This window comes from Carassius auratus, chromosome 34 (genome assembly GCF_003368295.1).
Source record: "Carassius auratus strain Wakin chromosome 34, ASM336829v1, whole genome shotgun sequence".
NCBI lineage: Eukaryota > Metazoa > Chordata > Actinopteri > Cypriniformes > Cyprinidae > Carassius > Carassius auratus.
Genome location: NC_039276.1, coordinates 813,563 through 1,043,562, shown reverse-complemented (window position 1 = coordinate 1,043,562; position 230,000 = coordinate 813,563). Strand labels below are relative to the sequence as shown.

Genomic DNA, 230,000 nt, shown 5'->3' with positions numbered 1-230,000 from the left:
TTTGCATTTTCATAGTTTTCCCCTGAGATTCACCGGTTGAACGCTGCTTTTGTTGGGTGTTTTGATAGTCAGCAGAGGAATGTTTAGTTGTTATTTGCTCTTGTGTTACTGCTGATGTGCATATCTCCTTCTCATCTTATCATATTTAATATGCAGAGTCAACTATAAGCAAGTTAAGTTTATCTGAGAAATGACTTCTCTCCATTTTATGCACTACTAATCTCTGCCTAAAATGTTGCTGACCAATCAGCATCTGTTGCATCTGTCATGTGATTAAATAGTGTTTTTGCAGGTCACAAATCAGAGAAGAAAGTCTTAAATATTCATAAAGGCATGGGATTAAAAGTTGCATGCATTCAAAAATGAAGAATATATTTGTTTCAATACAAATAACTAAACAGCCTTAAACCATGATACATTTACTTGAAATGAAAAATGAAGATACTTGTTTGAAGTTTTGTTTTCTGATGTTTAAATTATTCATAAAAAAAGATTAGACATGCCCAAACTTTTGACTTCTAGTACAAAACCAGCAATAGTTACTTAATTATGAATTCAACAAATGTGACAGTGAATTGTGTGTTTGTTTCTAATGCTTCTGAACTCAAAATACTGAGGCGTCTGTCAAGTTAAACACTAACCTGAATCCCTGGAGAGATTTCCCCTCCACTTCTTCAGGCTTACTTGAAAGTTTTTTCAGTACATCAAGCAAATTCCATCAAGTGCTTGCTGAATTAAGCTGGGATGGATTAAAGAGTCAGAGTTGGTAAATGAATGAAATCAGCAGCTTTAGGCTTTGGTGGAGAGTCCGGAGCGCATGACCTTAATATTCAGTCTGATCAACACACATCTGAGTATTTGCTGTGTGTGTTGTGACGGATATCTGAAAAGCTTTGGCTGATGGTGACCTACATATAGTGGCACATTTTCTTAGTTTTCCACTGCTGTAGTGATTGGTTGTGTACAAGTTAATATGACTTGTTTAAGCATGATTCAGCAGTAAAGCAAAGACACTACAGACAAAAAAACATTGATTTGCATGAGCTGGTCAATTTTGAAATTTGGTTATTTTGCTTCCATAACATGTTTTCCTTCAGGCTAGTGAAATAAGAGGAAAGTGGAAACACACATAATACAAAGTGTTTATTTTATTGCACATTGTGTATTTGCTTCTGTAGATTTCAATTACACTGCATAACTTTAAAGTTTTTTCTCCACTTCAGCAGCACTTACAAACACCAAAACTTACAGTATTATCTGTATCTATGTTCTAAAGGTTTTTATAGAGGGGTTTGTTCATATATCATTTACTGGTTTTATTATTGCACTTTATTTATTTGTGCGCATATTTTTCAATTACAGTACATTTTTATGCCGTTTTCTCATAAAAATAGTTTTTTTCTCCACTTCAGCAGCAACGACATACACTAAAATTTACAGTTTAATTCTTATCTATATTCTGAAGATTTTTACAGAAGGGTTTGTTGATATATCATTCAGACTTATTTCTGTAGCATTTTATTGCCAAAAACACATTGACGGTATTTTCTGATTAATAGAGTCATGCAAAGAGAAATGCAGAATTAATTCTGTAAAAACTAATATGTCAGCAAAATCAAAAAAGAATTCAATGTTTAGATTTATCTTCTTAAAATATGTATGCAAAGTATAGTTCATAATTAATTAGATAATGCCTTACTTGCATATTTAAACATAAAATTTTCAAAAACTTGCCATACAAAAAATATTGACATTTCTTAATGTATTCAGTCGACTGGGAAATTATGGTGATATCTATTATTATTATTATTATTATTATTTTTATCATTATTTTGCCTTAAACAACCACATGCTCCATTTGAATAGAAGTTGAGAGAATCTAATGTAATATTTGTGCTGAAGTTCACAGCAAAGGCAGACAGACAGATGTTTGTTAATCTCATGTGGGACAGCTGTGATGTATTAGCAGCCAGATATAATCAGAACAGTGTGGCACATGCATTACAATAAAGACGAAATAAATAAATAATAAAGAGAGGACACAATTCACATGCAGTGATACACAGAGATGCATGTTCTGCAACTTTCTATAATGAGAATATGGAATGTATGAGTGTTTGTCTCATTGCTTTCAGAGCAGTTTGAGTTTTTTTTTTTTATGTTGCTAAAACTGAAATTGCTGAATTTTGCAGTATCCTGAGTGACACATTACTAATGTCAATTTTGTAACTTATTTATTCTTATATTGACTTCAAAGACCTACATTTTTCAGGTTATAACTGATATATATATATATATATATATATATATATATATATATATATATATATATATATATATATATATATATATATATATTAGGCTATAATTGAATGCATCTGGTCATTAAATCAAATATTTTAATTGATGATAAATTATATTGTTTAAATACCACAAAGTAGCAACCATCACTTCTAAACAATCTCTGTTTGCATGTGTGCCATTTCTACTTCGTCCTTTGTGGAGTCAACTGGAAGCAGTGTTAGCTCACTTCAGTTCAGTGTTGATTCAGTTCAGTTCAATAACCATTTGAGTTCAGCAGTTATACAATAAATCCAATTATAAGCATATCTGAAGAAAATAGTGCCCTCATTCAACTTCATTCGGTTGAATGTTGATTCATTTCAGTTAAAAATGTTGATGTTGTATTGATAAAAATATTGATGTTTTCAAATGTCAACAAATTCAGTTAAATAATATATCTGAATATTAAGAGTCTTTTAAACCCTAACTAATTAAGCCAAAGGTGACAGTGGCATGGATCCCAAACTTCATTGGGTGACATAAATTAAGGGAAATTAATTAATTAAATAACTGTGGAAGATAAATCGAGTTCATTGGTAACAGCCACTTAGTCAATGGCACTTGTTCCTTAAGTTTTTTTTTCCATTCATTTTTAAAAAGTGCATTTTTACTTCCAGAACCAATTTTTAACAAACAAAATCTGCAAAATTTATGACAATTTTCAAAAAAGTTTCTGTAACAATCCGCCAACCATTTGTCACATTAACAAATAGCCCCGCCCCAAACTCACGCCAGGGGTTAAACCGATTTTTGGCGCAATGAATTTTGGTCGCACCTTGACGCATTACTGATCGTGCGCGCACAGGTGTTTATCAGAGTCTGCGTATTTTACGCAACTTTATTATTTTCTTCTTATTCTTCTTTTAAGAATATATATAAACATGACAAACAACTTCGTTTCTTTTCATTTATGGTCGCTGTTTTTTCCAATATATTGTTGACACTGTCGCAGCTAATAATACAAGTGTTATAGTGTAATTTGTCATCGCATTAATTATAATTTTCTCCTCTCTCCTCATCTCTCTATATCTTTCTCCTCCTCCTACACCCACGCGCTTCTCGGTTCCCCTCCAGTCTCGAGTCGCGCGCTCGTGCGATGACGCTGACCTTTGCACGCGCGCGAGATTATTCGTTACATGTGGACATCTGAGATTAGATGGAGAGGGTCTATCAGCTGATATTCTCCTCCTCCTGCTCCTCCTGCGCTCCCTCTGTTAGGTCTCTCGCTTCATCTCGCTCTCCATCGCTCTCCAAACCCGGCGTTCAGTCTCCACGCGATGGGAAATTAAATAAAGTTGGCCGAGGGCATCTGGAGCCGTGGAGGATGCGAATCTGACAGGAACGCGGATCATGTTCCACGCACGCGACGCCGTCGTGAACGCGCAGCCATGCAGGAGATCCTGACTTGAGGAAAGCTCCGTCGCGTTTATTTTCCACACGATTCACGCCGAGACGTTCGCGAGGATGGAACCGAAGTGAGTTCGGAGGCGACCCGCATCATGGACGTGTTCAGCTTTGTCAGGATGCCCAAACTAGCAGGGTGAGTGTGAAGCTCCGCCGCAGTCATTACACAGATTCACTTTCTCCACGCTCACGCGAGTGTAGCGTCGCTGAATGTGTGCGTGCACTGAGTGAGTGTCAGCTGTATGGAAACATGCAGAAGAGTGATGTCACGGGGATGGATAACCCGCTGTCGCATCTCCTCTCCTCATTCATTCATTCAGACCTGATTGCTTCTGAAACTCTTCGTGCTTCTGCGTTAGAACGCATTTTTACTGAGGAATCGAGCTCAATGTTTCAGCTGCCGCTCAACGCGATGCTGAGAATGAAATCCAGAAGCTCCAGAAACAGTCAGTCACTTCACAGCGGGCGAAATCGAAATCTGTGCGTTTCCATCGACTAAAGCTGTAGACTCGGAGGTTACTGTAGCAACAGTAGACAAACAATATTATGCGCTTTATGAAAAGAAAAACAAACAAACTACAACAACAACAACAACAACAACTACAAAAAACAATGTATTTATATATTTTTATAATAAATTTATTTTATTTATAAAAATGTTTTTATTTATTTATTATTACATTTTTTGCATGAATTATTATAATTTAGTATCTTAAATTAAAAGAAATTTTGCATTATCCATTGACTATAAGCACATCTGTAGATTTAGAGGTTACTGTAGCAACAGTAAAAATATATGATATATATATAAAGATATATAACATAGTATTTATGTGTGCACTATCCATTGACATCTGTAGATTTGGAGGTTACTGTAGCAGCATTAAACAAAACATATAATGTTCTTTAAATATATATATATATATATATATATATATATATATATATATATATATATATATATATATATACATACATACATACATACATACATACATACATACATACATACATACATACATATATATATATATATATATATATATATATATATATATATATATATATATATATATATATATATATTTTAATAATCCAAAATATAAAAAATAAAAGTTTGTATTTAAGTATTCATAAATATTATAATTTAATATTATATACAAGCTATTTACAGATACTTTACAATAGACAAATTATATTACATCAAGTGTAAACATTCAGTCTTTATTTATACTGTATGTAATTTATTCATAACTATTATGTTTATCTAAATGTATTTTATAAATGTATTTTCTAAATGTATTATGTATAATACTAATACTACACTATTATTTACATAGTATTTGTTCTAAATTGAGTGTTTTTAAATGAGCAGAAATGATATTAATACTAATACTAATATTGATGATACTAATATTTTCTCACTGTATTCTAAATTCAGTATTTTAAATAAACAAATATATGCATAGTAAATATTGTATAAATTAACCATCTTTTAATCTGTCATTGTATTATACTGTATATGAACATATTAACTGTGTATGGGCCATTATAAACCCCCCACAGAGGTTGATGATGAGAATGGTGCTTTGTGATTTAATTTTCCTCCATGCATACAATGGCGTAACATATAAGCCACATGCATGCGCACTGAGGTCCGGTTAAGCTCATTTCATCCCTGAGTCTGTTTAAACTCCATAACCTGTTTGGCTTGTTTGATTTTTCTTGATTTTATCCCAGCTAATCCTCCTAAAGGATTGGCCCCTGGATCCCGCCACTGTCCAGTGCTCATAATGACAGCCTGTTTATTCTCCAAAATAATCACGCGGTATTCAAACAGATTTCATCCAGCAGCTTTGTGTGAAAGAACGATTGTGTTTGTGTGAAGGGCCTTCAGATGCTTTATGAGGACTGGATTGTGTGGATGTTTAGTGAAGATGTGTCTGTGGTTGAAGTTTAATGGAACGGCTGATGATTTGTGATGCATGGGAAATATTTTGTTGATGCTCAAACGTTTCTTAAAATGTTACAATTCTGCAGATCCTGTCAGAATTTAATATCTTAATAACTAGAGTCTGCACAAATGGGAATTCTGTATTTTTTTTTATTGAATATCTTATTATGTTATTTTTTTTTCATATTATGTTATTTTTTTGTTCATGGAACACAAAATGGTAAGTTTTGAGGAATATACACCATTTATATAATATTTGTGGAAGTTTCCAATACATTTTTTAATTAGGGTTGAACAATTCGAGGGGAAAGATGGCAAAAGAAAAAACATTTGTGAAATGTTAATGTGGTTTAAAATTTACATATTTATTTATTTAATAAAAATCTTGGTTGGCTGTGGTTGTTTGTAGGGCTGCAAAATTTGGTCAAATGTATGTGACTTCATCAGTATGTCAATAAAATAAAATAATAATTATTGTTACTGCTAAAAAAAAAGGAATAAAAACAACATAAGAAATAATACTATTATTATTACTAATACTATATTAGTATTATTATATTTCACATCATATTGTGATTTTGGTTTAATTAATCCTGTTGTCCTATTCATAATTTTTATAGTTAACTAAAGCTAAAACCAAAATAATTTACTAGTGCAATAATTTATATTTTTTACTACTTTAGATAAAATTATCTTGAACTAAAATACAATATATATATATATATATATATATATATATATATATATATATATATATATATATATATATATATATATATATATATATTGTATTTTAGTATATTTTAGTAGTATATATATATATTTTAGTATATTTTAGTAGTATATATATATATATATAATATTTTATTTTATTTTAATATTATATTTTAATATTATAATTTTTATTAATGATTAATTATTAATTATTTAATTTAATATATAATAACTAAAACTAAACTAAAAATATATCAGATATATCAGATTTTTATGGTTTAGTCCAGTTTAAAGCTTGGCATTGGTGGTCAATATGAACTATTACATGTGTTCTGAATCTGATAAATACAAACATGAACGTCTGCATCAATACGAGGATGAATAAATAATAGAACATTCTGGTTCCCATTAAACGGCATGCTGCTTGTCACGTGATCTTTCTGCTGTTCTGGTGCTCTTTATTAACAGTAATCTGCAAGATTAATAATCTCCTGCAAACATTGAGAAATATCAGACCTGGGGGACTAAATTTACAGAATTAAATTAAGTAGGCCATATATCACCAAAAGGCAAAGGCTTGTTTGTATTCCCCAATGGAAAAGCTTCAAGCAGCAGGTATACCTGTGCAACTAAAGGTTAAAGAGCGCTTCGTCTTATTTCTAAGACAGTGCATGAAAGGAAGCACTTTGGAGAGTTATGAAAGCATCATCTTTAATTCATGCATCTCTCTGTGAGAACAGAGTCTGGAATAAAGCACGCTTGAGGAGCAGAAAAAGCCTTGACCAGTAACAAGAAGACTGATGTCTGGCTGTTTCTGCTCGCACATGCACTTTCTCACTGAAGCAGTGCTCTGGAGTCAGGAGCTCCTGTTGCATGTTTTTATCTTAAGATCTTTCAGTTGGAAATCACTGAGTAACACTAGTGCTCACATAGTTCAAAAATGACGTGAAGAGGACTGCATGCATGCTTGCTAAAATAAAGTTTATCCAGAAATATTAATTAATTCCTCATGTTGTTCCAATGCTGATATTGTAGTCGCAATTTATTGATATAATCTCGCAAATGATATTGTATTGGCCTCAGAAGATGTATTATGGATCTGTGTTATGATACTTTAATTTATCTATTTTTTACTTTTTTATTATCGGAGCACATTTACTATGAACCTGTCTTATAACTGAGATTTTATTGGGATTTTAATTTAAATTTTTGTTTTTATTTTTTATAATTTCCATTAAAATTTTAGTACATTTTTGTGTGTTTAATCATATGTTTATACAGTTTAAGATCAAAAACACACAACAAAATTACTAAAACTTATTTTTATTTCAGTTTGCTATTTTATTAAGTTAAACTAAATGAGTATCTGAGGTATCACTTTGAAAACTGGTTAAAATATATATATATTTTATGTTTACTTAAATGTTCTTCTTAGTTTTCTTCATATTTAGTCAACATGTCCTTTTTTTTTTCTTTGAGTCAGGTATTAGTTGAGTAAAATCTGGCTGTTTTAGTCTAGTTAAAACATAAGTCATGCTGTATAATGGTTAAACTGAAAAACACAATTATTTTACTCCAAATTATAATCTGATCTGCTGATTGTGATTGTTGTAATTTGAAAAATTTCATCAGAATTATTTGCACTTTCACTTTTAAGAACAAATCAAACGAATGTCAACCCATATGCTTTATTTTACCTAATTTTTCCTGATTTACTAAATTATAAAAATCAAAACATTTTCTGAATAATTATGGAAACTGGTAACAGTGTTATTCTATTGTCATTGAGATACTTTTATAATTTTTATTAAAATTTTGATACCATTTTATTTCTCTGTTATCATTCTGGTTTAGTTTTTCTCTATTTTTTTTTAGTTTATTTTCATGTATATGTTTCTAGTTTTTTATTAATTTTTATTTGAGTACATCAACTTAAATGTATCTTAAATTATATATATATATATATATATTTTTTTTTACATTTATTTCCATGTAATGAAAAAAAAAAATATTTTAGTTCAGTTTTAGTTAACTATAAAAACTCTGACTGGTAAAATGCAAAATATTTGTTGAAAAGCTTAAACAGTAAAGATATTTATAAATCAGAAGATAAAAAATAAAATAAAAACTTTGGTGAGGGGTTTAAGCTATTGACATCTGGCAACCTGACGCATAAACCTGTTGAAGTCTATAATATAATTTTTGGAAATGATGAGTAAAGAATGACAGACTCTTGACTATAGTTGAACCATTGAAACATTGTTGGTGTGTGAAACTGCTGTGAATCTCCTGTTCTAGCAGCATATGGAGAGCTGTAGGAAATGAAGAGCTGAGATGATCTCCAAACTCACAGCAGATGGGATCCAAACGGCTTTATATTCCTCCGGCCTTTAACAATTACCCTTATGACTACAATTATAATCACATTTATCAGTGCAAATGCTTTGTTTCCCTCTCTGTGAGATTTGTGCAAATGAAAATGACCAGTTGCGTCACCTTTCATCTGCTGTAACAGAACAGATGTATGTCCAGCTCACATTTTATCCTAAAAAAAAATAAAATAAAAAATAAAATAAAATATGGAATGACTGTACCTTTAAAAAAAAAAAAAAAAAGAAAGGAAAAAAATTATGGAATGACTGTACCTTTAAAAAATTATTATTTTTTTTTTTTAAATTATGGAATGACTGAACCTTTAAAAAGAAAAATACTTAATTTACATCACTGGTAATATATTTTGGAAAGAGAATTGACAACTGAGAATAAAAAAAAAAAAAGAAAAAATAAGTAATGGTACCCTTTTCTTTGGTGTTAAATGTGACCCAAACACGTTCTCAACAGGTTTCAGAGATTCTCATACGAATGCTGTGTAACATCTGCTGAAATGTTCATGCACCTGTTGTTAATCTCTTAACCTGTCGTGTAGGATTTGGTCAGTTTGGCTGTGATTTAAAGCACTATTATATGATCTTTCTTGAGTTGCATGGTTTGCCTGTTGTTTTTTCCATGTGACCTGCTCTGAAGGTTTCTTCACGATCATTGTTCACAGCAGAAGAACAGGGTGCACCAGACAGAGAGTGATGCATGTGCAGAATATTTATGAGCTCAAGCTGACACTTACTTTTGTTAGAAGTGTTCAGGTTTTAAATATTTTGTGACACAATGGCTTCAGGAGAAAGCTATATGAACGGAAACTGTGCAAGTGGACAACGTTTTGGGATATTGCATAAAAATACTGGATGGAAATTCCAAGATGCACATTAAATATTAGCAAATTGCACATCACAAATGCAGGTAAGAAAACGGGCATAAACTGATGGAAACACATTTACAGAGTGAATTACTGATTCTTTGTGCCAGTTTCCCAGGAAGTGAAGATTGCATTGTTTAAAAAACATGGGATGGAAATGTTGCTTTATTAACTTTTTTATGCAATATTCCAATAAAAAATAATATATATATATTTTTTTGTCTTAACTAGACTTTGTTCTCTTGAACACATTTTTGCACGTTCAATGTTATTATGCAATAGTTCAATATTTTCTTCACCTGTTTTATGCTATATTTCTATATTTTACTAAAATGTTTCTTGCAAAAGTATTATTTCTTTTGCATATTTTATGTAATATTCAATTTGTATTTCACGCCTTTGGATGCAAACGTAGCTAGTTTGTGAAACTGTGCTTGTGTAGTTAGAAGCAGCTGTTCTGATGTACTTTCATAGTGAAGGTTTCAGTGATAAAAGCTGCAGATGTGCAATGAATAATTGGATTTATTAAAAGCTTTGAATGTGATATGAGGTGAATGTGAGCTGAATTATTGTCATGCAATTGAAGACCAACTGAAGACAGAAAGAGAATCACACAGGTTTGAGAAAATAACAGAGACTCGTAATTATGCTAATTTCACAGTAATGGGAAGTATGAGTTTTAGAAGCTGCATTAAAACACAGCAGCGTTTGTACTTCCTGTCTGTGTTTTTATGAGCAGCACTTGACACCATGTCCCACAGGCGTTAGTTACAGTGTGTGTGTGTGTGTGTGTGTGTGTGTGTGATGAGCTTCTGTGTGTCATTACAGCGAGTGTTCTCCAGCTGGAGCATCCTCTCAGATAACTGAACATCATCCAGCTGTTTCTCCAGTGTTTCTACTGTAGTGTGGTAGAAGAGAGAAATACAGATATCACGTGATACGAGGCTTTATCGATAGTCTTAAAGTGTTCGTTTTCGACTTCTCGCTCTGCCAAACATAGTGTGCATCATGGACTTGCTCCAGACACGAAGGCTGCTCCAAATAGTAGGCAGCATAATTATATAACATTTTGCCAAAAAAATAAAAAAAAATAAGAGGCAGCATCACATGTGCCCTTTATGAAGATAAATAAATAAATAAATAAATAAATCCCAGAATGCATTGTGACAAGTGCAGTGGAATAAATAGGTGATGGATGGATCAAAAAGAATACCCTACAAAAGCATGAATAGTAATATTTTCTATTTTTTATTAATTACATAAAGAAAATAGTTTATGGAAGCGGTAGAGAAAGAAAATAAATTTTTTATATATATTTTATATATACATATAAAATCTGTTGCCCCCCCCCCAATAAATACAAAGGTTGTCTGAATTTAATTCATAAAGTTAATAAAAAAAATTCATTATAAAATAAATTTAATTTTCATAGTTTTTTTTCTTCTGGATTTTGTTTAAATGGTTTAATTCAATTTGAATAATTGAGAAGGATATCTGATCATATAATTACAAAAAGAAAAAAAAATAGACTTTTGAATTTAAAAAAAAAAAGACTATTTATTATTTTTATTATTTTTATTTGTTTTGTTCCTGTGCTCAGCAGTGCAGGACTGAGTGTTTACAGTTTTATTGCTCACAGTATATTTGTATTGCATGCATCGCAGCTCTTGTAATCCATGTTTCAGTGATGTGTCCCTGACGGCTGCGAGTCATTAGCTCTTGAGTGTAGTCTCGAGTCTCCTGACACGACTGTGAAGTGTTCTTGAGACGTTAACAGAGGCAGGACTGAATGTTTTCCCCGTGCAGCACATCATCTGTTCTCATGTATCTCTCGTCTCTGGACTCCTCTGAGAGGGAGGATGTGATTTTCCATCATCTCTCTGCTTGATGATCTGTTATAATCTGCCTCGGCTTTGCATTGGCTTGCTAAATACGTTAGATCAAGGTAGAAGGAATGAAAGTGCTGGTTTTACTGATATCAGGTTTTGAGCGACTCGACGGCTGAATTACTGTCATTATATTCAACAAAACCGTCTGTTCTGTAAGTGCCAGTTTGTGAGACTGGTTTTTTTAAATATTTTTTTGAGTGGACTAGTTTTTTTGTTGAGGCATTTTAAAATGTGCTATAATCCACAGAATTTATGTTATTTATGTTACAGTAGAGAAATGTGAACCAAACAAGGTATTGTAAGAACATGGCCATGTACTTACACTCTGAATTAAACTGACACAATGATCGGAAATGTTTGCTTTTCTGCAGATCAAGAAAAAAATAACTATGAAATTAGAGCTCTCTTTCAGAGAGAGATAATACCAGTTCCTTACATAATACGTTATTGGAATAGTATTGTGGAGAATAAACCTTGGGTGAAAGTATAGACCTTGCCTCATAGATATCTGCTTACCAACAAAATAAATAACATTTAAGTTAATTCACAAATGTTACCCAACTAAAGTTAGACATTGATGTGAGTTGCTGTTTTTGTCATTCTTCTGAAGAAGTCTTCATTCATTTTGGCAATGCTCCTTGCAATGCTTCTCTTTTTGTTTTCATTTGGATTGTTTGACCATTCAAAAGAGAATACTGGACAATATTACATAATTAATTTATGTTTCCTGTTAGCTAAATTTCACATTTAGCTATAAACAAAAGTTTACTGGCTATAAAACTATTTTTTCTTCATTCAAATTGGACTTAGAGAAGTATGTGGAAACTATACCACATCCCGACTTCAGAGCGGGTTCGCAAATCATTTGATTCAGATCGCGACCTCAGAGCGTGTTTACGAATCATTTGAATCATTTGAGTCAGATCGCTACTTCAGAGCGGATTCTCGAATCATTTGAGTCAGATCGCGATTTCAGAGGGGGTTCGCGAATCATTTGAATCAGATCGCTACTTCAGAGCGGATTCTCGAATCATTTGAGTCAGATCGCGATTTCAGAGGGGGTTCTCGAATCATTTGAGTCAGATCGCGATTTCAGAGCGGGTTTACGAATCATTTGAATCATTTGAGTCAGATCGCTACTTCAGAGCGGATTCGCGAATCATTTGAGTCAAATCGCGACTTCAGAGCGGGTTCGCGAATCATTTGAGTCGGATCGGGACTTCAGAGCGGGTTCGCGAATCATTTGAGTCGGATCGCGACTTCAGAGCCGGTTCGCGAATCATTTGAGTCGGATCGCGACTTCAGAGCGGGTTCGCGAATCATTTGAGTCGGATCGCGACTTCAGAGCGGGTTCGTGAATCATTTGAATCATTTAGTGGCGGCTCTAGGCAAATTTTACTAGGGGGGCCAGGGAGGGGCCGGTGTTTAACCAGAGGGGCACATTAAAAATGGCAACATATTTTATTTAAATGTAATGCAAATAAATACAAAAAGTAATTCACACAGCAATTTACACAATCTACACAGTAATTTTACACAATCTAAACATGTTAATAAAAACAAATTGCTATTAGTACTCTTATAAAATTCAATCAGGTAATCAAACATTTCACAATTTAATATTTATATATGAATGAGAAAAATTCTGAAGTGTATATATTTATAATGCTTACACTACACAGAAATAATATACAATTAAATTATGCTTATTTTAAATGTATTGTGCAGGCTAAAAATATAATAAGCTTTTAATAATCTTTCAGTGCGCAAAACCATGATAATATGAAACGCTTCAAAACTGAGCTCACAAAGTGATTTTAAAAGTTTACGACTTTTGAAACGTGTGTGATCTAACAGGAACAAGCGAGTCTTTTAAAAACAGCAAAAAACATAAAATACAAATACACAAAATAAAAGTCATTTTATGCAAATCCACAGCCTTTTTATCTACAGACCAAGCATTATAATGTGAGTGTATAATATTGGAGAGAGTTTTACCATGCATCCTGCTGTAAATGGACGAGGTGCGCGCTATTTCGGCACCTCCCGTTTTTTTCACATCAGTTTGGGTGACTTGGTCATCTGAAGCAATTCCATAGCTTAATGTTATGGACAGAAGACTATTTACATCATTAAATTAAAGTTTACGGAAACCTTGTTTTCCCTCCTCTGCGGCTGTCAATCATTCTCCTTGGCCCCCCTAGTAAAATTTGTCTAGAGCCGCCACTGGACTCAAATGATTCACGAACCCGCTCTTAAGTCGCGATCTGACTCAAATGTGTGTGTGTGAGTGTGTGTGTGTGTGTGTGTGTGTGTGTGTGTGTGTGAGTGTGTGTGTGTGTGTGTGTGCGTGTGTGCGTGTGTTTATGTGTGTGTGAGTGTGTGAGTGTGTGTGTGTGTGTGTGTGTGTGTTCTGATGAAGAAGGGTGGGACCTCTGAAGCGCAGCTGGAATGGAGACCTGACTGGAGGAACATGAGGAGTTCCTGCGCTGGACTGAATTATTGATGCTGTGCACACATGAGCGGTCGGTCAGCTTCATGTGCTGGAATCCTTCTTCAGTGACCAGACAAAAAGATGAAGTAATTACAGCGAAATATTAAACATTAATGGTCCAGGAGGAAACCGTTTTACAATGTTGACAAAGAGAGTCTTCAAGGCTTTTTGAGTAAATATTGTGGGAAAAGAAAATCATGTCAGTGTATGCTATAATTATATTGTGTAAGAGTATATATTGGCATTATATCAACCAGACCAGCCTCTAGTCATTACCACCGTCTGCTGAAAATCAATATCTGTCTGAAAATGAGCACAGCGCACATTTGAGGGGATTTTGGAACAAAAATGCTATTTCACTAATTCTTGTCATGTTCTGCATTATGTGACAGCCTGAAAGGTAAAAGTATGTTTTTAAAAGAAGTCTCTTCTGCTCACCAAGGCTGCATTTATTTGTTTAAAAATACTGAAAAATTGTGAAATATTATTCTAATGTAAACCATCTGTTTTCTGTGTGAATCTATGTTAAAGTGTAATTTATTTCTGTGATGCTCCGCTGTATTTTCAGCATCATTCCTCCAGTCTTCAGTGTCACATGATCTTCAGAAATCAGAATAATATGATGATTTACTGCTCAAGAAACACTTCTGATTATTATCATGTAATGTGCCCTTGAGAAATAAAAACATTAATTTATTATTATTATTAGTAGTAGTAGTAGTAGTAGTATTTAAATCTTACTTACCCCTCATTTTGAGTGGTAGTGGTTCAGTTTCCACAAAAATACGAATAAGATATATTACAATAGAAATATGTCCTATTTAATTGTAATATTTCACAATTTTAATGTTTTTATTGTATTTTTGATCAAATAATTGAAGAGACTTCCTCCAGAAACGTTTGACCTGTAGCAAATAATTAATATTAAATAATATTAAAATAAATGAATGAAAATAAATAATTAAATTCACTCATTGATTCTTGTATAAATGAGGGTGTTTCGTAATCGTATATATATGTATATGTCTAATTATTAGAACTGTATTTATTTATTATGTTTTTATTTATTTTAAGTAACACTTTTTATGGTTTTAGTTATAGTTGAACACAATAACACTGATGCTAATTAGATGCATGCAGTAATTGATGTGTTTGAAGTCTCTGTAAAATATCCATCATATCTTCCTCTTTTACTCTTTCTACTATTTCGTCATTGCTTATTTTGTCACTTTCACAAATAACGAAAAGCATCCCGTCCTGTGATGCTGGTGTTTGAACGATTTTCAATCACAGTGTGGTTTGCTCCTCATAAGGTTTCAGTCTTGAGTACAGTAGACTGACTTTAAACATGAATAATCCACGCCGTCCGAACCCTAAGTGCACTTCATGAATTCTGCAGCTGTGTTCCCTCACTAGTGTGCGATGGCTCTTGGCTACAGCGCGGTTATCATTTATTGATGGCTCTCTGAGTGGCTTGTGTTTCTCTGTCCGGTTCGGTTACTCCAGAAATCCCCGTCGTGAAACAGAGTTGAAGAGAAGCAGGTTAATGAAAATGGACGAGCGTTTGGACACTGCATCATTCTGTGCTGAAGACTTGGCGTTTGGCTTCGTGAGTTGATTGCTTTGTTTGCTTTCTGAGACATTTCTGAAGAGAGCACACTGATGACTTTATCTCAGTGTCTGTAGCTTCAGAAGACTTGTGTTTTATTATCTGTGCTTCCTTCTGCTTCATCACGTCTACAGAGGATTTGCATGAAGCTAAAGTATTGCATGAAATCCACTGATATGATTAAAAGTGCTTTCTAAACATTTAAAGGGATAGTTCGGTTACACTTTCTTTTAAGGTGTCGTCCTTACAGTGTATATATGCATTGAAGTATTGAGTAATATTAATTATGTACTTATTATAAGGTTAGGGTTTGGCTTAGGGTTACTTGCATTGCATAACTGCATAATTGTATTCTCCTTTAATCGCATACAAACACGATAATCAATCACGATAAAAATTAAATATGATCCAGATGTAGACTTTGACAGAGATGCTATTTTCTTAGATTTTTGTTAAAAAATGTTGCTTTTCATGAAATTTACCCAGTTTTAGGTGTTGATTAAAGAATGCATGAAGCTAGACAGTTTTTTTATTTTATTATTTTTTTTTTTTTTTTAATTTGGCAACTTTAAAAATGAAAAAAGAATGAAAAAAAATTGCTGCCGGGGAAAGAGTTAAAAGATAAAATGGTAAGATTTTTGGCTTAATTGATGAAAATGCTTTCAGCTTTCATGTTCTCAGCTTCATAATCTTTTTTATGTTTAAATCCAGTCCACATTTATCTGTCTCTTGTGCTTTTGCTGCAGAAATTCACTTTCAGAATAATATTGTGCATAAATGAGATGTAGCCACAGGCAAATCTTTCAAATGAAGATCTGTGCAAAATTAGATGATTTCTGTTAGAGGAAATGCCTTCTATAATCTACAACGAATCATAAACATCAATATATTATTTTATTTTATGATATTTATAATTATTTATTTTAAATCAATTGTATTAAAATATATTGCATATGTTTAATGCAATATATATATATATATATATATATATATATATATATATATATATATATATATATATAAATTATTAAATAAATTTTTTAATTGTAATAAAATATATATTTTAAGTTAAATATGTATTTTATAAAATGTTTTATTAATATATATATATATATATATATATATATATATATATAATATATATATTTTTTTTTTCCTGTGCTTTTTTGCATAACTAGTGCACACAATCACAGTACAGCTGCTTCTTGCAGGAGAAGTGTTTTAATAATAAATGCAGAGAACCTGGTTGTGAGTCAGAAAAGTGCATTTTGTCGTTCATCCTGTGAGGAGGTTCAGACGACCGGAAGATCTTCCTCTTGAATGCATGCATCAGTTGAGGAAGACGTCTTTGATGGCGTTTAAAGCCTTTGACTTCATGACTGTAATTCAGTTACTTGGTTTCTTCTCTGACAGATGCAGCTCATTTAAGATCATATTCCTGTCTGCATCCTGCATCCATTTTTGTCTGATATCATTATATGAAATCGATTGAAAAAAAAAATACTTTCAGGTTTCTTTCTTTCTTTCTTTGAGAAGTAGGTCTGTTTGATATAACCTCACTGAGAAAATTGAGCTGCATGCAGGGAATCCATGATAGATTCAAGCACAAAGTCTCTAGATGCACCGGGTGGCACTGTGGAGCGAATTAACAAGTTGATTGTAGATGATCACAGAATGTTTGAAATTACTTGAATGAAAACTCTTACTAAATGATCTTACAAAATGATCTCGAGACAACATAAACATGATAAACATAGAGTCCTCAATTTATATGCTGTACTGTGATTGGCACAGTCTGCTTTATTTTTTTCTGTTTGCTCTGCTTGAGCTTTAATGTTTTTGTTCTTTATAAGTGTGTGTGTGTGTGTGTGTGTGTGTATATATATATATATATATATATAAATAATAAAATTATTATTATTATTATTATTATTATTATATACGTTTTCAACTAAATAAAACCTTGAGATATAATGTAACGTTGCAGAAGATTGTTGTGTATAATGCCTAATCACAAGCTTGTTCAGAAATGGTTTACATATGGTTTTTTTTTTTAATAATATCTTTCTACTTAAAAGATTAGTTCACTTCCACAATAAATAAATACAAAATTCTGAAAATTTACTCAATTTACTTTGAAGCCGCATTGAAACTTCAGTTTGGATCTTCAACACATTGGTCCCCATTGAAGTCCATCATACAGATAAAAATCCTGGACTGTTTTCCTCAAAAACCTAAATGCATTTATGACTGAAGAAAGAAAGACATGAACATCTTGGTGAGTAAATTACCAGGAAATGTTTAGTCTGGAAGTGAACTAATCCTTTAAACCTCATTTCGGAAAAAAAATGCCCATCCCTATAGTATATATTAATACATTACATTGATAAATAATAAAAACTAAAACTTAAATTGTATCAGCATTATTGTATTTTATTGAATTTTAAAAGGCTTAAAACATCTGGCCAGTGCTTTTATTGTAAGGAGCATCTTAGCTTCAGTGGATCATCGTCTATATTTCTGTGTTTGGATCCTGTAATAATCTTTGCTGCTCTTTAGTGTACACTTCTCCCTTGAGCTTCACACTGATACAGAGTCATGTGTGCGTTCCCTGATCTGATATATGACACTGCTTTGATCATCAGCCCACCGGATATCAGGCTTTCTGAGGAATCTGCCGGCAGTTCAGCTTTAGTGAAATCTCACGGCTCTTAGCGTACAAGACTGAAGCATGACAATCTTGAGGATTGCATGATTGCATTACATAATTAGCATAAAAAAATCACTGTTACAAATGAAGTCCAGGCTGTTATCGATTGATATTCTGCTTCTTTAGAGAGGAGAAAGACGGTCACAGTCTACGGCTAATAACTCCATGCTATTATAGTTCACATTCAGTATTAAAAAGTAAATAGGTTCAGCAATAATATATAGTTTATATAGATATAGTTAGCATTTTTTTAAATGCAAAGTTTATGATTTATAATATATAAATGCTGTATATTATCAAAAATAACAAGCTATATAATAATTTTATTATTAAACTACTACTAAATAAAACATGAAATATTACTGTTATATTACTAATATTTCAGTGTAAAATAAATAGTTTTTAATAATTGTTATTTGTTACAAATATTTATGGCTGTCTTAATTCATTTTCAAAGGACACTGAAAACATTGAGTTCATGTGTAAATAAAAATAATAAATTCCTGTTTCACATTATGATGAATCACTTTGGGGTTAAAGGTTATTGAACAGAATTGATCTGAATAATGACACATTGTCTTTTTTAAAGCTGCTGTACAGTCTAAATTGAACTTGTTTCATAACAGATGAACATTACACAGTTACTGAACTGAATTTAATCAACATTGAACTAAAACCAACTTGAGCTCAATAATGACTTTTCCCTTTTTAAGTCCTGAAACTGAATTAAATTTTTGCAACATTCACACTATTTCTTGAACTGAATTGAATAATTTTTTTAATGGAATTCATTAAGATGAATAATAATGCTGTTATGTATTTGTTTCATATTTGATTACTTTTTGCCACATTAACACTGTTATTGAACTAAATTTAGTCAACATGGAACTGAATCGAGTTGAATAACAATACTGTAAATTAATATCATAATTGCTGAATTCTGCATCATTGACACTTGTATTGGAATGAATTGAATTAACTTTTGAACTGAATGAAGCTGAATAATGATACTTGTCTTCAGTAGAGCTTTGAATCTGAATTGAATTTGTTTCATAATTGAATTTTGTGACATCAATGCTGTTATTGAACTGAACTGATCTGAATAATGAAGATATTGTGAATTAGTTTCACATTGACACCATTATTGGACTGAACTGAATCTGAATTAAGCGGAATAATGACCTTTTCTGTAGAGCTGCTTTAAAACTGAATTGAATTTGTTTCATAATTGAATTTTGCGACATCAACAATGTTATTGAACTGAATTGAGCTGAATAATGTTGATATTGTGAATTTTCAACTGAAATGAATCAGCTTTTGAACTGAATTAAGCTGAATGATGACATTTTCAGTAGAGCTGCTTTGAATCTGAATTGAATTTGTTTCATAATTGAATTTTGCGACATCAACATTGTTATTGAACTGAACTGAGCTGAATAATGACAATATTGTGAATTTTTTTTTCACATTGACACCATTACTGAACTGAACCGAATCTGAATTTTGCTTCATAATGACATTCTCTTTAGAGTTGCTTTAAAACTTAATTGAATTTGTTTCATAGTTTACAGTTATTGAACTGAATTGAGCCGAAGAATGATGCTATTCGTTTCATAGTTGAATTTTGCAACATTGACACTGTTATTGAACTGAATCACCTTTTGAACTGATCTGGATTATAACACTTGTGAATCAGTTTCACAATTGATTAAATTTTGCAACATCAACACTTGTTGAACTAAATTGAATCAATATTAAGCTTAATTTTTAGCTGCTGTAGAGCTGCTTCGAATTGAATTTGTTTAATAATTGATGAACTTTGCAGAAACTGAATGGAACTGAATAAAAAATGAGCTGAATGATCACATTATTGTGAATTTGTTTCACGATTGATTGAATTTTGCGACATTGACATTTATTGAACTGAACTTTAAAACTTTAAAACTGGACTGAATTTTTCATAATTGATAAAATTTTGCAACACTGAAAGTTTTTCAGCTGAATTGAATAATGGCAACTATTGTGAATATCATTTGATAATTGAATAACGTTTCCACATTCTCACTGTTATTTTCCCGTTAATTACTGTAAAGCTACTTCGAGACGGCCGTGCTGTATGAAGCACAGTCCAAACACGGTTTCTGACTCCTGACCGTGTCGTCTTGTGTTTTTCATGCAGTCACAGGACCAAGTCTTCCAGCTGTCCGCCGCCGGCCGCCGGGAGTTGGCCGTCCGCACAGGGACCCTCCAATGGCTGGGAGATGTCGTTGTCTAGAGAGGCCCGCGACTGCTACGTCAAGTAAGTGTGTTTGCATTCAGCCTTCCTCCCGATGCAGTAACCTACCACGTTCCCTCCATCCACTGCGTCCCGAATACTGATTCTGTCCTCCTCGCCGCACTGCACACGGTTTGAGAGCGACGGTGGCTTTGATCTGCTTAAGACTCGATGGGAAGCTACACGCAGTGTATTTGCATGCGGATACACACGTCAGGCTTCTGAAGTGACGAGCCGGTAAAAGATACTAATGCTGCTGTTTTCTTTCTGCTTTGCTGACGTGAGATCTGAAGAGACTGAGAGCAACACGTGAGTCCACAGCTGCTTCGTTTGGACTGAGAAGCACTCGCTTGGGCTCTTTTCTGTCTATGGGAACATGACCTTATTACATATGTTTCTAAAATACTTGTTTTGGATTCAAGTATTGATCTTGCTGGTCTGTGTTCTCATGCACTAGATAGACGTCTTTTAATCCATTGTGTAGGCCAGTGTTTTAATTGCATCTTTCTCTACTGAAAGACATACAAAACATTTAACAAACAAAACTTTATTATTATTAATAGCAGTAGTATAATTTCAAACTAATTAATTAATATTATTATTTATTTGTATACTGTATATTTGTATTATTTGGTCAGTAGTACAGGGTTGATACTCCACGTGTAGTATATATTGTGTAATTTTTACATCATCATTGTTTATATGTAACTTTTATTTATTTTTATTAAATTTCTTTGGTCAGTAGAAGAGGGTTGATACTCCTGCATATAATGTGAACTTTTTACATTATAATTGTTTTTATTTAAAGTTTATATTTGGTTTATTATTATTATTATTATAATTTTTCGGTAATATTTTATGATTATAACTTATTTGATAAGATCAACTTACAATTAACTACTTCAATATTTAATAATTACAAAATTACTAAATGCAATATTTATTAACCTTAGTTCTTTTTTATAGTGATATAGCATGCCAATTGTATTTTTATTAACAAACATTAACTATTTTCTGTAATATATTTTGCATTGTTAGTTTATATTAGCTAATTTATTAAATAATGTTAAGTTAAAATTAATGTCAGAGTTATTTTTGTATTATTATAATGCTTTTATTTTTACATTTTTTATTTTTAAAATGTTGGTTTTAAGGTTTAATAATTTTACGTGCTTTGTGATTTTTATTATTGTGTTTTTATTATTTTTCTATACATCTTTATTTTTATTTTTTTGGAATTATTAGTAATTTTACGTTTTTTTTTTTTTTATCTTAGTTGCAAAGGTAACATTTTTAGTTTTCATTTAAGTTTCATCTAATATTTGTTTAATTTTATTTCCGATGTAGTTTAAGTTAACAATAGGCAATGCTGTAATTTTAATGTTGAGATTTAAGTAGTAAAACAATATTTTATACAATTTAAATGCTTTGTTTATATTTTATAGTGACTGGAGCTTCCTGAGGTTAATCATTATCTATAATATGTATTAAAAACATGTATCCATACTATATTATCGTATATTCTATATGATTATTTTGGACATTAGCGTTGGGTTCTGTATGAACACTCGGTACACATTACATGTTCCTCTGGTCCTCATGCAGCTGTTCATGCTGTGAAAGCTGCTTATTTTTGTTGATTCCTAATTAGCCACCTTGTCAACAGAGGGCGGGGTTTGTCACACATGAGGGTCTGTGACCAGGCGACTTATGTAAGAATCGAACACAGTGTTGGGAACATGCACAATTGGGCACTCGGATGTGGGATATTGTGAGCAGGAGCTTCCCGTGGGTCTGTGTTCTTCCTTGGCTGAGATGCAGCTTCATACTCGGGTGTGTAATAATTCATGCTTTCACGTCTTTATGGAAGTCTTGTCTTGATCTTTACTCAAAGCATTTAAGAAGTTTTTTTAAATATTCATCGGATATATGCCAGGTTTGTGTTTGCTCACTGCGGCATGTGATGCTTCCAGGAAACATTGAACGCTGAAAATCTTAGTGTGGCACACTATTAAGGGCACTAGTGTGGCTGTACAGTATGTGACAGTTTAGTTGCACAACATTTGATTAATGTATTCAGTGCCTATGTAATGCCTGCTGCAAATTAATACTAGTTCTGTATTGCTTACTATAATAACCAATGCAGTGCTGTTTAGCATTTTTTATACAGCAAATCAATATGCTCATGTCATATATATATACTCATGTCTGGTATATATATATATATATATATATATATTTTTTTTTTTTTTTTTTTTTTTTTTTTACATTTTATTATTTAGTCCATATTTGATGATACATGATAGATGCTAAAATAGTTTTTGATGATTTAATGCAGTCTTGTTTAGACATTTTAAGAATAGTTTAAGTGTACTCTTTAGGGCTTCAGTATAAAAAAAATATTATGAAAGAGGTATATGATAAACAATCGTATTAAGCCTACAAGTGCTATTTTAGTATCATTGAGATTTTTTTTCATTTTCTGTTTTCATTTTAGTTCATGTTTTAGTGTAATTTTGTTGCATTTCTGTCTTTTTTTTAAATGTCTATAATTTTTATTAATTTGTATTTCAGTTTTAGTTATCAAGTAAAACTTAATAAAAATGATAAAACACAGATGATCAGACATGTTTGTGGGCCAGCTTAATGAGAATATTCCTACACATCATAGCTATGATATGTTGAGCATGCAAGTGACTTTAGTCTGAATAAAGTGGACGACCCTTCAGGAAAGCCCAGGTTTCCTCTTCTAAATATGATGCTGTGTTGCTGTTCAAAGCAACATGGTTCGTTTCTCTCAGTCGAATAGCTCTTTGCCTGCCGGCTCTTAGTCTTAAAATAGAAGCAACATCTTCAAATAATAATAATAATAATAATGTGCTGTTCAGCACAAGTGTTTGTGCCCGGGGCTTTCAGAGGCTTGATCTGTGATTGGCGGTGAATGAGACGAGTGAGTTCTGAAGAGTGTTGTCGTCTGAGCTGTGAATGGCACTGGCAGCACTGAGCGCTGAATGATCTGCAGTGTGTCTCTGTGAGTCTGACAGACAGAAGGAGGGATGGAGAGACAGATGGATGGACAGAGACAGACGGACAGACAGACAGACAGAGAGAGACAGACAGACAGATGGACACAGAGACAGACAGACAGACAGACGGACGGACAGACAGACAGACAGACAGACATACAGACAGACAGATGGACACAGAGACAGAGAGACAGACAGACAGACAGACGGACATAGAGACAGACGGATGGACAGACAGACGGACAGACAGACAGACAGACAGACAGACAGACGGACGGACACAGAGACAGACAGAGAGACAGACAGACAGACAGACGGACGGACGGACGGACGGACAGACAGACAGACATACAGACAGACAGATGGACACAGAGACAGAGAGACAGACAGACAGACAGACAGACGGACATAGAGACAGACGGATGGACAGACAGACGGACAGACAGACAGACAGACAGACAGACAGACAGACAGACAGACAGACAGACGGACGGACACAGAGACAGACAGAGAGACAGACAGACAGACGGACGGACGGACGGACGGACGGACGGACAGACAGACAGACAGACAGACAGACAGACAGACAGATGGACACAGAGACAGAGAGACAGACAGACAGACAGACGGACATAGAGACAGACGGATGGACAGACAGACGGACAGACAGACAGACAGACAGACGGACGGACACAGAGACAGACAGACGGACGGACGGACGGACGGACGGACGGACGGACAGACGGACAGACAGACAGACATACAGACAGACAGATGGACACAGAGACAGAGAGACAGACAGACAGACAGACGGACATAGAGACAGACTGACGGACGGACACAGAGACAGACAGAGAGACAGACAGACAGACAGACAGACAGACAGACGGACAGACGGACACAGAGACAGACAGACAGACAGACAGATGGACAGATGGACGGACGGACAAACAGAGAGACAGACAGTTCAGTCTAACCCGTCCATTGCAATGTCCACATCCTCTAAATAGGTTAATTACAGAATTAAATCTAATTGGCCCATGGCGCATACACAATCCCCACATGAAGGGCAATATGTTCTATTCTCCCAGACACAAATCATTTTCAAGAATTGATTATATCCTGGTTAGTGCCCCTTTGCTTCAGTATATATCCAATATTGTTATATTGCCTATTTTGATTTCAGATCACTCTCCCATTATCTATAATATCACACCTGCTACAGCTCATGCTAAACCCCGTAGATGGCGCTTTAATGAATCACTGCTGTATGATACTACATTTATGGATCAACTCAAATCTGGGCTTACAGAATTTTTGGAAATTAATACGGATCATTGCTCAAACCCTCAGGTGTTATGGGAAGTTACTAAATGCTGTCTGCGAGGGAACTGCATTGGCTTTTACTTAAATTGCTTTGATCATCTTGAACGAGAAATAAAGTCTTTGGAGTATCAGCAGACCCAGTCTTTTTCAGAAGAGGCTGCTCAGAATGTTTTACTGTTGACAAAAGAATACGATAGCCTGTCAATGTCCAAAGCCGAGTTTATCATTCACAGAACTAATTTAAATCTAAAGTATTTTATTCTACAATGTATTCTTCAGAGGTGGCTCTTGACAGACATGCATGCAAAACCTTTTTAGAGATCTTGAACCTGCCTAAATTACCAGAAGAGGACAGAAATCTTGTAGAAGAACCTCTAATGTGTAATGGAGGAACTTCAAAGTGCGGCCAAATCTCTTAAAAAAGGGAAATCCCTTATACTATCATGGTACACTTCATAGGGACCAGAACATAGCACTTATCATTTTGTTACAAAAGAAAAATAAAGACCCATTGAACTGTTCTAGTTACCGTCCAATATTTCTAATTAACAGTGATGTCAAAATTGTGGCAAAAGTCTTGGTTTCTCGGATTGAGCCCCTCATGGATATTTTGTTTCATTTTGAACGAACTGGATTTCTTAGAGGGCGGCTTGCTAAAGGACAATATGCGATGTTTATTGCACATCATCGAACATTCTCACACATATACTAACACTTGCGCAGTTCTTTCCCTTTACGCGCTCAAAGCTTTTGACAGACTTCAGTGGGACTTACTATGGACAGTACTGGATCATTTTGGTTTCGGTCCCAAATTTAAATATGCCATTCAAACTCTTTATAGTAACCCAACAGCCTCTATTTCAACAGGCACTTATCAGTCTCTACCCTTTCCATTACAGAGGGGTTGTCGTCAAGGCTGTCCCCTATCACCACTTCTTTTTGCACTTTCATTGGAACGCTTAGCCCAAGCTCTCAGGCAAAGCCAAGTTATTGCACCAATTACTTTATTTGGTTCTCAGCATTATATATCGTTGTATCCAGATTATATTATTCCATAACTTTCAGACTTGAAAAACTCTATACCTAATGTCTTAAAGTTATTCCATCACTTTAGCAGCATGTCTGGATACATGATAAATTGGGATAAATCCTCCTTAATGGCCCTTAACAATATCTCTCAACACATTTCCCCTGCCTAACAATATTGTGTTTACTAAATAATTCACATACCTAGGAATCAAAAAAGAATCATCCAAGAATCAAGAATCATCCAAGTAAATTTTGGTGAACTCAGCCAGGAAATAAAACTTGATCTTCAAAGATGGACTTATCTTCAAATCTCAATGCAAGCCAGAATCAGTACAGTCAAAATGGATTTTCTACCACGCCTGAACTTCTTGTTCTTTATGATCCCATTCACACCACCTCCCAAATATTTTAAAGAGTTAAACTCAACCCAGAATACGTTTTTCTGTTTTGCAGCGCACAAAATTAGAAGGTGATCTTGCCCTGCCTAATTTTCAGATCTATTACTAGGCATTCTAGATTAGAGCTGTAAGGACATGGACGGACAAAGACAGTAAAATATCATGGAGAAGCATAGAATCAGCTATTGTACATCCCCATAATCTTCAAGATCTACCCTTCACAGGTTTAGGATGTCGCAACTCGCACCATAAATTTGGTAATGTCATCTCATCCACTTTATCTGCATGGTACAGTGCTGAAAAGCAGTAGGCCATTCAAATAAACTCTCTCAGCAATCTCTCTATGAAACAATGCTCACTTTCTATCTGATCAACAACCTTTTGTTTACCCTTTGTGATTGTCTGAAGGGGTTTCTACTTTTTCCAATATTTTTGACAGGACTGGTTTGCACACATTCCAGGATATCCAAGCAGAATACAACCTACCTGGCTTTTCTTTGTTCTTGTACCTGAGGTTGCGTTCTGCCAGGAAAGCTTGTGGCGTGCCATGGAATTCTGTTTTGAGTGACCACCCAATGTTTAGCTGGATTGATCCTGTCAAAGATTCTAGAGCGGAGGTTTCAGTAATCTATAATTTATAAACCTTTAAAGATACTTGCAACGTGGGATTTGGAACTTTCTTGGTTAGGATTCCACCCGGACTGGGAAACAGTCTTCAGCTTCTTTGAATATTCTACAGTAAATGTGAGTTTACTGCCAGTGTTTGTTAAGTGTGTTGTGTTTTATGTGCACGTGTGTTCTTTATTTTTATTTGACTTAATTTTAATTTTATTTCTATTCTCATCCGAATGCTCTCTTTGTATGATATGTGTTTATTGATGGAAATTGATTGGTCTTTCCAACTCAAAATTTCACATTTAATCCAATGTTATTTGCAATTTCTTTGCAATCATGGCGAAATCACTAGCAATTTCTAAGTGAAAATTTAACCCTTCACCAAATTATTTTCATTATTTAAGCAAACTGGACACAGTTTTGTTTTTGCATACTGAAATAGTTAATTGCACAAAACAAGTCCATTCTTTTCTTCACAGATGTAATTCACAGATATAATTTGTGCTTGTCCGAATCTAATTTCCTTTATACTGAGATTATCTGCTGATTCTGGCCCTTGTTTCATGTGTTTTGTAACTAGAGGGATCAGATCTGGGCCAGCTGGATCAGCGCCTGCTTTAAATCTTGCAATCCTTCTCTATCAGTGTAGCGGACCATTTATAATTAGAGAGAAATTAGAGCGCTTCCGTATTCTGGAATCTTTGTTAAGTAGGACATTTTTCAAACCCTGTTCGAGGTGTTAGAGTCGAAAATGGAAATGAAATGGCTGTGCGTTGGGTTTCTGCTATCATTTAACACTACAGTCCTTTTTAAATGAACACACCACAGTTTACATAAGAGACACGCGGGCTTCACTCCAAAACCTTGTAGGCTGTGTTTGTTGGCAGCGATTAAATGCATCAACACAAAGTACTCAGAAAGGTGTATAGAGAAGCCAAAACCAGCGGCTGCAGGCCAGAGATGACCTGTGATGACCTTTGGCTTGGTTCAGCATGCCATGTTTCAAGAGAAGGGGGAAATATGAAAAGAAGAAAAAGAAAATAAATAAGGTGTGCTTTTAAATGTAAATATTTATTGAAATGTGAACAAATGATATAAGTTAATTTAATTTAAAAAATAAACATTTAAAAAAAATAATTTGTATCCACCATGCCATATTACAACAGGAGAGGAAAACTATGAAAAAGCATGACATTGAAGCACATTTATATTTTTGTTGTATTTTATTTACTTGTTTTTGGTTTTATGTTTGCATTTAGATTTTAAAAACAATATAAATACATTTAATTTAAAACACAATTAAATTTTTTTTCAAATGTATTTAAATTGTTTTAAATGAAATTTATTTTAATATAATATATTTGGATGTAATGCAGTATTTACTTTAACCCATTATTATCAATCAATTGCCTTATTGCAATGAAAAAATGAAAAGAAAAAAAATAAAATATATATTTTTATATTTCTGTTTATTATATATATATATATATATATATATATATATATATATATTTTATTTTTTTTTATTATTTTTTTTTTTTTTACAAAAACGCACAACAAAAACACTAACAAATGTTAAATGTAAAAAAAAAAAAAACATGAAAGTAAATTGTATTTAAATATTTTTGTAATTATTTAATTTTTTTCAATTATTTAAATCAATTATCGACTATCATATAAAACAAGTTTGATATTGATTTATATTTTTTGCCCTTTGTATTTAAATGTTTAGGCACCTCTGGTATATTGCATGAACTTTTTAGATGCTTTTAGTCATTTTTACTTTAGAGAGTTTTGTGTAACACTCATGTATAATGCATTATAAAAGTATTCATAATGTACATTGTAATGCATCTTTTCAGAATTGTAACCAATTTGCAAATCAGTTGTTCGCTGTGTGTTTTAATACATTACACTTTCTAAAAGAGTAACAATGAATAGATATTATAACTGTGTTTACAATTATTCATGATATCTTACAGCGCTAATGCATTAAAATACTTTTATACTGCATTATGTATAAAGGCTTTAAGTAAAGTAACTTGACTCTAACTAACAGTAACTGCATTGAAATCAATTATGCATCGGGTTTCACGATCGCTGCTTATGTAGAGCGTTTCAGATGAGCTTTTATTTGAGTTAAGGTGCTGGTTATGTAGGCGATAGACGGCTCGAAGAGCTGTAAGAGTATCTCACCGTCACCTCACCTGGTTAATTTGATTGCTCAGGTAAGATGAGAAGCAGTAATGTCCACCTTCACAGAGACTCCATTAACCAGACGCATTAAGCTGGAGCTTTTGACCCGAATAATTCACCTAACGCAATTCTAAAACCTCTCGTGTCTGATCAGATTTGCTCTCTGCCGGTTATCTGGGAGAAATGCCGGTTAATAAAATAGTCTGTTAGCAGCAGCAACATTCAGATTGAGCATGTTTGGTTTTGCATGTTTGGTTTGGCATTTAGTCATGATGTGCTCTTTTGTTCGAATGTCGTTCGCTTCTTGCGCAGGACTTGTGATTTGTGTCTTTTGTCTTGTGAATGTTTCAGATGAGGCAGTTGAAGAAGACTGAATAATGGGGTGAATCATCGCTGCATCAGATAAAACGGCAGTCAGTGAAATCACCATAATAATAATCATCATCACAGATCATTTGTGCTCTATTCACACCGTCAGACTGCTGGAAACAACAAGACATCTAACATCTGACATACACCAGAACTTATTTGCATGGATATAGTTCTATTGCATTTTACGTTTTAGCTTAGGTTTTAGTTTTAGCTCTCAGTTGAATGTTGAACAAAACATCTTAAAGGTTAAGATATTGCATGACAACATTTATATTTTTAGTGCAATCTTCTAAATTTTCTTTGTAATTTGCAAATAAGCACCTTTTTTTTTCAGTGCCACAGTTTGCATTGCTTCTGTGTTCATTTAACATTGACCTGAGATACTGCACAAACACAGGTCAGATGACTTTTTCTATTATCTTTTTTCATTAAGTGTGCACTATTTCTGTATTATTTTATTTTATTGAAGTTTTAATTCAGTACACTACTAGATGAAAGTTTGCAATATATATATATATATATATATATATATATATATATATATATATATATATATATATATATATATATATATATATATATATATATATATATATATATATATGAAACTATTAATCAGCAAAAATATTTTTTAACATTAATTATAATAAGAACCATTATTAATAATTGTGCACAAATGATAATTGAGCAGTAAATCATCATATTATTCTGATTTCTGAAGATCATGTGACACTGAAGACTGGAGGAATGATGCTGAAAATACAGCGGAGCATCACAGAAATAAATTACACTTTAACACAGATTCACATGGAAAAGAGTTGTTTCAAATTGGAATAATATTTCTCTTTTTACTGTATTTTTGATCAAATAAATGCAGCTTTAGCGAGCAGAAAAAAATGTAATAAAAAGAAATAATCCTTATTATTCCAAACTTTTGGCTCGTACTCTCCCTTAGTTTTATTATAAAATATCAACGCAGTTATTCAGTCACTTGTTGATGAATTGAATAATATGAAATACTCTTTTAAAGGCAGGACCCGTTTGCACACATTACATTGGTCATCAGTGTCCTCAGCGCTCAAGATTTTGGGACGCCGGCCATCTAAAGCAGCTGGTCGTGGCTAAAGAGAAGGCGCCGCATTTCCTGCATCCCATATGTTTTTCAGGGCTTGCCGTGTTCATGCTCCTCTGAGTGATGGCACAAATCCCATTCATATTTTTATCTCAGCTCTCGCCTCACTGCGATCATCCAGCATTAACCTGGATAATTTGGTCATTGCTGCATGAATGCGTTTAATATTCATGCATTTGGAGGATGCATTTATCCAGAGAGATTTACAGTGTGTTCTTTTTCATTATGGTCAGATGGTGTTAAAATATTTACTTTGCAATGGTAGAAATGTGAATTTGCACTGCTTACTTTCACTTACATCTGAGACAGATGAACAAACAGAGAGTAATGTGAATAATGCAGAGCGGGTTGAGTCCCAACATAGTCAATATTTTGTTTAAGGCAAGGAACTCTAAGGTAAAACCATTGTTTGTTTGTTTTTTTGTTGTTTTTTTCATGCACTGGACAATTTGAAGAAGTTTTGCTTCTATAACATGGCGTCTTTTTTTTTTTTTTTACTATAGGACGGAAAACATAGATAATGCACATTTAAGTGTTTATTGCACTTTATCTATTTGCACCTGTAGATTTCAAATACAATAAGTATCTTTAAAGCCTGCTTACATAAGCCAAAAACTATAATTTACAGTTTTATTTCTATCTTTATTCTGACGTTTTTTACTGAGGAGTTTGTTTAAATATCATTCAAAATTTCATGAAAATGTTTTTTTTTTCTTTTAGTTGTTGACAATATTTTTTTTTTTAATTTATGGAGTGATTTAAAAAAAAATGTACCTTGTAAAAACTTTTATCTCAAAGTCAGCAATTTTTATTAGAACATGGCTTTATCCAATGTTCAGATTTATCTTATAGAAATATATGCAAATAACTGCATATTAAATTACATATATTTTTTTTTTAGTTAGCTATTTAAATTATATGAAAATGAGGTGTTGCTTTAAAAATGTGCTTAAATAAATAAAAAATAATGCATGTTTTATTTCAAGCAATAAAAATGTTTTTTTTAATTGTCTTCATTTTTAGTTACCTGCAAATTTGCATATTTAAACAAAACATGTAAAAAAACTTGTGATTAATCCAGTAGGCAAAGTGATATATATTTCTTAAAATTTTTAATAATATAAATCTCACCTAAAGTGTCTTGTCTTAATGTGACAAAGCAAACCAAAATAAAATAAAACAGAATTCAGCTGAAAATCATAGATGTGTATATTGGCTGTTTTACAAAGACTTGCTTGACTTTTGAGTAAAAACATGTAGTGATAAAAGATTTTGGTCACACCGCCCACTGCATTTCACAAATACATCCATTCGTTGGGCTGGTGTTACAGCTTCCAGATTTATTAAACAAAGACTCATTCGTGAGCTAATGGCCCTTTTACAGATTTGTTGCTAAACCTGTGTGTAACTGCTCTTAGTATCATCTCATGCAGTGCGCTCACAGCCTCTCGCGCTCTTGCGTGGCTTGAAAGATTAATTGTAGCCCTTCGCGGTGCGCTGGAACATGTGTCGAGAATGATGGCGCTTCATCCCCGCCTCCTCCAGCCCACGGCTTCAATTAGCTAACGACGTGCAGCTCACGCTTCACAGACCAACAAATGCTAGATGATATAAAGAGTGAGCAATAGCTGGGCAACTAGCACTGATTAGATTAGTGAAATGCGAGAAGATGTGATGTAAAGTCCATTTGCCGGTTACCTGAGTGGCATGCAGAAACATAATGCCATTAAATTCACAATAAAATCTTATGCTGAGTGATAAAATAAAGATAGTAGGACACTGAGCTCCACATAAAGACCAACGGATGTATTTTGTTCAGAGACAGACCATGACGGGAAGCTTTATTAGCACTTAAGTTATGTAAGAATGGTAAGAGGTAAAGATATACATTAGGTGTGTGAATCATGCTTTGTGTGTTTTACTTCACATGCACCTGCAGAAGATGCTCAGAAATGTAGTTTTGCTCAAGTCTGCATCTCATAAACCAGTGCATCTTGTTTCCAGACAAGCATTATTGCTATTATCCATAAACAATACACAGAACGTGCATACATTAACTGTGTTTGCCTCTGCCGTAATCTTTGGCAAACCTTAATATCCTCCTGACATCATTCAAACATGAATTAAAGGCTAAATTAAATACTGAATGAATGAATGAATGAATTAATTAATTAGTGAATTAATGTATCTCATAACTCAGGAGTAGGGGAAAACTGATATTACAGTATTTTGTTTTTCTGCTAAATGTTTTGTGATATGACAAAATACAGGAATGTTTTTTTCACCGTTTTTTCACCGTTTTTTTCATGTTTTTCCACCGGATGACTTCAATAGGTATATTTGTAAAATAATAATAATAATAATAATAATAATAATAATAATAAATCAAATGTAGAATGATTTAAAAAATATATATATATATATATATATATATTCTGTATGACCAAAATATAAATTGTACTGTTAATATTACACACATTAACACTGTTCTTAACGCATTCAGTATGACTTTCAAATTTTACTGTAATAATATTGCTAAATTATAAAGTTAGAAATAAGGTAAAATAAGAAATATACTGCATCACTAGTAACATGCTATGAAATAAAATAAAAAAATCATTCAGTTTGATTATAAAATGATTTTTACTGTTAACATTATAAACATTTCCGCTGTTTTAGACCCATTCAATGACAATAAAATATAACGAACTTGTTCACAATCAATTTTATTTCATATATCATTCAGCTGTACTCACAAATATGAGAGCGTTCAGACAGGGAGTTTTAAAGGCATCTCCCCATTTCTGGAATGAAACCTGTACCTTTGCATCCAGTTTTTTTCTTCTCAGATGACGTGGCGTGTTGAAGTGTGAGGTGTCTCAACTGTACCAGCCAACACTTTTAAATGATTACAGTGTGTAACTGGGTCATCCACATTTGCAGTAGTTCCTTCACTTGTAGCACTTTCTCCCATCAACCTTTTGTACTAGAAAGTCATTGTTCTCCTCCCACTAAATTACAGTTCCCGGGAGCCTTGAGAACTGTGACAACCACAGCATCGATGTTCCCGCGGAGGCCGATCATTTCCACAGTCTTTATTGCATTCAGATCCACTATGTGAAAATGTAAACCTCATGTCTCAGATGTTACTGTTATGAAAGAGGTCAGTCAGAGTTATGCAATCTGGACACCAGAGGAAACAAGTGTGATTTCATCACTTTATGTCCATAGAAATATCAGCATCTGCACCGAATTGCATATTTTTGCTCTGTTTGAGTATCTGAATAAATTTGAGCTGTTTTCCCCTCTCCATATTCTCACTATATCAGATTATTTGAGCCAAAAAGCCTTATGGTTTTTATGGTTGAAATATATAGCTGAGTATTGTCAACATAAAAATGGAAACTAATCCCATATTTTCTGATAATAATACCAAAGGGCAACATATTTATTGAAAATAGCAGAGGGCCTAAGACAGATCCTTGTGGCACTCCATAATTTACTTCCATTAATTCAGATGATTTCCCATTTAAATTTACTGTATGGTGTGGATCAAATAACGATACAAAAAAGACATATGCAAGCTTAATATATGCAATAATATATGTATTGAAAATAGTAGAGGGCCTAAGACAGATCCTTGTGGCACTCCATAATTTACTGCCATTAGTTCAAATGATTTCCCATTTAAATTTACTGTATGTTGTGGATCAAATAACGATACAAAAAAAGACATATGCAAGCTTTATATATATATATATATATATATATATATATATATATATATATATATATATATATATATATATATATATATATATATATATATAATTAAAAAAATGTGACTTTTCTGAATGTTATTTTGTATGTCAGGCTTTACAGGGTTAAAAAAAGTCAAGTCAGTTTTGAGTTCATGCTAACATTGTACTAATTTGATATTTATCTCTGTCTTTCAGTCATCTCTCGCAGTCCAGTTCTTTGGAGGAAGTGCGAGCTGATGTGGATAAGTTTGTCCCTCCTGCACCACGAAAGATTGAAATGAGACGTGACCCGGTGCTCGGCTTCGGCTTCGTTGCAGGCAGCGAGAAACCAGTGGTGGTTCGATCAGTTACTCCAGGTATCCCAGCAGACCGAGATTAAACTAGTTCTTCTACATTTACTCATACATTTGAGTCATTTCATGCAACATTGGTCTCTTCTGCTCACCAAAGCTGAATTAATTTGATCAAACATACAGTGGAAAATTTGAAATATTATTACAATTTCAATCAGATGTTTTACTTGTGAATGTGATTTATTCCTGCTATCCTGAGTCACACACAGGTTTAATAGTCACTTCAAAGTCACGTGATCTTCAGAAATCATTTTAATATGCTGATTAACTGCAAAAGAAACATTTCTGATTAGTAACAATGTGCTGCTTCATATTTTAGTGGAAAATGTGATGCATTTTATTTTTCAGGATACTTTGATGAATAGAAACTTTGAAAGAACATTTGTAACTTTATGTGCCAAATACATTTTTTTATTGCCAAAAACAAAGTGCGTTATCATGATGCCTTTTGTGAGAATTCCATCTTTTAGAAAAATGAGTATAAAATAAACACAAATGTGATGTGTGTTTGTGATGATTGTGCAGGAGGGCCTTCAGAAGGGAAGCTGATCCCAGGAGACGAGATAGTGATGATAAATGAGGAGGCCGTGAGTTCGGCTCCACGGGAACGAGTCATTGACCTGGTCAGGTACTGAACTCAATCAACCTGCTACTTTCATTCTTCATCTACTACCGTGTTATTCAGCTGACAGAACAGCAGTTTCTTTCTGCAATAAGAGCACAGACTGTGGTCCCAAAGAGAGTCAGATATCATTGTATTAGATCAGGGTTTCCCAAAGTAACCTTGATTAAATCTCGAGAATTTCACTCTCTTATCGTCATCTTTCATTATTTTGTGCAGAAGTTGTAAGGAGTCCATCGTCCTGACCGTGGTGCAGCCGTACCCTGTAAGTCAACATACTGACTATGTTTTGCATGTAAGTTTGTCAGCACTTTTGCTAATTTGAAGATGCGGTTATTAACCAATAACACTGTGGTTAAATTCTTCAGAAGTCCACAGACAACACTAATCTAGAAGCCTGCAGATCACTCTTATTTTAGTTGTTATTCAGTGGTATACTATATATATATATATATATATATATATATGTAGTTTTAATATTCAATGTTATTTATTAGTTTTAATAATTGTAATACTTATTTTATTTCAGCTAGTTGTTAAGGCACCATTTTTGTTAAATTTTGTTGTGCTTTGTCATTTTTATTAGTTATTTTTAATGCTGATATTGTATTATTCATTTGTATTTATTAGTTTAAATTACTTCAGCTTAGTTCAGTTAGTTTCCAAGGCACTATTTCTCCTTTTTGTTTCGGTTAAGGTTTTTAAATACTATATTTCAGCTAACGTACCCTTTTGCATGGAGCAAAAATATATTTTTTATGCTTTTAGTTTTAGTTGTCGATAATAACCCTGCTGTGGATTCGATCTGGATCTGCTTATTATTTTCTGGCTCAGCTCTTAGGCAGAAGATAATGACTTGATAGCATTGATATTTCAGTAATTTTTACTGCTTTTGTTCCTCTGTTATTCCCATCCAGTCGCCCAAATCCGCCTTCATCAGTGCAGCTAAAAAGGCCAAGTTGAAATCCAATCCGGTCAAAGTGCGCTTTGCTGAAGAAGTCATTATTAACGGACAGATGCCTGTAAGTCAAAAATTTCACGTTTTGCTTAAAAAGCATGTCATATATCACAGTATTTACAGCTGCAAAGGATTTATTTAAAGTATAAAGATCTAAACTGTCTTTCAGAACCAATTTTACTTGCATAATCTAACATTTCTGAGTGAAAACTGGAAATTCAGTGAGAAGCACTTTAGGATTTTGATTTTAATCATCTTGAGATTGATTGGATTGTGAAAAGTGGACGTTATGCACCAGAATGAAGTCCTGTGATTAGAACAAGAGGATTGATGTCGTCAGCCGGAAAGTGATTTAGCTCTAAAGCAAATTTTTGCATTGTGATGAAAGATTATGAAGATAGACGTTACATAAATCAGTGTTCATTCATACTGTACGTCTTAATTAGTGGCACAACAAGAGGTTAATGATTATAAATATGCAGCCGCATGTGTTTTGTGCTGACATCATCACAGCGATGTGAATCACTGAGCGATCAGTGAACAGATGAAAGCCACTTTAGATGTGATTATTCAGGAGATATTAGAAACATGACGGGGTGTTTTCATCCGCAGGAGACGGTGAAGGATAACTCTCTGCTCTTTATGCCAAACGTCTTGAAGGTGTATCTGGAAAACGGACAAACAAAGTCCTTTAGGTTCGACAGCAATACCTCCATTAAGGTATTTACACACAGGATCACTTCTGATGCTCCATATCAGCAGAAATACTCTGCATACAGTATAGATGGTGTATTAAAATGTTATGGTGGCAAGCAAATTTTATTATTTATCAAAGATGCATTCAACTGAACAGAAGTAACCGTTAAGAAATGTATAATTTTATAAAAGGTTTCTATTTCAAATAAATTGCTGTTCATCTGTGAACCCTGAAAAATAAAATACATCACAGTTTCCACAAAAATATTGATCTGCACAACTGTGTTCAACATTGATAATAATCAGAAATGTTTCTAAACAGTAAATCATCATATTATTCTGATTTCTAAAGATCATGTGACACTGAAGACTGGAGGAATGATGCTGAAAATACAGCGGAGCATCACAGAAATAAATTACAGTTTACTGTATATTAAAATAGATATTTTAAATTGTAATAATATTTAACAATTTACTGTATTTTTTATTAAATAAATGCATCCTAGGTGAGCCCCCCAAAAACTCTTACCGAGCTCAAACTTTTAAAAAGCAGTGTATTTTATGCAATATTACTTTGAAAGCAGATCAAACATATTTGAAAACTTATAACTGACAAGTTTCATAATACACAAATATGCAAAATGTGTAAACTAATGCATTAATGCAAATATTAGTTTCAAAATTAATCCTTCTGACTTGATTGCAGCTAGATTATATAACATTTTGAAATACTGTGTTATCTACCTACCATTATATATGTATATGTGTATATAATGTTTGTTCATTTGTTAGGCCATTTCTAACGGCGTTAGCATGTGACGTGTTGTTGGTGTCGAACATGAATAATAGTTGTTCTTCTGTTTGAAAGGATGTTATTCAGACCCTGCAAGAGAAGCTGTCTATTAAAAGCATTGAGCACTTCTCTCTGATGCTGGAGCACAAGACTGAATCATCTGCAACAAAGCTAATGCTTCTGCACGAGCAGGAGATGCTAACGCAGGTTTGTCGAGCTGGTGAATGATGTTTCTGAGTGCCACAGAAGAAAGAATGCATGATGAGAGAATAAACAGAGAAACCCAGAGAAATACATGCATGTATGATTGTTTTTTAGGTGACGCAAAGGCCGGGCTCACATAAGATGAAATGCTTTTTCCGCATCAGTTTCCTTCCAAAAGATCCGGTGGATCTTCTCCGGAGAGACGCTGTTGCGTTCGATTACCTCTACGTTCAGGTAACACATCTTTTGAAATGTAGTCTTTTATAACTGAACACTGAATGCTTCCCATTCTTTTCCAAAAAAAAAAAAAACCTCCATATTATTCAGCCTGATTTATCAGAAACCAGTAATGAATTCATATCAGATTTAGTTTGTTTATCAGGTTTACATTTAACGTTATTTATTGAGTTTCTTTATACAGTGTTTGTGTCATTAGAAGATGCAGTGTAATATAAAATAAGCGTGATATGTAGTTTCTATTTTCATTTTTTGTTGAAGTTTCAGTAATTTTATTTAGTTTTTGTCTTTTTAGTAGTATTTGCATTTTTTTTTAAATATGTGTATATAGTTTTTATTCATTTTTATTTCAGTTTTAGTTTTATTCATTTTAGTACATCAACTAAAACTAACTTAAATTAAGCAATGTTGCCATATTTTTATCTGAAATATGATTGAAAATGAAAATGTAATGTTTAAAGTTTAAGTTAAATTTCAGTCAGCATATGCATCTTAAATTGCTCCTGTAAATTGTAGGAAAAATGTCTTGTTTGTCATGTAGCCCTTCTTGGTGTTGTGATATTAAAGGAATAGTTCACCCAAAATTTAATTTTTCTCACCTTCAGGCCATCCAGGGATGAGTTTGTTTCTTCGTCAGATTTGGAGAAATGTAGCATTGCATCAATGTCTCAGAAGTGGATGCTCTGTGGTGAATGGGTGCCGTCAGAATGAACAAATCCAGAACAAATCCAGCATTAAGATGTTTTTAACTTCAAACCATTGATTCCAGTTAAAATATAGTAAATTAAATTAAAATATAATAGTCCGTAATCCATAATAACGCTTTCTCCAATGAAAAATTGTTCTGGTCTGAATCAGGAGAGAAATCTGCACAGATCAAGCAGCGTTTAAACAGATCTAAACTAATATGTGAGAGACAACTCAAGTATTATTATGGATTATGGACTTATATTTTAGCTAGAAGCAGCAGTTTGAAGTTAAAAACGTCTTAATGTTGGATTTGTTTCATCTTTTGTCTTCTCATGCCATTAACTGATGGACTGGAGTGATGTGGATTATTGGGATGTTTTTATCAGCTCTCATTCTGACGGCACCCATTCACTCCAATGTTGAGCAAGTGATGCAATGTTACATTTCTCCAAACCTGATGAAGACACAAACTCATCCTGATCTGGGATGGTCTAACGGGGGTCATTTTCTGTTTGTTTCAGTTTGTAACGCGCTAAATCAGGCTGTGTGTTTATTCTGGTTCTCAGAGCTGTAAGGACGTGGTTCAGGAGCGTTTCGGCTCTGAGCTCAAATACGACACGGCGCTTCGCCTGGCTGCTCTCCAGATGTACATCCTGACGCTCAGCACCAAACAAACACAGAAAGTCTCGCTGAAATACATTGAGTGAGTGTTCAGCGCTCGTGGAGAAACTGGGTTTTTACTTGCCCCTCATGTTGTTCCAAACACAAATACACAAAAACTGAATTATATTATGAGCTTTCATGCAGCTTTTTTTTCTGACTCAAAGTCAAAATGCAGTAACAGCATTTCAGAAATGTGTTTTATTTGTCAAGCACTTAAAATGACTTTTGCTCATATTAGCTGTCTCTACAGTGCTTTTTATGTTGTTGTTGTTTTTTAAATGTATAAATAGTCATCAGCTTTCAATAAAAAAAAAACTGTGTTTGTGTTTCACCAAAGAAGGAAAATGATTGGGATTAGATCTTGTCTCTACAGAAAGGAGTGGGGTCTGGCGCAGTTCCTGCCTCCAGCGGTTCTGTGCAGCATGAAAGAGAAGAACATCAAGAAAGCGCTCACACACATCCTGAAAACCAACCAGAACCTGGTGCCTCCTGGCAAAAAGGTGAAGAAACTTTCATATGAAAAATGAATTAAAATCGATCTTTTCAGCTGCCTGATTCTTCAATGCATGATACAATGTGGATTAGGATTTAAACAAAGCAGTGCCAGTCAACTTTCACGATTCTCAATAAAGCACTCATATAGCAAAGACTAATAGTGTATGCTGTTGAATATAACACTTTATTTAAAAAAAATGTTTAGCATATGCAAAAAGACTTGTATTTAAATATATAAATTGTATGGATGAAAAATAATGACAAATGTCTTTGAAACAAAAAAGCATGTTGAATCGCTCTAACTGAAAAAAAACAACCGAGCAAGGCAGTTGTGATCTTGGCAGTGTTTGTGTTCGTTATCATGTTGGAAAACTGTGGAAGGCGTCATGTTCTGCTTCTGGAATCCATGTTTCCGTCAGTGAAGCGCAGGGAAGACACAGTTGTCTTGGTTCTCCTCACCAGGGAGTCAACACACATTCTGGACACCACCTGAGCACAAACAAGCCTATCTTAGTCTCATCAGACCACGGGACATGGTTGCAGTAAGTCTCGCTCTTGGACAGGTCGTCTTCTTGTGATCCAGCTTCAGAAGAGGCTTCCTTCTGGGACGACGGCCGTGTAAACCGACTTGTTCCAGTGTGTGGCCAATGGTCTGAGCACTGACTGTAACCTCTAAAGCAATGCCTGCATATATATATATATATATATATATATATATATAAAGTTGTATATAATAATGCATTATTTTTCAGTTAGTGCAATTCAACATGCTTTTTTGTTTCTAAGAATTTGTCATTATTTTTCTTCCATAAAATTGCGTGTATGTATCAATCAATAAGTCAGTTTAAAATTAATATGTGTATGTGCATGTTAATTTTTAGTATTTATATGTGCTTATATATAAAAAACTGTATAAAAAAGATTATTTGTTATAATATATGTGATGTATAAGGAGATTAAATATTCAGTTAATTGAAAACCAAGATAAAAATGTAACCAACAATCAGATATAATGTACTGCATTATATTTTATGTTATTGTATATTGCACTATTATAATATTATTATAAAGCATTTTGTAAGCACAGTCTAAACCTGTTGGACTTGTTTTTCCCAGAGGCACATATTCAAAAGCAGAAGAAAGAGTGCTCTATTTCTGATATTTACACTTTCTGTTCCCTAATTCTGCTGGGATTTGTGCTGTGTGTTGAAGCTGACGGCGTTGCAGGCGAAGGTCCACTACCTGAAATATCTGAGTGATCTCCGGCTGTACGGAGGACAAGTGTTCAAGTCCACGCTGGTCGTAAGTGCAAAGATTCGCATTCTCAGAGCTGTCATTACATCCGCAGCCGAGAGCTTTCAGGGCACATCCAGATGTTTAAAGGTACAGGTGTATTTCAGAAAGGTTCAGACATCCTTTGAGCTGATTCAGGCCAATACACTATATATTAATTCCCTTGCATATGAAGTCTATAAAATGTATTTATTTATTTATTGCTGTTATTTCAGTTTTTCTTTAAGAAAATTATTTATAATGATTTTATTTATCATGTTAATAAAATAATTTAATTATAAACAAATCAATAATGATTCACATTGTACTTTTGTTTCTGTTTTGTAAAGACAATTAGATTTTCGTTTTCTAGTAAAATATGATGTATTTTTTTAGTTTCTAATATTTTTTTATATTATTGATAAAATTGTATATATATATATATATATATATATAAAGCTTGTGAAGCATATGATTTGTTTTAGTTTTGCTGTTTTATAATGAAAATATGATTTCTAATCATTAATATAATAATAAATATAGAAATAATAATATTAGAATGAATAATATTAATTATATATTTTTGTTAAATATCAAATTATAAACATCAGTATTTAACAGTATTTTCATGTGTGTGAAGTTTTGAAATAAAAATGTGTTGTTTTAGTACATTAGCTTCATGTGCTGTTTCACACAGTATTATTTATGATCTGATAGCAAGGAGAGAAACACACGGAGGTGACGCTGCTGGTAGGGCCACGCTACGGCATCAGTCATGTCATCAACACCAAAACCAACCTGGTGGCGCTGCTGGCCGACTTCAGCCACGTCAACCGAATCGAGATGTTCACGGAGGACGAAAGGAACGTGCGAGTGGAGCTCCACGTCCTGGATGTTAAGGTGCGATGGATAAAAACGAAGAAGAGTTCCATTTGTTTGCAGAAAACATTTGATTTAATATTTCTCTTTCTAATGCAATGACATTCAAACATTTTTAAATGTGGCTGAATATTTTTTGGACATTGACATCCACGTGCATTATTAAATATTATAACAGTATTAAGGACAACATCTTTTATATTCTGCATCCCTTTCATCTAGTTGTGATAATGAAATCATGATTTAATAATTCATATTTACAATCGCATCACTTTATCAAATAGATAGTTAAGTCAGTATGCATTATTTTAAGTTTTATACATTGCTTTGCATGCATGAACTAAAAACATTATTACTTTGACAATAAATTATTGATCAATTAAAACTATGTATTGACTATTTACCACATGCATTACTACAATTGCATTGAAAATTATGGACACATAACAATTCAACATCCCCTTTTTCCAGTTCTTATTATGATAATATGAATTAATAATTCATAGTTACAAACATTTCAATGCTTTGTTTATAATACATAGTTTAAAGTCAATAGTTAAGATAGTTAAGTCAATAAATGCAATAGAACATTTAAATGCAATATATTAAGTTTGCTACATTACCAGTGTGAGCTCAAAACATATTAGACGGCATAATATTTTGATTATTGATAATTTAGTACTATTTATTGAACATTTACCACATACTGTACATAACATCAACTGTATACAACTTTAAAGACACATAACAATTCAAAATGCCTTTTATTCAATGCTTATTATGAAAACATAAATGCAATATATAAAGTTTGCTACATTGCTTTGCAAACATGAACTAAAAACTATATTACTTGTCAGATTGTTTCTGATTATTATTAAATTATTGATAAACTATTTATTGCATACTTAACACATGCGTTACACTAGTTTAATTCAATGCATAATTCAATATCCCTTTTATCCAGTGCTTATGAAAACATTAATTAATAATTCATAGTTACTGACATATGCATGTTTTATTTTTTAAAACTGAAATTTAATTAAATAAATGCAATACATTTGCTACATTGCTTTGCAAGCATTAACTAAAAGCTATTAATATTAATGAATGTACTGTAACTATTTATTGAAAAATAAATTGTAGATGCTACTGTTTTCTTATTAAGTGCAATAAGCTACTCAGAGTCATTTGTTACTGTAATTTAACCACAGCTAAGGAAGTTTTAGGATTACTTAAATACTTTTAACTGCACAGCCTCCCATTGCTGTATTTACTGATTATTTATGCATTTCTTCTGCAAAACATTTCTTTCTGTAGCCCATCACACTTATAATGGAATCCAGTGACGCTATGAACCTGGCGTGTTTGACTGCTGGTTATTACAGGCTACTGGTCGATTCACGGAGGTCCATCTTTAACATGGCGAACAACAGTAACACTGCAGGTAAGAGCATGAACATGCACTAAATAATATATAACAGATCATTTGTCAGCTTGAAATCCACTCAAAATAACTCAAAGTAGCATCAGCAAACTATAAATTATGAATTTATGGTCAACACTTTACAGTAAGGTTCCTCTAGTTAAAGTTGATTAATGCACTAACTAACAATAATTAGCAATGAGCAATACATTTGTTACAGTATTTATTTGTTATGGAAAATTATGTTACAAAAATACACCTTTACATTGTTAGGTCATGTTAGTCTAATAAAATAATATTAACAGGTTTTAATAATGCATTATTAAATGTTGAAATTAACATAATCCAAGATTAATAAATGTTTTACAAGTATGTTACATTGTTAGTTAATGGTAACAAATTTTAATGTTTTAAAATTAAAAACCAGCTTTGTCATACAGCTGACAGAAATATTTTTGCTATTATAATGGGCCCTTGAATATTATGTTAGACAGTGGGAGTCCTAAGAGTCAAAAAGTTTAAGCAACCACTTATTTAAATAGTTTTGGTGTGAATCTGATATTTTAATAACTCATTGACACTGGTGTCTTCTCCTTTTTTTTGTTTATGTCTAAGGACAAGAATCAAGGCTCAAGCACAACTACCAGGCAATTGACTGGAATTACGGTTCTTGCAGTGCATGTGATGAGCCCCACCACGAATACGCCATCTGTGGGCGAAGAGAGTTTGATATTTCTCCCACTGTCTCTGAAATGCACCAGTCGCAGCATCGTATGCACGGGGACGAGAAAGCAGAGAGGGTGAGCAGAGGAAGCCAAATGCATCCTCAGCCCTACTTCAGTGTCCCAAAAGTTAAACCTCAAGAGTCGCCCAGAAGCGCCAAGGTGTCCTTCATATTCAGCGATCCTCCACTGGACTTTGTGAACCCTCAGAACTTGGGATACCAAAGACTGATGGAGGACATCCCAGAAGTTCTAGAGGAACACCGGTACATGTACGCACAACAGAAGGACTACAAGCCACTGGAAGCATCAATGGAAGTCGACGGCTTCCAGTACGGTTCCAACATGGTCTATGGCGACGCTAAGATCTTCGGTACGACGGAAGGCATAGAGGAGCCTTTGCTGCGGGATATCTGCTACGCCGAGACTACGGATGACGCCGAGGATGATGATGACATTAGTTGCGAGGAGGACATGATGATGATGATGATGGAAGAGATGAAGGACAAGGCGAACTCTCTCCTATCACTTTCAGAATCGAGCGACGACATTATTGACCTCACTTCGCTTCCGCCACCACCGGAGGGCGACGATGAGGAGGACAGCGACGACCTGCTGCAATCGCTTAACTTGGCAATTGCCGCTCCGCCGCCAGGGTTCAGGGATAGTTCGGATGAAGATGACCACCAAGAGCGAAAAGGCTTAAAAAACGACATCCCTGTGTCGCTGATCGATTCAGTTCCCACACAAGTGGCCAGTGGGACTGAGGAAGTGTTCAATGACGCTGTTGTCTCCACACTACAAGCTCTGGAAGCCTTGGCGGCCTCTGAGGAACAGTCTCATCCACAATCGGACAATAGTTCAGGTTCTTACACTATAGTAACATTCATTCATTGACATTGTACAACCTTCCAGCCATTCCTTTATTTTGGTTTTGTTTTCCCATATTCCATTGTCTTCAATGCAACCCCCATGCCATGTATTGTGTGCATTTGTTATATTAGCAATGTAAATGTTATCTCCTTATATTTTGTGGTTAATTTTTGTTCATGTATTGTCTTCATCATTCATGTTCAAATTTGTTGCATTTCATAGCCTTCAACATTTTGTACAAATAAACAATTTTAAAATATATGGGTGTATGGTGTGATGGCTAAAATGTTTGTCTCTTTGTGACACACAGGTGTAGAAATATCTCGGTCCTTTAGCCCTGAGTCCTCTTCTGATTCTGGGAATGAGACAAATTCGTCTGAAATGACGGAGAGCTCAGAGCTGGCCGCAGCTCAAAAACTCTCCGAAAACTGTCTGAAAATGTTAGTAGCCACAGTCGAAGGGTACCAAACTCTAGCTGAAGAGGAGACCGAGTTTCGATTGGTGCCTTGTGAGGTCCGGGAATCTCTAAATGACCCCCAGTCCTCTGCGGTTGCCAATTTTGAAATGGATCCAGAAACAATGGAAACCAAGTCATTGACCGACTACTTCAATAAAATGCACAGGGACGTGATGATGGGAATGTCACAGGGGAAGATCAAGGAGCAAGACGGTGGGATGCAAACGAGGGCCGGAGTGGAATCCCGTCAGTTGAATAACACAGAATCTGAGGAACTTGTTGGGATGTACAACAATTTCAATGGACGGGATTCCCAGTGTTCAGGTCCCTTTGACTTGGAGAGGATGTCTTACGCTTTTCAAGAAAGCAATCAAAGATTGCATATGATTCGAAATAATAAATCTGAAGAGCACATTTACTCTGAGGTGGTTGGCGATGTTGGTCCATTGCACGCAGACAGGGTAACGCAAAAAGTCAGTTTGAATGACTCAATAGATTTGAACACAAGTTCCCCCACCAAAGAACAGTATATGATTGAGAGAGCCCGGAATGAACATCAACAGAGCAAGGCGGCTTCTTCTGAACAGGAAGTGACACGGTTATACGAGTACCACTTGTCCAAAAGGATGTCGTCTTTACAGAGCGAGGGAATTCATTCTCTGCAGAGTTCCCAATGTTCGTCTATCGATGCCGCCAGCAGTACAGGAAGCAGTAGCTGCATGACACCAATGGACTCTCCTCTGTGCATGGTAGATAGTGTCCATCTGCAAGGAGAGTCCTCTCTGAAAGGTCTTGGATATCCAAATCAGAACGTAGATGGAACATTTTTGCGGAAACACCACGGCCAGCCTGGCCAAGAGTCGGGCCGAGAGGGATGCCAAAGGTTGCCCAAGATCAGAGAAACTACAGGTATAGCAATTGAAACTTTAACAAGTCAGATGTTACATTCAGCTAACCTAACGACACGGTTTTATTTCTGTTTATTTTTGTTACGTAGAAACGGCAAAGCTTGACCATGTGGAATTAGAGACTCACATTGTTGGTCAGCAAATGAATAATTTAACAATTTGTTGGAGCTGGTGAGCAAGTTAAGGGTTCCCACATAGTGTCGGGAAAGCTGGCTTAAAATTAGCTTTTCAAGGTCTAAACTGATCATACAGTACCGGTCAAAAGTATTTACACCCATTGGCCTTTTCTTATTTACATCATAGAATCACACAGATTTATTTGGGGCTTTTTTGACACTGATCAACTAAAGAATATCCTTTCACGTCAAAGTGAACCTGATTTGTGTGTAAACATGTATTATAGTTATGAACACTAATTTGCATAAGTATTCACCCCCTGTATATTTCCGTATTTAGTAGTTTCACCTTGAGTCTGTGTGATGCTGTAGTTCACAGTTTAACTTCACATCTGTACACAGATGTTCTCCTCCCTCCCTCAGATTCACAGAAATGCTTAGTCAGGTTACATGAAGACCATGCAACATAAATTCTCAACTGGACTGAGATATGGGTCAGGTTGCACCAGCTGTTCTGTTCTTACTTAAATTGAAGTGTAAAGTCCACACTACTGGCTTAGTAACTATTACTAGTTAGTGTGTTACTCTTTGTAACTATATCAACTCTGTATTGCATGTGCATCATTTGTTATTAAGGCAGAATGTAGCTATTAGTTTTTAACCCTTCCAATAAAGTAATGAATAGTCACTTAATTTGAGGTTTACCTTCAATGATCCAATAGCAGCCTTCTTAGTCGTAAGCAGAAGTTGTTTAAGCACAATGAGTTTCAGTGTATTCTTCATTCTAAATTATTTTGCCTTGCATAAATAATGGTGAAAATATAATTCCTTAGAAATACTACTTAATCGTGCATAACATAATAGACATTTTTTTTTTATCAGAAACTATTTGAAATAAGGATCATGATACAACAAAAACACAAGTAATTACATTTATTATAACTAAATTTATTTGACATGCACACATAATTGCATTTGGTTAGGTTTGGTTCATTAACAAATACATTTTATCACATAATATTATCTGTCTTAAAATGTAAACAAGTCTAATTGCTAATGTTATCATATACTGTATGTCTAAAGAATTTAAGATAGCATGGAAAACAAATCAATATGATATGTTATTCCAACAGCTACTCCTGGTAAGTTATTTAAATACATTTAAAGGTGTAATGAAAAAAAATAGTAGTGCATAAGTTAGCTTAACTTAACTTAGCCTAGTTTTGACATTAAGGAGTACTAAGTTGTCATTTGCACAAAGCCGGTGCAACTGGCCCTGGACTCTTGCCCACTAAAGGACATAAAAGTTGTTGTTTTGAAGTCATTCCTGTGTAACTTTGACTTTATATTTGGGTTCTTGCTGGAAAAACCTTTTTTCCTTGAGTATCAGGCGTCTTGCTCACTCCATGAGGCTTCATGATTTTCCTATATTTTGCTTTAAAAGAAGATCCTCACAATATGAGTCACTGTGGAGACAGTGTATTCCTGTGTTACGGTCCCTGTATAAGGGTCTAGGATTTAGAAGGGACACAATAGAAGATAATAGATGGACAATACCTGGCACTTCCCAAATAAATTCTTTGAACAAAAATTACAAAAGTAAGCAAAAATAAGAGACGGGAAGCCCAGCAACAAAGGAAGGAATAAGTAAAATAACAGATACGAGCTGGAACTCCCCCCTCCAAACTAAAATTACAAACTATGAAAAAGTATGTGGTGATGTAGATGTGGAGAAAACTGTGGCTGGCAGAGAGAAAGAGAGATCAAGAGGGTCTGCCTCCTTCCACTTTATAGCCTTGTTTCTCCAGCTTAACCAATAAGACACTAGAGAAAACAAAAAAAAAAATTAAATAAGTCAGTGGCTGCTTCCGAAAACTTAGGCAGTATAAGGCAATGGCTTTGCAGGCAGAGATTTGCATTAATATTTAATATTTAATTACTATAATACTGATTTCTTACTAGAACTAACATCAGCAGTTCAAAAAGTTAGTCAGAAATAAACAATTACACAGAAACTGACCACTAAACACAACTTTCAGATGCCATTTTTTTTAGCTCAACCATTATGGAATGGAATGCACAGTATTGTGGAATATCAAAGGCAGCGAACGATATAACTATTCTGCCTTCAAAATTTGATCTCAAGAAGGTACCTCAGAAGACAGGAAGTAGAGCAGAAGAAAGCAAGAGCCTCTTTTTCAATCGATGAGTACAATATCTGATGTTTTTTTTTTTTTTTTTTTTTTTGGAAAAATAGCACACATGGTGCTCGACACCTTCAGGCCCATTCGTTTAAAAGCACGCTCATACACTGGGGCAGAAAGGCCAGGTGTGTGCATCAGGAGGGCTTTAAGAGACTCAAAAGCATGCTGGCAATCTGCTGACCACTTAAACACAGTTTTCAGACTCTGAAGTAAAGTTTTTAAGAAGCTACGGTAATGCCCCAACATTCCCAAAACTGCTGTAATTCACAACGAGTGGAAGGAACTGGGAATGACGTAATGGCCTCGGTTTTGATATTTACTGGCTTTACAATGGCACCACCCACATTTATACCCAGATACACTACCGTCGCTTTAGGAAAGTCACATATAGCCAAATTAACAGTTCTTGGTGTCTTCCCTCACTGTCTCTTCATTGCACGGTGACGCACCATTTGAGGATGCCCTGTTCTTGGTGCATTTACTGCTGTGACATATTTTCCCATTTCTTAAGTATTGATTTAACTGCCACTTCAAGGAAAGCTCAATAACATGAAAATCCCTGCCCGGGGCTCTTCAATTACTGTTTCATAGAGCTTCTTGGTGGTTTTTTTCTTCATGGTCTTCCACAGTGCTGACTCACTTTTGCTACAATCAGCTGAAAGTCCTTGAGTACACAAAAGCTATTTAACTTATGCGACTTACCAAACGATTGAACCAGTGGTGAGTTTGGCATGTCATATTAAAAGAGGTTGAATACTTATGCTACAGTAAATATTGTAGAATACTTACTTAGAGAGGCATTTTTACTCTTTTCTGTCGACCATATTTAGTCCACTGTGATTCAATGTTGTAAAACTATAAAAATTCTAACTTTTGAAGTCCAAAGGGAGGTGAATACTATTCTTAGGTATTGTAAGTCTTAGGATGTAATTAGAATTTCACGATTTGAAACATTAAGCCTTGTGTAGACCGTTTCTGAAGTATCCTGTGCAGGCTTATCATTGACGTCATTCATTTCAGTCATTAGCTTATCATGCTGAATCAGGATGAGCAGGATCTCTGAGGGTGATTTCAGAGATCCAGAAGCATGAATTTATGAGACATAATACTGGCTGACTAATTTATCCCTCTCCTTTTCCTCCCCCAGTGTAGCATGCTGCCGATGAAGATAAAACGGAAGAATCGTCGTCTCCTCTCACGATATGTCCATATTCATCCATAGCACAGTTTCCTATGTGCCAAACCAGAGGTGATTGGAGGTCTTGAATGCTTCCCTGTTTATTCTTGCACTTAGCCTCAAATGACCCCCACTCTGGTTGCCTCAGGGAGGCAGGAGAGGAATCTTAGTAAGACAACTATTGGCTCAGGGAGCATTGACCATTTTTATGGAAACTGCAACTTGTAGATGGCGGTAATCACCCAATCAACCATGGAAGGAGTGGATTACAACCCCGCCGTTCCTAAAGTCAACATGAAACTCAAAACCCATTTTACTGCCATAATTTGACAATTTGTTGGATGCATCCGATTTGGATTGCGAAAAGTAGGCATTTTGTTCCAGAACTGTTGTAGAGGAGTTGGAATGACACAAATGCGTATTAAGAAAGTATTTGGGGTGAATTTTGATTTCTTGTTGACTTTAATCTTCTGAAGTGGAAGTGAATGACAGATGCTTTGATGTTCAGCACAGAAAACAAGTTTAAGACAACAGGCATTGGAACAAGGCAAGTCCATCTCCTGATTCTTTTGGACGACACACAATACAGACATTATAACTTTGAATTGCTCTGAGGATTTCTTGCACTGGTCACTTAACATCTATTTAAGCCACATTTCTCAAAGACAGCATGTGCAGAGCTTTTGTGCTCTGAGTTTTTTTTTTTTTTTTGTTAAGCAGCAAAAGGACATATTGGAGCGATTCAGGAAGTCACTTTATTTACTTTGCGTGGAGGCTTTGGAAAATTATTTTGATGACCAAAGCAAAATTTAATTTGAATTTGGTACACTGTTATTTGGTTGCAGCAATGGCCATATGTCAAAAAATCACTGCTTTTATTTAGCCATAGTAAAGCCATATGATATCACGCATACTGAACGTTTGTCATGAAGACATGAGATAATACGGCCATTGCGATCCACTGTGGTAACAGTGCTTGTGTATATTTTGTTTGATATGTAAAATGAAAAGGAAGTATTCTACAATATATAACATTTTTAAAAGACAGTAAATTATATAAACCACAACTCCTGATAGACGCATCTTTTGTTCTATATGTTTAGTTTAATCTTCATAACAGAAGAGCTTCACATTTAAAAATATGAACAATTTAAGCCACTATATGATCTGTAAACTATTATTATGTTTGCAACTTGCACAGTTTAATTTGCTGTTCTTATTTGACAGGCTAATGCATATATTTACTTTAGTAATTTAAAGTCAACATGAAGTATTATTCTCAATCATTTTTACTACTGTCATCTGACATATTCCCCAGTGCAATTTTATCAAGAAAAGGACAGGGTTTTATCTGTAAGGATGGTGAAAGTGACTGATAAATAATTTTTGAGCTTAACTTACTACATTTTTATGAAATATTACAACATATTTTTGTTATTTATTAAGAACAATGTGCACTGATGAGCGATTCCCAGTAAGAACTTAAATTAAGAATGTAAGTAAGTCCATTTTGATTTCATGTTGACTTTAAATATTAAACGTAATGTATTTTATTTGAATCATCCTTATTAAATATTTCAGCTTGAAAACTGATCTTGTGCTGTCTTTGTTTTATTTCCTGTCATATGCCAGCAATTAATTTATAAATAGAATGTCTGAATTACAAAGCTTGAAATAGTCTTCCCTCTTTCTTTTCTCAAATTTGTCTTCCTCTTCTTGTGTGCTGAAGAAGCCACTGTTATGTTGGACAGAGATAATATTTTTGATCATAATTGAAGTGCTTCACTTTTTCTGATTTTGCTTTCATTTATGAGGAAATCATAGCAGAACTTGAGGAAATCCCTGGCATTGTTTTGCTTAATCTCTCAAAAACCCATCCCTTGAGATAAAGGACAAAAGTAATGTTGTTCCTCTTTATGGCAGTGTTTCATTGACAGTACTGTTCTAATGACATATAATTCATTCATTATACATCATTAAAAATGAAGATAACAATGCTGATAGATAATAGTTGGGTAATATAATCACTTTGCATACACTAATTACAAGGGAAAAGATTCAGAACAAGGGGAAGTTAGGTTGTTTAAATATATCCACTCTCACTTTTGTTTGTAATTTTTTTGTGGTTTAACATCGGTCAATAACACCTGTTCTTTAAGTAACAAAGCGTCTACAACCTGAAAAACCAGCAAAAGTACCGAACAACAAGTCACAAACGTCAAAAAAGAATCCTAGGTCTGACGAAGATGGTGAGTAATTACAATGTTTTATTTCATTTACAGTAATCAGCTCTCTCATAAAATGATTGTCTCAAAAAAGAATATGGTAGTTACTGCAAGTGTATTTTTTTCTTAATATGCAACTTATATGTTAATTAAATATCATGTTTTTTTCCTGAATGTTTTAAAATATTTTATTTTAATTTATTTAGAAGCATATAAGAAATTGTGCATTTTGTGCATTGGATATTTGTTAATGTGTTACAGGGCTATGTAAAGATCTGTAAGACAAAAACATACTTCATTCACTCATGTCTGTATATGGCACGTTTTCAAAATGTATCAATTTGCACAGTTTTGTACTACTATCAACACTTTTAGTACTAATATGCATTATTTAGGGGTCCACAAAATTCAGATGCATATATTTTTGGAAGAGCAACTCCCAACTTACAACTATTTAAATATTTGTCTGTGAGTGCATAATGAGTAGAAATGTGTCAAGTTTACAAATTAAAATTACTGTACTCATGTTTTCATATTTTATCATTATTCTACATTTTTACACCTGCTATCTCCCACTTTCAGATGACAGGGATGACATTCATCATCGTTGCCGGTATCATCTCTTTTCTGGATGCAGCCGAGTGGTACCCCAAAAGTCTGAAATGTGATGTATCTCTGGCTAAAAACGGGAGTGAGGTTAGCGTCGACTGCACTGAACGAGACCTAACCGAAGTTCCTTTGGGAATCCCAATGAATACCACCAACCTGACACTAACGATCAACCACATACCCCATATTACGAATGATTCATTTTACACACTGCACAACATCACTGAAATCGATCTGCGCTGCAACTGTGTACCAATCAAGGTCGGACCCAAAGATCGCGTCTGCACCCAGAGTTTGACGATTGACAATGGCACCTTCTGGAATCTAAAGAACCTCAAGTCGCTTTATTTGGATGGAAACCAGCTGTCCAGCATACCCAAGGGCCTTCCTCCCAACATAGTGCTTCTGAGTCTCGAAGTCAATAGTATTTATTCAATCCTTAAGGAGAATATGACAGAATTGACTAATATCCAGATGCTGTATCTTGGCCAGAACTGCTACTTCCGGAACCCCTGCAACACATCATATTATATTGAAAAGGATGCATTTGTGCAGCTTGAAAAGATGACATTGCTTTCTCTGAAGTCTAACAACTTGTCCTACATCCCCCACCAACTACCAGCTAGCCTCAAAGAGCTGTACCTGTACAACAACAATATTCAGACAATAACAGAGATGGACTTTCACAACCTGACAGAGCTGGAGATACTGGACTTGAGTGGGAATTGTCCACGTTGTCATAATGCACCTTTCCCATGTGTCCCATGCCCAAATAATGCTCCCCTTCAGATACATCCAAACTCTTTCAAGACCCTGAAGAACCTAAAGACTCTTCGACTTCATAGTAACTCTCTAACGCACATCCCTTTGGAGTGGTTTCAAAACCTCACACAACTTAGTCTTCTAGACCTCTCAAGCAACTTTTTGGCCAAGGAGATAACATACACCTCCTTTCCTTCGTTGTTGCCTAATCTAGAAGAGTTGGATCTGTCTTTCAATTATGAGTTTCAGGTGTATTCTGCATCTCTCAACCTTTCAAGGTCATTCAATCATCTTAAATCTCTCAAGGTCCTAAGAATCAGAGGGTATGTGTTTCAAGAACTCACACAGGACGACATCGATCCTTTGGCTAATTTGAGTGAACTGGAGGTCATTGATTTTGGCACAAACTTCATAAAGATAGCACATCTCAGCCTCCTGAAGAACCTGAAAAGCTTCAAAATCATCAACTTGTCTGACAACAAGATCTCAATGCCTTCTCAAGGAGACACTTCACTTTCTAACCACAGAGAAAACCATTACAGTTCCCCAATGTCTCAAGGTGCCCAGTACCACAATGGAGAAGTGAAGGATATGCACTACTTCCTTTATGATGAATATGCACGCAGCTGCAAATACAAGGACAAGGAACTCTGGATTTCAAGTCCTTTCAACAACAAATGTAGTTTATTTGGAAAAACATTGGACATTAGTAGGAATAACATCTTTTTCCTTCATTCCAGATTTCTGGATCTTGGTGAGCTGAGGTGTTTAAATCTCTCTGGGAATGCCATGAGCCAGAGTTTGAATGGTTCTGAGTTTGTCCAGTTGAAGAATTTACAATATCTAGACTTTTCGGACAATCGTCTGGATTTGATGTTCTCCTCAGCATTTCAGGAACTGAGCAGTCTGGTCGTTCTGGACATCAGCCGTAACAGCCATTACTTCGTAGCTGAGGGTTTAACTCACATGCTGAATTTTACGAAGAACCTGGGTAAGCTGAGCAAATTAATAATGAACGATAATCAAATCTCGACATCTACGAATACAGAAATGGAGAGTTTTACTCTGGAACATTTGGAGTTTAAAGGAAACCGTCTCGATATGTTGTGGAGAGATGGAGACACAAGGTACACCAACTACTTTAAGAATCTTTTGATCTTAAAGTCTCTTGATATCTCTCGCAACAACCTAAACTTCATCCCACTAGGAGTTTTTAAAGGTCTTCCAGAGACCCTCACAGATCTGTACATCACTAACAACCGGTTAAAGTCGTTTCAATGGAAGGGCCTTGTGTACCTAAAAAACCTAAAACTGTTAGACCTCAGTAGGAATCACCTTACAGATGTTCCTGCATGCTTGTCTAACTATACAAAATCAATCGAAACTCTGGTTCTACACAAGAACAACATTGTAAAACTGACTCCCAATTTTCTCAAGGATGCATTCAGCCTCAAGGTCCTGGATCTCAGTTACAATCGCATCCAGTTCATCCAAGAGTCGAGTTTTCCAGGAAATGTTATAGACCAGCTGCAGACCCTTTACTTGAACAACAACCGGTTTGTGTGCTCCTGCAATGCCACGTGGTTTGTCCGATGGATCAACCGGACGTCCGTGAACATCCCGCGCCTCGCCACTGATGTCACCTGTGCTTCACCGAGTGCCCAAAAAGGTCAGAGTGTGATTTTCCTCAACATCCAGGCCTGCCAACACAATTCCCTATCCATCATCCTCTGCATTTTACTGACCTCTCTGATTCTTAGCATCCTCATGCTCACCATTTCCAGCCATCTCTTTCTTTGGGATGTTTGGTACATCTACCACTTTTGCTTGGCAAAACTCAAGGGATACCGCCGTCTGTCCTCCAATAGCACTGTCTACGATGCCTTCGTGGTCTATGACACGACTGATTCAGCTGTTCACGAGTGGGTCATGCAAGAGCTTCGCATTCACCTGGAGGACAAGGGTGATCCGAGGATGCAACTCTGTTTGGAGGAGCGGGACTGGGTTCCTGGGTGTCCCCTAATTGAAAACCTTTCCCAAAGCATACAACTGAGTAAACGCACTGTTTTCATTCTGACCGGACGATACGTCATGAGTGGGAGCTTCAGGACAGCATTTTATTTGGCCCATCAGCGACTCATGGATGAAAGGAATGATGTTATTGTTCTTATATTCTTGGAGAAAATGCCTTGTCAATCCAAGTATCTCAGACTGAGAAAGAGGTTGTATAAAAAATCGGTTCTCGAGTGGCCGAGGAACCCTCAAGCACAGAGGTACTTCTGGTTCAGTCTCAGAAGTGTTATGGCAACTGAGAATCAGCAATACAACAAACTTTTCCAGGAAACGCTGTGATTGGGACACACTTCACAAATGTGATGACGCATTTGAAGCTTTGCAGCTTCATTTCTGCATTTGAAAGCTTCTTTCTCAAGACCACAATGAAACATATTAACATTAACATAATGTTGGTAGACTCTTTTATAGTCCATATAACTACAAATAAACAACAATGAAGTTTGTTGACAAATACACTTTCATTCCTAGGTAGTTGTTGATTTGCAGTCTTGCAGTTTAAGATATTGTTCTTTAAAAGCATTTTTAATTTTTTTATGCATGCAGATTTTACAGTACAGTATAATAGTGAGATTATAGTGCTTATTTTATTGAAAATGTTACTGTTTTTATCATTATCATTTTTTTATTATGCATATTGTGTTATTTTAGCATTATTTCAATATTATTATAGTTTATTAATGCTTTGAATTAGCTTTTATTTTTATGTTTATTTTTTCTTTTAAAGTTTTATTAATTACATTTTCTGGTTTTGTCATTTATAAAAAATGATATTCCATTTTCTAGTTTTTTAATTTTTATTTCAGTTTTATCTCAGTATCATGGAAATATTTGTTGTTTGTTCATTTTATTTTTTTATGTTTTAGTAAACTATAAAATCTCTGACTCATAGGTTTTATGTAATACAGTATAATGTACATTCTGAGAGCTTTAAATAAAGTTTTACCAAATTAATAATTTTCATTATAACCATAGTGGAAATCCCCATCATACAAGTGCTTTTCGTATGATATTATGCAGTTGCAGGTTTGCAGAGAGAAATGCAGATAGACATTTTGTTCAGTCAAAATCAATAACTTTAGAAAAATAATGTTTATTAAGTTTTAAAAGACAAAGTATGTAATTTCTGAGGTGTCAACAAACGGAACTGCTAAAAATAACACTTACACAAACAGCTTTGCAGTGACCACAGAGTCAGAGTTTCATTTTTATAAGGAAATAAACCTGTAAATGGTTGACTTACAGTGACTGTGCATATTACAGTGGCATATACTGATTCTGGATATGGGAAGCTGTCCGTGCCACTGAGAAAAATCACTTCACCTTTAACAATTGTTTATGTATATCTTGAACTGCATAAATGAAGCAAGGTGAGAATAAACCTGATGTTGGAAACACTGGGATTGTGTCTTGAAAATAAATTATGATTTGGCAATATACAGAGAAATGTCTACTCCAGTTTGATTTCTAAAGAGAGACCCTGTAACGCTTGTAAACGTTGTGATTTGTGCAATTGTGTCTCTGAGAAGAAGGAACAATGTAGGCAGAACTTCCTCACTTATTCTGGCAACTGACGAAACCACTTTTATCTGAGTGGCTGTACTAATCCACACAGCGACCAGTAAAATGTGTCTAATAAAACACATCAAACAAATGATGGTCATTAAACAGAAACTGAACCGTTCATATTATTCAGTGGACTGCCAGGTGTTGATCTCAAGTAGCATTTAGAGCTGTTAGTGTTAAAATAATCTTTAACAGTTAAACCAAAACTTCCTGTTTCCTAAATGCAACTGTGTGTTCATCACCAGACTCGGCTTATTTTCTGTCTACACATTGCATAGCTTGCACCGGGACATTACATAGACATTTCTACCATGGTAAGGAAGTGTTCTTTATTTAATTAATGAGCCAATATTTACCTCGGCTAGAGTTATTCATTATGTTTGATATATTATTAAAGAGATGAGTTTAGTTGCAATTTATGGCTTTTATAGACATTAGCATATGCCGTCATGCATGCCATGTGCATAAAAATGCACTATTTTAATCATTTTTGTGTGGTTCAACAAAATGTTATGTTGATTTGCTTTATTGATAGCTCAATATCATTTTCCCATAGGTGATAAAGTAAGACGCCTTGCTCTTAGACTTTTGCATATGCTGTTCACAGTTACAAATACAATTGCACGTCATGCACATAAAAATAAAAATGCATTATTTTAACAAGCTTAAAATGTTTTTTTCACAATTTGTCGTATTGCTCAGAGCCGTTTAACAGCTCTGTGTTTCATATCCTGCAGGTGATAAAATTAAACCCCTGGCTCATTTTGACACTGAAGATCACACTAACCCTGTGTCAAATGGACACGGCGAGTCTAAAGACTCAACCCTGCGATATACATGAGAATGTAACTACAATGACAGTTGTGGTCAACTGCCGTGGACGTGGACTCAGAAAGGTGCCAATGCTCTTACCAAACACAACCCGCCTTGATCTCTCCGAGAACAAGATCAAGAACATAACAGCAGGAGATTTCCGAGACCTGGCGAATCTGACCAATCTAAATCTGAACTGGTTGAATAAGAATGAGAAGGTCCTTATTGGAGCTGGGGTGTTTTCCAATATGACCATGCTACAAACACTGGACCTCAACGGGATTGGTCTGAAGAATGTACCAAAAGATATTCCAAAGAATCTGCGAGAACTAACGCTGGTTGAGAACAAGATCACCCGGTTAAACTCAACATCATTCAGGCATGTGCAAAATCTGTCAGTCATTTACCTTTCAAAAAACTGCTACTACTGGAATCCTTGCTCAAGTTATTATCATATAGAAGAAGGAAGTTTTTCTGTCCTTACCAAGTTGAAACATCTTACTTTGTCTTACAACAACATAACTCATGTCCCTAAAGGCTTACCTGCCTCACTAAGAACTCTTGAGCTTGCTTCAAACAGAATATCGTACGTCGGAGAGCACGATTTCCAAGGACTCGACAATCTGACAAGTCTAAAGATACAAGGGAACTGTCCACGGTGTCATAATGCTCCATATCCGTGCACTCCGTGTAAAAACGTTTCCATTGAAATTCATCCACGAGCCTTTGCCGGCCTTGGAAAGCTGCGTATTCTGCACCTTGCGGGGAATTCGATACAGAAAATCGATCCTACTTGGTTCGCAAACCTCTCAAAGCTCGAGGAACTCTACCTATCGTTTAATTTCTTGTTCAGTGCTGTTGCCGAGAATGTTTTCCTGAATAATCTACCACTGCTGACAAAACTCGATCTCTCGTTTAACTATGCCCTCAAGTGTTACCCAGACACAGTGACATTATCGCCCAGCTTTGCGAACTTGACCTCTCTGAGGACTCTGCACCTTCGAGGTTTGGTTTTTCGCGAAATCCATGAAGAGACGTTCAGCTCTCTGTTTGGTTTACGAAATCTGTCTGTGTTGGATGTAGGAATAAACTTCATTGTCCGCGCAAAAGCGGACGTATTTGAAAAGTTTCAACATGTGAAACTAATCTATCTTTCAGAAAACAGATTATACCCGGTGACTGTAAATGGAGAGTTGCGTAAAGACGTGGGCATTGGTTTAAAATCTTCATCTATGGTGCCATCAATGTCAGAACCTTTTCCTAAAGATAATTCTTTTGACGTTCCGAAAGATCTCGTAAAACCAGAGTGCTACGCTACCGGACGTGTGATGGATCTCAGCCGAAATAACCTGTTCTTAATCTCGCCTGAACAGTTTGAAACATACGGGAAAATATCTTGCCTCAATCTCTCAAGAAATGGCTTTGCCACTGCTCCCAATGGATCTGAATTCACATCGCTCCCAGACCTCAAATATCTAGACTTGTCCTATAACAAAATTGATCTGGCGTACGATTACGCCTTCCGAGAGTTACAGAGTCTCGAGGTGCTAGATCTTAGTTACAACCCTCATTACTTCACTGTACAAGGCGTGACGCACAATTTGAACTTTCTCAAAAATTTGCCCGCCTTGAAAGTGTTAAATATGAGCTACAACAGCATCTATACGTTAACCACCAAAACCATGTCAAGCAAGTCTCTTAAAGAGCTGCAATTCCAGTACAATAGTCTCGGGAAGATGTGGAGGTTGAAAGACAGAACCTACGATAGGCTATTCGAAGACTTGACCAATCTGACCTATCTTGACATATCCTATAACTACATCGAGAAGATCCCTCCTGCAATTTATAAACATCTTCCCCGATGCATTCAAAGGTTGCAAATAAGCCACAATCACCTGACAAATGTTAGTTGGGAAAGCTTGAGACAATTCCCTAATCTCCGAGAGCTCATTTTAAATAACAACAACATCCTTAAAATATCTGGTAACTTGTCAGTTGATGTTCCTTCTTTAGAGTTCCTTGATCTGCGGAACAACCGTATATACGAGCTCTCCGGTGGATTCCTCCTGGGAGCGGTAAACCTAAAGAATCTTGATCTCAGTCACAACCACCTCATAACCATCAACCAGTCCACGTTTCCATCTGAAACCGAGAGATACCTGAAGTTGTTGTGGCTCAACGGAAACCCTTTCCACTGCACATGCAACCTGCTTGAATTTATTCTGTGGATTCGCAAGACTAACGTGAAGATCCCCAGATTGGTGACTGCAGTGACGTGTACCATGCCAGAAGAGAGGAAAGGTTTGGCAGTGGTGCATTTTGACATTAAAGAATGCATCGATGACCAGTTGGCCTTTCTGGCGTACTTCTTCTCCATTGTTTGCATCATATGCACTACTTTCGTGGCCGTCTCAATGCACCTTTTCTACTGGGACGTTTCCTACTTATTCTACTATTTGAAAGCCAGATTCACTGGGTATAAGCACCTGAGCTCTGACAGCTGCCTCTATGACGCCTTCATCACCTACGACACCAAGGACACGCAGGTCGAGTAACATTTATATATTTTGTGTTTACACAATACAGCTTCTGCTTTACAGTAATAAACAGGAAACAACATAATCATTGATGCAAATTTTATTTAAATGTCAGATAGACTTTAATTTAGCTGTAAACCAAACTAACAAGAACATTCTGGCAAGGCAAACGTTATCATTAATAGAATGTTTGTTTACTTATCTGTTCTTTAATAACGTTCTCAAAACGTTAGCACAAGGAATGTTTTTCCTGAAACGTTTTAGTTGGACGTTCGTCTAATATATTTTAAATGTTATCACTTGACCAGAGAACATTCAAAAGTAACGTTCCCAAAACGTTAGCAAAACGATCAAATGAAATGTTCCTTTAATTCTCGTATAACCAAGAAGATACATATTTAAAGGGGTGGTTGATTACAAATACACTTATTTTACTTAAGTTAGTGTTTGATGTCGCTGTTAGAGCATAAACAATATCTACAAAGTTGCGACACTCAAAGTTAAATGCAAAGGGGGGTAATTTCTTTAAAGAAATCGCTGTTAAAGGGCTACAAAAAATGGCTTTTAGGGACTACAGCGAGCTTCTTCCTGGGTTTGTGACATCACAAACCCTACAATTTACATAAACCCCGCCCCCATGAACACGCCATGTTGAGGTGTCAGGTGATTAATAATGTTCTCAACATTGTTTATACATTGTCCATGGAAGTTGGACTTCCAGTGGAAGTGTTTTAATTTTCAAAATTCTCATAATGTTTGTAAAATAATAAAATGTAATGTTTCTTTAACATTCACATAACCTGTATATATATATATATATATATATAGTGAGAGAGAGATAGAGAGAGAGAGAGACGTTTTTTTTAAAAAACTAGATGTTTTGAACGTTCAGAGAAAATACATGAGGTTTTCATAACTTTCTTGAATGCAAAACATTCTTAGAACATTTTGTTAGCTGGATAAAAGCTCTAAATAAAAATACCAGCTAACAAGAAATGGTCATTCAGTTATCTGGTCTTTAGTACTGTTTAAAAAAAAACATTATTTATTCAATGTGTTTTTAAACGTTAGGACGCTGGACGTTAATTGAATGGTTTTTAAATGTTACTTATCATTTCACAAAATTTGAAAATTACAATCCCATAATGTTTGAAAAATCCTACAAATGAATTTAACCAAGAAACGTCATAGAGCATTCAGAAATTATATTTTAATAACTTAATGGGAACATTAGCAAAACATTCCAAGAACATTTATTTTTTATTTTTTATTTTTATATAATGTTCATTTTTATCTGGTGTTTAATAATGTTCTCAGAATCATAATCTGAAGGAGCTTTATTACAAAGGATCTTTACACACAAGGAATTTGACTTCGCAACAAGAGCTCAGTGAAGAAGAAATTACACACATAGTGCAAACACACATGATAGAGCAGACATGCATAGAATTACACAATAAAGATGTAATAATACTAATATAAGAAAAACAGAAACATTTTTTTTTTTACAGAAAACCATATATAGAGAAAAAATCTTATAATTGTTTAAATGAATGGACAGATATGTTATTTACAAGTGTAACGTTTATGTACCGTTCCCAAACACACACAAAACATACATGCACATAACATTATTTTATATTTATATAAGTGTTTAAATGGTAAAAAGACCATTATATTTACAATTGAACATTCCCCAAGACATTTAAAAACTGGACGTTGTGAGATCATAATTCAGCTCAAGTGTTGATTCAGTTCAGATCAATGATTGTGGATGTTGCAGGTGTCTGACTGGGTGCTCAATCACCTGCGAGTGCAGCTGGAGGAACAAGGCGAGCGATTCCTGCCCATCTGTCTGGAGGAACGGGACTGGATTCCCGGTTCTGCCGTTCTGGACAGTCTCACGCAGAGCATCCAACACAGCCGCAAAACCGTCTTCGTCCTGACCGAGCGCTACGTGAACAGCGGCTCCTTTAAGCTGGCCGTGTTCCTGGCGCACCAGAGGCTCCTGGAGGATAACGAGGACGTGATCGTGCTGCTGCTGCTGGAGCCCGTGTTACAGCACTCACACTTTCTGCGGCTGCGCAGGCGTCTCTGCGGGCGCAGTATCCTCGAGTGGCCGCACTCTCCGTCCGCCGAGGCCTGGTTCTGGCAGTCGCTGCGCAACGCCATCCGTGTGGACAACCAGGCCATGTACAGCGAGCTCTACAGCAGATACTTCACCACTAAGTAGAAGAAACGAAGCATAAACCTGGTTTGAGCTACAGAAACTCAAATCTAATTATATTAGACTTGTTTTTTTTTTTTTTTTTTTTCACTGCCTGTGGAAATCTGTGTATTAGAAAGCAGATAGACTTGAGAAACTATCAATGAATGTTGATGAAAATTCTTTTACTATTCTAGATTTTTGTATAAAGTGTAAGTAGAGAACAAAAGCGCACATGAAAAGAAAAAGAAAATAATTTAGGCATGTGTGTGAGTGTGTGTGTGTGCGTGTGTGTGTGTGTGTGTGTGTTTGTGTGTGTGCGTGTGTGTATGTGTGTGTGTGTGTGTGTGTGTGTGTGTCATATCAGGACCCAACTGTGTATAATGACATGGGTATGACACAGGTATAACAAGGGGAGGTTGACTTATTTTCACAATTTTTCAAAACGCTTATAAATCATAAAGAGTTAGAGATTAATCATATAGAGTTTTTTTGAGAAAGTAAAAATGCACAAAGTTTCCTGTGAGGGTTAGGGTTAGGTGTAGGGTTGGTGAAGGGACATAGAATATACAGTTTCTACAGAATAAAAACCATTACACCTATGGGATGAACACACTTTACACAAAAACAAACGTGTGTGTGTGTGTGTGTGTGTGTGTGTGTGTGTGTGTGTGTGTGTGTGTGTGTGTGTGTGTGTGTGTGTGTGTGTGTGTGTGCACTTTTAAAATAATAATAATAATAATAATATTATTTATAGTGCCTTTCTGAAACCCATGGTTGCATAAGTTAGGCATTTTTTTTTTTAAATAAATAGACAAATAAAATTAAATAGACAGATAACAAACATACATAACAAAATGCAATTCACAAACCAAGAGCTGAAGAGTAATGTTTTAAGAGTTTTTTTTTTTTTTAAGAAAATCTGACAGTTATTTAAAATTTAGTCCAAACTACATTTTTTCTCTTTGCACACATACAAACATTTGAGAGAGATGTGAAGGAGCATTTAAAAACAGAGCATCTGTTTTCTTAATTTCCATCACAAAATTATGTATAAAGGCAGCATATTTTCTTATTAGTCTTTTTTTTTTTTTTTTTAAATTTTAAGAGGAAAAGAACATGCCCAGTCCTTCACTTGGTCACTAAAGTTTTAATAACCTATATTTTATTTCTTGTTTTTCGTTTAATCTAAAACAAAAACATAATGTGGAATCAAACCATTAAAACTAAAGTCAATTACAAACTTTATTATTTGGCTTTGCACAAACAAGTCAGAGACAAATGCAAAGGCAATTTTCCCAAGGAACATCTTTTTTTTTTTTTTTTTTTCAATAAATGAAGAGAAAAGGCAGGAAATTTTCATGTTAGTTATTTTTATTGGAAATTTGGGAGATGATTAGTGACTGGCATGATAACAAGATTAATCCTTCACTCGATAACTAATGTTTTAATTAGTTTCTTACATTTTTATTTAATTAACACACTTGTATAAAAATGTAAATTTTGACTATTAAAAATGTTATTTTCAGTTCATGGTGTTTCTCTTTTAAAATATACAAACACACACAAGATTTACAAAGAAACATTCAAGCATCTGATCCCTGATTTTCTTTAGAAAGGTAAACTATTTTTATTGCAAAATGTATAAATGCATTTGGAATTGAAAGTGAAAAGGACCTGTACAAGATGAATATTTTACTCAGTCACTGATGTTTTAATTAGTGTGTTTTTATTTTTATCCCAGGCAGAATATCTCTTGTAAAATCTTGTAAAATTTTAATTCAAACTATTAAAATAATATAATTTAAACCTTCAGCTACTTAAACTTCATTGTCTCCCTTTGCAAACACACACTAAAGAAAGAGATGCAAAGAAACATTTAACAAAGAGCGTCTGTGTCCTCTTTTAATCACAAAATGATAAAAAAAAACTCAAACAAAAAGAGCAGTTAATATTTCAAGGAACTACTCAAACGTCTCTAAATAGTCTGCTAGCTGCTAACAGGAACTGATCTCACACACTTCCTGTTACAGTCGAGATCAGCTTCCCTCCCATGCCAGCTAAAATAAGGTTTCTTTTATACATGTCTGGTGCATATGGCCTACTTAACACTAAATTACATGCGCAGGGTTAACCTGACAAAGGGCAAGAGTTTTGCAGTCAAGCTATTTCCACATAATAATCAATTTACAACTTAATTTCTGCTGTCTCTGGTCTTGTTGAACTGACTTTACTGAGAAAATATGTGAAAAGAAATTGTTTTTTAATTTGTTTTATTGTGAGCTTTTACGTATTTTAAGAAACACAACAGGATGTCAAAATATTAATTGTATTAAAATTATTGTATTATAATTTTGCTCGATATAAAAATAAAAAATACTACTGTTTTTGTGTTTGTTGCGTTCAGAAATAACTCATTATTTTATATATTAAAGTTTTTACAGTTGTACTGTAGATGTCCACCAGATGTCGCTGTCGCTCTACATCAGCGGGGCTCTCAAGGGGGCGTTCAGTTCCTCCGACGTTTTCTTACTGCTAAATTCTCAAATACATGCATTTTTTCCAATGTTTATGAATTAAAACCTTTATTCTTATTCTTATCTTGCTGATTGTTTTATATATTTAAACGGACTCCGCGAAGTAGCGTTGCATCTAACGGTGCGGTGACGTCAGTCACGTGATTTGCATATCTCTGTGTATAAATCCAGTGATTCTGCGCTTTTCTTCACATTGCTGCATCCGCTGGAGAATAAACCACTTCAACTACCACAAACTCTGGTAAGCTTTTAAGCTTTTCCTTTTGCTTTTTAAATGCACGTATATATCGCTTCTTAGATTATAGTCTATAATGTCAATTCGAATGCATTTTCATTTAAATTGGTTTCGTCCTTAGGCTTTTTTGGGTAAATGCATCACGTTAGTTATGCATCCGTTTTACAGTCACTACCAGTAAAAGTGACAAAACTTGAATATGCTATGTGTAAAATCTGATTCTTGGGGTATATATATGAGACAAAAGAGTAGAGGAGGCTCCTGTGTAGTTTCTTTGTTCAGGAATGATGAGCTTGATTTATATTCAATGCGTCAAAAGAGGAAATAATGCATAAATGTGAGTTGAAATAGACTCAGATCGTATTTTTTACAGATATAAATGTTGGTATGAAGTCAAATCTGATCGAGAAAGAGCAGGAAAGGGCGGTGGTTACCTTCAACTCCTCAAGACTGTGATGCAACCCCTGCGTTTGCTCTGACCACAGCTTTTACATTAAAACATTAAAACGAGACTTTAACTTTCGTTCCTATTGTTGTATTTATTTATTTGACATTTTTCGGAATGCACATTTTAAATGCATTCTGTTGCATTAGGATGCCAAATGTTACAGATTAGGGAAACAAAGGATTGGAAAAGCCCATATTGGTTGTGCACTAATATGAATATTAATGTTGGATCCGTCTTTATTAATCATAAGGCCTTGTATCTGCGTGCATCTGTCTCTTTGTGTGTGTGTCATCATTAACAGCAAGCCATTTCCTGTTATTTGATTTCAGACCCACTGCAAACATGTCTGACAAGCCAAATCTCGAGGAGGTGACCAGCTTCGACAAAACCAAGCTGAAGAAGACAGAAACCCAGGAGAAAAACCCTTTGCCGTCTAAAGAAAGTAAGATTTCGCAATCCTTTTTTGAGGCTTGAATATCAAACGGTGAAACCCAAGGCTAACAAAATACTTTGCTCTTGTCTTCCAGCCATCGAACAGGAGAAAAAGGCGGATTCCTCGTGAAACTCGCTCGACACTCTTCTATGCACTGTACATTCCACATTGCCTTCTTTTTCACGTCTTCTCGCTGTTTAACATTTAACGGAAAAATATGACCTAAGTTGCATTATGATTGGACAACCCAAAAAATGCAGACGTCCGTACAAGCCCTATGTTTCTGTGCCCACGTATTCCTCTTTTTGTAAACCGCACCACTGATATTCTCATGAAGTTTGTTGATATGGAAGATGAGGAGGAGGAGGAGCCTGGGGTGAAACTTCACCAGTTTCACTGCTGTGAGAAGTGGTGAGGGGGCGGGGCTAAGAGTTTGAGTGACACGTAGCAGAGACTGGCTATTGTAACATCTCTTGTGACCTTGGTTGACTTGCTCAAATGCTTTAAAGTCATGCAGTGTTTTTTTGTATGTTGACGTCTTGGAATGCACAATTTTATTTTTGTTTTGTAATTCAAATAAAAATCTGTAATATTCAGATGGACATCTTTTGAATTGTTTATTCTGTGCTTTTCGCTCTCAGCCATGCTTTCGTGATTTTAACACTTTTTCTTCAATGTTTGCTGTTACTAGATAAAATAGAGAAATAAATATAAATTATTATTTTGTTTGCTATAAAAATTAAGTATCCAGTTATACATTTTGGATCTGAGCATAACAATATTCTCAAAATAATATATATATTTTTTTTACATTTTAATTACTGTGTTTTCCAGGCCTGGAAATTACAAATGTAAAATTTTTCAGATTTTATATCTAAAAAAATAAATAAATACAGAATTTGTATATTTAGATAACAAAATGAAATATACAGAAAATGAAAGAAAAAAAAAACACCTTTTAAGATTTATTTTAATCTACTTATATGCCTAAAAATTATATATATATAAATTTCTATCCAATTCTATATTTTAGAGCTGAGCAAGACAAATAAGTATATAAACTAAGAATATATGCCTTTTAAAATTAATTATTGTGTGTTTTCCAGACCTGAAAAATTTTATATCTACAAAAAAAAAAAAAAAAAAAAATGTATTTTTTCATGTATTTGTTCAAGAATTTTACATGCATTTTTTACTTTAGATAGTAAAACAAATGGAGTCAGACTCCATACAAATGTCTACAAAAATGGCACGAAGTCAATCTAAAAACCTTCATCCAGCTCAATCTGACCATTGTTCTTATCAAATCCCTGTATAATGGTTATCTGTTAGTGAATGTTGGCCAGTATTGACCCACACTGGCATGTTGTGACTTTATCTGACCCATAAACGAGCTCTAAAGAGAGAATGTGTTCAGGAGTTAGTCAATAGTCCAGGACAGACGCTGTATCTGCTGTACTCTGGAACTGCTGATAATGGCCAGATCAGTTCACTTCCTCAAACACAAATGATTGAGTTATGTTTGTAAAGCTTTTCTGAAGATCACTGCAGATTTATAAAAGACTGAGTGCAAAGACACTTCAACCACTGGTCAATATGAAATATAATCTCTTGTATTTATTTGCTGTGTACTTTTAAGTGGATATCTTGTATTAATAATAAGGTTCAACTTTTGAGGTTTAAATAATTAACATTAATGGTTTGATTTGATTGAATGGATGCATTTCACAAAACTGTCAAGAAAGAACAAGAACAATAAAGAAATAAATCTTACTAAGAAGTTGTTGTTTTAAATCTATGTGTAGAAATGAGACACAGCCTTGATTTGACGCAAGAAGCAGGTCATTTGTAATTTTAACAAGTGCAGTTTCTGTGCTATGTGTGGTTCTCTGCTGTGCACAATTGAGCAGACACAACTTTTTCTAAAATTTTAGACATAAATGGAAGTTTTGAAATGGGCCTATAATTTGCCAGTACACTAGGATCTAGTTGTGGTTTCTTAATAAGAGGCTTGATAACCGCCAGCTTGAATGGTTTTGGGACGTGACCTCAAGATAGCGATTAGATAATAATGTTAACAACTTTAAGGTAGCAGCTCTTTCAGTAATTTAGTGGGTACAGGATCTAATAAACATGCTGTTGGTTTAAGTTTATTTAGCTCTTCCTGTCCTATATTTGTAAAGCGCTGCAGTTTATCTTTGGGTGCGATGGATGAAACTGAAGTGTTAGACGCTGTAGAATCTGCATTCACTATTGTATTTCTAATTTCAAATTCCAAGTTAGTTTTTCTCCATTTGCGTTCAAGACTACGAGTTACTTTCTTGCGTGAGTGAGTATTACTGTTATACCATGGTACAGTACGTTTTTCTCTAACCTTTTTCAATTTGATCGGGGCAACAGTTTCTAATGTATTAGAGAAAATAGTGCCCATGTTGTCAGTAATTTCGTCTAATTCGTGTGTATTTCTGGGTACAATTAGCAGTTGAGATAGATCAGGCAGGTTATTTGCGAATCTTTCTTTGGTGGCTGGAACAATAGTTCTGCCCAGACGGTATCGCTGAGACATACAGTTAATATCAGTGATACGCAGCATGCACGATACAAGGAAATGGTCTGTAATATCATCACTTTGAGATACAATATCTATAGCAGTAAGATCGATTCCATGCGATATAATTAAATCTAGTGTATGATTAAAACGATGAGTGGGCCCGGTGACATTTTGTTTGACTCCAAAAGAGTTTATTAGGTCAGTAAACGCAAGTCCTAATGCTTCATTTGAATTAAAAGTCATCATAGCAGTTATTTGAGAATTGTCTTACTACTCACATGGAGCGAAGTGTCCTGGAGATGTTGTCCAACAGGAGTCCTGCTCCTAATCTGCTGGGGTGCAGGCCATCAGAGCGAAACAGCCTAGACACTGTTTGTGTTAGAAATATTGGTTTGTGTTCTACTGAAGAAACAGAGTCACATACTGTAATTTGGATGCCCTTGGACGAACTATCCATTTATTCCATTTATTAGTTTTTTATTATATTTTATTGAGGGTTTGTTTAACCAGTCTTAAAAGGAAAGTGATACAAATGGGAAAACATACACATCTGGTCTACAGCAGTAAAAGAAAAAAAAACAAAAACAAACATATCATACACAGAGAAGTGAAGAAAGGCATGTGAACTCCAGCTGTTCTGATCTGATGATAATGAAGGGCATTGAGATTGTGGGCACATGATGAGTACGTGTATTGTTTTCATGTATTTAAGAGATTCTATACACTATTAAAGCTGCAATATGTCATTTCTGCCACTTAAATACACCCCAGATTCACACCATTGGCTAAGCTGATGTTGTGATGTTGAGTTCAATGATGGTGCGCTTATAAACAGTTTGCATTCCAGTTTGATGTTGCGTGATTAAACACTTCATCTTTACCAGCAACAACAAATTTATTCTACATCTTCTCTCTGCTTATGCATGAAAGCACTGCCACAAAATTAGTCATTAGATCATGTTTATGTGGTTTTAAAGTTGTTCTGGGTGGTGACGACAGGGTATAAGTTTTGTTCATGTTCATGCACTGGTTAGGTTAACAATAGCTGCACCTGAGAGGAAACCAGTTAAAACAGATGATCTCTGACTTCCTGTAGGTCACTGCTGTTCCCATGATGTGTTTCTTCTCTTGCACGTGTATGCTGTAGATTTAAAGGATGTCAAACCACTTTTGAATTATTCTTCAGCGCTTTTTATAATCCTTAATAATAAGTCTAGACATATAGAAATGAGTTTTTGCATTGGTAAATCTGTTCTTTCACACCAGCAGAAGCTCCATAGCTAACAGAAAGAAATGTGTGTTGGTGTTTATGTGTGTTTGGATGTGCCAAAAACACACAACACTCACTTTTATTCCTTACAAACTCTCAGACTGTATTCAGTAAATTACATTTGTATTATAAGGGATCTGTTCCAAAATCTAGTGAGCTGTATACCTAGGGAACATTTCAGTCATCGTAAGCATATTCCCAACATGTTCCAAAAAAGAATTGGCCACTTGTATGATATGCTCCATCAGTTAGGATGCTCCCTTTGAAGGTTGCTCCCTATGTAGGTAGTAGGCAGCAAGGCAGGTCACTAGTTTTTATTAAATATGAGTGTGATTTTGAAGCATGCACAAACGTGTGAGTGGAGGAAAGCTAATGCCAGGCACGCTGAGCTGTGTGTGTGTGTGTGTGTGTGTTGTCAGGCACACTGAGCAGTGATTGTGTGTGTGTGTGTGTGTGTTGTCAGGCACACTGAGCAGTGATTGTGTGTGTGTGTGTGTGTGTGTGTGTGTGTGTTGTCAGGCACACTGAGCAGTGATTGTGTGTGTGTGTGTGTGTATGTGTGTGTGTGTGTGTGTGTGTGTGTGTGTGTGTGTGTGTGTGTGTGTGTGTGTGTTGTCAGGCACACTGAGCAGTGATTGTGAGCAGTTCTGGCCCGTGGGTGCGGAGCTGCCATCTGTCAGTGTTGTGACGGCTGCTGCTGTAAGAGCAGACAGACACACTCAGATAATACTGATATCTGTGTTGAGCTCATCGCTGATTAAAGGTACGCTCACATTAGCGTCATTTCACTGCAATTTTGCTGCCAAAAAGGTCCATTGTCTATTGTCAGTAAGCACAGCTTACACATTCAAACCAAGCATCTTTCTATTGTTTGGGCTGACAAATTTGTGTGAAATCTGCATGCTTAAATTTGTTTAAATATTCTAGATTGTAGGAATGATTCAATTTTGCAGAAGCACGTTAAATGTGATCGCACCTCAAGAGGCACGTTTCATGCAAATTAAAATACATTGTTAAAATGCATTATTATTGTTTTAACAAGAAAATATGATGGAATACTCTCAAGTTCAACAAAGTTATATTTATTAATATTGATTTTATTTTTATTTTTTGCCTAATAATATACTTAGTGTAAAACAATGACTTTCCATACTGAACGTCAAAATACATGACTTAAAAATTTCTGAATTGAACTTGATTATGACGTACATTAATCATTTATATTTTACAACAATCACATACACTAACATTATTTTATTTTTTTCCCGAGGCTATTCGGAGCTTTATAGATTAGAGGCCTTTATTTCTCTCAAGTGTCTAAATGGGAAGCACGAGATGCTCCCTGAGACTTTTGCCTAGTAACTACAACAGCTCAGAAGTTCACAATATTTTAAATGTTTTAGAAGTCTCTTCTGCTCACCAAGGCTGCATTTATTTGATCAAAAATACAGTAAAAATTGTGAAATATTATTATAATTTAAAAAGACAGATTTTACATGAATATGTGTTGAACTGTAATTTATTTCTGTGATATGCAGCTGTATTTTCAGCATCATTACCCCAGTCTTCAGTGCCACATGATCTTTAGAAATCATTCTAATATGATGATTTACAGCTCAAGAAATGTTTGATTATTAAAATTAAAATTATTAAAAAATCATTTTTGATTATTATCAATGATGAAAACAGATCCAGCACACAATATATTTGTGGAAACCATGATGCATTTTAATTTTCAGGATTTGTTGATGAATAAAAAGTTCAAAAGAATAGTGTTTATTAGAAATAGACATTTTATGTAACATTATAAATGTTTTCACTGTCACTTTTGGTCAGTGTAATGCATGACTGCTGAATAAGTATAGTCAAAATGCTGATAACATTCAGTCTGAAATACAGGAAGAACAGCATGTGCTCACACTGAGATACAAACACTCAGGTTTCTATAACGAGGGCCAAGAAAGGAAGTTCCACAGTCTGCAGTCCGCCAGAAGAACTGCAGCTAACATCAGACATCCAGAAAACTCATTTCATGCCACATTTGGATCCAAGAATCAATCCAACAGATCCAAGATCAGAAATGCATGGTCTCTGCTTAGAACATATGAACAAATGCAGCATGTGTTTCTCTTATATTAAGCGTATGAAACTTACATTACCCCAATGCACTAATGTCATGCAATACATTTTAAATATATTGTTTTTATACTGTTACAGTATGTTGCTTTATATATTTATGGTTCATCAGTAAGTTAACTTTTTGATGGCTGTTTTTCTCATGTCTGAATGTGGTTTTCCAATGATTTGCATTTTTAGATCAAATAAAGATGTGGTTGGTCTGTTTAAAACATGGAGGTTTTCTGGTTTATTAGTTATCTTGCAGCATCTACGTTGTACTGCACATCTGCATTATTTACATAAAGGTTAATGAAACGGAGACATTGGGAATAAGGTAAACAGAGACAGACATCCGAATCAAAAGGAATTTGGTCCATATTCATTGCACTTAAATTACTTGCTTTGAAGTCTAGTCAGAACTATTAAATATTAATGAACAAAAATCCTCAATTATTAATATTCCAGATACCCAATGGAGTCTAAAAAAACTAGACTGACTTTTAAATGTCACTATAAATTAATCACAACCTCTTCAATTCCAGAAAACAGTGATGCTGTTCTGCTACACTGTTATTTTTGTGTCATCACACACATGTAAACAAGTGTTTATTTTTTCAAGATTTTAGCAGGTAATTGTGCGTCAGTTTCTGACCTAATGAAACTCTGAATAGCTAAATGAAACCACACTTCACATCTGGTCACAAATTCTTCAGGGGAAAGATGTTTGTTTAAACTTCTGATGGCTTTTTCCATATCTTTGTCTCTCACAAGCTCTAAAAATAATTCAAACTCGTTGAAATATCTTTGCCTTTCGGTCAAGTCAGTCAGCAGCTCTTCCATGACCTCAAACTTGCTAACATCTTGCTGTTTCGTTTTGCAGCATTTGTCATTGCACACAAGAATCAAGAAAGTGTCCTAACAGCTATATACTCAAGAAGAAAGGGGCTCCCAGTGCAAGTTTTATGATGATGATGTCATCACGGCTGGTTACTTTGTGACTGCTGAACATTCTAAAAATCGCATTCTCCACAATCTTCCTTTAAAGGAGTAGTTCAACCTCAAAATTTACATTTGCATTACATCACTTGAAATGTAGCATTGCATCACTTGCTCTGAAGTGAATGGGTGCCGTCAGAATGAGAGTCCAAACAGTTGATAAAAACATCACAATAATCCACAGCACTCCAGTCCATCAGTGAACATCTGGAGAAGACAAAAGATGGAACGATTCAACAAGATGGAAGCGAATTAAGTTATGTTCACCTATATTCTAGTCAAATAATTCAAAGAAAACATCTTTAAAACAGAACGAAGAGTCACTTTAGTTTAGTAGACGTTATGACATGTCCCTACTAAGAGAGTACTAAATTGTGACTAGCAATCATTTTGATCAAACAATTAAATATCAAGGTTATGTCAATGCCAAAATCAAACCTAAACCCTTGCTTGTTAGCATCAAAACCCCTCATACAGGTCAAAGGTCAACATATCCTCAGAAAGCTATCTCTTTGTTTGTATTGGTTTGTTTTTTAGCCTCATGACAGCTGAATAAATGATGCTAACATTCAAAGCACAAATGCACCTTGTTCTGAGGTACTGACCTAAATCTCCGGACGTTTCACAACAGCAGCCGGTCAAGCTGTTACTCACGCAATGCACTAGACTTTTTCCTTTTCTTTTTTTCTCCAGCCAAACAGTCATGTCCCATAGTCTCCAGATTCAATTACAATCATCATTCCACAGAAATGGCATTCCTGGGAAAATCAGCACAACCTTTCGCCAATCTGCAGTTTTAAAGAGGCCTATTCACACCTTAATATACTGAACGCTCTTGCTGTTATGAAGCAAAAACAATTAAGAAATCAAGTGACTGTTCACGGCTATTTTCAACACCATGGGTTACTGAAAAGTGATGTGTGTGTCATTATTGTACGCATTTCGAAATGAAAGCTTTGGCTTATTCTGCACATGTTTTAAGCTTGCTGTAATATTTTTTTACAGTCTGATCACAGCGAATAAAAATAATTTTAATAAAATAACCGGATGAGGAACAGTCAAAGCAGTTTGAAAGCTGATTTGATATATATATATATATATAAATTCACTGTGGGAAGAGACACTTCTTGTGAAACTGGTTATTAATCTATTTAGTTTTGGTTAGACGAGGCAGAGTCAAATGACACCTGGATTTATTCTGAGATCAAAACCCATTCAGAACAGTGAATAGAGAGGGAACGGATTCTGTTCAAGGCAGTGAAGCATGACAGCTTTAAAAACAACACGTTTACAGGAGTGTTGTGAAGAGCCTGTTGTAGGTCGGTGTTCAGTAACACATCATTTAATTCTCTTCTTTCACACAGAAAGCAGAACCTGCTAACTTTTGTCACATTTCTCACACTGATTTAAGAGGTTTTAACAATGCAAAATACAATGCAGAGTAGCCTTCTTCAGGTTTTTATTTATTTATTTATTTTACTTAAATTATTATAAAATATTTAATAAATGAACACACTGTAAACTGATCTGGGGAGCATTTCCCAAAACCATAGTTGCTAAATAAGTTAGCAACTTTGTTGGTTGCAATACAATTTCCCATTGGCAACCAACTAAGTTGCTAACAGGTTAGCATCAATAATTTTGAGAAACGTACCCCTGAATGATTAGCATCTCAAAAACTAATGGAGCTTATTTTAAAGTCAACAAGAAAATAAAATCAACTGTTTATGTTCACTATCCACAATCTAAGTTTGTATGTCTTATTTGTGTACATTCTTCCAGAGTTCATCTGAATTATTTTCCACCATGATATCATCTTCTGAAACAACCTTTGCTTTCAGCTAACATCAGTAATACCTTCTATTTTAAGATCCTCCCGTCCAATCAAATTGGTCCATTTTGGTATGTAAATCACACTTATTACCTACCTTTTTTCTTGTTGAATATGTCACACTACAAATCCTGATATGTAAATCAGTGTAATTTTATTATCATTGAGACACTGTTCTAGTTTTTATTAATATTTTGGATCAAGCTTTAGATTTCAGTTTACAGTGTGGTATTGTGTGATTAAATTTGATGTTTTCTTCTAAAGCCATTGCTCTTGCCTGATCCTCTCAGCACCATTTTTTTTAGGTATTCCACAGAAATCCATAACATCTCTGTTCAATTAGAGCCAAAACATGGAAATCAGTCCCTTATAAGGGCATAAATAAGGGAGGTGCTCTAGCCTTTGTAATATTTATCTATTGTAAGAGACTGTAGTCCAATGGGATGGGTTATATTCAGAGAAACGTTGCTCATTTTCCCCCAGACTTCCTCACTCCAGAGCGCTGATGATGATGTAACCACTCAACCATCTCACTGCCTTTCACCATATTAGGGGGTGAAAGAAAAAAAAAACGTCAGCTAGCATAGCCTTTTTTTTTTCTTTCCAACTGAGGAATGTTGCTCTTGTATCAGAGTCGCACACACGGTCATCTCTTGTTCCAAGAGTTCTGGAGGATTGAATATGTTCACGTGGAAAGATACAGAGACAGAAAGTGTGCGGAGAGCACTTAGATTCATCACATTATGTGAGAAAGAAACAGGCCGAAGACTAAGAGGAACTTTAGTTTGTGCAAACAGACAGAGTTCTCCTCTAGACACACATTAGCACAGAATGGACTTGAGTTTAAAGATTGTTTGAAGGATTTACGTTCTTTGAGTTCTTGAAGATCTACAGAACATCTGGAGTTGATAAAGAAATGATTCCCCAAAAATCTGATTAATTCTGAAAAATTTAGTCTTGGTGCCTTTTATTATTATATTATTATTATTATTTTCGAAACTTATTTTTATTCATCTAGTTGCCATTGAAGCATTTCTTATGATTATTAACTTTAATGAGATGTTAAAATAACTAAAACTAAAACTGAAATAAAAACGACCAAATATAAAAAAAAAATTAATAAAAAGAATAAAAAGAGAAAATTCAAAGAGTGAAAATGTGTTTTGTGCCTTCTAACGACTAAACACTTTATTGTGTGTCTCTTGCTGTCAAACCGTTCAATTATAGTAATTATATTTAACTAAAATTAAAACCATAAAATAAAAATTATTAAAAAATTTCCTCCGCAGATTACCTTTTTAGACAAATAAAAATAGTTTGAAAAAACGTATTAAAATTAATTTGCTATCAGAAAAAATAACAGTAATAATTTTAAATATTAATAAAAAATATAAAAATCGAAGCGATGGTAAAATAACACTAATTCACTTCAAGTTTTAAAAATGGCTTGAAGGTTTGTTTAATAAGCACCTCTTTCTCTTCTTTCATCTCTTTCACATGAATATGATGATATCATGCATAAACCGTAAACCATTTTAACTAATTTCAATAATGCACAACTGCTGAATTTACATGCATAACATGTATTTAATAATATGAGTTTTTCATTTAGAACTGAACTGTGTGTCATGATAAAAATACAATAATATCCTCATATTATAATGCATATCAAATGCTCATAATATAATGCATATTAATTGCTCTTAATATAATGCATATTATATCCTCATATTATAGTGCATATTAAATGCTCATAATATAATGCATATTAAATTCTCATAATATAATGTAAATAGTTTTCAGCACTAATAGGGAATTTGAAGAACTAATGAACATGTCACACAGGAAGTTGTGTGGTTTGGCACCAGCAAGTACGCAATCAAGCGTTCAGTCTTTGTAAGCGCAAAAAACCTTTTCACTCAACCTTGTGTCGTGTATGATTTTTTAGGTGTCAGGAAAAAAAGATCAGTGTGTAGAAAAATGAGTTAAAGGTTAATTAATGTCCTAATGCCTCAGATCTGTACTGAATACTTCAGATCACATGATGCACAATAGTCAACAGACATTATGAGAAACCACTACATGTTTGATGTTTGTTAGACACAAGGAGACATATCAAATTTAAACTTCCTGAGCAAGCCTTTTATTGTAGATTGTCTTATTCTGAGAAGCAAAAGATAATGATGAAGTCTTCTAGAAGAGTCTGTGGCTTTTTGCATGACATGCAATCTGTCACAGGAAACATGCAGAGGACTGATATGTTCCAGGGCATCTGCCACTAAAATACTTTGTGCACTTTCATCGTGCACTTTTTTATTTAAAGTGCACACATTGTTTTTAATGTGGATGGATTTCACTGCAGACTCCAGCTGTATAAACAGCGGTCGATGAACCTGCGCTCACAGCTGCTCTGAATCTCACGTAAAGTTTTCAGGCCGCAGGAAATGTGGTGCTGTCAGATTTTGACATCCATGGTGTATTTAAACACGATGACATCATTTCCTGTATCTCTTTCTGTGGAGGAAATAGAAAACTCACACAAGCGAGAGCCTCTTTATCTTTAGCTCAAATGCTCTTTAAGTCATTTTGAAGGAAAGTAGTTTTACTGATATGCATTTTAGGTTAGTTTTGTACAGTGTGTTTTTCCTGTTCATAAGTCATGAAAACAAGACACTAAAATAATGAGGAAGCACAAAACAAAATATGATGGTGTGGCGATATTATTTTGTAAAAAAATATTTCCCTAATTGATTTTAATGTAGATCCGAAATAAATGTTGGAAGCCAACATACAATACATTGCTGTAATTAAGTTAATTTAATTTACATTATTTCATTATTTTTTTATTTGTTACTAATAAAAATCAGGTGAGTAATATATATATATATATATAATAATAGTATTTAATAGTAATAATAATTGTAAAATATAAATAATGATTATTATTTTTGTATTTTTAAACAAATAGGTAAGTAAAATTATTAAACTGTATATATTTGAATGTTGAAATGCGTAAATTAACATTTATTATTTTAATTATTTATGCATTTATGCAAATAATTAATTGTAAGAGAAAACAAGCTTTTGTGTAATTGTGTTTATGTATGTATTATTTTATTATTTATGCATTTAAATAACATTATTTAATTATTTTCTTCATTTATTATTCATTTATCAGTTAACAAATAATAATAAAAAATGTAAATTGTTTTGATATTTTTAAATAAATAGGTAGTTATAATTATAGTATTACTTATATATTAATTTAAATGTTACAATTATTTAATTTTTATTAAAATAATTTTAAATTAAATTTGTTATCCACTTAAACACACACAAAATGATTTATTATTGTATTATTTGTATTAATTGATGCAGTTGTATACATTTCATTATAATTTATGCATTTAATTAAATTATAATTATTATAGACCAAATAGCAACTTAAATATGAACTGTATAGACCATATGAAAAGCTACATAAACATTAATATATATCTCACACCCCCAGCTGAGCACATGAAGCTCCTGCAACCAGTAGCGGTTTTAGGCACGGGCGAACCGGGCAGCCGCCCGGGGCGTCATTTTTTCGTGACACATTGGGGGCGGCAGCACAAGCAGATAAACAAAAAATCCTCTGTGTCGCGAAGCGGTTTTTCGTCATTTATATCATTTCACTGTGTGTGGAACAGCTGCCGGCGCCCCTGCTTGCTGAAAATATCCACTGAAGCTTTGTGTTGTGAGAGAAGTGTAAGGGAGTGGGGCGAAAGGCGCGTGCGACATTTCACCTCTGGGTCTCTCTCAAATGGAACGGGCAGGGCGGGGGTGGACGGGGACGGGGGATCCACACTAGTAATATAATTAATAATAGGCTAAAGTCAGTCACACACCTCGACTTTCTTCCAAATAACGCACATTTCATTCATAATGTTATAATACATGCCTATAGTTCCTGCAAATGAAACTAGGTAATACAAAACGATTATGTGGTCATCAAGGTGAATTGGTTTAGTCTTGACTTCTGGTCCTGAGTGACAGGTGGGGGGATGGGAAATCTGCTGATTGTCGAGTGCCAAATAAACAGAGATGGAGAAGAAAAGGTCAAAGCCAGGTGCCCAATTTCGGAAAAAAAAGAAAAGAAGAAGAGGAGAAACGAGCAACAGATAAAGGTATGCAACTAATGTCTCTGTATGATTACAGTATCCATTTCATGAATGAAGGGCTAATGTTAATTGGTGGTGGGTATAACTCTTTGTTAACCTTTTTGCTATGATGCTTGCTTTGCTTATACAACAATAATTTGGTTTCAACTCAATCATGAGATCTAATTTATTATATTGTGCTTTGCAATAAAACTGTTAAAAGTTCAGTTATCATTTCCATCAGTTGGTTTAACATTAGGCCCTGTAAATAACCAATGGCATTTTATTTGCTACACAGTATGCTAAGTATTGTTTCCTAAGTATAGTTTTACAAGTCATAACTAAAAGTGTGTCATGCGTATAATTTGAGGCAGTAACCTAATGGCACCTCCATGAAAGTTGGATTGATATACAAATTTTGGTTGAAAAATATCCTGAAACCCAAAAAGTTTTAGTTTTTGCCTATACATATAATTTAAAGTCATTTTATTTTTTTAAACAACTGATGCAGTGACCATAGCATAACGTGAATAAAATATAATTTTTCAATGTATTTTTTTTACTATTTGTTTCTATGCTCTAAACAATGTGATGACATGGGGAGGAAAATGAAATAAATAAATGTTTTTATTTTCCGGGTCTAGGAGGATATAGCGTGTAATGACAGACATTTAGTTTGTAAGAGCATGTTTATGTAACCCTTCTATTATGTTTTGAGTCAATTTGACCCTAGGCTGTTTTAGCTTTATAAAACATTATCCTATGGTCTTTTGATTTCAAATGCAGTTAAATTGCAATTTCAGGGGCACTTCTAAAATATTTTGGAACATCCTCTGCCACTGGTCAGGATGAGCCAACCACCTCCTCCGCTACACATATGTCTCCACAAATATCTGATATTGAGGATGAAGACCTCTTTGCCTCTACTTCTACCCTGCATGAGCTTTCAGGTGTGCATATTGTGTGTGTATGTGTGTGTGTGGGGGCTACAAGACAACTGCAATTTAATGTAATTTTAATATTTCTGATAATTTATGAGTAGGACTGTGTTTTTTCACTGCTATGTGTTTTGAGTAATATGCCAATATGCTGTCTGATAGAAATGCCTGGAGCTGAACCCCCACTGAGCCCCACTGGCCCTCACATCTGACTGACAGGATTCGGACTGAGCTGGTTCACAGAGGACCAAGTAAAGTGCCACCTGGCTTTGTTTTCCGTAGGAATGAGAGTAATGGGAGAAGTTGCCACCACTAATATTTTAATAAGACATTAGTAAGTGGTGAAAAGATGGCAAGACGTTGGCTGATTTCTTCAATTAAGAACAACAGCCTCTTTTGCTTCTGCTGCAAATTGTTTTCCAAGAGGAACATCAATTTAACAAGTGCAGGAATGGCATATTGGAAACATGCATGCAATGATCTCACATCATATGAAAACAGTTGTTATAATAAAATATTGCTGTTTGTGCAGAACTTTGTTTGCTATTTTTTTGTGTGTGTGGGGGGGGGGGGGGGCGTTCGAAAGGGGTCTCGCCCAGGGTGTATTTCAATGTAGAACCGCCACTGCCTGCAACACATTCTTTTAAGTTATTTTGCACAGTAACTTCCTCCTTCCGTTCTTTGTGTGTGTGTGTGTGTGTGTGCGTGTGTGTGTGTTTCTGTTCCTTCTGCATGTGCTTATTTCCTGTATTTGCACACAAGAGTTCAAAAATGAAAGACAGCAAAGTCCTCATCATTTCAACCAGCAGCTGAACAGAAGTCGAGTTGAGAGAAGCTGACCTATAAATGTCAGATAATGTATTCATTATCAGATCAGTATTCCTGATCGTTAGCAGCCATTCAAAATGCACTTTTGTTTCAGTTTACAGAACTTAAATTAGGAAGTGAAAAGGGGGCATATAATGACAGCCATGGCTCACAAAAGCTTTGGTCACCTGAAATAAATATATATTTGTTTAGTGGATCTGTCTCACCTTGATCTGTATATGGCCTCGAGAAGTAAGAGGTTAATTATTAATGATTTTTATTGTGGCAGGTGAACAAATCAACTCTTGTGCGTCTTTGAAAGTGACTTCTAACTTTACACAAACCTCCAAAGACAGCTTTGTTTTAAAGTCCACGTTAAATTGTTCTCATTGCAAAAGAGAAAACCCCGGATGAAGAGGATAGGCTTCGCTCGTGTGTCTGTTTGTGAGGAAAATGAAAACATTCCAGTGACCAGAAAGGGAGGAAATGTAAATATTAATTCTGAAATAAAGTTCATATCCGGTTCAGAATCTAAAAAACATGAGAAAATAGCCAGATAACTGTCAGCCAGATAGTGTTCACATGATCTTCTGCAGTGAATCAGGCTTAAAAGGTTATACTGAAGTGAGAAATGGATCTGGTCAATCATGATCTCATTTCTGTGAAATATAGTCATTTTCTCTAAAGCGTTGTAGATTAGAGGCCTTTCTTTCTCCTAAGTGTCTGAATAGGAAACATGAGAGTTTTGCCTATACTGACTACAACTGCTCAAAGTTTGTTTTAGAAGTCTCTTTTGCTCACCAAAGCTGCATTTATTTAATCAACAATACAGTAAAAAATGTGAAATATTATTATAATTTAAAACAGCTGTTTTCTGTGTGAATCTCTGTTAAAGTGTAATATATTTCTGTGATGCTCCGCTGTATTTTCAGCATCATTCCTCCAGTCTTCAGTGTCACATGATCTTCAGAAACCATTTTTATATTCAAACAGAAAATAGTTATTTTGCATTGTAAAATAGTCTCGTTCATATTGACGAGTCCTCAGCAGTGAGGAAGCCACTTAAGTGCTATTTAAACTACCGATACAAGAGTTGTTTCTGTGTAATTGCAGTAATAACACAGCGTCTACACAGACTTGAGTTTAATGATCATATGCCCAAAGGAGAACAGCACACAGGCTGAAGAGCTTATACTGAAACCATGTGACATATTTTAAATAACAGTTATAGCGATATTTAGTCATTTTAGCAGAGACCAACAGCACTTTAGTTCCAGAGAATCACACAATGTGTCTCAGTAAAGAAGTGTGACACTATGCCACTGACTGAAATGTATTTGCTTATATATATATATATATATACATACACACACACACACACACACACACACACACACACTAATAGAAAAAAATATTTTATTTTATTTAATAAATCTAAATAACAAATCTAAATAATAACTATATTTATTTTATCTATTTATCACACATGTATCTACATAAATTACTATGCAAATACTACCATAAATAATTGTAATAAGACAATAATAATACAAAAATATTTTTAAATTTCAATAAAGTCAACAATAAAGTATTTCAGAAAATTCTTAATGGTCCTAAAATGGTATTTTTCATGCAAAATATATTTTATAATATATATATATATATATATATATATATATATATATATATATATATATTTTTTTTTTTTTTTTTTAGGGGTCAAAGGGTGACATCTATTCGTATTCAGGGAAGCCCAGTACATTGTCTTCATTTTCATTTTTTTTTCTGGTTTTGGTTGTGATTATTCACATCCTAATTCAATATAATCATAAAATCACACAAAACTGAGTAGAGTCACTCCAGTCAGAATCTCGTCTGTTTGGTCTTATGTCTGGTTCTCACTGAAGCCTCTTCAGAAGTGAAAGTGTGTTGTGTAACAGTGGATGGGGGAAGAGCAGGAGATTCTTCAGTCTGCTGCTCCATCTGTCTGTGTGTTCGACTCCTAAAGCATCCGCCGGACGAGTGTGTAATGCTGTGTAACCCTCGTATGAACCGCTGCTTCCTGCAGTGATCCACAAGAGAAGCAGGGCTTTGTTCTCAGGTGTTAAACAGTACAGAAGAGACCCAGCGCACCTGTCATTCTCCTGCAAACGCTCAGTAGTGTGATCAGAGATATAGGTCTGAGAGTTTCCTTCAGGTGTCTCTGACATTAAAGCAGGTGTGATATTAGAAACCAAGCTAGATACAAACATGTTGAGAGTTTAACCAATATGCTGAGTCAGATTCACTTCAGTCTGCTGATCTGGAAGAGAACAATCACTGAATCACTGTAGAAGAAGAGTTTGCTGAATGTTGTGGAAAAATGTATTTGTGTAGCTAATGTGTATGTAAATGATTATATATTGGAATATCTGCATTTATTTATTACAAGGTAATACAATTATGTAATACATAATACATTTAATATGCATTTAAATGAGTCTGTATATTATATTACTTTATTTTACACTAATTAATATTTTTATTATTTTTAATACAATTTATTTTGTAATAAAATGTACAATTATACATTAAAGTCTAATTTCATTTATTAAATTGTATTTTATATAATAAAATTAAATATTGTAATGCATAATATGTTTCATGTGTATTTATATGTACATAATATGAAATATATATATATATATATATATATATATATATATATATATATATATATATATATATATATAAATCTGAATGTATTGTGCAAATACATTTAACAGTCGCAACATATCTTATTGATCTAAAAAATATGTGCAAAAGTCATGCAACTTTATGAATTCGACCTCTATACAGCAATGTGTTTAAATAGAGAACAAATGCAGACTTTCTGCTACTTCAGTGTCTCCATCTACATCTCAATATAAACGCTTTCTCAAAAAAGATACACAAAAATAATTGACACATTTCCTTTTCTCCTGAGACATAATTAAGTGATGATAACTGTGCAGCTCTTTTAAACAGTTGTTCCCACTAAGCTGAGCAGCTGAAGAGCTGATGATGCATCAGGAACCTGAATGACTGACTGACTGTTCGTGACACTGATGAAAACACAATGCCTCTCGCTGTCTTTGCCTATAAAAGGAGAGGCGGCCTTAAGGTTAGTTATTTCGAAAGCTTGACACAACCACATCCTGCTCGAGTGGAAGGATTGAGAGCCGTTCACTGCCTCAATGACCCGATCAATGCACAATCATCGGCTTAATCTCATCTCACAATTAAAATACTTAAAAACATTGAAAAGCAATTAGTTTAGCAATTAGAAATTAGTTTTTGGTGAATGCATCTTAAATAGATTTTGTGCACCCCACTGACAAACAGTTGTTTAAGCATAAGCATCATTAAAAATATGTCCAACTTAATTCATACCTTCTGAAAAAATGAAATTGTGTTTTAATGCATTTTAGTTCACAGGTAAACTGATCTTTCCATGGACGTTTTTAATGTTACTTTAATAATTAACTGGAATCAGTTACTATATTAAATAATTTTGGTTATATATTGTAGATTAAATATATATTGTGATCATAACATCATATTAGGTTAATAAATGCATGTTGTGAAACATGTGTAAGTATATAGAATGAATTAATAAATAGATAGGTGGATTATATATTTTGACTCATGCATTTATTCATTCATTCGATCTCTTTATCTGATTTAGATGAGATTATTTTGTTCACTGGAGGAAGTGTTATTTTGGATTATGTATTCATATTTTAGCCAGAAACAGTTGTTTGAAGTGTCTAAATGCTGGATTTGTTTCATCTTTTGTCTTCTCCAGATGTTCACTGATGGACTGGTGTGCTGTGGATTATTGTGATGTTTTTATCAGCTGTCTGGACTCTCATTCTGACGGCACCCATTCACTCCAATGATGTGAAGTGATGCAATGCTATATTTCTCCAAATCGGATGAAGAAACAAATTCATCCACATCAGAACCGGCCTGTAAGACGATGATCTGCTCTCGAGCTTTCATTTCAGGGGTGTGATGTTTCTCCTCTGTGATTTCATAATCCTCTGGAGTGAGTCTTTACATGTTTTAATTATTCTACAGAGGCTTATTAGCATGTGGCGTTCATCTTAAACGTCAGCTACATACGACAGAATAAACACATTAGCCTTCCTGCTGCTGCTGCTTCCTGAAAACACACAATGGTTAATGAGTGAAGGTTTTCATTTCTGCCACATTCCTTCCTTGTTTGACTTTAACCCTGATGAAGGCTGAAGCTGAACGTCTCCTCCTCTTCCTCACAGACACTTCCTCATAGCAAACATGAGGCTACAAACAGAGCCCTCTAGTGAGGAGAAGAAGACAAACACTTGCTTAGACAGAGATCATTGGTAAAATTCCACTCGCAATTACAATAATATATGAGTGCTGGAAGTCTTTCTACTGTCCTGTTTATCTGAAACTAGTTTTGTCTTTGGTTTGTGGATTGTGTTGGGGATTTAAGAGGAATTTTTTCCACAGATGAGGAAAATGAAGCTTGGAAGCTCTGTAAGATTGTAATAGTCATGCTGAACACAACATTTTTGTCACTGCTGACCCCTTGTGGACAGATTTTAGTCACAATAAAACATACCAGACCTTGTCTTCTCAGCAAGGTTAGATAAACAGACATTTTTATTAGTTTTGTTAAAGGAACAGTTTGCCCAGGAATGAAAAGATTGCTGAAAATGTCCCTCAGGCCACCTGAGATCAGGATGAGTTTGTCTCTTCATCAGGTTTGTAGAAATGTAGCATTGCATCAGTGTCTCATCATTGGAGTGAATGGGTGCCATCAGAACGAGAGTCCAAACAGTTGATAAAAACATCACAATAATCCACAACACTCCAGTCCATCAGTTAACATCTGGAGAAGACTAAAGATGAAACAAATCCATCAAGGCATTTTTAACTTTAAACCTTTTTTTCCCCTGCATAAATCCATGAGTCCATAACATTAAAACTGTCTTAATGCTGGATTTGTTTTAGTTTTAGTCTTTACAGATCTTAATTGATGGACTGGAGTGCTGTGGATTACTTGTGGACTATTGTGAGTTTTTTATCAGCTGTTTTTGGATTCTCATTCTGACGGCACCCATTCACTCCAATGGTGAACAAGTGATGCAATACTAGGAAATTTTTATTTTTGAATGAACTGGTGAGTTACTGATGTCAACATTGTTCTGAGCTTGTACCAGCACAAGCATTGAACCTGATATTACTGCAGAGAAATGATTTCACTGTCACTTTGCTTTTTAGCCTCTTACTGGAGTAAATAATATTAATTACACTGTGATTAATATCATTGAGAAACTATTAATATAGAGGTAGTTTTATTAATTTGTGAGTTTTTTATCAGCTGTTTGGATTCTCATTCTGACGGCACCCATTCACTCCAATGGTGAGCAAGTGATGCAATGCTACCTTTCTCAAAATTTTCAGGAAATTTTTATTTTTGGGTGAACTATTCTTTTATTAAAAAGTCTGACCTATAAGCTTTGCTTCATTTGGTTTCCTTGCACAGGGTGATTCCTCATAGACAAAGGTCAAGTGTTTGACCCTCATACGAGGTTGACCTTTGAACTGGTGAGTTACTGAGGTCAACATTGTTCTGAGCTTGTACCAGCACAAGCACTGAACCTGATATTACTGCAGAGAAATGATTTCACTGTCACTTTGCTTTTTAGCCTCCTACTGGAGTAAATAATATTAATTACCGTGTGATTAATTTAATTGAGAAACTACCACTATCGTATTAATATAGAGGTAGTGTTTATTAATTTATGAGTTTATTTTATCAGCTGTTTGGATTCTCATTCTGACGGCACCCATTCACTCCAATGGTGAACAAGTGATGCAATGCTACCTTTCTCAAAATTTTCAGCAAATTTTTATTTTTGGGTGAACTATTCCTTTTATTTAAAGTCTGATCTATTAGATTTGCTTCATTTGGTTTCCTTGCACAGGGTGATTCCTCATGGACAAAGGTCAAGCATTTGACCCTCATACGAGGTTGACCTTTGAACTGGTGAGTTACTGAGGTCAACATTGTTCTGAGCTTGTACCAGCACAAGCCCTGAACCTGATATTACTGCAGAGAAATGATTTCACTGTCACTTTGCTTTTTTAGCCTCCTACTGGTGTAAATAATATTAATTACAGTGTGATTAATGTCAATAAGAAACTACCACTGTCTTATTAATATAGAGGTAGTGTTTATTAATTGAGTAAAAAAAAAAAAAAAAATATATATATATATATATATATATATATATATATATATATATATATATATATATATATATATATATATATATATATATATATATATATATATATATATATAAATTTTTTTTGTTACATTTTCAAAATTTAGTGTTAGTATTAGTTGTGTTTTTGCCGTTTCTATTTGTATATATTTTTATTTAAGTTTTAGTTTCTTTTTTAGTACATTAAAGTGAATAACAATGAGAAATGTTGCCTTTGCAAGCTTAAGAGATATAAGAGAGAGAAAGAGAGTAAAAATTTATTAAATTTTAAGTTACAAAAATATGTTTTTATGTGTTAACTATTGTCATTAAGAATATTTCCAGGTAAACTGAAAACATATAGAAATTATATTTTGCATGAAGAAAACCAAAGCCAGTTTTTTGCTCCATTGGACATTATTTTAATTTGTATTAATGTAAGGCATCCAAGTGTTTTATTTTTTAGAGTTAGCTTTATAGTTTTTCTTTTAGGTTATTATCATTATTCCCAATTAGGATTCTGTTTAAATTACAATGCATCACAAAGCCAACGATATTCATCATTTTTATGATACTCTTCTAAGAATTATATCTGTTTTAGATATTGTAATTGTCTTGTTAGCTAGCTGATACCAATTTATTTCTTTATATTTTAAAATTATTTATCAAGTAATTTCAGCCACATATTTTTTTTTTCTTTCTTCAATGAAACATAAAATCAGATGTTTGACAGAGCATCATAATATAGATCTTTTTTTGTGCAATTGATGGTGATTTTTTATCACAAGCCATCCTAAAAACACCATATAAGTAGACTAAATATGCATGGTTACAGGTTTTTATATGAAAGCTGTTTTACTTTCAGCATAAGGAAACATGCCAAAAACAAAGACATGCAACTAATATCTTATGTTCATCTGAAGGAAACTCTATCGCCCTCTTGAGGACTGAGGTTTGTTTCTGCCACAGAAACACAAGAAGAAAACATGTAAGTAGAGCAGAACACACGCGCCTGTCATTTGTTGGCTGTGTAAGTGTTTGTGGCTTTATTGAGCTGCTCCTCGGGGTCAGAGCTCTGTCAGACCTGACAGATGTTTGTCTCCTTCACATGGAGATGCAGGTTTGTAGAAGCATAAAATTGTTGTAATGATGGATATTGTCTTTTCTTGAATGACCTGGCAGACTTGAGGGTTAATAATCATGTGAAGCACTTCAAAGAGCGTTCCAGCTGCACACAGCAAGCCCAAACACAGACCAGCTCCACTACAGAGAGAGAAACTCACTTCACCAACACACCACAGCATATACATATATATACAAATCAGCTTTATTATATAATTCTCCAATACTAAAACTTTGTTACTTTGGGGTAAAAATAAAAAAATTCTCGTTTTTGTTTATTTGAAATACTATAACTAAAACTTATAATAATAATAAGAATGACAAAACACCAAAAATTGCTAAAACTAAATAAAATAAACAGGAAATATAAAAAGAAATAAATAAAGCTAATAAAAAAAAAAAAAAAAATATATATATATATATATATATATATATCAAAATGATAAAAAGAACAACAAATGACTAAAATGGTTAACAAAGAGTACAGTGAATATATATATATATATATATATATATATATATATATATATATGTATACATATGTGTGTGTTTATAAAAATAATATATGTACGCAATATTAATTAAAGCTATAATAGAATGCCAGTGATTATAAAATAAAACTGGTACATGTTCAATAGGCACATACAATTGCTCTGTACCAGTGCATTTGGGCCTCGGCCCCCTAGTGGGTTGTGATGGTATAGCAGGTGGGCCGCCATTTACTATTCAAGATTTTTCACATACACAATTATATAGAGCATATATAACCAGCAATGAAATATGAGACTGGTCTGCTTCATGGACAGTGCAATTATTAAATAATACAACACGGATGAAAATATACATAAATATAGCTATGAAAGAATGAAATAAAACTTAACAATAAACATATAGGAAATAAATATAAAAAGATGTATACTGTAGAATAAAATATAGAATGGAAAATAATGTGCATGAAAGTAAACTGTAGTATTAAATATTAAGATACACAGGATTGTACAAGAGGCAAATGTGCAAACAGGTTGACACTGTCAGTGTGTCTATGTGAGGTAGTGAATTATGAATATCTTACTGATAAAGTGAATATTAAGTGGATACATGAAGATGTTAAGAAGCTGGTTTTGAGTTTAGGAGCCTGATGAAGAAACTCCTCCTGAGTCTTTTGGTTTTTGCCATCACGGAAGAGCTAACCAGATTGCAGCAAAGTGAAAAGATGGTTACTGGGGTGGATGGAGTCCTTGATGATTTTATCAGCTCTGCTTTTGCAGCGTTTGAGGTAGATGTCCTGCAGAGAGGGGAAAGCAGACCTTGAGATGCGCTCAGCTAAGCGCACAACTCTCTGCAGGGCTTTTCAGTCTTGACTAGAGCTGTTCCCATACCACACTGAGATACACTGAGTCAATACACTATTATCAATACACTATTAAAATAAATAATAATATTGTTCATATATGTAAACAATTCTAAGTCATAATATAACAACATCATTTAATATATATAATTAAATAAGATTATTATTTTTTTATTGTTTAAATATTAAATATTAAACTGTAACTATGCTTTCACTATTCAAGCTCGCTGAATGGTTTAAGAATAAACCTGCCAATTTATCTTAGATATTTTTGCTGCATATGCTACAGAACAACCGTTCTCGTGCCAAGCGGTGCCAACACAAGTTATTTTCTATTCATTGCCGGTTCATTCAATAAAGACATTTAACAATCTAGCTTCTGAGTACTAAGTTATTAACCCAACAATAACAGGGTCAGTTATTTTTTTGCAGTGGGCCGCGCAAACATATGTGTTTCGTTGTGTGGGCCGTGAGTTGAAAAAGGTTGCTAACCATTTCTCTATACTGTGAATGTGTAAAACTTTCTTTAAATTGCAATAAAGTAATTTCAACTTCCTCTGTGCTGTGGCTACAGTATTTCCATTCACATTCATGAATAAAGAGAGTGTTTTCTTTCACTCTGAATTTCTCTTAAACCAGGTTTTCTTTGTCCCGGAGCATGAAGTGAGTTGTTTGACTTGAGTCCGTCAATCTAGATGTCAAAGATTGAGTTTCAGAGAGTAGACGTCTGAAACACCCCCACAAAAGACTCCCAGCCCTTCTGTCACTCAACGCAGTGACTTCTGGAATTTCAGCGAGACGAGAGAGAGACACTCACGAGACGAGAGGACAGACGCTGCAGACTTCATCCTGCAGACACACGAGAGAAAGCAAACAGAAGAGAGAAAGACTGCGCAGAAATAAAGAAGGCTGTTTTAAATCATGAAACATTTGACGTGGATCGGCGCTCTGTCATTTCTGCTTCATTTCTCCTCAGGATCTGCAGACTACAGGCAAGTGTCCTTCTCCTGGTTAAAATCAAACAGCCTTTGTTGTGGAGAAAACTTCAGCATGTTAATGCTCATTCTGAGAGCTCTGAGTTTTGATTGCAGACTTAGTTTTAAACATTGTTGAGATTTCTTCTTCATCTCCAGATGAGACACATGTGAGATTACCAAGGTGTTTTCTCAAGAGTAACATTTGAGAAGTTGGATTTTCTTCTTTTATTCTCACTGATTTCTCTGAGAAACAATTGAGATCTTATGTAGGATGTTTTTTTATGAGATCGTTTCATAAGTTAAAAGGCAACCGTTATTAATGTGCAAAAACATTTGTGACCAATGCAACCTTTTTTTTAATTAAAGGTCAATATTTGGTTTTCAATGCTTTTGTAACCATATTAAATGCATAAACTGTGAACAAAAAATAAACAAGCAACAGAAGATATTGTCATGATTTCTGAAAAAAAAGGTCAAAAATTTAGTTTTTATGCTTAAAAGAAGAAAAAAAAATCAGTTAATGTGGTAAGAAAAATAAATGTCATTAAAACTAAAAACATTATTAGGTTTCTTAGCTCATTGGCAGATATTTGTTAATGTTTTAAGCAAAAACTCACTGAATAAATTCTCATCTTCAATGGCTGTTAACTATTGAATCAAATCATCGAATGTTAAATACAAAAGTAGCTGTAAATGAAGCACAAGCTTGTTAATATGTCTGCATTATTCATGTAAATGGCTTTTGTTGTGTTAGTTTGTGAAGCTGCAGGTGCTGGTCGGTCAATGATAAGCTGCTAATTTTGGCCGTAATGAGCGCCAGCCACCTGTTCACACGACTGGCTCCCATTTGCTGCTGTACAGAGTTTATTTCAGTCGGTTCACTGATTCGCTCCGTCCCTCTGGAGCCCGGTCCACATTTAGAGACCAACGTGAGAAGCACACAGAGTAACAAGCATCTGGAACCAGAGAGAACATGTTGATCACTTGATGAGAGCAGTTTTGTCTTTTTTCTGTTTCTATTTCATATATTGCTATAGGTTTTAGTTGACTTTCTGTTGCTAGGCAGATGAATTAGGGGGAGGGGCTTGCTCATTCTAGAGAACATCTCATTGGACGATAATTTGTGTAGTGCTGGATGAGTCATAATTGTTTTAGGGTTTTTTTCAAACTTTAAAATTTAAATTTGCCTTAAGTTCTTATTATTAGTTGTATAGTGGTCGACCAATATTGTTTTTTATTGGTTGATGCAGGTGTCTTAGAGATGAGAATGGCTTATATAAATATTTAAGGTTTCACACTATTTCATTTAAAAATAGTACAGATAACATGCATGACAAGTACATTCTGGAATTAATTTATATATTTTTTATATAATAGTTCCTTTATCAGAAATGTATTATTCTCTCGAGTTTCCAAGGATTTTGAAATTAAATGTTTATTAGATATTCATAGATATAAATCTGTATCTGTGCTGAATCCTGTAAATGAGAAAACATTATTGTTTAGTGCTGATCTACTACTACTAATAAAAAAAAGCAAATGCTATTATACATTTTGTATCCCGTTTACTTTGTTTAACAGTTCTATCAATTTTATTGCAGAAACGGTAAACTAAAGAAGATGGAGAATGGAAGAAAAATAAAAATAAATATAATAGTGATAAACTCAATGCCACAAATTTTGAATGTGTGAGGTCTGTCAGTCAAGTCACATTTAATACTATAGCACTTTATACAGATATTTTCAAAGCAGCTTTTACATTAATAAACAGGAAATTAACAGTGGTTATGTACGATTATAAAACAAATTCAATTTCAGCTGCAATATAAGACAATGTCTTATTAAATGAAAAAAGAAATTCTGAAAATTAGTTGAAGAAGTAAAAGTTCATTGGATACTGCAAAAACCCAGAGACGACCCCGCTTACAGGTGTAGGAAAGGTCTATGAAAGCCTGTTTAAGTGCTAACTATTGCTCAACACACACCTCTGCTTGAAAGGAGCTCCTGATCCAACTGCTGATGTGTTATTGCCATGAATAGCACAAGGTTTAATTATAGTGGAAATGTTAGGGGTTCCTGTAAGAGGCATCTGGTAAACACTTAAAGAGTCATAAATGCAGAGGTTCCTACACCACGTCTGCTTAAATCCTTGCTGGATCTTCATGGGTGTTTCTACATTTCTGCTGCTTTTACAGCTGCAATTAGTCCAGGAGGGTCATAGGTCACCAAAGTGAGTTGTTTACCTTCAAATTAATGCTCATTTTCACCTGGAGCAACCTGTGATCCTCTGACAACCTAATACGTCCAGACATACACTAATCATGGCAGTCTGGTATTATGAAAAACAAAACAGAACATTATTTTGCTTTCATATTGTGATTTTTGGATCATATCTTATTGCATTTCTTTCTAAATCCCCCACATCTTTGTGTAAAGCTGATATGTTTCTGATGTTTTCCTTAAAGACAAAGTCGTCAGAGTTTGGCAGGTGTTTGCCGTTACGGCAGCAGACTGGAGTGCTGTTATGGATGGAAGAAAAACAGCAAAGGGCACTGTGAAGGTAAATGAGGAAAATTATACAATTCTGCAATGACGTTTTAGTGCCATGTAAAATGATAAACGCAAGATTACAAGAACAAAGTTACAGCATAATGACAATAAAGTCTTATTCGAGATTAAACTTGTAATAGGTTGAGTATAATGTCAAAATATTTTGATAATAAAATTACAATTAATAAAGTTATATTATTATAAAAGTTATATTATTAATAAAGTTATATTATTATGAGAATAAATTCTTATATGAAACTGAAGTTGTAATATTCTGAGATTTAAGTCAAAATCACAAAGTTGTATCATTGAGATTAAAGTTGTAATACTTTGATAATAAAGTAAAAAGGACACAAATAGTCATAGCATTGTGAAGTTGTAATATTTTGATGATAAAATAAAAAATACAAGAATAAAGTCTTATATGATATTTAAAGCACAATAGTGAGAAACAAGTAACACTCATGAAAATAAAGTTGCTGTACTGTGAAATTAAAATCTTAATATTTTGATGATGATATCAAAATGACCAGAATAAAGTTTTAGCAGTGATATAATAAAATCATAGCAAAATGAGACTAAGTCGTAATACTTTGAGAACAAAGTTGTGGATTTTAGAATATATTTAGAGAATAAAGTTGGGGATTTAATTATTTATTTATTTATTTATTTATTAAGTGTACAAGATTCATATAGTGCCACATAAAAATAATCTAAGATTATGAAAATAAAGTCATTGCAAAATTAAAGTCATAACATTTTAAGAATAAAGTTAAAATTATAAGAAGAAAAGTAACCATATGAGAATAAGGTCATAATATTTTAGAGACTTTTAATTTTAACCTCAAACTGTTATGACTTCAGTCTCATAATGCAATGGCTTTATTCTCATCATCTTAATTTTGTAACTTTTTTCAAATTGTTTTTTTTTTTATGGCACAAAATCATCATTATATAAGTGTCCATACAGTGATTGAGTAGTCATTAGAAACACGGAAACACTGGGTAAATTTTCCATCCACAATCTTATATGATATGTTCATTCTTTCTGTGGTTTGGTGCTTTTACACCACACTGAACTTTGAGAGGAAAGCTGGAGGAACAGCAGTTGGCTTTGGTTTCCAGACATGTGGTTTTGTGAGCGGATTTGACCTGAGCTGTTTCCTTTACTAATATATCTCTACTGTTGAATGGTTTTACCAGCTCAGTGTGACCTGGGATGCAAACATGGCGAGTGTGTAGGTCCCAACAAATGCAAGTGCTTCCCTGGATACACCGGAAAAACATGTAGTCAAGGTTTGTGCCAGTGGTATTATATAGTGTTTGTTAATATTTTGAAATGAGTTTTTTTTTTTTTACAAAGAATTTTAATTTTTTTTTTTTTTTTTTGTAATTTTGTTGTGTGTTTTTTAATTTTGTAATGTTGTTTCATTTATTTTTTACATTTGTATTTATCAGTATTATTTTACAGTAAAAAAGGTGATGCATTCAGTAAATTTCCAGACTGTACACATTACATATGCTATATACAGCAGGAGAAATAATGTTCTGCTTATTAATGATCTCTTTCTGTCTCTGGGTTCAGATCTGAATGAGTGTGGTCTAAAGCCTCGTCCCTGTGAACATCGCTGTATGAACACCTTTGGTAGCTACATGTGCTACTGCTTAAATGGATACATGCTGATGCCTGATGGCTCCTGCGCAAGTGAGTGACTGTGCTTCAATATAATCAAATATCCAAATCAATAGTTCACCCAAAAAGAATTTACTAAAAAAAAAAAAAAAAAAAAAAAAAAAAAAAAAATTCTCTATGTGTTCAATATTTATCAAACAATAACGTTGTGTTTTCATTTAGGATTTATTGTTATCAGAAACACTGTAAAAACTCAAAACTTTGATGCAACCAGCCTCACAACAATAAAGTTCTTGTTCTGTGTTTTCAGCAGACATAATAAAAGGTTCCATAAAGTAATTATAATTTATACAAGACTGCATAAGTTGAATAAACTAAAATTTTGAAGTAAATAAAGAATATTAATATTGCTCATTGTTGATGTTAAAATTTCTTCTTTTGGGAGTCTTAACTGGTAAACTATTTAAGTTTACTTTTACACGTATCAGTTTATATTTATTAGTTTCATAATATAGAAGTCACAATGTTGTCATCTTTATAATTAAAGTTGGTCTGTGCTTCAAGAAAACATTAAAATAAGTTTCATTAACTTAGCAATCCTAATTTATTCATGTAGATATCATAAAATAAGTTCTTATAGTGGATCAAAGTTCAATAAGATATAATTCTGACTTTAAATTAGTATTAATATTGCATATTATTAATCAAAATCTTATGCAAATACACTTTGTTTGCTTTAATTTGTGTATCAATAAATTGCACAAACTAAAAAGGTGACATTATTTCGATGCTCCAAAACAAGTATGTACAATTGATTGAATAAACGTATTAAAGTGAACACTAATCACCATCATGATGACTAAAAACATTAAATACAGCTAAAACATTTAATTCTGAATAACAATTATTTGCATGTGGAAAAAGTACAATGGATTATGGATGATCAAACTGAACATGTTCAACAGCCCATAGGTTTGACATTTTTGCAGTTTGATCACTTAAGATGCACACACTAAATTACTTAATAGTTGAATTTATTTAGCATTGTATGTAGGCTAATTTCAACTTTTGTACATTAGTTCATTCAGTCAAACTTTAAATCTGAGTTTTTCTTGTATATAAATGTGAGGATTTGTGGATGTGTTTGATTGCAGACTCGAGGACCTGTTCTGTGGCTCACTGTCAGTACGGCTGTGAGGAGGTGCAAGGCGAGATCCGCTGTCTCTGTCCGTCTCCTGGCCTGCAGCTGGGATCTGATGGGAAGACCTGTGTGGGTGAGAACAGCTCAATGACACCCACTCTACAGATGAAGTTGTCCAATAATGACTTGATCTTGACATCTAATGAGTTAAATCTCATGTCATAGAAAACCAACAAATATGAGAGAATTTTAAAATTTGATTTCTCTGCAAAAATATTTATTTATTTTATTTTAGTATTATTATTTTTATTTTGCATATTCTTTTTTTTTTTTTTTTTTTTTTTTTGGGGTGGTCTATGACTGCTCCAAAAATCACCTGTGTTTCTTTTTTCAGTTCCTAAATCAAGATTATTGAGAAGCAAAAAACATAAAACATTAAGTCTTGTTTTCTGGAAGAAAAATAATAATAATACACACACATATATATATATATATATATATATATATATATATATATATATATATATATATATATATATATATATATATATATATATATATATATATATATATATTGATTACATGTATTTTTCTAATCCCATTGCCAGATATTTTTTTCTTTAAAAACTGGGTGAAAAATGGGTTCCGAAAAATAATCTTGTTTTCCCTTTGCATGCATTTATTTTTCTAAAGTTTTATATTTTTCTAAAGTTTATTTTTAATTTTATTTATTTATTTATTTAAAAAAACAAGACTTAATATATTCTCAAGTAAATTATTTATGAGTGTTTATATATTTGTACTGGAAAACAAGACAAAAATACTGGAAAACAAGAGCAAAATATTAAGTACTGTAAGATAATTCATGAAATTAATCTTGTCATAAAATAATCAAATCAATAGTCAGTATATTTTTTTCTAGTTAAGCTTTGCTCTAAAATATTTAATCAGTTAGAATTTGTTTGTGAATGTATTGTTTATAATATTTTTTGTATTTTACTAATTGTTTTCCTTAGCTAGCTATCAAGAACAGGTGGAGAAATCATGGCTATTCATTGGTCATAAGGTGTGGGAATTTGGATCAATGAAAGCAGACAGTCAAGATGCTTAATCATCTCATTTTGTTTTTTAGACATTGATGAATGTGTGACTGGGAAAAACCAGTGTCCGTTCAACCGTCAGTGCACCAACACGTTTGGAAGCTACTACTGCAAGTGCCAGATGGGTTACGATCTCAAATATGTCAGTGGAAAATATGACTGTGTTGGTAAGAATAAACAGCATAACTTGCTTTTGTGATTGAATGAATGCTATAACAGAGAGAGACAGTCACATTCTGGGAGCAAACATTTTTTTGAAGTTGTAAATGAAACACATTTTACAAGAAAATACTATTTCAGTGTTTCTACTTCAACATTTCACAATTCAGTGCACTGCTCACCATGTATTTTGAATTATTTGTGACGATTATTATGAATTTCTGAGTGAACATTATTTCTTCATTATGTTTTTAAGTGTATGAAATTTGAGGTTGTTCTGAACTTCATGAAAGCTTGTTTTCTGCTATGAATAAAATATATATTTGTGACCTTTATCTCACAAGTCTTTGAAAAAAAAGTCAGATTTGCAAGATATAAATGCAGAATTGTGAGATATAAACTATTATATTTTCTAATTTAAAAACATTAAGAATATAAAATTGCTTTAAATTAAATGTTATATTGTGACTCTTCTGGAGCTGGTTGTTTGGTTCATGGATCTGAGCTCTTTAATGTAGAATGAGAAAGATGCTCAGGAAATGTAAAAAAAAAAATGATTTGATGCAAAATAATGTTTTTCAGATATTAATGAATGTGTATCCAATACACATAAGTGCAGTCATCACGCCGAGTGCATCAACACTCATGGATCCTACAAGTGTAAATGCAAGCAGGGTTTCCGTGGCAGTGGATTCGATTGTTCAGGTGAGAGACAAAATCAAACCCGAAAGAAATTAATCGGTGAAATTACATGCATAATTGACAGTATTATAGATTGAAATTGTTGCTTTGGATTAAATAAACATTAGTGATGAGTTTGGACACACTGACCAAACAAATGTTTCTTATGATCTTAAAGACTTTAAATTCTTTGATGATTGAAATTATTTTTGTATAATATAAATATAAAATGAAATGCACGTCTGAATTTCTTTACAAAATTAAAATGCTACAATGTGCCTATATATATATAACAGTTATATCAGTTATATCAGTTACATCAGCTAACATCTGGAGACGATAAAAGTTGAAATAAATCCAGCATTAAGACAATTTTAACTCAAATACGAGCCTATAATCCATAATAATGCTTCCTCCAGTGAAAGTGTGGTCTGATCTGAATCAGGAGTGAAATCTGTTCAGATAAGGCAGCATTCATAAGCGAAAACAGCTCTAAACAAATACGTGGCTGGATTTTGATGTGAGGCAACAGGAGAAGGTCTTTTTCAATGGAGGAAGTATCCATTGATGAGACAATGTTGCAATTATATATTTCTCCAAATCGGATGAAGAAACGAACTCATCCTAATCTTGGATGGCCTGAGGGAGAAGACATTATCAGCATTTTTTTTTTGGAGAACTATTCCTTTAAATTTAACTGAAAATCTCCTGATCTTTGACCTCTGAGAATAATTTTAACTCATGTGAACTCAATCCTTTGTGTTTTTGTAGTCAAGCCTTTTTATCACAGGTCCTGGGCAAGTGAGAAAGGAAATACAGATGTGTTTCTCAATGGTGAGAAATTCCAGAGATGCAGAGCAAATGTTTAACGGCTGTATGCAGAAAAACGTTTCCTCTGAGTTCTGATCTTTGAAGATGTTATTTCTGAAAATGTTGTTTTCTGTTACAAAACGAAATGGAAAACATCAGCAGTAAGAGGAAACTTCTGCTCTAGAGCTCTATTTAATGCTTTGCAAATGAAACTGGTAACACTTTACAGAAAACATCTCATTTGTTAACAAATTACCTAATTTATTATTTTTTATTTACATTTATTTTTCAGTTGGATTATATTTAAATTTAAGGAAAATCCACTGTTAAAAACAAGTTCAAATTTAAAAGTTAATTTAATGCATGTAATCATATATATAAGTCTTGATCACAGTATTGACCACAATCACAATCAAGCATTATCTAGCATAAATTAGCAATGATTAATATATATTTTAAAGCACTTATTAATATTGGTTAATGGTAGCTTATATGCTGTGCTATGTACATATGTTAAATGTCCATATATGAAATACATATTAAATAAAAAAACATATATGAAACATATAAGTTTGAACAATTTTATATAATGACAAAGTGTTACCATGCAACTTAATTATGGACCTTTGTGAATGGCTTCATGCACGAGAGATGCACTTTGCATGGAGAAGCTTCATGCATATCCAAACATATATAAAGTATTGGCGTATATTATGCATATTAAATGAATAATGCAATAACGTTGCAAGTGCATGAATCAAATTAACATTTATCAAGCTACATGTATGCATTTCTGAATTTGTATGACTTCTGAATATAGTCTGACATCAGCATAAAATATTTCATTCTAGCTTTTTCGTGCATTTAATTGCATCATCTGTATCCTGCAGCTATTCCTGATTTCCCTTCCAAAACTCGAATTCTGGGCGGCAAGTTTGACAACACCATCCCCGAGCCTGCAGTGACCGAATCTCCACGACTCCATCTGCAGCCCTTCGACTACGGCAGCGAAGTCTACATCAGCCCTTCAGAGCAGACGCCCGAGTTTCCAGAGGAGGAGAAGTTTTATGATGAAGAAGATGAGGAGGAGGAGGAGGAGGAGGAAGAGGACACGGGAAACCAGCTGGAGGGCGAGGAGCTGAACCCCAGAGGAGACGCTTTCTGTGAGTGACTCACTAAAAATACTCCTCTTTACACTGTTGACACGCTCCGTCCTATTTAAAGAGCACATATACTGAGTAATGTGCTGAGTCCACTCACAGCACAGGATATATACACACGCAGGACACACTGAGCGAGGCATTAATAACTGCACACAGGTGTGGTGTGCTGCATAACAGAATAAAATGAGGATCACCACAGAAATACATTTGTGAGATACTGCTGTTACTGAAATGACAAAATTAATCTATGGAGAGTCATGTGTAGTGCATCGATTAAATCGTTATAAGGATATTTAAGGTTTTAATTTTTTTATTATAATTTTTTTTATAAATTTTAGTTTAAGTAATTGTATGCTTTTTTTGTGTCATTATTATAATTAATGTTATTATTATTATTACAATTATGCAAAGCTTTAATTTATTTAATTTATTTTTAGTCATTTTAGTTTCAAAGTAAACTATACATTAGTTAGTTGCAAAGGCAAGTTTTCAAGTTTTTTTCAAGTTCAAAGTTTATCATCTAATATTTTTATTTTATTGATTTCAGCTGTTTCAGTAAAAAAAATTTGTTTATTTTTTTTGTAATTTTTAGCTTACAACATGAACAGTAATGTTTCCATTTTAGTCATTAAAATTTAGTTAGTTTAAAAAGCAAGATTTTGTTTTCTTCGTATATGAAATATTTTTCTTATATTTTATTTTATTTTAATTTTAAGTTTTATTTCAGTTAATGAAAATAGTTAATATTTTAGTAATTTATTATAAGTCATTTTAGCACCACTGCATAGAAAAGTATTTTTCTAAATTTTGTATTTGATTTCAGCTTTATTTCTGTTAATGTTAGTTGTTTCTAACAATAGCAAGTTTTGGCTATTTTAGTGCTTCATCTTATTTTAGTTAGTTGCAAAGCTTTGCAAAAGTTTTCAGTTTTCTTTTGTTATTATTCGGGGCATGCTGAGACTGAACCACATTCATCTGTTCTGGCAGCTCAAATGCAGCCTGTATATGAATATCTACTGTACTACATGTACAGACAGAGACACTGAGAGTAGTTTCCCATTCCACAGCTATATTTCACTCTTAATATCTCCCTGTGAGAGGAAGCAGCGTTGCATGCGCTTGGAGGATGGTGTGAGGGTTTTTTTCTGCGCAGGAGGAAATAACTGGTGCTACTGGAATAAGTGCTTATTAAACTCGTCTGAAGGGAACAGATGTAGGTGTGAAGTACATAAGAACACATCACCATGATGATAATGAATAGAAATCTACATTTACATTTCTTTTAAATGAATGTTGTTTTATGATATTTTGATAACACTTTGGACCATTAAGTATGAGGTTTGATTAATTTTTTTATCTACTTATTTATTCATTTTAAGTAAACTACTGTATATTAATATTTCATTTCCATTTATAATTTTGGTTTAACCCTTAACTGTCACTCAGTTATTTGAAGATAGACTTGAATGTGCATGACACAAACCTACATTTTTATAATTCATGACTGAAAACATTTTGTAACATATTAATGTACCATTTTCATGGTAATGCAATGTCTGATTTTAAAATGGGTTTTAAAGGATGAATTTTGAATTTTTGTATATATATATAAAAGGCTTTTGAAACTTACTGAAATAAAATGTTAACTGTTTGTTTATTTGTTTTATGGGGCGGGGGTATTTTTATTTTTGGCAACATTTATGATTATTTTCTTTTAAGTTGACTTGACTACTATATATATATATATATATATATATATATATATATATATATATATATATATATATATATATATATATATATATATATATATATATATATATATATATATATATATATATTTATATGTGTGTGTTTGTGTTTGTGTGTGTGTGTGTGAGTGTATAAGGCTTCTGCTTTTAAGTTTTAAATAACAAATTAAATAAATTTCCTGCAGAGTTTTTATTTCATTTATTTATGCATTTATCTAGTCTTGAGCCGAATGGGTTAGTCTAAGCTTTAGGTTTGCATTGCCTTGCATATGAATGAAACTGAAGTCTTGTATGGCCATCCCAAAAACATCTGATTTGGTGGAAAAGACCAACTGTTGACTAATGAGTAAACAGCAGTCTTTTATACAGCTCACTAAAGATGAGTGAAGAGCCATCAATTACACTGACTCTCTGTGACCCGCAGGAGAAACCTGTCTTAAAATCAGTTACACTTCCTTTAACTGTGCTATTCTGTTACACTTAGAGAATAGAAAAAAATGGAAATGTATTTAAAGCCCAAGGTATACAACCATTTAGCTCTGCAGAAAAAAATAAAATAAATAACTTTATTTAACATAAATGCATTGTTTTTGTATGAAAGGTATTGTGTCTGAGATGGTCTTTAAACTCTAAATCTCTCGTCAAGTCAGAAAGCCCGACAGGATCCCGCTCAGTCCCTGATCATGTTCGAGAGCAGACAGGACGAGACAAGCCCAAGACACAAAAGAGCTCTGGAGGGAAATTCCTCTCTTTCCCTCTTTCCCAGAGGGAGAAATATCCGGAAGAGCTGGAGCCTTTTATTACTGCATCAGAACAGCTGTTTGACAGTCTTTCATCATCAGCTCTCTCTCTTTCTATTAGTCTGACTGCATGTCTGCTCAAATAAACCCCACAGAAGAGTCTGAGAGAGCAGACAAGAGTCCACTCGCACAATCCTTCTCGTTTACTACAGATATTCACTTTCCTGTAGTGGCTTTCCCTATGTTTATATTGTATACTAGTCAGAATTGTTGTCAATAAAGTTTGACCGCTCTATGAGCACTGATATTTCCTTCAGTAGAAGCAGATCTAATTCAGCTGTGTTTTCTGTTGCTGGAGCAGTTTTTGGATCAGACAGGCTTGTTTTCTGTCTGTTCTTTTCGTTTGACAGAGACTGAAGACTAATGTTGAAAATGCTCTTTATGACCCGTGTGTTTTTCTGTTTGTAGTTCCAGATGAGTTTGGTCCAGATTCAGAGCCGAAGGAGATCCAGGCCGCGCCGCTGAGAGAAAGTAAGAAAACTCTTCTGATTATATCCAAACACTTTTGTCTTCCAGAATTCAGATGATCTGATGAAGTGCTGTATGTTACTTGAGCAGGATTCCTGACGGACTGTGACTTTGATCGCGGTGCGTGTGAATGGGTGCAGGATAATGAAGACGATCTGGACTGGACTGTCAAATATCATGAAAACGGTACAGACTCACATGAGGATTAATAAATGTGTCCACTGGGAAAATGAACAGAAGTCACAGACACACTTGTGACAGTTTCACCTCTACTGACAGCTTACAGTTTGAATCTCATAAACATTGGCCATATTTCTCAAAACATACATTAATTGACCTCAAATAAAATAAAATATCATGTACACACACACACACACGCACACATAATAGTAAATTTACATTTAACATGTTTGTGTACATACAAATATATTAATATTTATCCAGTATTTTTCACATTTATTTAATTTATAAAAAAACTTTTATTTTAGCTACTTAAAGATAAAAATGTATTGAAGTTAAATACTAAAAGTACTATTAATTTACTGTAATTTATATAATTTACACATATATTTAATAGTACATAGTATAGCATACTGATATTAAACAATTAATAGCTTTGATATTAGTAATTATTTAGTTATTTTGTTCATTTTGTTATTTGTGTCATTTGTCACTAATATTTAATTTTTAATAAATATTTACACTTTTTTTGTTTACACAAGTATTGCATAACATGCATAACATGGTTTGTTACAATATTTATTTACAATATTTATACTGCTACAGTCTAAAAACATTCACAAACAATTCCAATAAATGTAGAGACCTTGATAGTGTCTCTTTGTCTTTGGTTCTTTAGGACGTGAATATTACTTGGCCCTCGCCGGTCCTGTGGGGAACAGGAAGGAGCAGGCGAGGATGAAGCTGCTGCTGGATGATTTTATGCGTCAGAGCAGCTTCTGTCTGACGTTTGATTACCGCATTCAAGGGCAGAACATGGGCATCTTACGGGTGATGCTGGACAACAGTGCTGTCGCCATCTGGGAGAAACGAAACCCTCGCAAGCAGAGCTGGCAGTCAGAGAAGATCACCATTAACTGGACAGAAAACACTCCAGACGCTGTAAGTTACTCAGCCTGACCTGAGAGATTTACAAACTGTGAAGCAAATACATTGTTTTCTTTAAACTGCAGAATGTGACATATTTTAGCAACACTGCATAAAATAAATAAACAAATAAACAAATATATAAATAGTTTAGTCTTGTTTTCTAGGAAAATAAATAAACATTTGAAATCAAGAAAATAGGTTTACTTGAGATCCAAGATACATTTACTTAATTATTGTGTTCTGAATACTTTATAAAAAATTAAGTCAGTTTATGCTTAGAAAATATTTTAAATAAAATAAACACAGAAATGTTTTCTCAATATTTTCCTTCTTTAAAGCATTAAATCACTTAATTTCTTTTATTTATTTACATTTCTCTCCAGGAAACAATTTATTATCTTAAGTCATTTTGCCTCTCACTTTTCTTGTACTGAAAAACATGACAAAAATACTGATAATACTGATAAGATTATATATATATATATATATATATATATATATATATATATATATATATATATATATATATATATATATATATATATATATATATATAAATTTTTTCCCTTTTTTTTTACACTATCAGCACCAAACATAAATTGATATATATAAACTGTTCATATCATACAATTAGTATTTGTGTGTGTACAGGAGAATATTAATTATTTTACTTCTTTTTTTCATAAATTATTTTATGTATATTTAATTATACTGTTATTATAAAGTAATATTAAATAATATATTTGAATATCTGTATATGTACATACACAAAAAAAAATAAGAATAGTACAATAATATTCTAAGAAGATTAGTATATTTTTTTAAAAAATATTGCTCTTTTTAATCACTTTAATATTTTAATTTTGAAAAAGTATATATTCACATGGGTATTATTTAAATTTTCCAACTTACAGCTAAAAAAAATTATGGACATTTCCATTAAACCCTAAAACACAATTCAGTGCAGTGGAAAATTAAATTTACAGGTAAAACATCTGTAAAAAAAAAAAAAAAAGTACTAATAATAAAAGAATCCATACAGAAAATTCCTTCATGTCAATACAGTAAATTGTGCTTTACATATTAGGGTGTAGAAATATTGACTTTTTCAAACAAGTTTCAAAAAATAAATGAAAAAAAAAAAAAAATCACATTGAATTCACTGAATGGTGAAAAGAGTCTAATTGTTTGAACTACATTTTGTGTTGTTACTTTAATATTCTCCAGCGTATTATCTTTATTAATGTAAACCGTTGACTGTTTCTTCAGATCATCTTTGAGGCCGAGCGTGGGAAGTCCGTGAGCGGAGAGATCGGTCTGGATCATGTGGCTCTGATCTCTGGACCCTGCTTGGATGATAAAACCATCATCTTTTAGCAGAGCCATAAAGGACATCATTTAATCTGTGCCTTTTTTAACCATCACAACAACAACAACAGACAGGTTTAGCTGTTGCCCAGCTTTTAGAAAAAGCAGGTACAAACCTGCATGAAAATAATTACATTTATTGAGTGTTATTGATATTATGTTTTCTGATTGTAGGAAGATATCAGTTACTATTTGTATGATTATATAAACACTGTAACATTATAATGGCTGTAAATTTTGCTTTACATTAAAATATTTTAAGAGATTTAGCATTTTTACACTTCTGTTCATATAATTATTTATTAATACTTAATTTCAAATCAATAACTCTGCCAAGATGACAGTATCTTGTTGTCTCTATAAAGAAATGAAGATCAACTCTGTTCAGTAGTGATATTTTACTTCTTTCTAAAAAAATAAATCAATACTTTAAAATAAATAAATGTCTACACATAATACTGGTTAGACACTATATTGAATATAAAAGCTGTAATTGATGAGAGAAATGAACATTTGCAATGCTTTGAATCAATTGAAACAAAATTGCTTGGCAAAAGTATTCACTGTTTGGAAGCGAGGCACTCTGAGTAAATGCAATGCAAACTCTGGCCAAAACATACATAAAACAAATTTTCCAGTTATTTAAAGTATAATAAATGCAATTAACAAATCATCAAATACAATTAAATATGATTAAGTGTCTATATACAGTAACGCATTATTTTATTAATTAGCAGGGCTTGTTTTGTTTGGTTGTCTGAACAGAACTATTAAGAGATATTTGAACTATTACTCTTACTTTTAATTACTCAAATGTCTCTTTAAAAAAATATCTGCAAATTTATCAAACTGAACTGAGATCAGGTAAAATACACAGACACTGGTTCAGTGGTACGCCAAACTGTGAATCATGAGATCATTGCCCCCCAGCAGTGGAACACTCTAAAGAGTTGTGGAGTAAGGAAGGGTTGTTTATTGAAATCATTTGACTTTGTACCAATGATCTGAAATAATGATTTACAAGGTTTCAAAGCTTCATGAAGCTGAGCTTCGAAAGTGCTTCATCAATTTACAATGGCCTGCACTTTATAAAGGACCCAGATCACATCATTCGCACAACTCACAACTTCTCTTGAAAGGTTTTTTTTTTTTTTTTTTTTTTTTTTTTTTTTTTTTTTTAATGTTTTGTCAGCAGAACAAGCAAATAGCTAGAAGCGTATGTAATTAAATTTACTAATGGCATCTGCTCTTACGGGAAAAATAAGCCTAATTTTAATTCAAGGCAAAAGTTAAATATGCTGCTACCCTGACATACAATAGTTCCTTGCTGTCGCTTGTAATACTGTACTTTTTCTAGAGTTTCTTTGTACACGTGTTTTTGAATAATATGAATGGAAACATAAGAAGGATGAAGTGTATCTCATATTTGCTCATAATATTCAAAGGATGGAGAATGCTCGCCAACTACTGGTGTAATAATGTAACTTACCCAGATGGCATATTTATGTCTGCAAGATGTCTGTTAAAGATCACTTCATCTGGAAAGCATCTACTGTGTACAAACATCTGATAGAGGTCTGTCTGTAAGATGTCAGTTTTACATATATTCTAAATCATAAACATCTTAAAGATATATTCTAAATGTCTATAGACATCTCTGTGATGTACGTCAGGGTACATGAAGATCCAAATCAGTGATTCACAAAGCAGATGAAGCAGTGGAAGTCAGCTGAATGGAGCTCATGTTTGGAGAGAGAATGTGTCTGAAGAGATTTGATTTGAATCTTTCCTTTCGTCTGGAAATGGGCTGCTGTTTCTACAGCACTGGAAACACAGTCTGTTCATGCAGGTAAAATATGCACAAAGCAATTCTTAAAGTAATATTTTACCTAAAACTTAAACATCTGTCATCACTTATTCATGCCGGTTCAAACCTTTGTGACTTTCAAAGATAATCTTTTTTTTTTTTTTTAAGAGTTGATCAAACTATTTGCAAACAGTCCGAGTTGGTGAATAGTTTAAACCAAAAAGATTATTCAACATTAAAGTGCATTAAGTAGGCTACTACAAACATTACCATAAGGGCGAAGGCATATTATATATTAAAAACAACTAATAAAATAGTACAATAACAAAATATGCTAGCACAGAGGATAAAATTAACAATAATTTATATAAGTACATTAACTTGAGTACAGTTTTTGCTTGCTTTACCCTCCTCTGCAGAAAGTATATGACAAATAAAGAGCAATAAATATAATCAGTGTAACAATCAGTATGTTTTTTTTCATAGTTATCTTGTGTTTGATTTACTTTACATTTAGTCATTTAGCAGATGATTTAATGCAAAGTGACTTACAAATGAGGACAATACCATCAAAATCAACAAGAGAGCAATGATATGCAATTGCTATATCAAGTCTCAGTTAGCTTAACACAGTACACGTAGCAAGTTTTTTTCTTAATTCTATAATAAATAAAATGAAAACAAAAATAGAAAATGAATAGAGCAAGCTAGTGTTAGAGGCATATTACTTGCTTTTGCTAATTGTATAAATGGAAAGAAAAACAAAGAGATAGAACATATATTTTTTTAGGAATATAAGCAGCATTTTAAATGAATAAAAGGGGCAAAGCTTTTTAAAATATAATTAAAATAGAGAGTGCTGGAGATAGAGGGACAAATTAAGATAGAAGATATGCATTTTTAGCTGATTCTTGAAAATGGCTAAGGCCTCTCAGATGAACTGCTCGGATTAAGTTGGGCAGCTCATTCCACCAGAAGGGAAAATGTAATTTAAAAGTCTGTGAAAGTAATTTTTCACCTTTTTGAGATGGCACAATAAAGCGACATTCACTTCCAGAATGCAAGCTTTTAGAGCAGGGGTGGCAAACTCTGGTCCTGGGCAATAGAGCAACAGCCCTGCAGAGTTCAGCTCCAACCCTAATTAAAACTCACCTACCTGTAGCTTTCTAATAACCCTTCAGAACTTGATTAGCTTGTTCAGGTGTGTTTGATAATGATTGAAGCAAACTCTCCAGGGCTGCAGCTCTACAGGACCGACGTTCACTACCCATATTCTAGAGGGAACACAAGTCTAAAGTAATGAATTTAGGTATGTAACAACAATGAGTAGTACATAATATTTAACTTAAATGATATATAGGGAATTTGAATAATTAATCAGGAATATGATTAATATATATATATCATATGACAGTTACAATAAATGTTATTGATTATGAAAAATAGCTCAATTGTCTATACCAATAAATCATTACAGGGCACTGTGACTTACTCATTAATATGTCAATATTCCATTCTTCATATCAATTATTGTGATATCTCTTACTGTAAATTACTGCAAATCAAACAGTGGTTTGTCCAGCAAACGGCCGTAAGATTGACCTATCAATTTTCAATAAAGTTATCACTAATTATAATTCAAGGAAAAATATTCTCTGGCCATGAAAACATTATCCTATCATTATGATGAATTTAGTTTCTAAATTTAAAGCTTGTAGCTAAAGATCAGACATCTCAGTGACTCGTAATGTGAGTGGGGTGGAGGCCAAGACAATCATGAATATATGGGTTTTTAATAATTGACTAATAATACATCAGACTACAAATCACACAGAGTAAATATGCGTACGACAATACAGACAGTAAACTTTGTACAAGAAATAACAGAATCCAAATGAGGGAGAGAGAGAGAGAGAGAGAGAGAGATAAAGAGAAAAAGGGAGAGATCACAGAATGAGCTCAGGTATGAAAATCATAGACAGTAAACTTTTGGAAGCCAACAATTCAAATCATAGACCAACTTTAAAGCAGCATTTAAATCTCCATAGAAAAATGATACTTGCATGGCCCAGCGTGCGTGAGCGTGGTCCTTTTGTGACGCTTTGTGCGCTGATCCTTTTGAAAACAATGTGCGTGTGCCGGAGACCGTGTGAGTTGCGCTGGAGCAGCGTGGTCCTTTGTCTTCCGGCCCAGGGGCTGCGGCGGAATCGCGCCGTATTTTAAAGGTTCAACAAACAATGTTCCAGAATTCGTCTTCCTTGTGTGGAGAGGTGAATAGTTGAATAAACTTAGTAAAGAAAAGAAAACATAACAACGAAAACGAAAGCTTCCGAAGGAGCCATGATAATGGCTGTCCTCTCCGCCTCCCGGCCCAAGGCCGCGCCGAGGGACTCGCGGGAGTGACGAGGGTCGCAGCCGGTTAGCAGCGTGTGTGAAGGAAGAGAGAAGAAGAAGAAGAGAGAGGCGGACCTTGTTCGGTCGGTTCTTATGGCTTGGGATGGTTCACGCCTCTTTTCGCGTGAACAACCAATGAACGTCCGCGATCTGAAGCGGGGAAAAGTTCCTTTGTCTCTGTGGAAACACCCACTCTACTAACTTTGGGGCTTGTTAGATTTCAGCAGTGATATTCTAGCAAGTTCTTAATTCAAGATTAATAGATTTTACACACATTTTACACAGGGGAATAGTTGGGTCACAACATGACAATTCCAAAAACACCAAACAGTACATATATAACTGGTAGAAACACGAAGTTACATTCAAATGCAGAATTTACACACATTTAAAGATTAACACACGCTAATAAATTGCAGATAGTCCCAATTTATATGGGAAACGTCTCAAAGCACCAACAAAAACAATACTATATACTTTTAGACTACGTCTGAGGTAATAGTTTAGAATACATTGAGAAAAAGGTACCAGTGAATGGGCTCTTTCCTGTCCTGTTGCCCAGTGGGGTCATAAAGTTTTATGAGCTGCAGAGGAGTAGGGGTTACCGAAACATGACCATTTGAGAACCTTAAAATGAGGAGACACACTTCCAATTTATAAGCTAGTAAAATTATAATCCTCGCATAACAAGGATTAACCATTGTACGCACAGACATATTTAAAATACATATTATTAATAAAATTATGAAGGTAAGGAACTTTTAAGAAAGGTTTCTTTTTGTGTGTGTGTTCAGGAATGTGGGGGGGCTTTGTTTCTCCTTTGAGGCTCGCACGGGTATCGTAAATGCCTGGTGCCAGGCCAGGCATTTAGTGCAAAAAGGTTTCATTTGTATGCCTGAATTTAACCCATGAATCGATGACCTGCATATCCGTTACAGGTAAAAGTTTTTTTTTTCCTAAATTCATTACTTTAGACTTGTGTGCCCTCTAGAAGAGGGGTAGTTCTAGAGGGCACACTACATTAGTGCCTTGAATTTTATTCGAGCAGCTATTGGTAGCCATTGGAAATTGATAAACAGAGTTGTAACATGCATTATTTTTCTCAGCGTATAAATAGTGTAGTGTGTTCCACAGTTATTGTCAAGTGTTCATGAGATGGATTTCCTGAGGGAAGAAACTGTTCCTGTGTCTGGCCATTCTGGTGCTCAGTGCTCTTGTGTGCTGGATGTGAAGGGTCCAGAGTGATTTTGCCAGCCCTTTTGCTCACTCTGGATGAGTACCATTCTTGGAGAGTGGGGAGGGTTGTACCAATGATTTGCTCAGCAGTCCGGACTACACTCTGTAGTCTTCTGAGGTCAGATTTAGAAGCTGAGCTGAACCAGACAGTTACTGAAGTGCAGAGGATGGATTCGATGATGGTGGAGTAGAACTGTTTCTGCAGCTCCTGTGGCAGGTTAAACTTCCTCAGATGGCGAAGGAAGTACAACCTCTGCTGGGCCTTTTTCACAATGGGGTCAATATGAGTGTCCCATTCCAGGTCCTGAGAGATAGTTGTGCCCAGGAACCTGAATGACTCCACTGCAGTCACAGTGCTGTCCATGACGGTGAATGAGGGGAGTGCAGGGGGGTTTCTCCTGAAGTCCACAGTCATCTCCACTGTTTTTAGCATATTAATCTCCAGGTTTTTAAGACTGCACCAGACAGCCAGCTCTTTGACCTCCTGTCTATAAGCAGACTCGTCACCGTCGTGGATGATGCTGTTGAGTGTGGTGTAATCTGCAAACTTCAGGAGCTTGACAAAGGGGTCTTTGAATGTGGAGTCATTGGTGTACATGGGAGAAGAGCAGTGGAGAGAGAACACAACCCTGAGGAGCTCCAGTGCTGATTATACGGGTGCTGGATATGTATATTTCCAGCCTCAATTCACTGCTAGCTGGCAATCCACTGACAGGCGGAGTTGTTTTGGGCAGGAGGAGGTTTGGGATGATCGTGTTAAAGGGCGAGCTGAAGTCCACAAACAGGATCCTCACATAAGTCCCCGGTCTGTCTAGATGTCGCAGTACATAATGCAGTCCGATGTTTACTGCATCGTCCACAGACCTGTTTGCTCTGTAGGCAAACTGAAGAGGATCCAGCAAGAGTCCAGTAATCTCCTTCAGGTGGGCCAGCACCAGTTTTTTAAATGACTTCATGACCACAGACGTTAGAGCCACAGGCCTGTAATCGTTTAGTCCTGTCATTTTGGATTTCTTTGGGATGGGGATGATGGTGAAGCGTTTGATGCATGAAGGGACTTCGCAGAGCTTCAGTGATCTGTTGAAGATCTGTGTGAAGATGGGACTCAGCTGGTCAGCACAGGATTTCAGACAGACTGGTGTTACAACATCTGGGCCTGGTGCATTTTTTCTTTTCTGCTTCCAAAAGACCTGACACACCTCCTCTTCATTGATCGGAATTGCAGGTGTGGGGGAGAGGGGGTTGCAGAATGTGTAAATGGTGTGAATTGTTGTGTGAAGAAGTATTCAGATCAGGTGTGGGGTGTTTTTTCAAACATGCAGTAAAACTCATTCAGTTGGTCTGCCAGTCATTGACTCTCCAGTCATTGAGCTGGGGGATGGTGTCTTTTAGTTAGTGATTTCCTTCAGGCCTTTCAACATAAAGACTGTATTTGCTACATTTGTGTAAGCAGTACACATAAAAAAACATGAACATTAGAAACGCTGTATATGCCAGATCCGTCGTAATAACAAGTCATAAACACATCCACAGCTGCAAATGCCAGTTTAATTAGAAAGGTAAGGGTCCACTGAACGACATCTCATGAAGCACGTTTAGTCCAACGAAGCAATAACGTTGTAATATGGATCATAATTCCTTTGTTTACGTTTCATTTCTTCAGCGACAGAACTGTTTGTGTCCGTTATGGAATAACTCATGGTCAGAAACTGCGTCTTGGTAGTAAAAACACGGCATGGTTTTGCAGCATACAATGTCACAAACAGAATGAGGCGATCCACCGGAAAAAAGAATGAATGAAAGATAGGCGAAAGATTTATTATATTTATTTGAATTTGGCGCTCTCTCCCGAGAGCTTGTGATGCTCTCTGATGCACCTGTCAGCTGATGGAGGCGGAACTTTCAGCGATCGCCTTTGTCTTTGTTTCTTTTATTTTTCGACAGTTTTTATATATGTGAGAGTGTGTTTTATGTTGGATGTGCCGGAGGAATATCATGACTTGAGGGTGGTTTTCAGTCGTTCACGGGCAACTTCTCTCCCTCCTCACCGGCCGTACGATTGTAGTATAGAACTTTTACCTGGGACCACCCCCCCTCGTGGTAGATTGTTCTCCCTGTCCGCGCTTGAGCGTAAGGCATTAGAGGAATATCTCTCCGAGTCTCTTAACACCGGGACCATTGTCCCCTCCTCCTCGCCAGCCGGGGCAGGGCTGAGAAATGCACTTTTCACGCGCCCAGCGTCACCTTCCTCGGTTCTGTGATCTCCGTGGATGGCGTTAGTATGGACCCTGCTAAGATTCGGGCGGTTTCCGATTTGGCCAATCCCTGACTCTTGTGTCGCGCTCCAACGGTTTTTGGGTTTTTCTAATTTTTATCGACGTTTTATACATAACTTCAGTCCTCTTACAGCTTTAACGTCAGTCAAGTCTTGTTTTAGGTGGTCCGAGTCCGCTCAGAAGGCATTTGATCACTTAAAGTCTCTTTTTGTCTCGGCTCCTATTCTCGTGACCCCCGATAGCTCTAAACAATTCACTGTTGAGGTCGACGCGTCAGAGGTGGGGGTGGGAGCCATCCTCTCCCAACGCTCATCTGACAATAAGTTGCATCCCTGTGCCTTTTTTCCCACCGTCTCTCACCTGCAGAGCGCAACTATGATGTAGGCAATCGTGAGCTGCTGGCCATACGTTTGGCCTTGGGAGAGTGGCGTCAGTGGTTAGAGGGTGATTCCTTACCATTTATCGTGTGGACCGATCACCGCAACCTTGAGTACATTCGCTCCGTTAAGCGGCTTAACGCACGTCAGGCTCGCTGGGCTCTATTTTTCGCCCATTTCAATTTCTCGATCTCATATCGCCCTGGGTCAAAGAACGTGAAGGCCGATGCTCTCTCTCGCCTCTTTGATTCCTCAGACTCACCCTCCACCTCCGAGGGAATAATCTCTCCCTCTCGTGTTGTTGGTGCGGTGGTCTGGGGAATAGAGAGGGTAGTAAAAAGCACCCTGTCTCACTCTGTCGCTCCGCGCAACGTCCCTTGGAACCTCCTGTTCGTTCCCGTTACGGCACGCTTAGCAGTTCTTCAGTTGGCTCATTCCTCCAAATTAACCGCCCATCCCGGCATTCGGGGCATGCTCTCCACTATTCGCCAGCGCTTCTGGTGGCCTACTCTTGACCGTGATTCGCGACGTGTCATTGCGTCATGTACGGTCTGTGCACAGACCAAATCTAGCAGTTCTCCGCTGGCGGGTCTCTTAATTAAGACCACTACCCACTCCGTCTCGGCCTTGGTCTCACATAGCCCTTGATTTTATTACTGGCTTACCCCCGTCAGCAGGTAATACTGTCATTCTGACCATAGTGGATTGATTTTCTAAAGCCGCGCACTTTATCCCCCATCCTAAACTTCCTACGGCCAAGGAGATGGCTCAGGTTTTGGTCAATCACGTCTTTAAGATACACGGTCTCCCCTCTGACGTCGTTTCAGACAGGGGCCCTCAGTTCACGTCCCAATTCTGGAAAGAATTCTGTCGCCTCATCGGCGCGTCTGTCAGCCTCTCCTCTGGGTTTCATCCCCAGACTAATGGCCAGGCTGAACGCACCAATCAGATCGTTGGCCGCCTTTTACGCAGCTTAGCCTTTCGTAGCCCATCATCTTGGTCAGAGCAATTTCCCAGGGCAGAATATGCCCATAATTATTTACCTACGTCCGCAACCGGTTTATCCCCGTTTAACTCTTGCCTTGGCTATCAGCCTCCTATATTCTCCTCGCAGAATGCGGATTGCAATGTCCCTTTAATGACGCATTCATCAATCACTGTAAGCGCACCTGGAGAATAGTTGGATCCGCGCTTTGTCGCACCAAGTCCCGTTCTCGAAAGTACGCCAATAAGCATCGTATCAGAGGGCCTAAGTATCATTGTGGTCAGAAGGTGTGGCTATCCACCCAAAATTTACCTCTCCTGACTCCCTCCCGCAAACTGGCCCCCCGCTTTATCGGACCTTATCAGGTTTCTAAGATCGTTAGTCCTGTCGCGGTCAAACTAAAATTCCCTCCCAATCTGCGTCGCATCCATCCCGTTTTTCATATATCATGCATTAAACCGTTCGTACGCGCGCCTGCTCCCACCCCCCCGTCTGTCCCCATTAGTGTCGAGGATGCCCCCGTTTACACAGTGCGTAAACTCCTGGATATGCATCGTCATGGTCGGGGTCTCCAGTTTCTCGTTGACTGGGAGGGTTACGGTCCTGAGGAGAGAAGTTGGATCCCCTCCCGGGACGTGCTGGACCGCTCTCTCATCGATGATTTCCTCCGCACTCACCAGGTTCCTCCCTTTTCTTCGCTACACTCACACTCCTCTTCAGCTGTTTCTCATTATCTCTCCTCTGTCTCGCTAATATATTCACACCTGTTCTCGCTTCTCCGTAATCACCCTGGCTATTTCTAAGTCCCCATCTTTGTGTTCTCTGCTTGATTATTTCGTTTGCTGTAGATGCTGATCCTTCGCTATCATCTTGTGCCAGTCCTGTCTTGTCCTGTCGTGTCGGACCCTATCCTGCCTCTCGTGCACCAGTCACAGGTCAGATCTAACGGTGCTCTGGGTTAACCTTTTGCTCTGCTCTCTGTCCAGTCCTGCTGGTGCTGACGAGTACTCTGGACAGTTACCGCACCTGCCGCCTGAGTTTATCCAGCTAACGCCTATCTCCACACGTTGCCCGAGCGCCGGCCCGTTTATCTACGAGAACTCTCTGTTTGCCAATTCACGTATAAGACTTTGTGTTTACCTTTTGGGTACCGGCTCATCGGCTGCCTTTTATTATATTGAAGAATTATTTCTGTTCCAACGCTACTCTATTAAAGATGCTTCCTTTTTGCATAATCGCTCTTGGGTCCTCATCTGTCCACACCACTGAATGTATCTGCATGATTACCATCTGTTTGAGTGCAAATCAGCCCAAATCAGCTCGCTATAACTGCATGATCAGGGCTATCAAAGTGAATGGGTCTATATGAATATTACTAAATATTAGAGGATTACTGACTTTATTACATAACACACTGAAGTAGGAAACTGTTACAATTATAAGTTAGGTAGAGCACTTTCAGCTGTAAGACCCATAATGGGGGGTGCTGGCTAACAGGTTAAATAGTTAATTAACTTTACACCTGTAGGTCTGAATTGACCTGCTTTTATGACCATTGATTGTCCATCTTTTATACTTTTAAATTGTATTACCATTTGACATTATAAGTCATTTGGACCACATAAATCATCAGCTCATAAAACTGTAAGGAATGATTTGAAATTTAAACAAACCTAATGCATGACAATCCCATTAGAAAAAATTTAATCCCCCAAAAAGACAAATAGGATTCACAAAAATTGACCCTATACATAGATATCATAGCAAGGTAAACACAATTGTTGCTTTAAAAAAAGCCTATTTGTACACCACAATCAAACCAACCTTCATATAATTTTCCCTGCAGCTGCATTTGGTATAACATCTGTATGTATTCATGTTCTCCAGTGAATTAAATAAAGAATGATGACGGTGAAAAGTTATATTCACCTTTCTTTGGGGAAAATTAAGTTACTCACATTTTCTTTCACCAGTGGAGGAAACATCTTACAAATGTACTTCTGATTAGAATCATACTTAAGATATTAATCCCAATGTGAGGTCTAGAAACGGTTAAAACTAAATAACGTCTTACTGAAGTCTCTGTGTTGGGGGCATGTTTTCCCATAAAAATGTGTGGTTGATCTAAAAATATAAATCAATTTCTTACAATTAGCAGATATCAGTATTTGACGGTCATCGACACAAGCATAACAAATATAACATTTCTAAACTATCCTATAGATTCCAATGTTTCCAAGTGTAAATTGCAGTTTTCTCATTCACTGTACTTATTCTGGTGAAGTTTTCAACTTAGTATAAAATAATAATTTAACAGGCACACAATCAGGAACTGAGTGACTGAGTAATCTCGCGGATCTGTAAACAAATCACCAAAGTGACACAGTTTCAAAACTGACTAGTAAAAAAAGGCACGCAGTTTTGTCATTGGCCAGTTTCGTGGATGACAGTCAGATTAGCCAATCATAATGAAAGCAACCACAGGTGAAACAACCAATTGCAATTGTTTCAGAGTGGTCATGAAAGTAAATAGTTTTTTTTTTTTTTTTTATAAACCTGTGTATTGTTTTATTTTTTAGGCAGTATTATTTGTTTAGTTTGGTGTATGAATAAAAATGTAAGAATGAATGGAAAACTCTAGGCACCTACAAAAAATTGTAAATCCATACAAAATCTTGAGATTAAAACTGAATACATTATAAATATTGTTACTAATGACAATAATTATATTTGTACCTATACATTTGGATTTTTGAAGAGGTGTTTTATCAAAATATTAATAAATATAAAATATTAATGACCATAATAATTCAAAAGGCAGATACTTTTTGTTAATGACATGACATTGATTCAACTTATTTTAATTGTCTTTTTTATGATTTGTGTTTTGTTGTTGTTGTTTAAAGCAGCTTTAATGATTTAGCATTAAAAACATTTTTTATGTAAACATTAAAACAGCAAATGACATTATTTCAATCATGTTTCAACTTGAAGGTTTGTCATGTGCCAACTAGACTGAAAACAGTCTGTACTGTTGGTCCAAAAAGAAAACTGAACACAAAACACACTATGCTAACTTAATGAAACTTTATTCTGAACTGCCGAATCATATGCTGCAAATACGATTTCTGAATTTACATTGGATTTTTTTCATCAGAAACATGAATTTCAATTCTATCTTTCTTCACTTGTGCTATTTCATTATCTGTTACTAACCAACTGAACATAAAACTCTGGAGTACTTTTGTGGAAGCCGTTGCTAGGGCTTTGAGTTCTTGTACCCATCTGAAAGCCACTATTAATCCCCACACAAAACCACTTTACTAGCTAAATAACTTAGACAGCAATGCCATAGAAATATACAGAGCTACTGCACAAACAGAAGTTCAAAGAAAATATTCTGAAGATGGTGATGGCTTGTTTCTCTGGAAAAAAATAAAGTCAGTAATGTATTCACATAGATCCCAAACACACTTCTCAATCTGTAGTAGTACCTATTTTTGTAGAACCTAGGGTCCAAGCCATTTTGGGATCATGCCCACTTTGTACCCATGTAGACTCAGCATAGGCCACATGGGGCCCACATATACATGTTGCCTGGGTTGGTATTGTGGCCATCTCCTCTTCATCTGTTCTTCATTATTGTGAAAGCCTTCTTGCTGTTGGATGAGTACAAGTCAAATGTCAATTTCATTAAGTGAAAGTTAAAGTGACGTGACATACACCCATACTCAGAACAAAGGTCATCCTTTCATTGTACAGTAATTCTCAAGTGTACCAGAGTCCGTATGGAACCAGACTGAGAACACCTCTTCAGCGGGGTCTTGGTGCGGTCGTTTGCTCAATACTCAAGTGTGATTGCTGAAATGAACATGAGCTTGATTCAATTGAACCAAACAAGACCGCTTTGAATACACCATAAGTGATTCGTTTGCTCTGTTTAAACACTGTGTATTCAACATAGCCACAACAAAATATCAGATTATTATGGGATAAATATCAGAATCCTAGTCCATAGAGACACACACACAGGCCGATCTAGTCCAATATAGCAGTGGTCAGAATGAAGGAAAATTTGGCCTTAATGTTTCATTATTCAAAACATTTCTATCATTTTATTCAGTCACAGCATAGCTTGGTGGTTTTGTCTTTATTAGGGATTTCCTGGAGCGTCATTGGTTCTATTACTTCTGTGATGCATATATACAATTTATGCTCGCGGTCACCCTCCGACTTCCAGTATGAATGAAACAGACATTACCTGTATTTATAGTGCTCAATAATGGCCAATCCATAAAAATTATATTTCTCTCAAAATAAATATGTGACCCCCCCCCCCCCCCCCACCCCAAGTAATTAATATAGTTACTTGTATAATTATTTGTGTAAATATGTGTAATTCTACTTGAGAACAGTTTTTGGTTGCTCTGTCCTCCTTTGCTCAGTTCTCCAAACACAGACATCCAGCATAAGCAGACGTGTGTTTATCACTGACTTCAGTGTGTGACGATTTTAATGCATTTTATTAATATGTAACCTGAAGATATCCTGATGTTGTCTTCAGACCAAAGGTGAACCTCCACCCTTTTACAACACTTACCGAGAAGAGACTGACTTCTTATTTCTCCTTCCTGATTTTCTTCTTTTTTTTGACAAGAGCAAAAATAAAGAGAAAAATGCTGACGCTTTTTTTGAGAAATATTTCTGTCTTTCTGAACAGAGCAGATCTTTGTGATTCTTTGTGCCATCTACTCTTCATCTGTTCTTCATTATTTTGCAAGCATTCTTGCTGTTGGCTGAGTAGAAGTCAAATGTCAATTTCATTAAGTGAAAGTTAAAGTGATGTGACATACAGCCAAGTATGGTGTCCCATACTCAGAATCCGTGCTTTGCTTTTAACCCATTCAAAGTGCACACACACACACAGCATTGAACACACACACCCAGAGTTGACGCCCCCCACCTACCATCCCTGCCGGCCCAGACTCGAACTCAATACCTTTTGGATTATAAGTCCAACTCTCTAACCATTAGGCCATGACATTCCAATTTCTAGCTGAGAAATGTAACAATTTGGATCAGAGAAAATTTAATTATGTGAAAAGAGCATTAGATATGAAAAAAAGCTACGGCACTTTGAAACAGACACTGAATGATATTTAATACTGTATGTCAAATGTTTGTAGAGCTTTAAAGCTTTGCCTGATTCAATTATGTTTTTATATTTCATGTATAGCTGCTTATTTTGTCTTTTTTTTTGCCAGTTTTGTTATCATAACAGTGGCTTAGAATTAAAGTGACATTCACTTGCTTTGGTCTGGACCAAATACAATGTTAATTTATTTTCTTATTTTAATTTGTTCTTGGGTATAGTTCGCTTAGACACTGCCATTTTTGCAAGTGAACCACGTGTACTAAAGTCATCCATTCAATGGACAGTAATTCTCAAGCGTATCAGAGTTGGTATGGAACCAGTCTGAGAAAACCTCTTCAGCAGGGTCTTGGTGCGGTCGTTTGGTCCACACTCGAGTGTGATTGCTGTGTTCACACCAGACCAAAAGATCTGCACCAAGGGGAGAAACGAACTTGAGATTGATTCAATCAAACCAAACAAGACCAGTATAAATACACCCTAAGTGATTCGTTTGCTCTGTTTAAGCTCTGTGTATTCAGTTCAGATGACTGTTATTGTGTTCCTGTAGCTCAAGCGGTAGAGCATTGCATTAGCAAGCACTAGGTTTGGGGTTCAGTTCCCTGGGTACACAAGTTTGGAGAAAATTGGTATCCTGAATGCAATGTAGGTTGCTTTGGATAAAAGCGTCTGCTAAAGGCATGACTTTAATTTAATTTATTGTTATGTTGCCTGTTTGTTCTGTTCCTGCCTTGAGTTTGCTCCTAGGTGTTTTATTTAGTTTTGATTTCTGTTAATAAAACTGCTGTTTAGATCCATTTCTACATGTTTTTGCAATCCAGCCATTAGAGAATAATATATTATTATGGGTCGAAAGGCAGACACAATCCTAGTCCCTAGAGACACACACACACAGGCTGATCTAGTCCAATATAGCAGTGGCCAGAATGCAGGAAAATGTGGGCAAAAGGTTTTTTATTATTATTATTATTATTTTTCATGACAGTGTGAACAAAACAAACCACATAGAATCTAATATTTTTTTTTCTGATTTGTGCCACTTCCATATGTGGTCCTTCATTTCATTCAGTCACAGCATAGCTTGGTGGTTTTGTCTTTATTAGGGATTTCCTGGAGCGTCATTGGTTCTATTACTTCTGTGATGCATTTATAGATTTTCTGCTCAAGGTCACACTGTGACTTCCAGTATGAATGAAACAGACATTACCTGTATTTATAGTGCTCAATAATGGCCAATCCATAAAAATAATATTTCTCTCAAAATAAATATGTGACCCCCACCCCAAGTAATTAATACAATTACTTTAATAATTATTTTTGTAAATATGTGTAATTTTACTTGAGAACAGTTTTTGGTTGCTCTGTCCACCTTTGCTCAGTTCTCCAAACACAGACATCCAGCATAAGCAGACGTGTGTTTATCACTGACTTCAGTGTGTGACGATTTTAATGCATTTTATTAATATGTAACCTGAAGATATCCTGATGTTGTCTTCAGACCAAAGGTGAACCTCCACCCTTTTACAACACTTACCGAGAAGAGACTGACTTCTTATTTCTCCTTCCTGATTTTCTTCTTTTTTCTGACGCTGACGCTTTTTTGAGAATTATTTTTGCCTTTCTGAACAGAGCAGATCTTTGTGATTCTCGAGGTTATTCATGTTTGAAACCGTCGTTCAGAAAGTGAAAGTAAAGTTTAGGTTGCTGGAGCTCAAACAGTGAAAATGGCTTCATCAGCTGAATATGACTATAATTGTCCCGTGTGCTGTGATATCTTCAAGACTCCTGTTATTTTATCATGTAGTCACAGTGTCTGTAAAGAGTGTCTTCAACAGTTCTGGAGAACCAAGAAAACTCAGGAGTGTCCTGTCTGCAGGAGAAGATCCTCAAAAGAAAATCCTCCATTAAATCTGGCATTACAAAACTTGTGTGAGTCGTTCCTGAAGGAGAGAAATGAGAGTCGTTCATCAGGATCTGAGGAGATCTGCAGTTTACACAGTGAGAAACTCAAACTCTTCTGTCTGGAGGACAAACAGCCGGTGTGTGTAGTGTGTGTTACTTCACGGAAACATGTCAGTCACACATTCAGACCCATCAGTGAAGAAGTTTCATCATATAAGGTAGAGAAATGTCTCTTGTTTCATTTATAAAGAACAATAAGTCATAAACACAGATATCATCACATTCATGCACTCAGTATTTCTCTCTGCTGTTTTACTCAACTTCATATGACATAAACTCTGCTCTGATTTGTTCTGTGTTTGTGAACTAAAGTGTAGTCAGTGGGTAAGAGATCAAATTCATACTGATGAAAAAGTGTATCTTGTTTTTACTCTGGTTGTGTTTGATTTATATTTACTTTTAATTTCTGAATCAATTTAGTGTGAGATATACACAAACACAGCACTGTATGATCACTGTATTCTCTTCTCTTCACTGTAATCTGGTGTTTTATATATTTTTATTTTGTTCAATTCTAGGAGGAGCTCAATACAGAACTGAAGTCCTTACAGGAGAAACTTCAACACAATGAAAACATTAAAGAAGAGTTTGAGAAAACAGTTCAACACATCAAGGTGAGGAAACAGAATCAAGAGTCATTTTCAGTTCAGCTGTAGCATCACTAAACACAATTATGATGTGTTATATTTAATATAATGATTCCAGTTGATTATTTCTGTAAATGACGAGCAGCAATCTGCTTCTGGATCTGTTATATGTCGTGTCTGAGTTTCTCTGGGATCTGAATGATGTGATGTGTTGATGTGTGTTGATGGAGATGATTGAAGTGAATGTGATTTGATTTCAGTCTCAAGCTGAGCACACAGAGCGTCAGATTAAACAGCAGTTTGAGAAGCTTCATCAGTTTCTCAGAGATGAAGAAGAAGCTACAATCACTGCACTGAGAGAGGAAGAGGAGCAGAAGAAGCAGATGATGAAGGAGAAGCTGGAGGAGATGAACAGACACATCTCAGCTCTTTCACACACAATCAAAGACACAGAGGAGATGATGAAAGCCAGTGACGTCTGCTTTCTGAAGGTCTGATTTCAGATCATCCATTGATTGATTGATTGATGATTGATTGAGTTCTTGATGATCAATGGTGTGTTTGTTCTGCAGGAGTTTCCAGTCACGATGGAAAGGTGAGTGATCTGCTGGTGTCTCTGCTCTCTCTGCTTCTGATCCAAAGACACTGCAGTTCTGATCCTGAATGTTCTTCCAGAGTCCAGATCTCATCACAGCCGGATCCACAGACTCCTTCTGGAGCTTTGATTCATGTGCCGCGTTACTTGGGCAACCTGCCCTTCAGAGTCTGGAAGAAGATGCAGGACATCGTCCAAAACAGTGAGTCCGGAGAAGATCTGTGCTGTTACACACACACTGGAGATGATGCATGAGGGAATATTGACAGATTTCAGCATTATGTGTGAATAACCAGATGAGCTGCTGCACCAAAATGAGCCGAAAACAAGAGAAGAGCAACTTTGGTCCACATAATATTTACAGTTACAGTGATACAGCAGATCTCAGTTCAGTTTGATTGATTGACAAATCTAAAATATTTACTGTAACAAACACTGACAGTGATCAGAGGAGAGAGTCTGATGTGTTTGATCAATAACACGAGTGTCATAATCAGTGTTCATTTTGTCAATGAAGACGAGATGTTGACAAGCTAAAACTAAATATATGATCAGATGCGGCTCGTCTATATTCATCCACAACATAAATTAAAAAAATATAAAAATTGTAAAAGTGTTCAACCTTCAGATTTTTGTTATGTTACCTTACACTTCAGCTCTGTGTCCGCATCAGATCAGTAACTAGTTGATATTAGTCTTTATATGGTTATATTTCTCTGTTTTATTATTATTCTGAGAATAGACATATGATCGTCTTTCCTCACCCGAATTGCTCCACACTTATTACATTCTAAATCAACATTTAGAGGTGATAAATGTTAATCTGAAGTTAATTTTCATATACTTTGTGAAAATAAAAGTGCATTAAACTTCTAACATTTTGATGTAGTATAATTACAGTGGCTCAAGAGTTTGGTTTGCAATTTGATCAACAATCAGTATTCCTAATTATGTACCTATCAGTGTAATTAATGTTAACCAACAAAAGATTTTAAATAAATGTACAAACGTTAAATTAAGCTTAAGGTTTTTTTTATTTGTATCTCTTTCATATTTGTCTTATTGCCCTATTGTGCTTCTTTTTTTTCCTCAAAATTTATAAATTATATTTTTATAATCTATATTACATAAGAAACAACTATAATTTTTACTAGTTCCTTACTTTTCACTACTGTTAAAGGGATAGTTCTTTCAAAAATGAAAATTGTCAACATTTATTCATGTTTTTTTCCAAAATACATCCTTTATACAAATTTTTCATAACTTAATTGATTTGGTTTTAAGAGAGAAGAATTAATGACTAGTTTTGTTTGAAAACTACATATAAAATAGCTACCAAAATAAATATGGGTAACTGTAGTTTGACTAAAAGTTGACAAAAATGCAATGATTTTTCGTCGACTAAAACTGAAAGACTCAAATGACTAAAATGTGACTATTAAGCATTTTCGTCTCAAGATAAAGACTAAGACTAAATCAGAAATGCCTGTCAAAATGAACACGAGTCATAATTCATAATAATCTGTGTGTGGTTCACTCTTGATCATTATATGAACATCAGAATAAAAGCAGCTGTTGATTGTGTCTCATCAGCTCCTGTGTTTCTGGATCCAAACACTGCACATCCAGATCTCGTCCTGTCTGATGATCTGACCAGTGTGAGACGGAGCGGGAACAATCAACCTCTTCCTGATAATCCAGAGAGATTTGACTGGTGTCCCTGTGTTCTGGGTTCAGAGGGTTTTAACTCAGGAACACACTGCTGGGATGTGGAGGTTAAAGAGAGTTCAATCTGGAGACTTGGAGTAACTACAGAATCAAACCAGAGGAAGGGAGATGATTTCTTTAACACTGATGTCTGGTGTGTGGAGTATGGATGTTCTGCTCGTTATGGTTTTCGTGTTAAACAGAAGCTTGAGCGTGTGAGAGTTGATCTGGACTATGAGAGAGGAACAGTGTCATTCTCTGATCCTGTAACTAACACACATCTACACACATTCACAACCACCTTCACTCACACACTCTTTCCTTTCTTCTTCTGTGACTCTCTGAGGATCTTATCGTTCAATAGTCAGTAAATGTTACTCCTGTAGTTCTGGATCCACCTGCTTTCATCTTTTACACTCATCATGTTTCCAATATTTGATCCATATCACAATTTGTTTGACATGAGATTAAATGAGTAACTGTTTATTTCAGTTCTAGAGGTTAAATGATAAATGTGATCAGTTTGTTCATTAATGTAAATCAGGGATGAGTAACTGGCACCCACACACACACACACACACACACACATTCTCCATACGGTCTCTTACTTACAGGAACTGTTTGTGTGTTTACTCTTATATAATAACAGTATATTAATAAACACTGATTTGAAATGATTTTATCTGTCTTTCTACTTCAGAATTTTACATTTAACCCTCAGATGGTTTCTGGGGTCTTTTCTCCACAATCAAAATAAGACTAAATTCATCATCAAACTCAGAAACAACGCAGAACAAATCGACAGAAATGGCACAAATAAAGTGGCACACTTCCACCAATGCAAAAAACATCCACAATGCTAAATTATATTGCTCACAACACGCGTACATACACACACACACACACACACACACACACATAGAGAAATACATTTTTGAGACTATAAAAACTGTGCTCTTATCATTTGTCAAATAAAATCATCCAAAATGCAGAACCAACACAAATATAAAGTGGTGACACTGACACCGACAATGTGTACACACACACACACACACACACACACACACACACACACTTGTGAGGTTATAAAACAACTGCTCTCTTATAATTATTTAAAAAAATCATGCAAAATGCAGAACCACCAAAGAGGGAGTGAGAGAGAGAGATGACAGGATGAGACAAAACAATTTAGCACACACACACACACACACACCTGCTCCAACCCCGTCAGAAGTCATGCAGTTTACCATGCTTACTGCCTGCAATGCATTGTAATGTAACATTACTGAAAAACAGGGAAAAAAATGCTAAACTTTGACAAAAAAATATTTTATTTTTGTTATAATTGTGATTTTATAATATTTAGATATGAATCCAACTGAATCCAACTTGTGAAAAGATATCTTTCAGGTAGTCAAATAGCAAATAGCATATAGTGGAGCTCTATAGCCATCTAGTGGTTAAAGTGATTTTATTTTATTTTAAAACTGCATTTTCCAAAAAAATGGGTATAAATGTTACATTAAATCATTTAAAATGATCCATGTTATCCCCATGAATGAAAATTAGAAATCTGGGTCTTTTATAAAGTGAATTTTACATAAAATGCTGTTTTTTTTTTTTTTGTAAAAAGCCTATTTAAATAAATATTTATTTATTTATTTATTTATAGAAATGTAAAAGATATCATAAACCCTCCAAAAACTGCACAAATGTTGAGTAAAAACATTAACAAACAGAGTAAAATTACATTTGTAAAAAAAAAAAAAAAAAAAATACTATTATCTTGTTACAAAATTAAATGTTATTGTCTGGGGTCTCTGGAGACCCCACAAAACACGAGTGTAAACATGAAACGTAGACCATCAGAGGGTTAATGTGTTACCTGTGGTTTGTTTGTAGTTTTTGAAATAAACTAGCAATTTATGAGTGATAATTATTTCAAAGTAAATCCTACACCAAATTTTGAAAAGTGTCTACACCATATTTTATTTATTTAAAACGATTATTATTATTATTATTAGTCATCTTATAAATTAGCCAACTAATGGTTAACATTTGAACTTTAATATTTTAAATATTTATATTATTTACACTAAATGAATTGATCATATCTGAACTGCAGTCTCTATTCTATTTCTATTCTTACTTTATTAAAAAATAGAGAGCCTCTAACAATAGCGTTCCTTTATCCTTTTTTTTACTTGTTTTTCTTTTTCTTTCCTTTTTGTTTAAATAATAACTTTCTACAGTACGTGTACTAACTGAGACTTGTCACAGCACTTGTGTCTCATTGCTCTTTTGTTGATTTTAAATGCATCTATTGTCCTCATTTGTACGTAGCTTTGGATAACAGCATCTGATAAAGAACTAAATGTAAATGTAAATTTGAGATAATGTAATAGCTGATAAAATCTATATGTTTGATTTATTATTAATAATAATAATTATAAGAAGAAGAATGAATGATAAATGTTAATAATATATCATAATAAATAATAATAATCATCAAAAGTAGTATTACCAGTCAGGTATTATTATTTTTTTTTTATTATTATTATTAATTTTAAATTATTAGAGCTGCCCTTCATAAATTGGGAAGGGGAGAGGCGAGGATTAAAACTGTTGCCGCGGGGTTGTTTTCATATCCGCGGGATAAATGCGAATTCTTCCAGGGGACGCGCTCCAAAAACCGTGTGTTTCACACCCCAGGCCGCAGTATTTACCCGGGGACTCCCCGAGAAGCACCTGTGCTAGTTTTGAGTAGCATTATGGGCGGGTTTTGTTATGTAAATCTGGCAACCCGCTGCACCGCACGCACTAGTGGTGGAAATTATGATTCTTTCTAGTGATTCGTTCATTTTCAGTTCGTTCACCAAAATGATTCGTTCAGAATCGTTCACTGATTCGTTCAGTGACCATTTCTTCGTATTACACAAAATAAGCCAGCAGATGGCAAAAAAAAGTGTATTATGTTGTTATGTCTTAAGTCAACGAACGTATTCACTTGTTGCAAAAACTGATCTGGCTTTATTAAAATGTGTGTATAATCGCATTCAATATATAAAGTCTAATTAAGTTGTTCAGATGAACAAAGCACAAGGTTTTCTTGCCTAAATAGCATTTTAATTGTTTGGTCAGACAGTTTGTATATTATATATTCACATTCATAAATCGTGGATTAAACGTGGAGTTGCTAAATATCAAAACAAGCGTATGTGCACAGTACAGTACCTATAACTGCGCTTTGCATTTTTGCGAGATTGACATGCTAAATGGCAGACTGACCCGGTTTACTCTCATTCATTTCGTTCACGAACGAGATAAGCTATGTACCAGTTCATTTCATTCACGAACGACATGTATCCGTTCATTCAGCTCGTTCACGAATGACATGTGTGCCAGTTCAGTCATTTCATTCACGAACGAGATTTACTAAATCATTCAACTCGTGCACGAACGACATGTGCTTTGCCGATTGAGAAACGTGATTGGTAAACGGTTTGCCAGAATATACCCTGACCATCAGGTCAGTCATTTCATTCACGAACGAGATGTATCATTCAACTCGTGCACGAACGACATGAATCAGGGTATCTTCCGTCCATTCCAAATCCGTTTCAAATTAAAAAACAGAAAACGAAAAACTCAAGAGGATTCAAGTGAGAGAACATGAATTAAATAACGAGAAATGGAAAAATGGCTCGTTTATTCGTTATTCCATCTAGGTTAACAAACGGAAAATGAGTTTTTGACTTGATTTCTCATTTTGTCGTTTGGGGATTAAAAAACGGTTTATGGCTTCAATATTTCATTCGCACTTGTGGGCGGAGCTGAAACGCTCCTTTCATCTGATTGGTCGGATCGCTCCGCCTTCTACTCGGGCTCCTCAGTCTTTCAGAATAAGAGTCTTACAAGAGCAATATCTGAAACCAGATGTAGACACATAATTCGCGTTGTTGCGACTTGCAAGTCACCCCTTTAAATTATTTCTAGGTTATACTATTGTATGAATATTGTCCCACTGTAAATACAGTGCAAATAGTTCTGTCTCCTGGGATAAAAGTGAAGAGGAAATAAAAATCAATAATAGACTGAACATTTCCATGATAATATGTCTGTAACATTTACCACTCTCATCTTTTAAGTCTAATGGCACTAGGTAGGTGTGTGTGACATTAATAATTAATTGTGGAAATTAATATAGTTAAATTTATTAAATAAATTAGAATTATTAGTTTTATTACAGACAAAATTGAATGATGTTTCTCTTTTAGTCGTCTTTGTTGGCCTTGACAACGACTAAAATTTTATTGTTTCACCAAATTCAGCTCAGATCTTCAGACTCGTTTGACTCGTTGCTGTAACTGGTCAGACTTTTGTCTTCTCAAAAAATCCTAGTGACTTTCATTATCTGAGCGATGAAGGTCTTACACTTAAGGTCCACTAGAGGGGGAGACAGGATTTCTGTTTATGTAAGTTTAAATGACAGATAAATACATGAATTTCATGTGTACTACCATGAATATGCCATATCTGTGTAACACAGGTTCTTCAATGATAGATGGTGTGGTAGGGGGGTATACCTTAGCTCAATGATAGCTGTATAATATAAAACAACATTAACTACTGCAGCTGGTACCAAATAAAAATGATTAAGTTTTGGAAAAACTGTCTGCAAGTCAAATGTACTTGCACAAATGACTTGCTGTTACATAATACCCCATATGCGTTGTTAGGGACGTTTTCGTCCACTAGGGGGTAAAGTTGAGTCTTATTTTGGCCACAACTTTCTCTGTGTTGCAGCTAATGGAATGATTGGTGACAAATCTTATTTTGACACTTATTTTGGGAAAATGCTTGAAATTTTTCAAAAACTCAACAGTATACTGTGGGTAAATTCACTAACCTTTTGTTATGTTCGGGATGAAAACACCCACTAAATTAAAATGCTGTAAAAATGTCCTCAGATAAAGATTTTTTTTTTTTTTTTTTGCATAAATCTATTAATCACCCTCAGTCCTGATCAAACTACCAAATGTTAAAAAAAAAAAATCAAAGATTTTAACTCTTTAATTACCAAGTTCATAAATTATGTCACTGATTTGGGAAGAAAAAACACACACAAAATGACATATTTTCAATATAAAAAGTAATTTTGGACTGGATATTTTTTTACCTTTTATGACAGTCTTGGGCATGTCAAAGATTAGTAACTGTAGATTAGCTTTGATGTATTGTTAGTTTTGTGCAGCATTAGATTTTAATTTTTTCTCCCTCATTTATTGTTGGTGGCTGTTTTTGTCCCATTGACTTCCATTATAACAACATTTTTTGATTGCAAAGCCATGACACCATATAATCATGCACTCTTGATTGTTGGTGGTTTTCCCTGTTGGGAAGAGGTAACATTTGTTATTTTTACAGTTGATCACTAGGTGGGACCATTAACCCTTTAGGCCTGTGCAAAAAAAAAGGCTTAGTTTCTGGCCTGTATATAGAGTTATATGGAGTTTAACAGCAAATTATAGTGTGTGTGTGTGTGTTTGAGAGAGAGAGAGAGAGAGAGAGAGAGAGAGAGAGAGAGTGTGTGGGAGAGACCTTTGTTTACTTAGCTTGATGTATCTGAAAAAATCCAAATATGCACCTCATGCTCTCAGAACTACATGGACTAAACAATAAAAAAAAGAAGTGTGTTTATGCACCTGCTGACTTTTGATGGTGAAAAGAACGGAGGGCCTATGTGTGAAATACTTGTCTTTTCTTGATGGTGAAGCAAGTTTAAAACCTTTAAATCTTATTAAAAAAAAAACTACTTTGAACATAATTGATTATGGACCAAAATGCAATACCAACTTCAAATAAGCAGCAACTCGCTGGAGGGGTCAAGCTGCATAATCATTTCTAAAACTCTGGTTCAAGTCAAGCCCTTTCTCGTATTGCTTGCTGCTCTTCTCACCATCAAATGACCAGAAGGATGGCATGCAAGTGTTTAAATCCATGTACTGTTTTTGTTTAGTCTATACTTATCACCACCATTAAAAGGCAGCAGGTGCATAAATACACTTTTGTTTACTCCATGTAGTTCTGAGAGCTGAGGTGTACATTTAGATTTTCTCAAATACATCAAGGTAAGTGCGCAAAAGTCTCTCTCTCTCTCTCTCTCTCTCCTACACACATACACACAATATAATTTACTGTTATACTCCACATAACTCTATATACAAGTCAGAAACTAAGCTTTTTTTTTGCACAGGCCTATCTAAAGGGTTGATGGTCCCACCTAGTGATCAACTGTAAAAAATAACAAATTTTACCTCTTCCCAACAGGGAAAACCACAAACAATCAAGAATGCATGATTATGTTTCATGGCTTTGCAATCAAAAATGTAATTATAATGGAAGTCAGTGAAAAAAAAACATCCACCAACAATAAATTAGGGGAACAATTTTTTATCTAATGCTTATAGCAGTTTAATTGAGTGAATGTTTTCATCCCGAACATAACGAAAGGGTAGTGAATTTGAACAATGCACAAGGGATACATAATAATTTTTATTTGGTACCAGCCGCAATTAATGTTGACAGCTAGCAGGAGTGTGGTGGGGTGCGAGGTCTGTTTTGACCAATGGATGGAGACCTCAAGGCAGTGGCCTTAATGCTTATCTGAAGATTTCTCTTTATAGATTACAGTTTACATTGTACTTACTGAAGTACACCTCTGCATGCAGACACCCAACTGTACAAATTCATTTATAGATTTAAAACCCAGTCCTGAACCGGGGGAACCATGTTCTGCAGAGTTCAGTTCCAACACACTTGCTTGGACATTGCTACTGATCCTGAAGACCTTGCTTAGCTTAGGTGTGTTTATTTGGGGTAGCTAAACTTTGCAGGACACTGGCCATCCAAGAGGAGGACTGAGAGTCCTGACATTAGCAATTTATATTCAGTGCATGTGATTTATCAACACTGAGTACATCTTAAAATGTACAGCTCATGAAAAATAAAAGTTCTAGATTGACAAACATTAAATGAATAAACCAGTGTGAATAAAAAATATATTAAAATACATTTGGAGGTAGGTTGAAAAAGCCAGAATGGGAAGTTTTAAAGTACAGCTTGAAGTGTGAAGTTTATTCTTGTACACAGATATGGCATATTCATGGTAGTACACATGAAATTAATGTATTTATTTGCCATTTTACGTAAATAGAAATCCTGTCTCCCCCTCTAGTGGACATTAAGTGTAAGACCTTCATTGCTCAGATAATGAAAGTCACTAGGATTTTTTGAGAAGGAAATTTGGTGAAACATTAAAATTTTAGTCGTTGTCAATTACTCTCATAATAAATGATAATAATGTTCAAATATATGTTGGCTTACTCAAGGCCAACAAAGAAGACTAAAAGAAAAACCATCCAATTTAGTATGTAATAAAACGAATATTACTAATATATTTCATAAATTTAACTATAGTAATTTTCCCAATTAATTATTAATGTCACACACACACCTACCTAGTGCCTTTTGACTTAAAAGATGAGAGTGGTAAATGTTACAGACATATTATCATGGAACTGTTCAGTCTATTATTGATTTTTATTTCCTCTTCACTTTTATCCAAGGAGACAAAACTATTTGCACTGTATTTACAGTGGGACAATATTCATACAATACTATAACCTAGAAATAATTTAAAGGCGTGACTTGCAAGTCACAGCAGCACGAATTATGTGCGCAGCAACATCTGACTCAAATATTATGTTAATTAACAGTGAGCGGTGGTTTCAGACACTACTCTTATAAGACTCTTATTCTGAAAGAATGTAAGATCGAGTTGAAGGCGGAGCGATCCGACCAATCAGATGAAAGGAGCGTTTCAGCTCCGCCCACAAGTGCGAATGAAATATTGAAGCCATAAGCCGTTTTTTAAACCCAAAACGACAAAATGAGAAATCAAGTCAAAAACTCATTTTCCGTTTGTTAACCTAGATGGAATAACGAATAAACGAGCCATTTTTCCATTTCTCGTTATTTAATTCATGTTCTCTCACTTGAATCCTCTTGAGTTTTTCGTTTTCTGTTTTTTAATTTGAAACGGATTTGGAATGGACGGAAGATACCCTGATTGACATGTGTGCCAGTTCAGTCATTTCATTCACGAACGATATGTATCAGCTCATTCACGAACGACATGGGTACCAGTTCAGTAATTTCGTTCACGAACGATAAGATCTCTAGATCTAGTTCAGACTCATATGAAACTCGTTCATTGAAGGGCGTATTCGTTCACTACATTCAACAAATCAAATACTCTGTCACATCTCATACTCGAAGGCTATTGGCTCGAGGTTGAGTAATTCTTTGACAGGATGAAACAGTTGTTACCTGGTTCACTGAGCTGCGCATGCGCTGCTTATAGCGCCGTGCTGCTGTGGAGGGAGGAACTTCACTGAACGAGAAATATGAGTCAGTGGATTACGTGAACGAGAACGATTCGTTCACCTAAAAGATTCGTTCAAAAAGAACGATTCGTTCACGAACGACACATCACTAGCACGCACTCAGAGTCGCGCTCCCGAGTCAGTCAGGGCTCCGTTATTAAACACTCAACGGTGGACGCGACTGCAGCAGCGGCAGAAGTGCTGCGACGCTTTAAAACATGGGTAAGTAAACGTTATCTAAGAACGTTAAACCGACTTCATTCAGTTTTAGACGCGTCCCTGTTTCTTTGTTTCTGAGTAAAGTTGTTGCATCTCTTCGGTTCTGACTCTCTGAGAGCTCGGCGCTGCTTCAGTTGAACCGAGCAGCTCTGAGAACTCAGATTATGGATTAGCGCAATCACCGTAAGGATACAGACATAACAATTTCAACTTAATGTGGTTCAAAATTGAAGGTATATGGCTAGATGAAAAAATAGCATTTAATGTTCACATTGATCAATTGCTGAAGAAGCTTAAATCAAAACTAGGGGTTTTCTATCGTTTTAAAAGTTGTTTTCCCTATGAGGCCCGAAAGAAACTGGTTGAGAGTACTGTTTTAACAATAATTGACTATGGTGATCTTGTTTACATGCATGCAGCTTCCTCTGTACGAAGGAAATTGGACTCTGTCTATCATGCAGCATTACCTTTTGTATGTGGTGCAGAATACCGTACGCATCATTGTATTTTGTATGAATCTTTATCATGGTCCTCTTTGTATCATAGGGGAAATTTACACATGTATGTATTTATTGCAAAGGCACTCCTTGGTAAATTACCATCTTACATTACAAACTTTTTAACTTTTTATTCTAATGGTTATGGTACCAGATCGCAGCTGCATCTTTGTTTAAAAGTCCCAAGAGTATTCACTGAATTTGGAAAGCATGCTTTTTCTTTTTATGCCCCTAGGGTTTGGAACAACCTACAAAATGTATTGAAATTAGAGTCAGTTTTTTCACACTTTTTTGTTATGTATATAATTCAATATATAATTCCACATGTGTTAATTCATAGTTTTGATGCCTTCAGTGTGACTTAATAGTCATGCAAATAAAGAAACTCTTTGAATGAGAAGGTGTGTCCAAACTTTTGGTCTGTAGCTTACATACATACATATCATTGTTAAAGCTGTTATTCAAGAGCAGTGAGTTATTTGTCTTTGTCTTTTGTTCACATTAATGACACAGACCGACAGTAGGTATAAGGCTTCTGCCTGGCACCTTAAGGGATTTTTTTCTCAATTGATTACAAATTGAAATAATATATCTCACATAAATGCTGTAAATATAATGCAGTTTTTCATTATAATAACAATTATTTAATGACAGGTGAAAATATAATAAATATGTATTACAGTGCACATATTTAACAAAATATGGCTATTTTTCTCAACTAACCTGCTATGGTCTTTAAATGGCTTTCTTGAGGTAAATGTAACGTTCTGTGACATAATTGTTCTCCTGCTGTTTTGACTGATGACTGATTGATCGATATTATTTATGAGGCATATATACATTTTGGTAAGTTGTACTGTATCTTTAAACAGAAAGTAACAGATGATCGGTTTACTTGAACTGAGGCGCTAAAGCGATCTGTCACGTCACATTTTTTAACGGCAAAACGGTATTGTCTGAATTTTGTAATAAAATGGACAGAATCTGAGAGCTGAGAATTTTAAATGTCATTTATATAGATCAGTGAGTGGTGGCATATCACAGCTGGAACATCCTAACTTTTTTTTAAACAAAACAATGCAGAAGCCTACGTGTATCATTACATTTCTGTCTGACCTCAGCAGTCAAGTCCCTCCCTGCTGACATCGTCACTTAAGTCTTTTGCCTTCCAGCAAATCATTTATTTCTCTTGACACATTTGGTGGCATCTGCCTCAAAGTGCTTGTCGTTTTCTCTCTCTCAACTTTCGGCCCCTCCTTTACGCTTCAATATTTTATTATTTAACATATTGAATTTCTTTGTAGTTGTAAAACGGCCGCTTTTCAAGGCTAGAACTTGATTCTGATTGGCCAATGAGCAGTGAACACGTCACGTCACGTCTCGCAGCTCGCATCAGCATCATGCGGCTTCATGAGAGAGACACATAAGGCCGGTATCGGACTATACAACAATATACTTACGAATATATTTGCGATAAATAATGATTTAAAAACAAAATACATAACGCACCGGCCCAACCAGACCAGACGGAATCTCCCGGTAGTCCCGATGGCCATTACATGCATGCCTACTGTCTCTGACCCTTCACTCATGGATTGAGGACATTCGTTAGTTTTCTTCTTCCTCTGGTGTTTGTAGGACAGTAATGAAATTTGGCACACTTACAGAGTTGCTCCTGAATAGTAATCTGACCAATTTTGTGGTCTTTAAGATCAGCATTATGTAGTTGACATCTGTCTAATTTGATGAGCTTCTATCAATTTGCAAAGGCCTCCTCAGTCGTACAGCCGACGAGCTGTCTCGAGCAATGCTCCCGGGAGAATGGCGACTCCATCCCCTGACGGTCCAGCTGATTTGGAGGCGGTTCAGAGCCACTCAGGTAGACCTGTTTGCTGCTCCAGAGACCTCTCACTGCCAGGTTTTCTACTCCCTGACTGAGGGAACTCTCGGCACGGACGCACTGGCAAACAGCTTGCCACGGGACCTACGCAAGTATGTGTTTCCCCCAGTGAGCCTTCTGGCACAGACATTGTGCAAAGTCCGGGAGGACGAGGAGCAAGTCTTGCTAGTAGCGCCATATTGGCCTACTCGGACCTGGTTCCCCGAACTAGTGCTCCTCTCGACAGCCCCTCCTTGGCCGGTTCCTCTGAGGTGGGATTTACTGACTCAGAGACGGGGCAACATTTGGCACCCGTGTCCAGACCTTTGGAAACTCCATGTTTGGTCCCTGGACGGGACACGGAGGTTCTAGGTGACCTACCCCAAGAGGTAGTGAACACCATCACTTTGGCAAGAGCACCGTCTACGAGACACGCCTATGCCTTGAAGTGGAACCTGTTCGTTGAGTGGTGTTCTTCTCGCCGAGAAGACCCCTGAAGATGCCCGATTGCGGTCGTGCTATCCTTTCTGCAGCAGGGGTTGGAGCGATGGCTGTCTCCCTCCACCCTCAAAGTCCAGGTTGATGCTATTGCTGCGTACCATGACCCCGTGAATGGGAAGTCTTTGGGTAAGCATGACCTCAGGGGAATGCCGTCTCTAAGCAGAGGATGGCCCACTGGATTGTGGATGCCATAACCCTGGCTTATCAGGCTCAGGATGTGCCCTGCCCATTCAGGTTGTTGCATCCTCCTGGGCGCTGGCTCGTGGCGCCTCACTAACAGATATTTGTAGAGCTGCGGGCTGGGCGACCCCCAACATGTTCGCTAGGTTCTATAGCCTTCGTGTAGAGCCGGTATCCTCCTGTGTTCTCACCTCAAACGGGTAGTGGCACTGAGAGGCCCCGGTTAGTGTCGACTTGCTAAAACTGCTTCAAAGTGTCCGTACTGTAGGCCCTGTTGAGATCCTCCATCACCCTAGGCAGCTGGACGCGGCGGAACGTCCGGCGCCAGGCCTTCATGATGAATCCTTGAGAACCATGGAAGGCTGGGTTCCATATTGACACCTAAGCCGTACTCATATGTGTATAGTCCATGGTATAGCCTTAGAGCCCGTGTTCCCCTGCAGACTTCTGCCTTCCCAAGAGGGTTTTAACCACCTCAAATTTCTCCATATACACCTAAACAGATGCTATATGTGTATTTGCCTCCGAGACCTCCTTCAGGAAGGATGGGGCTTCCGCAGCGTCCCGGCTCCAAGCGGACCGGGTACGTTTTCCCAGTGTTATCCAATCTCAACCAGTGAGGTAGTGCTTTGACAATGGTGAGTGGAACTACTTGTTCTGAGCCCCGGCCTACACCTAATAGGGGCACAGGCGGCTCGCACAGGGCACCGGAAGGTGCAGCACCCATGGCGCTTTGATAGGGATCCCATATTTGTCGGTCACCGACGTGGCGTCGAGAGTGACCGACTGAAAGGGAACGTCTCGGTTACATATGGTAACCCTCGATCCCTAAAGGAGGGAACGGAGACGCCACGTCCCGTCGCCAAGGTTGCTGTACCACCGCTGAGCTGCCGGGTTCCCCAAAAACTGGTATGCATTGCACCTGCTGCCCTCTTATACTCACGCAGTGATCAGCGGCAGCTGGATGCAATAATTGCATGCCAATGTGCATTGGCTCATTTAGTTTACACTCGAAGTAGATTGGTTTATCGAAGCGATATCCCATATTCGTCGGTCACGGACGTGGTATCTCCGTTCCCTCCTTCAGGGAACGAGGGTTACCATACGTAACCGAGACGTTTCTTCTTTTTCTTTCTGTTTGCCATTTGTAGGACAATGATGAAATTTGGCACATTTATAGAGGAGGTCCTGAATATTAATTTGACCAACTTTGGTATTTCTAGGACCAACTCTATAGTGCCACCAGCAGTTCAAATATTCAGCTTTTTTCAATTAATCAATACATATATTTAAACGTATATTTTTCTTATTGTGTGTAATGATTCATCAATGCATGTTGTTCCAAATAAATAAGTGTTATGACATACACTCCTCTATCAGCTTGACCTTTGACCCTCACTCAGCACTTAAGGTGAACCTGATCTTTGTTGGGAACTTGCAAGCGTAGCATGTCTGCTGCCTGTAATTGATGAAATAAATAAATAAAGGTAAATAAATAAACAAAATAAAACGGATGCTAAATTTGGCCAATTTCCCTCACATTTGGGCAATAAAGGGCAATTCACAAGACAAGAGGAGCAAGAGCGAGTCGAATTTGTGGCCCTGCCCTGAAGTGTTTCAGAGCCACCTGATGGAGCTCAAAAGTGTTCGTTAGAGCTTTATGAATTATTATATTATTTCTACTGACAGCTCCAGACTTCAGTGGTCATCTCTGGCCTTTCTAATCCAAATGTAAAGAAAAGACTAAAGGGAAAACCTGTTATTTATGAAGAATGGCTCAATGGAAAGATCTAACTTTCTATTTGGATTCACCTTTTATTTAGGAATCGATTTGTCATAGTTTTTTAAATGACTGAGGACAGCTTGGGATTTTTATCCGTTGCTCTCGAGTGTTATTCCTCTTCACTGATAGCTTAGATAATGTTTAAAACTATTAATTTGTTAAAGTTGTAAAAAAACAAAAACAAAACAAAAAACTGTTTATTAGAGAAGAAAATGGTACTTTTATACTTTCTAAGTCTCATGTTATTTGAGTCTAAAGTGTAATTTTTCGAGTATGTGAACTGACGCTCTCGGATGGAGCTTTTTTAGTAGCTTTTTTTTTTTTTTAATATATATATATTAGCCCCAATACAATTATTACTATTATCTTTTTTTTCTGGGAACATTTTGATGAATTCTGCATGCGTTTGAATGCTTTATACTCTGGTAATATTCTCCAGTGACTGTGGATCGGTTCAATCCTGGGATTCACTCAGTTCTGGAGGATTGTGAAGCTGAAAAACTGCCCAAAACTGATGATTTGATGTCAGAGACGCTGAACGTGTGTCAGTCCTTCAAAACAGGCCCACAGAAAGTGCCCATAAGTGATAGGAAACTCGGTAACGTCATATGACCATCTGTATCCTCCCTCTAGTCATCAAGGTAAATCATATATTATTCTGTAGTGATATTTCAGTACTGTATGAATGCCTTGCATATTTACTTGACAGCATTGTGTGTTTTTACCCAGTTTGCAATGAATCCCTTCTATGAAGCCAACGCAGCGATTTCCTCCACAGCTCTCGAGAGGAAAGTACAGTTTCTTGGGAAGAAGCATCTGCTCAGGTGATTCATCTTATACATGTACTCTTCTGTTTTTGCAGTCTTGATGTCATGCATAAATATACAGGTGTGTTGTTAGTACTGTCAGATACATATTTCAATTTCAGTTGTTCATACTCATCAGATTCTGACCCGCTACTGTACGACAGATGTCTGTGAATAATGATTATTCTTAAAGACTTGTTTAAAGCATCACACAGGAATGCTTTCTGCAGAAATTACACATCAAACCATTAAAATGCATAATTTCTAACCTGTGGTCAACATTAATGTTGTCCGATAATAACCTTAAATCAAATAAACAATTTTATTATTCAATACTTCTTTAATTTTAATTGAACAAACTACAATATTTAGACTTTAGTGCTTCTTTTCAAAATAGTGCTTAAACGCTTCACCTCAATCATATTTTTAATACAGTACAGTGTATATATTTGGCACTCTCTACATAATTATTTTAACATACATTAGAAATTAATCACAGTTACAGGAAAATAAAATTACACACACACACACACACACACACACACACAACACAGTGACAAAAATCAGCATTTGTCATGTTTTCCAGTAAAAACATCTAAACATCCTTAAAACATAATGCATTTACTTACAGTAAGACTCAAACAGCATGTGATAGACCCGTTTCCACATAATGCATTCATTTTTTTTATTTTGACTAAAAATAAAACAAAATGATTTGCAGATGAGGTATGAAAAATAAATAAAAAATATGTCAGGGGAAAATAAGTGCTATTTTCTTACACAGCTGCACTTCTCAAATAAAATCATATCGTTTTAAGGACGTTTAGATATTTTTTTTTTTTATAAAAAAAACATGTTTTTTGCAGTGCATTTATTGCATACGCTCTGCACTATTAAACTGCCATGCAAGACAAAATTATATCCGTCTATGCATTAACCCGGCTCAAATCCCATAAGACACACACACACATAAGACGTCTGAATGCACAGAATTGTTCAAATTCAGGCAGTTCAGATACAAGAAAGACACCCAGTGAAAGCAACCCAGTGTTTAGGAGTAAGTGCATGTTCAAATATAACGCTCAAGGATCATAAATTAACTATTTGAGGTGGTTCTGGTCTGTTAACAGCACCGTGTGTTGCTGCGAGGCTTTCTGTGCAGGTTAACGGTGTCTGTAGGAATCAAATGCTCGTGTCGCTCCTCCGAAGCCAGAACTCTTCTGATGGCTTCCTCGAACGCAACTGTGACATTAGTCGCATCTTTAGCACTGGTTTCGAAGTACGGGTATCCTCCGCTTTCCCTGCACCACTCCTGCACCTCCTCGCGGGTCACCTGCCTCTCCGTCACGTCCACCTTGTTCCCCAGAAGCACGAACGGGAAGCTGTCGGGCTCCTTGACGTCGGCGTAGTAGATGAACTCCTTCCTCCAGTTGTTGAGGTTGTGGAAGCTCTGGCTGTCGTCCACGCTGAAGGTGAGCAGGCAGCAGTCGGAGCCGCGGTAGAAGGGCGTCCGCAGGCTCCGGAATCGCTCCTGACCCGCCGTGTCCCAGATCTGCAGCGTGACCAAGTGGCCGTCCACCTCCAGGTCTTTACTGAGGAACTCCACGCCGATGGTGTGAAAGAGATGGGCGTCGAACTTGTTAGTGACGTATCGGTTCATGAGCGAGCTCTTTCCCACTCCACCGTCGCCCAGGAGAATGACTTTAAGAAGAGACGATTTAGACGACATGGTGTTTGTCTTCCTCGTCCTGTGAAATGAATTCCAGGGAGATTTTTAACACTATGCCCCTCCATATTTCTGAAAGAAGACACGATTCTCAAAAAAAAAAAAAAAAAAACTGCTCACCAGAGCTGCATTTATTTATTCATTCAAAAATACAGTAGAAATTATTACAATTTAAAATAACTATTTTCTGTGTGAATATCTGTTAAATCACAGAAATAAATTAGACTTTAACAGAGATTCACAAAAGAATATCATAATCTCTAATTCCAATAATATTACATAAATTTGACTGCTTTGATCAAATAAATGCGACCTTGCTGAGCAGAAGAGACTTTTTAATATTTTACATAATTCAAATAAATATACACATGTGGCTCTTAGGATGGTGCAAAAGGGCAAAACTAGCAATAAAAGGTGGAGAGGGAATTATAAATCAGTATGTGTAACTCAGTTTATGTTTATTTAAATGAACTGATTCAGAAATTAAAATTGGTCAAAGTAAAAAAAAAAAAAAAAAAAAACATTTTTTTTGCAACATTTCAGAAAACTTCGGAGAACTTGGCTCACCTTTACTGACAAACGTAATTCATCGTTCAAGATCTGGAAAAAAAACAAAACAAAAAAACTGCTAAATTTGAAATATTATCCCAACATACTAGACAAATCAAATTAAGATTTGTGCAATATAGACTTAATATTGTAATGTGTTGTTTGCATAAATTATTCAACTATTTACAGTTTTTCATGCTGAAGTGAGATACAAAAATACTTTATAAAGAGCACATTATATCTGTCATTATTATTCATACCAGTTTCTATATGCAGTATAGTGATTATTTATTTTTTATTTTCTAAAAAACAAAAATAAAACCATTAAAAGTACATCAGTGATATTTGCAAATAATTTTTAGCTTAAACATACAATATCTGATATATTTTTAACGGTATATTTCGTTGTTTAATGTAGGTGAATCATTTACTACACTAGACACAAATCAAGCTATCATTATTTTTTAATCTTAAGATGTTATGCACTAAATGAAGGCATGAGCAAGGTCCATTGAGACTCACAGTAGTTTTCTCTCAGCTGCTGGTGGTCATTCGGTCATGTGCTCCGGTCTGTCCTGCATCACATGCAACAGTGTGCATTACGATTCAGACAACATGCACCACAGCCAGAGTTTAAACAACACAGAGAATGACTTCATTACACTTACACAAGTCTGCTGGAGAAAACACTCAGTCAATTCACTGCACAGACCTGAGGAGCTGATCAGATCGATCAATGTGGTTCAGACTTATCAGTTAGATATACCACATACTAGAAAATTAATCTCTCATCGTCTCTGAGAGCTGTTGGTGATTTATTTTTATTTTTGCATGGAATCCAATGGAGGTTTATTTTATCAGCAAAACAAAAGCCATTTTAACACAGCAGGAGGGTTAAATGATCAGATTCAAAAATTAATCCAAATGTTCCTGTTTATACAGCATCAAATACTTAATTCTGATTGGTCAATCTGAATATTATATTTATGTGTACATATGATGTATACTAAAATACCTGTAAACAGACTAAAATTACTTTCCTTATTGATTTAATGATTATATATTATTATTCACACAATAGCAATAAATTATGAATAAATAATTGATTCTTCCTAATTTCTCTTTTTTCATCTTTTAAATGTTCGTTTCTAAAACGTCATCGACCAGATGATGTCACCCTCCTATGATGCACTAATTCACATGATTTATTATTAGTTTTAATGAAGACATTCCCAAACTTTTTTTGTCCTCCGAACCTCTTTCACCCAATATTTTGACTTTAAGTACCCCTGAGATTTAAATAAATAAATAATAATAATTGAATTATTAAGCATCACATTTGCATATTCACAGTTCTCTGTTAGTTAAGACTCACATGACATGCAGGTAAACAAATATATATTTTTTTTTTTAGTAATTGTCTTATTTTGAATGATGTTATTTTAAAGAGGTTTATCTTCATTTTACATTTTTGAGATTAAATTAATTATTAGCTTTTCATTAGATTCACAAACCACTTCACTTCCTTGTAATATAATGTTTAATGCACTTACTGTTGTTCATTCCAACAAATGGAATATATTTTATTACTCTTTGTATTTTTATATCAATATGGTACAAACAAATTTGGTCGAAAGTTATCTAATGGTATTTGTAAGTAATCTATTCAGATCTCTCTCCGTGTGTGACACACACACACACACACACACACACACACACACATGCTGTACATGACAGAAGGAAAACAAAGTATATAAATATAAAAAACATAGTCATATATTTAAATTATAATTATTATAATATCATATTACTGTTAAAATATTGCTCATTAATAATACGTTATAATTTGTACACATTACGGTGATTTGAAATAATGCCATATTATATACAAGTTACCATTTTGAGATGAAATATGACGTTTTTATGATATACGCTGTTTATTTACGGAACACCCAAATTAAAGCTTTTATGAGAGATTTTATGAAACGGAAAAACATGTAACAAACAACGACGACGTCATTTATAATAACGAAATTAAAAGTAAAACCCACCTAAGCCATGAATGACGCTGAGTTGATGAACTTGAGACGAAACCGATACAAAGTGAATCAGTCAGAAGGAAATAAACAGATCTGTGTTTGTAATGCTGTGAACTGGAGCTTTAAAACCGAAGATTTGAGCTGAAAGCAGCTCGGTCTCACCTGCATCTGCTTCTCAGCGACCGGAAATCTCGATTCGATAAAGAGAAACAAAACAAGCAATAACGCGAAACATGACGAGTTTCGAGGATCTTCCGATGATCTTTGACGGAGCCGCACTCCTGCAATCCTATTGGCTGGTGAGTGTCATGTGACCCCGCTGGCTGATAGTCGATCACGTGACGTGTTACTACACAAACAGAAGAGTTCAGGACCTTGAAGCTGATTCATTTTCGTTCTGTTGAAGTTAAAGACACTTTGAGGTAAGATGAATCCCTGAGAATCGAGACAGAAAGCTGCTGTCATTGTTTAAATTAACCATAATTCATTAAGTTATTAAATAATTCCATGAATTAAAAGCACATATCAAACTTGTTCATTTTAGCCTATATGCCTCTATTATTAAATTTCTTAAATTAAAACTAGAGGCCTGTATATAAACCATAGTTTAAATTAGGTGGAATATATATTTAGTATTTGTCATTAATGAAACCTTTTTCAGATTAATAAATAAATCCTCCTCCTGAGAAACTGAGTAAATCTTTTCTAATCAGATTGTTTCTTATTTTTATGACTTGTCGTGTTGTAATGAAGTTTCCACTGCTGACAGAGACACCACAAGCAAGTCATTTACATTCATTTATTCATTTATTGAGAACTTCTCAGGGTTCCCACTCAATGCATTTCCATGATTAAACCCTACTTATCATGACCAAACGTTTAACCCTTCATTACTAAAATCATATTATCACATTTCCAATTAATCACATTATCAAACTTTGTTCAGAATCTGAGTCGAACTTTTAAGGAGTATTAAATAAGTACCAGAGACTTTGTTCTTTTTATAAACCGTTTTAATCAAGTATTTCTATAGTATTTATATTTCATTCAGCACTGATGTGGATTAAACGCTTACATCAAAGAACAAATTATAATTTAACTGAATTATAGAATTATAGAATTATTCTTTTAGTCTCATGCTGAACAAATATTGAAATTGTGATATGAATCAAATATTGGAAACATGATGAGTGTAAAAGATGAAATCAGGTGGATCCAGAACTACAGGAGTAACATTTACTGACTATTGAAAGATAAGATCCTCAGAGAGACAGGACTATAATTACAGAAGAAAGGAAAGAGTGTGTGAGTGAAGGTGGTTGTGAATGTGTGTAGATGTGTGTTAGTTACAGGATCAGAGAATGACACTGTTCCTCTGTCATAGTCCAGATCTACTCTCACACGCTCAAGCTTCTGTTTAACAGGAAAACCACAACGATCAGGCAATCCACGCTGCACACTCCATACATCAGTGTTAAAGAAACCACCTCCCTTCCTCTGGTTTGATTCTGTAGTTACTCCAAGACTCCAGACTGAACTCTCTTTAACCTCCACATCCCAGCAGTGTGTTCCTGAGTTAAAACCCTCTGAACCCAGAACACAGGGATCACAGTCGAATCTCTCTGGATTATCAGGAAGAGGTTGATAGTTCTCGCTCCATCTCACACTGGTCAGATCATCAGACAGGACGAGACGTGGTTCTGCAGTGTTTGGATCCAGAATCACAGGAGCTGATGAGACACAATCAACAGCTGCTTTTATTCTGATGTTCATATAATGATCAAGAGTGAACCACACACAGATTATTATGAATTATGACCAGTGTTCATTTTCACACGCATTTCTGATTTGTCAAGTCTGTCTTTACCTTGAGTCACATTTCAGTCATTTGAGTCTTTTTCAGATTATTTTAGTCAAACTGCAGTTACTAATATTTAATTTGGTAGATATTTCATATGTAGTTTTCAAACAAAAATAGTCATTAATTCTTCTCTCTTATAATGTGTTATGAAATATGCCTGCAAACGCAGCCAAAGTGTAATTGCTGCTGTTACAGGAAAATCAAATCATTTTTTAGACTATTGACCAAACATTTAATTCAAACATTTACTTATATTTTGACCACCTTTTTTTTTTAGTTATAGATGACACAGCTTCTATAATTTCTTCAACAAAAAACATGTGAACATCACAACCCTTAAAAAAAATAAACCATTGTTCTATCATAGTAAAACTACTTAATTTTCTTTTGCATGATTTCTGAATGATTCAGAGTATAAAATAAATTAGAGTCATAATAAAGTTATAGCCATAGAGCTACACTTGTAATTTGTAAATAATACAATTAAATCATAGAGTGTCATTGCAAATGTGTGTGATTTCAAACATTTATGACATGTTTTATGATAAAGTATTCAAAGTGACAGGGATTCTGCTGATCTTTAAAGGGTCTTTAAAAGTCCTATTTAACCAAAAGTAGCCTTAAAATAGAGCAGAAAGACTTTATTAATATAAGTAATGCCATTGATGGTTGCATGCATTGCAAAAATAAATAAAGAAATAAATTACATATTCTCATATTTGTAATTTTATTCTTAGTAGATACTCTAACACATGTATTGTTCATTGTTACTTCATGTTAATTAAAACATTACCCTTTTGTAAAGTGTAACCTGTTAAATTTACCTTCATGTGACTTCATATGACTTTTTAGAGACATTGTCAGTGAGAAGAAATTCAGAGAAGAGGCCCACTTCATGTGGCTAGGTAGTTCTTAACTCTTTAACATTGAGTGAGGACTGTCTTTTTTCATTTTCTATCTGTCTCCTCTCAACTATTAGTTTTTTTCCTCTGATGGACTTTATTGCCCTCAACTGTAAAATTGAAAAAACTTCAAACTTTCTCTGAGCTTTGAGCTCAACTTATTTTAAAAAGTTTTTAATGCTGGTGTTATAGCTTTTAGCTTTATGAAATGATCCGCAACGATGATGATTTCCAGACACGGAGAAACTCTGCCTTTGCTCCTAACCCCTCCTCTAACCCCAGCTGGCCCACTTTTGCCCATGGTTTTCGTCGGGCCAAAAATTCAGGGCCGTTGGCCCCGAGGAAACCCAGACGAGGCACAATCAAGCACCAGAAGTGACAGTGGAAACGTGGCTGGCCCTGCACCGCACTAGCACGCCCGTTTTTATATTATATTATATTATATTTTTATATTAGTTTTAGCTAATCTCATCTTCATTGACAAAATGAACACTGATTATGACACTTGTGTTATTGATCAAACACATCAGACATTCTCCTCTGATCACTGTCAGTGTTTGTTACAGTAAATATTTTAGATTTTATCATGTGGACCAAAGTTATTCTTCTCTTGTTTTCGGCTCATTTTGGTGAAGCAGCTCATCTGGTTATTCACACATAATGCTGAAATCTGTCAATATTCCCTCATGCATCATCTCCAGTGTGTGTGTAACAGCACAGATCTTCTCCAGACTCACTGTTTTGGACGATGTCCTGCATCTTCTTCCAGACTCTGAAGGGCAGGTTGCCCAAGTAACGCGGCACATGAATCAAAGCTCCAGAAGGAGTCTGTGGATCCGGCTGTGATGAGATCTGGACTCTGGAAGAACATTCAGGATCAGAACTGCAGTGTCTTTGGATCAGAAGCAGAGAGAGCAGAGACACCAGCAGATCACTCACCTTTCCATCGTGACTGGAAACTCCTGCAGAACAAACACACCATTGATCATCAAGAACTCAATCAATCATCAATCAATCAATCAATGGATGATCTGAAATCAGACCTTCAGAAAGCAGACGTCACTGGCTTTCATCATCTCCTCCGTGTCTTTGATTGTGTGTGAAAGAGCTGAGATGTGTCTGTTCATCTCCTCCAGCTTCTCCTTCATCATCTGCTTCTTCTGCTCCTCTTCCTCTCTCAGTGCAGTGATTGTAGCTTCTTCTTCATCTCTGAGAAACTGATGAAGCTTCTCAAACTGCTGTTTAATCTGACGCTCTGTGTGCTCAGCTTGAGACTGAAATCAAATCACATTCACTTCAATCATCTCCATCAACACACATCAACACATCACATCATTCAGATCCCAGAGAAACTCAGACACGACATATAACAGATCCAGAAGCAGATTGATGCTCGACATTTACAAAAATAATCAACTGGAATCATTATATTAAATATAACACATCATAATTGTGTTTAGTGATGCTACAGCTGAACTGAAAATGACTCTTGATTCTGTTTCCTTACCTTGATGTGTTGAACTGTTTTCTCAAACTCTTCTTTAATGTTTTTATTGTGTTGAAGTTTCTCCTGTAAGGACTTCAGTTCTGTATTGATCTCCTCCTAGAATTGAACAAAATAAAAATACATAAAACACCAGATTACAGTGAAGAGAAGAGAATACAGTGATCAGACAGTGCTGTGTTTTGAGTATATATCACAATAAATTGATTCAGAAATTAAAAGTAAATATAAATCAAACACAACCTGAGTAAAAACAACATACACTTTTTCATCAGTATGAGTTTGATCTCTTACCCAGTGACTACATTTTAGTTCACAAACACAGAACAAATCAGAGCAGAGTTTATGTCATATGAAGTTGAGTAAAACAGCAGAGAGAAATACTGAGTGCATGAATGTGATGATATCTGTGTTTATGACTTATTGTTCTTTATAAATGAAACAAGAGACATTTCTCTACCTTATATGAAGGAACAACTTCACTGATGGGTCTGAATGTGTGACTGACGTGTTTCTGTGAAGTAACACACACTAAACACGCTGGCTGTTTGTCCTCCAGACAGAAGAGTTTGAGTTTCTCACTGTGTAAACTGCAGATCTCCTCAGATTCTGATGAACGACTCTCATTTCTCTCCTTCAGGAACGACTCACACAAGTTTTGTAATGCCAGATTTACTGGAGGAAACTCTTTTGAGGATCTTCTCCTGCAGACTGGACACTCCTGAGTTTTCTTGGTTCTCCAGAACTGTTGAAGACACTCTTTACAGACACTGTGACTACATGATAAAAGAACAGGAGTCTTGAAGATATCACAGCACACGGGACAATTATAGTCATATTCAGCTGATGAAGCCATTTTCACTGTTTGAGCTCCAGCAACCTAAACTTTACTTTCACTTTCTGAACGACGGTTTCAAACATGAATAACCTCGAGAATCACAAAGATCTGCTCTGTTCAGAAACAAACTTCTTCAAAGTCTTTCTCTTCGTCGTCTTCTGATGACTGATTCTTGTTTGCTTTTGTCAAAGAGAAGAAAATCAGTGACAGAAAGAAGAAATATCAAGTCAGTCTCTTCCTGGTTAGTGTTGTAAGAGGGAGGAGTTTCTGATCAGCTTTGTGTGTGTTTAATCCTTTAACATTCAACACTAAAAGAAGCCAATGATTATGTATTTATATTTTACATTTTGAATTTATTTAAAATTCTATGTACGTTCATCTAAACGATATAAACCTCTACTGTACAGATGAGATGTCTGTTTATGGAAAAACTTGATTTACATGTGCAACACTGCTCCATGCGTTTTATTCATTATTTTTTAAAATAATAAACATACCTGCAACCAGTGTAACTAATGACGTTACTTAGTTACTTTTTATTGAAAGTAATGCGCTAAGTTACTTTTGCGTTACTTTTTAAATATGGGTGTCACAAACCACGATGGAGACAGATGGTTTAGTGCTAGATAACAGTTTATTTAAAAGTGGTAAAGTGACAAGGTGTTGAGTTGTAGAGAGGATAACTTCTAAAGCTCTGGAGATAAACACATGGAGAGTCAGTTTAGGTGTGTGTCACAGGAGATCATCATGGGGATATAGAAAACACAGGTTAGTAGAGAGAGGTTGGGCACCAGTTCACGGAAGTCATTTGTAGTCAAGACACCGGAGTATTGAGTTGGAGGTGTCTTTATCCTGGTGAGTGATTACTGGGTGCAGGTGCAGATGATCAGTACTCCGGTGATTGGGATTGTGCTTGATGTGAGTCAGGTGTAGATGATGATTTGGGTGGCTGTGACAGAGAGTTCCTGACATTACCCCTCCTCCAGGGGCGGCTCCTGATGCCCTGACATGATGACGAGGGCGACCTCGGCCTCTGAGTGTGGGACGATCAGGATGTTGTCAGTGTAACTCCTCAAGAAGCATGGGGTCTAGAGAGTCATCCCGGGCCACCCAGGAACGTTCCACTGGTCCGTACCCATCCCATTCCACCAGGTATTCCAGCCGGGACCCAGTCGCCGGGAGTTCAGGATTTCCTTCACCTGGTAGATGGTAGTATACGGAATGCAGTGTCTTTTAGTACGGCCCGCTGGATCATTTTAAATCACATCCCTAAACACAAACAATGGAGACGCCAGAGTTGCACTTGCCTCAGATGATTTCAATGGTAAAATGCATTGTCAACAAATGCATGACAGAAATGTTTGCACTAAAGTTCTTAGAGTTTCCGCGGGTCCTTAAAAAGTCTTTAGTTAAATCGTTTAAATGTAAGGCTATTAAATTATACAGAAAGACTTAATTACAAGAGGTCTTAAATTTGGGTGTCTGGTCTGTGTTTCCCTGGGTCTCCACTAGTGGTCTCACTTCCCCATAGGCACCTCACCGCAGGCACTACAATTCCCACAAGGCCTTTTCCCTTCATCACAGTAATTGCACTCCTGTTAATTACACTCAGGTGTCTTCACTTCATAGTCATTACCCTGCCTATTTAAACCAGTCTGTTTCTGTTTGTTTCATGGAGTCCTTACTTTCCGTCACCCAGTTTCCTCGCGCTCCTTGTGTTGTAGTTTCTTGTTACCTGTTTGTTTGTTTTGGACTGATGTTTGGTTATGACCCCTGCTTGTTTTGATTCTGATTTTGGATTACCCAATAAAACTCACACTGCTCTTGGATCGCTCGTCTCCTGTGTTCCAGTCGTTACAGAAAGACAACAATTCCAATATGTAGATTAAACTTTAAAAGGCTATGATTTCACTGAATAAACTTGAGCGCTGCACGTTTCAAAGTCTGCTTTGTTCTGTGTTTAGCGGGGAAACAGCTAGTTCTGAAAGTAAGCTGTCTGATATTTTTGCTATATATTTTTAAATGTGAATCAGTGGATGGACAAAAAGCTAATGCATTATAAAAAAACTTAACAATTCAAACACTAAGATATACTGTACAGTATTTATGTAATTTAATATAATAACTGATTAATAATTATTATTTGAATTAATATAATAATTGATACTTTTCAATCTTCCCTTTTCTTAAATAAATAGTTTAAAGGCTTACATTTTATTTTCAAAATCCTTCAGTCACTCGGTTATTTTATGGTACCATTTGGAATAACTCTTTATTTATTTACTTTAACTGTCCTCTTATGTTGTTTTGAGAAAGTTCTGTAGGTCAAAAAATAGGACCTCTGTACATTTGTTTGTTGCAAATTTATAGACAATATATATGAGATGTTTATTTGTTCAACTGCAGTTCTGGAGGATTGTGAAGCTGAAAAACTGCCCAAAACTGATGATTTGATGTCCGAGAAGATGAACGTGTGTTCAGTCCTTGAATCCAGTGATTGTATTTCATACAAAAATAAAACAAAATAAAATGTGTCTCAATGAGTCATCTTTTTAATAAATCAGCAGCCTTAGTTATTGTGTGTCATTATTTTCAGTATTTGTGTAAATTATGATGTTCTCAGTCATTGAATAAAATACAAAAGGACAACATATCAAATTTAATCAAGTCAAAGTTAATAATAATAATAAAAAAATCAAATTTCTATTTCTTTATATTAAAGAATATTCTGTATATTAAAATACCCACAACCAGACTAAAGTTACTTTCCTTACTGATTAAATGATTACATATTATTTGCACAATAGCAATAAGTCATGAATCAATTATTGATTCTTCCTAATTCCTCTTTTTAATCTTTTAAATATTCCCTTCAAAAATATCCGACTGCTTATATACACTCAGAAAGTCCAGTTTTCTGGACATTCACACAATGACATTCACACAAATCACACAGTGTCTTTGGTTATATCAAAAAACTTAAAACACTGGCTGGCTGCTGATAAGTGTCTTCAACGTCTTGAGAGCTGCTGCATGCTGCGGTTCCCACGTCCATGCTGTGTCTTTTTTGAGTAGGCTCCGTAATGGCGGTGTCATTGTGGACAGATTAGGTATGAACTGTGACAAGTAATTGATCATGCCCATGATCCTTAGATCCGTAGATCCTCTCTTGACATTGGGTCTGGCATGCCAGTTATGGCTGTCACTTTTGACTCACATGACCCATGTACAAAAGTTCAGACCTCTTGAATTTGATATTTTCTTTGTTAAACTTACAGCCCATGTATTTAGCTCGCTGCATCACCTCATGTAATGTCATGTTGTTTCTAATCTAATGAGGCTACAATCAAAGCATCTGCTATAGTATGAACATCTGGGATGTCCCCGAAAACCATCTGGTTTTTTGGGTGCAAACCTTCGCTTGCACTTGATATTCCAAATGGCATCCACTGAAAGGAATATCTCCCAAAGGGAGTATTGAATGTGCACAGGTTAGCACTGGCTTCAGTGAGTGGAACTTGCCAGTACGAACTTGTCTGATCAAGCAGAGTAAACACTGTTTTCCCTGACATCTGCCTGATCACATCAGAGCTGGTTGAACGAAGTGAGCCGTCTTTCTTTTCCACTACAACAAGACTATTGACCCAGTCTGTGGGTTTCAATGTTTTATGGATAACTCCAGCTGCTTCCATATCATCAAGCTTTTCTATAAGACGAGTATGAAGACTCAAAGGCACTCTGCGCGGCAGGTGAATTACTGGCGTCACTTTGGGCTTCAATTTAATGCCATATGGTTCTTTGAATTTTCCTAGACCACTTAACACATCAGGGTACTGAGCAATCAGATCTTCTTGAGTTAGTGATTTTTCAATGTTGTCCATTCTTTGAATGAGTTGTAGACCAGAGCATGCTTGACGACCTGAGATGGTTGGTCCGTATTCAGTAGTGAGGAAAAAGTCATAGCTTGCTTGAGCACCCTTGCGCGTCACACATTTTAAATGAACTTTTCCTATATGCTCTATGCTGTGCTTTCCATATCCTGACAGTCTGGCTGTAGACTTGTAAACAGGGCTGCTGGTGTATCCTTTTAGCTGTTTAAACTATGACAGTGGCATACAGCTTGTATCTGGTCCTGTATCTAGCTTCAATTCAATCTTGTCCTCATTAACCATTACCTCTTCATACCAGCAGGTGTCACTGATATAATGTGTCATTGAGTCAATAAAGAAATGTTCAAAATCAGACTCCACTCTGTGTACAGTTGATGCTCCGCGACCACGACCTCTGTTCCGATAGCTCGACATTCTGGCTTGACATTGATCTACAAAATGGTTTAATTTCTTACAGCGACGGCACTCCTTGCCATATGCAGGGCAGTTGCAAGGTTGATGCGTTGTGCCGCATTTGCTACATGCATTGGACGTGTGCTGTGTTGCTTGAGCAGTAGCTCCACTCTGCGGGTGGTTACTAGTTTGCGCTGACTGTGCGCACTGTTTTCCTCGTCCTTGATAACGTCTACAGTCCCTGCCTCGTGCTGCTTTGCGATGACAGTCTCGAAGGAATACAGACTGCAGAAAAGAAGCAATTGGATTGCGGAACTGATCGACAGTTGGTATACAGAGTTAATAGTGTTTTCTGGCTTATGGGGTTCAGATCGATCAATTGATCGATCGATTTAGCTGAACTAGCTTGCAAATGCTTTGTATATATTTTCTACAGTTTTATTTTCTTTTTGATTGTTTTGTTACTTTTCCACCGTGTGTTGGGGAATGTCACTATGTGTGTGTGCCAATAAAGCACCCTTCACCTAACTCCAAGCAGCTTCTGTGTCACTTTTGCCTCCTCTCCCCCCCGGTAAAATCCTAACAGAAATAAACAGATCTGTGTTTGTAATGCTGTGAACTGGAGCTTTAAAACCGAGGATATGAGTTGAAAGCAGCTTGGTCTCACCTGCAGCTGCTTCTCAACACATCGGGCTTCAGCGACCAGAAATCTTGATTCGATAAAAAGAAACAAAACAAGCAATAACGCGAAACATTATGAGTTTCAAGGTGCTTCTCATGATCTTTGATGAAGCCGCTCTCCGGCAATCCTAATGGCTGATGAGTGTCATGTGACCCCGCTGGCTGATGGTCGATCACGTGACGTGTTACTACATAAACCAAAGAGTTCAGGTCCTTGAAGCTGATTCATATTCGTTCTGTTGAAGTTAAAGACACTTTGAGGTAAGATGAATACCTGAGAATCGGGACAGAAAGCTGCTGTCATTATTTAAATTAATTATAATTCATTAAGTTATTAATTCATTCAACAAATTAACAGCACATTTCAAACTTGTTCATTTTTACCTATATGCCTTTTATTTCTATTATTAAATCTCTTAAATTAAAAAAGAGGCCTGTATATAAATCATAGTGTAATTTAGATGTTATTTCCATAGAATATTTATTTTATTTGACATTAATTTTGTTAATTTTGACCTTTTTTCAGATAAATAAATAAATAAATCCTCCTCCTGAGAAACATCTGAATAATGAGTAAATCCTTTTTAATCAGATTGTTTAATCAATATTTTTATGACTGTCATGTTGTAATGAAATTTCCACTGCTGACAGAAACACAGCTGATTTAAACAAGCAAGTCAATTACATTCATTTATTGAGAAACATAAATAATCACTTCTCAGGGTTCCCACTCAATGCATTTCCATGATTAAACCCTACTTATCAGTGTCACAGTCTTCAGCTGTTATGCTTGGGAGGGCCACCAGATGGCACTGTCTTTTTGTGAGTGTTGTGTTTTATTTGGTGCCATGTGCTCTATCCTGTCTATTTTCTGACCCCACCCATCTAGTTACATCATTATTGTTTTAGTTGCCACACCTGTGTCTCCCTGTTAGGTTCCCTATTTATTCTCCTGGTGTCTGTAATCCTGTGCTGATCTGTTGTTTTCCATCATGATGTTATGTCTGTTTGTAGAACAGTTTCTAGCCTGCCTGTTTGTCCCCCTCTGGGTGGTTTTTGTTAGTTTTGTTTCATTTTTGTATTAAGAGGACCATTCTGCCTGCATTTGCGTCTTCGCCTCTTTCGCACTGTGACAATCATGACCAAACATCTAACCTTTAATTATTAAAATCATATAATCACATTATTAATATTACAAAAAAAAATATTTAGCAATTGTTATTATTTTCAAACTTTGTTCAGAATCCCAGAGATTATAAACCGATATAAACAGTTTTTAAAAAGTATTCTATAGTAAGTATGTATATTACATCAATGAAAAAATTATCATTTAACTGAAATAAACAATTATTCTTTGAGTCTCATGCTGAACAAATATTGAAATTGTGATATTGATTAAATATTACTACAGGAGTAACATTTATTGACCATTGAATGATAATATCCTCAGAGAGAAACCACACCAGAAGAAAGGAAAGAGTGTGTGAGTGAAGGTGGTTGTGAATGTGTGTAGATGTGTGTTAGTTACAAGATCAGAGAATGACACTGTTCCTCTGTCATAGTCCAGATCAACTCTCACACGCTCAAGCTTCTGTTTAACACGAAAACCAAGCCTGTCAGAACATCTGTTCGTCACACTCCAGACATCAGTGTTAAAGAAAACACCTCCCTTCCTCTGGTTTGATTCTGTAGTTACTCCAAGTATCCAGACTGGACTTTCTTTAACCTCCACATCCCAGCAGTGTTTTCCTGAGTTAAAACCCTCTGAACCCAGAACACAGGGATAATAGTTAAATCTCTCTAGATTATCAGGAAGAGGTTGATTGTTCATGCTTAGTCTCACACTGGTCAGATCATCAGACAGGACGAGACGTGGATGTCCAGTGTTTGGATCCAGAATCAAAGGAGCTGATGAGACACAATCAACAGCTGCTGTTATTCTGATGTTCATATAATGATCAAGAGTGAACCACACAGATTATTATGAATTATGACCATAATATGATTCTCTTCGGAACACAGTTTAAGATATTTTAGATTTAGTCCGAGAGCTCTCAGTCCCTCCATTGAAACTGTGTGTATGGGCTACTGTCCATGTCCAGAAAGATAAGAAAAATATCATCAAAGTAGTCCATGTGACATCAGAGGGTCCGTTAGAATATTTTGAAGCATCGAAAATACATTTTGGTCTAAAAATAGCAAAATTATGACTTTAGTTAGCATTGTCTTCTCTTCCGTGTCTGTTGTGAGAGAGTTCAAAACACAGCAGTTTGTGATATCCGGTTTGCGAACGAATCATTCAATTTAACCGGATCTTTTTGAACCAGTTCACCAAATGAACTGAATCATTTTAAACGGTTTGCGTCTCCAATAAGCATTAATCCACAAATTACTTAAGCTGTACACTTTTTTAATGTGGCTGACACTCCCTCCAGTATCACCAGTAGTTCTACCAGAAAGACTCGGGAGATAGAAGAATGTACGAAGCATACATTTATTGACAGCTCAGCGAGCACGATTATAAATTTCTTTGGCGGAAGGCCCCGTCCATGGTTCGTAATCTGAGGGTAGCGAATCTGCATTTCCTGCCTGAAGACGAAGGCAGGGGCACAGCAGACCCCCCTGGAAGGTAAGGACAGGACCATCCTGGTGTTGGTGGGGAGGGTGGAGGTTGTTGTCGCGTCGGCATCTGCGAACTCAAACATGTGTAAGTACGATCTTTTATACAGGAGTATAAAGACGTGATTGGATAATGATGAAGGTAATTAGTGACGAAGTGATTGAGTCTTCCTGGCAGAACTTAGGCTAAAGCTTCCATTTCTTTCGGACAGTTCGATTCAATAAACCGGTTGAAGAAAATGGTTCTCCGGTTCTTTTGCGCTCAACGTAATGGCGTCATTGGCGATGATTGCCCTTGATTCAAGCCTTCGGTTTACCTGGGCTCATAAGATTAGCACAGACTCAGTTCAGAATCAATCACCAAAAGAATCAGTTTGGTTCAGACACTCTGTGTCAGTCTGCTTCACGCTGAATCACACATGCCCAGTATCATCAGCTCCTCGGTTCTCGAATCGGACGCGTCTGACAGAAATGGTTCTTGACTTGAGAATGAGTCAGTCTTTTGTTCGTTATCTCTCTTCACAGCAGTTCAGTCAGTGTACTGTTTGAATAAATGAATTACTCTGGGATATTTGTTTGTTTTAACTCAGAGGGAGTGTCAGCCACTTTAAAAAAGTTAACAGGTTAAGTAATTTGTGGATTAATGCGTATTGGAGACACAAACCGTTTTAAAACGATTCAGTTTGATTTGGTGAACTGGCTCAAGAAGATCCGGTTACATCGAATGATTAGTTCGCGAACTGGATATCACAAACTGCTTTGTTTCGAACTCTCTCACAACAGACACGGAAGAGAAGACAATGCTGAATAAATTCGTAGTTTTTGCTATTTTTGGACGATGCTTCAAAAAATTCTAACTGACCCTCTGATGTCACATGGACTACTTTGATGATGTTTTTCTTACCTTTATGGACATGGACAGTATACCGTTCACACAGCTTCAATGGAGGGACTGAGAGCTCTCGGACTAAATCTAAAATATCATAAACTGTGTTCCGAAGATGAACGGAGGTCTCACTGGTTTGGAACTACATAAGGGTTAGTTATTAATTACATAATTTTGATTACTGGTGAACTAACCCTTTAATAGGGTAATAAGACAAATATGAAAGAGATTCAAATTAAACAAATTTTCCAGATACAGTAGCTTTACTTAACATTTGTACAGTTATTTAACATCTTTTGTTGGTTAACATCAATGACACGGATAGGTACTTCATTAGGAATACTATCACTTTAAAGGCTGATTTATGCTTCTGTATGAAACCTATGCCAGAGCCTGCCATGCACTTTTCCAAAAGTCTAAGGCCGGGTTCACACCGCAAGTTTCAGCAGAGCAGAAGCAGCGCGTTAGCAGCAGGTAGGCAGAGCAGAAGCAGCGCGCGCCTATTTTGCTTTCACACCGACAGCGGAGGCAGCGCGCAACTGAACAGCAGATTTTGGTCAGAGTGCTCTATAATGGGTACGTTCGCATTGCTTTATTTCCCATTTAAAATACATTTAAATAAAAAGACTAGGCAAGAAGCTTTTTTAATTAATAATTTAATTGTTACTTTTGTTGGATCTTTGTTTTGCTGTCTTTTTTTCCGTGCAGTACGTGTTGTTGATAGAAGAAAGGCCATCGCGCTATATTTGTTATTAAGGAGACTAAAAAGACCCAGACTTTGGGTTCATCCCATTAACCGACGTAGGAGAGAACATGGTGCATATTACCATCTTGTCACTGGGTTTGTTTGCAATCAAATTTACCAAAAAACACCCTGAAAACCAATTTAATAAACGGTTTTAAATTATGTGTATTGTAGATGGTTCACAGCCTTGACTTCCTGCTCATCTTGAAATCAGCATTTACTTGTTTATTATATATGCATATCACCTGCTTTTGTTATTTGTGTGCTTATGTGTAATTTAGAAATTGTAAATAAATGGTTCCAATTGAATAAATTTTGAATCAAATATTGAGTTGTTTGCTCGTGTGCCAGCGAAAGCGTCAAAAACACTATAAAATTAATTACCATCTGCAATAAGAGCCGCTGCAACTCCTATGCCTTTTCCTTCTCCTGCAAGTCTTTATAAAGTACATTGTGTGGATCATAAAGAACTTGATATTTCTCAACTTCCACAATGAGACGAGTGTCGTCCATTATTGTCTTTCCAGGTGCACTCTGAAGACCACCGCCTGTGACACCACGTGCTGTTGTTTATGATTGTTAGCACGACATCCGTTCTTCTGCCAATACATAGTAGTATTCTTTTAATAACTAGGCCTAATAATAAATAAATCTCCAAGGCTAAGCTAGCAATATAAATTATTTAAAGTTGTTTTTGTATTTCGGCAAAAAAAGTCTATTTTTGGATAGAACTGTAAGTACTTTAACAGATTTTGTAAAAAAAAAAAAAAAAAAAAAAAAAAAAAAAATACAAAAAAAAAAGTACATGTGTATTTTGGCCATGATCATGATCATTTTGGCCATGGTCACTTTATCTTCTATACATATTTTTTTATATTAATTTCCTTTTCGTAACATACTCTAGTTCTTGTTAAAACACCCTAGATGTGCTTTTTTTTGTGCAGTTAGAGCACTTTTTGTGTGAAATCATATTTATTTTGTCCATCAAAGGTGTACTTTCACTTTAACTGAGCGTCAGCAGCGCTGCAAAAATAGACCCAGGGCCGAAACGATCGCGGCACTGCTGCTTCTGCTCTGCTTCTGCAACGCTCTGCCGCGCAGCTTCTGCGTGCGGTGTGAACGCTCTCATCTGTTAACATGGGCACCGAAAAAAATACGCGCTGCTTCTGCTCTGCTGCAGCTTGCGGTGTGAACCCGGCCTAACAGCTCGTAAATTCAATGCGGACTACAAGCACTGTGATTTGTCTGCTAGAACCTCTCCTTTCATATGTACTTGAGTTTTGTGTGTGTTTATGTGCACTTTAATATATTTTAATATTACACCTTCTTATATAAAATAAAAAAGCAAATAATAAGTGTATTTATTATGCTACATAGCATTATACATCACTAGTTGTTCTCGACAAACATTGTTGATCTGCCGTTGTACAAGTCCTTGTGGAGATGGAAAGAATGCCATCTTCTCCTGTTCCTGTTACAGACACGCCAGGTTCCACCTCCATTCAATCACAGCGCACGCCCTCACCTGAGTACTGAGCACTTCCACCTGATCCTCATCGACATCAAATCACCTCTGCACTACAAATACCACACACGCACTCAGTCAGCGTCCGGTCTCGTTCGCAACAAGGTCTTACCTTTATGCTATCTCTAAGGACTAACTGTATCTCTAATTACCTCTCTCCAGCGATCTCCAGAAGTTCCCAGTCATCTCCGTGTGTGTGTGGTTCACCTCCCTCCTTTGACGTCTCTACCCCTCTACTACGGATCCATTCATCACAGCCTTCCTCCACATCACTTTACCCAGCACTACCCGCTCCTCTGCTTGTGCCTGAATAAAACTGTCTTTCTGTTATCCTCAGCCTCCTGTGGTATTCTGTAAAAGAAGACTGGACCAACACCGATCGACACAATCATGAGCCTCACGGACCCCTTCCAAGACCTGATCGACGCATTACGTTGGACACTCACCACTCTACCCACATCCCTGACACCAGCGAGCACTTCCTCCAACAATGCCAGCACTTCCTCACCTGCCCTACTCTGGTTCGGCCGAGGATTGCAGTGGTTTTCTACTTCAATGCTCGCTGGTCCTGGAGATGCAACCGCACTTATACCCAATGAGAGATCCAAGGTAGCATTCATAATATCCTAACTGCAAGGTAAAGCACTTCATTAGGCCGATTCAAGTTGGACTCAGAATTACCCAGTTATCCAGTCTTATTCCAGCTTCATCGACCATTTGCGAGAAGTTTTTGGCAGACCAACTTGGGACTCGTCCATTGGTGAAAAGCTGTATAACCTTAAACAGGGAAAAATGTCTGTCAATGAATATGCTCTTCAGTTCAGGACTCTAGCCGCCACCATTGGATGGAATGGACAGCCCTTGCTGACTACATACCATCAGGGATTGGAACCTTGAGTGCGGTTGCATCTCGCTGCATATGAGGATACCATCGAACTCTCGATCCGCTTCGCCACTCGTATGCAGTCATGCCTAGAAGAGCTTCAGGACCAGGCATATTCCAACTCGCCACTCTGCCAACCAGATGCCGTCAGCTCCCCAGAACCAGCCAACGAACCTATGCTAGTCGACTCCTATCGACTCACTGCATCTGAAAGTCAGACGGCTGGCCCATAATTTATTCCTCTACTGTGCATCCCCGGGGCACATCACCTCTGTATGCCCCGTCCGTGCCACTCACCACTATTGTGACACTTACTGCCGCTGACATCTCTCTTCCAGTCTTCCTCGATTCTGGGTCCTCCGGCAACTTAATCTCAGGCGCCCTCTGCCGTCAGCTCAAACTCGCTACCACAGTAAAGCCGTTTGCCGACCAGGTCCAAAAAATAACCAGAAGGCCATTGAGTAGAAGATGTGTGCGTCATAGTGTGGGTCCCATTACCCTCCGAACCGGACTACTGCACCAAGAGGAGATCCACCTGCTGGTTCTGGAGGAATCCACCGCTGACTTCATCCTAGGGCACCCATGGTTGGAGCAGCATAACCCTGTCATCTCGTGGAAGATGGGCGAAGTCGTGAAGTGGGGCGATTCCTGTTTCCAGAGCTGCATCACCGGTTGTCCTGTCCAAGTCAAACCTACCCCTGCACCTCTTGCAGTTTGTACTACCTCTATTGAGAGACTAGTGAAAAACCAATCCATTTCCATCCCGACATTCTATGCCCCCTTCAGTGACGTATTCTGCCCCAAACGGGCTTCCAAGCTGCCTCCACACTGGCCGTGGGACTGTGCCATCGATCTGTTTCCGGGTGAACTAGTGCCTAAAGGAAGGATCTACCCCCTTTCCCTTCCGGAGGAGAAGGCCATGGAGGAGTACATCAAGGAGGCACAGGGTTACATGTGTCTATCTACTTCCCCTGCTGCTTTGAGTTTCTTCTTCGTAGAAAAGAAGGACGTAGGCTTACAAGCCTGTATCAATTATCGGGTTCTTAATAACATAACTGTCAAGTTCCGATATCCACTTCCCCTTGTCCCAGCTGCCCTGGAACATCTCTGTGGTGCCACTTCTTCACCACGTTGGACCTCCACAGCGCCTACAACCTAATCCGGATACATGAGGGGGACGATTGGAAACCTGCCTTCATCACCCCTGCTGGCCACTATGAATACTGCGTGATGCCGTATGGACTTGTTAACGCCCCCTCCGTCTTCCAAGATTTCATCCATGAGGTGCTCCGGGAGTTCCTCCATAAGTTCGTCCTCGTCTACATTGATGATATCCTCATTTACTCCCAGAGCCTAGTGGAACATCGTCGTGAACATCGTCGGCCTGAGGGCCTTTCAGCTCTACCTCAAGGCCGAGAAATGCTCCTTCCATCAGCCCTCAGTGCAGTTCCTTGGTAATAACATCAACAGCAGTGGCATCCGGATGGACAACGGGAAGGTAAATGCTTTGAGTAATTGGCCCATTCCTACCACCATCAAAGAACTCCAACGATTCCTTGGCTTTGCCAATTTCTACAGACGTTTCATCCAAAATTACAGTGCCATCACCAACCCTCTCACTAGCCTCCTCCGGAATAAACCAAAATCACTCTCTTGGACTCCAGCCGCCACAGAGGCCTTCAACTACCTCAAGAAGGCATTTACAACCGCTCCACTCCTGGTCCATCCTGACCCCAATCGACCCTTCGTCATTGAAGTCGACGCCTCTACTACCAGAGTGGGAGCGGTCTTATCTCAGCAGCAGGGGAATCCCAGTCACCTCCACCCATGCGCCTTCTTCTCCCGAAAGCTCAACCCGGCAGAAGTAAATTATGACATCGGCAACCGTGAGCTGCTGGCCATCAACCTGGCCCTGGAAGCATGGAGTCATTGGCTGGAGGGAGCCAAACACCCCTTTCTGGTTCTCACTGACCACAAGAACCTTGACTATCTTCGGGTCGCCAAAAGGTTAAATCCGAGACAGGCCCGCTGGGCGCTATTCTTCACCTGCTTCCACTTTACCATCTCATATTGCCCAGGGGCTAAGAATGTGAAGGCTGACACCCTGTCCCGGTGTGACGCCCCCGAAGAAAACCTAGAGGAACCAGAGACCATACTCCCAGAAAGAGTCATCATCAGCCCCATTACCTGGTCTGCTGAAACCCTTCCTCCATCCAATCCTGCTACCAACCCCCCGCCAGGTTGCCCACCGGGACACCAGTACATCCCCAGGACACGGCGTACTCCACTTATTCACTCCGCTCACACTTCTCTTGGCACTGGTCACCCGGGGGTCAATGAAACCCTCTCATTGCTAAGGGAACGCTTTTGGTGGCCCAACATGGCCTCTGATGTCAGAAGGTATGTGAACAGATGTACAGACAGCGCCATCTATAAAAGCCCATGCAATCTAAAATCAGGCAAGCTCCATCCTCTGCCCGTCCCTAATCACCTGTGGTCACAACTAGGGGTGGATTTTATTACTGATCTTCCTCCTTCTGATAATATGACAAGTAACGTGGCACATGAATCAAAGCTCCAGAAGGCTTCTGTGGATCCGGCAGTGATGAGATCTGGACTCTGGAAGAACATTCAAGATCAGAACTGCAGTGGTTTTGGATCAGAAGTAGAGAGAGCAGATAAACCAGCAGATCACTCACCTTTCCATCGTGACTGGAAACTCCTGCAGAACAAACACACCATTGATCATCAAGAACTCAATCAATCATCAATCAATCAATCAATGGATGATCTGAAATCAGACCTTCAGAAAGCAGACGTCACTGGCTTTCATCATCTCCTCTGTGTCTTTGATTGTGTGTGAAAGAGCTGAGATGTGTCTGTTCATCTCCTTCAGCTTCCCCTTCATCATCTGCTTCTTCAGCTCCTCTTCCTCTCTCAGTGCAGTGATTGTAGCTTCTTCTTCATCTCTGAGAAACTGATGAAGCTTCTCAAACTGCTGTTTAATCTGACGCTCTGTGTCCTCAGCTTGAGACTAATATCAAAACACATTTACTTCAATCAACTCCATCAACACACATCAACACATAAACATATCACATCATTTAGATCCCAGAGAAACTCGGACGCAGACATATAACATATAAGCAGATTGCTTGCTTATCATTTACATAAATAATCAACTGGAATCATTATATTAAATATTACTAGATTAAAAATTTTGCAACTGGGCAGGATTTGTTGTGAAAACCTGGCAATCCTGATCTGAACACACGTGCTGGAGATATACTCCTAATTACAGGAGCGTCTTTACTGATGAGATGTACATGAGTAAAGACATGCACAGTCCTATATAATAAAATGGGTAACGTTAAGTTATAGCTAGCTAATTATCAAATGCAGCTACGGTTAGCCATCGCTAACATTAGCACATTTATCGCACAGCCTTCGATACATTTCTATGTTATAACTTCCCGAAAACAAATACACAAACATATAAAACAAACTTCTAGCGAAATACTAACAGCATCTAACTTGCAAGTTCGGAGTCGAACCTCATTTCTTTCAGGTCCATCAGTTGTCTCCAGCGATTAAAAGCAGTGCCGATGTTTACTCTGGTATTCTTATTGGATTTGATTTGTGATTCCGAGCGCGGTTGTTTCCCTGTAGCGGGTGTTGGTCTCTTGCCAAGGGCTTCAGCTATCCTTCCGCTCTCTTCTCTGAACTGAAAGTAGTGGGCTGTACTTTCCACACGATTGACATCAGGTTCAGGAACGCCCTGCGAGTTATTCGTGTGTTGCAGGTTGGCTGGTGGTTATGTTGCCCGCATACCGCCTCCCACGGCCGAAACTGGTATTACAACACCTGTCGGGCCGGGGCTAGTAATGTTAATGCTAATTGAGGTTGATATCTCTGCAGCACTATAACTTGACATTTTTTTAATGACATCATCGCCCTTATATCTTCTCATTCTTTTGATGCGTGTAGGTCATGTTATGGATATTTTTACCTCAATTTCTGCATATGGCACCTTTAAGCACTTTTTCGTAAATATGGCTGCTTTCCAATGTTTTTTTTACATTTACATTTCAAAAAGTAGCCTACTTCAAGCATTTTAAGCAGCTTGAAAAAACATTTTAATATTTATTATAGACCACTATAACTGTCTATACAGTAATCTAACAAACAAGTTTATTACGAAAATATACGTGTGAACACCAGTTAATTTGGACGATAAAGAAATTGCTAACAATAGTATAAAAGAGCATGTTTTGGGGTTTTAGGGGCCCTATTTTAACGATCTGAAACGCAAGTGTCAAAGCGCGAAGCGCAAGTAACTTTGTGGGCGGGTCTCGGCGCTGTTGCTATTTTCCCGGCGGGATAAATGGCTCTTGCGCCCGGCGCAAATCTAAAATGGGTTTGTCTGAAGTAGCTTCATTATTCATAGGTGTGGTTTGGGCGTAACGTGAAATAAACCAATCGGAGCGTCATCCAACATTCCCTTTAAAAGCAGGTGCGCAAGTTCCATTATGGATTGCTATTATTATGGCGTATTTACCAGGCGCACGCCAGGAGCGGTTCACAGCCGAGGAGACTGATGTTCTTGTAAGAGCAGTGAAAGACAGAGAAGTTGTGTTGTATGGGGATGGGAGAAACCCACCCAAAATAGCGTCGGTTAAACAGGCGTGGGAGGAAATAGCTACAATTGTTTCATCGATTTTTTTTTTCCTGGTTCTTGACGGACAAACAAATTTGTCAGATGTCCTTATATACATATATGTCTTGCCACTATCGGGCAAACAGGTCTGATCCTTAATTACTAAAATTAGCCTGAATAATTTGTAAGCAAGATTTCACAATGATTTCCGTCATCTCATGTGTTAATATTTTTTTAGTGTAACAATTTATGATTTGCAAAAATAACTGTTGCATCTGTGTAGATTACATGAGCAAAGTGTATGCGCGTTGTGCACGCTATACATTATGGTCAAGCATGCGCCCTTAAAATAGCATAATGAACAACGCGCAACGCGCCACTGACTTTAGACTAGGTTTTTTCTGGTCAGTGGCGCAATTGTTTAATGGAACAGCAAAATAGCACCAGGGATTGTTTGCGCCGGAACACGCCTCCTTTTTTGCGCTGAACCGCCCAGGGAGCGCAAGTTCATTCACTAGTTTAGCGACGTGCTTCTGTGGAGGGAAAAGCGCGCTTTGCGCGGTTGCAAAATATGAATGACACATGCGTTGGTGTACAGAGTCAATTGCGCTGGATGCAAGATAGGGCCCTAGGTGTTTAGATGCAGAAATGGATGAATCGAATGTAAAATAATATGTCACTGATTCAAATAAATATAGATTAATAAAAAAAAAAAAACATGAATACATACACACATACAAAAAAAGCAGCCAGGACGAATGATTTTCTGTTTTACTATAGATTAAAATGGAAGAAAGCAGCTAGTAAAAGCAGTCACTTTAATATACAAATCCAGTATCATGATCCACTTTATTTCTCAACAGTTCATTTTCACATGGCTGTTTTCATTTATATTCGCCAAGATATTATGCATTTTTAAATAATATTGGACGTGATTTGTCCATTCTACCAACGAAAAGCCAGAATCCCCATCCTCTGGAGCTCTAGAGATCGATGTTATATCTCACAAGCACTCATTTTAATATATATAATACATTGCTCTAATTGTTTTATGTTTTATTTAGATCTGACCCGGTAATAATAACATATGTTGGTTCTGGCGCTGAAAAGCCAGATGTTCTGGAGTGCAGAGCAACCGATGTGATGTTCAGCCCTTAGACAAAGAAAAATCTCACAAGCACTCATAAACAATCATTTTCATCTGTATAATATGTTCTTCTAATTGTTTTGTGTTGATTTGCCGCATTGTTTTAATGTAAAAGGCAGTAGGTTTCTGTATGTAGACTTTTTTCCCTTTAAGTGTTCAGAAGTCTCACACTGTCAGATTGCAGATGCAAATCGTTCCTTTTCTCACTTTAACAGTTCACAAACATTTAGCTATTGTTGTGTTCTAATGGGTGGATTGTGTGCATTCGCTTTAATATTTTTTAATATTTAAAAAGTTCTGAAAACTATAAAAATGCATTTATTATGAGATTGCATTCGCTGATTGCATCAGTGATTTCTCTCTCGTCTTTTTCACTGTATCTGGCCAGACATCAATTATTAATGAGCCATGTTGGTTTAGCTTGTCAGTGTGAAGGAAATTTTATTATTTACTTGTATTTTTAAAGGGTAAATGGACTGCATTTAAATAGTGCTTTCAGCAGACCGCTTGGCCATCCAAAGCGCTTTACAAATTTCCTTACATTCACCCATTCACACACCAACTGCAGTGTCAGCCATTCAAGGCACCATCCAGCTAGTTGGGAGCAGCTGGGGTTAGGTGTCTTGGTTTGATAAAAAAAAATAATAATAAAAAAAAAAAAAATGCATCAAGTGGGAGGAGTCAGTCAGCTGGAAGAAATTGAGAAATCAAATCAATTTAAAACAGGTGTGTGTGTGTGTGTGCACGTTAGTGTTGAGAGTTGTGTCCGCTGAGTTTTTGTCTGCTGAACCGATGGTCAGAAGTTTGAACTGCCTGGAGATAGTATAGGGGGACCATATGAGCCATTTTCCCAGGACGCTTCGTTGCCAGGATTTATATTTTGCCTAAAATATCCAGGTTTTGGCTGTGTTCACTGTGCAGAACGATCATTGTATGACATTCATAAAAGCTAAAGAGAGCAGAGCAGACTTTGGTGTCATACAATGATCAGTGTGCATCAATGCTTCAGGTTGAACGAACGAACACACCTAACATGTAGGTTACGTGTATTTGCATTGCTTTGATCGTTCTCTGTAGATCTCACCTTCTCACACGCCATGATTGGTCGATTATGTACAGTACCTGCATGTTATTGGTTAAACTACTTTGGATGTTTTAGGCAATATAGAAATCCTGGCAAGGATGCGTCCTGGGAAAATGGCTCACATGGTCACCCTAAGGTAGTAGATGTTTAAAATGTGCAAAATATGAAGCAACAGAACTGGAGATGACTGTCTTAAGTAAGCATCATGGCTGTGGAGGAGTGCCTGGATTCTATAATTCCTGCAAGCTGTTCCTTTCCTCGTGGTGTGGCCATATGAATGGCCATATGAAAGCTGAATTAGCAGACAGTAAGTGCTGTGAAGTAAAGCTGCTGACAATGAAACTACAAGCTTGAAGTCTACGGTGTTAAAGAAGTTTCGCTGGCTGCACAGTGGACGAGTGTTCACAGGTTTGGTATGCCATTCATTTATAAGCTGTGTTTGAAATGTGCGGGATTGGAACGCTGTAACTTTGAGTGAATTTGTGGTGTTTTGGCCGGACTGCAAATCCAGATTGTGCATTGGACTCCAGGTAGGCCTTAAAGTTCATTTATCTCCACTAAGCTAATTAATCATCAATGGCTATCGGAAAAGATGGGTCCATGGGACATCTAACACACACACACACAAACACACACACACACAGTTAGGTTCAGTTATGGACTTGATGCACCGAAGTAATGTTACTGTTTGAAAATTTATTGATGTTGTCTTGACCCATTGACCCGGGGATTATTCTCACTCATTTGAAAGACAAATGATCCCTTGCATGCTGTCCTATATGGTGAATCCATTCATGAGATGCTTTATTTTTGGTTATTTGTTCTGTAACTTAACATGCTTTGAAGCAAGGGATATTGTAAAAAGAAATAAGCCCCATTTTGAGTTACATTAAAAAGAATAAGAGAAAAAAAAGTTTTGTTTTGTACTGTTCTGTGAAGTGTGATTTGAGTTAACTGTCATAGCCAGAATCACTACGTCACAAGCATAATGGTATGTGCCAAGCCAACATAATAATAATAATAATAATAATAATAATGTTTAAATAGCAGATCGTTAAGTTAATAATAATAACTAGATGGTAAAGTTGATGGTATAACTTTAAGTTGCCTTGAAAAAGCCTAGCCAGAAAGTTTGAAGCTAGTATGTCACTAGCATGTTCCCAGCATGACTAGCAAGTGACTAGAATGTGATTCGCATCATTAGCAAGTGACTAACATGTCTGTAACATGTTGTTAGCATGATTAGCAAGTGACTAGCATGTAATTTGCATGATTAGCAAGTGACTATCATGTCTTTAGCATGTTGTTAGCATGATTAGCAAGTGACTAGCATGTTATTGGCAAGTTGTTAGTGTAACGGAGGCCAGCGAGTAAGTGCTGTGCAGGTAATCCTCACTCATCTTAAGATACGCACTAGCGACAGATGCTAGTGGTTGTGGTAATTTAGCCTTCTTGTTAGCGTGTCTGCCTCCCACACTGGAGGCCCACTCAGAGCGAGTGTGAGGTGTGGCGGCGAGGACCTGGGAGAGAGGGGTTACATTAGTATGTTTAGCAAGTTACTAGCATGTTGTTAGCATGATTAACAAGTGACAAGCATGTTATTAATGTTGTTAGCATGTTTAGCAAATGATTTGCATGTTGTTAGCATGACTAGAATTTGACAAGCATGTTTTAGCATGATTGGCAAAGTGACCAGCATGTTGTTAGCATGACTAGCATGCTGCTAGCATGACTAGCATGTTGGTAGCATGACTAGCAAGTGAATAGCATGTGGCTAGGATGACTAACAAGTGACAAGCATGTTGATAACGATTAGCAGGTGACTAGCATGTTCCTAGCTTGTCTACCAAGTGTGATGTTAGTCTAAAACCAGCTAAAACCAGTTGATTAAGTAAAAACCAGCTAAGACCATCGTGACAGTATCCAAAACCACTTTAAAACCATGTTAATAGCCTGTTTCTAGCCTGATTAGTAAGTTACTAGCATGTTGATAACATTTCAATGCTAATCCAGCTAAAACCAGTTGATTCAGGAAAACAACAGCTAAAAAATGGCTAAAAACCAACGTGACAGTGGCCAAAAGTTCTTAAAAACTCACCAGCTTGGGAGACCAGCCAAAGCAATCGATCAGCTTAGGCTGGTTTTAGCTGTATTTTCAGTAGGGCTGCTATGGCAGCCCACTGCTCCGGATGTGTGTTCACGGTTTGTGTGTGTTCTCTGCTGTCTGTGTGCACTTTGGATGGGTTAAATGAAGAGCAGAAATTCTGAGTATGGGACACCATACTTGGCTGTATCACGTCACTGAAACACATCATAAGTCTTATTGTATAAAGTTTGCATCCCCTCAAAGAAAGTCCATGGGATTTTAGGTGATTTTGGTAGTGTGGTTTACGAAAACCAGAATCCAAATCAGTTAAAAGATATAGCAACCCGAGTCAGACCAGTCTGAAGGTCTCACCAGAGTTTGGTGGTTCTAGCTTGAAAGCTCTAGGAGGAGATACATTTTAAAATTTTGTCTCAGAAGAAGTTTAAATAGGATTTCAGTAAGTTGGCTTTCTCAAGCCAGCTTAACTATTCATAATTGTGTTTAATGATGCTACAGCTGTACTGAAAATGATTGATTCTGTTTCCTCACCTTGATGTGTTGAACTGTTTTCTCAAACTCTCCTTTCATTTTTGCATTGTGTTGAAGTTTCTCCTGTAAGGACTTCAGTTCTGTATTGAGCTCCTCCTAGAATTGAACAAAATAAAAATATATAAAATTATATGTATATATACAGGTGCTGGTAATTAGAATATCATCAAAAAGTTGATTTATTTCACTATTTCCATTAAGAAAGTCAAACTTGAATATTATATTCATTCATTACACACTGATTTATATTTCAAAAGTTTATTTCTTTTAATTTTGATTATAACTGACAACTAAGGAAAAATTCCCAAAATTCAGTGTGGCGAGTGGGGCGGGGCCGAGAGGCGTGAGAACGAGGAGTGAGGCCAGGTGTAGTGATTGAAGATGAGCTGCACCTGCGCCCCACCGCCGGTATCGAGTCCCACGTAGTAGATGGAAGGATATAAAACTGGAGCGACTATAGTGAAGGACGAGAGAGTACCAGGCCTGGGATATTATTTTATGTTTTGGTTTTTATTTATGCGCACCAGTCGTCCGCAAGGGCATGGTGCGCTGTTTTGTGTTTATTTTGAATATTAAAGTGTTATTTGATTGTGCGCCGATTCCCGCCTCCTTCTTAACGACGACTATGGTGTTTTTATTATTACATTCAGTATCTCAGAAAATGTTAATTTTTACCTAAGACCAATACAAAGAAAGGATTTTTTTGAAATCTTGGCCAACTGAAAAGTATGAAAATGAAAAGTATGAGCATGTACAGCACTCAACACTTAGTTGGGGCTCCTTTTGGCTGAATTACTGCAGCAATGCGGCGTGGCATGGAGTCGATTAGTCTATGGCACTGCTCAGGTATTATGAAACCCCAGTTTGCTCTGATAGTGGCCTTCAGCTCTTCTGCATTCTTAGACTTTCTATGGGGTTAAGGTCATGCGAGTTTGCTGGCCAATTAAGAACAAGGAAACCATGGTCTTTAAACCAGGTACTGGAAGCTTTGGCACTGTAGGTGCCAAGTCCTGTTGGAAAATGAAATCTGCATCTCCATAAAGTTGGTCAGCAGCAGGAAGCATGACGTGCTCTAAAACTTCCTGGTATACGGCTGTGTTGACCTTGGACCTCAGAAAGCACAGTGGACCAACACCAGCAGATGGCATGGCACCCCAAACCATCACTGACTGTGGAAACTTTACACTGGACCTCAAGCAACGTGGATTGTGTGCCTCTCCTCTCTTCCTCCAGACTATGGGACCCTAATATTCAAAGGAAATGCAAAATTTACTTTCATCGGAGAAAATAACTTTGGACCACTCAGCAGCAGTCCAGTCCTTTTTTGAAGCGAGACACTTCTGATGCTGTCTGTTGTTCAAGAGTGGCTTGACACAAGGAAAGCGACAGCTGAAACCCATGTCTTGCATATGTCTGTGCGTAGTGGTTCTTGAAGCACTGACTCCAGCTGCAGTCCACTCTTTGTGAATCTCCCCCACATTTTTGAATGGGTTGTCATTCCTCTCCAAAGTGCGGTTATCCCTATTGCTTGCACACTTTTTTTTCTACCACATCTTTTCCTTACCTTCGCCTCTATTAATGTGCTTGGACACAGCTCTGTGAACAGCCAACCTCTTTTGCAATGGCCTTTTGTGTTTTGCCCTCCTTGTGAAAGGGGTCAATGGTCGTCTTTTGGACAACTGTCAAGTCAGCAGTTTTCCCCATGATTGTGTCGCCTACAGAACTAGACTGAGAGACCATTTAAAGGCCTTTGCAGGTGTTTTGAGTTAATTAGCTGATTATAGTGTGGCACCAGGTGTCTTCAATATTGAACCTTTTCACAATATTCTAATTTTCTGAGATACTGAATTTGGGATTTTCCGTAGTTGTCAGTTATAAACATCAAAATGAAAAGAAATAAACATTTGAAACATTCCATTATGTGTGTAATGAATGAATAAAATATACAAGTTTCACTTTTTTTAACGGAATTAGTGAAATAAATAAACTTTTTGATTATATTCTAATTATATGACCAGCACACACACACACACACATATATTACATTACAGTGAAGAGAATACAGTGATCATACAGTGCTGTGTTTTGTGTAAGTCTCACACTAAATTGATTCTGTAAACATAAAACAAACAGAACCTGAGTTAACACAAAATACACTTTAACAGAAAAAAGTTTATGTCAGTAAACAGCAAAGAGAAATGCTGAGTGCATGAATGTGATGATATCTGTGTTTGACTAATTATTGTTCTTTATAAATGAAACAAGAGACACTTGTCCTACCTTATACGAGGGAACAACTTCACTGATGGGTCTGAATGTGTGACAGATGTGTTTCTCTGAATCTCTGCACACTACACACACCGGCTGTTTGTCCTCCAGACAGAAGAGTTTGAGTTTCTCACTGTGTAAACTGCAGATCTCCTCAGATCCTGATGAACGACTCTCATTTCTCTCCTCCATGAACGACTCGAGTTTTGTAATGCAAGATTTAATGGAGGACTAGATTTTGATGATCTTCTCCTGCAGACAGGACACTGCTGAGTTTTCTTGGTTCTTCAGAACTGTTGAAGACACTCTTTACAGACTCTGTGACAACATGATAAAATAACAGGAGTCTTGAATATATCACAGCACACGGGACAATTATAGTCATATTCAGCTGATGAAGCCATTTTCACTGTTTGAGCTCCAGCAACCTAAACTTTACTTTCACTTTCTGAACGACGGTTTCAAACATGAATAACCTCGAGAATCACAAAGATCTGCTGTCTGTTCAGAAACAAACTTCTTCAAAGTCTTTCTCTTCGTCGTCCTCTACTGCGGCCACGCTATCTGCGCTTCAAGTTCATTGCACGTCTACTCGGCGGTGGGTGGTAGATCAACGTGCGAGCGTGTTAAAGGCGCTCCCGTCTTCTTTAGCAAATCCACCTTCGGCTGTCATATTTATTCATATTCATATTCTCGGCCGTCTATTTAAGTTTTCACCATTTATGTTACTATAATAGTGTTTTTATTTGTCTTTTAGGGTTCAAAGCTGTATACTTTTTCCTTTTTTAATGTGGAATGCTGATAAATGAATGCATAATTTGGATTATTTTGTACAACAATTTTATATTCTATATCAATTAGATCCATTATATTTTTCTTATTATTATTATTATTATTTTTTTAAGTGACGGAATTCATTTTCCAACTTTTATTGTATAATGATGAAGCTATCATTTGTCATAATTTGGCATGCAATTATTAAAGAATGATACAGTAGTATTAGGGGACATTTACAACAACAGTCTGGTGGAGTTTTGCAGAAAACAATTAGATTTATTGATTGATTTATTTATTTTTATTTTTTCTGATTGCCTGATCCAATAGCAGATACAGATTGAATGATGCACTTATAACATTTAAAACGTGGATGAATTCCGTCATTCTAAACCATATATATATCCAATTGATGTAGAATATTGTTAAATGTTAGTAGAAAATAAAACTGTTGTACAAAACATGATAGCAGCATTCCAGATGAAAAAAGAAAAATAAATAATAATAATAAAAATTGTAAAATAAACGGTGAAAACTTAAATAGGACGTAAATATAAATATTGAATGATGACATGCACTAATAACACTTAAAACGTGGATTAATTCCTTCATTAAAAAAAACGGATTCAATTGATGTAGACTACTGTTAAATGTAAGTAGAAAATAAAACTGTTATACAAAACATGTCCAAATTATGCATTAATTTAGCAGCATTCCACATGAAAAAAGGAAGTGGCTCTAGTTTGATTTGCCAACCGCTAATGAAACATAACTATAGTAAAACAAACTGTTAAAAACATAATTAGAAGGCCGTGAATATAAATATGAATAAATATGATAACCGAAGCAGGATTTATTTGAAGACTGTAGCGCTCACACGTTAATGTACCACGCACCGCCGAGTAGACGCGCAATAGATTTGAAGCGCAGAAGGCGTGACCGCGTTTCGTCCTCTGATGACTGATTCTTCTTTGCTTTTGTCAAAGAGAAGAACATCAGTGACAGAAAGAAGAAATAACAAGTCCGTCTCTTCCTGGTAAGTGTTGTAAGATGATTAAGTTTCTGATCACTCACTGGAAAAAGTTGTGTTAAAAATAACCCAAGAAGTAAACCAAATATGGGTAATAGCACCTTCCCAAATGTGTGTTATTTTTAACCCAATGATTGGGTTAAAAGCTATCTGGGTCAAAAATAACAAAACAAGTGCATTAACGGTTTACTTTTATTCATGAGATTATTTTAATGAATAAAATACATTGTTTTCAGATTAAGTAGAAAAACAATAAATCTGTTTAGAAAAAACGGTTTTAAGTTTTAAATGACAAATATATTCAATATTGGAGAGCTTAGTATTTAATATGCTACATTATTTGCATGAGTTCAGAATACACCAGTGAACATGTAGAACACATGGCAAATGAATGTTGAATTACAGATATTCAAAATACACATTACACTCAAAATAAATGTTCATATATATATATATATATATATATATATATATATATATATATATATATATATATATATATATATATAAATTAACTCTTTCACTGACATCTCTACTGTACAGTAGACCTTTGTTTGATAGGGAATAAATCTATCAAAAGGAGGAGATGAGAGCAATCTTTCTACAGCTCTACTGCCCCTCTTCTTTGTCTGCTTCTGCCATGGGGTGGGGGGGGGGGGTTAAAGTTTTCAAGTGACAGCAGCAGTATACTAACTTGAGTCAGTCACACAAAAGGAAGAATGGAAAGATAAAGAGCTAAAACATGGGATTAATTGTTGTAGATGAACTTTTTCTCCCTTTTATAACATTATGTCTTGTAAGGGGCAAAAAATTGAGGCCCCTTAATCTAGTTTGGATGCATTTCATTCTAATTGGTCAAGGACCCTAATCCATTTTGACTAATAGCTTATGATAACATACTAATGTTGAAATTCAGACCAGTAATGAGTTTATATTAACATTAGTATATGAAATCACCTATTAAAATCAGCCATTGAATTTAATGGGCCTAAAAAAATGTGTAATTTTCTTTCAGGTATACCTTTTTTATTATATAGGTGTAATGTTTTCTTCATTCTATTTATTTTTATTGTGTTATTTTCATTTTTCTAAGAATGAAAATACCTACATGTTCCATGATAAGTAAATAAACAAACAATCATGGGTGTAGCCTACAAATGAGACTTATTTAAATAATCATATATTTTAAAAAGAATATCATTAATTTCATGAATATCAAGGACTTTTGTCAGGGTTAATCGATTTGACCTAATCAATATGTGCCTATTCATTAAATATGAGATTTCACATTATGTACATCACAAAGTATAGTATGCAAATATGTTTATGTAAATGTAAATACAAAAGATATGCATAGTTTTCATTCAGGTATACCCTTTTTATTGTATAGATGTAATATTTTTTTTTAATTCTATTTATTTTTACTTATTTATTTTCAATTAACTTATTGAAACACAATATCCTGTTGGGTCAACTTAATGGCTGCACTTTGTTCTGCACTATGTTCCACCACTTTAAAGCAGTAGTCTGAAAAAGTTTGGATATTTTTTTTTTTTTTTTTTTGTATATTTCATCTTTAAGTTTTTCAAGAGCAATCAGCAATGCAATAACACATTTCTCAAGATCCTCTTCGGCTGTCACAAGAAATGTCTCAGTCCACCACGTTTTTATTAGCAGGTTTATAAACAAAACAACGAATATTTTTTAACTTGCTAAAGTGGGAAAATCATGAAAATAGTCCTACATCAACATATATTTTTTAATATATATTTTAAAAATGTTTTTAATATTTTTATTTTTGTATTTATGTTTGAGCTTATATATCACTATTATCATAAGAGTCTGAGTAATTCTGATTCTTGAACATTAAACTTTGAAGTGTCAGCATTGTGAACATATGTTGATTATGTATCTAAAGACTCATGAGCAGAAAGCTCTTTATTTGGGGTCTTTTATTTCATTTCCCCATTTCATTTTTCCCCATGCCGAAAATAGTGGTATACCTGATAAGGGGTTCATAAAATGGGATTAAATACATAAAGGATATTTGTATTTTTTAACATATTATATCATTACAGCTTTGCTTCATTTTCTGAGTTGCTTGTAACCATTTTTTTTTTTGTTTGTTTGTTTGTTTGTGAGCTAGATGAATCAATGCATGTTCACATTTATTCTTCAACTGAAGTAACATCTTACTCCTGATTTCACTCAACTTTGGGACAGGAGAGCTTTCAATTAATAAATGGGGAAAAACATAACTGGTGTTATTTATTTGAAAAAGTACAGTAGCTCAGATATTTTCTTGTAAATTAAAATATTTATATAAATATTAAATATAAATTATTACTTGAAAAAAGTAATCTGATTACATAAATTGCGTTACTTGTAGTGTGTTACCCCCAACACTGCCTGCAACATTGTGAGTAGGTCTTAGAAAACCTCCATAATTATCAGGGTCCACATGAAATTAAATTGATTAAAAAGGATTTAGATGTAAATAATACAGAGGCAATGCAAGGCAAGTTTATTTATATAGCACATTTCGTACACAATGGTAATTCAAAGTGTTTAACATAAAAGAAAGTAAAATAGTCATGAAGAAAAATAATACAAAAATAAACAAGCATTTTTAAAACTTTGGAAATTATTTAAAGATGGACTTATTTAAAATGAATTTAAAATGGTTAAAAATAGAAAATTCTTTTACACAAAATACAGTGAATACATAAAATACAGTGCAATTGGTTCAGCCATTGCACAGTGCCCATTCAATAGAAGCACAGCTAAACAGATGGGTTTAGAGTCTAGATTTAAATTTGACTAGTGTTTTAGCACATCTGATCTCTTCTGGAAGCTGATTCCAACTGTGGGCAGCATAGTACCTAAAGGCGGACTCCCCTTGTTTTAAGAGGTAAAAACTATATAAATACTGTTCGTTTTCTTACACAAACCACTCGTTTCGTGTGTTAGGTCATCAATGTGTACTTACGATGGGGGATTGTTTAATTTTGACTCCTCTGTGCACGCTCTTTGAGATGGTGACCATAGACATCCATTATGTGAGTCACAGACAAGACTGGTTGGACCTAAAAATATCAAAATGGGAAATACTGAGGAAACAGAGAAACATACATATTGGATGTCCTTGAGGTAAGCTAAAACATACCAAAATTTAATTTGAGAGTGAACTATCCCTTTAACAGCACAGTTCATTGTAACCTATATGCCTTTTATTTCTATAATCGAATCTCTTAAATTAAAAATAGAGGCTTCTATATAAATCAGTAGTATCCACTACATTATTAATGTGCATTTCCATAGAATATAAATTTTAGTATTTGACATTAATTAAACCTTTTCCAGATAAATAAATCCTCCACCTGAGAAACATCTGAATGCTGAGTCAATCATTTTTAATCAGATTGTTTCTTATTTTTGTCGTGTTGTAATGAAGTTTCAACTGCTGACAGAGACACGACTGATTTAAACAAGCAAGTCAATTACATTCATTTATGACTTTATTGAGAAACATAAATAATCACTTCTCAGGGTAACCACTCAATGCATTTCCATGATTAAACCCTACTTCAATCAGGACCACTTCCGTCAAGTATATTTATGACAATTATAATTGCATACAGTTAGTGTTGGCGGTATGGTTATGTTCTGGGCAACACTCCACACGCCTGTCCATTCAGCCATGCTTGGACAGAGTGGGGAGAGCAGCAAGACAAACCCCCTTGGGGTACAGAACATAACCATTATAAGCATATATAATTACAATTCACAATTACATGAGTTGTAAACAACATGTCATATAGACCGCAGATGATAGGTGACTGGATAGGTACACGTCAGAAACAGCTGACTGTCAGCTGATGCAAGTGTGACTAACATGGCCTGACTGAACTAACGCGATGCTCGATTTATCATGACCAAACATTTAACCTTTCATTACTAAAATCATATAATCACATTTTCAATTAATCAAATAATTAAACTTTGTTCAGAATCTGAGTCAAACTTTTGAATGGTTTTCAGTGAGTCCCAGAGACTTTGTTCTGAGAATCAGATTTTTAAATATTTTAATAAAGTATTTTTATAGTAAGTATTTACATTTCATTTAACTGAAATAAACAAATATTGAAATTGTGATATGGATTGAATAATGGAAAGATGATGAAAAGATGGAAGTAGATCGATCCAGAGCTACAGGAGTAACATTTACTGACTATTGAATGGTAAGATCCTCAGAGAGTCAGTACTGAAGAAGAAAGGAAAAAGTGTGTCAGTGAAGTTGGTTGTGAATGAGTGTAAATGTGTTGTAGTTACAGGATCATAGAATGACACTGTTCCTCTCTCATAGTCCAGATACACTCTCACACGCTCAAGATCCTGTTTAACAGGAAAACCAAACTGATTAGACCATCCACACTGCACACTCCAGACATCAGTGTTAAAGAAAACACGTCCCTTCCTCTGGTTTGATGCTGTAGTTACTCCAAGTCTCCAGCCTAAACTCTCTTTAACCTCCACATCCCAGCAGTGTGTTCCTGAGTTAAAACCCTCTGAACCCAGAACACAGGAATAACAGTCAAATCTCTCTGGATTATCAGGAAGAGGTTGATTGTTCCAGCTGTTTCTCACACTGGTCAGATCATCAGACAGGACGAGATCTGGACGTGCAGTGTTTGGATCCAGAATCACAGGAGCTGATGAGACACAATCAACAGCTGCTTTTATTCTGATGTTCATATAATGATCAAGAGTGAACCACACACACATTATTATGAATTATGACTCGTGTTCATTTTGACAGGCATTTCTGATTTAGTCTTAGTCTTTATCTTGAGTCTTAGTCACATTTTAGTCATTTGAGTCTTTCAAAGATTTAGTCGAAGAAAAATCATTGCATTTTTGTCAACTTTTAGTCATTATTTTAGTCAAACTGCAGTTAACAATATTTATTTTGGTAGCTATTTAATATGTCGTTTTCAAACAAAAAATTTCATTAATTCTTCTCTGTTAAGACAAAATAAATTAAGCTTATGAGAAATTTGAAACAAGGATTGTATTTGAAAAAAACTTTAATAAATGATGACAATTTTTATTCATTCCTTTAACAGTAGTGAAAAGGGAGAAACTAATAAAAAAGCATGATAGGGTAATAAGACAAATATGAAAGAGATACAAATAAAAAAATATAAAAAATTCAGATACAGTAACTTAACATTTGTACATTTATTTAACAATTTTTTTTTGGTTAACATTGTGACGATTCATGTAACAGAGAGACACAGGAGAGAGTAGATCCAATCGCTATTATGTTTAATGGGATAATCCAATTCGTTGTCAAACACAAGCCAACATCAGTTTTCACAAAATTGGATTTACATAAAGCCTATCATTTGGTTCGCATTCGGAAGGTGGATGAATGGAAAACCGCATTTGTTTTGCCGTTCAGGCTTTCCAATTCCCCAGCGGTTTTCCAGGCACTTGTGAATGATGTGTTGAGAGACATGGTAGATCAATAAATATATACAAGTCTCTTTCTCTTCTTCAGGTGGGGGCGCACACCAAGGCTCAGACCGATCTCCACTGGTCGAAGCCTCCCGTATACATCGTGGCTCAAAGAGTGTGGCTTTCTACCAAGAACATTCCACTCCGCTCCGTATCTAAAAAGTTAGCTCCCAAATTTATTGGCATTTCCCTGTCACCAAGATTATTAGTCCAGTGGCAGTCTGACTCAAACTTCCTCCTGCGTACAGGAGAATACACCCCGCCTTCCATGTATCAAAGATCAAACCCTTTTTTTTCATTCACACATTAATCCGTCAGCCCAGGTTCACCTAACGGCACGACTCGTAGATGGGGAACCTACAAATTTGGTGATCCGTATTCTGGACTCGAGATGGAGGGTACACGGATTCCAGTACTTGGTGGACTGGGAAGGTACTGTTCAGAGGAGAGAAGTTGGGTTCCTACTAGGGACATCCTGGATCACTCCCTTATCGATGATTACAATCGACAGGTAGGATCATCTGGGAACTCCAGGAAGTGTTCCTAGGGGGGAGAGTACTGTCACGGTTGGTGGATTGCCCACCGAAGTCCCTGCGTCACCACTCTCCTGCTGGCTGCAACGGGAAGACCTTTTTGCTGTTTTCTCAATAGAGATCTTTTACTTGCAAGTCAAGTCAATTTATTTATAGAGCACAACATTAAAGGGTTAGTTTACCCAATAATCAAAATTATGTAATTAATAACTCACCCTCATGTCGTTCCAAACCAGTGAGACCTCCGTTTATCATTGGAACACAGTTTAGGATATTTTAGATTTAGTCCGAGAATGGTCTACTGTCCATGTCCAGAAAGTTTAGAAAAACATCATCAAAGTAGTCCATGTGACATCAGAGGGCCAGTTAGATTTTTTTGAAGCATCAAAAATACATCTTCTCTTCCGTGTCTGTTGTGAGAGAGTTCAAAACAAAGCAGTTTGTGATATCCGGTTCTCGAACGAATCATTCGATGTAACCAGATCTTTTTGAACCAGTTTACCAAATCGAACTGAATAATTTTAAACAGTTTGCATCTCCAATACACATTAATCCACAAATGACTTAAGCTGTTAACTTTTTTAATGTGGCTGACACTCCCTTTAAGTTCAAACAAACCAATATACCGGAGTAATTCATTTACTCGAACAGTAACACTGACTGAACTGCTGTGAAGAGAGAACTGAAGATGAACACCGAGCCGAACCAGATAACGAACAAAAGACTGACTCGTTCACGAGTCAAGAACCGGTTGCATCAGTTTTTGGATCACCAGTAGTTACATTTACATTTAATCATTTAGCAGACGCTTTAATCCAAAGCAACTTGCAAATGAGAACAATAGAAGCAGTCAGGTCCACAAGAGAACAACAACAGTATACAAGTGTCATGACAAGTCTCAGTTAGTCTAGTACAGAATGCATAGCCAGTTTTTTTTTTTTTTTTAATAAATGAAAGACAAGAAAAGAAGTAAAAGTGCTAATATTAGTTGGTTAAGTGCTGGCTAAAAAGTATTTAGATGTTTCTTTAAAATGAGTAAAGACTCGACGAGTTGTACGAAGCTGTACGAATTGAGATTGGGAGGTCATTCCACCAGCTGGGTACAATCCAGGAAAAGGTCAGTGAGAGTGATTTTGAACTTCTTTGGGATGGCAACACAATTTATCATTCACTTGCAGAACACAGACTTCTGGAGGGCACATAAGATTTAACCAGTGAGTTTAGATATCTTGGTGCTGTGGCAGTGGTCATCTTGTAGGCAAGCATCAGTCAAGCATCATCAAGCATCTTGAATTTGATGCGAGTGGCTACTGGTAGCCAGTGTAACCTGATGAGGAGAGGAGTAACGTGAGCTTTTCCTAGCTCATTGAAGACAACCCTCGCTGCTGCATTCTGGATCAATTGCAGAGGCTTGACAGTACATACAGGAAGGCCTGCCAGGATAGCATTACAATAGTACAGTCTGTAGAGAACAAGAGCTTGGACAAGAAGTTGGGTGGCTTGCTCTGACAGGAAGGGTCTTATCTTCCTAATGTTGTATAAGGCAAATCTGCAGGACAGGGTTGTTGTAGCAATGTGGTCTGTGAAGCTTAACTGATGATCCATCACGATTCCTAGGTTTCTGGCTGTTTTTGAAGGGGTAATGGTTAATGAACCCAGCTGTATAGAGAAGTTGTGATGAAGCAATGGGTTAGCTGGAATCACCAGGAGTTCTATCTTTATTTATCTATCTTTATAGTTTCTATCTTTGTAAGGTTAAGCTGAAGGTGATGGTCATTCATCCAGCTAGAAATGTCACTCAGACAGGCTGAAATGCGAGCTACCGTCGGGTCATCTGGTTGGAATGAGAAGTAGAGTTGGGTGTCATCAGCATAGCAGTGATAAGAAAAGCCATGCTTCTGAATGACGTCATGATCCTAATGATGTAGTTTTCAAGAAGTGTTAGATTTAGAGATGGTTTCTTGAGGAGTGGGCTTACCCCGAGCCTCCTTAAATGCTGAGGGAAATGTTCCAGAGTGAAGAGAGGAGTTGATAACGTGAGTAAGCGAAGTTATGACTGAAGAAGAGATCGCTTGAAGGAGGTGAGTGGGGATTGGATCAAGGGGACAAGTAGTAGGATGATTGGACAGGAGAAGTTTGGAAACGTCCATCTCTGAGAGTGGGGAGAAGGAGTAGAAAGAGTGTGCATCGGTCATTGTGAAGTTTTCCTCAGTCTGCGCTGTGGAGAATCGGTCACCGATGGTTCTTGTCTTATTTGTAAAGAAAACTGAAAAGTCGTCTGCTGTGAGAGTCGATGGAGGTGGTGGTGGAGGCGAAAAAAGAGAAAGTTTTGAAAAGTGTCAGAGCGTCACAACAGTTGATCATTTTATTGTGGTAGTACAATGTTTTAGCCTTCCTGAAGTCGGTAGAGTTTCTTGATTTCTGCCATTTCCTCTCTGCAGCCCTGAGTTTAGAGTGATGTTCATGGAGAACCTCGGACAGCCAGGGGGCAGATGGGGCGGTGTGTGCTGGTCTAGACAACAGTGGGCAAAAGTTGTCCAAGCAAGATGTTAAAGTGTAGCATAGAGTGTCCGTAGCACTGTTTGTGACCAGAGCTGAAAACAGAGAGAGTGCAAGAAGCGAGGATGAAACCACAGAAGATAGGGGAGATGGAAAGAGTGAGCGTAGGTTTCGTCGAAAGGTGACCTGAGTTTGAGTGTGTGCCGCTTCAGGAGTAGGGGCTAGGTTAGCAGTAATGAGGAAGTAGTCTGAGGTGTGCAGTGGAGCAACTGAAGAGTTGTCCACAGAGCAACAGCGCATATAGATGAGGTCCAGTTGGTTGCCTGATTTGTGAGTCACTGTAGTAGACACTCGCTTGAAATCAAATGAGGCGAGCAGAGTTTTGAAATTCAGCAGCCTGGGGTTTATCTATGTGGATGTTAAAGTCACCAAGCAGTACAAGAGGAGTACCATCTACAGGAAAGTTTGATAGCAGCACATCCAACTCCTCCAAGAAGTTTTCCAATTGACCAGGGGGACGATAAATGACTAAAGTGATTAAAATGAACCATTACCTGTAGGTGATGGCTGAAGATCAAATTTCCATTCTTTTGATATAAGGAAACCAGTACCTCCAACCCTCCCAGTGGTAAGAGGAGTGTGGGAACAAGTGAAATTAGTGGAGAAGGCTGCGGGAGCGGCAGTGTCTTCAGGTTTGAGTATCTTTCAGTGTGTTTCAGGTTTCAATAGTTCTTTTGGAGAGTTCGATTCAATAAACTGGTTGAAGAAAATGTTTCACCGGTTCATTTGTTTCATCTGCCCCATGGCTCTCAATTAGAGCACGCTGCTGTTCCACCTTTCAACCACAGATTTATGTTGCAAAACTGTGGGGCGCTGTTGAGCTCAAGAGGACTCAGGCACCGTCTGCCCGATTATATAATGAATACATGTGCGGGATTTAAATATATACTGCTTACTTTATGATTTAAAAATCTGAAAAATATTTGTTGCAGAATGCTGAAAACTTTTACAAGTTATTATTGTTTCAGTTTATCTTGTGGATTAATATAGACGAGCCACGCCTGAAAATATATTAGTTTCAGCTTGTCAACATCTTGTCTTTGTTGAAGAAATGAACACTGATTATGACACTTGTGTTATTGATCAAACACATAAGAAATTCTCCTCTGATCACTGTCATTGTTTGTTACAGTAAATATTTTAGAATTACCAATCAGTCAAAGTGAAATTAGATTTGCTGTATCACTGTAACTGTAAATATCATGTGTACCAAAGTTGCTCTTATCTTGTTTTGGGCTCATTTTGGTGTAGCAGCTCATCTGGTTATTCATACATAATGCTGAAATCTGTCAATATTCCCTCATGTGTCATTTCCAGTGTGTGTGTAACAGCACAGATCTTCTCCGGACTCACTGTTTTGGACGATGTACTGCATCTTCTTCCAAACTCTGAAGGGCAAGTTGCCCAAGTAACGCGGCAGATTAATCAAAGCTCCAGAAGGCATCTGTGGATCCGGCTGTGATGAGATCTGGACTCTGGAAGAACATTCAGCATCAATACTGCAGTGGCTTTGGATCAGAAGCAGAGAGAGCAGAGACCCCAGCAGATCACTCACCTTTCCATCGTGACTGGAAACTCCTGCAGAACAAACACACCATTGATCATTAAGAGCTCAATCAATCATCAATCAATCAATCAATCAATGGATGATCTGAAATCAGACCTTCAGAAAGCAGATGTCACTGGCTTTCATCATCTCCTCCATGTCTTTGATTGTGTGTGAAAGAGCTGAGATGTGTCTGTTCATATCCTTCAGCTTCCCATTCATCATCTCCTTCTTCTGCTCCTCTTCCTCTCTCAGTGCAGTGATTGTAGCTTCTTCTTCATCTCTGAGAAACTGATGAAGCTTCTCAAACTGCTGTTTAATCTGACGCTCTGTGTGCTCAGCTTGAGACTGAAATCAAATCACATTCACTTCAATCAACTCCATCAATATATAAACATATCACATCATTCAGATCCAAGAGAAACTCAGACAAGGACATACAACAGATTCAGAAGCAGATTGCTGCTCATTATTTACAAAAATAATCAACTGGAATCAATATCAGATATAACTAGATTAAAAAGTGTGTCGAGTCAAACATTAAGTTGGCTTGAAAAAGCCTGACCAGAAAGTTTGAAAAGAGTAATAAGTTTAAGAAGTTAAAGAAGTTTAAAAAAGCAAGTGATTAGCATATTAACATCATTACAAAAAAGTGATAAATATGTCAATAGCATGACTACCAGTTTAATAGCATGTTGCTGACACGTTTCTAGCATGATTAGTGAAAGTGAAGTGACATTCAGCCAAGTATGGTGACTAATACTCAGAATTTGTGCTCTGCATTTAACCCATCCGAAATGCACACACACAGTGCAGTGAACACACACACACACACACACACACTGTGAGCACACACCCGGAGCAGTGGGCCATTTATGCTGCGGCGCCCAGGGAGCAGTTGGGGGTCCGATGCCTTGCTCAAGGGCACCTAAGTCGTGGTATTGAAGGTGGAGCGAGAACTGTACATGCACTCCCCTCACCCACAATTCCGTCCGGCCCGAGACTAGAACTCACAACCCTTCAATTGGGAGTCCAACCCTCTAACCATTAGGCCACGACTTCCCCATTAGCGTGTTGTTAAGATGTTTCTAGCATGATTAACAAGTGACTAGCATGCTCCTAACAAGTTACTAGCATGTTACTATCATGATTTAGAAGTGACTAGCATTTTCGTAACATGATTAGCAAGGGACTAACATTTCACTAGCACTATTAGCTAGTGACAAGCATATTACTAACATGAATAGCAAGTGACTAGCATGTTTCTAGAATGTTTCTAGCATAATTATCATTTCACTAGCATGTTCCTAGCAATGCAGTTTAAGTCAAGGTGAGCATTAGGGGTCCAAGCACAATGGTTTGTGTAGATGATGCAGTTACACAAATTTAAGTTAAAGTTCAATTAAGTTAAATTATGAGTCCTTATCTGAAAATAGATGACTAATATAGTGTCACATATTCACTTTTTCAGTAATGTATGATAACTTGAGAAATATGTTGTCAATACTTTTCAAATACAATAAAAATAGTGGTACTATCATGTTGTTAGCATGATTAGCAAGTAACTAGCATGTTTCTAGCATGATTAGAATTTCACTAGCATGTTCCTAGCATGATTAGCAAAGTGACTAGCATATCGCTAGCAATATTAACAAGTTACTAGATGTTTCTAGCATGATTAGCATGTCACTAGCATGTTCCTAGCATGATTGGCAAAGTGACTTACATATCGCTAGCAATATTAACAAGTTACTAGATGTTTCTAGCATGATTAGCATGTTGTTAGCATGTTTCTAACAAGATTAGCATGTTGCTAGCATGTTGTTAACATGATTAGCATGTTGCTAGCATGTTGTTAACATGATTAGCAAGTTACTAACATGTCTCTCGTCAGCACTGATCATTTCATGTGGGCACAGCCACAGCTGCCAATCATTTCCTGCTCCCTCCTAATTTACCTGTCTTGCGTCTTGTGTTTGTCAGATTTTTTTTTGAAGCTCCCTGTTGTATGCCTAGTTTTTCGTTCCTGCTTCTTCCCTGTTTCATCTCCTCACTGGATCTTCACATGACTGCAACCCCATCCACTCCACTCAACATCGTATCGCTCATCTCAGTTCCTGCGTCCTGCTCTCCTGCTGCCTCACCTCATCGGCACTTCCTGGACACCTGTGACATCACCTCTCTACATTCCGTTTGTCCCTGTTGTTTACCACTGTTCACTTGTGTGCCTCTCAATAAATCTACTATCATTACTTGCAATTGCTTCCTCACCCTCACTGCCGTTACAGAACGATCTGACCAAACATGGAAGCAGCAAGTTCAACCGCACTCTCTGAATTCATCCACCACAGTGTCAGCCATATGGATCAACAGCAGGAGTAACACCCGATCAAGTGCTGGTGACGCAGGTGTCCGAGCTCACCCAGCAAATCCAACAGCTAACCTCTCCCGCTGCACCGCCTGCACCATCTGTTCCCCAAGCTGTCCCTGAACCCAGCTATCAGCTGGAGCACCGCCTACCAGTTCCTGAGAGTTACTCCGGGGAGCCGAATTTCTGTAGAGCATTCCTTACCAGATGTTCCATACATTTCTCATTGCAGCCTTGCACCGTCGAGATGGACGAGTCTAAGGTGGCCTTTGTTCTAACCCTGCTCTCCGGGAGGGCAGCCTGGTGAATGGCGGTGTGGAAGAACCGAGACCCATGCTGCGCCTCGTTCCACACTCTTGCGGCCGAGATGAAGAGAGAATATGATAGATCGGTAGCTGGCATAGAGGCTGCCAGAAGACTCCCAGATCTCAAACAGGGTGACTGTTTCATTGTGGACTACTCCATCCAATTTCACATCTTGGCAGCCGAATGCAAGTGGAACAAGGAGGGGCAGTGGGTTATGTCTCTGCTTGGGTTGGCCGACTGTATTCAAAGATATATCTACCTGCTTGAGTTGCCATCCCGCCTCAACGGGTTAATTGACTTGGCTCTTCGGGTGGATTCCCGCCTTGAACGACTGGAACAGTACACCCGTTCTACACGTTTCCCTGGCAACTCTGAAATTAGCAACCTGAGCAGAGAGAACGTCCCCTCGATTGTGGTGGCTCTGAACATTTTCTGCTCTCCTGCCCGGTAAAAGAGCCAGCCCGGTAGTAAACTTGAGGCTACAATCAGGTGGGAACTCCGCCGGGAAGACCTCATCATCCACTCTCCTTCCGATGAGACTGAGATGGGCCAACAACACGCACACCTGTCAAGCCCTTCTGGACTCTGGAGCGGAAGATAACTTCATGGACAACACTCTCACACAACAGTTGAAACTTCCTATCACATCTCCCTTGCACCAGATCTCTGTCAGGGCACTTAATGGCCAGGAATTACCCAACATCACCTATACCACTGGACCCATAACTCTCCTCACCTCTGGAAACCACACTGAGACCTTTCCCTTCCTTGGCAACCATTGTCCTAGGTCACCCTTGGCATGTCAAGCACAATCCATGAGTGGATTGGGGTTCCAACTCCATCACCTCGTGGAGCGAACGTTGTCATGAGTCCTGTCTGGTGTCTGCTTGTTCTTCTGTGACTGGTTCTGTTTTTCAGGAGAAGGCAGCGGTTTTGTCAAATTTGCCCGCAGAGTATCTGGACCTGAAGGAGGTGTTCAGTAAGTCCTGCGCTGCTTCTCCTCCTCCGTATCGTCTATATAACTGCCACAGAGTTAGTCCCAGGTAAGTCTCCGCCTAAAGGCAAGCTTTACTCTCTTTCCATTCCTGACAGGGAGGCCATAGAGAAATATATTTCTGATTCTCTAGCATCGGGGTTCATCTGCCCTTCCTCTTCTCCAGCAGGGACGGGGTTCTTTTTTGTTTGTAAGAAGGGTGGTTCTCTGCGACCTTATATTGATTACGAGAGCCAAACAACATCATGGTGAATAATACTTAAACTTTTCCATTGATGAATTCAGCCTTCAAGAGGTTTTTTTGATCCATCCGAACACTGGTGACTGTATTTTACCTGATAAATTAGTTATCTCAACACTCATATGGGAGGTCGAGTTGAACGTCAAGACACCTTAGAAGGGGTAACGCCTCGGCCTGGGTGCCCACCGAATCGGTTGTTCATTCCGGAGGGGTTGCTGTTGGCTTTTGGGACTTTCTTACTGGAAGACCACAGGCAGTACTGTTCGGCAGTAACACATCCAGCACCATCACACTGAACACTGGGCCCCCCCCCCAAGGATGTGTGCTGAGCCCCCTCCTCTTCACTCTGCTGACCCACGACTGCACACCATCACACAACTCCAACCTCTTTATTAAGTTTGCGGATGACACGACTGTGGTGGGTCTCATTAGCAACAGAGAGGAGACAAACTACAGGAGCTAGGTGAGCCACCTGGCCAGAAGGTGCAGTGACAACAATCTCTCTCTGAACGTGTAGAAGACGAAGGAGATAATTGTTGACTTCAGGAGAGTGCACACTCAGCATGTTCCTCTGACCATCGACAGTGTGACTATGGAGAGAGTGAGCAGCACCAAGTTCCTGGGTGTGCACATCAGAGAGGACCTCTCATGGACCGACAACACTGCAGCACTCGCCAAGAAATCACAGCAGCATCTCTACTTCCTCCGCAAACTGAGGAGAGCCAGAGCCCCAACCCCAATCATGTACTCCTTCTACAGAGGCATCATCAAGAGCATCCTGACGAGCTGCATCACTGTGTGGAATGGTGCCTGCAACGCATCCCGCCGGAAGAGAGCAGCTGAGTAGATCATTGGTGTCTCTCTCCCCTCCCTCCAGGACATTTATGGAACCCGTCTCACACGCACCTCACCTCTCTGCATTGCAGGCGATCCCACCCACCCATCACTCAGCTTCTCCATTAGGCTGTCAGGAAGCTGAACTCACCAGTTGATTCGGTAAAAACCAGCTAAAAACCAGCTAAGACCAGTATGACAGTATCCAAAACCACTTTAAAACCATGTTAATAGCCTGTTTTTAGTCTGATTAGCAGGTTACTAGCATGTTGTTAACATATTTCTATGCTAATCCAGCTTAAACCAGTCCATTCAGTAAAAAACAAAAAACAAAACAAAAAAACAGCTAAGACCTGCATGACAGTAGCCAAAACCTCTTAAAAACCACCAACTTGGGCGACCAGCCAAAGCAACCTATCAGCTTAGGCTGGTTTCAGCTGTATTTTTACTAGGGAGTTTTAAGCTTTGTATGGCAGTAGACAGCTAAAATACATCATAAGTCGCATTGTATAAAGTTTGCATCACCTCAAAGAAAGTCTTTGGGATTTTAGGTGGTTTTGGTAGTCTGGTTTACGAAAACCGTAAGCCAGCGCCCGGTTCCCCAAAAGATTATTATCACTAAGTAGTCTTAACCTATTCCTTAACCTCTCTCTTAACCTTATGGCACGATTCCCGACACGTTCGTACGCTAAGTATATCTTCTGTAAGTCACACTTTAGTAAAGTTGGTCTGGACCATTCGTAAACTCTCTCTTAGCGTTGTTTGAAATCAGTGCAGCGCAGTACAAGTCAAACGATGGTATGTTGACAATGTTGTGGCTCAACAATGATTTTATTTTTTAAGACTCATAATAAATTGTTCGCAATGGATACAGGCCTATTTATGAAGTTGACTTTATTTGGTATCAGAACAAATATGGTGGTAATTAGCCTAGGCTTTTTCGTAATGTAATTAAAGCGAATTGGCAATCAATTTTTTGATAAATAAAATCTGGCAAACAATTTGGCTCTAAATGGCTAAGATCTATAAATGGGTAATCATGGTTGTGTCCAGTAAGCGACCAACTATAGCAGCGATCCAACGTGTCCTTGTATTGAATCAAAGACGGAGCCAGACGAGGAGCCGTTTAGTCCAAGTTAATTTTTTTATTTGGCAAAACTTAAGTCCTTTTGACATTTTGCCTGAAGTGGCTACATTAAAAAAAAATTTGCCTCCCAAGACAGCTCATTATGGAGCTGCTGGACCTTCTCAGACCTGCACTTGCCAGGCAAACGTGGCAGAATTTAGCTTTAAGCCCTGAAGCCCAGCGCAAGGTTTTTTTTTTTTTTTTTTTTTTTTTTTGCTACAGAGAGCTTCATCGAGGTCGTGGGAGAGGGCTACAGCCTAATCAAGACCTCGGTGTAGAGGTGCGTCCACACTGTCACCAACGCCCTTCTGCGTCATGCCGGGGATTACATCCTGGTGGATGGCACACTCATCCCTATCGCCAATCCATCAGTGATTGTTCAGGCGTAGGCTACTTATCGGGAAAGGGATAAGCGGCCATAAACGTGCAGGTTATAGTGGACCATAGGGGTGTGATCTCCGACCTGGTGGCAATGTCCAGCAAAACTTCAACTTCCTCTGACGAGACGCTTGGTGCCCTTTTTTACATTGCTTCCCCAGCATATTTTGTATCTAACTCTCTCTCTCTCTGTGTTCATTGTAGATAGGTTGCTTTTTATTTAAAACATAAACCAATTGCAATCAATACCGCATTAAACAGAAGTAACTGCAGCTGCTTGCCATCAATTTTGATTGTTAAGTACCTTACCATTAATAAAAAAAGTGTATTATATAATTTTTAGTCGTTAAAGTCTTTAAACCCACGTCAAGAAGTGGCACAAGTGGCACAACGGGATAAGGAGGGTGGATGATAAGCGAGGGATACTCGGTTCGTCTAACCGCCACAACATATCGTGTGAACATATTACTGACCATTTGACAATTAAATGTATAGTCTATATTCTACTGATAACTAAAATATGTTACAATAAATGTTACTATCATAATTTGAGGAATGTTTAATTTGCATAGAACGTGTTGTCTTTCTTAACGCTGTAATGCACCTTTGCGTTAAGTGGAAAATCGATTCCTGAGCAATCGATGCCAACTAATTCAGCACCCTCGCTTTGGACAGCGCTCTTGTAACGTCGGATCGTAAGAGGCAGCGTGTTAAGAAATTTCCAAAGGGACACTTCGGGGAACACACTTAGGAACATAAACAACTTTGGTAAGATATATCTTTCGAGAACTTTTTGAGTGCTTCTTGAGAACAGACTTCAAGAGAGAGCATTATTGGGGAACCGGGCCCAGATCAGTTAAAAAAGATATGGCAACAGAATTTGGTGGTTGTAGCTTGAAAGCTCTAGGATGAGATACATTTTAAAATGTAGTCTCAGAAGAAGAAGAAAAAGAAAAATGTTTAAATAGGATTTCAGTAAGATGGCTTTCTTAAGCCAACTTAACTAATCATAATTGTGTTTAGTGATGCTACAGCGGTACTGAAAATGACTGATTCAGTTTTTCTTCACCTTGATGTGTTGAACTGTTTTCTCTAACTCTCCTTTCATGTTTTCATTGCGTTGAAGTTTCTTCTGTAAGGACTTCAGTTCTATATTGAGCTCCTCCTAGAATTAAACAAAATAAAAATAAAAAATAAAATATATATATATATATATATTATATATATATTATATATATGTTATATATATATATATATATATATATAACAAAAATAATATATATATATATATATATATATATATATATATATATATATATATATATATATATATAATTAAGATAACAGCGAAGAGAAGAGAATATCATACAGTGCTGTGTTTTGTGTAAATCTCACACTAAATTGATTTATTAACCTATGTAAGTAAATTTCATCAGTATGAATTTGATCTCTTACCCAGTGACTACACTTTAGTTCACAAACACAGAACAAATCAGAGCAGAGTTTATATCATATGAAGTTGAGTAAAACAGCAGAGAGAAATACTGAGTGCATGAATGTGATGATATCTGTGTTTATGACTTATTGTTCTTTATAAATGAAATAAGAGACATTTGTCCTACCTTATATGAAGGAACAACTTCACTGATGGGTCTGAACGTGTGACTGACGTGTTTCTCTGAATCTCTGCACACTACACACGCCGGCTGTTTGTCCTCCAGACAGAAGAGTTTGAGTTTCTCACTGTGTAAACTGCAGATCTCCTCAGATCCTGATGAACGACTCTCATTTCTCTCCTTCAGGAACGACTCACACAAGTTTTGTAATGCAAGATTTACTGGAGGACGATAATTTGAGGATCTTCTCCTGCAGACAGGACACTCCGGACTTTTCTTGGTTTTCCAGAACTGTTGAAGACACTCTTTACAGACACTGTGACTACATGATAAAAGAACAGGAGACTTGAAGATATCATAGCACACGGGACAATTATAGTCATATTCAGCTGATGAAGCCATTTTCACTGTTTGAGCTCCAGCAACCTAAACTTTACTTTCACTTTCTGAACGACGGTTTCAAACACGAATAACCTCGAGAATCACAAAGATCTGCTGTCTGTTCAGAAACAAACTTCTTCAAAGTCTTTCTCTTCGTCGTCCTCTACTGCGGCAACGCTATCTGCGCTTCAAGTTCATTGCACGTCTACTCGGCGGTGGGTGGTAGATCAACGTGCGAGCGTGTTAAAGGCGCTACCGTCTCCGTTAGGATGTCATATTTATTCATATTCATAACCACGAATGAGGATTTACTAAAAGAAGACTGTAGCGCTCACACGTTAATGTACCAAGCACCACCGAGTAGACGCGCAATAGATTTGAAGCGCAGATGGCGTGACCGCGTTTCGTCCTCTGATGACTGATTCTTCTTTGCTTTTGTCAAAGAGAAAAAAAATCAGTTACAGAAAGAAGAAATAACAAGTGCCTCTCTTCCTGGTGGTGTTGTAAGAGCGTGGAGTTTCTGATCGCTCACTAAAAAAATGCTGGGTTAAAAATAACCCAAGAAGTAAACCAAATATGGGTAATAGCACCTTCCCAACTGTGTGTTATTTTTAACCCAATGATTGTGGTAAAAGCCAGCTGGGTTAAAAATAATCCAACAACTTGGTTAAATGTTTACAAGAGAAAAACAATATATCTGTTTTAAAATCCGGTTTTAAGTTTTAAACGATAAATGGAGAGCTTAGTATTTAATATAAATATGCAAAATGATTTGCATGATTTCAAAATACACCAGTGAACATTCAGAACATATATCTAATAAATGTTGAAGTACAAATATTCAAAATACACATTCAATTCAAAACAAATGTATTTATACAAGATACATAAATTAATATACATATATGCATATGCATATATACATGTATACATGTTAAGTTCAAAACACAAATATGCACCAACAGCACAGATATTAATTAACTGCACATCTGGAATAAAAGATAAAAAAAAAAAACGTACTTTATACCATATTGTTTACCAATTCAAAACCTACACTGGTGCACATACAGTACAGAAATATACAACCTAAACATTTGTGCTCATAGGGTACACAAATTTAAATCACAAATGTGCACATTCAGTATACCAATTCAAAAACTACACAAATGTGCACATCAAGATCATACCTTTATAATACTTCAAGGAATAAACATATCCTTACATATCCTATAGGCTATTTGCAAAAAGGGCCCGAATGCACATGAACATAACTTCGGAGCTCTGAATGCAAACTCCTTTTGTGGAGGCATTCATGATGAAACAATGTACAGAAACACTGTGCAGAAACACTGCAGCTAAACTAAAAAAAAATGCACATCATATAGCTGGTAAATAACATATCCACAATATATATACACCGGCTGAAATGTTTTGAAATCACTTGTACCCTACCTGTTCAAAAAATCCAGTCTCTGTCTGTGTCAGTTTGAGTCTTGGTAAAGTTTTCAATCCCTGCCAACAAGATGCTCCTCTTTCGGTCACAGATTATGGAAAGTGAAACATAAATCTATAGGGGTGTTTGGATTTATTCACACACTTTTAAATATTTATTTGAAGCTTTCTTTTCAGATTCTTACAGTTTTATCATAATAGGCTGCATATTAAATTATTGGGAGAAAACCGGTTGTTTCTTTGTGAAATCAGACATTTCAGCTTAAATTATGATTTGTAAGTGATGAAAAAGAATGACACCGTTCTTTATGAAAAGCATTCAAGTTGGGAAGTAGTTTTCAGGAATCTATTCTTATGTAAAAATAATTTCCCAAGAATAATGAACGTGTTAACTGCCAAGTTGTGCGTTTCATCTTTCATAAACATATCAAATAGTATTTTTTCCTTTGTTAACACAGGAAAATCTTCAAATTTAGGAAATAGCCAGTAATGCAAATCCTCCCAAAAGGTATAAGCAAATTTACATTCATAAACAGATGTTCTGTTGTTTCAATCTGATCATCACAAGATGAGCAACAGTTAACATCAAAACCTAATTGACATCTTAAAAATTCTCGATGGATACACTCCATTTGAACCGCACATGGAACACATGGAATAAGTTCACTGAAGTTCAATCAAGAGGAGCCGAGATGGAACCGCCGAATCGACGATCTCAGGTTACCAGTTTTATTTGTGTTGATGTTAAATATGTCAAATGTATCATCTTGATTGAACTTCAGTGAACTTATTCCATGTGTTTCATGTGCGGTTCAATATCCCCTTACGAAAATTAACCATGGTTTTACTACAAATAAAACCAAAAAACCATGGTTACTATAGTTAAACCATGGTAACCACAAAATAACCACGGTTTTGCTATATTAACCATAGTTTAACCATGGTATTTGTAGTAAATCTGTGGTTGTACAAATGGTGGTCAACACGCCAAAAAACCATGGGTTACTACAGTTTTACTATAATAAAACCATGGTTATTTTTCATAAGGGTCAACCAATAAGATTCCATGTATGATGTCGCGTCTTCATTGGTCAGTCATTGAAGCCTATTTCCAATTGGTTGTTGCTGTTTTGACAGCGTTTATGCCAAAAGCAAAGAGAAAGAAATCAAAGAGAAGAGTGCTTGGCCATGCGCGAACGCACAAGACACAGTCTAAGCACATACACGTTTACTTTAAGCGTAGAGGAGAGATTTGCGATTGCAATGAACATGTTTTGAGTGCAGGCACACTCTCTGAGCGAGCCCAGAGAAAATTCTTACAAGAGCAATGTGTATCTGAGAGCGCACGCCAAGTTCCCGCGAGCAGAGAGATTCGCGCCCTGCACATTATATTCCGCGCGCGAGCAGAGAGATTCACTTGGGCACATTATATTCCGCGCGCGAGAGAGATTCGCGCTCGCGCATTAATGTTCTTTCCCGCTACAATAATGCGCTCTCGACATTTGACGGGGAAATAATGCCATACTGTTGTACGGGTAACCTTATGTAAGTTTGGGTGCTGGTATGAATTTCTGCTGAAAGAGCGGATTGCCTTACAGTTGTGCTCTTTCTACTGTTTTTTTTTAAACATTTATTACAGAAAACTGACCGAATTCAAGCGATTCGAGTCCGTTGTCTGTTGCATGACTGATATGTGAGCTCAGCTCACTCAAGCAGTTTCATTCACTGGTCCGATCCGATAAATGGTCCGTCCGGCTTAATGATTTCAGCGACCTTTCACCAGACATTTTTATTAATGTTATGGAATACTTCTCTAACCAGTTTTGCAAGTATTTCAGCAATTTTTTTACATTTATTAATGTTAGCGATCAAACGGGAATAGCATCGATCTGATTCTCTGTGCAAGAAATAAACTGACTAAAGGGTATCAAAACTTCATTTTTAAATAGTTTTAGGATTTAATTCACGTTTCAGTACACATTACTTAATGTTATAATAGTTATATACATCATATAATTATATTAACAGTTACTTACCTTTCATAATCATGAAAGTGACATGACATACAGCCAAGTATGGTGACCCATACTCAAAATTCTTGCTCTGCTTTTAACCCATCCAAAGTGCGTCGCGAGTACACACACAGAGCAGTGGGCAGCCATTTATGCTGCGGCACCCAGGGAGCAGTTTGGGGATTCGGTGTCTTGCTGAAGGGCACCTCAGTCATGGTATTGAGGATGGAGAGAGCACTGTTCATTCACTCCCCCCACCTACAATTCCTGCCGGCCCGAGACTCGAGCTCACAACCCTTCAATTGAGAGTCCGATTCTCTAACCATTAGGCCATAACTTCCCTTATCATGCTTAATCATGCAGGCTGCCACTGACTTAGCTGACTGTACCGTTAAAATTTGAACAGAGTGAAGCGGGAACCATATTTAACTCAACAATTGAGTAAAAAAAAAATGTTTTTTTTTTAAAAGAAGCCAATGATTATTATTCAATTCAATTCAATTCAAGTTTATTTGTATAGCGCTTTTTACAATACAAATCGTTACAAAGCAACTTTACAGAAAATTATGTTTCCACAATATTTACTGTAGTAGTAGCTAGTAGTTTGTGCACGTTTGACAGGATTTTAGAAAAAATAAAAAATAATAATAATAATAATACAAGACGTAGTCAGCTAGATGATGAACTATCAATATTAGTAATTAATAGTTATTATATGATGCAGTCACACATTTAGCAATAATTGTTAGTTCTGTTTGTTGATTCAAGGTTAGCATCATCTGGGGTCCTCTGAGAGTCAGCATCATCTCTTCTCAGGTTTTCTGGATCCAGACTGGAGCTTGTGTAAATCCTAGTTACCAGGGGATGTAAAACCCGTGGCAAAACATAGAAACAAAATAGAGACATCATTAGCATAGCTGCTGATCCAACAAAGTAAAATTAGTTTAACCCAAGCTAATGAATAAAAATGCACATTTGATCAGATGCAACTACACTCACAATTTAAAAGATACATTATTCGTATGCTTGGCGAAAGAGATATGTTTTTAATCTAGATTTAAACAGAGAGAGTGTGTCTGAACCCCGAACATTATCAGGAAGGCTATTCCAGAGTTTGGGAGCCAAATGTGAGAAAGCTCTACCTCCTTTAGTGGACTTTGCTATCCTAGGAACTACCAAAAGTCCAGCGTTTTGTTACCTTAGGGTGCGTGATGTGTTGTAGCGTGGTAGAAGGCTAGTTAGGTACGCAGGAGCTAAACCATTTAGGGCCTTATAGGTAAGTAATGATAATTTGTAACTGATACGGAACTTAATAGGTAGCCAGTGCAAAGAGTGTAAAATTGGGGTAATATGATCATATTTTCTTGACCTCGTAAGGACTCTAGCTGCTGCATTTTGGACTACCTGTAGCTTGTTTATTGACGAAGCAGGACAACCACCTAGAAGTGCATTACAATAGTCCAGTCTAGAGGTCATAAATGCATGAACTAGCTTTTCTGCATCAGAAACAGATAACATGTTTCGTAGCTTGGCAATGTTTCTAAGATGGAAGAATGCAGTTTTTGTAACATTGGAAATATGATTTTCAAAAGACAAATTGCTGTCTAATATAACACCCAGATTTCTGACTGTAGAGGAAGTAACCGTACATCCGTCTAGTTGCAGATTGTATTCTAAAAGATTCTGTGTAGTGTTTTTTGGTCCAATAATTAATATCTCTGTCTTATCCAAATTTAATTGGGGAAAGTTATTTGTCAACCAATCTTTTACATTTTTAACACACTCTGTTAGCTTAGATCATTGGGAAGTTTCATCTGGTCTTGTTGAGATATATAGCTGAGTATCATCAGCATAACAGTGGAAGCTAATTCCATATTTTCTAATAATATTACTGAGGGGCAACATGTATATTGAAAATAGAAGGGGACCTAGGACAGATCCTTGTGGCACTCCATATTTTACTGATGATAAATGAGATGACTCCCCATTTAAGTAAACAAAATGGTAGCGATCGGACAGGTAGGATCTAAACCATCTTAGAGCTTGCCCTTGAATACCTGTATAGTTTTGTAATCGATCTATGAGTATGTCATGATCTATGGTGTCGAACGCAGCACTAAGATCAAGTAAAACTAGACATGAGATGCTGCCTTGATCTGACGCAAGGAGCAAGTCATTTGTAATTTTAACAAGTGCAGTTTCTGTGCTATGGTGGGGCCTAAAACCTGACTGAAATTCTTCATACAGATCATTTTTATGCAGGAAGGTGCTCAATTGAGCAGACACAACTTTTTCTAAAATTTTAGACATAAATGGAAGATTTGAAATAGGCCTATAATTTGCCAGTACACTAGGATCTAGTTTTGGTTTCTTAATAAGAGGCTTGATAACCGCCAGCTTGAATGGTTTTGGGAAGTGACCTAAAGATAACGACGAGTTAATGATATTGAGAAGCGGTTCTTCGGCTACAGGTAACAGCTCTTTCAGTAATTTAGTGGGTACAGGATCTAATAAACATGTTGTTGGTTTAGATACAGTGATAAGTTTATTTAGCTCTTCCTGTCCTATGGTTGTAAAGCACTGCAGTTTATCTTTGGGTGCGATGGGTGAAACTGAAGTGTTAGATGCTGTAGAATCTACATTCACTATTGTATTTCTAATGTTATCTATTTTATCAGTGAAGAAATTCATAAAGTCATTACTATTTAACGTTGGTGGAATATTTGAATGAGGTGGCGTCTGGTAATTTGTTAACTTAGCCACTGTGCTAAATAAAAACCTTGGATTGTTTTGGTTATTTTCAATTAGTTTGTGTATATGCTCTGCCCTAGCAGTTTTTAGAGCCTGTCTGTAGCTGGACATACTGTCTTCCATGCAATTCTAAAAACTTCTAAGTTAGTTTTTCTCCATTTGCGTTCAAGACTACGAGTTACTTTCTTGAGAGAGTGAGTATTACTGTTATACCATGGTACAGTACGTTTTTCTCTAACCTTTTTCAATTTGATGGGGGCAACAGCTTCTAATGTATTAGAGAAAATAGTGCCCATGTTGTCAGTAATTTCGTCTAGTTCATGTGTATTTCTGGGTACAAATAGCAGTTGAGATAGATCAGGCAGGTTATTTGCGAATCTTTCTTTGGTGGCTGGAACAATAGTTCTGCCCAGACGGTAACGCTGCGACATATAGTTAATATCAGTTATACGCAGCATGTACGATACAAGGAAATGGTCTGTAATATCATCACTTTGAGTTACAATATCTATAGCAGTAAGATCGATTCCATGCGATATAATTAAATCTAGTGTATGATTAAAATGATGAGTGGGCCCGGTGACATTTTGCTTGACTCCAAAAGAGTTTATTAGGTCAGTAAACGCAAGTCCTAATGCATCATTTGCATTATCAACGTGAATATTAAAATCTCCCATGATTAGCGCCTTATTAACTGTAACTAGAAGGTCTGAGAGGAAATCTGCAAATTCTTTTAGGAATTCTGTATACGGCCCTGGTGGTCTATACACAGTAGCCAGAGCAAGAGATCCATTAGATTTCTTTTGCATGTCTGACAGTGTAACATTTAGCAGAAGTATTTCAAAAGAGTTAAACCTGTATCCTGTTTTCTGGGTAACATTGAGAATATCACTATATATTGTTGACCAGTCTGACGGGGCTCATGCTTATAACAGTAGTTTGGTGGAGTAGACTCATTTAGACCAAAATAATCATTTGGTTTTAGCCAGGTTTCAGTCAAGCAGAGTACATCAAAACTATTATCTATGATAATTTCATTTACAATAACTGCTTTTGGTGTGAGTGATCTAATATTTATGAGCCCAAACTTTAAAATTTGTTTTTGTTCATTTACTTTACATTTTTCTGGTTTAATTGAGCTAAGATTTTTTCTAGATCCTACATTATATTTATATTTTGACCTCACTATTCGGGGAACAGACACAGTCTTAATAGTTTTTACAGTGCAAGTACTTTTATTATTTAAGCGGGTGGAACAAAACTCATCATAATGGTTATTTGAGAATTGACTTACTAGTCACATGGAGCGAAGTGTCCTGGAGATGTTGTCAGAAAGCAGCTCCGCTCCGATTTTGCTGGGGTGTAATCCATCAGCGCGAAACAGCCTAGGACGCTCCCAGAAAAGATTCCAGTTATTAACAAATAGCAGTTTCTGTTCTTTACACCATGACAACAACCATTCATTTAAAGCAAAAAGTCTACTGAACCTTTCGTGTCCTCGTCGATCCGTGGGCAGTGGTCCTGACACGATGATCGTCGCCGCGGGCGTCGTGCTGCGAACCGTCTCGATCAGGCTCCTGAAGTCCCTCTTCAGCGTCTCCGTGTGCCGCAGCATGGTGTCGTTAACCCCGGCGTGAAGCACGACCGCTCTGGGGCTCTCGCCGTCCTTCAGGATCACGGGTATCTGCGCAGAAACATCGAGAACACGAGCACCAGGCAAACAATGAGTGTGCACTTTACCTTCGGCTAACGTAGCATTTACGTGTCGGACGATGGAGTCTCCGATGATCACAGCGTCGCGTCCTGTCTCGCGGAGGGGAGCGAAGCGGTTCTGGATGGAGATCTCGAAGGCAGGAGGGGGAGAAGTAGTCGCCCGGGACCCAGCTCGCGTCCTCCGCTGTGGATGCACCCAGGGTCCGTGGTGTCCCAGCGTCGCAGTGAAGGACATCTGGGAAGATCGCGTCCTGGGTGCACCGGGCCTGCGCAGAGAAACACACGGAGTAGACGTGGTGGGACTGTTAACAGCACGCTGTATACTTACCCCGGACTTGTGAGCGTCAGCCCGGGATGATTCCAGCGCGGCTCTCCGCTCTCTCAGCTCGGCCTGCCTCCGTTCCAGGTCACGAATCTGCTTCCCCACGGCCTCGAGCTCGAGCTGCACAGAGTGGAGACATTCATCCGCCATTAAAGCAAGTAACAGTGAGTACAGCAGTAGTAATGTGTGTGAATAGAGTATTAGCAATGTAAGCGCAGTTAGCAACAACCACGCTTGCTGATGCTAATGGGCTAAAAGCTAATAGCGGACCCGGGAGATCAAGATAAAACTAGTGATAGCGAGGCGCTCTGATTGTTTTTGTTGTAGAATACAATAGAGCAGTGGTTCCCAAACTTTGAACAGGCATGTACCCCCTGAGACATTCTAGATCTTCCGGAGTACCCCCAACACCACCAATTGTTAACAACAAGTTTTTTAATTTTTTATTGATATTTATTTTTATCAATTTTGTCGAGAATAGTGAATAGAATCATAAACAAATTATACAAATCTCATCAAAAGTCAACATATGATACAAATGTGCTGAATATAATGATTTTAAAAAAATATGCACCCAATCTCACACACAATAGGCCTACAACACATGTCCAACATCTCATTTAAGTTATTGTTAACTTTTCACATACTGATAAGTATTGCTTTTCACATTTGATAACATTCTATATTTTCTTAACTTTTCTGCTGTAAAATAATAATAAAAATGAGAACACATTAACAATAGTAAACTAAATAGTAAACAGTAAATTAAATTGTAGTAAACCACACAGAATAGGCCTACCACCTCTCCATCCACATCACCAGTTTAATGTGAGGGATGTGCCTGGATGTTCTTACACAATGCAGCGATGTTAGGCCGAATTGGGGACAGTTTCAGTCTTAGGTCGTTTTCCACAAACAGTCTGTACCTATACTTGGTCTTAAGGCAGACCAAAGCTGAGAATCCAGTCTCGCATAAATATGTTGTAGCAAAAGGCATCAACGTCTTAATCGCTCGGTTTGCCAGGTCCGGATACTCTGCCCGCAAACTAATCCAGAAGTCTGTCAGTGTCTTCTGACCGAACTCGATTCTGACCGACCCGTTCGTGGATATTTCAATGAGGCTCTCTCTCTCCAGCATAGGAAGCTGGCATGTGCTGGGTGACGAAAAAGGATTACGAATCCATGTGTCGTGGTCTTCTGTTTCGGGGAAGTATTTGCGTAATTGCGCTGCCAAGTCGCCAAGGTGTTTCCGTATGTCACATCTGACAATGTCGGCAAGCCGTAGCTCGTTTTCACACAGGAAATCCTGCAGTGATGGGAATGCGCCAATGTCGTTGTCTTTGACACAGTCAGACCAGAAGTTCAGCTTTTTAATCGTGGCCTCTACCTTGTCTCGCACATTGAATATTGTCACAGAGCGACCTTGCAGCCCGAGATTGAGCTCATTTAGACGGCCAAAGATATCTCCCAAATAGGCCAGTCTTGTGAGCCACTCATCATCATGCAACCTATCTGACAAGCGAAAAGGATTGTCGATGAAAAACAGTTTCAGCTCGTCTTTCAGTTCAAAAAAGCGTGCCAAAACTTTCCCTCTGGATAACCATCGCACTTCAGTGTGGAGCAAAAGCGTCAAATGGTCACTGCCCATCTCACTGCATAAGGTGGAAAAAATGCGCGAGTTTAGGGGTCTTGATTTGACGAAGTTAACCATCTTTACTGTGTCGTCCAACACCTGTGCCAGGCTGTCTGACATTCCTTTGGCGGCAAGCGCTTCCCTATGTATGCTACAGTGGACCCAAGTGGCATCTGGAGCCACTGCTTGTACACGGGTGACCACTCCGCTGTGCCTCCCCGTCATTGCTTTGGCACCATCTGTGCATATTCCAACACATTTAGTCCAGGTTATTCCGTGTGATCGTATGAAACTGTCTATGAGTCCAAAAATGTCCTGCCCCGTTGTCCTCGTCGGTAACGATTTGCAAAAGAGGATGTCCTCATGGATTGACCCTCCATATATGTACCTGACGTACACCAACAACTGAGCCAGGCCTGCTACATCTGTTGACTCATCTAGCTGTAATGCATAGAATTCACTGGCTTGTATGCGACATAGTAACTGTCTCAAAACGTCTGCTGACATGTCACTGATCCGTCGGGACACGGTATTGTCCGATGAAGGCATTTTCTGCAAAGTATGTTTAGCCTTTTCCCCCAACATTTTCTCAGCCATGTCCATGGCAGCAGGGACAATCAGCTCCTCCACAATATTATGAGGCTTGCCTGCCTTAGCCACTCTGTAACTGACCATGTAAGACGCTTCTACTCCTGCCTTATTTACAGCATCTGGCGCGATCAGACATTTCTTGTTGTTAGAAAGCAGTCTCAATTGTCGCACAAAAAACTCCCGTGGCTTATTTTTCAAATTGCCATGTTTCGTTTCTAAATGTCTTTTTAAGAGTGAAGGCTTCAACGAGTTATTAGACAGGACCTGCGCACATATGACACACTGTGGCTGAGGGAAATTTGAATTGCCTGTGTATGTAAAGCCCAGAGTTATATAATCTTCGTTATATCTTCTTATCTTTGAGTGTGCCTCCCTACCATCGCCTTGTTGTCTTGATGGAAGAGTCTGTGTCTCCCCGTCTCCATCACTGTCCATGTTAATGGTTTGGCTAGCATCAGGCCTTTCGTCAGAGTTAGGATTAGCAATGATAGTGTCTTGACCTGAAAAGCTTGTCCCGACAGCAGGTGACTCCTGTGAAGTTTCTGTTGTCGTTCTGGGTATGGCCTGAACCCGTTTCAACCATTTATCCATCGATTGAAATTGTTTTTTTGTTTTGTCAAATAGACGTAACTGGGATGATTTCTGACAGGATTTATATAATAATATTTGTCGTCATAGCAACGTTTATTATGATGCCTTAGTGAGTTGCTACAGGTACACATCCAGACTGAGAGTGCATTGGCTGAAATGTCTGTATGTATTTTAATTATTGTATTTGCTTTTTTCTTACTGTTTGTTGTTTGTTTGTTTTGATTGTTTTTATCTGTCCTGTTTGGCAAATAAACTTAATTGAATATGACGCAGAGCTGTAATCAGTAATCTGTAATCAAAATGAAAACGAAATCGCGACACTCGGGGAGAAAAATGCGTTCATCAGAAAATGCGTTTAATATATTGAAACGTCTGTTTATATACCATACTCACTTAATAAAGCAGCGTTTTATATTTAATATGAGAAGAGGTAACACTTGCGTTATGGTCCGGATTTGACACAAAAAATCTTTAACTTTTAGGTGGTAAAATATGTTTTAGTAGAAATTCTATGAATTACACTGGCAAACCTAAAGTAATATACCCACCGGATGAAGAAGGGTTGGCTCTCCGCAGAACATAATATATTCATTTTATTTTATTTTTCGTGTTCGCAGTTATGAGGAACAAACAATGCTACGGACGTGAGCACACTGAAAGAGGCACTACACAACTGCTTTAAAACTTTCACAGAGATCTCACACATAAAACACCAAATATTAAAAATTGGAATATCAAGCAAAATAATATTCGATGATTGAACTAAAAAATCGTAGCTCTCACCGGTAATCAATACGCTCCTACATTAAATTTCTCTGTAGCCTATATGCTACTTTAGCCTACTGTGCGTTGTAGCCCAGTCTTTAAAAAAACGATTTAATTTCATATTCATGTTTAAATAAAATTATATATATTTATTTTATTTTATGTTTATTATATGAAAGGTGAAAAGCATGATAATCCCGAAAATATCGAAAGACAAATGGAGTGGGCAGACATGATTTTGACCACTTCATTGAGTTTGTTTTTGTAGAAAACCTTTCTTTAAAGTGAATTTCGTTTTGTATTAATTTTGTCTTAACAAATAACAAGAAAATATAGCAGGCAATAAATCAGGACACAGAGTCGCCAGCGCGTGAACTGGAGATCGTCTCTTGAACCGAAACTCAGCGTATAAGCTACTTGCCATACAGACCTGAGAGATATACATAAAGAAAGCATGAAATGTGTACTTAAACATGTTTAACAAAAGAATTCAAAACGAAAGAAAACAGACTGCTCTCTGCTTAGGCTAATCATATTTATCTCTGGCGTGCTCACTGCTGCGAAGATCGCGAGTCAGCATAGTCAACTTCATCTTTTACACAGAAAACACTTGTCTATTAATAAACAATTGAAATGTCTCCTTGATATATTTGACATATTAATAATCTATCATTACTTTTCCCAGTTCTTTGTGGCAGCTTATGCGTTATTGGCAGCGCCACCCTTATGAACGCGTCCCCACCGCTCAATAGTTAATATTCTTTGGTGTTCAGTTTATACAGGTTTTCTAATTGTTATTTAATATATAAATATAATTATTATTATTTTTTTATTATTATCAAAATCTTTTTTTTTCTCGACACCTCTTTAACTTGGCACGAAATTCTGTCAGTGAAGTCCCGCATACTATTTGTTTAAATCAATAGCTACGTAATCACCATTACAAAAATTGTACTTTTTTTTACATTTTGAATCTTGAAAATATATATATATATATGGCTAGTCCGACTTGCCAATCCTTTTTGTTACGGCAAACCAAAATATTTTTAAGGATCGCCTAAGAAGTTACCACCGTGGGACAGAGAAAACGTTTGAAAAGGCATGACTTAGATATTCTTTCTCGTACCCCCTGAAATCAGTCCACGTACCCCTCGGTACTGCGTACCCCAGTTTGACAACCGTATTCTATTGAATAGAGGATATATTCACACGTTATATAAATGGAAACGATGATGTATAAAATTGATTTTTAAGTTAAAAATAGTCAATGAAAAGAATATAGTGACGGAGCTCAAATGCAGTACAGCCGCCAACAACAAACAATAAATGTATTTATTTGTTTATTTTTTACATTTTGAATGTAATTTAATGTAAATTATTTTCTGTACAGTTGAACACAGAAGATGAAAGTTCAACACTCTTCAGCAATAAAAGAAGAAGAAATGTTTGTATTTTGTAATTTTTGTTTATTAGTATGGTTGAATTGGTCATTGAAGGTCTGCAGCAAATTGGTCAACACCTCTGCGGTCAAGGATCAGCAGTGATGCTAGATTATTGTTGTTTCACTTTCAACATCACACTCTGGACCAACTGTGAAATCAGTAGAAAGATCAAATACTCAATAAAACTGTGTTGATACAACGTTGTTGCAATAACAGTAATTCAGTAATTTATTTTAGGAGTGCAAAATATTAAATCAGTATTATGTCAAAATCTGAATAGAAATTCAACACGCATTCATATTCAGTCACGTCAGCAGCGTGGGAAAAAAAAGACCTTTGAAGTCGGACACTTTCTGAATCTCGCTGTTTTGTCACCTGCAAACGTGATTTATTAATTCACACAAATAAGAGAATAAAGTGAAAATTACAACAAGGAAGAATTCTAATTAAAATAAAAATAAAATAAAATTTAATTAATGCATGTCCTAATTCTTCACTTCACTAGGCGTGCTTTGTTTTTGTTTAATTCACATGAAAATATAAATAAATGGGTAATCTAATTCTTAGAATACAGAGAAAATGTATCAGTTGACATTCGCAGCCAATGAGCATGAAGTGAAAGTGAAAGTGAAAGTGACTGTGAAGCTGTGTCAAGTCAAGTCACCTTTATTTAAATAGTGCTTTAAAAAAAATACATTGCCTCAAAGCAACTGAACAACATTCATTAGGAAAACAGTGTGTCAATAATGCAAAATGACAGTTAAAGACAGTTCATCACTTAATTCAGTGATGTCATCTCAGTTCTGTCACTTTCGGGAACAAAGGAGGCGTGAGATCCAAGTGCAGTGTGAGATTTCATGGGCAATCCAAACTCAGAGTCAAAACAAGCCGGGGTCATAACCAAACATCAGTCCAAAGAGAAACAAACAAACAAACAGGATCAGGAACAGGAACTCGAAAACTAGGAACGTGAGGAAACCAGGTGACGGAACGTGAGGACTCCATGCAAACAAACAAAAAAAGACTGGGAGAATAATGACTAACAAGTGAAGACACCTGAGTGCAATTAACAGGAGTGCAATTACTGTGATGGAGAGACAAGGCTAAGTGGGAATTGTAGTGTCTACGGTGAGGTGACTATGGGGAAGTGAGACCACTAGTGGACACCCAGGGAAACAGAGACTAGACAGCGTGACAAGTTCAGTTTAAAGAGTGTCTGTGAAATTATTCACAATCATTTGCAAACAAATCAACGATATCGCTGTAGATGAAGTGACCCCAACTAAGCAAGCCAGAGGCGACAGCGGCAAGGAACCGAAACTCCATCGGTGACAGAATGGAGAAAAAAACCTTGGGAGAAACCAGGCTCAGTTGGGGTCAGTTCTCCTCTGACCAGACGAAACCAGTAGTTCAATTCCAGACTGCAGCAAAGTCAGATTGTGCAGAAGAATCATCTGTTTCCTGTGGTCTTGTCCTGGAGGACAATCCAGAAATAAATTACACTTTAACATATATTTAAATAGAAAACCATTCTTTTAAATTCCAATAATATTACACAATATTTTTTTTCTGTTTTTCTGATCAAATAAAGGCAGGCTTGATGAGCAGAAAAAAATGAATATCTATCATTTTCACATAAATTTCACTCTTTATCAACATCATCATCATGTCATCATTTTCACAGTTCCAGGCGAGATGGTCAACAAGGTAAAAATGTTAACTAACAGATATCAACACACTTCATTAGCTGATTAATGTTTCTGTATGACAAGTTTTCTAAAATGTTATTCTTCAATATGAAACGAGGCATTATCTTAAATCTGCTCTATTTTGCACCTCCAGAACAGAAATCTGCAAACTGGAGGTTCAAAATTCTATCATTATTTTGTTGTCATATTAGTGTTAAAGGCTTTTCCAGAGGGGTTTTGGATTTGTCCTTTTCAGTGTTAAATGCATTGTATATAATGGTATTATATAGGTTTCAGAAAATAGATAGGAAAAAAACTGTTTTAAAAAAGAAAGAGTGTATTGTGGATGGTTTGAAAGAAGAGAATTTGAGCAGTGCATGAAAAATCAGAACTTTCTCAGTCGTCCCATCTAAAGTTCGTCGCTCTTGCCCCGGCGCGCGTCTGCCTGCGTCTGGAGAGGCGAGCTACGCGCAATGACGCGCGCTGACTCCGCCCCGCCGCAGCGTCAAACTCTCTACAGCTGCCGCGCCGCGGGAGCCGCGCACAGTCCATGCGGACCACAAGACTTCGCGATGCTCGCGCTGACGCTGTGGATTCTAGCGCTGCTGTGGAGCGCCGCGCGCGCCGATGCGAGGAAACCAGACGAGTTCTTCAGCGGGAGCGTTTACCGCGCGAGGTGCGCGTCGCGGTGCCTCAGTCTGCACACCATTCGCATTTCTGCCGCTTTCAAGCATTTCCAGGTGCGTCCGAATGTGACATTCGAGACAAGAGTTTCAATGAAACACTCTACAACTTTGTCTTTGGTTACTATCTTGGCATTTAGATCCGTATGCTTTTGTTATTACGATTATTAAACGATTTTTATTTTACACTATTTAAAATAATTTTAATATTTAAAAACGTTTTATCATACATTGTGTAACATTGCTTAGCATACAAACTGTGAGTTTATTTTGAGCCTGATGCATTGATGGTGATCTTGTTGCTCATTAGAGACCTAGAAATATTAGGGTACTAGTAAAACTCTTTAATGACAGAATATGAAATGAACACTACATATTTAAATGGTTTAACATCAAGGAGTATATTTAGATTGAACAGACTGGTGAATATCGGCTGTTTAAACTGCTTTATCGTTCCGTCGATAATTATGATTAGAGTTATTTAATTTAGGTTAAAATTAATCATGTTTTTGGTGGTCATCCCGCTAGTTGCTGATACTGTCCGCTTTATTGAAGGACTTGTTAGGAGTTTTCAGCTCTGAACTCTCTTCTGTTCTGTTCTGTTCTGTTCTGGTTTAAAGAACCAATTCATATTCACATCAAACAGACTTCACACTTGATTGATGTGTATACTTGTGATTCTATTTAGTTCTTTACAACTAAAACAACATCTGATGGTTGTAATATAGATTTTATATTTTCGTAAAGAAAATGTAACATATTTAATACTTATTATTTAAGCACATTTCCCTTGCAAAATTATATATTTTCTAAAATATTATTTATTTATTTATTTATTTATTGCAGTTATCTGGACTGGGCAGCATAACTGCTTAATAGTCAAAACGTTTGAAATGCTTTTTTTATTTAATGACATTTAAGTACATTTCCATCCTATATTCTCATTGTAATAAAAAAAAAGAGTTATATATATAAAAATAAATAAATGTCTCACAAATTCTTATGAATGTAATGTGAAAATAAATATTTTCTATTACTTATAAATAAACTTTTTTGCTCTAATGAGAACTGTACATGGGCTATACTTTATACATGACTCTTGATCAAGTCTGTAAATTACTGCACAAAGGCTCTTCTCCTTCGAATGTCTCCTCACTGCTTGCATCTGAATGCAGACGAGTGCATTCAAGGTTACTGCATGCGTCAGATGCGTGAAACTTGCCATGCAACCCAAACAAGCTGACATTCATCCAAGGAGAAATAAAATAGTGACGTTTTATGATGTTGCCATTTGGCAGGGATGAATTAGAGTTACAGCTGTTAATGACTGGAGGGGAACATCTTTCTTAACATCAAAAGGGACGCATGGAGAAAGCTGGTGAAGTCTTTTGTCTGCGCAGGAAGTGCAGTGACAGGCTGAGCTTGATAAAGGGCTGGTTGAACTGGCTGGGAGCTCCAGGAATAGAAAGCGATTGTTGTTGGTGCTCCACAAAGAGTGTCCGGAGGCCGTGTGTGTGTGTGTGTGTGTGTGTGTGTGTGTGTGTGTGTTCGTGTTCGCAGGTCTTTCATGTGAAAATGGGAGGTCTGGTCAGCTGCAAAAACATGCAGCCCCTTCTGAAGTCTCCTACTGACCAAATGCCAGTGTCACACGCCGCATCTGCTGGAGGTGAAGCACCAGTCACTCAGATAAACCATCATTCAGAGCTGACCAGAGAACGATCAGAACCCACTGCAGGAAACAGAGAGTCTGGCTGTACAAGAATATTTCCCAAAAACTTTGGAATAAATGCTTTTTAGGGACTAGAAAAATGGAAAAGAAAGAAACGTTCTGTAGATTTTTAGATGAATAATTAGTGCTATCTATCTGTCTATCTATCTATCTATCTGTCTGTCTGTCTGTCTGTCTGTCTATCTATCTATCTATCTATTCTTCCATCATTTATAGTTATTGTTCTATCTCTCCATCTATTTATCTGTCTGTATCTCACTATATAATTTTATCTTTGCTGAAAATACAGGATTCTTTTATTTAAACCAGCGAATAAAGAGGATGTTCTAGAATTATAAAAAATAAAATAAAATAAAAAAAGAATGTTCTGACTTATTATTTTTAGGCAGCTAATTAGTGACATTTGGCCGTTTAGAGGAACGAGACACTCTTAAGGACGTCTGGACTCGTGCCGGAGAATGTGATCGTCAGGTTTGTTTTTGTGGCGCTCACATAATTCAGAAGCTCGTATGATCTGTAATGAATCAGTTTGTTCATTCAAGCCGCTTTTGACACTTACAGTAAGTTTATGTCCCAAAGGGATGTGGATGTATGAAGCCAAAGGTGTGTCAGAGAGTACTGCAAGCGTGCCTGATGTTGTAAAAGTGATTTTAAATAAAGCCCTTCGCTACCCTCCATTCGGTTCGAGGGACACATGTTCTGATCCAATGGAAAGACAAACATTGGGATAAGAAATCATGCCGTGTCCCTCATCAAGGGCCTTTGATATGAAACCACTTGGGAAGGGACTCAAACCACAGCAGCTCTTATGTGTGTGGGTTTCATTAGCAGAGACATGAATGGAGTCTTGTGGCGATTCACACACTCAGATTCAGTGCTCGATTACCACTGTTTATAATCGGTGATGGTGCAATCTTCTGCTCTTTGGCCTGTGTGAGTGTATGGTGTGTTACGACTGAATTTATCGAAGTAATAATGGCTCTTTAAACAACCCAAGAGTGCATTATTTCCACTTTACAGCCCGTTTATCTCTGGAATGTGACATCTGTAGATGTTTTGCATCTTATGAAATGCTGTTAAAACCATCATCTTGCCCATTCCTAGCAAAAATTTCTCATCTCAAGTGGTTTTGCTTTTCTAGTAAGGATACAGATGCATTGTGTGCTTTCTGTTGAAAACAAGAAAGCTCTCTTTGAAGCCGTTGACCATTATCCTTGACATTGAGTGCACAACACTGTGAGACGGGAGGGCCAATCAAGTCCTTTAATGATAAGTTATTTTCCAATGTTTCACAGGGAATTTCCACTGGATTACATTGTTCCAGATTCCTTTGAATTTGACATTGAATTTAAGCAAACTTTTGGTTTACAGACCCGTTAAGTTTTTTCCCTTCAGATGCTGGTGGAAAAACAGTTTTAGTCCGTTTTCTGAGTGATGGTGCACATTTTTTTTTTTTTATCTGTGTTTTGAATCGATTAATTTAAACAAACGGTTTAGAGAAACATTTTAAGTCAGTCATGTTTTTTTCTGAGTGATGGTGCAAATTAATTTTCGAATCAGTGTTCTGAATCAATTCACTGAAATGAACAGTTTGAACTGGTTTACAAAAATCAAACTTGCCAATTTTTCTACTTTTTCTTCCCAGTTCATTTACTTCTGTTTAGAGTGAATGTTTCGTATCTGATGTGATGTCCAGTGTTTCATGATGTCTTCTCTCTCTTTCCAGAGCAATGGATCATTGGTTTGGTGTCAGAATCACAAGCAGTGCTCAAAGGTAAAACTGTAAAACTTATTGAAATCAACAAACAAACAAACAAAATGCCTACATCACCAGAAGAAAGTGATAATGACAGAAACAGATGTGTAAATGTGATGCATACTCTCCAGTTTACTATGGTATCAGTGATATTGAGTCTCTGTCGAGGTCTGACGGTACAGACGTGTCCTGTGTTGAATCATTACACACTCACAGGATGAGCTGATATATGATGCTAGCTCACACAGCACTGGTTACACTGAGACGCCGACAGACAGATTCATTCTAAAGGTATGAAATGATGAAGGCAGAGCAGACGATGAGCAACAGTCTGGAGGAGAGAAAGAGAGGGCTCTGTTTCTCACTTTATGTCCTCATTTATACTTTGATTGGTATGTGTTTGATAGTCTCTGTGTGTTGCATTGATAGTTTCGCAACAACAAACCTTATCGAAGTTCATTTTGAGACACTTTTGTTTGAGAAACTTCATGTTTGCAGAATTTTTGATAAGGTATGACACAGAAATGTTAAGTTTTAAAAAGTATAGTATTTAGGCATCTCATTATTCCAATGCAAAAAAACAAAACAAAAAAACAAATTTACAAATATTCAAATTCTATATATTACTGCAATGCAATATTTTTTTCTACAAATTGTATTATTTGTAAAGTTTAACATTTTTAAAAAGTATGTCATTACCGCAATTAAAGAAAAATTGTGATAATTGATTTACTTTAATTGCTCAATACAAATCAGAGTATAATAATATCTGTGTTGCATTGATAGTTTAGGAGGAGCAACTCCTTAACATTTTTACTGAATTTTACCAGTTATTTATTTAATAGTCAATTGCTAATTTCTCACCAGTTGCCATGTATTTGAAGTTTTCTTTGGCATTGTAGTGAAATCGCGTCACGCTGGTGTATAGAATAATTTGAGTGCAGTTCAGCCAAGAACAATAATATTAACAAGGCAAAAGTAAAATTAAATTTTGCTTCATAAGCTTTTTTTTTTCTTCATTAGTTAATGAGGATGTCAAAAGGCTTCAAAGAGGAGATACACTGTGCTTTAAAGGCAAAGCCGCTTTGTTTTTGTGTTCAAATGCAACAAAAGACCTGCTCTTTTCCGTTCCATGGACTTGGCCAGTGTTGGATCCTGGCAACGGTGCTGTCCCCAGTCATTCATCAAGAGCTGCTGTGTTAAAGACAGATTTGGCTGTTTGCGTGTCGGAGCATTGGGCGTTCCCATTACAACTGGCCCTCTTCATCTCTGAGAGTCTGAAAACTCTTGACGCCTGTGAGGAGATCATGCCATGCTTGCACTCTGTGTGTTTCTGTTGCTAGTGATCTGTCAGGTCTGCTTCACAATCATGCTTGTTGTAATGGTAATGTCATGATTCTGCCCTCGTGTCCTTGATTTTTCCTAGTCTTGAGGCAGGATCATGACAGACCCATGTTTTGTGTACAAGCGCATGGCCTTGTCTCTGGGCCATGTGCTTGTGTTGTCTCGTTCCCTTGCCCCGCCCCCCTTGTTAACCTAGTCGTGTCTTGATTGTCCTATCTGTAACACCTGTCGTGTCTTGATTAGTACCCCTATTTAGATCTCCTAGTGTGCTCTGTCTTGCGTCGGTTCATTGTGTTACTTGTGTACTACTTATGTGTTCTACACTTGTGATTGTACCTCTGAAGTCCCTGTATAACCGTGAGTGTTATTTGTAGTTAGTGTTCTCTAGTTTTGAGTCTTTGTTTACCTCGTTAACTCAGTCCTGTTCAGTTATTTTGTATTTCCCTAGTCAGTGTTTTCCCCCTCGTGGGTTTTTGTTTTCCCTTTTTTGTTAAATAAATCCTGTGTTTAGTCACTTCCTGTCTGCACCTGAGTTCCTCCCTTACCAAAACCTTGACAGATAATTAGTAATGCATATGTTGTTGTTCTCTCTGTGGGACGGGGGCCATGGAGTGAGTTCACTCTGGGCTAATTTTATGTGTACACATGCATCAGATGGACGCTTTTGCCTGTTGATTCATGTTTCTTTGTTTCATGTCTTCAGAAGTATAGTTGCCTTTTTAAAAGGTGTTCTTTGCCATTATAATCAAACATCTAGCTGTTTTTGAATGCAAGAAACAGTGTTGATCACACTTTGGAATTGAATTGAGAATGTCTTCAATTCCAGTTCAGTTCCTAATTTTGGATAGATGTAGCAAACAGATGAAGAACAGTGGTTACAGTTTTAGGAATGTAAGAAAATAAATGAATAGAAACACATTTTAATTTTAAAAACAACAAAAACAAAATTAGAACATTTTGAAAGTATTGAAAAAAGTTTTAAAAGCTTTTAAAGTATGTTAGATGGATGGTTGGATAGATGGATAGATGGAGGTGTGGATGGATAGATGGGTATGGGGATGGTTGGTAGGATGGATGAATGGATAGATTAATATTTGGATGGTTGGATGGATGGATGAATATTTGGATGGGTCATTGAATGGATGATTGGATAGATGTATGGATGAATGGATGGACTGATGTAGAAACAGACGGATTGATGGATAGTTGTATGGTTGGATGGATTTTTGAATATATAGATGGATAGATGTATAGATATATAGGGTTAGGGATAGGGTTAAACCTCTGATTGTTGCTTTCTGATTGATTGTCATTTCTGAATTATTGTGATATCCTGACTGCTAATGTAAAGTTCAATGTGAATGTTGAGCAAATGTTTATTTGCCTGCATTGATTATCTATCATTTATAAGAGGCTCAACTATTTATGCACCCCTAAACTAAAGAAATATATGTATTTTTTGTTTAGTAATAAGCTTGGAGATGTATGGCCATTCTGCGATTTTCAGCATCAACCATTTAACCATTTAAAAAAAAAAATCGAATGTTGTGAAAGTTACTAATTCTTGAATTTTTAAACCAGCATTCACCCAGTATGTGAAGAGGAAATTTCTCTTAGAGATGTTAATGATGTGTATTGTCAGTCCTGGTTTGTGGAGTTTGTGTGCTCACACACCTCTTAATGAAGTGATCTGTTTGCAAAGTCCTCACAATATCAGGCCAGACCCACGCTGGGCCGATTATACAGAGCATCCCGGTAGATTGTCCCATACAGTGTGTGTGTGTGTTTTATGTTTGTGAAAAGCTCCGTTCAGCCCGTTTAGTCTGAGCCACCTTAGATGCCAAACAAAAGCAAAGACAGTAATGTTTTCGACAGCCACCCGCTGGCTCCACAAACACACTGAATGATGCGGGTTCTGTCCATTAGAAAGGCTTATTCTGGTGTCGCTTTTCCAACAAAAGTGAATCAAAGGTAGGTTAATTATTTAGACAATGTTGAAATGACCTCTCAGATCCATCAGCACATTAAAGAAGGACAGTGTTGGCATCCCAGCGAAATGTCCAGTTCCCTGTTGTTATGATAATTAACCCCACTGCCCTGTTGCCAGATAGAAGGGAGAAGGCATTTGTGAGTATTAGAGCTTCATTAGCATGCCACAGCACCACCATCACCCTTCATTCACAGCCGCCTCGGCCTTTTGTGTCTCCTTTCTTTATATTTTGTGTGAGCACTTCTTCTGGAGTGAAAGAAAGCTCTGCCATTACATGCCAAGACAGTTTGACAACTTCTGGGTGCTTGTTCAAGAGAAAGGGGAAAAAACAAGCAGCTGAAAAGCAGTATCAGTTGCTCACAAGGGTCGGACATCCAAACACCCCCAACAATTGAATTGATTTGCCTTGCAAATAAGAGTAACTCTCAGAAATAGACTTTCAAAAGTTTATAATTTGGGCTGTAATGTTTTTTTTTGTTGTTGTTGAAATAGTTTAAAAATGTACTCACCCTCAGGCCATCCAAGATTTGGTTAAGTTTGTTTCTTGCATCAGTGTCTCATCAATAGATGCTCTGCAGTGAATGGGTGCCGTCAGAATCAGAGTCCAAACATCTGATAAAAACATTACAATACTCCACAGCACTCCATTCCATAAGATGTTTTTAACTTAAATATGAGTCTATAATCCATAATAACACTTCCTCCAGTGAAAATGTGTTTTGGTCAGAAGCTCTAAAAAAAATATGTGGCTGGATTTGGATGTGAGAGACAACAGGTGCACTTATTCACTGTAGGAAGTGCTATTATGGATTAAAAACATCTAAATGCTGGATTTGTTTCAGCTTTTGTCTTCACCAGATGTTAACTGATGGACTGGAATATTCATCATTGATAATATACAGAACTTTAATAGTCTTTGTTTGTATATGTTAGTCTATTTGTAGGTAAAGGATGCCATCAAGCAAATCTATAATATACAGTATACTGTATTTATGTTGTTTTCTTAATTTTGATTTGGGTGTAATTGCAGCTGTTATTAATCATGATTAATTACAAAAAACAAAAACCACCCCCGTCCCACAAAAAAAATAAATAAAAAAAAAAAGTAAAAAATAAAATAAAATAACCCATTTTCATCCCTAACCCTACACATCTCAACCCACTGCATCCTATTTGCACACCTAAACCTAACCATCTCCACCCCCTGGACGCCATTTACGACCCTACACCTACCCATCTCCACCCAATGCCCCCCATTTACACACCTTAACCTACCCATCTCCACACCCTGGATCCCATATTCATCCCTAAACCTATCTATCTCCACCCACTGCATCCTATTTACACCCCTAATCCTACCAATCTCCACCCCCTGGATCCCATTTACACCAATAAACCAACCCATCTTCATCCTCTGTTTCCCATTTACACCCTTAAACCTACTCATCTCCACCCCCTAGATCCCATTTACACCCTTAAACCTACCCATCCCCACCCCCTAGATCCCATATTCATCCCTAAACCTATCTATCTCCACCCACTGCATCCTATTTACACCCCTAATCCTACCAATCTCCACCCCCTGGATCCCATTTACACCAATAAACCTACCCATCTTCACCCCTGGATCCCATTTCCACCCCTAAACCTACCCATTTTTCCCCACTGGAACCCATTTCCATCCCTAAACCTACTCATCTCCACCCCCTAAATCCCATTTACACCCTTAAACCCACCCATCTCCACCCCCTGGATCCCATTTCTACCCCTAAACCTACCCATCTCCACCCCCTGGATCCCATTTCTACCCCTAAACCTACCCATCTCCACCCCCTGGATCCCATTTACACCCTTAAACCTACCCATCTCCACCCCCTGGATCCCATTTCTACCCCTAAACCTACCCATCTCCACCCCCTGGATCCCATTTCTACCCCTAAACCTACCCATCTCCACCCCCTGGATCCCATTTACACCCTTAAACCTACCCATCTCCACCGCCTGGATCCCATTTACACCCTTAAACCTACCCATCTCCACCCCCTGGACCCCATTTACACCCTTAAACCTACTCATCTCCACCCCCTAGATCCCATTTACACCCTTAAACCTACTCATCTCCACCCCCTAGATCCCATTTACACCCTTAAACCTACCCATCTCGACCCCCTGGATCCCATTTACACCCTTAAACCTACCCATCTCCACCCCCTGGATCCCATTTACACCCTTAAACCTACCCATCTCCACCCCCTGGATCCCATTTACACCCCTAAATCTACCCATCTCCACCCCCTGGATCCCATTTCCATCCCTAAACCTACTCATCTCCACCCCCTGGATCCCATTTACACCCTTAAATCTACTCATCTCCACCCCCTGGATTAAATTTACACCCCTAAACCTACCGATCTCCACTCCCGGATCCTATTTACACACCTACCCATCTCCACCCCCTGGATCCCATTTACTCCAATAAACCTATCCATATCCACCGACTGCGTCCCATTTCCATCCCTAAACCTACTCCTCTCCATCCCCTGTACCCCATTTCCACCTCTAAACCTACCAAGGATCAATCCCTGGACGCCACTTACAACCCTAAACCTACCAATCTTCACCCTCTGCATCCCATTTACACTGCTAAACCTACCCATCTCCACCACCTGGATCCAATTTCCACCCCTAAACCTACCAAAGATCAACCCCTGGACGCCATTTACAACCCTAAACCTACCCATCTCAACCCACTGCATCCCATTTACACATCTTAACTTTCAAATCTTAAAACCCCTGGATGTCATTTACAACCCTAAACCTACCAATCTTCACCCTCTGCATCCCATTTACACTGCTAAACCTACCCATCTCCACCACCTGGATCCAATTTCCACCCCTAAACCCACCCATCTCCACCCCCTGGACACCATTTACATTCCTAAACCTACCAATCTCCACCCTCTGGGTCAATTGGTTCCAATTACTTTTATACATTGTTGTTACAAAATATAATTATATAATTTTTGGAACACGAGTACTTTAGTGAAGTGGAAAATAGTGTTTATAACAATGTCCTGTTTGTACGTACACAAACCATCCTGAGGGTTGTTACATGTGTGTAATTTCAGAAATATCACAGTTGTAGATACGATGCACCAATGTGTACTTGCACTATGGTTACATACTCAAACACATTTAGTTACTATGTAAGCACACAGGTATTAAGGACACTTAAGTGGGACCACATTTACTTTAAATAAAACATTGTATGGTTTTAGTTTTAGTTAACTATATTAATCATTTTTGATCAAATAAAAATGCAGCCTTGATAAGCAGAAGAGACATTTGCTTTACAAAATTACAGATATTCACATAGAAAATAGATGTTTTACATTTATAAAAAATGTAACCATTTTCACTGCCTGACGCTTATCAGAACTCCGTCCTTAATACCTCTCAGCGTTTTCCTTGACATCTGTCCTTATTCTTTAAGCCTGTAAGTGTTGTGCTGAGTTCCTCACACATAAGACGAGGCCTGAGTTCACTGCTTTATGCACAGAAGGAGAATCTAAATTCATCTGAGTTTAGATCTTTGCTTTGATCTGTCGACCACCCGATTATAATGAGATGTTTCTGCAGGAATTTTTCATGGTAACTTCTGATGAAAAGCTATTAAATAATGGCAATATTACTATACCTGTGTGTTGTCCCTCTCATCCCCAGCAAGTTTCTTTAAATCATTGACTCTTTTAATCTTATTTCATCCGTCACAGAGCCTACATCACCCTGATTTGGTTACTCCCCTAAGCCTTTCTGTTAGTAATAAAGAGATTGATGATTTTTGCTTATCAAATCATAAGTCAGTATTTAACACTGTGCTTAATTGTCCATGTGTGCAAGTCAATGTCCTGCAGTCGTTGAATACAGTCTGTAAACTCTTTCACATATAATCAGTTTGTGTGGCAATGTTTTGGACTTTGTTGCTCCATTAACTGTCACTCACATTTTTGAACATTGCCTTTGTAGTGCACGATCCAAACTTACATTTTTATAATTCATGAATGAAAATATTTTGTAACATGATATTGATGTACCATTTAAATTGTAATGCAATGTCTGATTTTAAAATGGGATTTAAAGGATGAATCTTGAGATTAAGTTTTCAGTTGATATATAATTTCTGATTATTTCTAAATGTGATAGAGTAAAAGGCAACAAAGAAGTCTTTTTTTTTTAACAAAGGTCAAAACTCCTGTTAGATGTGGATTTCTGAAGGTGCACTCTTGTCATAAATTAATCGATTACTTTTCCTACATTATTCTTAACAAAAAAAACATTGGTTAAAAATATATTTAGGAGTCTTAGACCTGTCCAACGATATATAGTTTGTCAAGATTAGATTCGATTTCACGGATGACAGTTAAGAAACCTAAATTACAGTTGCAGCTTTGGCTTCTCGAAGACATATCTATATCTTTTCTCTCTGGCTTTTGGATCAATGTCCTCTGGTTAGTTTATCTGTTTTTATTGTTTTCTATTTTCTTTTGGTGTGTATTTGATCAATTTACGTTGTACAACACTTTGCTCAGCCACTGCTGTTTTAAATGTGCTTTTAGAAATAAAATGACTTGCCTAGCCTAACATGATGAATAAAATCACGTTCATAGATGTGAAGAAGCTCTTCTTTTCTCTCTGCTGTAGTTTTAGTGTAAAGTCTAGTCTCACGCTCCATTAACTCCTACAGAAACTGCTCAGAAACATTTTCCAGCCAGTTTTCGCTGTAGTTTGTGTTTCCTCCACTGTCATCTGTGTCATATTTATTTTTCCACGTCTCTTTTGTTCAATCTCATCGTTCATTAGGAAGCTGCATCAGTCTGTCTCAGTGTTTTTGTGAAATGAGTCGCTCAGACGGTTTCTTTCGTGTTCCCATATTCAATGAGGGTGAATGAAATGCCTGCGATCTGTTTCTGCTGCATTTATTTTACAATTATTTGTTTCATTTTACATTTTTATAATTCAAATAACAATAATTGTTTTATTTTGATTGCATATATTTAAAAATTATTTGCTTCATTTTATATTTTTATGATTCAAATAATTCAGTGTTTTATTTTGATTTAATTTATTTTTAAATTATTCGTTTCATTTACATTTTTATGATTAAAATAATTATTAGTAAAAATGACATGTTTACCATTTAGTTAATAGCAAGTGTTTATTTTGTCTTTTTTTACATACATTTTTCATCTTAATTTTAATGTTTTTCCCTCAACCATCCCTCACCTCTTCTGTGTGACTGATGGCTGAGCAGATTGGAGCTGAAGCGCTCTCGTGTCTTTGGTTTGGCTCTGCTCGTGTGGTTTGGGTGGAGACCAGTGCTTCTCTGATGGAGGAGTGATTTCACTGTTACAGCAGTGATTCTTCACTGGATTGATGAATATATTGGGTTTCAGTCATCTTTCACTCACACTCTTCTGTGCTGTCTTCTGTTAGACACAGAAGAGGAATTTCTGCTGGAAAACAGCATAACAATAACCAGTGTGATCATACATTGTATTTCTAACATGTAGATTATGAAGAGCTTCACATCGGCTCTCGATCAGCACATCTGGGTTATTTTGTGTTTAATAAATGAATGAAAATGAGACCGAATCATGTGGAGGAAGATCTTCAGAAGTCGGGGATTCACAAGCGGTTTATTGTCAGCTGAACGACTTACTTTACTTAATATATTTGCTCAATATTTACTTATTAATTTAAAAACACATCCGCATGTTTACAGTTTACTGTTGAGTTTTAATGATCACATACAATGTTTTGTTATTTTGCATAAAAAAGCATGAACATGCTCCGTTTCATTCTGCATTTTATGGTTTAATAAATTATTAGTAGGTGTTTTTTATTTAATTAACAGTAAGTGTTTTTTTAATTTAGATGTTTCTTAATTATTATTTTATTTTTTTGAATTATTGCAATTTAATTAGTGAGTGTTTTTTAAATTTTCATTTAGATATTTATGACTGAATGCATCAATAGTAAGTGTTTTATTTTGATTTGCTTATTTATTTTATTTTAATTATTTAAATTAAATTGCCTTTTTATTATTTAATTATTGCAAGTTTGGAAAGCTTTTAGAGGATCGCTTGTCTGGTTTAGGCTCATTTTTATTTCTCTGTTTTTCCTAATTGAGTGTTTCTTCTTTGTTTTTCACGTCCAGTGTCTGGAGCCTTGCAGGGCATCATGGGACCCGAAGGAGAACCAGTGTCAGGACTTGTGTGAGGTATGAAACTCTGAAACACACCCAAACCTGTGAGAGCCGGCCTGAGATCAGTGACTCTGTGCTTTCAGACTCGGTTCCTGAAGAAGCATTACGAGTGTTTGACGAGCTGCGAGTTCCTGCGCTCCGTTCAGACGCTGAAGACGGGAGACTGTCCTGCAGCGGAGCGAGCGAGCGGATTCGAAGCGGCCTGCGTGGAGAGCTGTGAAACAGACACAGAGTGTACGGCTCTGAAGAAATGCTGTCCGAACGGATGCGGACACACCTGCCAGATCCCCAAGAACCCCTATAAAGGTACAAACACTTCATCAGCCAAAAACTAAGTCATTTACTTACCCCCATGTCGTTCAAACCTCTGTGTCTTCCTTAATTCCATGGGGTTTTTGCATCCACACAATGAAAGTATAATGTTTTCGTTTTGGACCCCATTGACTTTCATTGTGTGGAAAAAAAATTAAAAGTCATACAGATCTGCACAGATTAACACTGAAATAGAGAAAAGTCATGCTTAGGTTAAGAATTTTTAAAGATGTAAGTACTTAAAGTTATTAAGTAAGCTGTAAACTTTTTTTATTTGAATTTACATTTCTGTAAACGTTTGCAGAGAGATGTCATTAAGTAAAGCTGTTAAGAACAATAGTTCATTGAAATCAGTGTAAATATTAGATTAAAGTTGAAGCACTAAAATTACTAGTTGTAAATAAATAAAACAAAATTAAATTAAATTAAACCTAAATAATAATTATAATAATAAAAAAGTAAAAAAAAAAAAAAAAAAAAAGTAAACTAAATTAAGTTTAAACAAATAAAAAATCTATGCAATTTTTTATTTTTATTTTCATATATATATATATATATGTATATATATGTATGTGTATATATATAAATTACAAAGAAAACAACACTAAAGTACTAAAAGTACTAAAAATGCAACTAAAATTAATGTGGAAACAGAAAAATTAAAAAAATAAATACAATTCTAAATATAAATGAAATCTGTGCCAGAAAAGCTGTTTCTGATGTTGTTGCTGGTCGAGTGAAGGAGTCTTTACGGTTTGGTTTTATTGATGTCAGATTTACTGGTTCCCCGTCGTTTGCAGAAAGCTGTAAATTTCCAAAGGCAGTCAGAGAGTCATTGCTGGAGTCAGGAGCGTAATTGTTTCTCTCTGTTGAGATGATGATCAGCGATGCTGGAAACCATTATCAGCTCAAAGTGAGCGTCACTGCTCTGTCGATGGCTCTCAGATGTTCCTGCAGGTGGACGAACACAACCTCCACCCGAAGACGAAGCCCACTTCAACTAGAAATCTGTGACATGCTGATTAAAGCCTTTATACATGATGCATTATAAAAGATGTTGTAATGCATTATGTCTTTTCACAGATGCATTATAATATTTGCATGTTCCTTGTTGAATCTTAAATCAGCATTATATCATTACATATATTAATCATGCATTATAGGGTGCATGATTAGTGTATAAAAATACTTTTAGAATGCATTATATATGAAGGCGTTGAGTGTTACCGTAAAGTCAAAACTACCGACCAATGGGGAAAGTCGTGGCCTAGTGGTTAGAGAGTTTGACTCCTAACCATATGGTTGTGGGTTTGAGTCTCGGGTTGGCAATACCACGACAAAATCACTTAAACATCTCGATCTTCATGTTGCATGGGCACAGCATTTACATTTATGCATTTGGCGGATGCATTTCTCCAAAGCGACTTACAGTGCATTAAAGTTATATATTTCTTAAGTTCATGCATTCCCTGGGAATCAAACCTTTACGGTTGCGAGCGTGTGCTGAGCCAAAGGAGTACTTGACGTGCACCTGCGGATGCCGGAGCTTTGTGGAGGTTTGTGTGGTTCCTGGATGACCTTCTTCAGATCCTGCTCTCGGAGCAAGAGTGTGGATTCCAGCGCTGGTTCAGGAACGCTGTGGGATTTTACTGGAGCGCCGGGATTGGAGCAGACGTCACACGCGTGCTGGAGCTGTGAAACCGCAGCACAATCGAACACAGCTGTTCTGCTTGTCTTCGGATCTTCTCCTGGAGATCTGGCCTTCGCTGATCGCTTCAAGCGCATGGATCTCCTTAACAGGCGTTCAGTCCTTGAACTTCTTCACCCACAGTGGAAATGTTCGTCATCACTGCATTCCTCCATATGTGATTCTCATGCAGATGTTAAGAATCACTGGTGCTTTTCATTGTATTGCTGTCAGGTGATTCAAATGTTTATTTAATTATGTGATGTGCCAGTTAATTAATTGCAAAGTGATTGCACATCAATTTGGCTTGAGAAATGAACCCCCAAAATATCATTTAAAGACATTATTGCTTTAGATGAAAGAAAGAAAAAAAAATGAAGATACATTACAAAAAGTAGCTTTAGAAAGAAATGTAATTCAGCAAATTGCTGCCTTAATGAGTCATTGAATCATTAATTTAACTAGTTCATTTAAATAGCTAATTTGTTTCAAAACGAGGTAAGTAAATTTATTTCTAAATCGTTGCCATATTCAATTCGTTCAAACGGCGGATTTGTTTAGAAAGATGCAGTTTACTGTCTTTATGAATGTCTTTATGTCTTTATCAATGAATCATTGACTCACTCGAGTCTTTCAAACAACTGATTCATTCAGAAACTAAACAAGTGACTGTCTTAAGTCACTGAATCATTGTTTCACTCGTTCATTTAAATGTCTGATTGGTTTAGAAACAAAGTAAATTACTGTCTTCATGAATGATTCAGTGAATCCTTGTCTCTCTCAATTCATTTAAACAGTTGATTTGTTCAGAAACAGAGTAAGTGACTGTCATTGTGTCTCAGTTGATTCGTTCATAACACAGATTCATTAAGTAACGAAACACCGCTCTGTGTTGCTGTTGTGGCTTTGGTTGTTTGGAAAATTATGCAAAAACGGACAATATTGTCTCTAACTTATTTTTTATTAACTGTAGTATAAAATCAATATCACATTAGCAGTGGTATGTCTCCCTCTCTCTCTCTCTCATGTATATATATATACAGTATATATATATATATGTAATTTGATATAAATATAAGACCCAGATCTTGAGCGCTGTGCTCTGATGGAAATGTCTCCGTCTGCTGCTGATTTCTGGAGACGTTGGATGTCTTTGAGCTTCATGTCGTGAAGTCCTTCACATCGCTCCTCAATCAGCGGAGCTCCATCACAGCTGTAACGAATCGAGGAAAGACATGGAGCAGAACATTTTCTCCCTCTCTTTGCCCCCTGAAGCTTTGTACTTATTAAATCTTTAATTTATTACATATGGAAGAATGTCAGATGTCTTTGAGGGTTAAATGTAAGTCACTGCCATATGGAGCAGATGGAGGTTTGCTGTGAGAGCATCACATGAACATCACTTTATATCGCTATTTATCATGATGGAGTCATTTTATTAACTATTGCACATCCATTGAAACAATTTTATGTTTTGAGTAATCCTGTGATAATGTCTGTTTTCATCTAATCCAGCAAATAAAATAATTAACAAATTAAATAATAGATTTTCTTTTTTTTTTTTTCTTTTTTTTCTTTTTTTTTTAATTGAATGTTTTATTTACGTTTTAATTTTAGTTAAAAATGTACAAATTTTGTTGTGTTCCCACTTTTTGAAATTTTACTATTAGTTTGAATTTTCATTTGAGTTTTAACGTTTTGTTAATTTTCTTGTGTATTTTCACTATTTATTTTATTAATTTTATTTACCATTTTAATTTTAAAGTTTTAGTATTTTTTTGTGTGTGTTCACTTTTTTATTAAAATTATTTTCCATTTTAATTTCAGTTAAAGTTTTTGTATTTTTTATATTTCACATTTATTAGTTTATATATTTTTTATATTTTTATTAATTTGATTTAAGTTTTAGTTTATTAGTTATTTTAGTACATCAAATTCATGTCAGTTAACGTATATTTTATTTCAAGTAACTAAACGTTATTTTATAATTTTAGATTTAGTTAACAGTAAAAATCCTATATTAGAATTTTTATAAAATCGAAATGTTCGTCCGTGTCTCAGGATCTCCTCTGAAGCCGAGGAAGGAGCTGTTGATTGTGGAGCAGCCGTCAGGATTGCTGGAGGTCCGCTGGTCATCCCGCTTTAACGTCTCTGTGGAGCCGGTGCTTTACGTGCTTCAGCGCCGCTGGAACTTCGGCATCCATCCCAGCGAAGACGACGCTACACCGTGGCAGGACATCGCTCAGGTCAGGCATTTCCCCCATTCGTACGATTGATCCCAGCCGAAGAATAAGAGTCTTTTAAGACCATAGCTATTTTCCTAAAAAAAAAGAATACAAATGTCTATACTATTTAACCACAAATGGTCAACCTGACGCATTACATAATCATGTTGGAATTAGAATGGGAAGTCCATTATATGGAGAAAAATGTTTTCCAAAAAAAAAATTTATTTCACTGCGACTGAAGAAAGAAAAACATGAACATCTCTGATGAAATGAGGGAGAGTAAATCATCAGGAGATCAAGTCTTGTATGTTTTTTCTTGTTCAATAGCCATCTGAAATTCATCACAAGCTTTTGTTTCATGCCTTTACTGCAAAAAAAGGCTGTCCTAACACAGTATTTTTGTCTCGTTTTCCAGTACAAATATCTGAACACTCTTTTAAATGATTAGAGAGACATTTATATAAGATAATACATTTTGTTTTGATGTCTCAAAATTAAGCGACATTGGCAGATATTTGTTCTTGTTTTAAGCAAAAAAACTCACTTCATTTTGATACTTTTTTCATAAAATTAAAAGTAATTTTTCATTTACAGTAAATGCATCTTAATTTAATCATCTTTAGATATTTGTGCTCGAAAACGAGACCGAAATACCGAGCTAGAACGTTATTTTTGTGCATCAAATACCCAGATGCACAGATGTCTCTCCAGTCTTTCATGTTTTAAAACAGATCAGATTCCAAGCTTATATTCAGGGCTGCATGTATGTGACCCCGTGACCTTTGACCCCTGTGCCCCTCAGGTTGCTGAAGAGCACATGCTGCTGAGTGACGTCCGGCCGAGCAGGTGGTATCAGTTCCGTGTGGCGGCGGTGAACGTTCACGGCACACGCGGCTTCACGGCTCCCAGCAAACACTTCCGCTCGTCCCGAGGTGAGTCCGACAGATTTACTGTCCTCACAGGTGCAGCTCTTCACCTGCTGCTCGCTGCAGATCTGATTTACTCCCTGAGCTACTGTTTAAACTGCTGCTTCTTCAGAGACTAAGTTTAGTCAGTATCTCCTCCTAGAGATTTGAAGCTACAACCTCCAAACTGGGCTCAGACCTTTAGACTTTTCATTTTAGTGGATGGTAATAACCCTGATAATGACCGAATGATGATTTCTGGATGAAGTATTTCTTTAACAAGCTTGAGCCTGACTCGTGTTGAGAGCAGTGGTTATAAAACCAGACTTTAAGTCCTGATGATTTTTGAGATGTATGAGACATATTTAACGGGATAGTTAACCCAGACATGAAAACAATGACCACATTATTTACTCACCCTCAAGTCATTCTAGGTGTATTTGATTTTCTTCAATAAGATGAATAAAATCTGAGATATATTTAAAAATGCAGAAGAAAGAAGTCCAATAAAGTGCATCCATCCATAATAGAAAGTGGCCCATATGGCTCTGGCCTTCTGAAGTGAATCTGATGTGTTTGTGTGATTAAAACTTTATTAACCGTTATCTCAAAAATGCCTACAAATAGGGGGAAAAAAGAAAATTTTTCTAAATATAAAAATTTATATAAATGTATCTGCTTTAGACCATGTATCAAAAAAAGACCAAAAAAAAAAAAAAAAACAGTTAGACATTTATAGTTTTAATGATAAAAAGAAGCATTCGTAATCCATCATTTAACATTCAATCTGCAAAAATCTAAATAAATTAATATGGTGTAAAACTTATCTGCCTTTTTGTTAAAGTGAAATTTAAAGCTATTTGTGTTATAACTATAAAAACACTGAACATGAGCTAAAACTTCTGAAACAAGCTCGCAGTCCTGCTCTGCTCTCCTCTCTTTGCGATGTATTACGTACAGTATGTTGTATGTAGTATGTTCACTCTTATAAATATTATGTTTGTAAATTGCAGCTTTGTGACTTTATGTCCACTAACTGTAGTTTTGTTTCTCATACATCAGTGAGAGTCTCTATCCCTCACAGGATCACAATCTGCTCCAAAATCACTTCAGTGCCATTATTATAACTTACAAACTCATACAGGCGACTTCCCAGCAGGATCCAATCTCATCTTCTGATGTATAACTAGTGATCTGTGATGATTTATTACAGAGTCAGAGAGCTCTGTAGAATCAATGAGTTTGTCAGCACAGTTCTTCATATGACATTCAGTCAGTTCACTTGATTTGCAGAGACTTTCTTTGATTGTTGATGTTTTGCGCGAGCATCTGGTTTTCAGACGGGCCTCAATAACAGCAAGCCAATGGCTCTAGATTGGCCCATTTTCCCATTAAAATCCCATTAGCTTTGCTTCACTTCCTCTACACAGATGACATCATTTCCCTTAGATGTGGACGACATCACATTCACATGTGCTCAGTGATCGCAAGAAAACCCACTACATCATGCTGTTTTTGTTTTTACTGCGTCAAATGTACAGAAGAATTTGTAGCAAATTACATGTAATTTATAATAATTATAATATCTGAAGATAAAATAAAATAGATAAAAATAAACGATTATATTATTGCTAAGACAAAAATGTATAATTAAAAAATACAAATAAAAATACTACATGCTGGTTCACGAATGGTACATTTTCTCAGTTTATTAGCACCTTTGTTATTGTTAACTAAAACTATAGAAAATAGAATAAGAAAACTTATTTTTTAGAATACTAAAATGTATTAAACTGAAATCAAATAAAGTTAATTAATTTAATATTCATTTTAATTAATTAAAACAAAATGAATAAATAACAACAGCACAACAAAATTGCCATTTTGCCAAACATAAGTTGAATGTATTTTTTATATATATATATATATATATATATATATATATATATATATATATATATATATATATATAAATATAAATATATATATATATATAATATATATATTACTGCAGTTTTTCAACACATTTTGTATGCTTTAAGTATTAGTTAATATTAATTGAACATTTAACATTTTTTGAACATGAAATTAATATTATAGATAATATTCAATGAATATGATATTTATAAATATTGTAAAAGTGCATTGTGGGGGTTATTGTTTTATTCTGTGTTTGATAAACCTTAATTTCTTCTGTATATTTTAATGAATATCGTGGCCACTGTTTTCTATATGATGAATATGAATGTTGTTTGGTCAGACTCCAGAAATCCCACAGGAATCATGCGAGTGTCTGTTGATGTTGTCTGTGTTCAGACCCGTCTCCTCCTCCCGCTCCGTCCGGACTGAGAGCGTCTCACATCACGACGGGAACCGGCGGCCTGCTGACGGTCCGGATCAGCTGGACTCTTCCCACGGAGCCCGACGTCCCGGTCCATCACTACAAGATCTACTGGAGCTGGACGGTCCCGGGGAAATCAGCCGAGCCGTCCCGGAGGAAGAGGAGGAGGAAGACCAGCGACGGGGTGAGAGACGCTTTCACAGATCACACAGAGAGACGCAGATTCAGGACTTTCATTAGATCTTTAGTCGATCTGTGGAGGAAAACTGAGTTTATTTACGAAACTCTGCATGTACACAAGCACTCAGACACTATTCAGTGCAAGTCTATATTAATATAACATGTATATCTAGTGGCTACGTGGCAAATACTGCAAAAGATATACAAAAAAATAGCATATTATTATAAATTAAATATATAATAGTTACATCACACACTGTATTAATTGAAAATAATATGCAATATACATACAGACACATATATGAAATAATATATAAAAAAAGTATGTATTGAATATTACTTTGGATTAATACTGCTATATTTTTTTGTTGTTGCATTTGTGTGTGTGTGTGTGTGTGTGTCTATATATATATATATATAATTATACACACACATACACATAAAAAATATGTGTAAAAAAAAAATATATATATATATATATATACATATATATTTGTGCATAAAAGTATTTTCAGACATGATTACTTTTATTAGGTTTCGGATTTGCATTTGACATGATCAAAAACTATTTTATTATAGCTGATTTCTAAACTGCCCTCCAAAAGTTGCATTTTGGTGCTCAGTTTTGACCGCAAAGATTGCACATGTTTTTAAGGCCATTTTGCCCTTTTCTAATCATATCCACATGATGAGTTCATAAAGCAAATACCACAAAAGCCAGCAAGTTTTGTACCATTCCAATAAAGTATCAAATGTAAAAGAAGAAGGAAAAACAACATTTTTGGGTGTAATATGCCGTAAAGGCCATGGCGGGTTAAAGGAGCAGACTGATATCATGCTGAAGCTCCTGTAGAGTCAGTGTTAACCCTGCGGTGTCTGTGTTGATGACGTCTGACACTCGATCGCTCTGTTGCTGTGACAGACGCTGCTTCGAGCAGCATCTTCAGGGTTTGGTTAGTGACCCGCTGCTGCTTGAATCCCCAAACTAACCCTCTCACTAACACGATAACTCGACCTGATATACTGTCTGAATACAGATCACGCCCTTTAAGAGCAAAGACTTCTGGGAGATTCTTCATGGAGTGACTCTGTCCAGTTCACAAGAAATTGACATTCATGTCTAGATTATTCATTTTGATATAGATCAAAAATCTTATTTGTAATTCTGTTATACTGTATATTTATTTAATATTTAACGTGTCACTTGCAATATGTCAAATACATACAGAATAAAATGTCAAATATATCAGACATATATATCAAAAAAAAAAAAAAAAAATATATATATATATATATATATATATATATATATATATATATATATATATATATATATATTAGGGGTGTAACGATACGCGTATTCGTATTGAACCGTTCGGTACGACGCTTTC

The 230,000-nt window shown here is 36.4% G+C and overlaps 12 protein-coding genes and 1 long non-coding RNA gene across 28 annotated transcripts in view; 8 read left to right on the top strand and 5 right to left on the bottom strand.

Annotated features, from left to right (window-relative positions):
* Nucleotides 1-51,832, top strand: part of LOC113052897 (FERM and PDZ domain-containing protein 4) — a 52,546-nt gene extending 714 nt beyond the window's left edge. Inside the window, exons 1-17 of one of the 5 annotated variants that reach the window (XM_026217364.1) lie at nucleotides 3,253-3,883; nucleotides 20,547-20,666; nucleotides 34,693-34,853; nucleotides 35,376-35,478; nucleotides 35,692-35,767; nucleotides 36,390-36,494; nucleotides 37,043-37,150; nucleotides 37,995-38,126; nucleotides 38,238-38,357; nucleotides 39,617-39,753; nucleotides 40,087-40,213; nucleotides 41,421-41,510; nucleotides 42,198-42,380; nucleotides 43,677-43,803; nucleotides 44,398-45,369; nucleotides 45,688-46,743; nucleotides 50,210-51,832. In XM_026217364.1, the coding sequence (XP_026073149.1) occupies nucleotides 3,843-3,883; nucleotides 20,547-20,666; nucleotides 34,693-34,853; nucleotides 35,376-35,478; nucleotides 35,692-35,767; nucleotides 36,390-36,494; nucleotides 37,043-37,150; nucleotides 37,995-38,126; nucleotides 38,238-38,357; nucleotides 39,617-39,753; nucleotides 40,087-40,213; nucleotides 41,421-41,510; nucleotides 42,198-42,380; nucleotides 43,677-43,803; nucleotides 44,398-45,369; nucleotides 45,688-46,743; nucleotides 50,210-50,214 (3,663 nt within the window). In that variant the 5' untranslated portion in view covers nucleotides 3,253-3,842 and the 3' untranslated portion in view covers nucleotides 50,215-51,832. Of the gene's footprint in view, nucleotides 1-3,252; nucleotides 3,884-15,280; nucleotides 15,658-20,546; nucleotides 20,667-22,114; nucleotides 22,476-34,692; nucleotides 34,854-35,375; nucleotides 35,479-35,691; nucleotides 35,768-36,389; nucleotides 36,495-37,042; nucleotides 37,151-37,994; nucleotides 38,127-38,237; nucleotides 38,358-39,616; nucleotides 39,754-40,086; nucleotides 40,214-41,420; nucleotides 41,511-42,197; nucleotides 42,381-43,676; nucleotides 43,804-44,397; nucleotides 45,370-45,687; nucleotides 46,744-50,209 lie in introns of those variants that run through there. The other 4 variants (XM_026217366.1, XM_026217362.1, XM_026217363.1 and 1 more) reach the window with 4 other exon arrangements.
* Nucleotides 51,833-52,418: 586 nt separating this feature from the next.
* On the top strand, nucleotides 52,419-56,401 carry LOC113052898 (toll-like receptor 7). Its single transcript, XM_026217367.1, has 2 exons — nucleotides 52,419-52,488; nucleotides 53,047-56,401. Exons 1-2 carry the CDS (start codon nucleotides 52,486-52,488, stop codon nucleotides 56,185-56,187), a joined length of 3,144 nt encoding a protein of 1,047 aa, XP_026073152.1. The 5' UTR covers nucleotides 52,419-52,485; the 3' UTR covers nucleotides 56,188-56,401.
* A 1,112-nt stretch (nucleotides 56,402-57,513) lies between these two features.
* On the top strand, nucleotides 57,514-63,337 carry LOC113052899 (toll-like receptor 8). Its single transcript, XM_026217368.1, has 3 exons — nucleotides 57,514-57,788; nucleotides 58,212-60,833; nucleotides 62,608-63,337. Exons 1-3 carry the CDS (start codon nucleotides 57,786-57,788, stop codon nucleotides 63,055-63,057), a joined length of 3,075 nt encoding a protein of 1,024 aa, XP_026073153.1. The 5' UTR covers nucleotides 57,514-57,785; the 3' UTR covers nucleotides 63,058-63,337.
* A 2,316-nt stretch (nucleotides 63,338-65,653) lies between these two features.
* On the top strand, nucleotides 65,654-67,285 carry LOC113052908 (thymosin beta-11-like). Its single transcript, XM_026217385.1, has 3 exons — nucleotides 65,654-65,808; nucleotides 66,580-66,692; nucleotides 66,778-67,285. The coding sequence occupies exons 2-3, from the start codon at nucleotides 66,593-66,595 to the stop codon at nucleotides 66,810-66,812; spliced, it is 135 nt and encodes a 44-aa protein (XP_026073170.1). The 5' UTR covers nucleotides 65,654-65,808; nucleotides 66,580-66,592; the 3' UTR covers nucleotides 66,813-67,285.
* Nucleotides 67,286-90,860: 23,575 nt separating this feature from the next.
* On the top strand, nucleotides 90,861-106,066 carry LOC113052903 (epidermal growth factor-like protein 6). Of its 2 annotated transcripts, XM_026217380.1 has the most exons (13): nucleotides 90,861-91,082; nucleotides 93,533-93,627; nucleotides 94,821-94,913; nucleotides 95,203-95,322; nucleotides 96,405-96,524; nucleotides 97,524-97,658; nucleotides 98,233-98,355; nucleotides 99,103-99,165; nucleotides 100,032-100,304; nucleotides 103,264-103,326; nucleotides 103,414-103,509; nucleotides 104,183-104,445; nucleotides 105,703-106,066. In XM_026217380.1, exons 1-13 carry the CDS (start codon nucleotides 91,012-91,014, stop codon nucleotides 105,808-105,810), a joined length of 1,623 nt encoding a protein of 540 aa, XP_026073165.1. In that variant the 5' UTR covers nucleotides 90,861-91,011; the 3' UTR covers nucleotides 105,811-106,066. The 2 variants fall into 2 exon arrangements, with proteins under 2 accessions (XP_026073165.1, XP_026073166.1); XM_026217381.1 differs by lacking the exon at nucleotides 99,103-99,165.
* A 15,483-nt stretch (nucleotides 106,067-121,549) lies between these two features.
* Nucleotides 121,550-125,556, top strand: LOC113052906 (nuclear factor 7, ovary-like). The gene is made up of 6 exons (XM_026217383.1): nucleotides 121,550-122,148; nucleotides 122,509-122,604; nucleotides 122,838-123,068; nucleotides 123,150-123,172; nucleotides 123,253-123,374; nucleotides 124,766-125,556. The coding sequence occupies exons 1-6, from the start codon at nucleotides 121,753-121,755 to the stop codon at nucleotides 125,248-125,250; spliced, it is 1,353 nt and encodes a 450-aa protein (XP_026073168.1). The 5' UTR covers nucleotides 121,550-121,752; the 3' UTR covers nucleotides 125,251-125,556.
* Nucleotides 125,557-133,478: 7,922 nt separating this feature from the next.
* On the top strand, nucleotides 133,479-144,993 carry LOC113052896 (uncharacterized). 2 transcript variants are annotated; one of them, XR_003277129.1, is made up of 4 exons: nucleotides 133,479-133,548; nucleotides 138,825-139,026; nucleotides 139,115-139,209; nucleotides 144,930-144,993. It is a non-coding gene; the product is annotated as an uncharacterized LOC113052896 (long non-coding RNA). The 2 variants fall into 2 exon arrangements; XR_003277128.1 differs by lacking the exon at nucleotides 144,930-144,993 and having other exon boundaries at nucleotides 139,115-140,026.
* On the bottom strand, nucleotides 139,500-143,905 carry LOC113052895 (ras-related protein Rab-9A-like). Of its 9 annotated transcripts, none has more exons than XM_026217356.1 (5): nucleotides 143,518-143,905; nucleotides 142,135-142,186; nucleotides 141,989-142,041; nucleotides 141,485-141,517; nucleotides 139,500-140,946 (listed from the first exon to the last, which is right to left on the bottom strand). In XM_026217356.1, exon 5 carries the CDS (start codon nucleotides 140,918-140,920, stop codon nucleotides 140,315-140,317), a length of 606 nt encoding a protein of 201 aa, XP_026073141.1. In that variant the 5' UTR covers nucleotides 140,921-140,946; nucleotides 141,485-141,517; nucleotides 141,989-142,041; nucleotides 142,135-142,186; nucleotides 143,518-143,905; the 3' UTR covers nucleotides 139,500-140,314. The 9 variants fall into 9 exon arrangements, with proteins under 9 accessions (XP_026073141.1, XP_026073136.1, XP_026073140.1 ...); XM_026217351.1 differs by having other exon boundaries at nucleotides 139,500-140,939; nucleotides 143,518-143,902; XM_026217355.1 differs by having other exon boundaries at nucleotides 139,500-140,939; nucleotides 141,989-142,036; nucleotides 143,518-143,902.
* LOC113052893 (tripartite motif-containing protein 35-like) lies at nucleotides 144,323-148,651 on the bottom strand. Its single transcript, XM_026217349.1, has 6 exons — nucleotides 148,233-148,651; nucleotides 147,776-147,871; nucleotides 147,312-147,542; nucleotides 147,208-147,230; nucleotides 147,006-147,127; nucleotides 144,323-145,235 (listed from the first exon to the last, which is right to left on the bottom strand). The coding sequence occupies exons 1-6, from the start codon at nucleotides 148,626-148,628 to the stop codon at nucleotides 144,742-144,744; spliced, it is 1,362 nt and encodes a 453-aa protein (XP_026073134.1). The 5' UTR covers nucleotides 148,629-148,651; the 3' UTR covers nucleotides 144,323-144,741.
* Nucleotides 148,652-154,251: 5,600 nt separating this feature from the next.
* Nucleotides 154,252-173,144, bottom strand: LOC113052894 (tripartite motif-containing protein 35-like). Its single transcript, XM_026217350.1, has 7 exons — nucleotides 172,500-173,144; nucleotides 172,036-172,341; nucleotides 169,756-169,851; nucleotides 163,036-163,266; nucleotides 162,932-162,954; nucleotides 159,350-162,851; nucleotides 154,252-155,482 (listed from the first exon to the last, which is right to left on the bottom strand). Exons 2-6 carry the CDS (start codon nucleotides 172,213-172,215, stop codon nucleotides 162,752-162,754), a joined length of 630 nt encoding a protein of 209 aa, XP_026073135.1. The 5' UTR covers nucleotides 172,216-172,341; nucleotides 172,500-173,144; the 3' UTR covers nucleotides 154,252-155,482; nucleotides 159,350-162,751.
* A 4,183-nt stretch (nucleotides 173,145-177,327) lies between these two features.
* On the bottom strand, nucleotides 177,328-192,773 carry LOC113052892 (nuclear factor 7, ovary-like). The gene is made up of 6 exons (XM_026217348.1): nucleotides 191,855-192,773; nucleotides 191,302-191,397; nucleotides 184,103-184,333; nucleotides 183,995-184,017; nucleotides 183,793-183,914; nucleotides 177,328-178,539 (listed from the first exon to the last, which is right to left on the bottom strand). Exons 1-6 carry the CDS (start codon nucleotides 192,248-192,250, stop codon nucleotides 178,052-178,054), a joined length of 1,356 nt encoding a protein of 451 aa, XP_026073133.1. The 5' UTR covers nucleotides 192,251-192,773; the 3' UTR covers nucleotides 177,328-178,051.
* An 8,529-nt stretch (nucleotides 192,774-201,302) lies between these two features.
* LOC113053709 (zinc finger BED domain-containing protein 5-like) lies at nucleotides 201,303-202,787 on the bottom strand. The gene has a single exon (XM_026218990.1). The coding sequence runs from the start codon at nucleotides 202,785-202,787 to the stop codon at nucleotides 201,303-201,305; it is 1,485 nt and encodes a 494-aa protein (XP_026074775.1).
* A 4,786-nt stretch (nucleotides 202,788-207,573) lies between these two features.
* LOC113052891 (anosmin-1) overlaps nucleotides 207,574-230,000 on the top strand; it is a 37,063-nt gene continuing 14,636 nt past the window's right edge. Inside the window, exons 1-7 of one of the 2 annotated variants that reach the window (XM_026217346.1) lie at nucleotides 207,574-207,928; nucleotides 211,321-211,375; nucleotides 220,909-220,971; nucleotides 221,040-221,262; nucleotides 225,017-225,201; nucleotides 225,986-226,115; nucleotides 228,405-228,613. In XM_026217346.1, the coding sequence (XP_026073131.1) occupies nucleotides 207,663-207,928; nucleotides 211,321-211,375; nucleotides 220,909-220,971; nucleotides 221,040-221,262; nucleotides 225,017-225,201; nucleotides 225,986-226,115; nucleotides 228,405-228,613 (1,131 nt within the window). In that variant the 5' untranslated portion in view covers nucleotides 207,574-207,662. Of the gene's footprint in view, nucleotides 207,930-211,320; nucleotides 211,376-220,908; nucleotides 220,972-221,039; nucleotides 221,263-225,016; nucleotides 225,202-225,985; nucleotides 226,116-228,404; nucleotides 228,614-230,000 lie in introns of both variants that reach the window. The other variant, XM_026217347.1, reaches the window with a different exon arrangement.

Coding starts and splice junctions, on each gene's coding strand:
- LOC113052899 (XM_026217368.1), top strand. Junction 60,834..62,607: donor ACGACACCAAGGACACGCAG/GTCGAGTAACAT, acceptor TGGATGTTGCAG/GTGTCTGACTGGGTGCTCAA.
- LOC113052908 (XM_026217385.1), top strand. CDS start 66,593: ATGTCTGACAAGCCAAATCTCGAGGAGGTGACCAGCTTCGACAAAACC. Junction 66,693..66,777: donor CCCTTTGCCGTCTAAAGAAA/GTAAGATTTCGC, acceptor CTTGTCTTCCAG/CCATCGAACAGGAGAAAAAG.
- LOC113052903 (XM_026217380.1), top strand. CDS start 91,012: ATGAAACATTTGACGTGGATCGGCGCTCTGTCATTTCTGCTTCATTTC. Junction 98,356..99,102: donor CAGTGGATTCGATTGTTCAG/GTGAGAGACAAA, acceptor GTGTTTTTGTAG/TCAAGCCTTTTTATCACAGG. Junction 99,166..100,031: donor TACAGATGTGTTTCTCAATG/GTGAGAAATTCC, acceptor TGTATCCTGCAG/CTATTCCTGATTTCCCTTCC.
- LOC113052906 (XM_026217383.1), top strand. CDS start 121,753: ATGGCTTCATCAGCTGAATATGACTATAATTGTCCCGTGTGCTGTGAT. Junction 122,149..122,508: donor AAGAAGTTTCATCATATAAG/GTAGAGAAATGT, acceptor GTTCAATTCTAG/GAGGAGCTCAATACAGAACT. Junction 122,605..122,837: donor AAACAGTTCAACACATCAAG/GTGAGGAAACAG, acceptor ATTTGATTTCAG/TCTCAAGCTGAGCACACAGA.
- LOC113052895 (XM_026217356.1), bottom strand. CDS start 140,920: ATGTCGTCTAAATCGTCTCTTCTTAAAGTCATTCTCCTGGGCGACGGT.
- LOC113052893 (XM_026217349.1), bottom strand. CDS start 148,628: ATGGCTTCATCAGCTGAATATGACTATAATTGTCCCGTGTGCTGTGAT. Junction 147,872..148,232: donor AAGTTGTTCCTTCATATAAG/GTAGAGAAATGT, acceptor GTTCAATTCTAG/GAGGAGATCAATACAGAACT. Junction 147,543..147,775: donor AAACAGTTCAACACATCAAG/GTAAGGAAACAG, acceptor ATTTGATTTCAG/TCTCAAGCTGAGCACACAGA.
- LOC113052894 (XM_026217350.1), bottom strand. CDS start 172,215: ATGGAGGAGAGAAATGAGAGTCGTTCATCAGGATCTGAGGAGATCTGC. Junction 169,852..172,035: donor AAGTTGTTCCCTCGTATAAG/GTAGGACAAGTG, acceptor GTTCAATTCTAG/GAGGAGCTCAATACAGAACT. Junction 162,852..162,931: donor TTTCCAGTCACGATGGAAAG/GTGAGTGATCTG, acceptor ATGTTCTTCCAG/AGTCCAGATCTCATCACTGC.
- LOC113052892 (XM_026217348.1), bottom strand. CDS start 192,250: ATGGCTTCATCAGCTGAATATGACTATAATTGTCCCGTGTGCTATGAT. Junction 184,334..191,301: donor AAACAGTTCAACACATCAAG/GTGAAGAAAAAC, acceptor ATTTGATTTCAG/TCTCAAGCTGAGCACACAGA. Junction 178,540..183,792: donor GCAGTACATCGTCCAAAACA/GTGAGTCCGGAG, acceptor GTGTCTCATCAG/CTCCTGTGATTCTGGATCCA.
- LOC113053709 (XM_026218990.1), bottom strand. CDS start 202,787: ATGGTCAGTTACAGAGTGGCTAAGGCAGGCAAGCCTCATAATATTGTG.